General features: G+C 36.8%; 1 long non-coding RNA gene across 2 annotated transcripts; it reads right to left on the reverse strand.

Annotated features, from left to right (window-relative positions):
* Nucleotides 1-95,837: 95,837 nt before the first annotated feature.
* On the reverse strand, nt 95,838-242,622 carry LOC132230021 (uncharacterized). Of its 2 annotated transcripts, none has more exons than XR_009451789.1 (5): nt 242,387-242,622; nt 192,240-192,284; nt 145,427-146,621; nt 143,672-143,732; nt 95,838-97,076 (listed from the first exon to the last, which is right to left on the reverse strand). It is a non-coding gene; the product is annotated as an uncharacterized LOC132230021 (long non-coding RNA). The 2 variants fall into 2 exon arrangements; XR_009451788.1 differs by lacking the exon at nt 242,387-242,622 and adding an exon at nt 241,460-242,136.
* Between the last annotated feature and the right edge of the window lie 2,668 nt (nt 242,623-245,290).

Genomic DNA, 245,290 nt, shown 5'->3' on the forward strand with positions numbered 1-245,290 from the left:
CACAGTAGTGATCTGACCAGTTTTTCTCCTTCCTCTCTCTTCCTCCTGCTACCATCCGTTATTTTATTACCAAGGACGTGGTGTGTGTGTGTGTGTGTGTGTGTGTGTGGGGGGGTGTTATGTTCCAAAAGCTTGGCGGAACATCAAGGTCTTTCATGATCTGAAACTTATAACTTTTCGCAGACTCGACCCATTTTATTCTTTTTCGTGAGCCCTGTATTACATGATGACCGAGACAGTCATCATTTCTAGAACATGTTTTTTCTTCTATTCCTTTGTTTATAATGTTTTCTGGAATGCCATTGCTTTAAGTCTCTACCTGTTGAAATACTAGACTATCTATTTCCAAATTCCAGCCTCAACTTTAACTCCACTTGGATAAAATGCAAAATTTCACCCCAGGGTGAATCATACGTTTCCTTCTGGGCATTTACCCTCAGGTACTTAACTGCCTTCTTTGCAACTGATATGAATACGACTCATTAATGTGTTAATATTAGGTAAAAAGTCTGCTTGTTTCTAGAAATATGTTCAAGAGCCAGATAATAATATTTGATCCATATACTACATCATTGTAATAATAATTTTAATCCCACTTTGCCAGTAAATTTTATTAAGTTAACCAGTACATGAAAAAGGACATGGACACTAAAAGACAAAAAAAACCCAAACACAAACATTAAAAAAGGTAGAAAGCACAAAGAAAAGAAAATTTTAAAGAGCTAACAGACAATTTTAAAGCGCTAAGGATTTAATAGGATCTAAACTCCTTAGGTCTTTCAATTGCCTGGGCTACTAGAAAATATTTTTACACAGTCTGTGCCTTAGTATGGCCTGTATCTAAGAATTTGGTAGTTGTATTTCCTTTTTCATAGTTGTGATCCTCTGAATAGGTAGCATGATTCAAAGGAAGACACAGAAAGGCTTGACTCAAGAAACTTAAATATTTATTTATTTTAAAAAATGTTTTTAGTGGTTTTTAGGGAGAAAGGAAGGGAGATGAAGAGACAGAAATCTTCTATGAGAAAGAAACATTGATTGGCTGCCTCCTGCACACCCCCTACTGGGGATCAAGCCCGCAACCCTGGGCATGTGCCCTGACCTGGAATGGAACTGGTGACCTCTCGGTGCATGGGGTGATGCTTAACGAACTGAGCCATGCCGGCTGGGCAAGAAACTTAAATATTGATTGATCTCAGATGGTGTCTCAGCTATGTCATGCCATATGACTTATTATATACTTCCTTAGCTGTGCATTTTTCTCCCTCTTCTCTATTCCAACAAGATTGAAAGCACCAGGAACAGAAGAACTTTATCCAGCTATTGACTACAGTATCTCCAGTGTCTAGGACAGTGATGGCGAACCGTTTGAGCTCGGCGTGTCAGCATTTAGAAAAACCCTAACTTAACTCGGGTGCTGTGTCACATATAGAAATTTTTTGATATTTGCAACCATAGTAAAACAAAGATTTATATTTTTGATATTTATTTTATATATTTAAATGCCATTTAACAAAGAAAAATCAACCAAAAAAATGAGTTCGCGTGTCACCTCTGACATGCGTGTCATCGGTTCGCCATCACTGGTCAGGACAATGGCAGTTCCATGGTAAATCCCATGACTAAGTATTTGTTGACTCAATTAATGAATTACATCATCCTAGTCCAAGCATGATTTGGAGAAAGTGATTTTTATAGATATCTTATAAATCCTGCTTGTTTACTACTAACCAAAATCTATACTCTCCTCATGTCATATCCATAGTTAGATATGGATCTAGAATTGAATTCTGGCTAATAAAAAGTCATGTGTGCCATTTGGGGGACAAAATTTGTACAGAAGGAGGTCCTTCTCCATGCCCACTTTCCCTCCTGGTGGTTTGGAGGAGACAAGGGCATAGGTTCTTAGCCCTTGGGTGCCTGTGGACAGAATTCAGAGATTCACAAACTTGGATGAAAAGAAGATACATTTTTAACTGGCCTCTAACTGAGAGTTGGCATTTCACTTATGGCAATCAAAAAATCCCAATTGTATTATTAAAAAACTGGTAACTTGGTTGCCAGTTGAAATCACAGATGTTTCATATCTATCACATGTCTGCTGCTATAGATATCTCAAAATATTGTTTACTCTCATCACTACTTCAAAATTATGGTGGTTATTGGTACTGTGCTGCTAGATTTAGTTATTTCATGTTAGTTTAAAAAAACACATACGGGCTGGGCAAAAGTAGGTTTACAATTGTTCATGTGGAAAATAATACAATGATTAAGAAATAATAATACAAGAATAAACTCTTTTGCATACTCACAACTGTAAACCTACTTTTTTCGCACCTCTGCATTTACTATCATACATTTATTTTATACATTTTGATAAATTTATGTCAATATAATTGTTTTTCTTTATAACCTATGTTTTATGTTTTATAAAATGCTATACTTAAAAAAGGGTCTTAGGCTTTTATCAGAGTGAAAGATGGGTCTATGGCAAAAAAAAAGAAAAAATAATAAGAAGAAGAATGCTGCCTCTGGCAGAGTCATGAGATGAAAAGTGTGTGGGTCCCTGAATTACCACAAGAACTGCTAGTTGAAAAGTAGCCCCTTCCTGGAACTATTAAAGGTATCTCTATATATAAAAGGCTAATATGCTAAGTGTCCCTCCAACCATCCGACCAGTCACTATGACATGCACTGACCACCAGGGGCAGATGCTCAATGCAGGAGCTGTTGTGAAGCACACTGACCACTTACAAAGAAGCAGCACTGTAGACCTGGCACCTACCTGCAAAGCAACACTCAGTTTCCCCCAAGTGGGACACAGGCCCCACCACCACCCCAGAGCGACAGCCCACCAAATTGCAGTCAACACTGCCAAGACCCCATGGTGCAAAATGTGGCCCACAGCCCAGCATAGCTCAGAAAAGGTCACTGTGGGCGCCTGGTAATGACGTCACGTAGCAATGCCCAGCTTCCTCTCCCTAGCGACTAGCCTCCTTGGAGTTTCTTCAGCCCAGGAACACAACTTGCTTGAAACATTTTACACTTTAACCAAATATCTTTGAAGCGTTTTCCCGTGCCTCATCTCATTTGATCCCCACAGAAGTCCTGGAGTAGGTAGACAGAAAACTTGGTACAATCCTATTTTCTTTTCATTAGCCAGAAAACGGAGATTTAGAAAGTCTAGAAACTTGACCCAAGTGAAAAGAAATAAAAAATGGTGGCCCTTGAAAATGAGTTTAGATTTTCTCACTGTGTAGAATATAGTCAAACACTGCTGCAGTTAAATATTTTACCCTTTGTTCTCCCTGCATGATCTACAATAATAATCTGCTTTGTGTTGATATTTACTGCTGTGTTGCTGACAATTACCTTAAAGAGAAGTTGGGGTGCTTCACTGGGCTGGAAAAAGTTTAGCTACATCAGAAAGCAGGTCTAATTAAACAAGTTTATTCTATATATATAAAAGGCTAAGTTGACTCATGCATGCACGATACATATAAAGCTCTCGCTGGTGCCAATTACATGCGTGTGTTTTGATCTGCCATTGTTGATTGTGAATTTGGTTGACATTTCTATTATAGAGAAAGGGAAAATAGTGATATTAAAATATTTCTTCTAATTAATTTCCTTTCAATGTGCTCAAATCTGTGCACTGGGCCACTAGTAAAAAATAAATCTATATTTTTGATCCTTTATATATGGGGTACATTTGTGAACACGACTATTTTACCAAAACTAATACTACAATATTTTCTTCAGTCATCAATTCCTAAGCAATAAAAGACCATAAAAATATAAATAAGAAACAATCAGGAAATAACAACGTTGTTCTAAAGAACTATATGGAATAAACAGAAAGGAAGTATTTTAGCTCTTCAAGGCTACTTAAGTTGGGTCTGATTTATTATAATTCCATTTGTATAATAAGCTTGCTTATAATTAAAGACAGTTTCCTTAATATCAGGTCTCTAAAAACTTTGCTTGCTAGTTCTCATTCACAATTAGAATGAGGGATTTTATTTTTGTTTTAAGAGAGAAAGAATTGTTCTCTTTACTTCATGATTGAAACAGCTTTGCCACTTGGTGACATGTATCCAAATTTCAGTTTTAGTATTTTTTTGCTGCAAAAATAATGGGATAGTATCCATAGAGTCAAAATTGTGTATCTTTTTCTTCTGCACCATTAAGCCAGCTAAAGCATTTTTTGTTCTCATCTTGTATTGAATGTTTTAAATTGGCCACAGTTTCCCAAAAAAAACAGATGTGATTCATTTTGGACAAGACTTAAACAAATAAATTTTACATGATTTTAGAGGCCACTAAATAAAGGAAGAAGCATCTCATGATTTATAATCACAACCCATTCTGGGCGAGTGACCAGTTAAGGTGATAAGGGCAAGAGAAATATCTGAGAGCACTTAAGGTGAACTATTTTTGAACAAACTGGAAAACTGGAAACTAAATTCATGATTATTTCACACTGTTATACAATTGCTTTTAAAAATTTAAAACAGCAAAATTTGATTTGTTGTTACATTCTCTCTGCAGCCTCCTCTGCAGGCGCCACCCTATGTGTTTGAACAAAGTCCAAAAATCCATCACATTCCAGGCATTTCTTTCGGCTTTGTGTGTTGTTCTTCTTTCTCCACCCATCTGCCAAAGCTGCTTTACTCTACAAGATTCAGACATTCACAGTTTAAAAATGATCAGGCTGTTTGGAAACTTAATAATTAGTAATCCTTAATGATTTTGATATCAAAATAGGCTTCATTGTGTACAGGCATGTTAAACTATTTGAAAATAAGTATAGTGTATGCATATGCATGTGTGTGTATGTCCTTTTTTTAAGGACATTTTTACAACTGAGCAATCTATTTTAAAAAAATTATTGTCATAAAATTTGCCAAATTTCATATTAAGGAAAAAGTAATTGCTTTTTTTCAAAAATAATGGAGATATATATTTTAGATTTTTGATTGAAAATTAATATTTTTCTTTCTTAGCTGCATTGAAATAAGTTGGCATATTGATTAGAAAATTTTTTAAATCCTCACCTGAGGATATGATTTTTATTGATTTTAAAGAGAAAGAGAGGGGGAGAGAGAGAGAGAGAGAGAGAGAGAGAGAGAGAGAGAGAGAAACATGGATATGAGAGAAAAACATTGATCAGTTGCCTCTTGTAGATGTCCAGACAAGGATCAAACCCTCAACTTTTTATCTTAATAGAAATTACTTATATTTACTGAAATCATTTGACAGTAAAGTCATATATAAATATTTTAGAGACATTAAATCTGTAATGTTTTTCATATTTCTGAATTCCACAGGGCACTTATTAGTGCAAGGTGTGACCCATGATAATGAGAATCTAATATCTAATAAAAGAGAAACATGGTAATTAGCATACGACCACTACCCTTCCCATTGGCTAATCAGGGCAATATGCAAATTAACTGCCAGCCAAGATGGCGGCCGACAGCCAGGCAGCTTGAAACTAACATGAGGCTTGCTTGCTTCAGTGACTGAGGACTCCAACGTTTCCCGCCTGCCGCTGCAGGCCTCTGGGCTACAACTCTAAGCAACTATGTAACAAATATAGAAGCTAAACAAAACCCCAGAAACCTGCTTTAGTCTGCTGGGCTCCAGCCAGCAGGATCGCAACATTGTAAGCAAAGGCCAGAAACCTACTTTCAGCAGCGGAGGCCTAAGAGCTGGAGCCAAGCCTCAAAGCTAAAGCTGGCCCAGAATAAAAAAGAAAAAAAGGAGGGGTTGGGAGCTTCAGTCACCCCCAGCCTGAAAATAGCCCTCAGCCCCTCACCCAGACTGGCCAGGCACCCCAGTGGGGACCCCCACCCTGAAAAGTGTGTGACCAGCTGCAAACAGCCATCATCCCCTCACCCAGGCTGGCCAGGCACCCCAGTGGGGACCCCCACCCTGATACAGAACACCCTTCAGGGCAAACCAGCCGGCACCCACCCATGCACCAGACCTCTACCCTATATAGTAAAAGGGTAATATGCCTCCCAGCACTGGGATCAGCGGAGCCGAGAGGCCTCCCGGCACCGGGATCAGCGTGACAGGGGGCAGCGCCCAAACCCCCTGATCACCCTGCAGCTCTGTGTGTGACAGGGGGCGGGGCCACAACTTCCCTATCCACCCTGCTCTGTTCGTGACAGGGGAAGGTGCCCCAACCCCCTGATCAGCCCTGCTCTGTGCCTGATAGGGGGGAGCTCCCCAACCCCCTGATCGCCCTGCGGCTCTGTGTGTGACAGGGTGCAGTGCCCCAACCCCCTGATTGGCCCTGCTCTGTGTGTGACAGGGTGCGGTGCCCCAACCCCCTGATTGGCCCTGCTCTGTGTGTGACGGGGTGCGGTGCCCCAACACCCCCCCCCCACGGGCCCTGCTCTGTGTGTGACGGGGTAGAGCCATAACCTCCCCATCGGCCCTGCCCTGAGTGTGAGAGTGGCGGTGCCCCAACCCCCTGACCGGCCCTGCTCTGTGGGTGATAGAGGATGGTACCCCAATCCCCTGATGGGCCCTGCTCTGTGCATGACAGGGGGCAGTGCCCCAACCCCCTGATTGGCCCTGCTCTGTGCGTGACAGGGGGTGGCGCCGCAACCTCCCTATCGACCCTGGCTTGAGTGTGACAGGGGACAGTGCCCCAACCTCCCAATCGGCCCTACCCTGAGCATGACTGAGGGTGGCATCACAACCTCCTGATCTCCCTGCTCTGTGCATGACAGGGGGCGGTGCCCCAACTCCCCAGTCGGCACTGCTCTGAGCCCTACCAGGGGCTGCACCTAGGGATTGGGCCTGCCCTCTGCCACCCGGGAGCAGGCCTAAGCCAGCAGGTCGTTATCTCCAGCGGGGTCCCAGACTGCGAGAGGGCACAGGCGGGGCTGAGGGACCCCCCTCCCCCCCGAGTGCACAAATTTTTGCGCACCGGGCCTCTAGTTTTATCATAACAATCATCTATATTGTGGAGAGCTGTTTCCTCAGGGTAAAAAGGTATTTCAGTCATGTTAGTTAGTTATGCAATGTGGAAGACATTCGTTTCTGTGGGTGGAAGTTTTTCTTCATTTGAACTGAGTTTTCCCTGACACAAAACAAGATACATGTGGGACATAGTTTAAGAGGGGTTACTTACCTGCAGCATGCTAAGACTCATACATGGATTTTCCTCTAATGGTCCCGTGGCCTGGGTCCCAAGAGTGAGACTTCATTGTCTTCACTGTATTTGTCATTCCTTTGTGTCAGTAAAGCCCAAATAAAGATTGGCTGGGCCAATTAAATGAGAAACAGAAACAGTAGGGTTGTTTCTAAGATTAAAATCTTATCTAATTAGCACTAGGAAAAATGAGAACTATATCACTAAAATATGTCTTACTACTTTTAGAGCTAGACTTCTCATTTAGAATTTTTTGGCCATTATAGCTGTTACATATTTCAAAAACCTTCTTTGTAAAGAATCTGGTTAGTCCACAGATTCACATGAATGCTGTGTACATTCTGCGAAAGAATGAAAAATTGTTCATTAGAATTTGAAAATTTCTGAAGTAGGGTTTATTCTTGCCCACTCATTGTATATTGCCAGAAACAATAGCAAACACTTCAACAAATTTAGAGTTCATTACTCCAGCATGGCACCAAATAGCATGGATTTATCTTATGTATTTATTTTTTTGTTTTTTTTATTAAATTCATTGGGGTGACATTGGTCAGCAAGACCACATAGGTTTCAAGAGTGCATTTCCATGATACATGATCTGTATATTGCTTTATGTGCGCACCACCCAAAGTCAATCATCTTCTGTCAGCATATATTTGGCAAGTTTATCCCTACTACCCCCAACCCCCTTACCTCTGGTAACCACCATACTGTTGTCCGTGGATTTAAATATGAATGAAGGGTAAGGACAATTTAAGGTATTGTGTTTAGGTCTAGTCTACCATGTTAAAAATATTGGCTCTAAAACATTTAAGTGGGTTTATATAAATAAAATTAATTTTACATAAAGCTTTTATTGTATGGCATGGGAAACTTGTTCTGTGGAGTTTGGAAAAAACCATGTTAAAGTCTTTAATTAATAAGTGTAGATTCATTACTTTCTCCTTATAGTTTTTGTCAGTGTCACTTTTTTTTATTATTATTACAAAAGATGCTCTTCCATTAGGATCTTTGGACCTTACATATTATTGTATCTCAGGTTAATATTGACCAATCTATAGTGGTTTGAATTTTGCCTTGTCTATTTTTTCCCATTCTTTTATTTTTAGTGTTTTTATTATATTTCTCTCCATTTACTTTAATTTTTATTTGGTGACTTGGAAATTATGAATCTTATTTTATTCTTCATATTTTCCTTTTGATTACAGTTTAATATCAAAATCTAAAGTTCATCACTAACTATAACCTCTTCCCAAATAAGGCAAGGCTTTTATCATGCTTTCATATGCCTCCTATTTCACTTCACCCTTGCCAACACCCATGTTCAGATGGTCTGGCTTTTTAGTTCCAGTTTAGTTAGTTACTCAGTGTTATACATCAACATGTAGTTAGTACCAAATATAAGTTGCAGTTGTTTCTTTGCTTACCATTTTCTTTTGTATTTCAAGGCATCTTCTTCCTTGAATATTTTAATTGTTTATTTTGGTTTGCTCTAGAAATGTTTTTAGAGAGGCCTCACTGTGATTTTCTCCCTGACACTCCTTCATCCTTTGATTGTAAAGTTGGACAATCCAGGAGCCATGCCTATATCTAATAATAGCCAACATTCTTATGACTTAAATTTTTTTTCTCTGTCTAAACCCAATGTCAAAACACATGAATGTGCCTTAAATTTACTGGATAAATTCAAGTTTTGTAGAAAAATCTTCCTAAAAGCAAGTTGGCTTTGTAAGTTAGAAGTAAGAACACTGGGCTAAAATGAAAGAAAACCTCACTCCAGGGCTCAGCCTACTAGTTAATTCTGTAATGTTTAGAAACAGTAGATTTTTATCAATTTAAGCTTTTTTTCATTTGAAAAATGAGCTATTTTGAACCTAAGGTTCTTTATAAATTTAAATTAGAATGTAGTATTTGGGCAAGATGCTACATTCCATTAAAATATTACTTTACCTGGATGTCTATGACAGGGCCTTCTCTAGTTTAATGTTTTAATGACTTGACAGCTTCATTTCTGAAGCACACAATAATAAAGGATAAAGAAAATGTGGTATTTAATATACTTACATAATATGGATATATACCCAGCCAGTGTGGCTCAGTGGATTGAGCATCCTTCCATACACCAGGGTCAACTGGTTTAATTCCTGGTCATGGCACATGCCTGGGTTGAAGGTTCGATCCCCAGTGAGGGGAGTGCAACAGGTATCCAGTTGATGTTTGGTAGATGTTTCTCTCTCATTAATGTTCCTATCCCTCTCTTCCTCTCCCGTCCTCTCTCAAATCAATAAAAACATATTTTAAAAAAATATGGGTATGTGATAAATAGTCCAAAAATTTATGAACAACATTTGTTCTAAACTACTTTTTATTATCTATAAAATACCATAAAGGTCAATTGAATCATATATTAAATGTCTATTATTTTACATATATTAAAATAATAGGCTTTACATAAAAATGAAGCAAAAAAAAATCCTAAATATTTTATAAAGTAAGACCAAAAAATAATTGCATTGCAAGTCTTTCACTCTTTAGCTGAATTTGCTTTATGCTATTTTGCTTCAACATGGCAAAAGGCATTGTGCTCAATGTAAAAAAAAAAAAAGAGCAAAAGCAGACAGGAAGAAACTTTATTTAGAGAGAATACTTGTTGATCTGCAGATAGCGCTTAAGTAAAATCACTCATCATCAGGATTAGTTCTAACAGCATCTGCAGAAACCAAAGGAAAGGATGATGTGACAGCTCTTTAGAAAACATCCGTCAGTGTCATCTGATTCCTCTTATTATGTCTTTCCTTTTCAAATATTTCCTTCAGCCTGTACATCTGGAGGATCTCCTGTTCTGTAGTAAATTATCTTTGTTTCATGAATGCCAGGCAATTTTTACAGCACTCTCAATTGTCATTAAAATAGACAACACATTGTCTGGGTCACACAGATTGGGCCACTGAGTGAACACTTACCATTCATTTTTATCCCTTTTGATAATGACTAAAATGCCATTTCCACAAGCGTTTCAGTTTATTTCAAATTGTTAACACATCAGATAGTTCATAAATCAAAATGACATTAAGAAAGACTTTTGTTCCTACAACAAACATTTCAGTTCTGAATTTATCTAATTAACTCTTTTACTGTTACAATGCTTAGGCTATTTTTTAATAGATAATAATTTAAAAATATTTATAAAACTCATATTTGGATACTTCTAATCTTTAGAATCTTAAAAATGAACTTTTATTATCGCTTGTAGGCTGAAATAAAACAAAATAACTGGTCTTGATGTTATAGAGATGCATCAAACATAAGGTTGCCTTTGTTTACAATCTACAGTTTAAGTAGAAAGGTACCAGTGGGAATATATATGAGCATAAAACCTTTGTCACAATTGCCCAGGTTCTTAGAAAAGAAAATGTCAAATATTTGGGATTGTTTACACTGATTTGCTTTCATTGGCTTCAGAAGAATAAAGATAAGAGAATATGTGTTGGTAAGAATAAATTATAAGAAAATACAACTAGTTCAGAAATATTTGTTATGTGGAAGAAAGGTCTCAGTGACAGAATACAGTCACCACAAGTATGTGAGCTTTTAGAAAGCTAGTATAAAGGAGAAGGCACAGTATCACTAAATCAAGTCATAAGTCTGACCACTGTGATGTACTGCTTGCTGTAACTTAGGACAACAGGGAGAAAATGGTTCAAGATGAACAATCTATTCTCCTTAGACTACTTGAAGCAATACAATACCGGAAATGTTTCAAGATGAAGTCATAATACAGGTAGTTGAAATTCTGTCTCATCTAAATGAAACAGAATCGATTACCACATGTGCTTTAAAATACACTTAGTTACTTCACTTGGGTCTTTGAAAGCAAGTAAACTCAGAGTGACCATTTAAGTTCATCAACTTAATCTGCAACCTTTCCCTTGTGTCTCTGTATAGTTAATAACACAAATATTTCCCTTGAACCAGAGCATAATTTTCTTCAAGGTCTGTAGTAGCAGATTTCCAAATAACAGAAACAGAATCTACTCTGCTAATGTTGACAGTCTTAATTGAATATGCTAAATAAGACAAACATTGAAAGTATAATATTCTTCACTTTGAAGGAATGTTTTATATTTCATTATATAAACCAAAAAGAGGGGGGAAAATCAGCCTCATCATATCTTAGGAATTGTCTTCCTCACGGTACCTCATTCATTAGGAATCATGTCATATGACTTATCACTTAGTATTTAGAAAAATTTGTGTTTTTTTTTTTAATCAAATCCATTACTAGATAGACTATGTAAAAGATGGTAAGATTTGTCTCCTTGCCATGAAATTTTGTTTAGCATATACATTTAAATTAGAGAAACCTGAAGAGATCTATTTCACACTACACTATTGTAGAAGGGAAAGAGTAGACATGGAATGAAGAGGAAAATATACTCTCCCTCTGTGCCATTATATGGCTGGGTTTCCACACCCTACAGAGTGCTTTGTACATTACTTTGGGGCTAAGACCCTCATTTTATTTTGATTGTGCTCCCTATCAAGACAGGAGATAAGATTTTCTTTTTTCAATGTTTATTTTAAATATTTTTCATATTCTATAATACTAATCAATCTATACAATTTTTGAAGGTATCAAAATGCTTATAATGAAATCTAGCAACCCCTTGCCTTCCTGTTTTCAGTCATTAAAGGATATTGCTTTCAAGAATATATTTGGTGAAGAAAGTTGATGGATTCACTTTAGAATATATTGGATTTTTCTAAGTGGAAGTGTTTAGAAAAGTGTTAGATGTAGGGATCTGAAATTTAGAAGAGAAACCTTGGGTACACATACTGCTTTGGGCATTCTCAATTTATAGGTGGTATTTGAAACTATGAAAATAATATCTATCTCAGAGTTTGCTTTTTCAAATATGTGTAGGGGACCCTTTGCAAAATATGATATGAATGTAGAGTATTCTTAGAGAATAAATAAGTTAAGTGTGGCACTAGGAAGCTTAGCAGTGTGAAAATTAGTAAACAGAAACCTCATTTAAAAGGGAGTTGGGAGGCTGAAAGGGAGAAGTCTCGGCATATGTCACTTGACAGTACACTACTGATCCTCCTAAAAGGAAGAGATGAACCTCATGGGATACTGCCCAGCCAAAAAAAAAAAAAAGTCACCATACATTCAACTTTCCGTTTCCTCCAATGGGCTTTTTGTTTACAATAGCTCCGACAGAGACCATAAAAGAGCTTTCTTATTCTTTGTTTCTCTGGACTTGTTCATGGTCCATCATTAAACCTGCACATCCCTAATTGCAATTCTTTGTTGTTTCGGAACAAACCCATTTTTCTGGAGAAATATCTGGCTGGCTATTTGCTTAGGGTCAAGAGCTGTGATAAAGTTTGGCAGGCTATTGTACAGCTTCAGTGTAAGGGGCTAGGGATAAGAACTAAGAGATGAGGCACCAAACAGGTTAGAAAACATAGTCCCCTAAAAAAAAAAAAAAAAAAAAAAAAAAAAGCAGAGGAAAAGGATGGAGGAAAAAGCTAGAACCTAATCTTAGGTTTTCTTAAGGCCATACCTGAAGTCCCTGTCGTGAAGCAGTTCAGAAGTTGGAGATTGGAATTTTGTGGTAATGATTCCTTGCAGAGCTTTGCTGAATGCCCCATAGAATTTTCCATGGAGATGAACATAACTAACACAAAATATTCCTACATGAAAAATTGAGCAGTAAGTAAACTTGTCTTTGCTTCTTTCATTTATAAGTGCTATTTGTTGTTATACTATGAGCTTTTTAAATCCATAAATGCCTTTTGTTGTTATAATACGCTTTCTCAGAATTCTCTGCTTTAATTCTCTACTCAGTTTTACACCCGGGGACTAGAAGTCTTATCCTTCATCAAAACTCTCATTCTACTACTATCCATGAAAGATTAACTGCTATAAGAATTATCTTTCTGCCAAAAACATTATAAAATTGGACAGAATATAAAAGAACCAATTTTACACATTGGATAAGAGACAGTGCACAATACTGATCCCTGAGATTAGGAAAATAAGTAAGGTGAATCCTAAAATTTCCCCAGCTTACACTAATTGTTGGGGGAGGGAGAGATTTGCAGATCACAATGCATAAAGGAGAATTTAAACTGAGCCCAGTAATATAGCTGAGTTGAAAACAGAAATAAGAGCTAAGGAGGAAGTTGTCTAAATTTTGTGAGGCAGAATATCCCAAAAGATGGGATTATGCGCATATGCATAATGAGGGTTTTGGAGGTCTGCAAAAGTGACTATCTTAGTCTTTAATTGAATGGAAAACTAGAATGCATAAAGTCAAATTTAATGAAATATCAATTAGTAAAACACCAACTAAAACATAATAGGTGGTAAATTCTCTGGAGTGCACTTATGTCTGGGGAGAATTTGTGTTTTTCACCAGCCAGAGCTATGCAGTAGCCCTGTAGAAAATGTTACTGTAAAACTCCTCCCCCCCAAAAAAGTGAAAACACATATCTTTGAAAGCATCAAACTTATTCTAGATAACTTTGTGCCAGAAAAAAGTTAATGTCTATTTAAAAAAATATATATCACCATTCAAAACCACACAATTTAGAATTTCTTGCATCTAATAAAAAATTACCAGCATGGAAAAGAGCAGGATTATATGACTCAACCAGTAGGGAAAAAAATCAATAGAAATAAGCTACATATGACAGAAATGATGAAAATGACCAGGAAAAATGCCTTAACCATCGAGTATAAACCTTATAAATAGATTTAAGGACATTAAAAATATCTGATGATAAAAATAAATGTAATTTATAAAATAAAACATTTAGGACTTCTAGAGATTAACAATCTATATATATCCTATGTAATAATAGACAAACATGGTAATTAACCATACCACCAACACGCTTCCCATTGGCTAATCAGGGCGATATGCAAATTAACTGCCAACCAAGATGGTGGCCGGCAGCCAGACAGCTGAAGCGAACAGGAGGCTTGCTTGCTCTAGTGATGGAGGAAGCCAAGGTTCTCTGCCTGCCACCGCCCAGTTCTGAGCTTCACTCTAACCAACTATGTTGCAATTATAGAAGCTAAACAATCCCCAGAAACCTGCTTTCAGCCAGCCAGCCTCAGAGCTGGAGTTGCAACAGTGTTTCAATTATAGAAGCTAAACAAAGCCCAGATACCTGCTTTCAGCAGCCGAGGTCTCAGAGCTGGAGCTGAGCCTCAGAGCTAAAGCCGGCTCTCAGCTCCAGTGACAGCCATAGAAGGTAAATAAATCCCAGAATTAAAAAAAGGAGAGGTTGGGAGCGTTAGTCACCCGCCAGTCTGAAAATGGCCCTCAGCTCCTCACCCAGACTGGCCAGGCACCCCAGTGGGGACCCCCAGCCTGAAGGGGGTGTGACCAGCTGCAAACAGCCATCATCCCCTCATCCAGGCTGGCCAGGCACCCAAGCAGGACCCCCACCCTGATCCGGGACACCCTTCAGGGCAAACCAGCCAGCCCGCACCCGTGCACCAGGCCTCTATCCTATATAATAAAAGGGTAATATACAAACTGACCCTAACAGCAGAAGGACTGGGAATGACTGGTCACTATTACACACACTGACCACCAGGGGGCAGACGCTCAATGCAGGAGCTGCCCTCTGGTTGTCAGGGCACTCTCACATGGGAGGAGCTCTGCTCAGCCACAAGCCAGGCTGATGGCTGCCAGTACAGCAGTGGTGGTGGGAGCCTCTCTTGCCTCCTCAGCAGCGCTAAGGATGTCCAACTGCAGTTTAGGCCTGCTCTCGCTGGCAAGTGGACATCCCCCGAGGGCTGCCGGGCTGCCAGAGGGATGTCTGATTGCCATCTTAGGCCCAATCCCCCGGGGAGCGGGCCTAAGCCAGCAGGTGGTCATCCCCTAGGGGGTCCCAGACTGGGAGAAGGCACAGGCCAGGCTGAGAGACCGCCCCCTCCCCCCTGAGTGCACAAAGTTTTGTGCACTGGGCCTCTAGCATATATATAAAAGCCAAGCTACCAGAATGGTGGAATGACTGGAACGACCAGAATGACCAGAACGACTGAAAAGACCAGTTGCTATGATGTGCATGGTGGCCAACAGGCCCAATGGGGCTCCAATCGGTCCCCCCAACCTCCTGTGGCCCATCCCCTCAGCAGGCCTCCCCCTGATCTCCCCCTCCGGTCACCCCCCTGATTGGGGGTGGCGCCAGCGGCCAACCTCCTACGGCCCTTTCTCCCCACAGGCCTGGCCCTGATCAGCCCCCATTGGGGCGGGCCGGCCAGACCTCACCTGTGCATGAATTTGTGCACCGGGCTTCTAGTATCTGAATAATTAATTGCAGATTAAAAATTGCAGAAGAAAACATTAGTGGCCTTGAAGGCATACAAATAGAAAGTATCCTATCTAATAAAGAGGGAATATGCTAATTGACCCTCAGGCTGTCACAAAGGTGGCGGTGCCCATAACCAATAAGGAGGGAATATGCTAATTGACTGCTCTGCCCTCAAAGATGGCAGTGCCCATGGCCAATAAGGAGAGAATATGTGATTGACTGCCCCACCTTCAAAGATGGCGGCATCCACAGCCACAAGATGGCTGGCAGAGGTGGGCAGTTGTGGGCAACCAGGCCAGCAGGGGAGGGCAGTTAGGGGTAACCAGGCCAGCAGGAGAGGGCAGTTGGGGGTGACCAGGCCTTCAGGGGAGGAAGTGGGGGGGACTGAGCCAGCAGGGGAGGGCAGTTGGGGGTGGTCGGGCCAGCAAGGGAGCAGTTAGGCGTAGATCAGGCTGGCAGGGGAGTGGTTAGGGGTGATCTGGCTGGCAGGCCGAAGTGGTTAGGGGCAATCAGGCAGGCAGGCGGGCAGGAGAGGGGTTGGGAGCCAGTAGTTCCGGATTGTGAGAGGGATGCCCGACTGCTGGTTTAGGCCCGATCCCTGAGGTTGGACATCCCCTAAGGGGTCCCAGATTGGAGAGGGTGCAGGCTGGGCTGAGGGCCACCCACCCCTCATGCACTGGGCCTCTAATACAAAATAATTTGCAAAGAGAGAAAAGAATAAAAACAAAATTTGGTTTATGAAATACCTTGAGATGATTTTAAGGTGTTTTTTTGTTTGTTGTTTTTTTTTATAAATGAAATTGGAGCTACTAGTGTGGAGATTTTTGAAGAAAAAATAATTAAAATATTTCAAATTTAAAATATTGTCACAGTATAAAAGATCATCTAGGCTGAACATACACAAACAAAATCACACCATGACACATTATAATCAAATTACTGAAAACCAGTGATTAAAAATAAACTGACAAACAAAATATATCCAGAGACATGGAAGCTTGGAACAGACTGACAGATCTCAGAGGGAAGGGGGAAGCCAGGAGTTGGGGGTGTGGGGGTGGGAGTGGAAAGAGATTAACTAAAGTAATTACATGCATATATACATAACCCATGAACCCAGATAATAATTCAGTGAAGGCAGAGATGGGAGGCTGGGGAGTGGAGCGGGTCAATTCTTTATCTACTTGACAAAATAATTGTATTATGTACTAATCAAAGGTAAATAAACTATTTTTCTGGGGTAATTTTATTCGAAAACAAAATTTTGGAGTGAAGTTTTTAACCTCAAAGAAAGAAGTTTTAATGATGATTATGTTAAGTGAAGTGATGAAAATATTTGGAAGCAGGATAGATTTTTTTAGTACTTATCAAACCTCACCATAAGACTACCCAAATAGGTCCAGTCCTGCAAAAACAAATTGGCCTACATTTCAAATGTCAGTTCAGGCAAATATATATAAGGAGGAAAACCTCAAGCCATTAATTATAGTAATTCAGCCACTTCTCAAAAATTTACTCTAGTGAAGAAGTATGGTGACACTCACATTTCACAATAGTCTCAAGTCATGAGAAAACTTCTATTTGGCTTCATAATACACCATATGATTTTTTTCCTTTTTTTAAATTTCTTTATTGATTAAGGTATTACATGTGTGTCCTTATCTCCCAGTTACCCCCCCCCCCCAACATCCCCACTCTTGCCCTCACCCCCCTGTTGTCTGTGTCCATTGGTTAGGCTTATATGCATGCATACAAGTCCTTTGGTTATGATTTTTAGAAAAAACTGTCCAAAAATTTAATTTCATATAATAATATACCAAGCACAGAGCAACTAAACTTCACAGAAGAGGAGACAATATAGCAACAAATATTTTAAACATCTTCTAATAATAGGGTTCTGTGAAGGACATTGGGAGTGAAAAGACACATGACCTTAATTTTGGTAATTAGCAAAATACCTGTCACGTGCCAGTTACTCCATATCAGCTGTGGAATGAACAAATATAATAAAAACGTGTCTCATCTTTCACAGCATCACAGAAATATTGGCTTGGGAATATTGCAAGGATGAGACACTTCCTTGGACAACCCATCATAGATTAGGATGACCAATTTTCATTTTAAATACACATTCTTCTACTTGATAAGTTCTGCTTCTCTTTTATCCTCATGCAAATCAAGCTGCTATGAAACATTTAGTTTACAAAATCTACAGAGTGAAAAATTTTGCGTATCAATGCTCAAGAATTGCTCAAACAGTAAAATAAATTCTGAGTAAATAATCTCAGGTTATATCCATCATCACAATTCATCTACACATCTATTAAAGAGAAAATTGACTCTGTTTAAGATTCTGTCAACTTCTACTTGTATTTTATAATGCTAGGATTAACTTGCAAGTAACATCAACCTAACTGGAAGGGCATGGCTTACTAAACTGAAATATAAACCCATAACTATATTCAGAGATGGATGTTTTATTGATTTTAGATGAAGTAAATTGAAGGTGAAAGTTGACACTTGTCTCTCTCAACCAGCCTCATTTTCAAGAAAACATATGAAAGAGAAAGTAGATTGATATTCTCGGGAAGCAACGTACAAGAATAGCTTTTCACAATAGACTAAGCCAAAGTAATGCTACAGTGAAAGAATTTGGCAGAGTCACTTGGTTGTAACACGTTTCTACTCAATCAGTGATCTAAGTGTAGAGGTCAGAGTCTAAATCTTAACAATACTCATTAATAACTCCAATAATCAAGAACTCAAAATTAGAATTCTTATGACAAAGTTTTTATCAGAAACTTAATAATGGCCTTTGAGTAACACTGTGTCTCCTAATATACTTAGGGACTTAAACCAATGACTTTTGACATAAGTAATTTTCTTCGAAGATGAAACTGATTAGATGGTACATACTGGATAGATATCACTAAAGAATTTCAATTATATCCTCTGGCTTAAAAAGTATTATAAAGCTAGTGTTTTTCCTACTTAACAATAGGCTGTAGTTAAATTATTTAGATAGGTTTTCAGAATAAATATGTTTAGTATTTGTTGTTTTATGTCTGTTCTTACTTGCCCATTCAATATGCCTGGCCATGCCTCTTGATAATTTTAGCTGGATTTCATTTGATCAAAGTTAACAAGCTATCATTTAACCCATTGGTGCCATAAAGCTCACTGTATTGCATACCTATATTGTATATTCATGGACATAATATGTTCTTATTATACATTTGCCATATACACTTATTGATATAATACATTCATTTGAATGAAACAAAATAATTGACCCAGTGGGTGTATATAATATGTATTGGTTTTGAAAAATGTGTACTAAAGTTTAAAACCAGTCTCAAGACAAATGGTGGCCTAACTTCCCTTTATACCCACTTTCTTAAACCTTTGGCATAATTTTTCCTGCCTATCATGGTAATCAGAGAAAAGTCGAGCAATAAAAAGGCAATGTTTTCGTAAAGGAAACCCAGTCATATTTCAGGCTAGCACTTTTTTATTCTTAAGTCTTCTTGACATCAGAATTTAATTACTTCCTTAGCAAATATTTATCATCATCACCTACTAGGTGTTAGAACTATTCTCTGACTTCAGAAGTATGGTGAGTTATAAATCTGATTTCAGTGGGTAGAAGATAAGATTTGTACGGAAGTGCAGAAGGTAAGAAGAAACACAGTTCTCTAAATATTTCGGTATTAAAGGGAGAAGCAATTTGGGTAGCTGGAGGGACAGGTTGAAAGTTTTCTTTTTTTGTTTTGTTTTTAAAGATAGTGCTTACTAGAGGTCAGGGACTGCTGTAAAAGCTTTGCAAGGAGTAAATTATTTAAAAATTTTAATAATCCTATTGGGAAGGTAGGCTAAAGTTTATTTACAGACTAGAAAACTTAAGGAAGAAGAAATAATTTCACAAAGGATGCCCAACTGACAAGCAGCAAAGCCAGTTTGTTCTACCTGGTTCCAATTGTCATCAGTGCAATGTGACGCTATCTTTACAATACATATGATATATATATGGTATAACTATTGAAATGATTATAGAATACAGAGAGAAAATAGATATTTTAGAAAGATGAATAATGATTAAGATCAAAATTCCTACATAGAACTGGGTGGAGTCAGGTTCATAAGTGGAGGAATTGACCTCAGACAGGAACAGGGCAGGTCATGTACCACAGAGACAAGAGTGTGCACAGGTAGGGCCAGATTTGGTCTTAGAGAAATGAAAATGTTTTCTCCTGGCTGTTTCTGTATTCAAAGAAACAGGAATTAAAGTTTTCCACTTAAATAAAAAGCCAGTGTTTGTGATTTAAAGATAAAACAAAGAGTTTGAAAAAAAATCACTTAAGAGATAGGAAAAGTAAGAGTTACCTGATTTCTAGGCTTTAAAGAAAAAACTACCTTAGGGTAGTGAGATATAAATTAAAAGAGACCAATCAGTGCAGTTGTGTGATTTTTTCCCCCACTTCTAACTGCAGGTGTGTTATAGCAGAAAGTTGAATATAACTTGTTTGGGATTTTCCCAACTAGTATCATGGAGGAAAGTATGTGTAAGGGAGTTGAGGGTGGGAGCTAGATAGTGATTGTAAATGATTCACCATTGACTTAAATTGAGTAAAGAGGAGTAATGACATGGCATGTTTGGTGCACAATGAAAAAGTGATGGAATGGTTGATGGACTAGCAGTTCTAATGAGCTCAAAACGATGATAGAAGAGAATACGAGAGAGACCTGGAATGATAAAAACATGTGGTCAGTGAGTCGTGGCTGAAACTGCAAATATTCTTATAGTTAATGGGAAGCTTCAGGCTATGACCACACAATTGCGTGGCTGAGATGGATACTGGAAAAAGATTACTGAAAATGAGGTCAAGAAACTAAGCAGCTTAGATGTTAGATTGATTTTATATATGAAATTTGATATTTTAGAGAATTATAACAGAAGTAGTTTGGGAACGGAAGACATGAATCAGTTGCTAAAATTTTCCAGGAGTGCGAGGGAGTGACTGGGAATTTGAAAAATGCCTACACAAAGAGAGACAGCAGTTGGTGTAGCTGATGGCATCTGCTTCAAAGCAGCTGGGCTGATTGAGGGACAAAGATAGACATTCTGGAATCCGCAATGGGAAGTAAGAAGGATACCGCTGCGAGGTGATCTCATCTGTGGGATGCTGGAGGAAAACCTTTTTCTGTTTGAGAGTTCTTCAGGGAATGCAGTGACCTCAGAAATAACAAACTTTCAATTAGAGCAAGAAAGCAAGCCGAGAGAATGCTTGGGAAGATGTTGTGGGCATAGGCACATTTTCTGATGACTGAAAGGGCATTCTTAGGAACTTAATGGAAGTGTTTGCAACATTTGGGAGCAGTGAAACATTGGGCCAGATTAGTGGGGGGATATAGAGAGACATTAGGTGTAAGTGTCCGGATGATGATGATGAATGACCTTTGAGGAGTGAGTTTTTGAGGAGTCAGTAATAGAAACATGGATGTTTGCTTAATGGGATTATTCCCAATGGTTTATTATGGTAAAATGCATATTCAATATTGATTATGATCTGTTTCTTAGGCCTTGTCCTCTAGGCAGTTTAGAGGAGCTAATGGAAAATGGCATGATAGAATAATCCGCGCCTGATTCATCTTTCTTTAGATTATTGCACCGATTGTTGAATGCTTGCACCCTTCAGAACCCTTGCCTCATAGCCAACTCCTGTTCTTCAGGATTTATTAATTTAAGTGGATAAGAGTTGTAAAGAATAATAAATGTGGTATTTTTGATAAAATACTTTAAGTCACAAATCTAAAAACTGTGATTATCAAGGCATTGGTAGAAAGATAGCTTAGCCTAATGGGATTAATTACCATTTACTACGGACCTATAATACCAGTCATAAAATCAGATCAGAAAAGCAGAGACAGAAAAAAAATGTTTTCCGTGTTCCACCTCATGGATCAAATATACCATTTACTTTTATAATCTTGTTTCTCTCAACTCTCTGGAATATTATGCAAACCTTTATTGTAATACTTGTCACAAGGCGATCATACTTTTTATATATACTTTTTATATATACTATCCACTGGACTATAAACTTTCCAAAGGCATGAAAGAGTATTCTTCTTTATCTTTGGTTCTAGGATACTTGGCATACCTTGGCAGCATGGCATTATGGTATTTGAAGTATCTTATATAATAAAAGGCTAATATGCAAATTGTCCTCTTGACCAGATGTTGGACTGGGAGTTTGACCAGGGGGTGGGGCCAGCTGTCCAACCGCCCACAGCCTCTCCCTCAGGCTGGCCCTGAGATTGGCCTCCCCACCCCCATCGGGGGCGGGGCTGGCAGGCCAACCTCCGGCATCCCCTCCCCTGGCCAGCCTGGCCCGATCAGCCCTAATCAGGGTGGGCCAGCCAGACCCCACCCATGCATGAATTCATGCACTGGACCTCTAGTATGTTATAATTGAAGTTCTTAACACATTTCCATTTAACCTACTTACCAGATTAATTAGCAGTCTCCATTCTCTCTGTAAAGTGTGTTGAATAATGCAAACAACCTCTTGAACTTACTGCTCTATCACACATTCTGCTTCCTAAGCTACTTAATGGCAGTTGATTCATTCATTTGTTTATGTGTTAGACAGTGTTCCACTTGGGAGATAGTAGTGAACAAAAAAAGACAAAAATCTCTTCCTTGCTGGGTAATTGGTGATACTTCATGTATATAGTTCTCAGGTAAGTTTGGGCGATTTTGGCTACAAGTAATAGAAATCCCAACTAAAAGAGGGTTACATAGTAAATGAGTTGGTTCAAATAAGAAGTACAAAGTTGGGCAGGATTTAGGATTGGTTGATCCAATATCTCCAAATCTATTCACTGTTTCACAAGTATAGTTAATGTCTTTCACTTAACTATACTGTATCCTTGCACTGAAATGGAATGTCTACCCAAATTTTACTTTGGCTTTTGTGTTCATCTCATATGCTAACTCTGCACTGACTATTTTAAATTGAGTAAAATAAAACATTCAGTTCTTCACTCTCATAAACCATATTTCAAGTGCTTGACAGCCACATATGGTTTGTGGTTACATATTATAGAACACACAGAATCACTTCCATCATCATAGAAAATTTTGTTGGACGTTGCTGCTCTACTTCCCTGAAATAAGATACTTTTTGAAACTGCATATACTCTTTTTTTGCAGTTTTATCTCTCAATGCTTAGAGCTTTTTTTGCTTTATTTTTTCATTTTTTTTTCTTTAATTGTATATTGCATGTGGGTTGTTCTTTTAAATATTTCAAATATATATATATATATATATATATATATATATATATATATATATATATATATATATATATATAGCATAATATGCTAATTAGAGTGGGCAGCCAAACAACCTTCCAGACCTCATTCCAGATGTCCTTCCTGATGAAACCATGGTGATGGGGGCTGAGACAGAGGCAGTTAGGGGTGATCAAGCAGGCAGGCAAGCAGTTAGGGGCATCAGGAAGGCAATCAGAGTGATTAGGGGCAATCAGTCAGGCAGGAAGACAAGTGGTTGGAGCCAGCAGTCCCCTGCGGGATCGGGCCTGCACCAGCAGTTAGACATCCCCTGAGGGGTCCCGTATTGCAAGAGGGTACAGGCTGGGCTGAGGGACCCCCTCCCCATGCACGAATTTTGTGCACCAGGACTCTAGTATATATATAAATCTGTACAAGATAGTTCATTTTAAGATCAAGGAAATTCTCTGTTGCATGATGACTAATATCTTATTGGTTTGAATTTGAACATTATTATAAGATTTTAAATTGACATGACATACTCAACATGAAATGCAGAAAGGGAGCATTTTTTTAAAATTGAATCTTTATTTTAGAATAGTTTTAGGTTTAGTAAACTTGCAACGATAGTACAGAGAATTTCCATATACTCCACATCCAGTTTCCCCTATTGCTAATATCTGATATTAGTATGGTAGATTTGTTGCAATCAATTAGATAGTATTGATATATTATTATCAACTAAAATTCATGCTTTGATTTGTTTTTTACATAATATTTTTCTGCTCCAGTATCCCGTACATGGTATAACTTTGTATTAAGTAGCCATGCTGCCTTGACTATGACAGTTTCTTCTCAGACTTTTCTTGTTTTTGATGACCTTCATCATTTTGAAGAATACTAGTCAGGTACTCACAGAATGTCCCTAAATTGGAATTTTATTGATGTTTTTCTCATATTTAGAATGACACATTTTGAAGTGGCCATTTAAAAACTGATATTCAATACTTTTAAAAATAAAATTAAAGTCAATCAAAAGAATAGATATCTAAGGATTGAGACCACAATTAAAGCATTACAATCATGATTGGTATATGAAACATAGTATATAGCTGAACAGTTAATACTAATTGAAATTCTCAAGGCCTTGGGATTTGGAGTGCTAGAAGTCTTTATACAGGGAACATTATAAACATGAAATGGGAAAATGGGTGCCAAAATCTTCTATTTCAACAAACTTTCTTTTTAAAAAATCTTCATCTGAGTACATGCTCATTGATTTGAGAGAGAGGGGAAGGAAGAGAGAGAGAGAGAGAGAGAGAGAGAGAGAGAGAGAGAGAGAGGTCAATGCAGGAGAAAGAACATTGGCTGGTTGCCTTCTGCATGCTCCCCTACTGGGGATTGAATCCCTAACCCAGGTATGTGCCCTGACTGGGAATCGATCCCACAACCTTTCGGTATACTGGATAACACTCCAACTAACTGAGCCATATCAACCAAGGCCAAAATTTCTTTTAAAGCAACCATTTTCAAGTTATTTTGAGCAAAAGTTTCCAGGAAAGTGATTGAGTTCATGCCAATATCTATAGAAAACAGGATAAATCTAATAATATTCTTGAGTCAAATTTTTTCTAAGAGAAAAATGCATATTATTAATCAAATAAGTTCAATAGTAGCTATATTAAAATGTCGAATGGAGTCTCATAATAGGTCCACTGGTCATCATTTCACTCATTTGCTCCTCTGGGACTGCCATTGAGGATTTGGAGTGCTAGAAGTCTTTATACAGGGAACATTATAAACATGAAATGGGGAAATGCGTGCCACTTTGAAACAGTGTGGTGATGTGTTTATGTACAAAAGTATGAATACACGAATATGTGCTTTTAGATAAGTCAGTAATGTGAAGGTAATTCCTAATTTTCTTAATTTATCACATTTTTTTCATTACCACTGGGTATAAAAATACATTCCAAAATATCTATACATAATTATGTGCATATTTTGATCTAAACTTCATATATTTGCTTAAAACTATTTCCTAAAATAATAGTCAAATGGGTAGGCTGAAGAGAAGAGCATACCATCCTCCAAAGGAGTGAGAAAAACAAAGAAAAAGTGGGTCAGAGCTGGGCAGGTGATTCTATTACATTTTAGTTTAATATTGTTTTTATTTTACCAGTCTCATATTGTTATTTATTTCATCACTAGAGGCCCAGTGCACAAATTCATGCATGGGTGCGCTCTCTTGGCCTAGCTGGCACTCGGGGTCGATTGGTGCCATGGGAGGTTGACCAGGAGGAGAGGTTATAGGAGGTTGGCTGTGGGAGTGCACTGACCACCTGCACTGAAGCTCCTGCATTGAGCACCTGCCCCCTGGTGGTCAGTGCACATCATAGCGACTGGTTGACCTGCCGTTCAGTTGTTCAGTCATTTAGGCTTTTACATGTGTAGATTATAAAAGTCAGCCTACTTTTAGAATGCAGACCTCTCTTTTCTTACACTTCTAGAGGAGGAAAGCTGGTATTACTTTGGTGCCTAATTTGTGCAACTTGCTGTGTTAGGCAATTATAAGCTTTGTCCCATTTAATTACATCTACAAACCTGGGTAGTTTTATTATTTTAATCCTGTAATGAAGAACTGATGTTTTAAGAAATTACATAATTTTCCCACTATCAAAAAGCTGTTAAGTGAAAACACTCATACACATGTTGTGTAATCTTAACTAAAACTCATGCTCTATCTACTGATAAAACATTTCCCCCCAAGACACCAAAACATTTCCAAAATGATTGGATTGACTCAGGCTATATTCCTAAAGTATACCGTCAGGGAACATAGTTTCATGTCTGATAGTTCTTCTCTTTTTCAAGATCAGGGAGCAGAGCAGTTAAATTTAGGGTTGGTTGATCCACTAACTCAAAGATCTACTCTCTGTTCCACATGCATGGTGTTTCAGTCATTTATATTTAGCATGCCTCACAGCTGAGACAACAATTCAGGTAGGGCTCTTCAGCAAACCAAACAGAAGGTTTAAAGGACATAGCAAGAGTTTCCATTGTCATGAAAGGCTAGGTTTTCTAATAGGGACAACTCCTCTCAATTCACTGAGTCATGTCTCAACAGGGCTTTAGAAAGTCGTCTGTTACCAACACTTATCTCCAGAACACAAATCAGGGAGCCTGTTAATAAATCCCCTAAAGGAGTCAAGGCCACAGTTATCTTGGGCAGATTGTGTAGAATCTCGACTAAATGTTTTGCCTAGTTATTCTGTTCTCTTGAGCTGTTTTCAAACTGAGTACAGACATTTGTCCTTGATGCAAACAATCACTCCAGCAGAGAAAATGATTATGATTAAAACACGGTTATGTTTTGATCCTGTTTGCACAATGTTTGATCATTGAAATATGGTTAAAATCAGGGGTTAGGAATATAAGAATATAATTATCTCCACAATTTCAAAACCAGTAGAGAAATGATTGCTAGGAAATGTGTGTGTTTGTGTGTGTGTGTGTGTGTGTGTGTGTGTGTGTGTGTGTGTGTGTGTGTACTGTTGGAGCCCTGCAGAGGGTATCTGCACCTATATAATTATAACACCTCGTGAGGACTAGATGGTGATTTTGATGACACATGTAGAAATTGGAGTTTATGAGCATGAAGATCTGTTTAGTAAAACTCTTACTTTTGTTCCAAATTTCAATATATAATTTTCACAGCCCTTTTCATCAAGGTGAAAGAGAACTCATTCAAAATGTAATTTGTTCCATATTTTGGAATTGTACCATTTACGTTGTACTGAATTGGCAGTTTGTTGCTATAGAGAGAATAATACAGAGAACATATTGGCTATGTCTACCTATATTATCATGGTTGACTGTTAACTACATCAACTATTATTTGGACATGTATAGGACTAAACAATGATTATGGGGGAAAAGTTCATGATATTTTGGCTTTTTGTTCTAGCACACTTTAAAAAATTGACCCTACTATAGCTGTTCTTGAAATGCTTATTGAAAAAGCATAACTGTAAGTTTTAAAAGTTGGATTGAAATTTAATCTATATGGCAATAGAAGTTGGAAGAATCCAAGCTCAATTCAGACTAAACTGTTGGAGCAGTTTTTTACAAACCCAAGGATATAAAGAAACAAACCATCTATCACTTAACAGTTTTTCAACAAAGGGCATAATGTGTGAAGAAATTACCTAAATTCTTTAGCATGTGTTTGTCTCTTTTATGGTATATTTTATCTGTGAAAAATAAAAAAAATATGAATTACATAATGGTTCATATTCTTCTCTCTGATTCTGAGGGTAAACCTTCCAGATCTTCATTAAACACTTTTATTTTGTTATTATTATTATTTTACTAGAGGCCCGGTGCACAAAAATTTGTGCACTCGGGGGTAGGGGTCCCCTTAGCCCGGCCTGTGCCCTCTCACAGTTTGGGACTCCTCAGGGATGACCACCTATTGGCTTAGGCCTGCTCCCTGGGGGATTGGGCCTAAGATGGCAATCAGACATCCCTCTGGCAGCCTGGCAGCCCTTGGGGATGTCCACTTGCCAGGGGGGAGCAGACCTAAGCTGCAGTCAGACATCCTTAGCGCTGCTGAGGAGGCAGGAGAGGCTCCCACCACGACTGCGGTACTGGCAGCCATCAGCCTGGCTTATGGCTGAGCACAGCTCCCCTCTGTGAGAGCTCACTGACCACTAGAAGGCAGCTCCTGCATTGAGCATCTGCCCCCTGGTGGTCAGTGTGTGTCACAGTGTCCAGTTTTTCCCAGTCTTTCTGCTGTTAGGGTCAGTTTGCATATTACCCTTTTACTATATAGGATAGAGGCCTGGTATATGGGTGGGGGCCAACTGGTTTGCCCTGAAGGGTGTCCCGGATCAGGGTGGGGGTCCCGCTTGGGTGCCTGGCCAGCCTGCGTGAGGGGCTGATGGCTGTTTGCAGCTGGTCACACCCCCTTCAGGGTGGGGGTCCCCACTGGGGTGCCTGGCCAGTCTGGTTGAGGGGCTGAGGGCCGTTTTCAGGCTGGCGGGCGACTGAAGCTCCCAGCTTCTTTTTTTTCTTTTTTTTTTTATTCTGGGATTTATTTACCTTCTATAGCTGTCACTGGAGCGGAGAGCCAGCTCCAGATCTGAGGCCCAGCTCCAGCTCTGAGGCCGCGGCTGGCTGAAACCAGGTATCTGGGGCTTGTTTAGCTTCTACAATTGCAACATTGTTACTTCTGGAGCTCAGAGCTGGGCCACAGCAGGCGGGGAACCTTGGCTTCCTCCATCACTGGAGCAAGCAAGCCTCATGTTTGCTTCAACTGTGTGGCTGCCGGCCGCCATCTTTGTTGACAGTTAATTTGCATATCCTGCTGATTAGCCAATGGGAAGCATAGCAGAGGTATGGTCAATTACCATGTTTGTCTATTATTAGATAAGATTGATTTCAGAAAGGAAGGACGAGGGAGAGAGAGAGATAGAAACATTAATTATGAGAGGGAATCATAGATCAGCTGCTTCCAGCACATTCTTAGTGGGGATTGAGCCTGAAACCCAGGCATGTGCCCTGACTGGAATGGAACCTTGACCTCCTGGTTCATAGGTTGGTGCTCAACCACTGAGCAACATTGGCTGGGCTTTTATTTTGTTTTTATACAAAAATCTCTGCTACACATGTTTCACTTTCAATACAAGTTAAGTTGTAATTAAATTGACCTTAAATATATAGAATCTACACCATAGCATTTGTTAAAATTGCAATGCTATTATTTTCCTTTCCTCTATCGTTCTTACTACCTCATAAAACCAAAACAACATGCTAACATAGAGTACCATTATATCTAAAGTGATTTTCAATCCAAAGCACTGGCTCTCAAACATAGATGCACATTGGAATAATCTGGAACATTTAACGAAAGCTAACGTTTGGGTCCTACTCTCCCTGAATTGATTGATAGGGACTGTGGGTTTGGGATTTTTACAAGAAGTTTTAAAGGCTCCATCGATAATTCATTGTGGGGCAAAGTGATAACCACTAGTTTAGAGTAGTCATTCCCAATCTTGCCTAAACTTTGGAAACTTCTAGGAATTCTTTAAGACACTGGTGGCAAATTCCAACATTTCACCTTGATGTAATTGGTCCGAACTGCAGCCAGAACAGGAGAAGTGTCAGCCCACTCTGAGATGTTTCTAGGAAATGGCCAAGGCTAAGAATGACCCATTAGTACTTCACTGTTTGTTGGGTCAGAAGAAGATCAATACAATTTTCACATTTATACAGTTTTGCACATTGAATTTTTAAATACATAGAATGGAAATTTTGAGTTTTAAAATAGATCTATTTGAATGTAGTTTAATGAATTAAGAGCAACTGATAATTACACGTGAAGACCTCCAAAAAGAAAAATCTTGTCCTCATTGGGAAAGTGTATGACTCAGGGGCAAAGTTACTACTATTTGAAGAAAGAAAATTATAAAAATGTAATATGAAGGAGTTATTTTTGTTGCAAGTAGAATAATTAAGATCATCCTTGGAAGAAGTTTATTACTCATATGTAAGAACCAGATAGGAAAGGGGAAAGGCACCGTTTGTCAGATTCACCACTTCTAAAAGGCGCATGATCAATTCTCAAATAAATATTTTCAGATGTGTCAAAGTCACCTAACATGTTTATCCTCCTTAGAATTTTCTTAAAAACACAAGTTCTTGCCAACTAATGTAAACTCTCAATTGCTTAAAAGTGGAAAAGGAAAAAAAAAAGTGGAATAGGAATATCTATTTTAAGACTATGGGGTGCTTCTGAAAGGTACAGTATTTTCTTTCTTTCAATGAAAATCTTGATAATACATTCAGAGAGAAGTCAGGTGTAAACTGCTAAAGATTTTTCTACACGTGTGGAACGGTTTTATATGTTTTTGTTACTTAGCTTGCTAAAGTGTTGTATAAACACAGGATGAGTGATTTACTATAACTTAATACATGCAAATGCTTAAAGTATTTTTCCCCTCCAAAAACATATCCAAATTATTACACTCAAAATGGCATAGTGTGAAGGATCGTGATCTCATTCTTCAGTATCAACTGAAAAAGTCTCCAATTTTTTATCTTTTAACATCTGGGTGATTGTGTGTGTGTGTGTGTGTGTGTGTGTTGTACTTGATGATGGAGACTTCATTTCTCTAAGTAATTATTTTCCGTAAAAGTTCTTTCTAGAATTCTACCATTTACATTGTAGAATAGATATTTTGTTAGCAAAAGTAATGTTAATGGCCCTGACCAGAGTGGCTAAGTGGTTAGAGCGTCACCCTGCACACTGAAGGGTCATGGGTTCAATTCCAGGACAAGGGCAAGTACTTGGATTGCAGCTTATAAGGCTCCCCACCCCCAGTTGGGGTACCTGCAGGAGGCAACCAATTGATGTGTGTCTCTTACATGATGTGATGTTTCTCTGTCTCTCTCCCTCTCCCTTCCTCCTTTCCACTCTCTCTAAAAAAGCCATGGGAAAAATATCCTCAGATGAGGATTAACAACAACAACAAAATGATGCCTCAGTGTCTACTTATACATGACAAAATGCCAATAACATGATATAATCAGTACATACAGCATGCGGAGATTTAGAGTTCCATTATTCATCATTCACTAAAAAGAAGAAAAAAGGTTAAAATTGAGAGTAGGTAAAGGGTCATTGGCAACCAAGTAGCCATTTAATCAGAGTTAATAAAATAAAGAAACTACAAATGATTTCGTGTGCCAGGCTGACCTAGGAGAACCTATTCTTAAAGGGATTATCTAAACCTGGAAACTTTCTTAAGTAATGGATTAAAATAAAAAACCCTAAAATTTATGATATTATGTATAGCAAGATAATTCCAATATTTTAGAGCAAAAATAAGACCTATATTGAACTTTATAAATGTATTAAAAGTTTGTCTTTTTGCCTCGTTAATTATATCTCATTTTTGAGGCCCTTTTGGTTGATCTTCTTTTTCACCCATGTACCAGCATTATCTATCCTACTGACTGGGCAAGATAAAAATATAATTAATACCCTGTTTCCTATTGTACAAACACAATAAACATTTACCTAGCAAACTATTGAATTAGCTCCTGTCTAGCCCATAAAGTTACTGAGATAACCTGAACACAGATTAATCCACTTATTTGTGTGTTGTAGATATGGTTTAAATAATTGGAAAATGTCAAAATGTCATGACCCCAATAACATTTAGGGTCACAGGCACTGTGTCTGACATGAGGCGCACAACAAATGAGAAATGGGATAAAGTTCAAAAAGGTTCTTCCTCAACAGGGTCACAATCCAGGGGAGTACAGAGGACAGCAGGCAACTAAAATGCAGAACGATGTTCAGAGGTTTACACAAGTCATACGGGATCACAGAAAAGAGGCATCTGTCCCAGACTGGAGGTGATGGGGATGGGGCAAAGTAATAGGAAAGCTTTTTTGTTTTTTTTCCTCACTCATGGATATTTTTTTCATTGGTTTTCAGACAGAGTGGAAGAGATGAAGGGGAGGGGGAGAGAAACATGGACGTGAGAGAGACACATCATTTAGTTGCCTCCCGCTTGTGCCCTGACTGAAGCTGGGGATCAAACCTGTAACTGAGATATGTGCCCTAGATCGGGAATTGAACCCACAACATTTCAGCCTGTGAGCCGACACTCTAATCACTGAGAAAATGTCCAGAGCACTAGGAAAGGTTCTTTAGGGATATGAGACCAAGTTGGAATCTTAATAAACCTAAAAAATACTTAAATAGTGAAGAGATAGCCAGTTGTTTTGGAGAAATAAACATTGAAAGCATGAGGCAGCCAGGAAGTAAGAAAAGTCTAAAAAAGGTACTGAAATTAGGTAAATGTAAGTGGAGAACTGAATACGAAGATTTGAAAGGCAGAACATATTTGAAGGAATTCTAGGCAAGTGTGCTATGATAGGATAAACAAATGAAAGCCAATAAAATATGTTAAGCATTTAAGGGAGGGACAATGATGGCGATTGTGTCAATCAACTTGATCATATCTGCATTTAGAAAAGCAACTCTCTGACAGCAGATTAGAAATGGAAAGAAGTGGAGAGCTCAGTCAGGAGGGATCTGGTAAGCAGAATTCCAAAATGATTTCCAATGACCCTGGTGTAATCTCCTGCCTTATTTGGAGGTGACACCTGTGAATATGATGAAACATTTGTGATGATGTTTTTATTATATGAGAGGGGGTGTGCAGATGTAATTAAGTTTCTAAATATTTTGACCTTAGCATAGGTATATTATCCTGAGTGGGCTGAACCCTTGGTTAGGTTCAGAGTTCTTGGCACAGGAGATTCAAAGTGTGAGAACAATTTAATGAGAAAGACATACTCCGTGGATGGCTTTCAAGATGGAGGGAGCACGTGCCAAGCAATGTGGGTGGCTTCCAGGGGCCTCTGGAGGGCTGCCAGTACAGACACAGAGATCTCAGGCCCACAGTTGCAAGGAACTGAATCCTGCCCAAACCATGTGCATCTGGAAGAGGATCCCAACCTTCGTATGAGATTGGAGCCAGGATCACACCCTGGATTTAGCCTTGTGAGATTTGCAGCATGAAGCCCAGCATGCCCATATTCCTGAGGTACAGAGTTGCAAACGATTTAAGTGGGTGCTGTTTTACATTTGCTAAATTTGTGTGCTTGTTATGCAACAACAGAAAACTAATACAAGGGGGACACATCATTCAAAACAGAAAATCAATTTATATTATACATTGTACTTTACAGAGCAATTTAGAGTTATACTCCGTTGCAGTTTGTCATTATATTTTGGGCTATTTCAATAATTTAATTATCTTCAATATTGAGCATGATCAATTTTTAACAGTCCTTTGGTGTGCATCTGACATTCTCCTCCCCCAAAGTCCTTTCTCTGCACAAATATTTCTCAATATATCACAAATTTGATGACTGTTTTTGTATAAGGACCTGAATTAATTATCATCATTTTAATTTTTATAATCAAAAGAAGATATATTTCCCTTGAATAAGAAGATTTTCTGCCCTAGCTGGTTTGGCACAGTGGATAGAGGGTCAGCCCGTGGACCAAAAAGTTCCCAGGTTTGATTCCAGTCAAGGGCATGTGCCCAGGGTTGCGGGCTCGATCCCCAGTAGGGGACATGCAGGAGGCAGCCAATCAATGATTCTCTCTCATCATTGATGTTTCTATTTCTCTGTCCCTCTCTCTTCCTCTCTGAAATCAATAAAAATATATATAAAAAGATTTTTCTGACATTATGAAGTTATTTTGAAAGGTAATACTCATTTTAAATTTTACTACATAATAATAAAAACTGAATCTTTAATTTTAAATGGGTACCCATTTTTCATTTTCCACTGTTATCAAACTCATTTTCATTGCAAATATGAGCAAAAAAGGATCAAAGATAGAAAACTACATAATTTTACCTCTAGAGAAAGATTAACTTTCCTAATCTCTGCTTATATTTTACTATTTTCTAAATGTCAATCAATATTTATTATTACTATGTGAAAGGTATATATCGAATACTCACCATAACAATTTATATAGACTGAAAAGCAATATTAAGTGAAGCTATTTACTGAAAAATTATAAAAATTCTATTAAATAATGGGCTCTAAAACATATTCTAATATTTATATTATAGTAATGTTCTATGGAATAATGTTAATCTATTTATTGACACATACCTTTCTTGACTACTTCTAAATTTATATAACCTTACTATTCTAAGAAAGCAGGATATTTAAAAATAAGCTACTTTTTGTTTTTCTTACTAAGAAAACCTTTCCCTCCATTTTTTTTTTTTTTTTTTTTTTGTTTTTTGTTATTACTAGATGGTTTCTATTCTGTGCCAAATACTTTCTTCCATTTGGTCATTACCAGCAAGTGAAAATTTTAAAACATGTAGCATGCACTTTGATTTCATGCCAAATAAGGTTTATTCTCTGAAAATATCAGAGAGACATTTTCATACATGAATAATAATATAATTATTAGAATTTATTGTCTAAAGGGGATATATTAGGCAAGAGATTTGTATTTAAGTAATAAAAATATTTTTTTTAAATCTTGAAGGGCGATATCGTAAATATATGATTAAGTATCACATTTATTACTCCTCTTTGGAGAAGAATGTGCTTTTAGTTTGTTATGTTGGTCATATAATTCATCTTATCAATGAGCTGTCACTGTATTTAAACATCTGGAACCCATCATACTGAACAGTTGCCAAGGCTCATAACCAATCAGTGAGCGTTTACTGTAAAGGATAAACATTAAGGATATGATCCTAGTTTTGTTATAGTAATTATGTGATGGAAAAATCTTCCGTCTCAGATCCTTATATCTTGCTGCCTGCAGAATTGTTATTGCCACTCTCTCGAAACTTTAAACATCATCAATCATTTTATTCAAAAACTCAATTTGTATAGATTTTTTAAAGTTCTAAATAATTGTCTCAATGATACCCGCCCACCCCCCTAAAATAATAATATTATGGTAAGAATATTACAACTTTAACCAGAAGTCTTGAGTTAGAGACTCTGTGTAATTAACTTCTAAAATTTTGGCCTCAATATTTCAAGAAACCACTTAAGAGAATAGAGCCTTTTAACTGCTCTCAACGAAATTCCATTCCACTTTTATCTCTGGAGAGGATTTCCCTATAATTCCAGCACTTCAGCCAGATTGTTTGCACACGGCTGAGCAGAAATAACATATATTTTTTACATCAGCATATTTAATATCACAGGTTCTTCAATGTACTGACACAATGTTGGCAGCATTAACAATGCAGACCTCATTAGCTTTCCAAAAGATCCATAATTGAAAAGTCAGACTGCTGAAAAATGTCACCTTGTGTGTACTGTGCGGAGGGAGTGAAGCTTTGCCTCAGTCCTTGAAAGGGCAAATAAAAACTCAATTATCGCCTGTGTTGAGTCTATAGGCACCAAGTTCCATCAGCCTTAGCATGCTGTTTGGAATTTTCACCTCTGATGAACCATTTCTCCTAAATTTACAAGAACAGTTCCATCTCCAACCCCCTGCTCCTTATGTTCTAGTCAAGTTGGAAAGTTACAGGGACTCACACAGTAGGTTTGAAAATAGCATGTTCCAATATCATCTTTAGGTACCAAGTATAAAATTGTTGTGACTCTAGGAAGAAAAGTGACATTTTATAGATTTCTTATTTACTAGAAGTAGAATTCTTGGCATGGTCGATCTAATTATTTTGCCAACTCAAGTTACAGATGATGTTTAAAATTTAATTGTATATTTAAATTTAAAAAATTAAAAAAAATTTGCAAAGGTGAAAGATTTCTTTAAACGAAACATTTCTGGTCCTAATTCGTTTTCCTCCATCTCTTTTTCTCTCTACAGCCCCCTTTTCTTCCCTTGTTTTACCTGGACTCCAGCCTCTTGGGGCAGGGGGGGGAAGTTGTGGGGAGGAACAAAGGCCTTTGAAATTTAGCAAAATAGACTGAATCACAAGAGATTCATGTAAGCTCTTCGCATATAAGCTCTGCAGGTGCTTCAATTTCAAGGGCTTTAAGCCTAAACCTAAGATGTTATTTTGATTCCACAAGGCGATCATGGTTTTGAACATGAAGTGGGTCTGTACTGGCTTGGGACTGAGTCCTCTCATTGTTCAGACCCATAATATGTGCAGAGGAGTCCACTGAAGTTGTCCATGTGGCATTAATTTCACTTTAGAACGTACCAATCTTGACTCTTTAAAGTCATATCTCCATATTTTTTTCTCCACTAAGGCTTTTTAAAAGTGTACCCAAGTGCAGGAATGATGACTTAAATGTAGCTTAAGTATTGTGAATCCTTTCCTGGCGCTGAATGCCTAAGGGGCTTTCTGCAAATAAACCATCAGAAGACATTAGTAGTAGGTATGTGGTTTTTTTTTTTATGAATTGTACATATAGATGAATTCAAAAAACCCTTGAGTCCAACCATTTTGTGTACAACTGACAAATAATGGGAAGAAAAATTCCATTGTCAGGCTGCCTAGGTTTGCAACCCAGTTCTAGCTATTAACTATTTGTTCGGTTGACTACCAAATAATGGTGCTTTCTTTTCTGTAAAAAGGGGGTAATGACAATTCCTACCACATGGGTTTTTTCTGAGTATACATGAATAATTCATCAATAACAAGTTTTCTCAACCAGGGGTGATTCCCCTGCCTCCTACCCAGGTTACATGGAGCATGTCTAGAGACACATATACTTCCACCTAGAACAGTGGTCAGCAAACTCATTAGTCAACAGAGCCAAATATCAACAGTACAACGATTGAAATTTCTTTTGAGAGCTACATTTTTTAAACTTAAACTATATAGGTACGTACATTGTTATTAACTTAATTAGGGTACTCCTAAGCTGGCCTTTGCTAAATACGTCCTCAATCTGATTGAGGTACGTTTGCTGAGGTCGACCCCTTCCAACTCTCCCATCCACACTTGTCTTGTATACTTGTTTCATCTATCTCCTTTCCGAAAACTGACTTCTGTGCGTGGGCCACGAAGTTTCAATCACACTGTACATGCGCGCCCGCACGTGGTATTTTGTGGAAGAGCCACACTCAAGGGGCCAAAGAGCTGCATGTGGCTGGTGAGCCGCGGTTTGCCGACCACTGACCTAGAAGATTGAGGCCAAGGATGCTGCTACACATCCTACAAGTCACAGGAAACCTGCTCACCACCAAGGATCGTACCACCCAACATGTCAACAAAAGTGAGGTTAAGAAACCTTGATCTGAATCACTTGAAACAGTGCCTGATGCAGAATGAACACTAAACAATGTCTTAAATCTCACTTGAAAAATATTAAATTTTATTTATTCCCCCTTATTGTATACAGCTTTTTCCATCATTTTCCTCTTATTTCTATACTCCATCTTTTCCTTTGGTAGTTAAATCTGACAGATCCCACACTTTCTTAAGCACCTGATTTTAGAGTAAAATAATTCATATATATACTTTTAAATTTTGCCCCCGAGAAATGCATTCACAGGACACTTGAAATTGATAGAAGCTTAGTAACTGCTACCTCTGGATTCTGTCCTGAGCCCTTGTGTTATATATGCTTCACAACAATGAAAAAGAGAAGCTAAGCATATGTTAGAAAAATTTAATTTGCCTTCTCCATATTGATATACAGGTACATAAATGAGAAAACTGGGAGAGATGAGGATAGAGAGACACAATACTGACATACAGTACATTCATCTGAATTACATGAAACAAATAGCTAAAAACATATGCATCCTTCCTAACTGATACTTTCTGTTTTAGATGAGATATTATATTAGTTAGGCTTCCTGACTGCACGTGATAGAAACTGACTTTAGTCTGAGCATCAAGGAGCCTATTAGAAGGCTACGTGATAAACTTGCACAATAGATGGGGATGCCAAAAAAAAAAAAAAAAGGCAGAAGCAAGGTAAGAGAGGAGGTAGGAAGACAGCAAGGCTCTCATGATAGAAGCCGTCTGATTGGGTGTCCCTCCTGGTCCTGTCACCCTGGACAAGGCCTTCTGAGGACACGTGAGACCGCAGCTGCTGTATTCTCAATGACACGGGTCATCTTTGGTTGTGCCGTCAAGTTGATAAATGTCATTCTAGGTCACATGCACAAGGCATAACTGCCCGAGACAAGAAGACAGAGTATCTGGCCATTAAGCTTCCAGAATAGATGAGAGAAAATGATACAACTTATACAGTGCAGACTTTTACTAGATAAGTTAGGCCTTTCAAGAAAAGTCAGTCTAAATGCTTGGGATTTCAAGATGTAGTTACAGTGCTACTTTGGGGAGTATCATTCAGTGCCTAGCTATGGCCAATTCATGGAAGGTGTGCCTGGGGAAAGCACGGCTTTCTTAAAGACTGTGTGGGGGAGTTGTGGTCCGCATCGATTACATTTTTAAATTAAAGGTTTTCCATATGAGCAAGGTTTTGGTCACCTATTAGTCTGTAAACATGGGCCAACATACTAAAAACAGAAAAGGCCCTAGATTCTTTGTTACATAGGAATTTCACTTTTGGCAAATGGTTGGTAGGGTTTGGCTAACTCCTCAAAGACATGAGCCTGCACAGGCTGCTGACTGGGAGTAATGAAAGCAGAAGCCCAGAAAGACAACTCTAAAGTGGTCTTTTCCTTTTCCATGTAATCTCAGTTTACAAAGCCTACGTGGAAGTTTTTCACCAACTGTAAGGTTTATACTGGGCCTTGCTAAGAGATGTATTGCCATACAGATAACATACTCATAAACCATTTTTAAGCCATTTGTAGTCACTGTGACTATAGCCAAGGGTATACATGTCTATCATTATTAGTCTTACAGGTAATGTTAACATGACCTTTACATGAGTTTTAGTTGAATTTGGCCAGAGTTAACCAAAGGCTAGTATTTAGATTGTAGCTTTCAAAAGGCAATTTTCCTGGGTAGGTGATTGCCAGTTCCTGTTAGAAAAAAAGCAACTGAATTGCAATTTTGTCCATTTGGAATTGAGAAGGATTTGTTTGGCCAAGCTACTAGTATGTCTAGTTTGTAGATTTCTTCATTTTGTGTTTGGAAAATTCCCTAAAAGCAGGAAGCATCCTATACATATTATCAGTATAACTAGAGGCCCAGTGCACAAAATTAGTGCATGGGTAGGGTCCCTAGGCCCTAGGCCTGGCTGGCGATCAAGGCCAATCAGGTTCCCTGCCTCCCCACCTCCCTACCTCCTCCTTCCCTTGCTCCCTCAGTGCCCTGCTGCTGCCACTGGTCACTTGCCATGCTCCGCACTGCCCCCCTGGTGGTCAGTGCACATCATAGCGGGAAATCAAACTCCTGTTCTCCCAGTCGAACTCCCGAGGGGACACTTTGTGTATTAATTAGCCTTTTATATATAGAGATGCTTATATTTGTGCAAGCTATCACTGGCTCTTTATGATGAATTAGTCATTTTAGCAATTATAATCTCTTGACATTTGACCACTTTTCTTTATCAGTTCAATTGCCTTAACTATTTTCTATTTTCTTGTCTAGTTATCCCAGTATCTGATAAACCAAATTATTTTTCTCTTGCTGCTTTTGTTTCCTGGCCACTGTAATTTGTTTCTTTGTGTATCTGGCATTTGTTAATAATTAAATCTAGTTGCTGGCTTTCTCTGAAATTCCCCTACCACTTGATTAAGGATCTCCAGAGAAGAACTGAGGTTGCCTCCGCTAGCACCAAAGGATGTTAATAATCTGGAACTTGAATTTCTCCACCTCGGGGGTCCTGACCTAGCCAAGTAATGTGAGTAAATGAGTAAGGCCATATTCAGGAAATACTATTTTCATCCCATCCAGAGCCATAGCAGAGACACACACCTTTTTATGGTTCTATTTGGTGACACATTTGTTGTTGCTGCTGTTTTAATGAAGACTCTCACTGAGTTTATAGGATATTTGGTGGTCTCAGCTTTGTGCAGGGCTCTCAAGGTTAGATGCCCATCATCTGAGGACCCAAGAGGTAGTCACTAATTTCCCCCAAATTCAAGGTTTCCTATTATAGTATTTGCCCTCAGGACAATCATAGCTCTTCATTTCCTTACCACTATGGCTTCAGCTCCTAGGGGTGTGTGTGTGTATGTGTGTGTGTGTGTGTGTGTGTGTGTTTCCTAATATGAATGTCTGATGGGTACTAGAAAATTCAGGATATCTTGCTCTTTATGTTCAGGGAGCAAAGTTAACTTAATATCAACTAGTACATCTCATTACATTTGGTCCATAAGTCTATTATATAGGATCTTATTTTTTGACTACTTGATCTACCCTGCACTTAGGTGAGCCAAAGTTGCCTACTGCTCAAGCATTCACAGCACTTTATTTAGGTGTTATCTCTAGTTATTATTTTTCAGCTTGATGATGCTACACATTTTTCATTAGTGCATAAAAAATTATCTGTTAGAGGTTTACTGTGGATTTCCCCCATATTTATTATATAGTTGTTTAGTGCTTCTTTCCTTTGTATTTTATCTTGTCTGATATTAAGATTTTGACTCTTGATACATTTTTTTTTTAATTTTAATTATCTGCTTCGCATTTCCCATTTCTTAAGTTTTTAATTTCTCTGAGTTGTATTGTTTTAGGAGATTCCCTGTATAAAATGGGAATGTTTTCATCTTAAGTAAGTTTGGTCCATTTGTAGTTTTTAAAATTGGGGTATGTTTCATTTTAGTTTTGTTTACACACACACATATGTATACACACATACAATTATTCTATTTGTATAGTTTTTCAAACAATCTCATTAGATTGTTACTGACTTTTATTTACTTACAGTCTTTTTTTTTTCAATATATATTTTATTGATTTTTTACAGAGAGGAAGAGAGAGAGAGATAGAGAGTTAGAAACATCGATGAGAGAGAAACATCGGTCAGCTGCCTCCTGCACATCTCCCACTGGGGATGTGCCCACAACCCAGGTACATGCCCTTGACCGGAATCGAACCCGGGACCTTCCAGTCCGCAGGCTGATGCTCTATCCACTGAGCCTAACCGGCTTTGGCTACTTACAGTCTTTGCTGTGTGTGTGTGTGTGTGTGTGTGTGTGTGTGTGTGTGTGCACGCTTGCGCACATTCTGTGTTTTGTATATATTTTTTTCTGACGTGTACCTTGAAAACCAGGAATGGTTTCAGGTTTTTTGGGACATAAAACGTATATAACTTTGGAGTAACTTTTAAAAAAGTGTAGAAAGTAATGAAACAAAATTAATCAGGCAAGTAAAAATTTCTTTAGAACTAGGAAAAGAATCACAACAAAATGTGTAAGTCATCTGTGCAAGAGGGACTTTCCATCTTAAGCTTCTTTAATTTCATAGTCAATACACCAGAGTTTATTACTTATCTTTGAAAAATTATTTTTAACTTGTAATAAAATATACAAAATGTAAAATTTAGCATTAAAACCATTTTAACTGTATAGTCAATGGCATTAAATACATTCACATTATTGTGCAACCATCCCTACTATACATCTCTAGAAATTTTTTCATCTTCCCAAAGTGAAACTCCATACTCACTAACCAGTCATTCTCCATTTCACTCTCCTATTCAGCCCCTGACAACCCCATTCTATTTTCTGTCTCTATGAATTTGACTAAACTAAGTACCTCTTATGAATGGACAAATCATAGTATTTGTCCTTTTATGATTAGCTTATTTCACTTAGCATACTGTCTTAGAAGTTCATCCATGTTGTAGGCTGTGTCAAAATTTTCTTTCCTTTCAAGGCTGAATAATTATCTTGTTAATAACAGACTGTATTTTATGCAGTTGTTTACTGATTCCCTCCCATAAACAAATGGTGTTATTATACATTGATTCTCTCTTTCTCTTCCCTTTCTTTTTTTCCACCACTTTAGTTGATTATACTATTTACCTTTGATTTTATAATTTATTATTTAATTAAAAAGAAATTATCTCTTTGGATTCTTAACTTTAAAGTGAGAAAATCTGTATAATTTACACTATGTCTTTCTCATTCTTGTTTTTACTGAATACTATTATTCATAGCATTTTAGCTTTGTCAGGCCTACAGTGTTGATATTTTTTTCTGTAAGCATAATTACTTGATTTAATACTTGTGTTTAAATACCTGTGATTAAATACTTGTGTATATTATCCATCTAATATTATTTCTCAGTGCATGTCTTGGCTGACTAAAAATAATTCTCAAGTAGTTTATACAGGAAAGCTTCCTAAGAACAATGTTCCTGAGTTCCTAAATGCTCCTGAGTTCATTGCTTTTGTATGTGCCCATACGTTGCCTTTGTGTGCATTTTTCCCCATAAATTATCTGAAACATTGTTCCATTGTTTTCTATAGTTTTGGATTCTGAAGAAACATGACGTCAACCTGATCTTTCCTCTTATAGAAGTCTTGTCTCTCTCTCTATATATATATTTTTAGTCTGACTACAGCAACTTTCCTCATGAATTCTCTGTTTATTTACTCTGGACCTATTCTTTGTGATTCTTTTTGTAATTCTTTCAATTTCATTTTAGCATTTTTTTTCTGTTACATCATCTTAGTTACTTTTCTTCTGGGAAATAAATTATGCATATTTGAATCCTCTCTTTGAGTTATACATTCATCGCTTTTTCTGTAATTCTTTATCACTTTTGATTTTCATCTCTTTTTTATTCTTGTGTCATTTTTGTTTGGGCTCCTTTTAATCCACTTTATTCTGGCTAGTGTGAGGGTATTTCTCCTGGAATGCATGTTTGCAGAAATTATAATAAGGTAAGGGCTAGGATCACATTGCAAGGCAAGCAACTATTTCCCTACCACCCCAGAGTTGTTTATGCAAATGAGTTCGCTTGCCCATTTCCACCTTGCACTCTCCTTAGCCAGGTCAACTGAGATTGACAGCTGTGGGGTTGCTCAGAATTCAATCTCTCTGATCCCCACCAGCTTAGCCAACAGACTGCTCCCTGCAAATCTGGCTTAAATGTATGTTTTCTTGGTGAGTCTCATCTTCTTGGTTTCTCCTTGAAATTAACTCAAGTACAGAGGCTTTTCCAAGTACTAGTTTTATATCCCAGATACACCTACCACTTCTTTAGACAACATACGTTAAGGACTTTAAAAAATATAAATGTCCCTGTTTTGGTATCTTCCCATATTACTGTTGCTTACCTTCAGTGTTTGTTTATTTGCTTTTTTCTAGAATTTCATCAATTATTTTTTATGATAAGTAGCTAATAAAGGAAACATATGTGGTAACAGTTCCCAACAATTTTAAATATATTTCTATTATGGAGATGCTTAAACATATACAAATTAGAATTATATAAAGTTCTCCAGTGTACCCTTCTCTCAACTGCAACATTTATCAAATTGTGACTGACATTATTTGACCTGTATCGACTCCAATCCCATATTATTTTAAAATAAATTCTAGACATCACATTATATTATCTGTGTATATTTTAGTATGTTTCTCTTAAAGATAAGGACTTTTTAAAACATCCTATATAATAAAAGCCTAGATGGTGTCATGCGTGACGTCATCACAAGATGGCTGCCACAAGATGACCGGCAGGGGAGGACAGTTGTGGGCGATCAGGCTGGCAGGGGAGGGCAGTTGGGGGCAGTCAGGCCAGCAGGGGAGGGCAGTTGGGGGTGATTGGACCAGTAGGAGAGAGCAGTTAGGGTTGACCAGGCTGGCAGGGGAGGGCAGTTGGGGGCAACCAGGCTGGCAGGGGAGGGCAGTTGGGGGCAACGAGGTTGGCAGGGGAGTTCAGTTGGGGGCAACCAGGTTGACAGGGAAGTTCAGTTGGGGGCGATCGGGCCAGCAGAGGAGGTCAGTTGGGGTGATTGGGCCAGCAAGGGAGAGCAGTTGGGGCGATCAGGCCGGCAAGGGAGAGCAGTTGGGGGCAATCAGGCTGGCAGGGGAGCAGTTAGGCGTCAATCAGGCAGGCGAACGATTAGGAGCCAGCAGTCCCAGATTTTGAGAGGGATGTCCGACTACTGGTTTAGGCCTGATCCCTAAATTGGCAGTTGACATCCCCCAAGGGGTCCCAGGTTAGAGAGGGTGCAGGCATGGCTGAGGGACACCCCTCCACCGTGCATGAATTTCATGCACCGGGCCTCTAGTATTATATAAACTATTAATAATTTCCTATTATCTTTAAATAGACAGTAAATATTAACAATTTCATTATTTTGTAACTATCATTTCTTTTGAAGGATGCTGAAATCAGATTCTAAATTATGACTATACATTGCAATTGCTAGATCTGTAAAAAAAATTTTAAAAAAATTTAGTACATAATGTACATGTATTAAAGTGCATAAGTCACCAGTATACATCTTTATAAATAACTACAAATGTCTATACCTGTGTAGTTATCCCTAAGATCAATATATATATATAATATTTCCAGCATCAAACAGGGGTCCCACTTGCCCTCTTCCCTGTCAATGTCCCCCTAACACTAATTAAATTCTGATATTTATGATCATGACTTACTTTTGCCTGTACTTAAATTTTATACAAATGAATATATGTGGTATGGTAGCATTTTGTATTAATACTTCTACTCAACATTATATCTGTTTGTTTCATCCATGTTATTGAGTCCATTTTGTTTCTTACAGTTGCTTACTATTTTATTATATGAGTATACTGATATTTATTTACCCTTTTGATATTAAAGAATTGTTTTGTTTCCAGTTTTAGGTGATTATAAGCTCTTGAAACTTTGTTAAAGTAGGATCTATTAAGTAGGTTATTTTCAGGTTAGAACTAGTTTTAGAAAATTTCTGGCCTCGTGCTACCATCATTTTTCCCTTTTTATGGCCTCAATTTATTCCTTTTAATTTATACCAGCTAAATAGTTCTTTTAAAAAGCTTTTTAAAAGTATTCTTATTAGCATATTTAGATGCTCTGTGTTGGAAGTTTTTTTTGTTTTGTTTTTTTGGTTTTTGTGTTTTTACTCATCAGTCCACTGTATTGTCTGATAATTATTTTTATTAGTGTAAGCATTCAACAATTAGGCTTTTTAATATAAATTGTTCTAAGACAAAAATCTGTTTTTTTCTCATATAAAATTGTTTTGATAAATTCTTTTGTTAGCAAATTTGTCTTAGCTTTTGAAAAATAGATAAAACTTAGACGAAACATCCAAACCATAGACCAACAGATTCTACTTCAAGAAAAGAAAAATAATAGCTATATGTTAATATCTCCTATTCCTAAGAAGAATAACATTGCTACAGCATGGTATTACATCTATTTCAAAATCTAACAAGCAACATTTCAGAATGATCTCTAAAGTAATACTTTAATTCAGCTGATAGCTTGGGTTAAAGATGCCAACATAACTTTAGCATTCTCCTGTGAAATTATTTGCTTTATTGAACACAAATGAAATCAACCAAAGCAGTTGTTTTCAGCATTTAATGGTTGGTCAGTACTTCCTAACTCCCTTGTCATTGAATAATTGGAAGTGCTCCCATCCAAATTTTGATAAGTTTCAATAGCTCATGACTATTTGAGGTCACTTGGAATTGAACATACCCACATGCATCTAGCTGCTGAGGGAGGCCCATGTGTAAGCTGGAGTGCTTTCCTTCCCGCAGACTCAGAGTTATATAGGTTTAGCTTCCATCCAAGGAACACCATATTAAGACACATCAATGTAGAGCAGAACACTTTGACCTGATTCTGTCAGCACAGCCTCAATGGCATCTTAGCATTTGCATTTACGACAGAAAAACATACAGTTCCAGGCAGTTCCAAGGCCCCACTAATCTCTTTCCAATGCTACAAAGGCATCACCACTGTCTAATCAGGTACTTAAAGCCTCCTCCATTCCCAAGTTCAAATCCTCAGCATCAATCAGGTAAGCCATTGTTCAACCTTGATATAATTCCAGTCTCTATCGTGTGCATACTAGAAATCCTAATAATACCTATATTTTATAACCAGCATCTGGATTAGTAAATTAAACACCCTAAATTGACAGCAAGATGGTTTCAAATCATTTTCTGAAAGAAACTGCATTCAGATCCAAAAATAGGAGATGTTCTTTTACTTCTTGCATTAATTTGAAAGAGCAAAGTATTTTCACAAGAGCTCCTCTTATAATACAGAAAGCCTTTTGCTCTGAGAACTATTTTATGAGATGTTGGCTCTCAATATTTTTTTTTGTAAAAATGTATTTTGTGTTGGAATGATGTTCACTAAAGGAAGAATTTATTAAAGCAATAGCATAGGGTTTCACCACCTTGGCACTATTGATATTTTGAGCTGGCTAATCCATTGTTATGGGACACTCTTGTGCCTTATAGGATATTTAGCAGAATCCCTGGCCCCTAGCCACAAGATGCCAGTAGCAACTACTTTCCAGGTATGACAACCTAAGTGTCTCCAGACATTGTCAAATCACTCATCAGAAGAAAACGTATCTATTGTAACCATCAGAATTCAATTTCACTTAAACTGTTGAAGTGTTTGAAATGAGCTGGCTGTGAGAAACAATATGTTCCATTCCCAATTTATAGGTGGGACACCTAACTCATTCCCTGTGCTAAGTGAATGCTCTCTGTATCTTCCTGTGCCGTGCAAGTCATGACATCGCTGTGGAGTGGAACGTGAGGGATGCAGTCTGGTTGGAAGGAGACCTATAATATTACAGTTGTTGCTTCCTTTGCATTGCCAGCACACTTTTTCCTTAGAGAGGCGTTTATTCGCAGAAGCCATGGAAGTTGGTTAGCCTTCCCCTTTGACAATACACCTCAGCATCAACCACTTTATCTCCACTTCCCAAGAGCCGTCCCTTGGCTCTGTTCTGGTAACTGATGTGAATACTTTAGAACAGGAGTTGGCAACTTGTGGCTTTCAGGAATGCAACCACACCCATCATTGTGCATAGGGTCCATTCATGTCTTCCTACTCCAACAGATTTCTGTAGTTGTGACCAGGTATGTCTGGGTTCACAAAGCCTAAGATATTTTTTTTAATCTGTCCCTTTACAAAAACAAACTACAACACCTAAACTCTGTAAATTATTTAAGCTGCCCAACCTCAACACTTTGTCCCATAATTTGCATCAGTTAAGTAATAAGAGCAACAACTATCATTTGCAAAAGTATCTGAATCTCTATAGTTCTTGCCAGAGGCAGGATTGATTTAGACACAATCCTCATCCTCATGGGAGCAAGCAGTTTGCTACATCAGATTCAAAGACCATTTTCACACCTTTGCTCACTCTGTCTTTCCATAGGCTCAGCCAATCTAATTCTTTTTACCTTCTGTTGTAGGCTTCCCCCGCTCCCCCCACACAGCCACCCTGGGCAGAGATGAAATTGTTTCAGTAGATATGTTGGCCACTATGTCTCATTGTACTTTGAAAGGCATGTCTTTCTCTTTTCTTGGAAGGACAAACGTATCAGACTGATTAGGTTTCAAGAAAACCCAACAGTGAGTTCAGTAAGTAAGGGGTTGACTGTCTCATGTAACAAGCCCATGGATAGGAAGCTAAGATGAGTAGTGTGTCAGTGTCATCAAGGATCCAGATATCTTCTGCATTTCTATGAAACCAACCCTAGAACGTGGATTTAATCCTCAAAACTGTAAGATGATTGCTCTGCCAGGAACTCATTGGGAGGAAAGCAAATGGAATAAAGCACCATCTCAATGAGTTTATCTCACTTATGAAACTTTCATGGAAGCCCCAACCCGAGGATTTCGCTCATTTTTGTCATTGTCCAGAATTACATATTGAAGTATGGTACCTATTTGTTTGGCTTAACAATGGACTGGTTATTTTGATTTTCTGAATTGGTATAAATCATCCCATTTGATTGAATGCCTTATTGATTGAATGACTATCCCGTTGATTGTGATCTTACTGGTTATCGAAGCACATTCTTCTGTACCTGGGAAACAGGACGGCACAATTACCCTAAATTGTTTTAGTGGCCACAGGTGGTGCGTTCCAGCTGACTTAGTGGCCCCGAGACCAGAACAGCACAATTACTCTAAATTGTCCTGACAACTCAGTGGTCAGGAGACCCGAGGGCTCTAGATAATGTATTTCTGTTAATTCAGTGACCCCGAGAACCGAAACTGTAATTAACATGCTTAATTCTGCTTCTGTAATCTGCTTTTTGCAAGCCAGGTGCCTCATTCCAAACCCTGAGATGTAATCAATACCTTTGTGATTTTTTGCCTATATAAGTCTGGTTTTGTCACCATCTTACTGCTATGAGATTTGGGAATAGCCCCTCATAGTCCCGGATTGCAATAAATGTGACTCTTTAATTCGACTTCTTGAGGTGTCCTTCTGTGATTCGCAGGGTACATTACAACAATATTTACCTTTAAGTATGCAACTCTATCTGTACCAGAGGCTGACAAAGCAAGGCTTTTAGCTGGATACACTTTTACTTAAGTGGTATGGCTGGTAGGAAAGGGGAAGTGGATATTGAGTAGACATTGGGTAGTGGTCACCACTGCTAGTGACTATCCCACACAAAATTCACTATCTTGATACAACCTTTTCCCACTTCACCTTCAAATTTTACACACACACACACACACACACACACACACACACACAGACTTGGGCCACTTAATTTTGCTCTCTTACATTCAGCTTCTATGTATTTATTCAGAAGATCCTTTCCCTAAAAGGATAAGCATATATTTGAAAGAATACAAACAAAAAAACATAAGTGTTATTTGCCCAGGTTTCTGTTTCTAAAGCACGTACTGAGAAGTTCTAAACCAAAATTGAAATAAGGCTGCCCGAGAGTCCAAACATTGCAGCGTTTTTCCAGAGTTAACCAAAGATTAAAAATCATTTCAATGGAATGTATCTGAGTCAAGAAATATTTGTTGAGCATCAACAATGTGCCAGGCTCTGTGCTAAAGTTATCAAAAATAAAAAGAATAAAATTTTTCCTATCTGATACAAAAAAAATAAGCATGTGAATACATAACTACAATAGAGGAAGAGATGAGCACAAATTAGAGGATAGTACAGCTCGAGAATTCTCTATTGAGAGAGGGGTCCAGGGAAGAGTTCTCCAAGACCTGATATCCAAACAATGTAAGCCAATGTTAGGATCAGTTCTCCTGTTTGCTGATTTTCAGTCTAATGCATTTCCTACAATCTAAAAATGGAAATTATAAAGTGGCAAAGAGAAACACATCTTCAATACTATTTCTAAATCTATCTATGAATAAATATACAACCCAAAGTGTTGGCCTGAATTCTAATGAAATATTTGGACTACTGCTTAGGCTCACCCAGAATGCTTTATGTTGTCTTCACAATTTGTTATAGGTTTTATAAATATAGAACATCTTAAAATATGCTTGCGCCTAGTGAAAAACAATAGCAAAGTAAATAACAATCCAAGAAATGATTAGCCACAAATATGTTAGACATTTTCATGAGCTTGAGAAATACTTAAAATCCTATTTGTTTCCTGTCCTAAATACTTGAGAATAAGAGAGATTAAGTATATTTTAGACTGAATCTACCATAACAATAATAGTCGAAATTCTACTGTGTTGTGATATTATAGTGAAAACTCTTGATGATCAAGTTACATATTCTTGAAGGTATTCCCATTTTAGATTTTTGAGGAGATGGAATTGCTTGGCAGTCCTTAATAATTGGGAACTAGAATATGTTTCCCCTTCTCCCAATGACTTCCCATTTTTATCTCTGTCTTTCCATTCAAGACACTCCCCAAAACCAATCCTGTCTGCCTAGAAAAATAGTTAACATTTATTTTTAAACTGAATTTATTGGGGTGACATTGGAAAAATAATTAACACTTATAAAATATAAAAAATAAATAAAATGTATTGCAGTGATTTCAAATTTTCTATTTCTTTAATTTTCACAACATTGCTGTAGATTTGTGAATTTAGAGACTTGTCTAAAGTCATATAGCTACTAAGCAACAAAGCCCACCCTGGTTTTCTCACCCAATCTCAGTGCATATTTCAGCTCTGCACACAACTCCCCACATAAAAATTAAGCATTTTCATTAGGTATCATTTTAAGTACCTTGTATCCCAAATAATCCTCCATTCTGTAAGTCCTCCTTCAACCAGGCTCCTTGAAAGTTTGTAATACTTTAGATATAACTTTTATTTTAAAAATCCAGGAGTTTTTATTGAGCATCTATTTGTGCTCCCAGCACTCTACTATGAGCAAGGCAGATATACTAAGCTTCAGTTTTTGTCTTCTAGGAAATTACAGTTTGTTTCACTAAGATAATAGAAGGATCAAGATGCCTATAATACTAACAATCAGTGAATCCTAATGCCTAGATCAGTGCCAAGCACTGAATGTCTATAATAATAAAAGTGTAATATGCTAATTAGGCCAAACAGCCGAATGAACTTCCAGACTTCATTCCCGATGTCCTTCTGGACAAAGTCGCCATAGCAGGAGCTGAGGCAGAGGCAGTTAGGGGCGATCAGGCAGGCAGGCAGGCGAGCAGTGAGGTATGACCAGGCAGGCAAACAGAGTGTTTAGGGGTGATCAGGCTGGCAGGCAGGTGAGCAGTTAGGAGCCAGTGGTCCCAGATTGCGAGAAGGATGTCCAATTGCCATTTTAGGCCCGATCCCATGATCCCTGTGGAATCAGGCCTAAACCAGCAGTCAGACATCCCCTAAGGGGTCCTGGATTGTGAGAGGGTGCCAGCTGGGCTGAGGGACCCCTCCCCCCCATGCACGAATTTCATGCACCAGCCCTCTAGTCCTATATAATAAAAGCCTAATATGTTAAGTGTCTGGTCATCCAGTCATTCATTCAACCGATCAAAGCATAATATGCTAATGATATGCTAAGGCTGCTCAATTGCTCACTATGGGGGCAGACAGTCAACTAGGCAACCAGTCGCTATGACATGCACTGACCACCAGGGGGCAGACAGTTGATCGGTCGACCAGTTGCTATCATGTGCACTGACCACAATGGGGCAGACTCTTCGACTGGTAGGTTAGCTTGCTGCTAGGCTCTAGCCAATCAGTACTGAGCGAGACAGGCCAGACACTCCCTGGAGCCCTCCCGTGATTCTTCCCCAGTTGGCCAACCTTCCGTATCCCTTCCCAGCCCCGATCATGCACCAGTGGGGTCCCTAGGCCTGGCCTGTGCCCGCTCACAATCTGGGCTGAAGGACCCCCCCCCCATCCCCAAGTGCCTGAATTTTGTGCACTGGGCCTCTAGTATTTCAATAAGTATGTACATTTACAAGTGAATTTTCAAGGCTAGAAAACATCTGATGGGTGTAACTGTGAAGGAACAAATGTAGCCAATAAGATATACATAGATGGTAAAATGGAAAAACAGTAAAATGCTAAGTCCAGATCCCCAAAGAACATGCATACAGAGATCAGGCACATTCAGGGTAATTAATAATTCCAGGCAGGGTTTTGTAGATAAAGTGGAGAAAATCCAAACCACTTTGAAACCTGATATATCAAAAATATAAGCTTTGAGCTATTTACAAATTTTAGAACATTTTCTATAAACAATAGTATGTGCTTACAGGCATGAAAACAACATATCAGCCCAATCCATTTATAAACATGAATGTAACATCTTTGAAATACAAGGATACTAGAAGAGAATGAAGGTGTGAAAAAAGGAAGAAGAATTTGCAATCAACTGAAAAGAGAGATTAGAAATCACTGAACTGTTATTTTAGTTAAAATTGATGCACATTTCTGAGCTTAGATAGATTGGAAACTATACTAAATCGCATTGTGGAACAGTTAAAATGACATTTGGTTTGAGTACTTACTGCAAGTTTTATAAAAACTATTCATTGTTCTCATCTCTCAATATGGGTTTAATCATTCTCAACTAATTCTCTGTCATCAAATATTAGTCTCTATGTGTTTTTTAGAGATTGATGCTGAGTTGATACAGACCTTACCTGAATACTGTGATAGAGTGGGCATCCTTTGCAGAATATTGCTGCACCAGCTATAGCTTTAGCAAAAATGTACTGAACATATTCTCAGCAACAGGCAGATAAAGAAATGGAGACACAGTTTGTACAAGGTCCTGTGACCAGGAAGTGATGGATGAGAATCTGAACCCAGGAGGTCTGCAGGCTCCAGAGTGGATGTTCTAAGCCTTTAAACAGGGCTAGTCTATATCTACTACTTATTATGCAAGTTTGTCAAAGTTCAGCTTCTGCAAATGTATTTTGTCTTCTTGATGGACTTCTCATGACATGGGTGTAACTCTGGATAAAGGCTAGAATGACTAAATCCTGAGCGTTAGCAGAAAAAGGAGAAAGACAATCTACCAAAAAGTGTATCAGCCCCAGGAGCAGTGAGCAACCTGTCTGTTGAGGGCTGCTTGGCTAAGATAATAAAAAGAACACTAACCAGACCAGCGAGGCTTGGTTAACATTGTTATCAATTAAACAGTGAGACAGAATACCATCCCCCCATATTGATTGTATTATAGGTGAACCGATATATATTAGTTAAAATTAAATAAATATTTGGACTCTATCTTATTTGAAATGGTGAGTCCAAAATATTTCTAAACTGGAACATGACCTATTAGATTTGAATTTTAGGTAATGAAGTATATATGTTAATCAGGACTCCCATAACTGAGAAGGAAATTCAATTCAGACTAGCTTTAGAAAAATGGGAAGCATGTTTTCTTATATACCAGAAGGAGTTGGAAAAATTTATCCACGGTTGTATCTACACACTCAAACAATATTCTGAAATTTTGCCAACTTTCCTAATTGCTCCCAAGACTGACTGTCAGTTGCCAGACTTTAGTCTAATGTCCAACCATGAACTAATGTCTATTGCCTCGGGTAGCTGGAAGGTTGCGTTGGCCAGAACCCAGAGCCAGTTACCTTGGAACATGAGTAGCCTTGTCAAAGTTCCAATTCTCCAGTGTTCTATAGAAATATTATCATTTCCCTCTGTGCTTGGACATAAAATACTCTGGAGAACACTGCTCTAGAAGATAAAGTAGCATAGGATGAGAAATAGGCCACGTATTTCCTATTATTCCTATAATGATGCCAGTGAAAAGAACCTCTATGTGTCTTTAAAGTCAAAACTGGGTGTATAAAACCAACATCCTAACTGTTATGCTGTTACCTGAGTTAGGTAGATAATAAATTCCTTATAGAGGTGGCTTCTATACACTCAGATAGTGGAGGAGAGACAGGAGGACAAGAGAGTGGATAAAGAGAACAGAGATAAGACCTGAGTCTCCTGCCCTGCTGCCCCCTCCCCTTCCGCCTCCCCATCCCGACTTCACTCTGAGTGAATTGGGCTCTGCTTATTTCTATTTTGTACGTAATCTTTGCATGAGGTCAGGGTTCAGTGGCTAAAAGAGACTTGTAAAATGCTACCTTCAGAACAGCCCTAGACAGAGGATCCTCCAGTGAGTTAGTCTTCACTCTAGAAACTCGGAAATATTCTTTCCTTGAAAAACACAAGCTAAAGATTAGATGAATCCCATGGCCTTACAGCCCCTATTATGAATAGTGCATGGAGTAAAGGAATACTCTGGGACTGAATTTTCAATGTAGTTTATGTGCAGTAGCTTAGCTATTTTAAGGACACAGACTTAACTAAAGCTCAGAAATCAACTTGTCATCTTTCCCAGTCACAGGGCATGTCACACACTAGTTGGGGACAATTCTGGCAACAGTCCAGAGAGAAAAAATTGCATGCCAGGTTCACGCTCAGTTACCTAAAGTTTGAAAACAAATTTATCTGAATCAAAAAAATTTTTTTTAGGGGGAAAAAACCTCATAAGAAGATAACCAACACAGCCTTCGGAAGAACTTTGAGCTGTTAAGCATCTCATCTCAGAATCACACGAAGATTATTTTAAAAGCCAAGTTTTGAAGTGAGATGTACGATTCTGGGCCTTCAACAAATTCTGACAAGATTTCACACACTGTCAGAGAGGTTCTTTTCTCTTGCCTTGCTTCCCTGTGGTGGGAGAGGGGACTGAGCCAATGCCCCAACCTTCTTACACTGGGGGAGCCACTTTGACCCAATTCCAGAAGCCCAGGGCTGTCCTTAATTAGCATTGTAATTTATATGGCACAATTATGCAAATTGGGTACATAAACAAAATTACCCTTTCAGGTTGGCTTTGCTATCAGAGAAATGCAAAGACAGTTAAAGATAAGAATAAAGAAATAGAATACATTTGGTTGAATGCAATGCACCATTTCTTAATTTATCCATTCTTTTGTTTCACTCTTTCACCTTGCACTTGGGGGTTTTAAAACTTTTCTTTTCTCCTATTTTGTTATTTCTCCTTTTCATGCTGTCTTTCTTCCTTTATCTATGCTTGGCTCTTTTCCTTGAGAAATTTTCCATCTCATTAATTCTGCTGCAGCGATTCATAACTCTTGAGGCCATGTCTTTGTTTTTGATATGACTACTATCTTGACTGTGTATAGTTTGTTTCCTTTTTTTATTCTCCCAGACACTCTCCTTTCCCCTCGCATCCCTTTCCATTTTACTCCATTTTTTGTCACTTTGACTTGCTGTTATATTTGCGTGGTGCACCTTGACCATATCTAGTAAACGCCCTCAGGATCCCATCACTTTTACTAAGCATTGCAAATAACAGAGGTTGGAAGATAGGAAATTTAAGATACTAAGCCCAGTTAAATGGAACTGGAAGCCAATGGTTAGAGGCAATAGACACTATTCAAGTAGTTATTAACCACCAGGTAATCAATCAACAACTCAGCATAACAAAGATAATTTTCCAACACTGGGTGATATTCTAATTGAGCCAGTCCCTTTAAAGAGTTTAAAGAGTATTAATATTATACAGGAGACCAGAAAAATACAAAATATTTAAGACTAGTGGAAAATATAACCTAGATGAACCTGGCTAGGCAAGAACAGTGACTATTGGTGCTTGACAATATATGGAAACTAAGTTTTAAGGGAATTTATGCTGGAGGTGCTTAAACAGAATTGTGAAGAGAACAGAATTGTTCATTTCTTTATCTGCCTAGAACCATGGACCCCCAAGGGAAATATACCTTCTCTGTCTACAGCCCTCTGGCTGTAGCAACAACAGCCAAATTAAAATGTAACCCAAGGGATAATAGATCCAACTTGGGCAAATCAGAGCACCCTCCCTCTCGCTCTAACTTTTTTCCACCTTGAATAACAATCATATGCTTCCTGTATAGATTTTTAATCCCCGTATAACTCTCTGACCCCCACCTCATCTCCTACATTTCTCTTACTAAGTTCTAGTCCCCCTGGCTGACTAATATTCTCAGGTCCTTCCTTACTTTGGTATCTTTCATGCCCTATTACTGGAATGGTCTTGATTTTTCAATGGATGTTTTCTTCTTATCATTTGAGTCTCTTATATCTCTGTCTAATGTTGGCCTCCATTCCATCACTCACTATATAGATTGCCTTGTTTTAATTTAGCACTATTGAAAATTGGCCTATTAATTTATTTTGCATATGTACTTGCCTATCAGATATTTGTATATTACTTTAGAGATGGAGTGGGAGAAATATATTACTGAAAGAGTATTTTTTAACATAGTAGATCAGAGTAGATTTAATAAGGCTGATATTTTGTTTTTTCAGACAAAATTTTGATGTGGGTTTGAGAGAAAAATTAGATTATATTAGACTATATTTTCTGTTTACATCCAAATGGTAGTGTGTGTGGAATTTTGTGACTCTTCTAATCCAGCAATTACCAGGTAAAAAAATGTAGTGAAAAACATCTGATTCAAATATGCACAAAACCCTAAAAATTGTAAAAAACATTCTTAAAACATTTATGAGCCAGGTAAGAAAACTTGAATACATGGAGAGAGATAGTGTATATGAGAAGGTCAAATATTATAAATTAGTAATTTAAGTAATCTACATATGGCTGAAATAAATGAAAGTGCTGGTGGGTTGTTGGATATTATTTTAATACCCTATACAACGTCTATTTGCTAGTATTTCATCAAGTGCATTGCAATTATCTTCTTAAACATTGATTACCCTCTATATATTTTTTTCATTTTCTATTATAGTTTTTCTCAGTTCTATATTTATTTTTTGCTTTTTACTCTTTATAGTAAAATTAAGGAAACTTTTTCTGTTAAAAATGTTCTGTGATTCATTTATTGATTTTACATTTCTCTAATTCAATAAAATTTGTTGCTTTCCCCTAAGTGTCTCCTTGATTTATTGTAATTCACTTAAGTTCTTCAGGTAAAGACTTGACTCATTTACATTTCTCTTTAATGTAGTAAATACTAAAGCCATGAATTTGTCTCTGAGTGAGTGTTAGTAATATACCTGTGTTGAAATGTGGTGCTGTAATGTTAGTAGATTTCTAAATAGTCCATGATTATGATCTTATTCTCCAATTTGTTCCAACAATTATTTAGGCAAATGGTTTGTGTATCTAATATTGCTTTTGTTTTATTATTGGTTTTTATTATTTCAGGGGTAATCTATGAAACATTTAATTTTAGTACTGTTAAATTATGACCAGATATGATTTCTGCAATTTCTGTTATTATTTGTCTTTTCCTAATACTGATATATTTTGGAAAATAAACGATAGATGCATGAAAACAAATGTGTAGTGTCTGTTTGTAGGGTACAAATCTTCATAGACAAGAATTTTTAACTTTGACTTCTATTTTCTCAATTTTAATTATTTAAATTATCTGATTCTTCTCCAGTGATTTTATAGTTATGTATCATGTTTAAGATTTTTATTATTATAGATTTCTTCCTAAAATGTTTACATACATTCTTTACACTTTATAGTTCTACTATTATCAAAGCCAAGACAAGAATGAAGCTCTTTAGTTGGCCCTTCCAGTTAAGAAGAATATCTTGTTACATCTTTCCTTCTACATTTCTTCCACTCCTCACCACATCCACATTCTCTTTCTAATTGTGGTCAATTGTAATCTATATTTTAATATAGATTTTGTTGTTATTTAATCTTTTTTAAAAAAAACATTTAAGTGCTTTATTTGGCCAATGATTTTCGCATTTGCATTCAGTTTTCTAAGCATATCACCAATGATTGTATAAATTTACTTTTATGTTCGTTCACTGCTGTGTTCCTGTCCCTGCACAATGACTGGCACATAATATGCTTTCAGAACTTCTAGTTAAGAAACCAATGCAGCAACACAGGAGAGTATTCTAAGTATTGCTTCTATAAATGCATGCATGCTACCATAAACATGTTACCACCAAAATTATGGTAAATCCATAGAGTAGATTTCATCTTGTTAGCCCCATCTCTGCCATGGTCAAAAACACACACATACACCCAAATTCATACTAATGGGAATGAACACTTCACTATTTCCCAAATGCTTATACTCTTGGAATGTGAGATGCCATTAGTTTTTTTTAATAGATTCACCTGTAAATAACAGTAAACACTGGTCTCAAGCTTGCTTGTACATTGTAATCACATGGGGAGACTTTTCAAAGATTTTAATGACCTAACTACTCACCAGACCAATCAAATCCAAATCTGCTGACATCAGTATTTTCTGAAGCTCATCATGTGACTACAGAGTGCATCCAAGAATAAGAACAAAGAGGAGTCCATGGAATCTGAGCCCTGAGTCTAGTTATGCCTATGGATAGAATGCAACATGAGAAAGAGTTTTTCTGGATAATTTCAAATTAATTCGGGAAACAAAACCTTCAGACTAGGATAACCACATCAAATTGATTGAAAAAACACTTGTATCATTGACATAACTGCTGCTTTATCATTTTCAAACCTGCAGATGAATGGAGTGTGCAGCTCTGTTTTGTGGTGAGAGTAGGGTTTTATTATTTTTTTTTAAATTAAAATACACACAATTTATTTCAGTTTAAAATATAACTAAGGGAAAGACATATCTTATATCCAAAAGGGATGTTTTCGTGATTGTGTAGGCACTGAATTCATCTGAGGACCAGTTCACATGAAGAACTGATTATCATAACTTGATTGAACTTTGGCATTATCAAAATAGACCTGTAAATAATTTCTTCTAAAAATTCTGAATGTGGAGATCTCAATCCCAGGCCCATTTTTGACCATTCATTTCAATATTTAGTAAATGTTTACTTGGCAGGCACCAGATTTTCAATTAAGAATAATACATTTGGTTGATCTCAAGAGAGTAGGGTTTTAAAGAGTTGATCAGATAGTTCAGTTAAAACCAGCATGGGAAAAGGGATCATAATTCGATTTTTCAAAATTAAGAACTTTGCTTTATAAATTTTGTGCTCTCTTTCACAAGAAAGCATGAAATTCTAGCTTTAATATTAAGGTCCTACAATCTTTTCTTTTTGCATATCATTAACTATATGTTTCCTGATTTTATGGAGCCTCAGACATGTGAGTTCAGAATATGGATCAGATCATTTTATTTTGAAGGATACCTGAACATAGTCAAGAAACTAAACTCAGGCAAACTTTAAGTGGCATTGTAGTATATGCATTTACACACTATTAGGTAATAAATTAGCAAAAGCATTCAAGCTATAGTTAACATAATTTTACTACAGAGTCAACTAGCTCTTTTAAAGAGGATAACCTTCATTCAGTTGCTACTTTTTTAAATTTAAAATTTTTTTGATAGCATCGATTAATTCATTATTTCTTATTCCAGCTTTATTGAGGTATACTTGACAAATAACATTGTATATATTTAAAGTATACAATGTAAAGATTTGATATACAAAACTTTGTGAAATGATAACCACTTAACCACCATCAGGCTAATTAACTCATCCACTAAAACTTTTTTTTTTAAATATATTTTATTGATTTTTTACACAGTGGAAGGAAGAGGGATAGAGAGTCAGAAACATCAGTCGGCTGCCTCCTGCACGCCCCCCACTGGGGATGTGCCCGCAACCAAGGCACATGCCCTTGACCGGAATCGAACCTGGGACCCTCTAGTCCGCATGCTGACGCTCTGTCCACTGAGCCAAACCGGCTAGGGCATCCACTAAAACTTTTATCTACCTTTTTATTTTTTTGCGCATGTGATGAGAACACAAAATCAATACTTAAAACAAATTTCAAATATACAGTATCATTAACTGTAGTCACCAGGCTGTACATTAGAATCAATCACTTTAGTAGTTGCCATACTTGGATGTCTTAGGAAGGAGATAATCTCTAAGCTAAATTATGTCCATACATTGAAACTTTTTATTTTTGGCCTCTTGTTTGCTAGGCAGTAGATATTCATTTTACTGTTTGTGTTGCTGTTTCCATGTTGTTAAAATATGCCCAATGCACTTGTCAGACAGATAGCCTTAGTTATACTTTAAGGTTATCTTTCTTTGCAATAGAATCTGGATTTCCCAAGATACATAGCTTGATTGAAAATTCCAAGCAGAATATAGAACCCTTGGACTTCCATCTTAGAGACAAACGATCAAAAAGATAATGTGAGTTAAGTGTCTTTTATAGTGATTTTCACATAGTCCAGTGGTTCTCAGACAGGACTGGGACCAGCAGCATTAGTATCCTCCTGGGAATTTCAGAAATGCAATGCCCAGGCTCCACCCAGGCCTACTGAATCAGAAACTCTGAGTTCTGCATTTTAACAAGCCCTCTGTGTGATTCTGTTATCCTCTAAAGTTTGATCATCACACACAGTGCAGGATATAGATGATGTATCAGAATCATACACTTGAAAGCTGTATAATCTTATTTACCAATGTCACCCCAATAGACTTAATTTAAAAAATTTGATGATCTCTGACATAGCTGAAGTACCAAAAAAAAGGTAATAGAATAAACACAAAACAGTAAAACCAATGGCTCTATCACTGCCTTTTGTTTTATTTTGTTTAGAAAACAATTTTCCTAAAACAGTATTTACCCAGGAAGTTCATTTTAATCTGCAGTAGAATTGATCAGGGTGCCTATCATTCAATTATATTTTTCCATTACCTATCAAAGATTTATGACTGCTTTTCCTCATCTTTCTTTTTTTAAAATATATTTTATTGATTTTTTACAGAGAGGAAGGGAGATGGATAGAGAGTTAGTAACATTGATGAGAGAGATACATCGATCAGCTGCCTCCTGCACACTCCCTATTGGGGATGTGCTCGCAACCAAGGTACATGCCCTTGACTGGAATCAAACCTGGGACCCTTCAGTCCGCAGGCTGATGCTCTATCCACTGAGCCAAACCGGTCAGGGCTTGGCTCATCTTTCATGGTACACTTAAGTGATCATTAATTCCTTATATTCACTTTCACAAATTCTTGCAAGCAGCAGAGTGGCAGATTTCACGTGTGCTTTATTTATCTCACTGAGATAATCTATAATAATAAAAGCATAATATGCTAATTAGACCAGACGTCCTTCTGCATGACCTTCCGGACGAAGCTGGGGCTGCGAGGGCAGCCTGGGTCCCAGGTGCCAGAGGGAAGTCTGGGTCCCTGGTGCCCAAGGGAAGTCAGTGCTGGCAGCCGGGAGAAGGAAGGCCTACTCTTGCAAGAATTTCCTGCATCGGGCCTCTAGTGTTACTATAATGATATCACTTATATGTTACATAATTAGATCTAATATCTCTAATGAGATACACCATGTTATTTGGAATCAGCTGCCCTATCATGGATAGCAAGGACACTATGTTAAATTTTCCAAGACAATTTGGTCATTTCATGCAAATTATTCTCTCCTTCTTTCTTTAAAATTCTAGTTGTTTCTGGATGGATATTAACATTCCCAGTAACTCAAAAGACTAAGGATGTCAGCTGTCTTTGGCACAAAACAATGCATAACAATCATTTGCTTGGGAGAATAAAGAGTCACTCAGTTAATGAAAGAAAAACAACAACAGTTAACCGAGAATATAGACTAGGTTGCTCTATGATCCTTGCCTTTGTATATTTACTGCATATGTTAAATTTTTATGATGTTATAGTTTAGGAAAGAACCTTTTTATATGAAGAATATATTTATTAAGAAAGAGCTACATGCATGCTGAAGAATGTAGTAATCATTTTTTTTTTCAGTACCTTCTTATGTATGTTCAATAAATCTGAGGTGAAAATAAGTACATATGTATATATGAGGTTTGCTTCATTGGTTATTCACTCATATAAAAATACCTACATGCATTGTTAATATAGACAAATGAATACACAAGAGGCATATGTAGAAAAAGTGAACAGCATGGAGGCATAGCCACCAGTTTACATTCAATGCTATTCTCATCTCTCTGCTGACTATAAATACATAACTCTTTATCTAAACTGTGTTTGCTTGTTAATGAAACCAGAGCATGCAGCATTTCACGAAAGTGTGGTGAATTAATGGCTAAGATTACCTCACCTCCCTACAATCTTCTGCGTCTGTACAGAAGAGGAAATGAAGGGAGACAAACTGAACTGGTATGCTCAGGGACTCCCTTGATTCTGCCTGTCACCGTTTTAAGCCGGCTCAAGGCCTCAGGGGAGTCTGTCTGGCTGTTCTAACCTTCCTCAGCCAGCCAGACGGTAACGGCTCACTGCTTTTATTCATTACCCTGAATGTAATGCACTAAATTTAACAAGTAACACACTCAGCGGGAATTTATTGGCCTTTTGCAGCATGATTGCAAGGTAGACTATGGATATGGATTCCAATTACTGTTGACACCCAGATAAGAAGAATAAAGCCTATATATAATTATTAATCAAAGTTGATATTTTAGGGAAATTAAAATACATACATACTTGAATACATATCTTTATACTCCTATTGTGTAACCAGGTTGAAAGAACTCTTCCTGGTTATACAATAGGAGTATTCCAATTAAACATGTCAATAATAAAATAGTAACAATTTCCACATTAAAAGAGCTGTGTGGAGATGTACAGTAGAGAGAAGATTAACAGATTCCAAACCTAGACTTGTGTATAATATGTAAATGGATGGTCAAATAAGCAGTAATCTTTAAATAAGGATTTAAGATTTTAATTAGAAAAGAATTCATTTTAACATTGTTATTTTAGATAGTAACTATAGCTCTATTAAAATGTGGTAAGGGAGAGTGATTGTGAAAAAAAATACAGTGTTATGCTTTCATATCTGCATTACTGGAGTTACCTGATATGAAAATTAAATATTATGGACATTTGGATATTTATGGTGAATCTTGAAGTCCCTGGTGTAAAAACATGGGAAGAATTAGAATTTTTACTGACTATGGGCAAGGATTTGTTATTTTTGTTTTATTCATAAAGGTCATAGAAATGCAATAGATGTAAAGGCACAGAAGAGAGAGAACAAAATTTTATGTACTGGACTGCATATCAATAAAAAATGTTGAAAAATATAACTTTTCCCACTATTAACCCAAATGACCAACTTAAATTATTGAAATAAGAGGCCATATGCATCACTGGTAAATGCTTGAACCCTCAAGCCTTGAGCCACTAATTCAATCTCTGACCTTGAGCCACTAAATAAATCTCTCTTAGCCTGTTGCTTTGCCTGTAAATACAGATAATTATAGTAGCTACCTCTGTATTAATACTTCAAAGGTGCTAAGAAACTAAATCTTAAATGTCCTCACCAAACACAAAAAATCATAATTATGGAACATCATGGAGATGTTAGCTAGTGCTAAGGTGGGGCACATGCCTGGGTTGCGGGCTGCATCCCCAATAGGGGGTGGTAATTATATTGCAATACATAGATGTATCAAATCAACATGTTGTACACCTTTAGCTTGCACAATGTTAGATGTCAATTATGCCTCAATAAAATAATTCTGTTAATTATCTAATATAGTTCTGGACACAAAGTATACACTCAACCTAATAAGCAAATCTTCATATTTTATATTATTTTAATCTAATCAGTGTTGAAAATCATTAAACTAGAAAAAAAATATCTTCATAATCTTTCTTTACACCTATATATGCTTCAATATAAATTTGAACTTAAGTATTGAATTGGGAACAGGGACATTTTATTCCTGTATTGATTAATTTGGACTTGAGAGTGCTAATTTTATGGCAAAGTTCTGTCATGTAACTGTGTGAAGTTAAACAAAGTGCATTTCTGATATTCAGTATGTTAACATATAACATTGGTTTAATGATACCTGCCTTTGAGGGCATATGATAACACTGGAGAAAACATATACATGTGTATATGTCTATGAAACTCAGCACATGCCATATCATCCAAAAATGTAAATCTTTTTTATTAGGGATCTATGGATGAACCCTAGTATTTAGTCATCACTGAAATTCCACTTGGTAGTTTTCATTATAAAATGAAAGGTGGGACATGTTAATTGGTCTTTTGAAGACCACAAAGTTAATAGCAAGAGCCTAAGATCAGCAATCATAAGTCAATGTTCTTTCTACTGGAGTAAACACCTTCGATCACTGACAAAATGTGTGCATGTGTGTGTGTATGTGTGTGTGTGTGTGTGTGTGTGTGTGTGTGTGTGTGTGTGAAAAAGCCATGCACTCCTGATAGTTCTTGCACAGTTTGTGTTTTAGACAGACTGGGTAGGTGAAAATCATCCATGTTGTGACATAAATTTTACTGTCTTTTCCTAAGAATGTCAGTAGGCTTATCTATTTGAGGCCTTAAATAATTGGAATACTGAGACAAAATTATCTTCAGAAGTAGAAAGAAGTACTTATATCTCAATGTCACCTACTCATGTTTTGAGATCAGTCTTCATAAGGCAAGAAAATCCTAAGAAAGCAGTTTAGTAACACAAAGTCCATCAACCTACAAGGAATCCAGCATAACAATGAAATGATTACTTAAACTGAAAACTATATATAACCAACACTACCAATCAAAGATATATATATATCATTGAATTCTGTCATGCCGGGAGCCAGTCCATGCTTGCTGTTTCAAGGGACCTGGCATATATGGCATACTGTTCTTAATATGTTTGCTCACCTTCTTGGCACTATGTGTTTTAACCAAGGTCTCTGAGAAAGGTTGTTTCCCCAGGTAGGGATTTTCCCCTGAAGTTAGGGAGGGAATAAAACCCCTTAACTAAGTGCCAGGCGGGTAATTAATCACTTTAACTACAAACAATCATGCTTAAGCTGCATAATCTTTACTCCCTGGAATGGAGATAAGAAACGCCCTAACCTTTGTAATAGAGATTGATAGAAATGAATCAACTGGTATAAATACAGATGTAACAAGACAGAAAGACACAGAACTTAGAACACAGAACCTAGGCACAGAACCTACACAGAACGTTCTCTAGAGACAGAAGAACTTCGCTGGAGAGAACATGGCAAAAGATCCTGGACAGAAACTGGCCTCAGAACCTAGAGACAGAACCTAGCGAGACAACATGGCAAAAGATCCTGGACTGAACCTGACTACAGAAATTGGCAAGAGAACCTGTCTAGAACCTGGTGACTGAACCTGGCTGGAGAACCTGGAGAACCTAGCAAGAGAACATGGACACAGAACCTGGCTGGAGATCCTAAGCAGAACCTCTCTGGAGATCGAGACCAGAACTTGGCTGGAGATCCTGGCTAGGCTGCTGATCAACTGAACGCTGTCTCCGTGTCCTTCCTTCTTCGCCGACTCCGTCTACGCCTTTGGGAACCCCTGGACCTGCTGGGGTTGGACCCCGGCACTGTCACTACTCCAGAATAGTTTTATTCCATAATACATAATATCCAGATATAAAAACTGTTCCTATAGCTTACAGATAAAGGCATAGTCTTCTGAATCAAAGAAACATGATCAATGTATGACTTTCAAAAATTAATGAAGCAGAAATTACATAAAATAATACTTTAAGTCATGAATAAATGCTTACATTGAAAATATTTCATTCATTCATTTATTCACTCGTTTACTCATTCAACAATGATATATCAACTCCCTCCTCTTGGCCAGTTGGGAGCTAGCACTGAGGATACAGCATTGAATCAGATAGACAAGGTCACTGCCTACATAATAGTAGAGAAAGATATGAAACAATCATATAATTAAAATTTTAATGAGGACATTGACTGCAATGCAAACTTAAATGAGGATTTAAATATGCTCTTGGGCAGGGGGCAGAAGGGTCTCATTTGGAAATAAGGTCACATATGCCAACTGATTGAGTTCTCACATCAACCCACTGAGATCAATACTGTTACCATCATCCCATTCATAGATTAAGAACCTCAGGTGCCCTGACCAGTGTGGCTCAGTTAGATAGGTGTCGTCCAGTGCACAGAAGGGTGGCAGGCTCAGTCCTCAGTAGGGGGTGTGCAGGAGGCATCTGATCAATGTTTCTCTGTCTCTCTCCCTCTCCCTTCCTCTCTCTCTCAAAACCAATAAAAATATTTAAAAAAGAGACTGAGGAAAAAGGCATTAAATATCTTAACAAATCATACAGCCAGTAAGGAGTAGAGCCAAGATTCAAACTCAGGCCATCTGGTTTTAGACTGCTCTTAACCACTGTGCTTCAGAGTTCATGTGCATTTGTGAGAGGATGATGAAAACACACTGCAGGGAGAAGGAAAGGCTTGTGGGAAGGACATGGGATAGAGATGTAATTGATGCTCTACACCAGAGCAGCACTGTCCAATAGAAATGTGAGCCACATATGTAATTTTAAAATGTCTAGTAGTTGTATAACAAAAAGTAAAAAGAAACAGGTGGGTATAGTACTCTGGAAAGATGATTTGGCAGTTTCTTATAATATGAAATATGCCAATACCATATGACCCAACAATTGGACTCAAGTATTTACCCTAGGTAAATGAAACCATATGTTCACAAAAAAACCTGTACTGGGATGATTGTAGCAGTTTTATCCATAATAGCAAGCACTAGAATCAACCCAGGCATCTTTCAATGGGTGAGTAGCTAAACAAAGTGTGGTACGCCTACATCATGGAATGCCATTTAGCAAGAAAGAGGAATAAACTACTGATATATGCAATGACTTGGAACAATCTTCAGAGAATTGTGCTAAGGGAAGAAAGCCAATTCCTAAAGGACACACCCTGCATGATTCCATTTCCCTCACATTCTTGACCTGACAAAATTATGTAAATGAGGAACAGATTAGTGGTTGCTAGGGATTAGTGCCAAGGAGGGATGGAGCACAGGAATGGGTAGATGTTGTTATAAAAATGTAACACAAGGGATCTTTGTGGTGAAGCAATGGTTTGGAATCTTGACATGGTGGTGGAAACATGTACCTACATATATGATAGAACTGCATAGAAATAAACACACACACACACACACACACACACACACACAAATGAATACAATTAAAACTTGGGAAATCGGGTAGTAATAATGTGATAATAGATTTGCAAGATATTACCATTGGACAAAACTGGATAAAGGGAACATAGGATTTCTCTTTCTTAAAGCTGCATGGAAATCTAGAATTATCTCAAAATAAAAATGTTAAAAGGAAAGATACTAAGTTTACTTTATTTTATTGAAGCAAATATATCCGACATGTTTTCAACATATCAAAGAGAATACAAATTATTGAGATTTTTACCTTTTTTTTCATACTGTCCATATGAAAAAGTCACAGTCCGAGGTCTCAAGAGCCACATATGGCTAGTGGGCATCATATTGGGCAGCACAGGTATGGAAATCAAAGACAGGAAGTGAAGACATAGGTTTAAGAGTAGGCAAGGGTCAGGTTGCAGAGATAGAGAGCGCGTGTGAAAAAGTGCAGTCTCTGCAATGGCCCACCAAGCCCAATGTTAGGGCCATTTCCCACTGCGTTCTCACTCCAGAGTCTCCTCAGCCACCCCTGGCTGGTCCTGGGAAATGCCAAGCATGCTCCAACCTCAAGAACCTTGCTCTTGCTGTTGTCTCTGCCTGGAACCCTCACCCCAGAATATCTCACTGATGTGCTCCCACACTTGGAATTGTCTCTGCTCAGATGTCTGCCAAAGGTTTTTCCTGCCCAACTTGCATTGCTCAGTGGTTGAGTGTCAACCTATGAATCAGGAGGTCATGGTTCAATTCCCAGTTGGGGTACATGCCCGGGTTGTAGGCTCAATCCCCAGTGTGGGGTGTGCAGGAGGCAGCCAGTCATTGATTATCTCTCATCATTGCTGTTTCTATCTCTCACTCCCTTTCCCTTCCTTCTCTTTAATAAATAAAAATACTGTTAGAAAGTTCTTTCCTAATCTACTCCTATAAAAGAGCAAATTCCACTCTTGGACACACTTTATCACGCACCCATTTTATTTATCTTCTGTTCCTATATTTATGAATTTATTTACATTATATTATGAAATTCACTTTTCTACCAAGTAAATTCATTTAGAAATTCTGAAAAGTGGTGTTTACTATTTCTGAAAGTACTATCAGAGCCCTCTATGATCTATCACCTTCTTAAAGAAGCATTCTACAGCCACCCTAACCAGGATTGCTCTCTCCCATTGATTTCCATTATTGTACCAAATACATACCTTAATTTAACACCTACTTATATCAAAGATACTTGTGAACGTGTTCTCACTCTGGGAATGCAGAAACTATCTTTTTCTCTCTCAGTTACTAGCATAGTGCTTTATACTTCACAGTTGGACTCAGATAAATATTTGATGAATTGAATGAATCCTATTTTGTTTTAATAATGTATGCATACCTCTAATCTAGAAGAGTTGGTAGACAAACATTGTATAAGATACCTCCCAAACACAAATACAGAAGGAACTAATATTTATTAAACTTCTGTAATACATTAAAGATTTTACATGCGATCTCATTTGGTGCCCATACTATATGGGGTGTTATTATTAACTCTGTATCTATGAGGAAATAGCAGCTCAGAGAGAATCTGTAACTTTTACAAGGTCTAATGGCTGTTAAATGTCAGGACTCTCCCTGTCTGCCCGACCCCCATGTCCAATGTATTATTTCACACTTTATGGTAGGGGTCAAATAATTCAGTATAGATATAGCTCTGGAGACAAGTGTTATGAGTTATTTACTTTGTAACCAAATTTACCCAAAATTTCTGGGACCCAAAAGAGGGCATTGATAAATTAATAACTATCTAGAGAAATGCGTCCAAGATTTGTTAAGCTTCTAAAACTATATTTTACGTAAATAAAGGAATAGGACTGTTCTTTCCAAGAGAGTAGCAAATGATACTGCATGAAAAGGAATTAGGCTTACCCAAAGATAAGTCTGGCCTCTGTCCTTGGTTCCTAGGAGGTAACCTCTAAACCCTTGGAATTTCCCAACTGCTAGGAGTGTCTATTATTCATAGTGAACCCTTTGGGTAACCTGGCAAATGAATCAATGTTGCCTATGTAATGAGGCATCAATAAAACCCCAGGTGCTGAAGCTCATGTGCGCTTCCTCTGTTGGCGATACTCCATGTGTAGTGATACACATCAATACTAGATGGGGAATATATCCTGAGGACAATGGAAGCTTCCCATTAGGAACCTTTCCAGACTCTGCACTTTGTCTTTTCCTTTGGCTGAGTTTGGGTATCATTTCCCTGCAATCACTGAAACTGTAAGTATAGTAGGTTTCAGTTAGTTCTGTGAGTCTTTCTAGTGAATTATCAAACCTGAGGGTAGATTTCTGAAGCCCTGAACTTGAAGTGGGTGTCAGAACGGTGTTTTTGTAAGTACTCTTTAATTTTGTAGCTGGACCCTCACTCCCTATAGTTGGGCTCAAAAATCTTGGACAAAGTTGATGAACTAACTATAAGACTATATGTTTCACTATGTATAGATGTACAGCAATAACAAAATCATTTTAGGGGCCCTTAAAATGTATTATGAAATATTAAAAATGTGTGGGAATGAGGGGCATGAAAATTGACTGCAAACATTCAAAGTATATAGACATATTTGGTATTGTTCCAGAGACAAAGTTTGGGTCAAATAAGAACAATCTTTCTAAAAATTAGAGCTAGTCAAATATGTCATTATGAAGGCAGTAAGTGCCCCATCTTTAAAAATGTTAAATCCTAGTGTAGAATGATGTAAACCAGATGTTTTGCTAAGGAATTCCAGCCTCAGAGGAGAGGGTGGGTAATTTTTAAGATACTGTATCTTCAAACTATTTCTTAAAAATAGCAACCAATAAAGCCCAGCTTATGGTCTCTATTTCTTTAAAATAGCAAGTAATAAAGCCAAGTTTACATGTCTATATTCTTACTTTGGGGGCAAACACATTTGGGAGAATAGACATGTAAAAATCCACATTTTATTTTGTAGATTTATGTAATTTTCTGAAAAAAACATTTCCAATCCCTGATATGGAATGAGAAGAGATTCAAGAAACCTTAAAACTTGAAGAGAACTCATAAAGGTAATGTTGTCCTCAAGTCTAAGTAAGATATTTTCCAATGGTTTCAAAATAGAAGATGAATTTAATGATATGTTATTGAATAATTGGAGTATTTTATCCATGATACCATAGCTTTAAACTAAAAGCCTCCATTCACATGGAAAATTAACTATAATTAGGTACCTCCAATAAATATATAATGGATATATCCCTTCATATCTGGAAAAAATATGATATTAACATAATGAGCTAACTATAAATAAAAAAAAATTTCCAGTTTTTTTTAAATAAAAGGAATGAAAAAACATGAATGAAAGTCTGTAAACAATCAAATACTTTTATTTTAATTCTCAAGAATACATATATACTTCTGTTCTTGAAAGAAAATTGACATTTCATATCACATCTTTATGTTTTTGTCTCATCTATGCATTCCAGGATAGTGAATTGGAGTAGGCTGGAATGGTTCACATGTTTCACCACAGTTCTGATGCTTTTGATTGGTATTCTCTGATATGAGTCACCACAACACAATGCTATTAAAATACTACTCATTCTTTTCTGAAAATAACCTAGGAATATTTTGGATTGGAGGTCGATATAGAACTTTGTATCTGTTCAAAACCACTTCTCCTGGAATTTCTCTACATTTAAATTCAATTTTTGACACATGACTAGCATAATTCATTCTCATATTCACTAGGGTAGTGGTGCTCAAACTTGCTCAGTTAGTGCAATCACTGAAGATTAAGGTGCTCTTTTTGAAATATCATGAAATAATGACATATTAAGTTCTTACATGGAGTATTTTATTCCCAGATTATGCTACTGTAATATATACAGTTGACCCTTGAACAACACAGGTCTGAACTACATGGGTCCACTTTATATGTGGATTATTTTCAATAAATACACAATTGGCCTTGTGTATCCCTGGGTTTTGGGTTTTTAATTTATGGATTCAACAAATCATGGGTCAGAAACTGTGTTTTCAATCTGCAATTGGGAATCTGAGGATGTGAAAGGCTGACTGTATTGTTCTGTGCCGTATTATATAAGGAATGTGGGCATCTGCAGATTAGGGTGTCCATGGGATCCTGAATCACCAATGGAAACTGAGGAATGACTATAGTTAAATTTTTGGGGAGTCAAAAATTATACATGGATTTTTGACTGTTCAGGAGTCAGCACCTCTAGCCTAAGGATCAACTGTACTTATAAAAACACAAACATCTTCCTATTCAGCCAGAATAAAGACAGGCTTTCTCTGTGATTTTTAATGGGATGTACATGATACCATTTATGCAGGAATTTTGCTAATACAATAAAAGAGCTTGAATGAAACATTGCAGTCTAGTTCTCTCTTTACAGGAAATACCAGTAGAGAAACACATGGCTAATGACACTACAGGGAGGCAATGAGCATAATCCAGAATGACAAAGACACTAAAGAACAACTGACTCACTTTCATCAACAAATAAACTGCAAAGAACTTAAAATAAAACCTATAGCTTCAAAAGGACTTTAGAAATATGCCAATCAAATGCTGTATGTGGCCAATTTTTAAATCCTCATTCAAGAAAATTAACTGTACAAAAATGACACAATTAGGAATATTTACACATTTATGGATATTTGATATTAGAGAACTATAAGAATAATGCTACTATGCTTTAAAAAAAACCAGTACTCTACCTTTAGAGATACATACTGAAATATTTATAGATGCATGCATTTTATATGTTGCATGGGCTTGCTTCAAAATAATCCAGGAATTTAGTAATGTGTGACTTGTGGGTATGAATGAAACCAGAGTGGCCATATGTAAGAGTAGTTGAATAGTTGGGTATATATTAGAAGGATAGGAAATTAGTATCTCAAAGTGATATCTGCACTCCCATGTTCATTGCATCATTATCTACAAAGCCAAGATTTGCAAACAACTTAAGTGTTTGTCATTGGATCAATGGATAAAGAAAATGTGATATACACACACTCACACAATGAAATGTTATTCAGCCATAAAATACAGGGAAATCCTGTCATTTGTGACATTCACAAACCTTGAGGGTATTATTATAAGTAAACCAAATTCATAGGAACAAATTATAGATGGCTTCCAGAGGTATGGGGGAAATGAGTGATGGTGCAAAGTATCAGTTATAAGATGAATAAATTTGGGAGCTATAATATACAACATGGTGACTGTAGTTAACAATACTTTATAGTTCACCCTAAAGTGTCTAAGAAAGTAGATCTTAAATGTTCTCAACCTCAAAAAAAGTAACTGTAACTAAACTATTTGAGGTGATGAATGTATTAACTAACCTTATTGTTGTAATTTCTCAATATATTACACAATGTTATATGTCAAATACATCTTAATACAGCTGGGGGGGATATATGAATTATCCTCTTCCCTCCCCCCAAAAAAGTTGAATACTTGAACTTCTATGTGTGAAGAGTACACAGAGGTTCTTTATGCTATTCTCTAATTTGCAATATTTGGAACTTTCTGTAATAGAAGTTTTTAAAAAGAAAGTGATTATATAAAATATGTTTTCATTAATATTAGTATAATCAGGAAACCAAAAGAAAACGTAGCAAAAAATAATCTGGAAGAATTCATTGAAACAGGAAATTCAACTCATTCAGTAATTGGGTGTTGAGGGGGGAGTTCTGACCAGAGTGTGGGCTGAAGTTTTCCACTTTTAAAATGAGTCTTCTAGGAAAGAGAACGCTTAAGAAACAGAGTAGGATAACTGCTATAAAACCAGCATATTTGAATTATGTGCCAGGAGAAGTGCAGAGAAAAAGATTAATATTAGGTTAAAAGGAATACCTTACCTTATTTCACAGACCAAAGACTGAGTCAAACCTTTTATAGAAGTACAACTGTATAGATTGAAGGAAATGAGCAGAGGAGATTAGAAGGTAAGTAACTTTAAAAAAGCAATTTTATAGTATTCAAATAGCAGATATTAGCACTTTTCCTACTAATACATAGTAGTTAGACCTTTGCTGTGTATTAATCACTTTCAAGGTCTATACATATTTTTTCACTAATTTATTTCAGAAAGGATGTCCATTTTGGTGCCAGGCTACTTAAATCACTGTCCATATTTTGTTATTTCATTAGTGTTGTTCAACTGGGACTATTTGTGGCCAAACAATATAAGATGTCCATGTTACTAATTCAATCTGACTGTTTGCCTCAAAATTTGAGTGAAACCTTTACCTTTTTGTTGGCCCATTCCTGGTCTTGAACTTGTTGGAGTGTATTTGTTTGGATTCATAGTCAAAATGAACCCATTATTCCATCAATAATTGAACTATGCTCCTAAGATTCATTCTGTTTAACACTGAAGGGAAATAACACAGCTTGACCCCTGTGAAGTGTTGTGAAGAGCCGCAGTCAAGTGGAGCTTCTTTTATCCTGGCTGGAGCATGTGGTTGCTATCTTAACCTTGAGCTGGGCAGAGTCATGAATAGCTACATAAAATTCCTTTATTGCTGTTGCTTCAATGTTAAGAGGCCTTATTAACACAAAGGCATTACATTGGATTGAATCTGTAGCTAAACATTTCATTTGAGTGCTTACCATAACAAACTAAGGAGGGAATAGCTATTACTTACTGAGTACGTGTATGCTAACCAAATGCTGAGCTAAGGGCTTTGCATTCAGCATTACATTTATACACATTTTCATTCTTTGTTGACTTTCCAAGAGATCATCCAGGCACTTGCTCCCATCAAGACCACACTCTTTCCTCCAGAATTAGCAATGGCAAGTGAGCAAACTTATTGCAGCCTGTATGTGTGCATCCTGCTGTGGGTGTGAGCCAGCTCTGCAGATTCAGGAGACTCTTACGTCCATCTTTCTCAGCTCCAAGTTAAGTAACAGCATACTGATAGTTAAAAATGGTCATGGTGGGAGAATTTACCACTGAAATTAGCAATCATCTTATTTCCCCCCTAAAATGCCAGTTGTTAGACATTTACCAAGACACCACTGTGTGTATCCCTCTTTCATTTTCCCAGAAGAAAACTTGTCACTGTGAGGATCTTACATGGCCCAGTTATTGCTACATCTGTAGCAGTTAAGAGTTGATAACTGACTAACTGTGAACAAAAAAAGAGGAAAAAGAAAAGAACCAGTCTCAGGAGAGTCCCACCCACTAGACCAAACTGTGGCTCGCAAGCCACATGCGGCTCTTTGGCCCCTTGAGTGTGGCCACAAAGTTTCAATCGCACTGTACGTGCGTGCCTGCATGTGGAATTTTGTGGAAGAGCCACACTCAAGGGGCCGCAGTTTGCCAACCACTGCACTAGACAATTGCCAATTTGGTTCTTTCTTTGAAGTACCATATAGGAGAGCCATAGATTTTGAGCATTGTTTCAATAACTTGGTAGGAGGAGAAATTGGGGAAAGACTCGACATCAGGGGTCAGCACACTATGTATGGCCTGGGTGCGAAATGTGGCTGAGTTCCTGTCTTTATAAGTAACAATTTATTGGATCACAGCCACACCCACTTGTTTATGTGTTGTCTGTGGCTCTTGCGTACCACAGCAGATGTGCTGAGTCACTGTGACATAGACGGTGTGGCCCACACAGCCAAAAATATACACTGTCTGGCCCTTTACAGAAAAAGTGTTCCATGAATGACTGGGATTGTGATGTGTTTGGTATAGGAGTCATGCTTTATTTTGAATTTTACTCATGCAACGGGGAGGTAGAAATAAGCTCAGTTTCCTTGTTTTACTTCAATCTGATGAAGAAAGCCACAGAAATACAAACTCTGTCCTTACTTTTCATTGTGTCTATTCATACAATTTCCTCATGTAGGGTAAGATTTCACTAATTATGTCAGGAACACTCATAACTAGTCTCACAGAGGTTGGGCTACCCAGACCCCCTGCTGGGATCACTTCATTTAATTATTCACTCATTTATTCAAAGCTACTAGGGTCCCACCCTAGGTTCTAGGCACTAAGGGTATATTCATGAATAATCAAAGCTCCTGCAAATTGAGCTTATATTTTAGTGGGAAAGGCATATACTTCTTTGCTTTTCTAATATGTCTAAGCGTGATAAGCACTATGAAGAAAACTTAAAGCAGAAATGTTGTTGGATAATAAGTGAGGTGCTTTTTAAGATGTTTAGGGAAAGCCTCTTTAAGGAGGTGCCATTTCAGAAGAGAGACCAGAATAAAGTAAAGGCGTGAGCCATGCCTTCCTGGTGGAGTGACTATCAAAGGTGAAGGTTCTCCATTGGGCATGTGCTTGGCTGGTTGAGGAAAGGCGAGGTGGAGAATGTAAAGAGGGGAGTGATGATGTCTATATGGTAGGCAGGGGCAAGGTCATACAGGGTTTTATAAGCACAGTAGGGATTTTGTGTGTTATTCTAATTACACAGAAAACCACTGGGAAAATGTCACTTCAATTGATTGGCATTTTTGATTAGTGTTCAATCTCCTGTGCATAGTAATGCTTATAGTGGGTAATAAGAAGGTTGAGGGTCAATTATCAGGCTCTTCCAAAAATGCAGGCAAGAGATGACAAGTATATGTAGGGTTTGGGGATTATTGGGAACCATGAGAAGTCAGTTGAAAGGAATTTGGATAGAAAATGTTTGTAGACTTTCTAAATGCTGTGCTAATTTAACCCTTACTACATAGAATAAAGAATAGGGAAAAATTCATACATTCATTCAATAAACACTTATTGATCATTAATAAGAGAACAACAGGCCTTATATACTTGAGACTAGAGATGAAAAAAAGCCCAGTTTAGTGGAAAATAACTGGTGACAACTTGGTTCCTCACATATCAGTTCTCTCTCTTAATTCATACAAATTACCCCCATCCTGACCCTCTCCACTAAATTCTCTGCATCCATGGGACACACTCAGGACATTTGAGGCTCCTGCCATTCAAGATGCTCTCTCATCTAGAGTTGACAATGGAAAGAGTAGATTAAAATAGAAGTTATCTATGTGGTGCACATGCACACAGATAAAATGTGGTTCTAGTATACAACTGCTAAATCTTCTGTTTTTTCCTTTTACAAATTTGCCATATCTCTATGGGGATATGATTTTCCAGCCAATTAAGCTATGGAATTTCTTTAATTCATGTTTTAATTATGGCAGTCTTAACTTTCCCTCACTCTTTTTTTATCCTTTCATGGTAAGGTTTTAGGTAAAATACACTAACATTTCCACAAATTTCCTTGAATATCATTTGTATTGTTTGATGTAGAAAGACATATGCTCTCCTCTTAACCCCACAGCTCTCTGTGTTGCCCCGAGTATTGTGAATTTGATATCTGTTCCAAAAGTTAGGCTTTTTTCTTTGTCCTAAAAAAGGGCAGATCTTTGCTGATTTTCCAAACCAGCAAGACTCAAGCCCTGAGTGACTATTAGGCCTTTTTAGTAGAGTGGTAACATTGGTCCTTCTGCTATGGACCTGCTCATGACTCCCAAGTAAGCTTTACATGTTGGCTAAAAATCTCGGGTTTATAACGAGGAGAAGTAGGGGCATGAATCAATCGGCAGAGTTCTCAAAGCTGAGAATAAGTGTACCAAGCTGATATTCACAAGAATGGGGTTTTTGAAAACGAAATACTGCAGAATCCAAAGTGCAACACTAAGATATTTTGCAGTAACTTAAAAATTATTATAGAAGCAGGGAAATGACACTATTTAGTTTCAAATATTATGTGTTCTATATAAAATATCCGCACAATATTATTGCTATCTTTTTAATTTTGAAAATGCCCTAAGTGTACAACCTTGCCCATATTTTCCTTAGTGTTAGAATGAAGATGAAAAAATAAAATGGGACTTGGGAATCCTCTCCAAAGTGCGAGTGAGCTGCATTGGACTTCACCTCCCAAGCGAGGCTTAGGAGAGCTTGAGAAGGGTTAAAGTTTTGTCTGTGACACTGAAATTGAGGCCAGCTGTAGGTCATATTCACGTCCCAGTCACAGGAAAATGAACCTGTGAGACAGAACCTAATTATCTGCTAAACCAAAAGCCAGTCTCAGTTCAATAACTTACGACAGAGCTAGCAGCCAGATATAGTGTTACCATGGCAACGTTGGAAAAAGCTCCACTGTGGTTGAGAATAAGGAGGAAGGGAAGGAGACAGTAACCCTAAATGTGCTGTAGCCGTTTGATCTCGGACAAGTGGGTCTGTCTAGAAAACCAGGCTATTCAACACACGCCTACCATTGTCTATTCGCTTTAGTATCGACTACAATCCCCGAAAAGAAAAAATGCAATTACAATGTCTACTGGGCTTAAAAATAATCCACTAGTAAATGGCTAACTGGGAATTAATTTTAAAGAGAAAAACATATGCTTCCTCTCTCTCCTCCTCCATGCTATCCCCAAATAGAGATAAAGTGGACACAAAGAACGGGGATTCTTGATACCTCATCCTCTTAATGAATGAGTTCTGTGTCCATGAAATTCACTGTCATCCTAATTTCCTCTTATTCCCAAATGCCGAGAAATTTTTGAGAGGAAACTACTGGGAATTAAGCAATAATATTTGCTTTTCTAAGTGGTAGAATTAGAATTGGAGAGAAGGGGAGAAATAATTTTTCTTTGTGAACTCTGCTTAGACTTTCAAGTGAAATAATTTCCTGGAACAGTGAGTTAAGAAGAATGAAACTTCAGAGCAAAGATAAGCTCTGCTAGGTTGGTCATTTTTCTTCCTGCCAGTTAATTTTTGTAGTTCTTTCCAGAATAGCACTGGAATTCTGAATTTGGAAGATGATATGGCTTAAGCACATATAAACTTCAGTAGCCACTTAGCCTGAGTACTGTAAAAACAGCATCTCATTAAAAATGTTTGCAGAAGAAACTAGAGCTTACCATACAGGAATATGCACTTAGAGGAGAAAATCAAAAGTAAATTCCCTCCTCTCTCTCTTTCTTTTTCTTTCTCTCGCTCTCTCTCTTCAATACTTCCCAATGGAGATAAGTCGAGTTAAAGCTTGTCAGTTACAATTACTGGATTTCAAGGTATTTGACAATTTTGATATGCTATTAATGAAGTAATAAGGCACATCTAATGCATAATGTTATCACTTGGGTTTGCTAACCAGTTGTAATGCCAAATTTTAACCACATAGATATGCATAAATATATAGATATAGCAGTGTTTTTTATGTATAACTCATAAACACATTGGGTTTGGAATATGGAGAGGAAGAAATATGGAGAGGAAGGAATATGAAGATGAATAATATCCTTTTCATGTGCATGAATAACTTTGCAGTAATGCAAATGAGAAAACACAAAATGGAAAGTAGGTTTCTTTTAGCAGAAATATCACTAAGACTGCAGACTGAAATTTGGCGATATATTAGAGTAACTTACAATGTCTTTGAATTTTCTTTAAGATGTCACATCTTTTACAAACATTTTGCCCTATTGTGTTTTCAGTATATAATTATGTAACAATAGAAATCCACAACTTCAAATTATTTTAAACAACTGTAATGCAAAAAAGAAAACTTTATAATTTTAAGAAGATAAAAGTGGGTGTGGGGAACAGGCACAAGGAACAGAAAAACATCAAAGGGCAAAATGAATTTTTTGATTAATTTCCAGGTAGAAGGAACTTAACCTCTGCTCTTGACCCTTACTTAATTCAAATAAATGGAAGCCAGAATGTGTATCCCTTTCTGAAACAGATGTTTCAGAGATCTGATTATTAAAAGGGTCGTATTGGTTGCAAAGATGCCAACAATACATGGCAAAACACTGGATTCTGTTACTCCTAATATAAATAAGTTTTTCTCTTAATCTTTCCACTTGCATGAATTAATTAGTTAGAAAAGAAAATGAAGCAATTTTATCAGAAAAGCATCTGAAGGAGCTATTGATTCAAATGCTTTTACATTTCAGCCTTATCACACATGATTAACTTGCAAATATGAGCTTAATAATGATGCAAAGCACCAGATTCCCCTGGATTCTCTGTTCCACTTGAATTCTCAGAAAAGATATTAGAAGTACTTAGCAAATAAGTGATACTAATACTATTTTTCTCACGATGTTCTTTTACTCAATTTTTTAAAAAAGATGTGCCATGATTTTACAGAGCACAGTCTTTCTAAACTATTCAATTACACATTTTCTATAGTATCTTTACTATTTTTTGGTGGGTAGGTGTGTTTGTAAATGCTTTTTCTAATTGTAATCCTAACATCTATCCAAAGTAAGGATCCTGCGAAGCAGACGCTCCATTCAGTATAAAGACATTGATTTGATAAATTAACATGAAACAAATGCAAGAAAATAAATTGTAGCTGAAACTAAGTTTACAAATGAAAGCTAAACTTCCAGGTTAAAATGATCTGCTTGCCACAGAGAAGATATTCAATGTGTTTGTTGACTGAGTGAATAAATAAATGGGTGTGTCCCCTAAGGACCAAGGCAGAAGAAGGAAAAGCAAGGCCTTGCTGATTACACCTCTGCCCGTGGTTCTAGCTGCTGTTGTGGATCCTCTGAAACTTCACAACATTCACCACCTATTTTCAGCTATCTCCTTGATGCATTTAAAAAACGAGGAAACTTTTCCTGATCTCTCCTATGTCCCACTAAAGGACTTCCTTGGGGAAAGTGATGGGTTGAGGATTGGAGTGGACGGGTACTTGTGTAGACTGTGGTTTTCCCCTGCTGCTATTCCTATAAGCATCTACAAAGCCAACTCCCTGTATGGTTCCAGGTGGTTAGGTATCTTAACCCTTCTTGGCCCTTACATCTTCATACTAATCTAACAGAATCTCTTACCCACTTCCTTCCCCCAGCAGTTGCAACACTAGGAGTAGAATATGTGATGATTTTTATATAAATCCAACTTGTTTCTCCTCCCTCTCACATTCTAGGCTCCTCACTGACCACAACTTAGAAAGTTTCATGCTGTCCTGTGTGATGGGCAACTACCTCTACCTCATGTCCTAAACCCTTTTCTACTTTATGATTAACTTTTATATATTCTAGGATCCAGGTCTCTACATCAGGTTAATATTCTGGCCATGACCTTTAGGAAACAAAAATAAAACCATTTCCCTTTTAAGAGTCTACCTCTTCCAAATAGCAACAGTTTGCTTTGAGCTTACTATACTCATTGTACGTTTAAAAATATAGTCTAAGCCTTAAATCTTTTATTGACTGTGTTCTTGATTGTGTCTACCCTCTTGCTAAAGCAATAAATGCCATTGATCACATGATCAGAGAAAAATAAAGCAACAAGCATAATTTGGGGAATTTGTTGAAATTTTTCAAATATTCCACTGTAGAGTTAATCACTTGGCTCTGTCAATTATATATTCTAAATATTTCATTAATCCCTCATTTTCTCTCCATTTCTACTGCCATCTCCTTCATTAAGGCCATATTTATCTGTCCCAATTGCTATCCCAAGGGAATCATTAATCATAACTATATAAAGGTAGATTTGCCATAAGAATTCTAGTTATATTAAGAAGTAAAAGGTTAATAAGAAACTCAATTTACAGCTGTGAATAGACTAGTTAAACAAATTATACTCAAACAATAACATAATGAGCATATGCTGAAATGATAACATATAAGTAAGTGTTCATTTGGCATTTAACAATTATAAAGCAAGTTACAAATAATTATGAAAATAGTGTGTGTGAATGAGAGACAGAGAAAGGGAGAGAAAATATGAATATATATATATGAATATATATACTAGAGGCCCAGTGCATGAAATTCATGTGGTGGCAGGGGTGTCTCTGAGACCAGCCTGCACCCTCTCCAATCCGGGATCCCTCTCACAACCCAGACCACTAGCTCCTAACTGCTCACCTGCCCGCTTGCCTGATGCCCCTAACTGCTCCCCTGCCACCCTGATCCCCTTAACTGCTCTCCCATGCTGGCCTAATCCCCCTAACTGCCTAACTGCTCTCCCTTGCTGGCCTGATTCCCCTAACTGCCTAACTGCTCTCCCCTACCAGCCTGATCTCCCTAACTGCTTTCTCCTCCTGGCTTGATCCCCCTAACTGCCTAACTGCTCTCCCCTGATGGCCTAGACTTCTATCTACTAGAATGTCCTTAAGAATGATCTTGAAAACTACACAATTACCTCTAAATTTTCCATCCCTTGTTTGATATCTAGCTCTGGGTGGCACATTTCCACCTTGAGTCCACTATGCCTGCTATCAAAGTTCTATTAACTGAAACTGGAGTCAAGGGGGATCTGATGCTGATTCACAAAGGGATTATCATGATTCTCATTGTCCCAGTGTCAAATGTAAGAAATAGTGTTATCTTCTTCTTTATTCCTTGCCACAGTTTGCATCCACACGCAATTTACTCAGTCATTACATTCTCTTAATTATATAGTTACTAGAGGCCCGGTGCATAAAATTCATGCACTGGGTACAGGGGTCCTTTAGCCCTGCCTGTGCCCTCTCAGATGCCCTGCAATTTATCACCCCAAAGAGGTATGCCCTGCCCACCCAGCCAGGGCTCCACAACGGATCGCTACCATAGAGGGAAGCTCAGGCTACCCTCCTCAGCGCTGTTGTGGAATAGCCTGAGCCTCCTCTTTGGGGTGATCATGGAGACCCCAGATTGATCAATCGCCCTCTCCCCCTTGCTGGTGGCCTGGATCTTCCTCTGTGGGGTGATCATGTGATTGATCATGCCCTGCAGAGGGAGGCCCCTCCCATTCACTGCAGCCAACTGGTTGGTGGCCTGGGCTTCCCACTGCAGGGGATCATGGGGCAATGGCCAGGTCCCCAACCAATTGCATCACACTCGCCTTAGCTGGCCTGGTGCCAGTGGGTATCATAGCGTGGTCGTCCAGAAGGTGGGCCGGATGGTCGTTCTGCTGTTCAGTCGTTCAGTTGATTTACATATTATGCTTTTATTATTATAAACTAGGGGCCCGGTGCACGAAATTTGTGCACTGTGTGTGTGTGTGTGTGTGTGGGGGGGGAGTGTCCCTCAGCCCAGCCTGCCCCCTCTCACATACTGGGAGCCCTCAGGCGTTGACCCCCATCACCCTCTAATCGCAGGATCGGCCCCTTGCCCAGGCCTGGGCAGGGGACCTTCATTTCCCCCATCACTGGTTCTGCCCCCAGCCCAGGACTGATGCCTCGGCCAGAGGCATAGACCCCCATCACCCTCCGATCACCTGATCGGCCCCTTGCCCAGGCCTGACGCCTCCGCCAGAGGTGTCAGGCTTGGACAGGGGACCCCCATCTCCCCCTGATCACTGGCTCTGACCCCCGCCCAGGCCTGAGGCCTCTGGCCCAGGAATCATGCCTGGGCAGGGGACCCCCATCTCCCTCTGATCGCTTGCTCCACCCCCCGCCCAAGCCTGACGCCTCTGACCCAGGCTTCAGGCCTGGGCAAGGGGACCATCATATCCCCCCAATCCCCGGCTCCGCCCCCCACCCAGGCCTGATGCCTCGGCCAGAGGAGTTGACCCTCATCATCCTCTGATCACCAATCACTGGATCGGCCCCTTGACCAGGCCTGAGGCCTCTGGCAGAGGTGTCAGGCCTGGGCAGGGGACCCCCAGCTCCCCGTGGTTGCAGGCTCTGCCCCTGCCCAGGCCTAACGCCTCTGGCCTAGGCGTCCGGCCTGGGCAGCGGGGACCCGCAGCTGCAGCGGCCCCGTGATCGTGGGCTCCGCTTTAGGCCCAGGCAAGGGACCCCTAGCTCCCGGGACTGCCAGCTTTGACCATGCCCAGCTCCCATCGCTGGCTCCACCCCTACTTCCTGCTATCACTGGCCAGGGCAGAAAAGGCACCTGATTCTCTGATCATGGCTGGGGGGCAGGGCAAAGGCGGCCCTGGGGCCGCCTTTGCCCTGCCCCCCAGCTCTTAGCTCCCCCCTGGGTTTCCGATCACTGTCAGTGGCAGGGGGCTTCTTCCTGCTTTCCCTTTCGCCTCCCTGCATTGTGCCTACATATGCAAATTAACCGCCATCTTGTTGGCAGTTAACTGCCAATCTTAGTTGGCAGTTAACTGCCAATCTTAGTTGGCAGTTAATTTGCATATAGCCCTGATTAGCCAATGAAAAGGGTATCGTCGTACGCCAATTACCATTTTTCTCTTTTATTAGATAGGATTACAGTTTTCACAGTTATCTCCTCCTTTTCACACTATCCTAAGTGGTCCTTAATGTTGGGGTGGTTTTAGGCTCCATTGAGAACCTTATAAAAATTACTAGACCATTTTCCCCAGACAAATAATTATTCACTCAAAATATTTTATGTAATGTTATGGGACTATGAAATTTTAAGAGGCTAGGGGTATGTAGATATCAGGTTAGAAATCCCTAGTTTAGATTTTCTTTTTTGTTTCTTCCTGTGTCTAGTTATCTCCGATGTCTTCTTATTTCAACATTCTCTACCCAGCTCTTTCTCAACTGGAGTATCATTCAATCATCTAAAAGTTATTACAAAATGCATCTCGGTATGGGTAAAATGGGTGGTGTGTCTTCATAAGCCTTGTTGAGTAGTTCTGATACATCTCCTATATTGATGTTTTATGTTACATTGACGTCAGATTAATCTTGCATTTGACATTCTTGCATCTGCCTCAAACTCTTTAAAGGGTTCCCAGTGTCAACCAACCTGTAAAACTGCGCAATTAGCAGAAGAGGCCCTGTGAGCATTGTAGGGCCGCCTCAGGTTGATCTCAGCTCACCTTTCTATAGTCATTTTATAAAATGCACCTAATCTCTCAATAAAATTGAATGACAAATGTAGTTCATCTTTTGTGCTCCTGCACATTTGTACATGTTACAAATGTTGCCTGAAAGCCATCCCTTCCATCATTTCCTTCCGCTCTATCACAGACTAGCTGAATTCAGCCTCCTTTAGGGAATTTCCCTTGATTCTCAACAATTCAAGTAAATACTTCATCTTGAATCCCTAAACATTGTACTTACATATTCTTTCTGGATCTGTCACATCTTGGTAACTTTTAAAAAATTATCTTATTTTCTCATGAGAACACCATATTCCATAAAGAAAGAATTCTAACATCACTTTCTACTTCTGACCTAGGGTCTTGTTTTGTATAGATTATGAATGAATGGATGGATGAGTAGAAGGGTGAATAAAAAAAGTTAAGGGTTGGATGTCTCTTGTTTTTAATTGTCTATGACTCCACTTGTTCATGTGGCATTGCAAAATAGGAATTTATCATTCAAAGAAGTGAGATTTGGGACGAAGATTAAAACTAATAATAAAAATGATAAAAAGAGCCAAAACCGGTTTGGCTCAGTGGATAGAGCGTCGGCCTGGGGACTGGAAGGTCCCAGGTTCGATTCTGGTCAAGGGCATGTACCTGGGTTGCGGGCACATCCCCAGTAGGAGATGTGCAGGAGGCAGCTGATCGATGTTTCTCTCATCGATGTTTCTAACTCTCTATCTCTCTCCCTTCCTCTCTGTAAAAAATCAATAAAATATGTTTAAAAAAATGATAAAAAGAAATCACTGCCAGACATTGTTAATATTTCCATATCTCAAAATCAGAGAAGGTGATGCCCAAATTCTCTACAAGTAACTGTGTAGAGAAGATATAAGGCTTCATTGAGTTTAGATCACTCCTTTAAAGAGAACAAGTAAAAATACTAAGTAGAAGTTTCATCCACTCTATGGTTTTAAAGAAATTGTAATGTTCTCCTAAAGGTGGAAGACAACAAAGTAGGTTATTTAAAAAAAACACATTCAATGTCAAGCCACTAACATCTCTAAAAAGAACTTTTCACACTAGTCAAGTGTGGAGTTATTTCTATGCCACTTGTGTTGAATGGTCAAAAAATTAAGACGGATTTTAATGCCTGACCCATCTAGCACAATTAAAAACATGCTATTTGCCATTGACTTTACAATACTAAACCTACTTTTTATGTGCAAGAGTATAAAAGTAAAAGTACTTTTCAGAGGATTCCAACTTGAGACCTGCTTGATTGAAGTTCAAAATCATTCCATAAAAAGCATTATGTATTATTAGATAATTAAAGGTTAATCTATATATGTGTACCAGCTCATATTTTTAAATCACAGAACATTCTGCAACATTTTGCAAAACTGAAAAGCATTTGCTGCTCCTGCAATGTTTTTGAACTATTGATATGTCAATGTTTAAAAAAAAATCATTTTTTTCTTATATAAATCTATTTTTCCATATTGATATTGAAGAAAGAATATGGTTTTACAGCTAAAGTTATAGTATAACACACAAACAATCCTCTGATGATCATGAACATTCCAAATAAGTTTCAGAAAAAGACACAGTAAAAAGACTTAAAGTAGTAACCCAAGATTTGTGAAATTAAATTGATTTCCATTCAAATCAGGTCTTTTACTCTTCTTCAAAATGTCAAGGTGTCAGCCTTGGCCATTAGGAGACTGTGATTTATAGTTGAGACAAAGCGATGGTACCAGCTGACTGTCTGGAGTCAGGGTACAGTGTCTGGAAAGGCTGCCAACGACAGTCATCACTTCTATTAACCAATCAGAAAGATTTAACTAAAAATCCTACTCTTTTTCTTCCATGTTGATAAGGATATGATAAAATAGAGTCTGGAAGATTTACTTTGTGGGAAATAAACATGCATTGTGGAGAGAAGTAGGTGTTATACTTCTACAGACTAAATTAAAATATTGTTTATGGCAATGTATATTTAAGACATTTAGAAACACATATTCATAACAAGAGCATAACAGATATTCCAAATATGACAACTTATTTTAATGTACTGGAAACCACAGCATAATTTTGTAATCTGATTAATTAAGAAGAAGAATTGTGATGTTAAAATCAATTTTCAAACACTCTAAATTATATTTATGGCCATGTTCATCAGCATCACAAAAAACAGCAGAATGTTTTGTATCAGAATCATTAGTCATAGCAAATTAATCTTTTTATCTTTGAGGAAGATCCCTAGATAGTTCTGGATAGGAAAATGTTTAAAACTTCCCAGGTTATACCAGGATAAACAATATTGGTGGTAAAAGTGAAAAAGATATAAATTTACTGTACCAGAATAGCATAAACATATGATGACTAAAGATAGTCATTGGATTACAGACTATAACCACCATCCCTTCTTTACCAAAATTCCATTTCTAATAATCCTAAATAATTTTTAAAATGTCCAATTACTAAGTGAGTCCTAAAGCTGGTTTTCCTGATATATGGCACATATTAAATGATCGTGGAAATTTTTAATAAAATGTGATGAATCTCCATGATGCTTAAGGTTGAGATTTTCTCCTGCAGATTTTTTTTTAGTTACAACGCTGTACAAAGTGCATTTGGGCTAAAGAACTTACTATTGCCTAGGGTGATAGACACCACTAAGTTTACAAAGGCAAACATATTTGACAGGAGCCTGTAACATATTATGCTCAGTGATTTAGAAATTTGTAGTTGTTGTTTGGACACCCCCCTCCTTTTTTTTTTTTTTTTTTTTGCCTGATTTGAAATTTTTTCACCTTCTGCCATTGACATTAACCTTAGTAGTTTAACCTTGTGTTGCTAAGCTGCAGGGAGGTCCAATTTGAGTTAACTCTTACCTGGACAGAGAAGGGGCTAAAATTCATAGCCAATAAGAATTTTCTGAGAAATTGAATCAATGTATTTTTTCCTTCTGGAGTCACAAGCTCTAAGAATAATGCATGATGCATGTCTAGAGTTGCTAGTGAACATTTTTGCCAACACATAGAGAGAATGTGAGAATGAAGTCAACCACCTGAGAATAGAGTCAACACATTGGATATATTAAAAGGGATAGAAGAAGACATACTGGCGCGCAGAAAGATAGGCGGGCAAAGGGAGCTGCAGAAGTAGAGGAAAAGGAGAGTGGACCATGGTGGAAGAGGAGAAGAGAAGCAAGAAAAGGAGGATGAGGGAAGGGTGAGAGAGGAGATGATAGTATACACATAGCTTCCTTTTTTGCTTAGTTTGAGCTCAGTTTTGATCTTTTTCTATAGAAATAATCTGATTAGTGTGGTGATTTAAACTAAAACAATTCTTTACTAGCCCTTTGACTCAAGTTGTCACCTGTGTGATGGTATCTAATGACATGCTAAGTTTTTTTTTCATGAAAGTCACTTTAAAATAATTGTCCTTCACCATCTTTAGTTTATAAATCAGTTGTAAATTGGGAAAGTGAAAAGGAGAGAGATTCAATTCCATAAGATAACTAGTGGCAGGAATAGTGTTGGAATGCCAGTCTTCTACCTTCTTCTTCACTATTCAAGTACAATAGTGACAATGATGTAAAAGTCTAAAAATATATGTTTATTCTGCATATTAATTCTGAGAGAACAGCTTGATTAGAATGTTTTGGTCCATTGACTAATTAATGTAATTGCTACTTCATGAAACTTTGCATGATCAATATCACTATATTCAACTTAACTTTAAAAAAATAAATAAAATGACGATTTATTTTTTATTTTTAAAATATATTTTTATTGATTTCAGAGAGGAAGAGAGAGGGAAAGAGAGATAGAAACATCAATGATGAGAGAGAATCATTGATTGGCTGTCTTAGACATGCCCCACACTGGGGATTGAGCCTACAACATGGGCATGTGCCCTTGACCAGAATCAAACCCAGGACCCTTCAGTCAATGCTCTATCCACTGAGCCAAACCAGCTAGGGCACGATTTTCTTTTTTTTAGAGGGGTAGACATCACATGCATATGCTACCTGTTCGTTCAGTTATTCTGGCAATATCAGATTTATAATTTACAATTTTTAAGATTCATGGTCTATGTTTTTTAAAGACCTTTCTGTAGTATAGAAAATAATATGAAGGAAATTAAGGCACTTCGAATTCTAACAATACCCCACCCATATCTTGCTGAAAGCCACTCAAAAGTATATAGGTAGGTTATCTCATCTACAACTAGAAAATAGGACAAACCACATAGTATGCTTATCTATCCTATATAATGAAGATGTAATATGCAAATGGTCATTACGCTGTGAAGGGTAACAACCGACCACATAACAACCTGATCACGGATCAGCAGGAGGGTGGGGCAGCGAGCTACAAGTGGGCAGCAGAGACCTACAGGAGGGGGCAGGGCAGCAAACTATGAGGGGGAGCAGGGGGACAGAGGGAGCTACAGGTGGGCGGGGCAGTGGGCAGAGAGCTATTAGAGGGCAGCAGCGAGCTACTGTCTACAAGCGGGGCAGATAGCTACAGGAGGGGGCAGGGCAGCAAGCTATGGTGAGGCGGGGCAGGGGGCGGGGGGAGATACAGGAGGACAGGGCAGCAGGCAGAGAGCTACTGGAGGATAGCAGCGAGCTACTGGCAAGCTACTGGTGCACGAATTCATGCACAGGGCTACTAGTAAGATATGAAAAGAATAAAACTGCCAAATTACAGGATTCATAAAATGCTAAGTTACATAAAAAGGACAAACCATCCTGGACAAATAGAATATATCTTTTATAGAACACAAGGTATTTAAGAGCAGAATTTCTATTTTCTTTTCCTGTAGTTGGTAAGTTGCTACTCAGGAAATATATGATAAAGACATTTAAGGTAAACTAGAGGCCCGGTGCATGAAAAGTCATGCACTCAGGGTGGTCCCTCAGCCCAGCCTGTGCCCTCTTGCAGTCTGGGACATCTCGGGCGATGTCTACCTGTTGGCTTAGGCCTAATCCCCCGCAGCCAAACATCCCTCTGACAGCCTGGGAGACCTCAGGGGATGTCCACCTGACAGCTTAGGCCCGATCCCCTGGGGAGTGGGCCTAAGCTGCACTCAGACATCCTTAGTGCTGTGGAGGAGGTGGGAGAGGCTCACAGCTGTCAGCCCAGCTTGTGGCTGAACAGAGCTCTCCCTGTGGGAGCACATTGACTACCAGGGGGCAGCTCCTGCATTGAGCATCTGCCCCCTGGTGGTCAGTGCATGTCATAGCAACCAATCATTCCCAGTCATTCTTCTGTTAGGGTCAATTTGCATATTACCCTTTTATTATATAGGACTAGAGGCCCGGTGCACAAAAATTTGTACACTCAGGGGGAAGGGAGGGTCCCTCAGCCTGGCCTGTGCCCTCTCACAGTCTGGGACCCCTTGGGATATAACGCCCTGATGGCTTAGGCCTGCTCCCGGGTGGCAGAGGGCAGGCCCAATCCCTAGGTGCAGCCCCTGGTTGGGCTCAGAGCAGGGCTGATTGGGGAGTTGGGGCGCCGCCCCCTGTCATGCACAGAGCAGGGCGGATTGGGAGGTTGCGATGCCACCCTCAGTCACGCTCAGGGTAGGGCCGATTGGGGGGTTGGGGCACCTCCCCCTGTCACACTCAAGGCAGGGTCGATGGGGAGGTTGCGGCGCCACCACCTGTCACACACAGAGCAGGGCCAATCCGGGGGTTGGGGTGCTGCCCCCTGTCACGCACAGAGCAGGGCCCATCAGGGGGTTGGGGAGCTCCCCCCTGTCACTCACAGAGTAGGGCCGATAGGGGAGTTGGGGTACCGCCCCCTGTCACACACAGAGCAGGGCGGATCAGGGGGTTGGGGCGCCACCCTCTATCACCCACAGAGCAGGGCCAATCAGGGGGTTGGGGCGCTGCCACTGTCACACTCAGGGCAGGGCCGATGGGGAGGTTATGGCTCTACCCTGTCACACACAGAGCAGGGGCCGTTGGGCGGGGGGGTTGGGGTGCCGCACCCTGTCAGGAACAGAGCAGGGCGGATAGGGAGGTTGTGGCCCCGCCCCCTGTCACACACAGAGCCGCAGGGCGATCAGGGGGTTTGGGCGCTGCCCCTGGTCATGCTGATCCTGGTGCCGGGAGGCCTCTCGGCTCCGCTGATCCCAGTGCTGGGAGGCATATTACCCTTTTACTATATAGGATAGAGGCCTGGTGCATGGGTGGGGCTGGCTGGTTTGCCCTGAAGGGTGTCCTGGATCAGGGTGGGGGTCCCCACTGGGGTGCCTGGCCAGCCTGGGTGAGGGGCTGAGGGCTGTTTGCAGCTGGTCACACACCCTACAGGGTGGGGGTCCCCACTGGGGTGCCTGGCCAGCCTGGGTGAGGGGATGATGGCTATTTGCAGCTGGTCACACACCCTTCAGGGTGGGGGTCCCCACTGGGGTGCCTGGCCAGTCTGGGTGAGGGGCTGAGAGCTGAATCTCCCAACTGTTCCTTTTTCCTTTTTCTTTTATTCTGGGCCAGCTTTAGCTCTGGCTCCAGCTCTGAGGCCTCTGCTGCTGAAAGCAGGTATCTGGTTTGTTTGGGTTCTATAATCGAAACAATGTATAACTCCAGCTCTGAGATCCACCTCGCTGAAAGCAAGTTTCTGGGGTTTTGTTTAGCTTCATATTGTTACAATGTTTCAAACTGCAGGCTCAGAGGCCGGCAAGGCAGGCAGGGAACGTTGTAGTCCTCCGTCACTGAAGCAAGCAAGCCTCATGTTAGTTTCAAGCTGCCTGGCTGCCAACCGCCATCTTGGCTGGCAGTTAATTTGCATATCACCCTGATTAGCCAATGGGAAGGGTAGCGGTCGTATGCTAATTACCATTTTTCTCTTTTATTAGATAGGACTAGATTCCCGGTGTACATTCAGCTGAACTGGCCGAGGGAGGGGAGGGGCCATGGGCAGTTGGTGGCCTGGCCCTGCCCCCAATCAGGGTGGGGAGGGATGATCAGGGGCAGGGCCTGCCAGGAGGAGGGGCTGCAGGTGGTTGGCCAGCAGGCCCCACCCCCTGGTCAAACTCCCAGTCAAACTTCCAGTTGAGGGGAGAATTTGCATATTAGCCTTTTATTATATAGGATTATTTTTTTAGGTTCCCAAAGCATACATAATTTCCTAATGGTGTCTTCCTCTCACCCTTAAATTTTGGTGATGTAAAAAATAGTCTGTCTGACTGTGGCAAATACTAAAACCCAAAATGAAGAAATGAGCTAATATTCATTGAGTGTTTTTTTTTGTTTCTTTTATTTATTTATTTATTTTTTTGTAATGTGTGTGTGCAAGGAACTGGGCTAAGGAATTTATTTGGAATATTTCACTGACCAACCTTCTGAGTTCAGTGATATTAAATGTCATTAATTTAAACAAATGGAAATCAGTTCAGTTGTTTTGTAAATTATGACCTAGGCTGCATCTATTCTTAATGAGGGCAACAACTACTTTATATCATTAAATATTTAATATCTGTAACAAATATTTACACTTCTATATTTAATTTTAAAGTCAAAGTTTGTTAAATGATCAAGTCTTAGTTGGCTATAGGGATCTCATGTGTTGATGCAGACTGAATTCACTGAGTTCTTTTTTAAACTTGGATATATCTTTGTGAATGAATGGATGAATTAATGAATCAATAGTTTAAATTGATAAACTTTATTTATGAACTGATGAATTCCACGCAAACTTCACTCTCAACCTGAATTGCCAAAATGGCAACAGAGATATGTCAGTAGTGAGTTCCAGATTCCATCTTCTTTACACTTGTAATCCCCAGTCTTTTCTCCAAGATCTATGTTAATTCTAAAAGAAGACATTCGGAAAAAGCCAACTAGAAATTTCATCCTTGAGTCAAGGCCATATTGCCTTTATATGAACTATATAAGTACTCCTTTATCTCAACATTAGGACTAATAAGATAAAAATTCTTATAGATGTGGGTACTCCTTATAAAAGCACGTCTTATCTATAATAATAGAAGTGTAATATGCTAATTAGACAGGACTCCTTCCACACAAAGCCGGGGCTGCGAGGAAAGCCCGGGTCCTGGGACCCAGAGGGAAGCCGGTGATGGTGCCAGCAGCCAGGGGAAGGAAGGCCTACTCTTGCACGAATTTCGTGCATCAGGCCTCTAGTAGATAAATAAAAGGTAAAGAACATTTTTTAAAGTCAGTAAGAGATAACGGCCGAAACCAGTTTGGCTCAGTCGGCCTGCGGGTTGAAAGGTCCCAGGTTTGATTCCGGTCAAGGGCATGTACCTGGGTTGTGGGCACATCCCCAGAAGGAGATGTGCAGGAGGCAGCTGATCGATGTTTCTCTCTCATCGATGTTTCTAACTCTCTCTCTCCCTTCCTCTCTGTAAAAAATCAATAAAATATATATATATATATATATATATATATATATATATATATAAAAGAGATAACGTAGGCATCATTTTTTATCTTTCAAATGTAGTATCGCATGAATAATAGTTCCATTATTTATCAACAATTTGCTCTTTCAGAATTACTTCATTACATTTATTTAAAATAGAAATCACAGAATCGAATGGTAGGGAATTAACTAGAAAGAACATGCAAGTTGAATAACTTTCTTCAAAAATAGAAAGAGAAATTCTGTTATGATATGTCTAACTGCTAAAAAAAAAAAAATACATGATCTTTTTGTCCCATGTATATACTTGGGTGATTTCAGTCAGTGCACTAAATGGCCCTCACTAGAGCACACCCTATGGAAAGAAAATACATTTTCTTTAAACATAAGATACAATTCCTTTGAGGTTCTATTAATCACTTTCCCTTTCTAATTGACAAAGTCACCACAGAAATTAGAGTACGAATTTCATTATTCTAGAAAGAGCCTTAAAAGTTGACATGTCTTTGAACAATTGTGTCTGAAATCCTTTTTTAAGTACATTTTCATTTTCTGGCATGGCTTGAATTGAATTCTAAACTTTCTGCTGCTTGGCCCCTAAGCCCCTCTGGTGAATTTAAATAGGCTTCCTTATATATTTAGTACATTCAGGAATTCTTTGTCGCAGGGCCCACTCTGCTTTATTATTAGAAGGCTGTCTCGGAAGTCCAGCAGCCAGTTTGTTTTTCGCCATTAATAAAGAGTCTACCTCCCCCAACCCCCACTTCTTTGAAGAAGTTGAAAAGGCTCCATGTTGGTTAGAGGGGGGCCAGGAAGAGAGAGAGAAGTGAAGGGCACCGACTGCGGTGTAATCCCCCAACAAAAAATGCTGTCCAACGTGGAAACCTCCCTGAGGTTTACAAACGCACAGGCTGGGCTTAATTTAGTGTGATGTATCACAGAGGAATAACGTAGCCACTGCCTGGCTCCCCCTTCCTAGCTAAGAATGGGAAGTCTACTCTGAGAAAGACATGACATTTTTAAATCCTATAAAACCAAATGCTTCCGCTGGCTAGTGTTTCAACACCACCCAAAGCTCTCACTTAAGATGTTTGGAAACTAGAAAGACAATCACAGTGTAAATCTATCATTTCTCACAATTCACTTACTTACATGAATTGTTTTAAAGCCTTTTCGGATCCAGAAGAGTACAGAGAAGGGTTTCAAGAAAGACCTACCAATTTGGATGTATGAAATATTTGTGTTGACTCTTGGTCGAGAGAAAGCTAATAAAAAGGCAAGGAAAGGTGATTCCAGAGAATAGTCACCTGGTGTTCCCAAATCCTTTCAACCTATCACAGAAAGGGAGAAACTTCTAGAAAGAAAGGAATGGTTAAATGTATGTAAATAAAAGAACCCCAAACACTCCAAAAACCTTAAAAGGCCAAGAAAAAAGCAAGGAGTTATTATTCCTATTTAGTTGATGTAACAAATATAGTCCATATTATTTTTACTTTCCTTTTGTTTGTTTAGGAATTAATAAGATAACAAACTAAAATCTCATTACTTATATCAACACTAATAAACTTATTTCACCATCTGAGAATTTTTTACTTTTTAATTCTGCATAAAATACACATGGAATTAGTTGAAAGATATCAAATAAAACTACTTAATTTCAAATTATTTTAATCTCAAATACTTTCAAGTTCCACCTGCTTTTACATTTCTTCATGTAAAAACATTATATATAAGTTCATATTAGTGGCTAGTAAAGCACTTAATCTGACAAAGTTATGTTTAATATGGGAAGATGTGGGGGGAAAGCAACCTTCAATAAAAACTGAAGCTAGCTCATTGAAAAAAATGTTGTGAATGATTTTAAGATGATGGCTCAATTTTTATACTATTTTTACTAAGAATTTTAAAAAAATAAATGTATACATATGCCTCAGCATGTGTGTGGCCTCTGATAGATCAGAAAGTGAAATACAGAGATGACATAATAATGCCACATAAATTTCTGCAGAGTTAATATGAGGTTGAAAAGCTCCACTAAAAAAGTATATTGTTGAAACGCTTACAGATGCCCAGGATTTAAAAAACAAAAACCCAAACCAACACTTCCATTAGGAACTTTGTTTTCCTTTCTAAATAGTGTCACTCAGAGATCACCAGGGTTGACTAAATTAAATGAATAGTAAGCAATTAAATATACTAATCCAAGAAATCAAAATGATGCCTGCAGAAAATGTAGGCTGCACTGCATGTGTAAATGGCAAGAAAATTTGGGCTTTAGCTCGTCTGTGTGTACTGTGTGCTCTTCTTGAAACTCATTCAAACAGGACAGCTTATAAAACCATTTACATATTTATAGGCAAGAGTGCCAGCATTCCTTTTGAAGGGGAATTTCAGGTAGTGTATACCTTTTCTAATTTCAATAGTAATTAACTTGTACTGCAATTCTCCTGAGATACTTATGCCTATTGTAGGTACTATTAATGCAGCCTAATGCCTAAATGACTTGAGAATACCTCCGCACCTCTGTGGAGCTTCCCTGGAACATGAAAGTGTTAAGGACATTTACACTAGGAAAGCAATCGATCCCATGAACCCTGAAATGAAATGAAATGAAATGAAATGTAATTATATTTAGATTTGGCAAAATTCCAGAAGTGGCTTCCTTGTTGGATCCTAAAAGGCTTTAAAACAATGCCATTTTGGAAAATTCAAGTTGTCCTCACCGAGATTAAAAGTTAAAAGCCCGAGTATCACATTATTAAGAGAACAATGCAAAAGGGACAAAAGAAAAACTAATACTCCATTGGTCATTGATAGCTGTTTAAGGTGAGTGGTGTTTTCTTTTAAAGGATCTCTCAGTTCAGAAGGCATTAGAAAACAATGTGAGAAAGGAAAGGGCAAACGGTAGGTATACTTATGTAAAACAGTGGTTTGCTATTTCAAAATTAAAATGTAAAAATAAGCTAGTGTCAGAAAGGAGGTGATTCCTCATTTCCACCGCATTGAGCAAGCTCGCATCAGCAGCAGACAGCCCTTAATATATGCGTCTGGCTCAGGCTGGTCTCCCAACCAGGAAGCCATGGAATTGTTAATATCACTGCTTTTTTTGTATGCAACACACATCATTTCCTCGCTCTTTGTTGTAGATCTCTCCTTTTATTTTAAGCTTAGTATGATCTGATTTCCCGAATCATATTATACAGCCCCCAAACAATATTATCCTGTGACAGCTATGATAGAAATCCAGAAAAAGTGTCATCCATCCACCTAGATACAGCATAAAGAAGTTTATATACACAAAGTCACCCACTTATATCTTTACTCACCTTTATGGAGTCAGAGAAAAGCTTTATCAATGATGCTCTCCGTAAAGACAGTTTATATATAGGAAAGTTACATAGAGAGGGTTCAAAGAATGCATGATGATTAGTAAAAAATATATAACTTATATATGTTTATGGAGGAAATGAACATCATTGCATTGTAAATTTTGTTTGGATACCTTTCTTTTATAAAATAGAAGTTAATATATAGTGCTGTTCATAAATATGACAACATAAATAGAAAACATGGCATTTGAAATAGCTGAAATCTGATATCACTACAGCCAATAAACATCTACCCTTTACATTATTTTGGAACTAAACTGATGTAATAACATATATGTATATATCATTTATGATTATGTTAAACAGGTGTCAAAAATATACCTGTATGTAATATTGTTTTATATAAGTAGTTTCTGATCCATTGTGTAAACATTGCTAGTAAATATAATAAAGTTTCTGTGTACTTGTAGATACATATACATAGAATTCTTTGGAGAGACATATGTAAAGAGTTCTTTGTATTGAGAAACTTGTTTTTAAAAATGTTTAATATCAATGAGAATGAAGTTAAAAGTAAAAGATAGATACTACCAAATGCCTTTACTGATTATATTATCTCCTTTCATTTAGAATTTAAAAAATTTTTTTTATAACACACATGCACATACTTAAAATTTCAGAGATTCTAGAGACATGAAATAGGTGATATAAATAAATAACCTGAAAAGGTACAGTGTGAATACAAGCTTAAATATATTCTATGTGCCCTGTATAGATGACAAGTATGTTTACCATGTTGTAATTTCAATTTTTAAAGAAATATACCTCATGTAATCTATATTCTGTGATATTTCAAATCATAAGTAACTGTACCAAATTGAATAAAAAGGTGACCAAAGACTTCATACAGTATTCTAAAATAATTTCATAAATTTATTTTAACAATACAGAAGACACATTTATAGTACTCATGTAAAGCATTAGAATTAAAAGAATGAAATTGCTTTGTTTCTTCTATTATTGAAAGTCTCTTCTCCATTTTGAATCTCAATATCTGCAACATTATTATAAAAATTTTCAAGAGATCTAATATATTAATTCTACTTACAAAAGATACATAGTTGATGTGGCAATGGCTAATAATGTTCAAACATGACATATTACTTATAGTTGGAATAATTACCTCTTATAAAACTAAAATTCTTATAAAACTAAAATAATGCATTTCAGATTCAGCTGATGGATCAACTAGAGAAGTCTGACTTCACAGGCTCTGTTTCTGGTTTATCTCACATGGGTCTATAATATATACAACCTAAAATATAAAAGCTAAAGGGTACCATATTTTGGCTAATTATTAATAAATTTCAATTGAACTCTTACAACAAGAGAATGTTCTAGTATAATAAGACATATAAAGTATTTTGTCTGGTTAAAAAAACTAAGGAAAAACTGGCAATAAATACCACATATAAAGCAGCATTCTTCTAAAATCAGCAGTGAAATCTAATAGGGTCAGTAAAGAAGATTGTAAATCATTTCATTTCTAGGCCTCAAGAATGATTATAGCTCTATGGTGTATATTCTGAGCCATATTTACGTGGAGACATATAGGAATTCTATAAATAGTTAATATATATATTCTATGCATATGAAAAAAGTTATAAAAACACAAACCACTTCTCTTCATTATCAACTAAGGAGATATTCCCTTAGACCAGCCACTTTACAATACACCAAACGAAGCATTTTAGAAACACTTGTATTTTAATTTTGCTTCTTGCACAGATATCTTCTATTGCTTTTGGATGGTTGTTATAACAGAAAACAAATGCGATTCAGTGACACTCTGTAATCACTTTAGAGGACAGTTTCTGAAAATAGTATTTTTGGGGGTGGGTCCTGGTGAAAACATTGCTGGTTATAAATCAGAGCATTGTTCTTTTCTCCTGGGCAGAATCTATGTATGTCCTTTTGTTCTGGTGGTAACTGCAGACAATCAATAAGGTCCAAAGCTGCTGGTTCCCCTCCGCCTAGGTCCCAAGAGCCTGACTTGTGATGTTACTGAAATACCTCACAAGTTAGGGTCTCAGGGACTAGGAAAAGTCTGGTTTGCTGCGGTAGAATTCTTCTTCTTTGGTGATAAGGCTAGCTTAGAAATTACAGTTGGGTCCATTTAAACTTCTCCCTCTAAATACTAATGGTAATACATATGTAGAAATAGATATATGACACATAAAAGTTAGGATGAGCTGAATATTCATAATGACCATTTACAGACCTTAAAATAACGAAGAATATGAGAAACAATACAAACAATGAACAGTTAAGAGTCATTCCATTAGATCCAAAGAATAAGACCACAAATGGGTTAAAATCTGTTTCTAGCAGATTTGTACAGCAACACCATAGTTCTATTACATGCAAAAAGGATTATATCCCAGTAATAGGACCCTGATTGAAATTTGGCTTCCCATTAGCCTTTTATATAGCACAACTGTTAAGCTGGCTCCAGGATATATAATACTTTCAATCTGATTTAAATATATACTGTTGCAGTTAAGAATAAAACAAAAACTTTTTTGCATGTCATAATTTAATACCTCTGAAGCTCGAGTTTTCTCTTTGAATCTCCAAACTATTCAGACAGCCAAATATTCCCATGCATACTCTGTAGCTATTTGAGCAATGCCACTTAATGAACGTGAAACTTAAAAAGGCTGGCAGCCTAAGAACAAAAATGATTCTCTATCTTAAATAGTTGCATTCGAAAGCTCAACACTTTGGAAAATGCACAATCCCGATCCTGTACATTCACTGAATTTCCTCCGATCTTTTAGCCTTGTTTGTGGTTGGAGAACAGAATTTGTACTTTAGGAATGATCCAAGGTTTAGTAGCAGAGAACGCAGGGTAAAACAATCGGACCAGCCATAACATAAAAGTCCTGGCCACAGAAGTGGAATCTGGTTCTTCTGCAGTGGTTGATCTTAAAAGGGAAAAGAGGAGGAAAAAAAAAACACGCAAAGAATTAGAATGTTTTCCTGTAGAACAGGTGAATCATCCATTTCCAAGTAAGCTGCAAGGAAAGCTAAGCTGAACAAAATATTTGCTAACTGCTCCCCCCCCCCTCCACCCTAGTACCACACCCCTTTCCAACCCCCACCCCCACCCCCTGTCCAGATCTTCACTCTGCCTTGTAAGACTTTAAATATTCTGCTCCATGATGCAATGCATCATTATATAAGATCTCTTTTTGTTTATCATTTGATTTTTTCCATACTGAATCAGTTATGGCTTAAAATAGCAAATAGTTTTCTTTTTCTTTTTTAAAAAAATCAAACAAAAAAAAAGCAGCACTCACAAAAAAAAAAATAAAAAAAAATAAAACAGCCTTTACATCTCAAGTCCATGCTTTTCCTTAAAACTGAAGATGGCTTTACAATTCTTGACCATAGCATTCAACCAATTATTAGAATGAAAAATCTCACCCCTCCATAAATATGACATTAACATAATTATACCACCCCCATCACGGAGACCCATCCTCCTTAGGGAATACATCTGATGCTCCAAAGATGGAAATCAGTCAGATTTTAGTTGCTCTCCAACGTACCTTTGCTTCTCACTGACTGACTGGCTTTTACCCTCCACGCACTCACACGCCACCCCCTCCCCTCGGCTAGACACGGGTGCCCGAGCGAGCAGGCGCGCGCACAGCCATACAGACACCCAGCGAGAGGCGAGGCTCAGCATCTGATGCTGACTCAGAGCGCTCTGTGTGCAGGGGGTGGCAGCCGCTGGTATTTTCACTGCGCTCATCATTAACATTAACTCACAGGCTCGCATCCACCCTCTCCCAGACCTGCGGGACTGCAGCATTTGCATGACGCTGTCACTCTAGCCTTTGCAGGTCATATGATGGGAGGGGAAAAAGAAAAAAAGAAAAAAGAAGAAAAGAAAGAATAGGAGTGAAAAGAAAAAAAGCCCCCAGGCTTCCATCGGAAATGCCTTCATTTCTTGGAGCCTCCTTATTTTGCCACCTTTCTACTTCCCCTGTGGCTATGTCTCGGTTGTTGGACATCTTTCTGGAAGAATATACCTTGCGCTTCCCCGAGCCAGTAGTCAGTGGGTCCTCCCCTCACCTCACACTCGGATCCCCACCCCTTCCTCCCCAATCAATAAGCGGAGCCTGTGGAAACAGGCTCTGACACAGTCTCATCCTGGATCCACTACCCCGGGCAGCAGGCAGCCAGACTCACACGTGAGAGGAAGAGAAATAACGCCAGCGATTCTTTTCCAGCCCTACACTTTATTCTATGGCTTCCTCACTCCCCCCACCCCTCACCCCCGTCTGACTAAAGTGCAAAAGCATCTTTTCACTTCCGTAGGAAGCCCCCAAACTGACCGAGAGATGCAAGAGTGAGACTGATCTCTATACATCAATCATTTCTATTGAATAATGAAAGAAACTACGATTTTAATAAAAATAATTGCTCAATATTTTTATTAGCCATGTTCTCATTGCACAAGAATGATAAACTCTGCCAGCATCTGAATCATCAATATGATTTAAACTGTGTTGAATGAAGGTGCTGGAATGAAATCAACCAACGGGCTGTTAGTATATATATATTTTTCTTTTTCTTTTTTGATTTAAGAACTTTAAAAAATAATACCAGATAGCTGTGTGCTGGTGAATATGCAAAAGTCTTTGAGATGAAGACATATTTGCAGGCTAAACATATTAAAGGCTGAATATATATTTACATAAATATGGATTTGTGCTCATATATGAAAACAATCTATATGCATTGTTATAAAAAAAGAAGTAAACTATTTGGCTGAACACAGTCATGTTTGTGCTACCGTGTTTCACAGCACAAAAGGCAGTCTATAGGTATTTACCCAGTTCCTTTGTTCTTCGACGGCTCCCTTTAATCACAGAATGTGGTACACTGCCCACCTTTCTCTTCGACAGGAGCAATATTCCTGAATTACTGCTCAGACAGAGCTAGCCACAAGAAATACATACAAAGGAAAGAGAAGTACGGCAATGCTCAAGCCAGCTCGAATGCTGTCTGGTGCTGTTGAAATTTCAGTTTACGCACACAGACAGATCCCAGCATGCACTGCGGCACTGCAGGACCAACTAAGGTAGCAGTTTGGCAACAGATCGGTGGCAACCCACGTAAAGGACAACCATTTGCAGAGGTTCCAAAGACAACATCGCACAGCCTCTAAGGAGAAAGAAGCATCTGCGGGCGGACATATATCTCTAAAATCAGCTCCCACAGCCTCCTGATTTGAAGGAAAAGGGGAGAGAAAAGAGAAAGAAAAACTCAAGTGCAAAAACAAAAAGCACGCACATGCACACGCACACACACACACACACACACACGTGGGCAGCCGAAGGAAACGTGGAATTAAGCACACGCTCTCATGAGAGAGAGGCAGGAAGGAAAAATAGAGAGGAAGAAAAGGAAGACAGAAATTGGTAGAGGGAGGGGAATGAAGAAGGGGATGAAACGGATGAGAGTGAAGAGCAAAGAATCACTGAGCACTGAAGCAACAAATAAAACATGAAATTAGATGGCAGAAACTCGGGAATAGTGTTCAAGTTCAGAATTTAATGAGAAAGTATACCGGAAATTAATGTTTACGCAGCATAGCTTTAAAGGCATATTGTCTGTAGCAGTGTGATGCCTGCTGCCTATTTCCAGTTCTACTTTTAAATATACTGGTCATCTCTTAAAGCCTCTGTGCTCAGAGATTCACCTTTTTGTTTTGTTTTGTTGTTGTTTTTTAAGTGCTTCAGCATCTGTGCCCTTTATGCTACTTTTTTTTTAGATAGTGGCCCACAATCCTCTGGATAAATTAATGTCATGACCTCACTATGGCTATCAGACATAAAATGTCGACTATTTTAATAATTGAACATGCGCTTACAGCAAACTGCCTACTGATATCTTAGCTCTGTGGACTGTCTGCATAATCAATATTATTTGAAAGAAGATGTTGTAATCAATCAGTTCAATTACCACTGTCATAAATATGGGTTTAAGGTCTCATCTGACTCTAAACTTCTAATCATCAATACTAAAACATCCCTAAAGGAAAATCTGATTATGGTTAAAGTTTTTAAAAAGATGACATCTCTCTGAGTTTTATATTTAATTGAAGCAACACAACAAATGCATGGTCTTGTTAGATGAATTATTTTTATGTGCTATTTGAATTTTGTTCTGTTAACCTAAAAAATAACTAAGATATATCTGAATGTGTATCAAATGCTATATTGAGTTAAAGGAAGCAATAACTATGAAATGCTTTAATTCAACCTGCCTTCTACCTTATTACTAAGGCAGGGATCTTTTATTTCTTATAAAGACCATTTGAAATCAGTTTTATTATGGGAATTGCATTTAAAAAAATGGTTTAGGGTAAGGGAGAAGGAGGACAAAAATGATCTACAGTAAACACTGACTCAAAGTTCAGGGGTGTGCAGAATATATTGCTTTTTTATTACTTGCATAATATTTTCTTTGTTTTACTTAAACTACACTCTCAAATAAGGTACAACAAACCACATGTAGCAATTAAAATTAAATTTACAAACTCAGACACAGACAACAGTATGGTGATTACCAGAGGGAAAGGGGGTAGGAGGAGGTAGAATGGTTAAAGGGGAGATAAATGGTGATGGAAGGAGACTCAACTTGGGGTGGTGAGCACACAATACCATATATAGATGATGTATTATAGAATTGTACACCTGAAATTAATATAATTTTAGTAACCAATGTTACTCTGATACATTCAATATGAAATAAAAACATCTTTCATTCATCAAAAAACATAAAAGGTAACAATTCAGTTTCTCTGTTGCCCTAGCCATATAACAAATGTATAACAGGACACATTGGTGATTGCCATTTTGGACAATGCAGATAAAAAAACATTTCTAGTCTTGCATAAAGTTTAGTGGACAGTGTTGACTTAAACTGTCCTTGTGAATAGTTTATAGCATACTAATTATTGGGTCCCAATACATTAATTCAATTTACTTTAAGAGAATGAATCTACATTGATTTATTTGAAGATCTAAAATAAAACAATTTCATTTGACTGAAGAGGATCTAGTAGTTTTCTTTATTAATAATTTTGAAATATGCAAGACTACTCAAAGGGGTGTGGTATGTAGCAATTAACTTTAAGGTAGTTAAAATAAAACACATCATAAGACACACACACAAATACTCAACCTAAAGTCTCTGGATAAATCTGAGAGATTCTTATGTGTCTATCCTTTCTGGAAGTGAGTCAGGATCTTTTTAGTGTCAAACAACACATATCATATATTTGTTTTTAGTAAAGGGGTGTAATAGTAGTGTAAGTAGCAAAACTTAAGAGGAAGGGCACTTTTCAAAAATCCTACCAATATAAGGAAGGAATAGCATTTAAGAGCAGCAACTACTATGATTAGATTTTTTCTTTTTATTTTTTTTTAAAAAAATAATTAAGGGGCAGGGGAGACAAAAATCAGATACTGATGATCTAGGATGATCTGTTGGGAATTGTCTATTAAATAAAACACCGAGAAGAAACAGGTGTGTGTGGTGTGTGTGCATGTGTAGATCTTGTTAAGATAATTTTGAATTCCCAGTCAGATTCTGGAACTAATTACCTTAAACAAAATAAAATGAAGTGAAACATAAATATATATGAGTTTTTAGTTTACAAATTTCATATGAAAGTTATAGCTGACTTTTAATGAGGAAAAATACCTGACTCTTCTTTTCTTCTAGAAGTTTAGTGTTTGGATGATGTTTTGATGTTTTAGTGTTTTGATAAATGAAAGATGTTTTTAGTGATTAGACGATGATTCAACTCAGACAACTTCTTGACTGGGATGCAAAAGATTTATTTGTCAACCTGAAAGTAGTTTTTTTTCCCCCTTTCTTTTCTGATAAATAAGTGCAAAGCATCCTATTAACATGGAAAAATAATGTCATAGATTTCTCTTCCTTTCAGGGATAATACTTTAGATTACAGCACGTGAAATACAATGTTCTTTCTCTTATTTAGGAAATGGATATAATTGTAACTCTCTCTAGCAATCTTTCTGTGTTTCTCCCATCTTCCCTCCCCCCTGTTTTCCTTTCCCCATCCTCTCTCCACTTTGCATCTCCCAAGTACAAAATCCACTTGTCAACCCAATCTGTCATCAATACCCACAAGGGGACCACATTCAAAGCCACACCAGAGATGAGACTGAGTAGAAGAAGTCTGAGGCTGTGGTAATTAGAGCAAACACATGAACTGGAGGCAGGTCTTGGGGAGACAACGACAATAATAGCCACTGTTGTTCATCCATGCGCATGAACAGATAGGTTTGAGGATGCTGGTGGAGTATTGCTCTTTCAGGAAAAAGGCAGGATATGATAATGAGGGCCAATTTGGAGACCACAAAAAATGATGTCATTATCAAATTATATTTAAATCTGGAAAAGTATTTGTCAAAACTGACCAGGATTTATACATACACTAGTAATAAATGAATGTTTCTGCTGCGCCAGTGTGCGTCCTAACAGGTGAGATAGTAAAGAGCCCATCTTGGCTTTTGAAGTTGGGACCCGAGTGGAAAGGTTTAAATGATAGCAAATGAATTCAAAATCACTGCCATATTTAGAGCTTGAATTTTATGGCACAGGAGTAATAATAATTTATGTTTTAGCGAACATACCTGGAGAAGAATACTGCTTTCCTTATATGTTATAAACAACACTTTGAAACAAAGTTGGGAAATGGGAAGAGGACCTATTTAGGAGTCAGGAACCTGGTTCTAGTGTCATTTGGTTGTAGTTTATGGTCTTGGACAAGTCATTTAACTCTAAGAAACTTTTACTTTTACCCTTAAAATTAGGAGGAGTGATTAGGTTAATCACCAAGGCCCAGTTCAGCTCCAAAATTTTGTACAATGAAGAGGAATACAATTGGAAACCCATGTTGGTTATTACTACCTACTGCTTAAATACAGTATTTGCATACATAATTGTCTCATTTAATCTTCACAGTACAGACCTGTAGTACTTATCCCAGAAAGAATAATGCTATATGGTCTTTTTATGTTGTTGGACTATCTCACCTAATACCTGAATCTAAAAAATGTGTAATTTCCTATTAGCTTCATAATATGGTAATATTAAAATGTTATATTAGATATTTTCTATGGATTACCCTATTCATATTTAAATTTTCACTTATTTGAAACAGCATGTAATATGTAGGCTGGGGCAAAAGTAGGTTTATAATTGTTCATATGGAAAATAATGCAATAATTAATAAATAATAATACAAGAATAAACTCTGTGTTTCACAGACTTACAAATGTAAACCTACATTTGCCCCACCCTGTATTTTCATCTTAGAGTGAGGGAGGCACTTATTTGTTAAGAGTTAGAAAAATGTCTATACACTGTTATGATACATGCACTAAGGAGAACTCATAGATTCTTTGGGTAACTTATTTGTAAAATATTAGCATATATAAATAAAAAACATTTTAGGCTTAATTGGTTGAATAAATGCTTTAGCTTTTAATAATGCATCTATAAAATCTCCTTAAGTGAGTTTTAGAAATTTTGAATAAAAATATATCAGAAAATCAGATGAACTGTAAGTTTGAAATTTTCTATGACTATCAAATACTTTAAAAACGTCTTTGTTGGTTTTTAAAAAAATGCTCATTTTCAATGCTGCTTAATTTAGGTGGAATAAAGTCATTAACGAATAGTTATTATTCTGATTGCTCATAATCAATTTTATTCTAGAGTCTTGGAGTTTTCTTCACTAGAAAAATTATTCTAATTTTGTAGGGTCTTTTTTTATTATAAAGAAAAGAAAATACTTTATTCATTGATAACAGTAGGTAAGAATGGAGCACAAATGATAGAATAAATTAGCTTAAATAAAAAAAGTATTCCTTCTTTTGATATTGCTATTTCCTTCCTGATTTTTCCTACTAAAATGATGTATACTTTTGGAACCTAATATCACACAATCATTCATGTTCTTTTCTAGATTGAATTTTTACTTTGCAATATCTATGCTTAGTGGTAGAAACTATATCCTGATTAATACACTCTTAGAAGTATAAATACTATGAGATGAGTTTAACTTTTGAAAATACATTCTTTCATGAAAAATGCCACTATTGCATAGTCTCAAACTTTATTACACAGGTTTTCAATACTGGTTGAAGAAGCTTCCTTATATGGAGCAGAAGAAAATGCTTCTAGGGGTTATCAACATCATTTAAATATTTCTGAACAGTGGAGGTTCAAGTGCATCCCGTATCCTCATGCTTTGTTCTCATCCTTTCCAATCAATTGTATTGATTTGTTAAGGGTTAGAGGGTATACTTTCATTGATCAAGAAAATAGCCTGATGCAGCAAAACTGTCTGCCAACTCAAGACAGATCAATCCCACCTTTGTTTCCTTTTGGATACATTATGGTTATTCATTCTGCATCACCTAAATTCCATAATACATATTTTAGTTCAAGAAAGGAAATGGATAAAGAACTGTCTACTTTTTTGGAAAAATAGTGATACATTTCTGGGTATTCTCCTCACTATTGAACTTGGTGGACATTGTAATATCTGATCAAATGTTGGCCTCATTCTCAAGTTCACTCAAGAATTCTGTCCATTTTCAAAACTGCACAAGGCATGAGCAAAGAAACTTCCAAAAATGTTGAGTTCATTTAGAAAATCAGTGTTTATTTGAGAAAATAGAAGTGAAAACGCATCATTGTAACTTTTTTTCCCAGAGCCACCTCACTCATTCATTTTTTAAATGCCTTAATGGAACTGTTTGAGCTACAAAGAATCCACTGATCCTGACAGATTTATAACTTGAAGAAATGCAAGAACTCAATTTAAGCTAGCTTTGGGAAATAATTTAAAATAAAAACTGGAACAGAAACCATCATACAATGGTACAGTAGTCTATTAATCCTATTGGGAGGGTCCTTTGTAAGACTGTAGTTAAATTTCCAAAGTTACTAGCATTTTGTCTTTTACTGACCTGAAAAGCTACATGCTCTTCCTGCTCTCTCTGTAAACCTTACTTAGATAACAATGAAAATATTCACAAACCATAACCCTCATAGCCTCAGTGGCCCACAGGCATGCCACATCTTTTATAGTAATGCTTGATTATACTTCTTTATTTAGAATATAATTAATTCATTTTCTATTATGTGCCATGAGCCATAACTTGTTAAAGAAAATGGTTAAATTGGAATTTTTGTTTGGATACTTTGCTATTATGAAGCTTTGCATTTAAGAGAAACATATTTCCGTCCCTATGCCTGACAAAGACATGTTTTCAAGTACACATTAAACAAAAGAAACCAGCTTTTCAGTGACTAAATGCAGTGTTCTGTAGGACAGGAAACTTACTGCTTCTCTTACATGCTAGACCTCTAAAACATTTGCTAGATGACAGCGTTATTTAAAAAATAGTTTCTTTAGCGAAGAATTAAAGCTGAATATGCAACATTTCTTAGGAGCATTGAATAAATCTATTTGTCCAGCTTACTTTGCAAAGATTGTGTAGAAAACAGCACCATAAACACTTTCAGTCCCCACACAAGGGCTAAACAAAGAGTCCTCTTTCCAGCCATCTAATCGGGTAATTTATTTTTTCAACCATCACATATAAATCGAAACACAGCTGTAACCAATGACTTGCAGATCCAGTTCCCAGCCAGCTGGAATCAGTTCTGCTGAAACAGCAAGATTTTTACATTGTTCACTTCTGTACATCTGGAGAAATCATTGAGGTTCAAAGGTGACCAGAAAATCTCTTTAAGTAAATTCAATCGACAGTGAAGATTTGCCTTAAGAGCTACAAACTCCACATTCACTTTTTACAAAATGTTCATTTCAAAAAAAATGAATGCTTCTAATGGCTATTTGCATCCTCATCAGTATAGACTTTATGAGTTGCTAATTGAATTAAGCACTGAAATCCTGGTTTCTTTCAAACAACTTGCTTGGGGTTCTTCAAAAACTTTCCTCCAAGGAGTGGTCGCTATTTAAAACTGGTTACATTAAAACCCATGTTACATGCAGAAACACCAGGGGACCATAAGAGCCTGTAAGGAAACCAGACACTAGAAATGTACCTACTCATATCTCAAATTTAATCATGTTTAGCTAGTATAATCCTCTATTTAGATAAAATGAAGGAGAAATACTATCCGAAAGAAAGCAGGCTGGAATATCTCCCTCCAGCGAGGCAGGCAAATCCCCAAGCAGCCAGAGTCCTGGGAGAAACAAGCTCAGATCAAGCATGTTCCACATGCAGTCTTGCAGGGAGGTGGTTCTGGCAGGAGAAGAAAAGAAACCCCAGAGAGCAGCCACTTTTGCTCGGCCCCAGGAGCATCTCACCACACGGAGGGACAAGGGACCTCTCACCAAAACAAAAACAGGCACGGCCCATTCTGAGCCCTCCATCAAATTAGCCAAAGCAACTGAAAACTCAGAGACTAGAGGTATTCCTGGCATTTCAATTACACACTATACTATATCGCTTCAAATGCACCCTTTTCTTCACGAAAGTCATCAAAAAGATATACACCTTGGGAAAAGGAATACTCAAACAAACCGCAAATATACTTTGTTTTTCCTCCTTTATTAAAATCGATATAAAGTAAACAAGTTATTCTCCTTATTTAGCCATCTTATTAAATGTGTGGCTATTTCAGTCACACTGGATCAACAATCCATAACTTCCTGAGGAAGAATACCACTAACTAAAAAGAGTTAAAAAAACAAATGGTAGTAAACTACACTTCAGTTTATACCAAATGACAGACAGATGGTGATCACATAATACTAAGTTGCAATTCCCCATTAGATATTAAATTCACATAAAGGTGGTTAAGTTCATTCACTTGATTTTGTGTGTCAGTCACTAGATACATGGGCTATAGAAAAATAGTCTGGAACAGTTAGCAATAGGATTTAATAAATAATAAAATATTCACTCATGAGGGTTACCTTTAAAAATTTCAGGGCAATAGAAATAAGTTAGTCCCTTAAAATTAGTTGTTGTCAAGGTTTGATTAACTTTTTATCTATTTTGTTTTCTCATAATTTCTTTGACCTCTTAACTATAAACAGTTAATATGTATTTTCTGCAACATAGGCTATGAACACTATAGAAAAATGACATATTGGTGTCATCTGATATGATTTAGAAATGAATTTAGGCCGGGGAGGGTTGGGGGGAAGGAGGTAGGGGGGTAAGAGATCAACTAAAGGACTTGTATGCATGCATATAAGCATAACCAATGGACATAAGACACTGGGGGATAGGGGAGGCTAGGGGACTGTCTAGGGCGGGGGGAAAAATGGACACATATGTAATACCCTTTGTAATACTTTAAGCAATAAGTAAAAAAAAATAAAAAAAAAGAAATATTAAATTCAAAAAATGTATGCCAGTTCTCTTCTTCAAGAACCTAAGATGGTTTCTTATCTAGCTTTCAGCTGGTAAACTGAGGAAAAATCGTCTAAAATAGGCAGTTATTCCATATCTATTTGTGATGTTCTTTGCTCTTATTATAATAAAATATTTAGTCCACTAATATTAGATTGACTCTTTTTAAAGTACTAACAAGACATAATATTTCATCAATATTCCAAATTCTGTGTTGTGTCTACTATATATGAATTTTGTGATAATAAAAGCTTTAATTTCTTTGGTCTAGGTATTAAGAAAGCCACAATATAAATTTTAAAATGTATTAAGCATGTTACATCTTTGCCCCACCCTGTATAAATACCAATAAACTAGCTTAAGTAGTTATATTTAATCATTCCTTAATATAGGCTTTTAAATCCTAATAATTGATTTTAACCATTAAGGCAACATTTATTTATATTAGTTGTTTGTTATATGCATATTTTGTTTGTAATCGTATCAATATTATTAGCCTCCATGGGGAAATGGTAGAGTTTCATATATTTAAAAGTGGTTTGGAACTTTCCAAGGTAAAAAGTAATAAAAATACACATTCAGGGAGGATTGAAAAATCCAGTTTTGTTGCATAAAGATGAAGATGAGACAGAAGGAAGGAGGGGATGGAGAAGAAACAGGGGTCAAACAGAGAAAGGCCTCATAAGTCAAGTTTTTTAACATTTCTAGAGAGCCTTCCTAAATCAAATAATACTTCCAAGTTAGGATTACATATTAACTAATTTGTCTCTTTTCTATTTAAAGAAGAATATGTAATATTTAAATGATATCTTCTCTGTCCTATATAATAAAAGGCTAATATGCAAATTGACCAACAATGGAAGGACTGGTTGCTATGATGCACACTGACCACCAGGGGGCATATGCTCAATGCAGGAGCTGCCCCCTGGTGGTCAGTGTGTACCCACAGGGGGAGTGCTGCTCAGCCAGAAGTCAGGCTCACTCACGGCTGGTGAGTGCAGAGGCGGTGACATGAGCCTCTGAGCCTCTCCTGCCTCCACGGCAGTGCTAAGGATATCCAAATGTTGGCTTAGCCAAAGGTCAGCAAACCCAGCTCGCAAGCCACATGCGGCTCTTTGGCCCCTTGAGTGTGGCTCTTCCACAAAATACCACGTGCGGGCGCACATGTACAGTGTGATTGAAACTTCGTGGCCCATGCGCAGAAGTCGGTATTTTGTGGAAGAGCCACACTCAAAGGGCCAAAGAGCCACATGTGGCTTATGAGCCAAGGTTTGCTGAGCCGCAGTTTGCCAACCACTGGTTAGGCCCACTCCCTGGACTGCAAGAGGGCGCAGGCCAGGCTGAGGGACCCCCACTCCCCAGTGCACAAATTTGGTGGATAAAAGAGAACTGGATCTTATAAAGACTAGCAAAATACTGATAGGTTTATCTTTAAAGTTCAAATTCACCACTGTATCTGCCCAGGAATAAAGATTTTTGAAAGTCTACTCTCACCTTTATAGTTTTAAATTTTGATGAGTTTTCTTTTGCCAAACTCTGGCATGTTCAGTCTCTTCTCTATCCAGGGTAGGATCTTGATCATATACATTCAAAAGGAAATACCAAGAGAAAGCAAGCAGGATATTTAAAAATCATGAGATCATAAGCAGATGTTCTGATTCTTTGATTGGCTTATCACATATACTGACTCCTTGTCAGAAAGTGGATATTACTATGCATTTTAGAATGTTTTATCCAAGAGTTTAGCTAAATTCTCTAGGTTAGGAAGTAATAGGCCATTAACTTAGGCATGGATTTTTTGGGGGGGAAATATTGCATGTATGTATAATGCAAACGTATACATTTATTCACACACATATGTAACAAATATATCATATTTTGTGGTTTAATTATCTTTACAGTTATTCAGAGGGTAAAAAATGATTCATAGATTTTTAAAGATATAAAGAAATCAGGAATATACAATGGGGTTTTTGTCTTTGGAGGCTTGATAGATATTACCTATCAATAAGTAAAGAAATAGACCTTAGTGCTAACAAATGGATTTAATTAGACTAAAATTAGAGACTCTTTCAAGATCATATAACATTCACATTAGGATCAAATTTTGGCATTTTCTTTTTCCAATCTCATGACCTGTGTAGTTAAATCAGTTTTAAAGAATGGAAATTTCATCTTTTCAAAGAAAGAATTATAAAACATGTTTGTAATCTTGAGTTTATTTTCTTTCCATAGGATCTACAAAGCTTCCAAATATACCAATTTAATGCAGATGTCTTCCCATAACTTTAAGCAGTAGAAATCTCCCAAAATATTATAGGCCCTATTGTAAACAAGCTAGGGATAGAGCTTGTGAATTACATAAAGACAATATCTATGAACTAGTCTAAACAGAAAGAATATTATACCCATATAATTATACCCATAACCTTATATCTGTGCAGATAACTAAAGTGAAGTGAGAGGGGGGGGGGAAAGCTGATTTTAAATCAAGAATCCCAATACTTACTGCCTATTTAGAACCAACCTCATACAAATAAAATTTTTGATATGTAAAAATTAGAAAAATGATACTCAAATGGGCACTTCAAAAGACTCAGGTCTGTCAAGAAGAGTGACATGATCTTATTTCCAGAGCTTTCATTCAGTCTTGAATTTATTTTGACATTTATGAGTTTCTACTGTGTACAAGTGATCAAGTTGCAAAAAGGATTAAAAAAATAAGAGAAACTGCCTCTTTCCTCAAACAGCCTAATATGTGTAGAAGAGTCAGACATAAACAAAATTATAATACCTAAAAAATACGAAGCCAAGTGTTTAAAAAAATTTTTTTAATCCTCATCCAAGGAGTGAGGATATTTTTTCCATTGATTTTTAGAGAGAGTGGAAGGGAGGGGTCAAGGGGAGAGAGAAAGAGGAGAGAGAGAAACATCAATGTGAGAGAGACACATTGATTGGTTGCCTCTCACTCAGGGCCAGGGATTGAACCTGCAACTAAAGTTCATGCTCTTGACCATGAATCAAATTTTTAATCCTTGGTTATGTGGGCCAATGCTCTAACCACTGAGCAAAAATGACCTGTAGGCCTGAAGCAAACTGTTAAATGCAAAGTGCTATGAAAATACAGGGGAGAGAGACAAGTATTAAATGCTATAGAGAAGGTTTATCACAAGAAGCTCCATTTGAGTTGAGACTTCAAGGAACAGAAGGTTCCTTGATGAAGGAAAGGTAGAGAGAAAGAGCTCCTTAGAAGAAGCAAAGGTAGAGAGAAAGAGACATCTAATTTGAGGGCAGAGAAAGAGGAAAGGCTCAAACTTTTGTACAATGTTTGGGAAATGACCAGGAGAGAGTGGTAGGATGCAGCTGGCTTATGCAAAGGCAGTTATTAGGCAAAATGACCAGGCAGTTGGATTGAAACACAGTTTTAGAGGGTGTTTAATGTTATACCTGGAACTAATTATTTAGGCAAAAATAAATAACTAAAATCTATTTGAGAAGGGTTTTTGATTAGTATAATGAGCAAACAACAATAAAACCATAATTACCATGTTCAACACCCAATCCCTTTCTAGTCCTGTGCTGGTATACTTCCTATCATTTTATCATCACAATGACTCCACCAGGTTAAGTGTTTATCATTATTTGGCTTTTACTGACAGGGAATCTGAGCATTAAAGATAGTGCTATACTGTGCCATAACAGTCAATAAGTGGCTAGAATTTGATCCTGACCTATCTGATTCCAAAATTAGCTCTTAACTGTTTTGTCAGACCATCTCCTAAAATTAAATTGGCTTCTCTGAGAGTACACTTTTGAATTTGCATCTCACTACCCAACCGTATAGCAGTCTACATCACGTCAGCAAGCCCCCACAAAGATTCTGATAGGGCACAAAGATTCTTTCTAGGGAGCCTTTTGAATTCTGAAGTGACAGAAGTCAAGAAACATAATCCAATCTGTCCAATCCCAAAGCTCATGTTCTTTCCTTCATCGCATGCAACAATTTGTCTAGTTAATAATTTAAGTACCAGGATAAAATTTCATCTTGGGAATGTACCACAATTTGCTTAAATGTTTCCCAACTGCTGAGACTTTCTAGGGGTTCCAATTTGGGGATTTTATGAATGGTGTTGAAACCAATACTTTTCCCCATGTGTTTTGTTCCTATTTGAATTCCCTTTCGTATAACATTGCAGAAGTGGGAATATTATAATGATTTAAAACAACTGAATAACTTTGGCATAATAATCACTGATGGCCTAGAGATGTCTTCCACTTTTATTTGAATTTTACAATACACCAACCTTAGGACTATAATTTATAATATGATTTATGTAAAGCCTTTGCTGTTAAGTTGCACTCACTCATTCATTTTTCCATTGGTTCATTACTCAAACATTTTGTTACTCATCTATTTGTGATCTGACGACACATTATATAACTGAAAACTCAGCTAAAGATAAGGTTTTTCTTTATCTGATAGATTTTGAGAGCTGTCACGGCATACTTTAATGTTCAAAGGGAAATATCAACAAAATATTCTCTTTTCTCCCACGTGGTAGTCTCAAGTTCCATGATAAAAGAACATCTGGGCGGAGCACCATTATGTCTATTCCAAGAAATAGGGTCAGTTAGTGGAACATCAAAGTTTGTACCAGATCTCCCATGAGGAGTTTATCAAAACAAGAAATATGCCAGTTTGAAGGCTCTTGTTTGCATTTCTATTTCATTCACATTTCTAACATTTTTAACCTTTGAAAAATAAGCCCTTAAATCACAAAGAAGTAAGCACAAATATGTCACAGAATAAGAGTTTTTGAGAGGTCTAAATTAATGCTAAAAGCAAACAGTGCTTCTAATTGGGGAATTTAATGTATATGAGAAAAGCAAATGACAAAATACTCTGAAACTTAGAAGCTCTGAGTGCTAATGTTGCCCAAGCCATGTTGACTGTGTAACTACAGAGAGGCTACTTAACACTTCAAGGAAATTACCGCATTGGACTGGAATGTCAAGTTTGCAGCTTTAAGAGCAATGGAAACAAAAACTGTTATATAAATGTAAAAAAAAAAAATTCCATGTAACAGATTCATTTGTGGTTATTTTACCTGCTATTTTTAAAGCAAATTTTGTTAAATGGAAACAAAATCCAATTGATTTCCATTTTTAAAACTTGGCTTTATGCATCTGGAATGAAGTGACAGAGTTGTTGGGTTTTGAGGACACGAAGCAGAGCAGAAAGTACAGGGAAAAGCCAAACTTCTTCCTTTGATCTGGGGCCACTATTATTGACTTGAAGAATCAGATAAATAAAATCTCCAAACTGGAATAATGCCATCTCAATGCAAACGTCCCTACCAAACGTTTTTAGATTTACAAACCAACGAAGAATATGAAAGACATTTTAGGCACTTTCAAAGAGATGACCTTCTATTAATTTTTAAAGTAACTACTTACACCCAGATGCTAAAAAAACACATCTACTACTACTTATGGGCAAGAGGAGGAGGTGAGAGACCAAGTCAGGGAAATGAAGTATTTACTGTTTTCCTTCACGCAACCTGGTCTTTCTGTCCTAAAAGCAGTAGCATTGGAGGACTTTCTCATGAGGCTGGGAGGGCATCCATCAGATTCTTGAATGAGCCTAACTAAATTCAAAGGAAGCTGACTGGTGATTGCAAACATCAGATACCCAATTTTTATCCCTGTAGAGTAGTACGGCATGCCCATATATCTTAGGTGATTGTATAGCTACTTTTCTTTTTTATTAATTTTTTTAAATCAGTAAAGAGTATGGGGATATAGAAGGCATATTTCTCTTCTGACTACTCTTCATCACCTGCTCAGGTGGTCATCAGAGTATTTGGAAAGATAGATCTCTGATAATTAAATAAAATGTTGGTGTTTAGAAGTGAAAGTATTTCACTAAGGGTTATTTCTTGAAGAGAAGGAAAACATGTTGTGCACTGCATGAGTTAGAAGCATACATTATAACAACAAAGGAACAGTAGCAACAGAACAAAGTCGAGCTTGTTTAATGAAAAATGCTTATTCATTCATTCACTCCTTACAGTCAAAATGCCTCATGAAAAAACTGCCCTGAACAAATCATAGAGATAGAACGTCGAAATAAAGACTATTTGATCTGCCCAATTTTCAGGACAGCTACCTAGGCTGTATCTACAATTTTGTTGTTGTTAATCCTCACCTGAGAATATTTTTCCATTGATTTTTAGAGAGAGAGTTGAAGGGAGAGGGATAGAGAGAAACATCGATGTGAGAGAGACACATCAATTGGTTGCCTCCTGAATGCACCCCAACCAGGTATGGGGAACCTGTAACCAAGGTACATGCCTTTGACCGGAATTAAACCCGGGACCCTTCAGTCCATGGGCCAACACTCTATTCATTGAGCCAAACCGGCTAGGGCTGTACCTACAATTCCTTAGGATAGAGGTACTTTAGAGTTTCTGCATATCTTAAACATGTCTGGAATGTCGTGTTCCTTTCTTCAGAATGGTTTGCCCTATCCTGAAAAGCACCGAGTTAGAATTTAAAGAAACCCTTGTAAATTTTCCTTGAGATTAAGTACAAAATGTGTTAGATAGTTTTTTTAAAAAATATGAAGACAGGAAAGAAAATCACGGAACAGTCTGTTCTTGAGAAATAACAATGGCACATAATAAAAAAGATGAAATTACTGAGGACTGCAGAATTTCAGAACATAGGAGGTTCAAACGTGTTACTCTCACATCCCTTGCTTTCCTGTTACACTGGCCTGCATCCTCTTCCACTTGGCATTTTATTAGACAACCCCGGTAGCCCAAGCTACTCATCCACTGAGCAGATGAACTTCGATGATTTGAAAAGCATGCCTTCTAGTCTGCCTCACAGCCACTGATGGAGCTGGGGGATAACAGAAATCCTACTACCCTTGCCCAGTTGAGTGTGCCTCTATTTTTACCTACATTCAGGATGTTTTTGCTACCATTCCTATAATTTCCATTGGCTTTTAAATGAACTTTTGAATGGTAATTTTGTGACTGCCTCTATTTCCTTTGAGACTCTAGAAATGACTTCATAAAATACTTGATTAATTTTACCCAGTTGTCTTCATTTGAAGTTTAGATGGTCATAGTTTAGCGTGAGTGTTGTTAATAACTGTTGATTTTATTTTTATAGCAATTTTAAAAAATATGTTTGACTTTGTTTTCAAATAATGATATAACCCAAATTCTTTCGACTCATACATGCAAATTCATTACATGAATTTTTATTATATCATCCTGTTTTTATTGGAGCAAAAGAAACCTTTAAGTTCTCCCAAAGTGCAGCAACAACACAGCCCTCAGGAAGAAAGAAATGGCCAGAGAATTGAAGTTCATGAATGTAATAACAACTTAGAGGTTTAGGTCATGCTATGTTTCTGATATTAAAAAAAATTCTTATATCTTGAGGCTTGGCTATCAGAGAGCATCACTTAGTTCTAGGTTAAGAGTCTACACCAAGGAGACCATTACCTATTCACCTTACCTGGTATAAAAAATAGTTTACTTCTAGAAAAATTATTAGGAAAGAATATACCAGTTTTAAATTTTGTATTGAAGAATGTATCTAATTCACATATGATTTAAGTAATGTGTACATACATATTACATAGAAGATAATTTAACAAGGCTAATATTACAAGGCCTCTCCCCTCCAGTGAAAACAATGTATGGAAAAGTGCAATAATGAAAGAGGTAACACAGGCTTCCAGAGGAAGTCCAGATGCCCACATTTCAAAAAACATCACACTAGCTTTGTTGGAACAACCTGTGGATTCAACAGTATCTAAAAGCCTTCACTTGCTGTAGACTCACTGACCAGATTATCTGCCAAATCCATCCTTCTTTTTCCTGCAACCGAATGGACCTACCTCTACTTTGGCTATTACCACCTAACAGGCAGCTCAGAGGGAATGGGATAATGTTTAACTGGAATAACTCATGTAGATAGGACCAAACTAGGCCTAAAATCTGAGCATCAGAGAACTATTCAACTGTTTGAACATTGGCATTCTAAATAGGCCCATAAAACTGCATTTAACATAAGCAAAAAAAAAAAAAAAATCAAGAGATAAACAACAGAAAAGAAAGAGTCCTGAAAAAGATTAATCAAACAGCAAACAGGAAGGAAATATGCGCTTCTACTACAACATAATCACCTAATGAGTCTGTACACTGATGATATGACATAAATATTATTTTTGATCAGTAACTGGTTGAATCCGCAGATGGAAAAACAACAACAATGACTATGGAGGGCTGACTATATTTACTGAAAAAAATCCACATATAAGTAGCCCCCTTGCGATCCCATGTTGTTGTTCCAGGGCCAAGTGTAGTTATTTGAACATTTACCTTTTTGAAGAATTACACATAAAGCTCTTCATAGTTATTATGAATTAAGGTATTCAACATTAAGGTGTTTTATTTTATTTGAACGAATGGGAATGAATAAAAAAGAACGTGTGTGTTTTTTAAAGGTAAGCATAGCACAGACAAAACACTGTGAGTAAATCTTTCAGTAGCAAAAGGGACAGAGCAGGTAGAACAGTCTATTTCATTTTGAAAACCCATCATTTCCCTACAAATAGATATGGATGTCAACATGCCTATTCAGAACCTCACAATAAAATGAAATAACTTTTTCCCCATCAACATCCTTGAGTAGGAAATGTTTCATATATGAGTATCCTAATTTTGGAATTCAAAACAAGCCTTATATGTTCAAATACAAAGAGTTTATTATGTCACTAGTTTCCCTGTAGGCCTTTCTAACCTCTATTTATAGGATACAACTTAATTCATCATAAGTGGCCTTTTATCTTGTATTCATTCGGTTTTCATTTAGTTTATTCCACAGAGTCCAGGGGAAAGTGTGCCTGCATCAGATCTTCCCCACAGATTCACCAGAAGGAGAATGCACACAGGCAACAGTTTCTGAGGCATTAAAAGTAGCAGCCTCAGGATGGATAAACACAGACTACGAACGTTCGCACTACATATTGTGAAGCGTTAATTGAAGGATGTTTATTTGGCACAAGAGGTGCCCTTTTTTTGTACATTCCATAAGATGGTGGCATCATGGTTACATGGCTATGCCACCTTGCAGCAATGCATTCTTCAAAACAGATGCGAAATACTTTCTAAGTTACCTTTTCCAATGCTGAATTCATAAACTTAATTCAATTTATGTGTTGAAACCCAAGATGAAAAAGATGTAGTATCAACTAGATCCAATGTCTTCTACAAGGTTGAAAGGTCTCATATATAAACTGAGTTCACTGTAGAAGGTTGCGATACCTGCACATGGGTGAGTCTACAGCACGAAAGAAATAAGTATGTAAATTTGATATTACTTATGTGTGGTACTCACTTTTTTTTTTAGTTTGCAAGAAATATAACTCTTGAGGTCCTTTCAGCCTACTGAACAAAAAATTAGCAGAGAGATCAATCTAGGACAAATATGGAATTGAGACACATATCAATAAGTAGGGGAGAATTTTTTCTAAGAAAAATATTAGTGAACAATCTTGAAGGTATTATAATGACTCAGTTTAAGGAAGGCCTTATTTTCATGGTGCTGTGGTGTTAATAGCCAGTGAGAAAATAAGAACACCAAAAATGGTAAGATTTGAAAAAGGGGTCTCACAATAAACCCCCAGAGCAGCGGTTCTCAACCTGTGGGTTGCGACCCCTTTGGGGGTCGAACGACCCTTTCAGAGGGGTTGCTTAAGACCATTGGAAAACACATACATAATTACATATTGTTTTTGTGATTAATCACTATGCTTTAATTATGCTCAATTTGTAACAATGAAATTGGGGGTCACCACAACATGAGGAACTGTATTAAGGTGTCGCGGCATTAGGAAGGTTGAGAACCACTGCCCTAGAGTCTTGAAAATCAGGGAAACCTCAACAATATGTGGGTCTTATATCAATTTTAATAATTCAAAGTAAAGCTTTATTTTTTAGTATACATGACACTTAATGTAAAAAAGTATTTCTCTTAATTTTTTTAAAAATAGGGACCCATAATTTTCCATTTCTTTTTGCAATTCCCTCCCCAATTCTTATTTTTTCCATTCCTTAAATTGTATAGTTAGCTTTTACAAAAGTAGTTTCTATGGTAGAGAACAGATTATGGTGGATGCATTTAAAATTTTTTAAATCTGAATTCTTTCCTTAAATATTTCATTGAGAAAAAGAAAAATAACAAACTGCTTTTCTGACAAATGATATTAGAGTATGACAAATGATATCAGAGTATTTACCATGGGCAAAAAGTTCAGAATCATCTCAAAACCCCTATGAGCTTATTCATATATGTTCTCTATAAGAATTTAAATTATTTTCACTATTAAAAATAAAAAAATAAACAATGACTAATTGGAATCCATACTCAAACTAGGGGCAAACAATTCTATTGCATTATAGTTACTGAGATTTTAAAACTCTGTATCTTATAAATTTGGGTTAGATAATGTTTGGCCAGAGACATCACAGTTCTCACAGAACAGGGAGCAGTTCACCACTCAATGTAACTCTTTCCTGACTAATTATATTTCATATTTCATGCATTTTTAATAGGCATACCTTTAGGATAAAGTAGTTATTTAAATATAAATATATATTCATATTTTAATTTTCAATTTTACAATAACTCTTTTGAAGTTTAAACTATGGTATTTAAACACTTAAAATATGACTATCATTTTAATTCCTTCCAAATATGTATTCTTTCTACATTATTTTTCAAACAGTCATCATGTCCCCCACAACATATACACAGACACACACATATACACAGTATTTATGGGTAGAAAATCACAAACAGCAAAACATAACTATAGATTTGAGTGGTAAGGAGTAAGTGTCACCTGGAGTGGCAAACTAGGGACATAATAGACCACAGGCCACATGGTTTCAACACCAAAATATTACACAGAATTATGCTGGCACATTCTCCCCTATTTCTTGGTGCCTTTCAACCGACAAAAAGAAGTAAACTCTCAATGGAAAGCTTGCAGTATAACTTATTATATCTTTTGTAGATAATTAGGGAAGGCAAGACATTTAAGAGTTAATTTACCCTACCTATTAATGACAAAAATCACAAATGCCAAAAGCTTGAAGTATACAATTGTAAATATAAACACACACACACAAACCACAATTACATAGCTTTAGTATGAGAAAAACACCATGCAGGTAAAACCTTTTCAGCCTGGCAGAATGACAAAGAAATACAGCTATTTTGAGAAAAGTTTATGTCTAGCTTTTGGTCAGATAAAAATAACCTGTCAAATTAACCATTTTTCATGGGAAGTGTGGACTCGAATGCATTGCCTTAAAAAACCTGAGTCAAGTAGCTTTAGTAAAGAAAAGTCACTTTCAATAGCAAACAACATGACAAGCAATGGTTAAAGCCATTTATTTTAGAATATTTTATAAAATATTTACATAAATGATTGATCTTAAAAGCAAGACTAAAATATTCCTAGGGTTTGTTCTGAGGCAAACACACCCTTCCATCCTCCCACATCTATAATTTAGGAAAGAGAAGGACTATTAAAAGCAGGATTATGACCTCAAGTTAACATATGACCATAATAAAAAATAAACACTAAATTAGGATCCCATTGGAATATGAAGTTAGGAGATGAAAATTGTTTTTTATTTTTTTAAAATTAAAGCATGATGCCTCTCTGCTGGAAAACGAATCAAATATGTTTTAAGATAGTTGTTGGTACATAAAAAAGCATGATGTGTAGTGAAATCATACTCAACACATAATTAGTAGACCTCACTGTAATTATCTGGCCTTGTTACAGAAGAAATTTTAATTATAGGGGGCTCATTTTTAGCCTTTAAAATCTTGCTAGAGTTTTATGACTTAACTAAGAAAAACATGGATAATATTGATAGAAAGTAAAGGAACTGGGAGCAAGCCATCTATGTACATATGGAAGTCTTATCTCCATTGGTGGGTCTCCCCAAGTATCTACTTAGCAGTAAAAACTACTGACATAGTACAGTGATCACACTTTACTCATTTACTGCTCCTAGCTATCAAGGGTGAGAAGAGTTTCTTTACATGCTTTATTTGTATGTAGCAATCGGATGGCGTTCTAACACTCAGAAGGGCAGAGTAGTTTGTCTACGGATGCCATTCACACAACTAAGCAACAGGTAGTGTAGCCTTAATCTACAGGTTAACAACTCCTCCCCACTTCTTGTAAATGGAAAATAAGAGCATTCAAATGAGGGTGGTCAGGGAGGGATTTAACCAAAGAATTATAAAGAGTGCCTAAGGAAAAAGTATCTAGCAAATTCTATGGGGGCTGTGCATAGCTTTCTATTCCTTTACCAAAAAAATTTGGGTACACGCACACCTTTCCCCTTTTCGCCATGGGTTTATGACTGACTTTCTCCAGATTACAAGGGAAGGGGTTGCCAGTGTGGATGGAGCAACTTGCCAATTCCAGAAAATCATCTCCTTTTCCCCTATTAAATTCTGCCCAGTGTGGCTTGAGGTGGATAACCACTGGGCTGCGGAAAGTGGCCAGCGGGGGAGGTGCTCCTGGAATGCACTGAATGTGCATTCTTTAGATGCTCGGATGGGGTGACTGCCCCCTTATTGGCTTCTACCCATTTTCACTGGTTAGGCTGCTTCAGTAGGAAGCAGGTATTTGATTTTTTTACTGAATGTGTGAGTAATACTTCCATGATGCATTGCCAACAAATTACTTATATGATATTTGAGCATGGGGTCCTCAAGGGGTCCTAGATTAGGAGTTTTGAAACTTGCTCAGTGCATCTAAGACAAATTGTGGAACCGTTCTGGGTGTTTCCTTATTTTTTTTTCTTTTAAAAATGTTTTTCAACCAGTTTAGACATACAGTTATCATATTAGTTTCAGGTGGAGAGCATGACTAGACATTTATATAATTTATGAAGTGATTACCCTGGTAAGTCTAGTATCCACCTGACATCTATAATTATTACAATGTTAGTGACTATATTCCCTTGCTGTGCTTGACGTCCTTGTGACTTCTTATATAATTGGCAATTTCTACAGGTATTACTTTTATTTTCTTCTAATCTTTATTATCGAAAGTATTACATATGTCCCCCTTCCCCCATTGACCTCTTCCTGCCTGTCCCTGCCCCCTGCCCCAGGCCTTCACTATATTATTGTCTGTGTCCATGGGTTATGCATCTATGCATACAAGTTCGTTGGTTGATCTTTTCCCACCCACCCACCCTCCCCTGTCTTCCCTCTGAGATTTGACCATCTGTTTGATTCTTCTATGTACAGGTATTACTTTTAAACAGTCAATAGATTTCCTAGCTCTTTTTTTTTTCTAATATGGGAGGAAGGGAAAGAGATAGAAACATCAATGATGAGAGAGAATCATTGATCTGCTGCCTCCTGCACCCCCCAAACTGGGGTCCAGCCCGCAACCTGGAATTGAATCCATGACCTCTTGGTTCATAGGTCGATGCTCAACCACTGAGCCACCCCTGGTGGGTACAGGTTTCCTATCCCTTACTCATGGATTCCTGACTGTGCTTAGGTTCCTGAAACTAGCTTTTAAAGCAAAGCTTCATTTTATCCATAATTTGAGGTCTCTTCCATTTTTGTTTTATGTATTCTATTTTTAAATTAAACAATACATTTCTCAGTTGAGAGAATAATCTCTTCTTCATTGAAGCCTTTAAACCACAAGCTCTTGCTTAGGACTGGAATTACACAGGCAAATACGGCAAGGCCCCTTTCCTCAAGGAACTTCCTTCAAGAAACTGGTATGTTTGTGGCCTTTATCAGCTTTTGGCGTGGTTATTAGTGAGTAATGCTCATAGATATGCTATTTATTGACATTTTTACTGCCATTATGAAATATCACTATTTTCTATGGCTATTTTCTTTTCTCTGAAGCATAATTTAAAAACTAAGAAAAATGAAATATATCTTTTAATCCAGTCAACTAGTTGTGTGTTTTTTTTTTCTTTTTAGATTAAAAAAATAGCAGGAGCACTTCTGATCCAAACTCAGGCACAAGTTGCTTTCTAGAACAGTCTTATGAGTTCCTCCTGACTCACCCTAAGCCATCTTCATGCCATACGGCACTCCTGTCCTAGTTCCTCCACTCATCTAACCCTGTGAATGGGCTTATGATCATTCTCTCTTGAGAATTATCTCAGGATTCTAAATGATATAAGTGACAATGATAATGATTTTCCTTAGAAAGTTTTTTAAAACTATCATGGATTAGGTTTTATACAGACTTTTGTTTGATAATCTAATTAATGTATAACATGAACAATAATGAAGACTAATAAGTTGAGAAATAGTATTGTGATAGTATTTAAACTTTCATTCATTTTCATGGGCTTTTGCCAACCTTTAAAAAAAATTAGAATGATATATATGCACCATGCAGACATAACAGGGTACTAAAATATTAAAAATAAAATAGAGCAAGTACATATGCACAGTCTTTATTCCTTCTGTGAAATCTCACCGCACAAGAGTACATTGTTCTGGCAAAGCCCTTATCACATTGTATTATAATTACTGTTTATAGTCTATTTCTCTGACTATAGACTAGGCAAAGAGCTTTAGGAGATCTAAACCTATTTATCTTTGGGGCCCCAGCTCTGACATAATGTCTGGCATGTGGAGGATGTTCAGTGTAAAACTGTTGAATGAAGAATAAGTGAGGAGAGATAATAGATTAAATTTCCTCATTCTGCCATTTATGGTATACTAGAGGCCCGATGCACAAAAATTTGTGCAAGAGTAGGCCTTCCTTCCCCTGGCTTCCCTCCGGCACCTAAGACCTGGGCTGGCTTCCCCCAGGCTGCCTGCAGGCATCCGGGACCCGACTGGCTTCCCTCCGGCCAGGCTTTGTCAGGAAGGACATCCGGAATGGCGTCTGGTCTAATTAGCATATTACCCTTTTATTCTTATAGATGGCCTCTTACCTCTTAGCCTCTGTCTCAGCTTTCACATCTGCAATATGGGTGAAATAAGTAGTTGTGATGAGCCTTAAAGACCTCTTGTGTGTATAAGCCGCGAAGAATTGCACAGGGATTAGTTGACTTGACTATCCCTTCTCTCAGCCAGAGCTGATCACTTACAATGTGTGAAACACTGGCTAAGTAATGGGACACCCAGCTCCTTTCCTCGTGGAGTTCAGAGTCTAGTGGGAGAAAAAATGCCAGGTAAATGGGCAATCACCGTAACATCTGCTAATTATATTGTGACAAAGTTTGGGCAAAGTGCAGGGTGCTAAGGAATACATCAGTGAGTGTTAACCACAGCCTTGAGGAGGCCGAGGAGGATTCTTGGAGAATGTGATCTCTAAGACTGATAAATGTCAGGTAAATATTTCAGCCAATGGAGGAAGAGATGAAAAGACCAGGAGGGAAGAGCAAGGGTAGGATGCTCTATGTGTAAAGGGGCTTCTTAAATTCCACAAGGCCTAGCCTTATTCCAAAGATCGTATGACAATGCTTTTGTAATCTTCTCATCTGTTTCAAAAAAATATCTCAGTTAGATTATTGTTTTTCTCCTATTGTGTAGGAAGTTTTCTCTTTGGAACGACATTTCTAAAATTCTCCTAACTCATACAACTTTATCACTTTTGAGATTTAGGAAATGATCTGTCAAAGAATTAGCAGAATCTCATTTTGGTGACACACATGACACTTGTTAAGTAATGATGCTGAATATACTGCATATTGCTGAATTTGCTTCAAAAATCTGCAAGCATCTTACCACCAACTGGTTTCACCTTTCATTAATTACTGGCATTACGCGGCTTCCTTAAGGCACAGAGATACTAATCACGGAAATATTTACATGGACAGAATTAGTGATGTAATGAATGTTTGCCACATTATATTGCTATTTGTGATTAAGCATCACACATTCCGCGTCATATTAGCATTTATATTTTGTATGTTTTATGTAAACACTGTAAGAGTGTGAACTGTACTTTGTGTTGACAAGTAAAGATAATAAACCAAGTACTAAGGTCAGTTGTCTTAAAACATTAACTTCTTTAAAGGAGTAGTAACAAGAACATGTGCAAATTAGAAAATCTAGGTTTGATTCTTGGCATAGACATAAACTAGCAATGTGGTTTCAGGCCGGCCACTTCTATTTCATTTAATGAATGATTTCTTTATCCTCCTCATTTACACTTTAAACAGCATGGAAACAGTGTTTGAAAGTGTTTTCAGTGGAGATTAGTTAAAAAATGAATACTTAAAGTTTATTTAAGTATGGGTAAATGTGAAAAGTTAAAAAAATTATCCATTATCACCTTCTATTTCAGTGCATGAATTCTAGACTAAGAATCAAATTTCCTATGCTCTATTTAAAATATAAATGTAAATTCTGTGTTTTACTGAATCATTGTTCACATTATCATTATCCTCAGATATCAATGTTTGAAATGGACTGTAGCAACATCAATAGAGGAAAACAATTTTAAAATAACTCTAATGGATCCAGACAGTCAACAAATCAAAGAAAAATAAGATAAAAAGAATGATAATGTTACTACAAGATGAGATTTTAGGGTATTTTTCTAGAAATTTTGATTGTAAAATGTGCTAAAAGAGCAATTTTGTAGGTTGAAAGGAAGAAATGATGTACAGAATGCTTCTCATAGTATTCACACAATAAATGCAAGACTACATTTTGCTCAGTTTGACATCTCAGGAATTACACACTACTATTCTCTCTCTTAAAAAAACAAAGAACAAACAAAACAAAAATGAAACAAACAACAACAAAAACAACACCCCCAAAAAACAGAAGAAAAATGTGGTTCCTTCTTGGTTCCTGTAAGAAATAAACTGCTAATTAACTTTAATGTATGAACATGATTTCAAACCACATATTAATTACAGAATCTATTATTTTCCATCTCCAAATTTCCTAATGACAAGAAACAGCCTATTTTAATCAAATTGGCCTCCCTTCTGCTCCTTAAGTACAAGAGATGTCATCTGGGGCTATGGATAATGAAGCCCTGAGATGGCAATCTACGTTTTAGGGGAGTCTTCTGCTAAAAATAAGTGACCACTTAAATGCTACCATATCTTGTTTTGCAAATCTAGCCTCACACAAATAGTCATTTTTGGTGCAAAAGTTAGTCATAAAATCCTCCATTAGTGGTTGGTAATGGACCATAATATTGCATGTTTGTAAAAAGTGCATTTGAAAAATGAAATGCTAGAAGGACTGACCATATAAGGGATATTAATATTTATATGAGATAACCTCTTAGGGCCAGATTTCCTTTTTACTGACAATTGCCTACACATAATATTTTCCACTATCTTGAGAAAGGGCTTTGCAATTCCAGCACTCATCTATATTAAGCTACATCAATACTCTGCTTTATTGAGTCCTGGCTGCTTTAATAGAAAAAAAAATGGGAGTGATTAGTAATTGTTAGTTTTACAATAGATATGATAAAATAAATCAGAAAGAACCTTTGGAATATTAAATATATTACGGTCAAACAATGTTAACCGATGTCTAAATTAAACGTGAATGCTTACAGCAAATTTCCACCCTTCATTATTAGCACTTAACCCCAGAGGGGTGAATTTCAAGCAAGTATCAAGAGAGAATCTGGTACTTGTAATTATACTTTCAACATAAGGTTATATATATATTCCCAGTGCAATGCCAACAATGCTAGAGGAAATATGTTCAGCATCCACCATGGTCAAAACTGACAAAGACGCTTCTTGTGAAAATAGAATAAACTAAAATAACTTAGCTACACACACACACACACACACACACACACACACACACACACACACACCGAGAATTCTGAGTACCTTTATTTCTTGTTTAAAAGGAATTTGTTTTAATTATATGAATAAAAGTATGATCATATTTTTAATGGTCAACTCACATTGGATGAAACTGTTTTTAATTTTCACAGTTAAAAAATAATGATGATGATGCGTTAATATTAAGCACTCACCATGAGCCAAGCACTGCTCTGCTACATTCGTTATTTCATTCGCCCTTTTCCACAACCTTTGAGGTTGACACTGCTTTACAGATGAAGCATAAGCACAGAGAAGATAAATAACCTGTTTAAGGCCATACATCTAACAAGTGACTCCCACTCTGACAAACTGATAATGGAGCACACTCCATCGCTGTTTGCTGATTTCTCTGTCCCTAAGCAGAAAACTAAAGACCCATTGAAGGGTATTGCTCAGTTCAAGTGCTAATTACAAAACGCAGAGTGTGCATCCTTAAGCCACAATCTGAACTAGCCAGTTGTTTATTTTCAGGAACTAAAGAGGCTTTTAGCCTGGACACTCAATGGGTCTCCAGCCCTTGGCTGTTCTTGGAATTCTGCTAGAACTTACATGGAAGAACATTAAGTTTCTCTCACAGGTGGATAAAAAGAGTATTATGCTAAGCGAACTAAGCTAGTCAGAGAAAGACAAGTATCACATGATCCCACTCATATGTGGAATCTAAAGAACAAAATAATCTGATGAACAAAATAGATCCAGAGACACAGAAGCATGGGACAGACTGTCAAATCTCAGGGGGAAGGTGGGGTGAGGTGGTGGGGAAGGTGGGAGGCGGGAAGAGATCAACCAAAGAACTTGTATGCATATACGCATAACCCATGGACACAGACACTAGTGTGGTGGAAGCCTGTGGTGGGGGCCTGGGGCAAGGTAGAAGGGGTGAACCGGGAAAAGGGGGGGAGATGTAGTAATACTTTCAACAATAAAGATGAAAGAAAACACATAAAAAAGTGTTCAAGATTCTACTGGTGCAGAATAGCTGCGCCACAAGTCTAAGGCAGCCCTAAATGAGGCAGAATTGTGCAATGTAAGAACACCAAGATGGGGAAAAGGGAAATCTGAATTCAAACCAAACCTTATTTTTCACATCTGTAACTCGTGGATCCTAATAACCACTGCTTCTCCTTGGGTTAATATGGAGCTCTCAGAAACCAGGAAACAAGCGTGAAAGTAGTCTGCAGACAGCCAAGATCATCACAAAGTAGGTATTCTTATAAAGTAGCCGATGAAACAATACATTGTTAGACAAAAGAAAGGACCGTTTGATATCGGGGGTAATAGATCCATCCACATGTCCAGATCAATGTTGCCAAGAGAAAATAATACTGCCATAGCTTCCATGTCCTCTGCGCCTGCCTCCTGGAGTCTGCATCATTGCAACTGCAACATGAGTTAAGAGATGGCATTACAGAACCAGGAGGGTTCTTGGATCTTCTGAAGATCACTCAAAGGACTTGTATGCATGCATATGAGCATAACCAATGGACACAGACAGTAGCGGGGTGAGGGCCTGTGCTGGGAGCAGGCGAGGTGAGCTCAATGAGGGAAAAAGGAGACATATGTAATACTTCAAACAATAAAGAATTTAAATTAACAAAAGAAGATCAGCTTAAGTGGGCTATTCCAGGATGATCAAACGTTTGAAGAGAAATATTCAGTAAGTGAATTTGGAGAATAAGATGAAGTTTGAAGAAAAGGAAATATAGTATTGCACCAATTTAGAATTCAGAAGTGCTTTCATGACATTCACTTGTTCTGGGAATATTCATCACTGTGGTTCCACCCCATGCCAATCATTATAATGCTAATCTAATCATATAAATTTATATTTTTCTACTTTTTATCAATTCACAGGCAAATAGGGAGACAGATATTTTCAATAAATGTTATTAATGAGCTTGAACTTCCATTTTCTTAGTTTTAAATAAGAATATTGGAGTAAATGATTGCAAAAGTCCCCTTTACTCATTACCTAGGGCTGATTTTTTAAAATGACCATCTAAACAATAGAAAATGATAAAATATCAAGTAAGAAACGGGAGTGGAATTGCCAGAACATGCAACTTAAATGTTATTAATTACATTTTAATGTGAATATTGGGATAAGCAGATCTTCAGGAATAAATACAATATTGCCAAAAGTAAATGAAAAACATTTTAGAAAAAAGGAACGAATTAATCAAAGTCTTTGTGTTTGTCTTTGTTGTATCAAAATAGCTTCCACCAATTGCCTTCCCTATCCCAAGCAACTGATAACATAATTTAAATTATACTATCTCATTTAATCCTATCTAAGGTCTAGACTGTATTATTGTCCTAGTTTTATTTTTATTATTTATTATTATTATTATTATTTTTTTAGATAAAACAAGTGAAGCTTACAGAAATAGCTACTAAATGGTACGGCCTGCTGTGTGTTCTAGCTGCCTCATTCACAAGCCTGTGCTTGTGCACGTTGCTGCCTTCCATTACACAACACTTTCGTGAGTTACTTTTGGGCATGGAGCCCCAGTGTGACTGGATTTAGTGGTGTATGGGCTGGGCTGGAAAGAGATGGGTCCAGGAGATGGAGGGAGCACTGTTTTATGTTCATGTTGGTATACTGGAAACATGTCCTGCAAGTAATTTAAATGTTATTGTGTATGAAAAATAATATAACTTTTGAAAAATACACTGTTCTTTGAGTAGGAACTTACGAAAAAGGTTAAATAAAATTGTCAGTGTCAGAAAGCAATGTAGGCAGAAATCAAGGAATGAACAGTTTCTTATCCCTCACCAAAGCCAGGTCTTCTAATAAATTCTATGAATAGCCCTAGCCCATTTGGCTCTGTGGATAGAGTGTCGGCCCACGGACTGAAGGGTCCTGGGTTCGATTAGGGCATGTACGTTGTTGCAGGCTCCATCCCTGGCCCTCGTGAAGGTGCCTGTAGGAGGCAACCAATCAATGTGTTTCTCTCACATCGATGTTTCTCTCTCTGTGTCTCTCCCGCCCCCGTCCAATCTCTCTAAAAAAATCAATGGCCTCCCCTACCCCCCAGTGTCTTGTGTCCATTGGTTATGCTTATGTGCATGCATATAAGTCCTTTGGTTTATCTGGGGGGTAGGGGAGCCAGGGGAAGGTCAAGGGGGAAAAAAAGGAGACATATGTACTACTCTTTGTAATATTTTAAGCAATAAAACAACATTTAAAAAAAATCAATGGAAAAATATCCTTGGGTGAGGATTAACAACAAAATAATTCTACTAATAAATTCCAAAAAACTGTCTGTTCGTGAAAATGGGGGGAGGAAACATTTTCTGAAAGTCCAATCTAAGCCGTTCAGCTAGATATTTTACATCCTCAATTAATTCTCAAAAAACAAAACAACCCCCTCCCCCCATTCTGTGGCATAAAATCCCATCTGCAGAGAAAGATCTTAACTCTCTGAAAAAGATTGATTTAATGAAGGGATCAAGGTCCCAGCCTTGACGTGTTAGTGACTATGTGACTTGAAAATAATCCTCTCATCTTTATGTGCTTCTGTCCTTCTGTATAAAATAAAGGGAACAGGGCCAAGTTGATAGGACGGATTGCCTCATAAAATGAAAAGATTCATTGCGTGTGAACACGTGGACAAGCATCTATGCGCCTGGTGGGAGTTGATGGGTGACACTTTGAAAGTCTCCAGGTCTGTTATTTGCAGTCCAAGGCTGCAAGGATGGAAAGAATCTTGGGCTGATGAGTGAGGGGAGAAGACGCAGCTGGGAAACTTGGCTCTGGTGGGATGTGAGCAAAACTGGAAAGGTTGCCATAGAGCAGTTGGGATGGTCAGGAGGGAAAAGATCGGGCTGTGAGCTGGGGGGAAATTGCAGCATGAGCCAGGCAGTGAGAGAAGACCACCGACTTCTAGGTACCATGTAGAATATTCAGCCCAGTCAAGGGCAAAAACAGACACGGTGTAGGTTATGTCTATAAAAACTATGTTGTGATGGAAACCTATGTTTCAAAAGCTAATGAAGATTCTGAAGTAACTGATAGCAACAGATCATGTGAAAAACAAGCAATGCTTTGTTTATATTAACTCAGAAGTGAAATTACACTAGCCAGAATGCTCATTTTCTGGAAAATCTTCCCTCCATCACTCTCAAAAAACCTGTTGTAGCTAATGCAAAGACAGCTCGAAATATCATACCATGCACCAGTTAATGTGTCTTTAACATTATAAAAACTTTTTAATCCCCTGAATTTTATGCTGATGTTATCAACTGCCTTCCATTTATTAGACATCATTTGCTAAACTACTTTGTTTTTTCTTTTTAAAATATATTTTATTGATTTTTTACAGAGAGGAAGGGAGAGAGATAGAGAGTTAGAAACATCGATGAGAGAGAAACATTGATCAGCTGCCTCGTGCACATCCCCCACTGGGGAAGTGCCTGCAACCCAGGTACATGCCTTTGACCGGAATCGAACCCGGGACCCTTCAGTCCGCAGGCCGACGCTCTATCCACTGAGCCAAACCGGTTTCGGCTAAACTACTTTGTTTAATCATGTAAAGTAATATAGCCTAATTGTTATTTTTTCTAATCCTAACATTTAAGAAACAAGTTTATCTCAAATTTTCTATTATTTTAATATAAAATATTATATTGATTTTGTGTGCTCTTCCCAGATATTTCATGGGTAAATGTTATTCTGTTTTCTTTATTAGCGTCTACTTCCTTATTTAATGCAAATGGAACACATATGGAGAAATGGGATAAGACACTTCATTATGGAAAATACTATCTAAAATGGAATTGCCAAATAAGAATCATGAAGTCAAATTTTAATTTCAGATAAACAACAAAAATAACAGGAAATATCAGATATAGTAATCCTAAAAAAATTATTCATTGTTTATTTAAATTTAACTGGGCATCCCATATTTTTATTTACTAAATCTTGCAATCTCTATCTAAAGCCCATGATTTGTGATGAAAATATCTAAGCAAAGAAAGAAGGTCTGCCATTCCTTCACCTAACAACCAGACACCAAATTTGCAAAGACCTACTCTGAAGGCCATAGCACTTTCATAGTCATAAGTAAAATAACCAGCAGTTGAAATGGGCAGGGCATGGTCACTCTCTTAGCTTCTAAAATCTCTGACACCACCGTCAAGGAAATAGTAGGTGCTTAGGGCCAAGTAGGTACAGGTACTATTTCCTGGAGAGTATTTAAGTCCACATCCAGGACCTAGGAAGGAGGTGTGGGCTTCCTGTAGGTTTGTGGGACAGGATCAAAGCTGTGGTTAGTGGACAGCAGGCTCCAGGTGCATCAGACCATTGAACTGGAGAAGCCTGTGTTGCTTCCTCTCTGGAAGTTATCTTGCTTTGGGAAACCTCCCAACACCCTGACAAAGCACTCTCTTCAGCAGAGGAAAGACAGAAAAATAATCATGTTCCAGACCTCACAAACTTTTGAACCCAGTTCAAAAACCTCCTGTTTATTTCCTAAAACGAAAATTGGTTACAATAAAATTACTAAAAATGCTTTCACTGGATGACAAAATAAATTTAGTTTCTACAGACTAAAAAAAAAAATTCAGTTATGAAACATAGAGACACACCCAATTTTCTGGGAGAAATGTGTAATGTAAGTCAATGTTATCACACGGGCATGGTGTGCGTGCCCTCGCTCAGAATGAAAAGATTGGCTTTAGAAAAGGAACCTGTGAAGAAGAATTTAGAGAACTGACGTTGCTTCCTATGACATGCCATGACCAAGAAGGCCAACAATTAATATATTACTTACACTGTAGCTAATACCTTCCTTTTACATATGAACTAAAGTCTAGATTTCTGTAGCTGCTCTCATTAATTGATTTAATTAATTCAATAATTCATTTGTTTATTTATTAATATATATTATTTTACTTTTCTCACGTGGCTAGATTTAAACAAAGGAACTCATGTATAGTAATAGATGCAGAAATGCAAACAATTAAGCGATGGAAATAGTAGGATCTAAGAACACAAAAGAAAAACGTGAAGAGGGGGAGAGACACACAGACAAGAAAGATACAGAGAGAGAGACAGACAAAGATAAGCAGAGGTACTGAGAGACTGATAGAGACATCTTCACCCTGGGAATGAACAATTTAAAAATACTCTGTTACTTTTCCTTCCCTGGAAAACTGCTTATAAAATTTCCTATAGATAAGTTAAAATGGGTTAATTTTCTATTCATGGGAATGCTGATGTGTTTTTTTCCTTTTATTACATTATAGATTTTTATTTTCTCAAGAGTCTGGAGAAGATCAACAGGGAAGGAGCTAACCCTTTTTACAGATGGGAAAACTAAGACACTTAAGCAGTTGATCACTTCATATATAAACAGTGGTGACAGATTGCATATGTTTTCAGAATAATGATGATGCAAAAAGGAAAAGACCTAACTTCAGATATATGAAGAAGGACTATCGTTTCCAGAGGAAAAGGTGAGACCTCCTGTCTACCATGATCTGACAATGAGAAGAACATATGAAATGTGGTTTATTCACAATAGCAAATCCAGGCAGCGAAGCCGTGATGTTCAGGAATCAACGGGAGAGGTCTCAAAGAAAACAGCTTCCCAGTGTTTCCGGTGACTGGCTCTGCCTCTGTAAATTCCACACATTGTGCCTGAGGGGCACTTCTAGATAAACAATACACTGCACCATTTAAAATGTGTAAAGATGCTCCTGTTAGTAATATATTTTCAACTCTATCTACTGGCACCATGCTTGCTAAGTGCCATGTAAATATTTTAATTCTCACAAAAATCTCATAATGCTAGTGTCATCATTTTCAAGTTTCAGAAGAAGATCAAACAGCTTTTATAGTAGTGGTTGATGCAAATCTTATATAATAAAAGCCTAAGTGTCATCACGCACTCGCGCAACATCGTCACAAGATGGCCGGCAGGGGAGGGCAGTTGGGAGTGAACAGGCCTGCAGGGGAGGGCAGTTGGGAGCAAACAGGCCGGGAGGGGAGGACAATTGTGGGTGATCAGGCCAGCAGGGGAGGGCAGTTGGGAGTGAACAGGCCTGCAGGGGAGGGCAGTTGGGAGCAAACAGGCCGGGAGGGGAGGACAATTGTGGGTGATCAGGCCAGCAGGGGAGGGCAGTTGGGGGCGAGATCACGCCAGCAGGGGAGGGCAGTTGGGGGCGATCGGGCTGGCAGGGGAGCGGTTAGAGGGCAATCAGGTTGGCAGGCAGGTGAGCAGTTAGGAGCCAGCGTTCCTGGATTGTTATTCTATATTTTGAAAAATCAGAAACATAAAAGAGCTCTTTGAATTTTAGTTGTGTGGATCTCTGAATGGAAAGAAATACTGGTCTAGGAAGCTTTGACTAGTGAAGCTGGACTTTTATTCTGAATGAAGTAGGGTAAGTCTTACTTTCAAACTTTTACTGCATGTACCTACTGCTTTCAAGTGGTGAGCCTCCATCACTGGAGGCATAATAACAAAGTAGTTGAAATCAACTCCTTTTGATATGACACATTTGTTTTGGTCCCAGGATGTTCCATTTATGTGGTTGTAAGAAATTTTATAAGCCCCTGATTGTGGTGTTCTCACACTTAAAAGAGGACTAATAGTATCACATATGAAGCCATCCTACCTGATATGTTTGGGATAAATAGTTGGTGGATCAAACAAAGTTACTGGAAACATTAAATTCAAATTTAATATGACAGTAATTTTAGCTATTTTATTTGAATCTAATTTTATTGAATCCTTCCAAGGAGTTGAACTATTCTTTCTTTTCTCAGCCATGTTCTAGAGCAGTGATGGCGAACCTTTTGAGCTCGGCGTGTCAGCATTTTGAAAAACCCTAACTTAACTCTGGTGCCGTGTCACATATAGAAATTTCTTGATATTTGCAACCATAGTAAAACAAAGAGCTGGGACATTTTCCTCAGAAAAATAAACACACCCACATATATTTAAAGTACTTATAAGTATTTTTAGAGGGCACAGAGACTCAACAAGTTCATCCTGTGGTTCTGATGGATCTATGCTCTTAATTAAGAAATATATATTCGCCAATGTGAGAAGCAATGACTACTTTATAAATGGGTTTATGTTGATGGAATGCTTCAGAAAGAGTTGCAAACCTCTGCAATTCCTAATGTTTGGACTTCCTTCTTGCGCATAAAGTTTTAAGATCCAGAAAGCTAAATCTATACTCAAACAGGAGCAAAATAAAAAAATAAAAGAAAACCAATTGAATTCTAACTCAACGTGAGTTTCCAAAGCCATTTTTCTCCTCAAAATTAATTAAACTACAGAAGTACTCTTAACCATGCACCACTTTAAAGATTACCTGACATGCCAACTGTAAGAGAACCACTTTCTAGTACTGCACTGTCCAATACATTAGATACTAGCCACACATAACTACTTAAATTGAAATTAGCTAAATGTATAATTTAGTTTTTCAATCACACTAGCCACATTTCAAATGTTCCATACCCACATATGGCTTGTGGCTATTGTTTAGGGCAATGAAGAAAACATTTTATTACCTTAGATCAGTGGTTCTCAACCTTGGCTGCACATCAGAATCACCTGGGAATCTTTTAAAAATCCTGATTTCTGGGCCTCATGCTCCAGAAATTCTGTTTCTTTGTTATGGGGTGGGGCCACAACATTAGTAACAAAGAAACAGAATTTCTGGAGGATGAGGCCCAGAAATCAGGATTTTAAAAAGATTCCCAGGTGATTCTAATGTGCAGCTAAGGTTGAGAACCACTGCCCTAGAAAGTTCTAGAACACCCAAGTATTTCTGTTCCCAACAAATGATTTGTATGCTTTCTGGTAGGTAGTCAATTATGTCTATTCCCAAACCAATCTATGCCTGTTGGGTAAATATGAAATTGTATAATGTAATTAAATACTATACAAACCAATTTAAGTATGAGTAAAAATAATATTATTTTTATTAGTATAAAAATAATAAGAGATGATATATACTGGAGAATTTTTGAAATTCAGTCCCTTTAAAAGTGCTATCAAGCCTGGCCAGTAGGGCTCAATTGGTTGAGCTTCGTCCTGTGCACCAAATGGTCATCGGTTCAATTCCTGGTCAGGGCACATACTCAGCTTGTAGGTTCTATCCCTGGATGTGTATGGAAGGCAACCGATGTTTCCCTCTCTCTCTCCCTCTCTCTTCTTGTTTCTCTAAAACCAATAAAAACATATTTATAAAAATGCTATTGAGTTAGATGTAGGTAGAACAAATTAAAAAAATTAGAAAAATCATAGAGAATATGGGATTCTGCTTTCAGATTCCTTTGCATTGGATTTATACTTAAATACATTTATGAAACAACAAAAATTATAATTCATAGACGATGCATTATGAGATTTACAGAAAGAAAAATGATGAAGATCTGTGAACAGCAACCCAAACTCAAAATATTTCTTGGCTTTGATAAAAACACTGGCAAATTATATAATCATGCTTTCAATTTTTAAAATTTAAACAAAATATGTATTTTATGTATATGTTAATTTTTAATATCTGTTTCTTCAAAAATCATTGTGGATTAACTGTTCAATTACTAATTCCAATTGTATTAAATAAGAATGTGCTACACATTGCAAAATTACAAACACATGTCTCTTTTATTACTATAAACTCAGTGTTGTCATAATTGGTTGTATCATTTCTACTTACCAGATTTCAGTTTATCAGATTAAATTACAATGTAAGACAGGAACCTGATCTAGTTCTAGTTTTAGATTTATTCACAACTGGTTCTTTAATTATAATACAATAAAATATAATTAACAACAATACCAGTTACTTTACTTTTAAACTATATCCACTTGTCTGAATGTAAGACTATATTGAGATGAGAACACTTGAACTTTGTGTTCACTTTATTTAATCTTTTGATTTTTCTGACTAGAAATTGCTATCTATCCATCTGTCTTTAGCATTATTAATGAGGAATAAGAAGTATATAGATTTTATTGTTTTGTACATTGAGAATTAGATGCAGATGGAACCTAAAACTACATACCTATACTACTACTAGGACCTCTACACTTACTTCTACTACATTTCTTTCATTAAAATAGGATCAAGAGAATATTGCAATTGGTAGGTATTGCTTGAACAATGAATATTCTTTCATTAGTTAATTAAAGTTGAGAAAATATACATACTATCAGGGAACATACATGTCTACTTAAAATAACAGCAACACACGTATTTGAAATAACACATAGAAGTGTGTGAGAACTTATCCTATTTATACACTTTAGAATTATTGAACATATAGATACTCTCAATTGTCTAGTGCCATTGTAAAAATGCTGTTAGGTTTATCAAAAGAACAGATTTATTGAATCTTTGATGTACAATGTAATGCTTGCATACCAAAATGGAAAACTGGCTGCCCTCACGTGCCAAGTTTAGACTGACAGAAGTCATTTTGGAAGAACTTGCAAGTGAGTATGCCTTCCTTGGTCTACCACAGTTCCCATTACTTCCTTTTGTCTTAAAGTCTATCTTATACTTCTTTGAACCTGAAGTTATTTAAGTTCATGAAACTTATATAACATAATTATATCTTGCATATTTCATGGGGGGGGCATAAGCAAGTGAGTTCTTAAGTCAGACTAAGTTATGGTTAGCATTTCAGATAATTTTTGTTCTCCTAAGCAACACAATATTAATAGGTTAACTAACCAATTCTTACTTATTCCCTTTTTATTTATCATACGTCACAAATACTAGGCCATACTCCTCCCCCATGGAGAAGAGTTCTGGAAGAAGGGGTTATAACACAGTGGAGCTAGAAGGTAGAGAATTTTCTCTCTATGCCTAGAAGAATAAGATTGTATTTGTACTTGAAAAGAAAGAACTAGAAGGATAGGAAGTTCATTTTAAATAATATTAATTATATATCTATCACATTTGAATCTGATAATAAATTACCTTTTTGCAGTCTTTCCAAAACAAAACTTTATTATTATATCAATCAACTAATTAAAACTTGTTTAATGCCATTACCCAATAATCTATTGATAGCAATTGAAAATTAGCTGAAAATCTATTGATAGCAAACATAAAATATTTCATCCTAGATAGATTACCTATCTGAAGAGAAATCTAGGTAGTGTCTATACTAGTGGATTGACCCTAGCAAGGTCATGAAACACTCAGTTAGGTCATCTGGAAAAGGGGCCAGATTATCTCTAAAGTTCTTATAGTTTATAAATCCATATTTTAGTTTTAATTTCAATCAAATACTATTTAAGTGCCTACTAAGTAAAAGTGCACATGGATTATACAGCTTACAATCTAACTTTACTACATATTATCTAAACAAAAGTAATGGGAAACACAGGCTCAATATGATTGTAGTCAAGTAAGGTTTCTAAGAGATCGAATGAAGAGAAACAGAATTGAGAGCTCAGGGAAGTCAGATGTAGGGAGGAAACAGGGGCAGCTTATTTAACTTACACATTACACACAGCATAGAGTGAGGTTAAAAATACAGGCATGCACAAAACAATGCCAACTTAAAAGTCAAGAACCCCCATCTAACAGACTTCCCAAAAGTTAAAAGTGATATTCCTACTTTATCTTAATATCTAAATTTTTAAAGTTTAAATAATTAGAATTTTAAAGTTTAAATGTAGAATTGTTCCATTGTATCACATAATATTTTTATTTCACTTAAGATGTTTTGGATTATTCACCAAAGAGTTCTTGAATTCATCCTATAAACTGAGCGCTATGTAGGAGTTGTGAGTTTTGAAAAAGGTATTTTTGTACATGAAGAGCTTAGATCTATTACAAATAGTAGAATAAGATAGTTTCATAAATCACATTCTAATGGTATAGCACACGTTTAATCAAATCTGGCCTACAGAACTTATAGATAGTCTTAAAAATCTTATATCTCATAATGACATGTTCTGGAGAATATCTTGATTAACACAAGATTTTACTGATGAAGCATAGTCTATTTAAAGGTACATATAGGTTCTATTCATTGCTCAGAAATGATCTAAAGTTTAACTCAGTCTAACTGTTAAAGTATATACATTACAGGAGGTACAAAAGTAAGTCATAGTCCCTTTGGGCATTTGTATTTAGTATTCATTAAAGTTGGAAAAACCTTGTGGGAATAAAAGGTGCAAGGGCTATGAGGATTCAAAACTGAGACAATCTCTCTTAGAGAAAGAGTAAAGGCTTTCTGGATAGAGAGATGATACACAAGAATCTTGAAAAACTATCAAGTAATGGGTTTGTTTGTAAGGTGTAGTGAATGGTAGAAATTAGTAAGCAAGTGAGAGATAAATGCTCTCTTATTACATCAGAACCTTCACCTAATGACCATTCACAGGTTTTCCCTAGGGACCTTTTAGGGGGCTGGCATGGGTGTAGCCAAGATCAGTGTTCTCAAGAGTTATCCCTATATTCTGTTGAAGAGAAATTAGGTGTGGATGTAAAATAACACTCAGGGTGGCAGAATCCTGTATCACATCATTTAGGGGATCTTGGAGAATCACCTATGTTCATGAATCAGCCTTTGATAACAGGGAATAACAGAAAATGATTATACAGTGTGTGACTCATTCTAATAACAGTTCATGTACTGTTGGATTGTTTCAAGGAGACATAGTCCAATTACCAAATAAGCTTTCTGATTTTCCCATGATTAGTTTTGACAATTTAGTTCAATACTATGAACTAAATTAGGCTTTTCTGGTAATGCCCAATCAATTGCTTTGCAATTCATTTTCCTTGTCTTTCCTTCCATTCTTCCTCTCCTCCCTTGCTTCCCACTCCAACTATTTCCTGCCTTATTCCACAAAGTATTTAAGGCAAATCAGCCACTACAGATATAAAGATCTATCTATCTATCTATCTATCTATCTATCTATCTATCTATCTATCTTTCTATCCAATTTAGTGTCCCAAAATAACAAGAGACATTGGTTAAGTAGATTATGATTTGCTGATAGTAATTGTTTCCTAAATTTTCACACTTCCTCTGTTACCAAATGTGGAAACCCTGGTATACAGTAAACTATGATTACTGGAAATTATTGAATCTGCATAGTTGTTTCCCCATTAAATGTTAACTCTATAAATATATATTTCCCCATAGTTTCTTAGGCTAACTTAACTATTTCTAGGTAGTGACACCAGCAATGGTCCTGAATCTTAATTTCTTTAAATACAATTCTATCAATTTGTGCATTTGTCATTAAACATTATTTTATAAAAAACAGTAAGTTAAATAACCCCAACAGCTGGAAGAGAAAAAGATATTATTAATCACCAGTGAAAGCATAACTCTCCCATGTAGTATTCTCACCCTATTTTCTTCATTGATGCTAATGATATCCTCTGCCTTTCAGAATTATGATTTCTGCATGACTAACACAATAGGTCTTAGCTACATCTTTGCCACTTTTCAGCCATTCTTCTGTAATACCAGTTTGCTTCAGATAGAGTAGATAAGAGACCCACAATTTGATGCATTTATCATAGTATTTTTATGAGATTATTCTTGTACCACCCATCATAGTTGACTTCTGTGATATACTTCATTGCACTGCACAGAAACAGAAATTTATTGGCAATAGTATTCTATTTGGGCCACCAATGTGTATATGACTTGGTCTCCAAATTTATGAACTAAGTATTGGAATACACACAAATGCATACATTCACACACAAGAAAGGTATCCCAGTTCTCAAGGGCTAAATTATTCACAAAAACTTAATTGTTTACCATTCAGTTGTCTATTTCCTCCACCTTTGTGTTGAACCGCTACTATTACACACATCTTGTTTCTCTTTGCTAGGAGTCACTGACTTTTTCATCTGTCCATTCTCTCTCAGGCTCTTTTTCTTGTTCTCTTATCTCCTGCCTCTTGTTTATTTTCTCTTGATTAATCCTTCAAAAGACTTTTCTTTCTTAGAGACTACTAGTCTTTAACTTCTGCATGCCAGTCAAATACTTTTGCTTGAAATCATTGGTATTGGGCTTTCTAAGTTTCATGTGTTATTCCTATTGGTGCCTCAAAAGTTCCTTCTTCACTACCATTGTTGGTAAATTCTAAATTCTGAAATATTCTGAATGCCAGAGCGTTCTCTAGAAAGCTCATCAACACACCATCAGGGTCTTAATGGTTTTTTAACATATACCTGTATCTACAAATCTTTTCTCATACATTCAATGTTTCATGCTTAGAGTTTAAATTAGTTCTAATATCTACAGCTATTTAATTCTGTGACGGAAAGATGATCTATCTAAACTAGCCTCTCTATATAAATTGCAACATTCACTGCCATTAAAGTTGACAGCAAGCTAATGGATTCCAAAGAGATCCATTTGCTATGTACAGACAGAATACTGTCGGTGTCTTTTCTTTAAACAAAAATGTGCTCTAAACCTCAACATATACTTATTTATTATTAACTAGAGGCCCAATGCACGAAATTCATGAAAGAGGCTCTGTCCCTCCTCCTCCCCCGCCCCCCCGCCCCCCCCCTACCACTGCGGCTGCCTCTGCCTTGGACCCTGCCTGCCACTGCAGCTGCCTCTGCCTTGGCCCTCACCACCCAGCTTTGTCCAAAAGGTCATCTGGAAGGACGTCCAGAAGATGTCCAGTCTAATTAGCATATTACGCTTTTATTATTATAGATTTCTTGATATGGTTCTGGTTTAATTGTTTCTGGTCTATACAACAGATATACTGTACAAGTATAAAGCGTAGAAGATTAAGGGAAGTATACAGAATACAGAAACCTAATTTTAAAATTGATGCTAAAATAAAAACCATTCATCTGGAAATTCAGAAATTTAAAAATTCATAAGAAATATGCACAATCTAAATTTAGGATTATAAACTATAATGAACTTATTAATAAAAATAAATGTATTCTATTATTTTTATTCTAGGTATAAAGTACTCCTAAATTTTAAATTTTATGTCTAGGATGAGTGAACACACTCGACACAGTCAAAAAATAAGTCAAGTATGTTACTGAATCAGAGCAGTCTGGGAATTAAATTTAGGGAAATTTTAGAAACAATAAACAAAACTCAAATTTGTGACCACCATTGTAATTCAATCAAATATTCAATAGAAATAATCACATAGTGAAATCTTATACTCTATTCATTCATCCAATAAATATTTGGTTCTTACTTTGTGTAAGGCATTCCAGGGGATACAATGAGAAATATGCAGGGACTTTGCCCTCATGGGGCTTACAGTCTAATATGGAAAAAATAAGCAAGCACTTAACACAACATAAGGGAGAAAGTGATGTGTCATAAGAAAGACTCAGGCAATGTGCTACGGAAGTCATCGACACTGACAGACATTTTTTTTACTGTTTATCTAAGTATCTATCAAAAATATAAAGACCAATGATCACCTTACAAAATTAGGTGCCAAATTTTGTGAATCTAAGGGTGGAAAAGCTGCAATATTAATACAGTTTAAGTCACTACTCACTAATTCTTAAAAATGTTGGATCACTGAGTAACGACCTATAAGAAATACAAATTTTCCAGTGTTTATAAGTAGATATAATAGAATAATCTAATATTTAGAAACAAAAAGATCATTTTAATGTAATAAAGGTTCAATTTATTAAAAATACTCATGACACATTACCTTCTCACACAGAAATTGGCTCAATTAGATTAAAGTGATGAAGAATTCCTCGATGGCTCAAGTGTGCTCCAAGGAAAGCTAGAAGGTTGTACAGTTAACTCCCAGGGTATAACTCTAAACCATACAACCTACTACCTCAACCCGGATGCACACAGCTTCCACTGTCGCTTCAAACTCCTTATCATATCTTCAGTCAGCTCCTCCAAATATGGCGGCCATACACCTAAGGGCTTGGCAAGGATGTAGATATAATAGTCTAACATTTTACCAATTAGCTTACTATGTGTCTACTAGGACTATCCTAACCTCTTGGGTTTCCAGCATAGGTCAAACAAAATGTCCTCTGACAGCTCTCCTGGCATAGCTGTACTAGCAATTAATAATATTAAAAGTCAATAGCATTCAGCTTCCTTTTTCAAGAGAAAAAGGCTTACTAGTAACACATAAATCGAAACATCTTTAATTTTCCTTTTGAAGTTGATGAGGTACACTAACCACTATAATGGGAACTGGCGTTTCTGGACAGACTCTATTCAGCTCTTGGTTCATAACTTGCTATAAAAAAATCCAAGTTTCTTAAGCAATTTACCCTACATGCGTTCAAATTTGAATGGCTTTGCTGCAAACTCTTCCAAGTGGTCAACAATTAAACCTGCCTTGTAAGACAGATGAGGATTAATATATACATAAAAAACAAACAAAATATAATTACTTCAAAAGTAATCAACTAGATTTTTACAGGAGTTTGATTGAAATATTGGTTAACAGCATTGTGTATAGGATTTTGTCACATCACCACACTGACACAGACCCATAGAAGCGAGCTTGTGCGGTCCACTTCACCACAAGATCGGATCTACGGGTTTATGCCAACGGGCAACATCTCATTAGAGTAGGATTTGTTGAAAATATCTGATGAAATTAGTAGATGAAAATAATAATACTGATCCTTTAGGATAAATATGTTAAATGCTAAAATGCTCTAAGTATGCCTATCCCTTTCATAAATATTCTAAACTGAATGAAGATTTTATATACATAAGAATTTAAAAATACTATATTGGAAGATTTTTCACAGATTACTTATGTTTTAATAGTATTTTAGAATTAGACTATTCTAAGAAATGATGAGTTTTAAAAGAAAAAATAATCCATACATGCATGTATGAATTATGTAATTGTGAGGCATGAATATAGTGTTATGAGCCTATAATTAAGACAAAATTAACTATTAAGCTAATTGTGTAAGAGTTAGCCTGTGTTTGTTCTAATTCTTATAAAACTTCAGTTAGTGGTTTAAAGGAATTGATAACATATAACTTTCTCATAAATAAGTAAAATTTTGTTGACTAGGCAGAGTACTGAAGGAAGTTATTTAAAAGTCCTAAATATAGCTGGCCTTACTTAGAATAATACTGAAATTAACAATACTTAGATAAGTAAATATTAGAAAACTAAATTAATCACACATTTATAGCATTATTACTACTCCTGTGAGCTAACATTTATACTCCAGATCTATTTCATAAAACAGGATATCATATCTCTTATACACCATATATTTAAATGTATTTTTCAAAAATAATTTATTTAAAACATAACGTATGACTACGTACATCTCTCATCTTGTCAACAGGTTGGGTTTATTAAAAATATTTAAATCACCAGACCATGATCAAACATACAAGAATAAACATAAAGACAGCCATATATATGTTTTTCAAGACTCTAAACTCAACAGCAACAAAATTATAACTTGTGCACTCATTAGTTGTTTTACGCATATCCACATATTTAGCATTTTTCAATTATACCTTCATTGTGAAAAATAGTAGCACTACATAAAAATTACTGTATATTTACATATTTTGAAATAAATAATATAAAATGTGTTTCATAAACTTTACACACAGAATTTGGTCTCCATAATTTTTACCATTATTTTTTTTCAAATTATTCTAATTAATAAGTTTAAAATATTAACAGTCAAGATTCATGCATTCAATTATAGTAAAATATTTCAACATAAGTTCACAAATTCAGATGTGCAATAAATGGTAGCATCTGTTTTGAGTTTATCATAACTATAAAAATGTATATTTTGGTTTCATTGTCTTATTAGATCATATGTTTTTAAAAAAAGCATGACTTTATTCCCTCCTCCCAGATTTCACTTCCTTTTATATGGCACAACAAATTATAAAACACACTTTTTCCTTTTTCCTAAACAACTTCCTATTCAACCATATTTCAGCTATGTTATATGTATGGATATCTAGATATACATTCAAAGTGACTCAAACAGTATATTGCTCACAAACTCAGACAAAAATTTTTCAGAGGCGGGTAATATAAATTCTCAAACCATCAATTAAAATCCCAACAGCTAGATTCATAAAGAATATGAAACTAATTCTTATAACTAACACAGTCAAAATTACTTTTAATCAAAATATTAAATATTAATTGCTTTTTTACTTTTTTTTACCTGAGATGATTTTCTCCTATGATCACTTTCTTCACTTCTCATATCCATTTTAATTTTGTCCCTAAAACAACCACAAAAGGAGAAACATCAGACAACAGCTGTCTAGAAGGAGCATCTGGGTGGATGGTGGGAGTGAAGGTAGACGATCGAGAAGAAAACACAATATCAAAATGGGCAAAACCTTTTAAACTATTTTTTTTTAAGGCTTGGAAGACTCATAGAGCCCCACCCAAGGCTACTCATATGACATATAATGTGGTTTCATAGTTTGCATTTATGCATTCATTTTAGTTGGTGTTATTTTCACAGTAACAGTTTTGAAAGTGAAAGGAGGCATGGCTGTTAAAGAAGCGACTAGGTTTTGTACAATGAACTAGTGAAAGCTGAAAAGAGATTTGGATTTGGCATGAGCTTAATAAGATAATTAAGAGTGTGGAGATTAATGGTTTCTAAAAATAACATTTAAAATAATGTTTTTCAACTGAAGGATCTTGAAACATGAAAACAGGTTTATAAATGTTAATTAGGACTGTGAAAGTTGATGTTCCATTAGCTAAGGCAGCATAAAGGAACAAAAGCTATTTAAAAAAATAATTAGGGAACAATAACCCATAAACTTAATAAAACATTTTATTTGAATGTTATCAGTATATAGGATATTTCTAATTCCCCATAATTCTTTGTAGAATAACCAAAAAGAAAGTAGAATTCACCAGTTCTATATTTATTCATTGTTTCCCCTATGTTTTTTCAATATAATGAAATATTATTTTAAAAGCACAAGTTTGCTAATGTTTAGTCTTTTCATGGAAAATATGATAGTATCAATTTGTAATAAACAGATTATAGGCTTCATTTATACATTCTATAATTTCAAAAGCATTTTATTTTTTAAACAATTTTAAACATAATTATAAAGTTTTAATCAAAATTAAAATAGGTAGAATACATCTGTTAATCCTTATCCATTGAATGAAGCAAAACTGGGTTTTACTATAAAATACTTCAATTCCTTAGCTACTTAGTTATACAAACAGACATAATTATTAGAATGCAATGTATTTATCTGCTGAGCCAATACATTACTAGAAACTTAAAACAAGTTTATATGTACTTTTTCCACTAAAATGCTTAATGGCTATTTCCAATGCACTCTGCAACGGCTCTAAGACAAATGCTTCTTTTAAAGTATATTTTAAAAGACAGCATTATTGTGAAACAAGCTTCTTTTCTACTTAGCAACTGAGAACATAGTCTTTTCAGCCCTATTTTGATTATACTGAAATCCTGGTAAAATATTTAAATATAAATCCCCCCTAACTAATTTTATTTACCAGCATTTTAATGCTTATTCTAATATGACCCCCTTTTTTTTAGGAGTCCAAAAAAGTTTCTCCTTCCACATTTAAAATTATGAGTCACAAGCACATGAAAGATTTAGTTTCTTTAGCAAATAGGGCTAAACGCTCAGTTTTCTTAGATAGCAAAAACTAACCCTGTACGCAAAAAGCACAGATAACATATGAATGCCTTTCCAAAACTTCTATGTATATCAGAAATAAAAACATGTACCAACTTTTTCATAGAGATTTTTCTATTTTAGTTAATTGCTATTCTAAACAGGATTAGAGCAAGAGAGCAAAAGGAAAAAGTTAAGAAGAGTAAAGTGGGTGATGAGTTAAGAGTAAACTGAAAGTTCAAGGATTCCCTCTTAGAGAACAGTAGGCTTAAAAAGAACAACAAAAAAAGTTATACCTGATATGAAAGGTGCGATTTCACCAAGTGCAATACATTGCTAATTAGGCCTTATTTTTGAAATAATAAACGAAAAGAAGGCTCATTTGCTCATGAAGCCTTACAAAGCTGCTTTACAAAGCTCGATGCCTCTGTAGTTATACAAGCCAATGTTTGCTTTTTTTTTTTTTTTTTTTTTAGTTTGTTTTGGTTTGGATTTTTGTTTGTTTTTGTTTTTGAGCAGGAAAGTCTCATTTTTTTCATCACTGTTGCATGGAGTGGGACACACTCAGGTTTCTTTTTTTGCATTTTTTTTCTTCAGGGCTCCTGTTCTTTCTTGCAAAAAGAACCAGGGTGCTCGTCTTCTTTTTCTTCCTTCTCGGTATTCCAGGCACAAAGCACTGCGCAGAAGCTGCACCAATCCTTGCCGGCCCTGGCAGCGTAGTGGTCGAAGGTGGGAGAGACCAGGAATCCTTCCAGGCTGTGCTGACTTTAGAAATGAGGATTGCACACGTTGGTCTCCTGAACCAAAAGGGTGAGAAGGCAGGGTGCCAGTTTGCTACATTGCTGCAATGATCTCATGATCACTGCTGCTGTCGTCCTGTTTGCCCAGTTCAAATGCCTGTTCATTATAAACCAAAAAAAACAAAACAAAAAAAAAACCCACAAAGAAAAACAAAAAAACAAAAAACAAAACTCCTTGGATTCTTCAGCAAGCAGAAATGATACGAACATTAAAAAAAAAAAAAAATCAGCAGTAAGAAAAGGCAAAAAACCGAAATGCACAACACACAATTTTAGGATTCACTTGTTATGCCTCAATATTCTGTTTATATTTTCCCCCCTTTTTTTCCTTTTCCTATTTAGAGATAAGCAGCAGAATTTATCAGGCGTGAAAGGGACAGCCTCCTGGTGGCCTGCCAAAAACCCAGAATAAAGGCGAAGTTGTGCTTCAAAGCTCAGTCGCTTGCTGAGACTGGCTAAAGTCAAGTATTAAGATCCACCATTTTCTGAGCCGGGCTAGAAAAGAAGAAAAAAGTCAGGACGGTTGCTGCAATCCAAGTCTCCGTTGGCACCATCACAAAATCTCAGTCGTAAGGTCACATGATTCTCTGCCAAATGTAGAGTGCGTTCCCATCAACCATTCTGCTGATACTGCGAAGGCAGCTATTGTCTCGTTTAGACCCAAAGTTCAGCCCACTCTTCATTGAATTAGCTGAAAAAAAAACCGCATCACCTTTGGGGGCTGGGAGTCATGGAAACGTCTACCTGGCAAGCTGCCCACTGTTTCTGCCCATCAACCAGAGATGGAATTGTGCTGCCTAATGCAATGATGACTTGGAATGTGAAGAGTCGTCCAAAGTGAATCTGATTCTTGCAATGCCTGTTTGCACAGAAAACTCTGGCTTCTTGTAGTTCAGGGGCGGGGAGAGAAGAATCTCTCCTACTAAATGTAGCAAAAAGAAAAAAAAAAAAAAAAGGTCTGAACATGCCTACTCTGCAACTTTATTTCACAACACACCCAAATGGCTCTCAAATGGAAAGACTGACCGCCCTGCAAGTTTTCCAAGTTGAAGGCACCCTTGCTCTGTTTCCTTTTCCTCACGATTGAACGCAACAAGCAACACGCCCAGGACATTTGTTTTAATTTCTCACATTAAGATTTAAAAGCTCGGAGAGTCTTCTTGCGTTTTATTACTTTCTGATTTAATCTGGTGCTGATTTTGTCCTACACGGCCACAATAGTCACTGGCAGCAGTGGGGACGCGTGATTCTTGCCATCTCCCTCCAAGTGGCCCCCTGAGAGAAGAGCCAGTTGTCTCTTAGACCACACAAAACCCTGCGTGCGACTGGGTCCCGTGGCAATCTCATCGCCACCTAGCACAGCTGCTGTGCTTGTTTGCTGAGATTGACTCATGTAAGAAGTGCTCTTTCTGTTCCTTCACAAGCTACAGTTTGCCTGTCTTGCATGAAAGATGCCTTTGAAAGATGCAGGGAGTGTATCAACAGCTCTGAGGCAATAAAATGAAACGGTTCCCCCTCCCCAATGAATTTCCATTCTAGCAGGAGACCAAAGTTCCCATGGACAAACATTTCCATACTTTCTTAACAAAAGTACAGTGAATTAAATCTTTCACCATTTCCTTAAGCAGAAACTAAAGCCAAGTGGAAAAGCAAGTCTTACTAGTATTTAAACCAAACATAGTCAGTAGTATCGAAAACAATCATGTTCTCCTACTTGCATTAAAAAAATGTTTTGATGATGGGAGGGTCTTTATCTAAAGTATAATTTTGTTTGCAAAAAATAAAGTTATATTAAGGGCTTTACAAAATGATGGACTAATGTTACCCCTCTTCCATATACACACACACATTGAATAATGCATGACAAAGATATAAAAAGATAACCAAACCATGACTCGCCTAATAAAAGAAAATCATCCAAAGTATTCAAGGATCTAAGGAACATATCCTAAAAATAGTTTGTGGTCTTTTTTTGTATCATGTTTTTAAGGTCATTTTCTTTAGAAGCAATAGGAATGAAATGTGCTCATGCACACACACACACACACACAAACACAAACACACACACCAATACACACAAGAACTACTAGTATTCTGGTGTCCTCCCTATTTGTAATTAAAAAAAATTCTAAACCATAAAACAAAAACTAACATATGTGCGGAAATTAAAATTGCTTTTTTCTAGATGGTGAAATTCTGCACAAATTTTGCTCATGTCCTAACATGTGCTTAGAGTGCCTGGTAGGGAATCAAGCATGGTTTGTAGACACATGGGTCCCATGCCACAGCACAGCAAGAAAAAAGTAGATAATCTTTAATAGAAAGAGAAATTTTAATTGTTAGCTCCCATTCACTTTTTTCAGCAGATATTTATTAAGTAAGTATAATAAGCACAGGGGAACAGTAATGAATCACATGGGCAAGCCCCAAGTGGCAGTCATTCAGGAAGAACTTTCAAGTGAGAAAAATTCACTTCTAAATAAGTATTGCTAGTCCAGAGGGAGCATTTATTGGCGTCAACCTAGCCAAGAAACATACTAGCATAAATTGGAAAGTGGAAGTGAAATGGAGATTAAAAAACAAATTAGAGATAGAGATGCATTCTCTGTCTTTTTTTCTCTTTTTAACACAAAATTTACTCATCAGTTTTTCATAACTCTGCTTAACTTCCTTACAAAACCTAATGTGAAAATTGTATATTATCCTCTCAATTTAAAAAATGAAATTAAAGAGAAAAGAAAAAGAAACAGGAAACGTTCTCTTTCAGGAAGATGGAATAGACTTAGTTTTTCCTAATACTATTGCTAAATACGACTAAAAACAATCCTGGACATAATATAGAAAACATATGTAAGGAGACTTGGAAAGATGGATAGAAGAAGACAGACCAGTCAGGGACCTCAGGACTCAAAGAACTACATTAGTGATGGCGAACCTATGACATGTGTGTCAGAGGTGACACGCGAACTCATTTTTTGGGTTTATTTTTCTTTGTTAAATGGCATTTAAATACATAAAATAAATATCAAAAATATAAGTCTTTGTTTTACTATGGTTGCAAATATCAAAAATTTCTATATGTGACACGGCACCAGAGTTAAGTTAGGGTTTTTCAAAATGCTGACACGCCGAGCTCAAAAGGTTCGCCATCACTGAACTACAGAATCCCTCACCCCACCCAGCAGGGACATGAAGCCCTTTTACTTAGGTGTTAATGGTGGCCAGAGAGGGAGACGTGGACTTCTACCTACACCTGGCAGTGACAAAGTGTACTCAACTTTCTCTGCATCCAGTGTCTGATAACATGTACCCAAAACATCCAGATTTCAATTGAAAATCACTTCTCATACAAGAAGCAGGAAAAGCTCAAAGTAAATGTAAAACAATAATCAAGATGATAGAGATATTAGAATTATCTCACAAAGATTGTAAAGCAATTATGAAAACGCTTTAATGAGCAATCTAATGAGCAATCACGAACATGGTTGAAACATCTTTTAAAATAATTAAAACAATTAGCAAAATAAAAGAAGATATAAAGAACAACCAGATGGAAATTATAGAACTGAAAAATATAATAATGGAAATAAAAAAGTGAAGAGGGAAAAAAAAATCAGTGATCTGGAGGATAGAGCAATAGCAATTCCCAAATTTGAACCACACAGAGAAAATATGCTTTAAAAAAAGTAAACAGAGACTAAAGCAAATTTTTAATATAAGAAAAAATAAAACATCAATATATTATACAAACATTCATTAAAGCAGGAGTATTAACATTAATATCAAACAAAAGAGACTGTAATGCAAAGAAAATTATCAGAATCAGAGGTAAGCATCATAAAATTATAAAAAAAAAGACAATCCATCAGGAAGACATACAAACCCTGAATGTTTATACACAAAAAGAACCTGTAAAATGCAGAGTAAAAACTGGTGAATAGAAAAGAAAAAGACAAACCCATGATTATAATTGTAAACTTCAACACAGCTCTTGCAACAACTAGACAGAAAATTTGCAAGAATACATAGCTCAAGGACATCATCAACCAATAGGATCTAATAACATTTTTTAGAATTTTCTACCCCCAAATAGCAGAACACACCTTGTTTTAAAGCTCCCACCAACATATTCCAAGATAGGCCATATCCTGATCCATAAAAAAAAAATCTCAACAAATTAAAAGTAAGTAAAACTGTACCTTGTACTTTTGGGCCATAATGAAATCAAACTAGAAACCAGTAATAGAAAGATAACAGAAAAATCTCCAAATACTTGGAAAGTAATCAACTTACTTCTGAACAATCCATAAGTTAAAGAGGAAGTCTCAAGGGAAAAAATACACTGGAGTGAATGAAAATACAACATAACAAAATATGTGGGATGCAACCACAGCAGTGCTCAGGGGCCAAACTGATAGTACTAATTGCATACACTAGAAAAGAGAAACAGTCTCAAACCAATAATCAAAGTTCCAACCTTAAGAACCAAGAAAAAGAGCAAAATCAATCTTATATAATAAAAGGCTAATATGCAAATTGACTGAACAGCAGAACTACTGGTCACTATGACATGCACTGACCACCAGGGGGCAGATGTGCAATGCTAGAGCTGCCCCCTGGTGGTCAGTGCGCTCCTACAGGGGGAGCGCCACCCAGCCAGAAGCCAGGCTCACAGCTGGCGAGCACAGCGATGATAGCAGGAGAAAGTGTAAGAAGTGATGGCTTAGACCCATGGGAAGCGGGCCTAAGCCGTCAGTCAGATACCCCCTGAAGGCTCCCGGACTGCGAGAGGTCACAGGCCATGCTGAAGAACCCCCCCAAGTGTATAAATTTTCATGCACCGGGCCTCTAGTCTGAAATAAGGAAGGAAAGAAGTATTAAGGATAAGAGTACAAATAAATGAAATTGAAAACAGAAAAACAATAGAGAAAAATCAATGGAGCCATGAGTTAGTTATTTGAAAAGCTCAATAGACATGGTAAACCTCCAGTAAGACTAACAAATAAAACAGAAGATACAAATTACCAACTTTAGGAATGAAGCAGGCTATATCATTACAGACCCTGTAGATATCCAAAGATAATAAGAAAGAGAAAACTACAAACACTAACCCTCAGAACTTAACTTAGAAATAGTGCACCAATTGTTCAAACCACAAATTACAACTTACCCAATATGAATTGGAATATTTGAAAAGCCCTATAACTATTGAGAATATTAAATTTGTAATTTAAAAACTCCCTCTAAAGAAAATCTCAATTCCAAGATGGTTTAGGTGAATAATTCTAATATATATATATATATATATATTTTAAGTTTTAACACCAATTCTACACAGTACACAGTTTGGAGAGAAAACAGAAGGAAAAATTCCCAGTTTATTTTATTATAATTATATTATCCTGACAAATACAGTATAAAAAGAGAAAAGTATAGACCAATATCCCCCATAAATATAAACTCAAATAATCTTTTTTTTAAAAATATATTTTATTGACTTTTACAGAGAGGAAGAAGGGAGAGAGATAGAGAGTTAGAAACATCGATGAGAGAGAAACATCAATCAGCTGCCTCCTGCACATCTCCTACTGGGGATATGCCCGCAACCCAGGCACATGCCCTTGACCGGAATCGAACCTGGGACCCTTCAGTCCGCAGGCCGACGCTCTATCCACTGAGCCAAACCAGTTTCGGCAACTCAAATAATCTTAATAGTATATGTGCAAATAGAATTTAGCAATATATAAAAAGAATTATATAGCATGGCCATTTGAGGTTTGTTCCAGAGTTGCAAATCTCGTTCAATATTCCAAAATCAATCCATATAATTCGCCTCATTAACAAGCTAAAGAAAAAAAAATCACTCAATGATATCAATGGATACAGAAAAAAAGCACTTGACAAAATTCAGCATCTATTCATGATTAAAACCGCTCTGATAAGTAGGAACAATGGGGATCCCCACAATTTGGTAAAGATATTCTACAAAAACACCCGACACTTAACATTATTTTATTTATTTATTTTTGTTAATCCTCACCCAAGGATATTTTTCCATTGAGCTTTAGAAAGAGTGGAAGGGAGGGGCTGAGAGACAGAAAGAGAGAAATATCAATGTGGGAGAAACACATCTGTTGGTTGTCTTTTGCACACACCCAGACCGGGTATCGAGCCTACAACCCAGGTATGTGTCCTTGACTGGAATCAGACCCTTCAGGCCATGGACTGACACTCTATTCACTGGCCCAAACCGGTAGGGCACATTATTTTTAATGTTAAAAGGCTAAATATTGTCTCTCTAAGATCATCAGCGAGGCAGGATGATCTTTCTCATCACTCATATTCAACATAGTGCTACAAGTTTCATTCTAGCTAGTGCAATAACACATGAATGAATGAAAAATAAATAAATAAATAAATAAATAAATAAATAAGGAGAAATACAATGCTAATTAAAAAACTCAATAGATGAAATATTTAGGTATAGATATTTAAAAAAATGTACTGAATTTGTATGCTATGAAAACTCCAAAATGCTGATGAAAGAAACCTAAGAGCTCTGGAGAGACTTTTTTTTTATGGATTGTAGGTCTCAGCATAATAAAGATGTCAATTCTTCCCAAATTGATTTATAGGTTTAATAGAATTTCTATCAAAATCCCAAGATTTTTTGTAGAGCTAGATAAAATTGTTCTAAACTTTAAATAGAAATGCAAAGAAAGTTGAATAGCTGAAACATTAGGAAAAATATCTTAGAAGGAATTATCCAATTTCAAGACCTACTATACATTACTTAATATAATAATATTAAACATAGTAAATGTCTATATAATATATTATTAATCAGAAATATAGTAATAGATTACCATTTGACTGTTATCAAGACTGCATGGTATTGGTAGAGGAATAGGTACATTGATCAATGGAACAGGACAGAAAGATCTAGAAATAGACCCCCCACATATATGCTCAACTGATTTTATTTTTGACAAAGATGCAAAACCTATTTAATAGAAGAAAAAGTCTTTTCCACAAATGGTGCTGCTGGAGTAATGGATATCCATTGGCAAAACCAACCAAACAAACAAAAAAGAACAAAAAACAAACAAACAAACAAATGGCACAAGAGAGAGAGCAAGCTTTTTGATATCTATCACATATCATATAAAAATTAATTCAAAATGGTCACAGACTAAAAGTTAACATAAAACTATAAAATAACATAGAACAAAGTCTTTGGAATCTGAGCCTGTGCAAAGAGTTCCTAGAACTGACCCCAAAATCACAATCCATAAAGAAAAATAGATAAATTGGTCTTTATTGCAATTAAAAAAATTTTGCTCCACAAAGGACTCCATTAAGAGGATGGGAAGAGAAGCTAAAGGTGGGAAGAAAATATTTTCAAACCTCATGTCTGAAAAGGAATAGTGTCTAGAAAATATAAAGAACTCTCACAACTCAACAGTAAAAAATAAAACAATCCAAATGGGAAATGGGCAAAAGATAAGAAGAGACACTTTATCTATGAGGATATACTGATGGCAAATAATCACAATAAAAGGTGTTAATAATCATTATCCGTTAGGAAAATGCAAATTAGAATCACAATAAAATACCACTACACACCTCCTAGAAGAGCTAAAACAAAAAACGAAAAACTAGTGACAACAGTAAACATTGGTGAAGGTACTGGACCACTTAAACTATTGCTGAATAGAACGTAAAACAGTACAGCAACTCTGGAAAAGTTTGGCATATTTTTTAAAAAAACTAAACATATGTTTTCCATAAGACCCCACAATTTGACTCTTGGGCATTTATCCCAAAGAAATGAAAGTTTATGTTCATGCAGAAACATGTACATGAGTGTTTATAGCAGCTTTTTTCATATTAGTCAAAAACTGAAAACAACCCAGATGTCCTTGAACTGATGAGTAGTCAAACAAACTGGTACATCCATGCCATGGGCTACACCAAGGAACACAGTATTGATACACTCTTCTGAATGATTTCAAGAGAATTATGCTGAATGAAAAAAGCCACTTTTCAAAGGTCACATTCTCTATGATTCCATTTTTAAATCCTTGAAATGATAAAAGTATAGGAATGGAAACAGATTAATAGTTAAAGAGTTAAGTCTGGTATGGGAGGGGGAGAAAAGTGGGTGTGGGTATAAAAGGACAATATAAGGAATCTTTATGAGGATGGAAATGTTCGATTTTTTGACTCTATCGATGTCAATATCTAGGTTGTGGTATTGTACTACAGTTTTCAAGATGTTTGGGGAGAACTGGGTAAATAATACAGGGTACCTCTCTGTTTATGCCTTGCAACTGCATAGGAGTTATTAAAAATATTTTATTGTAATTTTCTTAGGTAATAAATACACCAAGGCAACTGCTTTAGCTGATTGTTTGCACTGTCATTGTGTTATTGTAAAGAAAACTCTCCTGGAAAAATCTGAATGTCCTCTTGTTTTATTTGGACTTGAAATCCCAGAACAATATTCTGTAAACAATAATTTGATCAGCTAGGAAAATTGGCTGGATAAAATTTTTCAAATCAGGGGTCAGCAGAATTTATGTAAAAGGATAGATAATAAATGCTTTAGGCGCTGCATGTCATATGGCCTTTGTTGCACCTGCTTGACTCTACTACTGAAGTATGAAAATAGTCATAAACCACACAAAAAATGAAAGAATGTGGCAGTGTTCCGATCAAACTTTTTTTATGGATGGCAAAATTTAATTCATCAATTTTCTCATACAAACTATGTGCTTTTTCCCCCCAACATGCATTAATGTAAAAAACATTTTTAGTAAGTAGACTTTACAAAAACAGGTTGTGGATTTGGCCTGCTGCATACAGTTTGCTGTCTCCTGAGCTAAATTACTTTTTTGGAATCTTCTATTGTGTCATGATTCCGTTTGGTTTCCTTTTCATTTTCTTCTACAACATCTTCTACATTGCGAAGTTGCTAAGTCCTCCCACTCAGGAGTTCCCCTCACTGTCCTTCGGTCTATGTTTTCTTTTCTCATGTTGTCAAGGGATACAAACCAAGTTTTACTGCTAAAATGTGGAGCTTTGACAAAGTAAAAAATTGGATAAAGTTATCTTCCCAATATAAACAGTTTGATTTTTTTATAATTTTACTGAGAAATAGTGCTGCCTATTATAGGGCTTCTTTGATAACCCATGTCTTGATAATCATTAAAAAAGGAAATTACATGAGGCAAAGCACTTAAAATATTCAAATTTATCTAGACCAGAAGTTGACAATCTATATATATAAAGCCAGCGACCAGAACGCTGTAACGACCGAACAACCAGTAGATATGACACCAACTGTGGCCAGCAAACCCACCTGATCAGGGGGTGGGGCAAGCCGGCCAACCTTCTGTAGCCCCTCCCCCCAGCCGGCCCTGCCCCTGATCGGCCTCTCCCACCCCAATTGAGGGCAGGGTGGCCAGCCAACACCCCTGTGGCCCTTCCCCCTGGCCGGCTCCCCGCCCCCCCCCATTGCTCCCACACACCAATGGGGGGGGGGCTGGCTGGCCAACTTCCTACAGCCCCTCCACCTGGCCAGCCCCAACCCTAATGGGCTCCCAGCACCCTGATTAGCCCTCACCCCTTCCCCAAGCCAGCTCTGCCCCCAATTGGCCCCCTCAGTCCGATCAGGGGCAGCGCTGGCTGGCCAACCATCCATGGCTCCTCCCCCAGGCTGCTGGCCCTCAATCGTCCCCCCACCCCCCACCCCATTCGGGTTTTTCCGGCCGACCAGCCTACTGCCCACAGCCCCTCCCTGCGGCTGGCACCATCCCTGATCAGCCCCCACCACCCTTGTCAGCCCAAGGCCCCTCCTCCCAGCCAGCACTGCCCTTGATCTGCCACCCACACCAATAGGGGATGGGGCTGGCCGGCCAACATCCCATGGCCCTTTCTCTGGCCACTGACCCCTGATTGGCCCCCCCACCCCATTCGGGTCGGGGCAGGCCAGCTCACCACCCACAGCCCCTCCCTATGGCCAGCCACACCCCTGATCAGCCCCTACCATCCCGATTGTCCTGCACCCCCTTCCCCCAGCCAGCTGCACCCCTGACTGGCCCGCTCACACCAATCGTGGGTGGGGCTGGCCAGCCAAGCTCCCATGGCTCCTTTCCCAGATGCTGACCCCCAATTATCCCCCCTGACTCCATTCAGGAGCAGGGCCGTCCAGCCCACTGCCCATAGCTGGCCCCACCCCCAATTAGCCCCCCCACCCCAATCAGGGGTGGGGCCTGCCAGCCAATCGTCTGTGGCCCCTCCCCCTAGTCAGCCTGGCCCTGTTTGAGCCCTGATCAGAGTGGGCCGGCCCAGCCAGCCAACCTCCCACCGTCTCCTCCTCCTGACAGGCCTGGCTCGATCCGCTGATTGGGGCTGGGCAGGCCAGACCCTACCCGTGAAGGAATTCTGCACTAGAACTCTAGTATATACATAAAATGGCTATAAGAAACAGTGTGGTATGTTGTGGTTGCAGGTATTCCATGCATGGTGATGGTTAGGGAGTGGGGGAGAGCAGAGGTGGCATTGAAAAGCAGGGGAGAGGGGGAGATAGTATCTCATGACAGTAAAAATGAGGCTGAAATTATTAAATTAATTAAACAAGGAGGCCATTAGTCTGGGGTGGCTTTGATGCCATATGGTCTTTAAACAAACAAAAACCTCAAGGTTAAGATATGGAAAATATGGAAAACTAAGGACAAGTAATCACAACCAACCAACTAGACCTTCCCAAATAAGGCAACTGCCAAACAATTCCCTTGCTTTGTCTTCTCCATGAAAGTATTTTCCCTAGAAGTGTCTTAGCTCCTCTCACCACTTCTGGTTTCGTGCTGCACAACTGGAATCAATTTTTGCTCAAATAAACTCAAAATGTTTAATGTGTCTCAGTTAATCTTTTAAAAAAATAAATAAATCAGGGAAAAATAAAACCACGTGAAGCACAAAGAAAAATTCAAAAGCAAAGCCAAGGTGGGAGGAAGGATAGTAAATAGTCACTTGTATTTTCTTGAAGTCAAAATAGTCCTTGGAGGCCATGTGGGTAAAGGGTAGGCATCTACTAGAATCATTATTTTTCTGAAAACTAAGGTTTTCCCCCCTCACAAAATTATGCTTAATTAATGACACTATAAAAAGCAATTAAATCATTTCATATAAATGAAAACTCTCTGAAGTCCTCAGACAATATTGTCTAGAATTTCCTTCAAAAATTAGAATGAGTAGATGGAGAACAAAGCCCTTTGTTTTAATTTACTGACTTCAAATAATTAATGTAGAAAATAAATTGCTTCTTATTTTTACCCTCCTGATCAACTACACACCAAGACTCATTAAAAACTCATGACCATTCATTATCTTTGTATCAAATGGGAAGTGATGAAAAGTTTTAAATAAACATGATTTCTTATGATACTGACCATAAAGCAAAATGAGGTTTTGTCATTACCGATATCAGTTAATATGTATACTTAAAAGTCATGTGAAAACCCTTTAATGAATAGATGTATAGAGAAATATTAATTATTATAGAGCACTCTCAAATTATAGGCCTTGTTCTAAGCAATTCATGTGAATTGATTCAGCTCATTTATGTCTGCTTGACTATACTAGATAATTATGCTAGTGTAACACTACCCATGATGTGGCAGAAAGAGTGCTGTTTTTCAGTGTTTGGTAACACTGGTGTTTTAAGTGGCTTAGGGTTCTAACCATTACTTTTGCAGTAACTATGGAATTGCACATTTCAATTTTTATTTTTCCAAAACACAGAAATTGAATAACATGCAATTTTCAGTATATGGGTCTTTTCTAAGTAATTAAAAAATGCCTCATTTGCTGCTTTTGAATATCTGAATCTTCTCAGATCTAGAGATTTGGCCCACAAGTAATCAGAAGATTCTTTAGGGCTTTGACTGATTTAAGAATTTGGGGTACTAAGATCATCCCCCTGAAAGCACACAAACCAGATTACAGGGGTTAGAAATAAACAGATTTAAGATTAACAACAAAATTCAAGCTCCTAAATTCAAAGAGCGTATCATAAACACTCATCTTCCAGGGGACTTTTAATAGGTTTACTACTATTGTATTAAGAGTTTGGAAAGATAAATTATATCACGTTTAAAATGAATAAACTTGTGTAGTTAGAAATGATGTAGACTGGTAAAACTGTTAGTTGTCTTATTGATGAGACTTTATTTAAAGTGATCATTTATTTTAGATATGCATGGCATTTCATTTCCTGGTTCACATAGCAAGTGAGGCTCATATATTAAGTACGGAAGTTTTGGAAATCTGGCATCCTTCTTGCCCACTTAGTGGCTCTGTTTTATATAGTAACTAATTTTAGATTTCATGGCAATGAAGGGCTTTAAGAACCGGTTTAGAAAAATGGACATTTGTATTAGAAGGGTTAAGCAACAAAGACAGAAATAGCCAAGATATTTCTTTTCACTTAATGGGAAGCTTCACAAGGGTACTCTTGGCTTGATATCAAATGTTCATATGACTTTGTCAGTTGCATCCCTGGCAGTAAGTGGTAAAGCCTTTGGACAACACATTCTACCTTTGAAAAGCCCTATATGACCTGACTCATATACTGTCCATTACTGACACTTTTTAAAAATATATATATTTTATTGTTGTTTTTTTGTTTGTTTGTTTGTTTGTTTTTTTACAGAGAGGAAGGGAGAGGGATAGAGAGTTAGAAACATCAATGAGAGAGAAACATTGATCAGCTGCCTCCTGCACACCCCCTACTGGGGATATGCCCGCAACCAAGGTACATGCCCTTGATTGGAATCGAACCTGGGACCCTTCAGTCCACAGGCAGACGCTCTATCCACTGAGCCAAACCGGTTAGGGCCATTACTGACACTTTAAAATAATTTTGCTTTTAGATAAAATTGTCCTCAACCTCCCTACGAACTTGTGGCTGTGCTGGTGTAATGTCATCTTCCAGGTTTGCATATCCTCCATATATGTGATAACAGATTCTCTTTAAAGGGGTTGGGTTGAACCAAGATTGGGCAGAATTAGCAAAACATGGATTATTCATATGCTGCCATCTGTATTCAAATGTGTTAAATTTACCCCAGATCTATTATGGGAATTCTCCAGATTATTGTCATCTTGATGGCTATTGATCTGACTGCCTCTTTCATTTTTTGTCTCCTTCACATCTCTAGGAAAACCAAATGAAAATACCATGAGATGCTTACGAGTGGAATCATCTCAGGGACTATAGAAGGGATTCACTGCTTATATTGTTGCTGCAAACTTTTCTCCATTTGATATCAAGAAATATTCCCATGCCTTCCAAATACTTACAATCTTGTGGGAATGATAAAACATGTCAAAGTGTTTTTAACATATGGCTGTTTTTTACTCTAACTCACAGGGGTGGGGAACATCTGGCCTGGGGGCTGTATAAGGCCAGTGAAATCATTTGGTCTGGCTCTGCCAAGGCATTAGGGGTAAGTTAATTAAATGTTTGACCAAATATAACTGGCTAATTTTTAAGTAGACAATTTTGTATGGCCGGCGAATGTTGTTATGAATATACAAACGGCCCTTGCCAGAAAAAATGTTCCCCACCCGACATTTGTCATATGTACCTTTAAAAGTAGAATGTGGAGACATGGTGACAAAATGTAATATGGTATCCAGGAATGGGTCCTAGAACAGTAAAAGGATATGAGGCAAAATCTAAGGAAATTTGGATAAAGTATATAGACTGTAGTTAATCGATCATGTGTCAATATATGTTCATTAATTGTGACAATTGTATAATACTAATGCAAGATGTTAACCATGGGGAAACAGGGTGGGATGAATGGGACCACTGTCTTTGCAATATTTCATGAATATAAAAGATTTAAAATAAAAAGTTCATTGAAAAAAAAGTAGAATGTGGTTGAAACAGGTATAAAGAAAAATTTGGGTGACAAGGGGTAAAAACAAAACGTAGAAAAGCTTTATGCACACTTAGACATTGATGGTTAAATAAAACCCTGGAAATTAAGAACAATTCTGTGACATAGTTCAAAATTCACTCTGTGCTTTAAGTATTAAAATAATAATATACTTGATAGGATGTATTGCAAAGCTTTGTCTGACATTCAGTGTGGTGGCATCTAGAAGGCTCTAAAGAAGTAAGCTATTAGTGTAGTATCTATTTTAGCTCACAGGCAGTAGCATACCCATTTTGGGGCAGAAGATAGCAAGGAAAAAGATAAAGTTCCAGGTGTGAGTAATAAATCATCATTAGTTGTATGTTTTGCTTGATTAAATAGTGTAAGTATGCTATAAGTATCAATTCTATGCTTTCAAAATAATTGTGAAATTTATTTCTAATGAACAAACTCCACTAATTGTTCATTCAAGTGTGTTTTATTATTATTTGAAAACTAGAGGCCCAATGCACAAAATTCATGCAAGAGTAGGCCTTCCTTCCCCCAGCTGCTGGCACCAGCTTCCCTCTGGCACTTAGGACCTGGGCTTCCCTCGCAGCCCTGGCTTCATCGGAAAGGTCTTCCGGAAGGACATCTGGTCTAATTAGCATATTACACTTTTATTATTATAGATGAGGAATAATATGAAAAGAGAAGAATGTGTGTGTGTGTGTGTGTTGTGTGTTGTTTGTAGTGTTATTTACTTATAGTTAAATACAGCTAATTTCTTTAAAATTTCAGTTAAAAGAGAACATCTTACTATTTGTTATTTTATGATACAAAAGAAGACTCTAGATCAGCAAACTAAAAATAATATTTAGATGCCCAGTATACTTTGGTTTAATAAAAAGAATCTAACAACTTGAAATCAAATCTGTTTTAGAAAATAGCTTAGAGTACAGTTAGAGTTAAGGTCAGAGTTGACTATTTAATTTCATTTGCTTTGTTCACTTCACAAACAAGGCATCAATGATCACTGTGTTTAGCTGAAGGTATTTGAGTTTGATAATGGAGGTTCTAGGAAGATAAATGTCTAGGTAGTGAAGAATGGATCTATTTAACTATTCAGTCTGAGCTTCTGAAATGTTAGCATGTGCATGTGCATAGACCAGAATTTCTTACATATGTTGAGCAAGCACAGTCAATATGTTTCATTTCAAAAGGTTTATTGCTTAGATTACACTACAAAATGCCTTTCATCATATATATAATCACAAGAATCTAAGAATACATTTGTAAGGTCCTATCAATATTTAAGAACTTATTTTAGAACTTATCCCCTCCTACTCCCTTCATTATCATTTGTCCAAATTATAATTGAATTTCCTAACTTTTTTTTTTTTATTGACTTCAGAGAGGAAGGTAGAGGAAGAGAGAGATAGAAACATCAATGATGAGAGGGAATCATTGACTGGCTGCATCCTGCACGCCCCTTACTAGGGACTGAGGCATGTGCAACCCAGGCATGTGCCCTTGACCAGAATCGAACCTGGGACCCTTGAGTCCACAGGCTGACGCTCTAAACACTGAGCCAAACCAGTTAGGGCGAATTTCCTAACTTTTATTAAAAGTAGTGTGAAATCATCACTTGCATTTTTTTAGATCTCTCTGTTGCCTGTTTAATATACTTCTTTTAAAGTTTAAAAGAGTTTTTCTTCCCACTGTTCATCTCAATTGGATAACATTTTGTCAAATATTTTTCTTTTCCTGGTTGTTATTTAATGCTTGCTGGAATTCAAGAAATGACATTGACCTGATGAAAATAAATAAACATTTTCGTAAAAAGCAAAACAAAACAAAACAAAACAAAAAACAGTGAATTGTAGAAATAGTTTTTCTACAGTTCCAGACATGTATGCTTGCTAGTAACAGGGAAATGACTTAAAACTTAATTCCGGGAAGTGCTTTTTAAAGACTAGGAAGTTACTGTGGGAGTCTCCCCAAGAGAGCACACCCATACGCCCCGCGTCATGACTTCAGTCAGGTATGTTTCCACAGAGGCTGGAAAGCTGTGAGGAGGAATCCCACGCAAGAGCCTGCCCGTTGAGACGGGTAAACCAGATCATCTGAGACCCATTTTGCACTGTGATGCTAAGTCATGCAGTCAATCTGTGCTCACTTTTTTTCTCCTTTGCAATAGGAATACAGATAGTAATGACCTCATTAGGCTGTTGAAAGAATTAAATAATTAAACTCACCTAAAGGGGTTAGAACATGTTTAGTACATGGTAAGCATTAAAATAGCATTAGCTATTTTAGTTGTTTTCTTACGCCTCAGAGTTGTCTGTCCAATTGAAATACTTAATCACAAAAAAGCTCTCTAGCAATATTTTCCAGCAACATTATTTATGTCAATGATGCTACCATTATGGTGCATTGAAATAATGCTGTATTTTACATATATCATTTGATAATTATAGCATCTTCAAAAGTTAAACAAAACAGGCATTTTTGTTGTTGTTGTTGTTGTTAACCCTCACCCAAGAACATTTTTTCCATTGATTTTTAGAGAGAGTGGAAGAGAGAGGGAAAGATAGAGAGAAACACTTTGGTTGGTTGCCTCCTGCATGAAGCTGGGACGGGGAGGAGCCTGCAACTGAGGTACATAGGTATGTGCCCTTGAAGGGAATCAAACCTGGAACTCTTTGGCCTACAGGAGGACTCTATTCATTGAGCCAAACTGGCTAGGGCACAAGGCAGGCATTACTGTTGTCCCCTACTAATCAATGAATGGAAGGTCAGAGTGATTAACATACTTGCTTAAAGTAATGTATCTGGGATATAAAACCCAAGAACACATTTCATCTGATTCCTATCCAATGTCTAGATTTTTTTTTTCCCACTGAGCATGTAGTTTGGTAAAAAGTAAATCTTTTAGCTTGTGTCTTTTCTTCTTGTTTCTATCCTTCCCTCTCTGCCTATCTCTCTCTGGTTCTGTCTCTGTCCCTGTTTCTCTTTCTCTGTTCCTGTCTTCGTTTCTTCCCCTGTCCTCCTCCCCCACCTGTGGGAGTAGTGAGGATAGGAGGAGGCATAGAATATAAAATTATGTTTCCTGTATAATTATATTGAATATTCTCTAGTCTCGGTTAGACCACTAGACGTTGGGGTTTTTGAGGTCAGGAAATAAAATTCACTAAAAATAAGCACAAGTAAATAGCTTTCAGTTTGGTGAAATCTGAATTAACTGGACTGTTTGCTTTATGCAGGGAAGAACCCAGGGAATGTGCGGAACGCCTGGAGCTCTGTTTTACAGCATTCAGTGAGAATTCAAGTTGCATTAGACTGCCATACAGTTTTATCAGCATAATAAATAAACATACCAAAGATGCCTCTGGTGATCATTTTCACCAACAAAAGGCCTAGTTTAGAAAAGCACTTCAAAGATTTTTTTCTATGTAATTATGACTCTTCATGATTAAATTTTATTCCTTTCAAATGTAGTGGAATCATTTTTGTTACCAACTTACCCAAAAATCAAATTAATCCTATAAAGAATAGTAAGACTGAATGTATTATTAAGAGAACAGTACAAACTTAAATGTCTGTGAATATTAGATTGCAAAAAAGTCCTTATATACTACCTTAAATGGAAACTTGAGATTGAGACCTAAATCTAATCAGTATTTTAATATAAATTCAGGTTAATTTTTTTATAAACCACAAATATAAAGTCATAATAAAACAACTTTATTATGATTATATAAATGATTATTTATTTAAAATATATAATGTTACCTGATAGTTTTTAAATATTTAATTACTCTATAAAGGTTCCTTTAAAGTAAATTTATAATCCAGAAAACCCATAAGAACACATAACATTATTCTATTAGATTGCATTGCATGTATTTAAAGTGTAATTACAATTTAATGTTCTAATGGAAAATTATGAATCTCTGGTTATCAGATTTTTTTCTTTACTAGGGGAAGGACGTATTTTCTGTCCTAACCTATATTAGTTCAGGAAAGTTGCAAAGGTATAGATGTTAGACAGAAAGTAAGGGTTCACACTAGACAGTTATCATAAAACCTCCTATTTGAACAAAATGCCACATGTATTAAAAATAAAAGTATTATGGCAAACATAAGCATTTAAGTGTTTGAATCATGAAATTAGTATAGTTAATTAAGTCTATTGTTTTAGTGACTGAAAATTCAGCTAGATTCAGTTATATAGTGCTGATGAATTAGATTATAAAGTCCATTATGATGCCTTGATTATTAGAAATTTTCTTAAGATTGACAAGGTGACAAAAGAGAAAAATGCTATAAAAAGGATCAAAAGAGTAATATTTAGTCATTTGTTTTCATAAGGAGAGCTTTCTACAGGTTCTACATTACATAAAAGGTTTTGTACTGGGTATAATCTTATAATCCCTTGCCTTTCTGTAAAAGAATACATACATGTGTTCAATCAACCAAAATCCTCCTGCCTCTTTATTATTTACTAGAAGCCCAGTGCATGAAATTCATGCACTTGGGGTGGGAGATCCCTCAGCCTGTCCTGTGCCCTCTCACAGTCCAGGAGCCCGTGGGGAGTAGGCCTGTCAGTTAGACATCCTTAGCGCTGCTGTGGAGGCTCCCGCCAACGCTGCTGCGCTCACCAGCTGTGAGCCCAGCTTCTGGCTGAGCAGTGCTCCCCCAGTGGAGGGCCAAAACTGGCTCTCTGACATCCCTCGTGGGGTCCCAGATTGTGAGAGGATGCAGGCCAGGCCGAGGGATCCTACTGGTGCACAATCAAGGCTGGGGAGGGATGTGGGAGATTGGCCAGTCAGGGAGGGACGGTGGGAGGGCTCCAGGGCATGTCCAGACTGGCTCACTCGGACCCAATAGGCCAGATCCCAGCAGCAAGCTAACCTACCATTTGAGCATCTGCCCCCTGGTGGTCAGTGCACATCATAGGAAGCAGTTAAGCGGCCTTAGCATATCACTAGCATATTAAGCTTTGATTGGTTGAACGGACGACTGGACACCTGGACACTTAGCATATTAGGCTTTTATTATATAGGATTGGGTTTAGAATACCAGTTAGGGGTTTTTAATCCGATGACAAATATTTTTATTTATTTATATTTGAAGGGGTATTTACTTCAAAATATTTGATAAGTAGAAGGAGGGTTAGTTTCTTTCATTAGAATTTCAATTCCATGAGAGCAGGAATATTTGTCTATTTTGTCAACTGCTGTATCACAGTGCTTTGAAGAGTGCTGGACACAAAAGAGGTGCCCAATAAAAATTTGTCAAATTAATTAACATTGTGTTGTTCTCATTTGTTTAACTATCTTGCTAGGTGGTTTTTCTCCTGGGGAAACGATAACAACGATAGAGTTTTATACCAAAGTTTAAACTTCACTGACCAAAGTAATATTTTTAAAAAATTGACAAATGTAGAGATTGCTTTATGAAAATCATTAGTATAATGGTAGCCATTAATGCTCAAAATCACAACTGCAGCAATGAAAACATACACCTAGAGTCTTTCTCTATACATTGCGAGTATACACACCCCATAGCTTTTATTATTTCTACAACAGGAAAAACACTCTACGTGGTATGCCATGCACTTACTTTTTAAAAAAAACATAATTTGAGGATAAATTCTTTCTTCCTCATTAATAATAAACTAGACACTAAAAAATATTACTGCAAAGAACTTGGTTATACCATGATTTTTATGAATGTTTCTCAATTTTAAATTTTCCAAACACCAGTTACAATGGGTTTTCTTATCAATGTATGATAAAGTAAACCATGAAATAAATGCACTGCGGTATTGTGAATCCCCAAGAGGGAAAATGTCACTTTTTAAATGTGGTGTTTAAAAGATGTATTTGCATAGGCTATCTCATTAGACTGTGGTTATGAAGTTTATTATTAATGTTGATGAATGAGTAAAATAAATTATTTCACCAAAATATTTGCTTTGGATTTTAGTTTTCCATCATGGTATGTAGATATGACCAGTCCAGCATTTTTTAATAATAAGATTTATGATCACGATGTGGGAAATATCAAGTGACCCATCCTCCCTCAGAAATCTGGGAGAGCATCGGGAAGGACCACAGTACTAAAGAGCTACATTGATTCTCAAACATTTCATATGCATTTATCTACCACAACGTGCAAGCATGTTAGTTGTCATTTCGGGCATTTTCACCATTTTTTAATCTTACACTGGCCATTTATTCAATTAAAAAAATTGTGTAGGTGAGGTAGGGGATGCCAGGAATCTTTTCCACTCCTGATGTTTTCTTCCACATAGAGAGATCCATGCCTCTCTCATTTTACTCAAATTCCAAGTGACCTAATCTGACTGATATGTTTTAAAAAAAAACTCTCCATGCATAAATTAACTTCCTTATTGCCATAATATTTTAGGCGATGGCCTTCCTAAAATAAAATGGGGACCCTCCCACAAGGCAGATCTAGTTATTCTAGTCCAAATAGGTGGATAAATTTGTCTAATTATGAGATTATTATCCAAAAGCCCATATACCTGTGGGTCTATGTCTCCAATCTAGTCCATAGCAAATGTCATATTTTGGCTTTCCATCTGCCTCCTCTTTTCCCTTCCTTTGTCTTATTTCACAGTTGCTTCAGCACTCCAGGGAGCCTGTAGTGAATGTGTTTATCAGGTCCCTTAATAACCCGTATAACCTATTGAAGAAAAATCAACACGTGGAATTTTGCTTCCCTTGCAATTTGAAATAGATTCAATTTGTGGTTATGAATTCGTCCTTTTCCATGCTCTCTTTAGATAATTCTTAGTATTATTTATTTTCCAATGCAGCATGAGGCCAGAGAGAGTTTCCTGGGTGTCGTTTTGTAGCAAGCAGTACTGAGTGCATAACTAATTCTTTTCTTCATACATGATCATTACTGATAAATCATTAACAAGAAGATACTGTGTGCAGTTGGGGATTGTTTTCCAGAAATACTGTTAGATTCACTTTCTCTTGCCCAGGTTTTTATGGTTAGTGGTGCTCAGTTATGAGATAGTTGGCCTGTGTTTGAACTGTAGTCAGTGAGTGACCCAGGAAGAGAGCAAACCTCACCGGCCCACACAGGGATCCGACTCAGGCTTCAGCCTCATTAGCTCTATGACTCAACCAACTGAGCTAATTAATAACAGATGTACACTTACTATCAATCACTGACTTCACTTCTTAAAGACTTACGGGTTTATAAATTGTATTGAAACATATCTAGAATAAATTTGAGTGTGCTATATATTTAATATATTTGTAAAAGTAGAAAACTTTATTGTCTTTTCTTTTCAGAAATCTTAATGCCTTTTTGGTAACTGCATCTAAATAAAAAATGATCCTGAATAAAAACTACACCAAATGCGTCCTTCCTCTATGTCTCCCATGACATACACACACACACACACACACACACACACACACACACACGTTGGTACACATGTCCTGTGGTGTTTATAAGCTCTCTCATGGATATCCAGTATTCTACATTAACAATTGTCTTTGGAACAATTGTCTTTGTAAAAGATAGTAATTCTGGGGGGGGGGGGAAGGCAAGAGGAAAAGAGAAATACCGTATATGAGATGGAGTGACTTCATAAGAGAAGCTATAGGCATGACTATGAGAGTGGAGCAGAACTATTGTGAACAGGACATTACAGACCATCACTCATTCATTCATAGTTTTGCCAGGAGTCAGAATTGACTCAACAGCATCTAACACACACATCACTAACATGGTTGATCAGTTCTGTTTGTTTTTATTACCAGTTTTTCCTATTTGTGAATCAGTGCCCTAATTTCTTCCTAAAGGTCTTCACACTCACCAGTTCAGTCACCCATGATCCACCTTTTATTTCTTTGCTCTGCATTCTCCTCCTATTATACATAGACTGATGAAAAAAAAAATTTCTTGAAAAAAATAGCAGTAACCCTAAAGAATCTAGCAAAATAATGTTTTCAACATAAAGTGATTACTAATAGAGTATCCTGAGAATACACATCTTGTGATTAGCAAATAAGTTTTATCAATTATATTGTTAAAATATATTGGCATAAATAAAAAGAGCAAAATAAATTAACTGGATGCTCCATGATGATTAAGGTGTTTGGACAATCTGTACTACATTATAAGTGGGTAATCAGGGGCAAAAAATTGCCACTTGTTTCCGGAAATTCCTTTTCTAAAATTGTATTCTCTGCTGTAAGACAATGAGAGATATTTATGCTTTGTAGAGCTGAATAAACACATGACTCTTTTTCTAACTTATTTTCTGAATGAAAATTGTATTATAATACTAAAGTTCCAACTTGTGAATTTTTCTAATAGAAATAAATTATTTACATGAGCTATTGTCAGATAAACTTCAGGCTCATATATTTCAGAGTCATAATTTCAAGTCCCTGGTTTAAATTTACCCCAACATGACTTGTATTAATTCAGCAGAGTGAGAGTTTTTAAAAGCAGATCTATTTAAGGCTTTAACTAAAACAGTTGCTTTATTTCCCCCCTTTTAGTATGGTGTGATCTGTCACAATCAATTCTTGATCTTTGCATTTTGATTTAACATCCTAAATATACTTTATAATTCTATTCAATGTCTCCATTACCTGAATTCGTCACCACAACGCTCAAAACACGTATTAAGTGTTGCCGTACATTTTATCATTGCTGGCTATTTTGGGTGTTTGGAGAAGCTTCGATGCCTTTGCTCTCCATGATCCCGACTCCATTTCATTTCTACCATCTTGATGTTCCCGCCTAAATTATTTATAACTTCCCTTCATCATGAATAACAAAGTCTTCATTGAAAACAATTCCTTGTCTTTAAGTGGGTAATCCGTACATTGAGTAGGTTTTAATTATCACTATATTTACATTATATCTACAAGAAAAAAGAATAGATACATTGGCCCCAAATAGTGACCTCTATGTAGTTGACATCTATTTCCCCCCAGGTTTCTTGGGCATTTCATAGCCAAGGACAATTAGACTACCTATCAGGATCATACAAAGGTTCGAATATAGTTTTTCTTCAGGCAAGTACAACTCATAAAGTCAAGTTTTATCCTCTCATTTTAAAAATGAAAGACCTGCATTGCCCAGAGCAATTTCCTGGATATTTTCAAATATGGGTCACTCATGTCTTTCTAAAATAGAAGTTGCAACCACAAGGTTCAAAGAGCCCTAAAAAAACACTGACTTAATTAAATAAATGTCAGACAATATTTTACTTGCATCTCTAGAATTTTTATATGACTCACGATATAGAAATAATATACAGCAATATACATGGGACTCCAGTTATGAGTTATAGCAACATAACCCATAAATATCTATTATGTAAACAATGTTCTTTTTAGGGAGGTACAAATAGCAAAAAATAGACTATTAGATACACAAGGACTTGGTATGAAGTTGTATAAATGCCCAAGGGAGGAAAAGTATATTAAATGTAATACTTTGAGCTAAAAAAAAGCATATTTAGATCACTTAATTGTCAATTTATTGATAGGAGAAAGCAACTGTTAAAACAGCAGGACGAATGGAACTGGCCATGCCCTTGCTGATACAACATACATAACATTTGTTACATCAAAACCATCATGATTTGACCCCTTAGAGGCTATGTAGCAAATGCTAGTACACTATAATTAAGGCTCTTTGATCCAATTCTGAAATCAATCAATCAAACAAACAAACAAAAAACACACAACAGCAATGACCCAGCAAAACACCATTGCTAACATCCACATTTTTATTCAGTATAGACAATATCCTTCCAATGACCAGGAAAGAAAAATTCCCTCTTCATGGAAAGAATCCTCACGCTCATATTGCTGAATTCCATGTCATAAATGACCTCTAAAGGGCATTCTAATTGACAAGCACAATATGAATTAATACTTTATTTTTTAATTTGTTTAATATTTATTAATTAAATTGATTGGGATGACATTGGTCAGCATGAACATATATGTTTAGGTGTGGGTTTCTATGTAATAAGGTCTGTAAATTGCACTGTGTGCCCACCACCCAAAGTCAAATCTTCTTATGTCATCTTATATTAGGACCTCCTTCTTCCCTCACTCCCTTCATTGTGGCAATCACCACACTGCTGTTTGTGTTCACAATTTTCAGTTTTATATCCCACATCTGAGGGAAACCATATAGTTATTAGCTTTTTCTGACTTATTTCACTTAGTATAATGTTCTCAAGGTCCATCCATGTTGCTGCAAATGGTGCTATTTCATCCTTTCTTATGGCTGAATAGTATTCCATTGTGTATATATGTACCATTTGATGAGATACCACCTTACACTTGCTAGAGTGGCCATTATCAATAGACAAGCAATAACAAGTGTTGGAGAAATTTTGGAAAAAAAATAAGGACCCTCATTCTCTGCTGGTGGGATTGTAGACTGGTACAACCACTGCGGGAAGCAGTCTGGCGATTCCTCAAAAAATTAAGACTAGAGCTACCATATGATCCAGCAATCTCTTTCCAGGTACATACCTGAAAAACTTGAAACCATGTATTTACAAAGATATATTAACCCTTACGTTCATTGCAGCATTATTCACAGTGGCCAAGACATGGAAATAACCAAAGTGTCTCGCAATAGAGTTAATACTTTAAGAATGGAAAATGTACTCTTTTATAATTAATAAGATTCAAATGAGCATCAATTAGGCTATTAGTTTAATTTGGAACCTGCATTCTGATAATGCACAGAACTTGTGAGCTTATAAAGAATTTGTGTTACTTTTTAAAACATCTTTCTGGCAGCTAACTTACCCTTCACACTACACATGGTAGATTGGTTCACCTGCTCCATAGATGAAATTTATGAAACTACTGGGGATGGGACCCATTATATATTTTCTACCTTCTGTTCTATAGGTACAGAGTCTCAGTCCCAAGCCATCAACCAGGTCACTAACCATTGCCCCAAACCTCAAAAGTACCAGCTGTTGTTCGTAATAGGGATGGATATGTCTGGTTCAGCAAATTCTACTGCCACTGATGGAAAATTATTCAAAGTACATGCTCTTAGTAGCTCCATAATACTATGTAGTGCTATCTTTGTGTAGACAGGATAATGTGGTATTTAATAACGCCTTTAACTGAGAGATAAGGAATGCATTAACAAAAACATATTTTGCTCACAGAGCTAAACCAACAACCTTCAGACCAAACATTAGGGTAGTTATAAGATTAAACTATAGATATATGATGTGATTGTAAATTAAATGCCTCAGGTATCCTCTCTTCTCACGCCATCCTAATTGCTGCCACCTGAAGCTAGAAGCTTATCGCTCACTCCACACCTGCTTTACCGCCTGCTTCCTGTGGACCTTCGTGGCTCCAGGCTGTCTCTTGTCTTTCTTTCCACCCTTCAACTGTCACCCATATATTGCATACCGCTTCCAGACTAATCCATTTTAAATGCTGCTTTCCTTATATTAAAAATCTACTATGAAGTCTCTTTTCAAACCACACCAAACACAAATTCTTCTATCTAGATGTCAAGACTGTACATAAACTGTTTCAGCATTCGGGTTTAAATTTATTTACTGAGATTCACCAACACAGACTTCTGACTCCCCTTCTCCTTGTCTCTTGAAAGGTCACATCCATTGGAAACTGCACTGTTTCATTCATGAGCTGTACCTCATACGGGAAGCCTTCCACTTTACCCTTCCTTCACTGAGGGAGTTCTATAAAGTCTTCATTGTTATGATCCTGAGGCTTCCATGAAGTGCTCTCTTATTATGCCCACGGTCATTAGGTCCCATCTCCTCTCAATACCGATATCCTTAATAACACTGTTCCTGGTAGAATGGCTTTGTATTATTCAAGTTTCTTTCCTGGTTGTTAGACACATTTCCATAATTATATCATTATATAGTGGAGGAGAGGTACTATGCTAATTACGTTGGTACCTTTTCCTATAACAAAAACTGTACTAAAATACAGAAAGCACTTAAAAATGAGTGATCAATTTCAGTGCATTTCCACAAGCAATAAAAAATTACACCATTATATTTCTGTCCATTTCTGAATTCACAAAGCATTTTCTTCTGGCTTTTCTGGTAATGGAAGTGGTTTTCAAGCTGTAAAAAAACATTTTTTTGCTATGAAAGTTAAAATTTGTTACATAGTATTCAAAGGTAAGACTAGAGTATATAATAATTTTTGAATTTTTATAAATACATGTAGGATAGTATTTCAGAACCATGAGGATTTCTATGTACAACTACTCAAAAATATAGAAACTAACCCCTCAACACTACACACCATTTAAGGCTTTGTCTAGTCCCTCAAAAATCAGCACAACTATATTAATAGTATAATGGAGCTTGGTAATAAGGAAACTTTTAATAATTCTTTAGAAAGGTATTATTTTGGGATCTCTGAGGGATTTTTTTTCTAATTCTTTTCATTTTTTCTTAAAATAAATAAGCTAGCAATTAAATTTTTTCAAGCTCCATGATCAGTAACAATGACACATGCCTCAGGGGTGATCAAGTCATGTTAAACTGCTCTAGTGAGTACTGGACAGATTTAACCATTTTAAAAGGCCTTTTATCCTTTTTTAAAAATTCAATTTATTATTTATTATTTTGTCTGTATATTTCTTTAAAAGCCAATTATAATTCTAGAAATAAGCTGTCATTGGAATTCTGGTAAAAAAAAGTATACATTTACAAAAAAGAAGACATTCTAAAGTCAAAAGGTACATTATATTTTGTGATTATTACTTTAAAAACACAGGGATTACCAGTAAATTATTCCAAACAACTGAAACAGCAATGAGGGGCTCAGCAGAAGCTCTCTTAACTGAGATTTCTAATTTCTTGGGTCTTATTATTTCCTTGTATTCACTCAGCTCTATCCTGTTCACTCTTGTTTCACTATCTATCTGCTTGTATATATATTATCTCTGATGAATAGGGAATAATGAATGTGGATATTCCATAGACAATATTAATGTTGATAAATAGTATTTTGATAATATTGGTAATAGCTATTTTATTAATTAATATTTCTAATATTAATAAAATAATCTGAAAAAAAGTGCAACTTAGGAGACTGTTTGAAACACACAGGGATGGGAACCGAGGAGTATGAAAGCTTGAATAAAGCAGACTGGAAAGGTCAAAATCATGGGATGGTCTTGGGAAGCTAGGGGAACAGGTTTTCCTCTTGTTTGTAATATAATGTGCAAGTGACAGGGAGAGCTGTGATAATTTATTTTTATATATGTGGCTCATTTGAGCATTGTCGGATTGTTCCCTGAAATATATTTTTTCTCACTTCAAATTCAAATAAGCATTTTCAAAAAACAACCCAAAAGGGGTGTGGTCTGTTTTCTTTATAAAATGCAGGGTTACTGTTAATTTTTTATACAACTTTACTAGACAGGAAAAGCTCAGCAAACATAGAAATAAATAAAGAAAATGTCACCATTCTAAAATATTTTTTTTTACTTCTCTAGAACTTCAGTGTTAAACTTAAAATTCTATTCCTTCTTTCCTGCTTTTAATTTTCTAAAATAAAAATATTTTATTTCTATGTCAATATTAAAGAGAAGAGGTGCTATACCAATACTTCTGTCTCATTTGCCTCGAAAAAAATCTCAATGATTAACAATGCAATACCTAACAGTCCCCTTTTTTAACCAATGTCCAGCTCAGCAGCCTTTTAATAATAACCCAACTTCAGTAACATGAAGGCATCCATTCCCGGGAGATGAGCACACCCAAATCATTCTTTTAATAATGTACTGGTACCTGAAACTCAAATCATTGACTTAGTATAGTAATGAGTCTACCTCCCCCCGCACCAATATTGCACACAATTACATTTGTGAATCCCATTTTGTTAGCTATATTTCATACTCTTCTCACATGAAAAGGACAATGTTTAGTTTAGCCTTATGAACTCAGTTAACATTTCCAAGTGCCAAAGCAGACAGGAGGGTAGCCCTGGCCAAAAGACACTGTCCCTGGAGAGAGGCGAGTGCCAGCCTCCTCGCCATGGTGTCTGCATGAATCCTTGTTCACCTTGAGAACTTTTTTACATGCTTTACTCTGGTTAGCTTGCATTTTCCATCCCTCTTTAAGAAAGGATTTTTTTTTTTTTACCCCACTCTGTCCCTCCAGCTTTATTTCACATGCAAATATGCTCCTTCAAGTCAATGGTTCAAGAAAGAAATTTTTATGATTAAAGCAAATGCGCTGGATGCAAAGACTACCAACCGAAAAGTGAAAAATTAAAATATTTTTGGTGGGTTATGTTTTCTTTTGTTTTTGGCTATAGAGGTTTTTGTTTTTTGTTGTGTTTTTTTTTCTTTCTTTTTTTTAAAGATGTGTTTAACATAAGTGTTGATGAAATACATTGTGTGGTCTGAAGTATTGTGGTTTGGTGCCACCTAGCAAGATGAATTTCTATTGTAGTTAGGTTCTCAGATGTTTCTATATTCCATGATTGCTGAGCACATTTCCTACAAAACATTTATTTTCTTAATAAAGCAAAAGGAAGTCAGAGGGATGTGAGTTGAAAGCACTAGAAACAATTTAAAGATGAAAACTATCACTTTCTGAGAAATAAGAAAGGACTCTAATAAGGTTTGTCAATGGTAAGGATATAGATTAAAAAAAAGTCTCCAAATTGGCACTGAGAATAACAAGATGCAAATTTATCTATTGAAAATATCCACTCAAATGTCATCTATTAGAGTTTCATCAATTATGAAAATAGTGGAAGTGGGATGAAGGTACTAAGAAAGGTCCATGTGTGTTTTTTTGTGTGTGTGTGTGTGTGTGTTTTTGTGTTTTTCTTCTATACAAGCTTATTCCAAGCAGTCAAAAACAGTAGATTACTATAAGGTCTAATTACTAGATTCAAGTGTGATGATTTAGAGGAGGATGAAGGAAAAGGATGTGAGAAAAAAAGAGACTGCAGACAAGAAAAAACGAGGAAAATTAAAAGAGAACAGAGATCAAAGAAAATAATAAAAGCAGGAGACAGGCTGATTAAAAGGGGAAATGCTGTTAACAAAGAAACCAAAAAAGCTAACAACACAGAGCAGTTAGGTTTGGCAAATTTCATTTTGTTTCAAATGGGATCTAAAGCAAAAATTGAGGTTTGAGCTGTTGAAAAGCCAAACCTATGAGGCTTAGGATTTAATTTTAAACTCAGCTTTTCACCATTTTTCTAGTGTGGAGGTTTTCTTTTTAAAAACAGAGTCTTTGATCTTTTGCTTTAACAAGTCTGGCCAATAAGTAAAGAATCAAAATTGTGAGTGCTAATGCCTCTATTTTGTTAAATCAATTATTGAACATTGTACTATTTGTGTGGTCTGAAGACTATTGGAATTGTACTTGGTGTTACTGAGGTGTTTGAAGATTCTGGAGATGAAGTGCTTTACCACGAAACCAGCGTAATTTTTTTGTTAAGCCAAATAATATAAAATATCAATTCTCTTCAGCAGAGTACTTGAGAACTACATCTGATAAGTCAAAGTCATTAATAAATGTGGATCCTGATAACTCAGGTTATGACCTGGGATTCTTGTCTCTACCACTACTACTTTTCACTCCAAATTCATCTATAACTACCTTTTCTTTTACTTCAAAAAATTTAAACTCTACCTAGGCTAGAAGAAAAAAACCTAAATAATTGAAAAATTACTGATTGACTTCCTATAATTGGACCTACCACTGCTTTTTAAGTAGACTACCACAATTTACTGATCACTAGGTGCAAATACCATGCTAAATAAGATATAATATACATACAAATATAAATATATGCACAATGAGACAGGTGTATTAACAGATGGAAGAAAATAACTTGATTTATATTCTAGTTTTCTAAGTTGTAACTTTAAATACAAGCCAATAGAAGTGATTATCAAATCAATCTATTTTTCCATCAATAATTAATTAGTAAACTGAGTGCATGTCATGATTACTATGTTCTCATTTTTTTTCTTTGGGAAGAAATGCATTTGGCTGAAGCAGAATATAAAAAATGAAGCCCTTATATCCCAAGAATAGTACAGAAATAAACAGGCTTTAACGACTACCGTTTGGTGACGATTATGCGTGTTATTTTGCATAATTTTAATTGAAATATACATTTCTAATATAGAACTTAACTATCGTATGCAAATTAGTTTAAATTATCTTAATTGGTTCAATTACTTATTATTTATATATCTGTAAGCTATTTTTCAAAGACTCAGCAAACAAATTTGACAAACATTGCTGGGAAGTTTTAGTTATGTAGACGTAAGGTTATTTTAAACATAAGATTTAAAAAGGCTCTACTGATTGTCATTAAATCTTACAACAGTAGGATATGCTCTGCGCCTTCTGAAATGTTAGTAGTGGGACTTTTCAGGTAAAATTAAATTCCAAGAACAAGAAAATATAAAACTAAATGCAACATTAGATAACAGAGATCTCACATAAATGTTAGGGCATATTTACCAAATATTAAAATATAGGTAAGATTTCAATAGGTAAAAATTGGAAAGAAAATGTACCAGTTTGACACAATTATAGGGTATGTGGAGGTATTGTTGAGAAATTTAGTTAAGAGAAAGGACATTTCAATAGGCTGTAAAGATGATAGTAATCTGAACCACAAATGTGTATTTTATTTTGTAGATAACTAGAAATCATTGCTATTCTCTGCACAATGCAGTCAGGAATGTTCTCTAGAAATAACACTGTTGTAATAGTGGATTAGAAGCAAAGTGGGAAGGCTGGAAGCTAAAAAACTATTATAGAAATGATATTAAACATCTAAAAACGTTATCCACTAACTAGCATAGATAAAAAATCTAGTTTAAAATGATAAATTATAAATTTTTAATGTTGATATAATTATACAAAACAATATGGGTAAGGGAGAGGTGGCTTTCAAAGTCTTGCAAATTTCTCATGGTACTATCTTTCTAGAAGGAAGTTTTTCAGAATGTATCAAAAGCCCTAAAATTCAAGATTATACTAATTTTATTTCTAGAAATACATCCAAAAGAAAAATTGAAATGCATATAAATATTTCTATAAAATGATATAGTCAGATACAGACATAAAATAAAATATTGAGCTGTTGCAAAATTTTTATAAAGAAATTTTATTTTCATGACAAAATACTAATTAAATTAATAGTAACACAGGCAAAATGTCTATATTACTTTATTGTGGATGGGATTATTCATTCCTTCACACAATAAACATTATTGCACATCTATAACATACTCTGTCATCATTTAGTATGGTTCTGTGAATACCAAATTAATTCAGCTTATAAAATATTAGAGGCCCAGTGCACGAAACTCATGCACTTGGGGGGTCCCTCAGCCCAACCTGCATCCTTGCACAGTCCAGGAGCCCTTGGGGGATGTCTGACTGATGGCTTAGGCCCGTTTCTTCCCCCAACCCACACAACAGCCAAGGAGTGGGCCTAAGCCAAAAGTCAGACATCCTTAGTGCTGCCACAGAGGTGGGAGAGGCTCCCACCACTGCTGTTGTGCTCACCAGCTGTGATCCTGAACCAGGGCTTCTGGCTGAGTGGCACTCCCCTTGTCGGAGCGCACTGACCACCAACGGGCAGCTCCTACATTGAGCATCTGCCCCCTGGTGGTCAGTGTGCGCCATAGCAACCAGTAGTTCCACTGTTTGGTCAATTTGCATATAAGCCTTTTATTATATAGGATAAGGGAGAGTAATTACCAACTAAGTGCAATGACCTTCTCTGCTTGATTCCTATTCATGGAATAGGAGAGTGTGGAAATGCCTCAGAAGAGCGCTGATCAGGCAATACAGAGGCAGGGTAGGGGCAGGCGGGATGAGGAAAGCATGGAGAATGCAGGAAGAAGACTGAAGAGAGAGTTACTCTGTAGAAGGTGGTGAGGTCAACTTTTCAAAGGTGTAGAGGGAATAAGAATATCAGGGATAAAAACAGTATATTTTCATCAAAACAATAGGAATCTCAAAGGAGTGAGGAGAACCTCACAGCCAGGGATCTGGAAGAGAGTAAGTTAGCTCAAACTAAATGGAATCAAAGTGTCCAAGGAGAAAGATGGGTATGTAAGTGGATAAATGAGGAAATAAACATCACAAAAATGCTTCTTTAAAAAGTGAATATCTGATTAATTTGGGTGTCAAAGGAAACACTTTTACAAAGGGAACACTTCATTTTCTTAATGAAACTTATAGTGGAGGTGTTCTTATTTTTATAATCACCATGAATACACACATTCTATATTTTAAACCTAAAATGACAAAAAATTTTATATTCTAATGGGTTATTGATACTAAAAATACATCTCTTTCCTTGCTCATGAGAGTCTAAGCTTGAAAAATATGTTCGTAGTTAAACTTAAGCGATTTTTTAAAAAATACTAAATTAAAAATAAATTCCATAAAATTGGATTCAAGCCTCTTGCTAAAAGTAGACTGGGACAATATCAAAATAAGCAACACTTAATTTATTGATATATTACATCAAGAAGCTTAAGGAAAATACCAGTCTTGATAAAATTCCTTTAACATTCATTCAAATAGCCACACTATACCACCTTCCTCTCACCCCTGCCCTGTCCTCTTGCAAACAACAAATGAAAGACTGGAACATAAGAGGTTTTCCCCCTGTGCGTGTGTGTTAACCTCTTCCTTTAGAAAGTTTTAAATAGTTTTATTTTAAAAGCGTTCCAAATTCTCATGATATTTATTGACCATAAACACACAGAGCAGAGCTTCATGTGAGGATTTGGGTTGATAAAGGATCACCATCCAAAGTGTTCATGAATAATGATGATCAGCAAATTATCTCAATGATAACATATTATTTTTGTTGGTGATGCAAATTTCTAAAAAATCCCATTTTTTACTATGAATTCACATGACTGTTATAAAAGACATGCTTTACCAGTTTATTTATGACTGGAACATGGTTCAAAATATATTTTTAAAATTGATCATGATAATATAATAAAGTAATGTTATAAATTTTCTGACAACATAAATTAGAAAAAGTTATTATCAAATTAGCTAGTTAATTTTTATCTCTAGCTGTGATAAAAGTTCATTGATTTGTTTAAATAATATGTTAATGATGATGAAATATAGCAAAATCTAAGTAATGATGAATCATAAAAGTCTTCAAGGCTATGGATTGATTCATTCTTGTGGCATTCTACTGCATATTGTCTTACTAATATTGATCCTAAAGAGATCTCATTAATGTGTATGCCTAATTAAAAGTTGAATATTACCTTGACTAAAATATTGGACTAAGATGTATTTTATAAGATTTAATAGCTGCCTACAACCTATTTAATTCTCAAAGAAAAAAGAATGCTTTCTCAGACTTTGTTTCTGTGGTCATTTAACCTTTCTGTAACTTTGTTTTACAACATAGAAAATGAAATCTTTCTGATTATGCTAATTCACATGGAGGTGACATTAAACAAAGTAAGAGTTGAACAATATGTTTTTAAGGTCATTTTTATTTTTACTCCCATTCATTTTTATGTCAATGACATTATTTCTGATGGGCTAATGCAAAAGAAAATATTGTTATGTTTGAGTGAGTTAGGTGACTGAAAACTTCACACTTTGAGAAGGTTGTTCTTTAAGTAAGTAGGGTACTATAAAATTATTTTTTAAAATCTGGTCGGAAAAAGTGGGATCCTGATCCTGAGTAACATTGATCATGTTTTTGTCCTATTATTTGAACAGGATGGGTTTGAACATTTGTGAGACAAATTAAAATGGATTGTTTAAAAATAAGATTTGTAGTAATGAAATAAATATCAAGATTTGGGTGCTTTTCCTTTTATTTTGTAATGATTTTTCCTAGAATTTGTATCATTCTCTTTCACAATACAAGCCATCTATTAAAGAAGTTATCCCACATATTACTATGGCCTGAAACTCCCTTATCCATCTTGTTAGTTGACCTCAATCTTCAAATTGTACTTTCATATTTCTTCTTCTGGGAAGCTACACCTGAGGATTTTGAGCCAGATTAGAGTTGAAAGCTCTTAGATCTGTGTGCATTCCTTGGTAGACAGAAAATTTTACTATACCCATGAGTCCCCAAAGCCTACTATAGTGCCTATTATATAATGTACTAGAGGCCTGGTGCATGAAATTCATGCGGGGGGGAGGGGGGGCGTCCCTCAGCCCGGCTTGCACCCTCTTGCAGTCCGGGAGCCCCACAATCGATCATCCCAAAGAGGTAGGCCCTGCCCATCCAGTTGGGGCTCTGCGATGAATCACCCCCACAGAAGTAGGCCCTGCCCACACGCTGCAGCCTGCCCATCGGTAGCCTGGGCTTCCCTCTTTGGGGAGATCACAGAGCCCCCCAGTTGATTGCCCCACTGGATGGAGGCCTGGGCCTCCCTTTGCGGGGCGATCATGGGGCAATGATGGGGCCCCCTAACCAATCACATTGCACCACCTTGGCTGGCCTGGTGCCAATGGGTGTCATAGTGTGGTCATCTGGAAGGTTGTGCCGCTATTCAGATGGTCGTTCTGCTATTTGGCCGTTCGGTCGATTTGCATATTACACTTTTATTATTATAGATTCTTACTCACTGATGAAACCCCAAAATGAAGAAAAACCCTTGACTGGAAGAAAGTAAATGATGGAAGGCTACCTATATGCTTTATGAATTTGGGCTATTCAGTATTGACTTATAAAACACTCAATTTAGATTTCGTGACAAGAACCTCATTTAAAATAGAATCCAGAAGCCCTGTTAGGGAAACTCTCATGCTTTACCTCTCCTATCTTGGCAAACCACAACAGGAAGGAATGTCTTTTACATTCCCCACGGAGATCAAGGATTATTTTTATCCTTACGCATCAACAACTCAGCCAATAAGAACTCATCATTGACTTGAACACTTGCTCTCTTCCAAAGGACTTTTGGTCAAAACCACCCCTCCCACTTCCTCCTTTTTCCAATAAAGGCAAACCCCTCTCCTTTGTTCTCTGGATTTGCCTATAAACACCATAGATTCCTTGTCCCTAAATACAATTTTCTACTATTCTCAAATAAACTCAACTTTGCTTTGATGATTTGTTAATTATCTTACTTGAGGTTGACAATGTATACATTTAGGATTATATATATATTTGATAGAAGTGAAATTGACTATTAAAACTTGACATGCATTCTCACTGACAGCATGCAGGAAAAATGAGTTGTATCACATAAATGCTGTCTACTTCTTTCATAAAAGATATTCCAAAAAGGTAATTTGAGAAAATCATTATTTACTCATGCACTATCTTACCATTCTTGCTTTTTCATTAACTGGGTTGAAAAGAATTTACTGAGTAGGGGTGATAGTTGAAATATTAGGGATATAATGATGGCTGCGTTGTTGTTAATGCTTCCATTTAGTTGAAATCCTAAGGTTTTTAGACTGCTGTCTGAAAAAGTTGAATTTGTTGTTGGGAGACCAAGGGGTAAGTCATCTCTTCCCATTGACTAATTCATTTTAGAGTTTCATTGCAGATTCTTAAGATGATTAGGGACTTAACCTTCACCACACTGACTCAGATGTGTGGCAAGTTCAAGAATCTACTTGGTATTTAAGGACATCTTAAATCAGGAGATACTGAAAGGTCAGTGCTGGTGAGGCCGAGTCACTGAGGTTGGCTGTAAAAATGAGTAAGAGATAACAGAACTATCACATGATGGCAATGAGGTAAGTGCTGTTTAACATTTCACTTTGTTCAGTTTGTCATTCTCTAAATACAGAGGCTCAGGAAAGGATAGTTCTTTGAATTGAAAGTATATTTTAAACATTTTTTCCTGAAACCACCAAAAAAGGAAGTGACTTTTCCTTTCTAATAATAGTAGAATATGGAATATGTCCATATGCAAGACAAAGCAGAGAACTAAGGCAATTATAAGGATAAATTCGTCACAAAGGTTGTTTCTGCTTCAATAATCTAGGTAATTGAAACCAAAACTGGTTCAGGCATGTAACTGGCAAAATTTTCCTCTTTGCTTTGGCAATAAAGACACATGATATTCTCACAAGTCTGGAACTAGTTTCAAGAGGCAGCATTCTTCTCTGTCTGTGGTATATTTTGAAATATGGAATGAATTACTAGGGTTTCAAATGATATATTCAAGCAATAAGTTAATTTGACAGCAATAAGTTAATGGAAATTAGAGCATTTACATGACTATACAGACAGAATAGGCACATATTTATATACCATTGCCATATGCATACATATATATGTCTACCTGTATATTAAATGAACACTTATACTTACAGAAATATACATACACTTCTCCAGTTTTGACATTCTCTCTTCCTCAACAGACACCTCAAATTTGTTCCGTAAAACTGGATTCTTTTTTATATCTCTCCCTACTTTGCAAATACTTGCCCTTTCATATACATTAGCTTAATTTAGGATATCATTATGCATCCAGGAACCTGAGTCATAAATACGGGAATTCTCCAAGCTTTCAACCTTTCCTTTACATTTTGATTTACCTCTTCATCTCCATTTTCACTTAAATAAGTGAGAAGTTCTACTGATTCAATTTCTCAAGTGATTCCTAAGTCTAAGCACCAGCACCCTTCCCACATTCTGTTCCTTCCTTTATTGCTCTATCAGATCTTTGTCATTTTTGCCAAGACTAGTAAAATGGCCTCCCAATTAGTGTCTCAGTGTCTGTCCTGTCTCCTCCACACCTCATCATCTACAATTTAACAACAATACAAATCTCACAATGTTGTGTGCCTGTTACACATCGATAAAGCTTGGGACTTGTGATTACAGGGAAATGTCTCCAATACCTTTTCTCTTTCGTCACCATTCTCAATTCACCTCTCTCTGTCACACTATTTTTACTACACTTTCGAGGACTGCAGATCTTCCTCACCCTCGCCCCCCCGCCTCCCGCCCACTCAACATAATGTTTTACGTTTCCATGACTCTGTCTAGTTCTTCCTAGAGTTATGTTTACCTCTCATTGGTCAGCTAATTCTAACTAACTAAATTACTCATTCATTGAACAAATATGTACTAACTCTCTAATGTACGAGCCCCAGGACTGAAAGCTTGTTATCAAATTGTGCTCCTTCCTCATCTTGTTTTTTTTTTCCAATTTATTTTTCATCAAGACCCTTCATGGTCACCATCTTTTCAAAGAAACCTGAAAGGCTGGACCATCACCTATCCTCTGTACCTGTGAATATCCCAATGAATGGCCCAATCACTATATTGAAATCACGTTTGCTAATCTGTCTTATCTAAGACACTGCAGTCATTAAAAGGACAAGTTCTTGAACCTTATTCTTATTCTAACTTCCCAAATCCAGCTCTTAATAAATACGTTTGGAAGTGAGCTTAATGTTACTGAGTTTCAAGGTTGCCAATGTGAAAAAAAGGTTGCCAATGTAAATTAAAGTTAATGACATCATATATTTCTTTCCTTTAAGTTTTCTTTCCTTGCCATTATTTCATATACCCTATCCTTTCATCATTTTTCCTCTTTTCTATCCATGTTTCTCTCCTCTTCATTTAAATATTTGGAAGCTGTGCATAGGATCTGTCATCTAAAGGTGGTAATAGCAGCACTGGCCACTTTCTTGGTCAAAGGAGATTGATTATTAGTGTTTTGCCATAATGGTAATTCTGGGATTCTGAGGATTGAGGGAAAGAATGAATGAGTTCAGAAAGGAAAGGGAGAACAAGAAAATGTTCTAAAGAGGTCAATGCCGTTAGAACCAATATTTTTGGATGCAGTGCAAACAGATGTGGGAGGAGTTGCTATCGCCTCATATTGAAATGATGAGCTTTTACTGTCTTTTGAGACTCCTGTCTGTTAATGCCACCAAAACACATGATCATTCATACAAGTACACACAGGCACATGGACACACAAAAATGCTTACACACGCACACACACATACTTATATTTTGTTATGCCTGAATTGTTAATTTCTCCATTTCTAAACTAGAAAGATCCTACCCATTCTTCAGGTTCCAGATCAAGTTCCACCAAGTTCTGACTCATACTTATTCCACTTTACTCTCATGTGAATGACCATAAACTGTACCATTCCTTATCCATTGTGGATCAATAATATGGAAAATACAATGAACTTAATTACTACATAAGTGGAATAAAGAAGAAAATGCAGAAAAATATGTTTAATATGTAACTTTAGAGTTATGAGATTCAGCAAAAGTAGAATCAATTTGTCAAAATGCTAAACAGTTTCTAAATGCTTATTCCCCAATTTTGTTATTTATGTCATCATGAGTCAGAAATAGTGTGTGAACTGGAAGCAGTCCACAGACTAGGCTTAAAGAAACAGAGCTCTAAAAAAATTAACATTAACTGGGGCCAGTATATGCATACTCACCAAACAAATTAGCAAACACACATCAGTAGCAGCATGGGAAGACTCCAGAGTATTTTATTTCCTATTTTGTACATATTTTACATATTTCTTTTAAAATTTTGAAATAGTTGCTATTAGAATTGCTCAAGTAATTCAGAGTCAGAGTTTCCCAGCAGAGATTTGCAATCATGACTTTATTTCTCAACTAGCATTTATTGAACATCATCTATATGCCGAACACTGTCCTAAGTGTTAGGATCCAAATTTGCATAAAATAGGGTCACTGCAAAACAACTGGAATGTAATCGTCAAAAGTATCAGGGTCATGACAGTCAAGGAAAGCCTGTGGAACTTTCCTACATTCATGGAAACTAATAAAATATGCCTACCAAACAAGGCACATCATCTGGAAACAAATTATTTCACTTTAAAAGACAGTTATTGGAATTTATTTGGACAACTGATAAAACTTAAATGGGATCTGAGGATTAGGTGGTAGTAATATATTGATATTAATTTCCTGGGATATTAGTCAGCTCCAGCTGCCATAACAAAATATCATAGACTGGGCGCTGTTGGCAACGGAAATTTATTCCTCACTGATTTGGAGGCTGCGAAGTCCAAGATCAAGGTGCTAGTCAATTTCATGCCTTGGTAAGAACTCTATTTCTTGTTTGTGCCTTCATATGGCAGAGAGAGAGAGAGGGGGGAGAGGGAGAGGGAGGAGAGGGAGAGAGAGAGGGAGAGGGAGAGGGGGAGGGGGAGGGGAGGGGGAGGGGGAGAGGGAGAGGGAGAGGGGGAGGGGAGGGGAGGGGGAGGGGGAGAGGGAGAGGGAGAGGGAGAGAGAGAGGGAGAGAGAGAGAGAAAACCCTCTGGTGCCTCTTCTTCTAAGGGCCCATTATGACATCATCTAAACCTGCTTAGCTCTCAAAGGCCCCTTCTTCAAATACCATTACATTGAAGGTTAGGGCCTTGGCATATGAGTTTGGCGGGTGGGACACAATCCAGACCTTAGCACACAGCGTTGATGGTTTTATTTTTTGGTTATGTGGAAAAATGCCCTTGTTTCTATGGAAACATGTAAAAGTAGTTGAGGGTAATGAGGTATGAGGTTGAATTTGCTTTCAAATGATTCTCTGTGCTATACTTGCAAATTTTTATGATTTTTTTTTCAAAAAATTGTAAAGATGCTGTTTCTGGTCTTAAGATTTTAATTCTTGGGAAATGGGATATGTGAGCAACTGTAATTGAATACGATTAAGTACAGTGATGTGTGTGGTCGCATAACAATGAATTGAAATAGGAGGGAAGGGTGAGTCTGTGCACAAGGAAAGCAGGAAAGAACTCAAAGAGGAAGCATCTTAAACAGGTCAGAATGGAAAACAAATCAAGGGTTATTGGATCCATGTTTATTGATTAATGATTATGTATCAAAATTTGCATGTTTGATTTTTATTTTTTCCCATGCGTTCGACTTTCCTTTCGTCCACTATCTTCATTCACCACTCTCTCTTAAGATTAATAAAAGACAAAAGATTTGCAGATCATGAATTAGTAGCATAAGGTCAGCTGGGGATCAGATAAAATGTGTCTAACATTATATTTCTTTGCCATCATTCTTTTCTCTATCATAATACATTTTAACAACACTTTCTTACCATACTTAGTCTACTCTTGCTTTCCCTTTTGTGGCCTCCAGAGATAGTTGAAAAGGTTTATCTGGTTGGTCTCCATACTTGTTGTTATGATTATGGTCTTCCTTAAAGGTTTATATGATTTTTTGAGGGAGCAAAGGTTAGAGTGCTCTATAATTTCCCTGTTTTCCATAGAGGTCCATGATTCACTCATTGATTGAACCAGTATATACACAGTATTTATGCAAGGGTTGCACATTGCATACCTAAGGCCTGTCTTGGGTGCTTTACATGGCTTTCTTTTTTTTTCAATTTAAAATATTTGAGGCAATATTAGAAACCATGAGATTTCACATAAAAATCCCAATATTTAATTCCTTGTAACTTTAGAAGTTATGGTTACTGGAAGATACCATTTGCTAAAAAATTCGACTGGAATGAGTAGAAGTTACCCTTATATGTTAATCAGTCTACACCACTCCCTACTACACTCACTTTTATTGTATCCATGGGTCCTGAAGGTATTTACATTTGCAACCCTGGCCAAATAGTGGGAAGACATTGGTTTCTTTGAGAACAAGACACCGACTTCTTTGAGGACAAAGTATGCATTTCAAATGCTAAGTTTCACATTCTCATCAAGTAAAGGTTGTCAACAAGCTTAGTGTTTTTCTTAGAATAGACTGACCAAGATCCTTTTCTCTTTACCTACTTGACCAGGAAAAAAATATGTAAAACCAGAGCTGGGGAAAGTGGCTTCTGCAAAACAGAAGGGGGGGGGGGGGGGGACGAAAAAAAAACCTATGATGCACTAAGTATTACATTCAGTTTCAAAAGAAACTTTTATATCAACTAATTCCTAATTCTGTAAAGGAAAGTGAACTTGGTACATCTGTTCAGCTATTTTAAATTTACATCACCATTGAATTCAGACTCACATGGAATTATAGAGGCCCTCAAGCATAATTCAAACTATAATAACTACTTTTGCTGGTTGAGACAATGTCCAAGATTCATTTAATGGTATGAGTAACAACTAGCATTTTATGAAGCACTGAAAACAATGCTCTCTTTCTTGTAACAGAATTCATCTAAAGAATTGTTTCTTTTATGTATTATCTCTATTTTGTAAATAACCATCTATATTTTAATCCACAGAGCCGACTTTATTACTGTCTTAAATATAATAATAATAATAATAATAATAATAATAATACTGATAATAATTAATATTAATAATGTCTTGCCCTAGCTGGTTTGGCTCAGTGGATAGAATGGACTGAAGGGTCCCAGGTTTGATTCCAGTAAAGGGCACATGCCCAGGCTGTGGGCTTGGTCCCCAGTAGGGGGTGAGCAGGAGGCAGCCAAGCAATGATTCTCTCTCATCATTGATGTTTCCATCTCTCTCTCCCTTCCTCTCTGAAATCAATAAAAATAGCATTTAAAATAATAATAATAATAATAATAATAATTAATAATAATAATTCTTACATGCATATAATGCTTTTAAACTAAGTGCTTTTAGATCCATGCAAGGTAATCTTATATAATAAAAACCTAATAGGCTAGTGCCTGGTCATCCGGCTGTCCATTCAACCAAAGTATAATATGCTAATGATATGCTAAGGCCGCTCAACCACTCGCTATGTGACATGCACTGACCACCACGGAGCAGTCAACCAGTTGACCAGTCACTATGACGTGCACTGACCACAAGGGGGCAGATGCTCCAACTGGTAGGATAGCTTGCTGCTGGGGTCTGGCTGATCAGGACTGAGCAAGATGGGCTGGACATGCCCTGGAGCCCTCCCATGGTCCTTTCTTGGCTGGCCAACCTCCCTTGTCCCTCCCTGACCCTGATCGTGCACCAGTGGGGTCCCTTGGCCCGGCCTGCACCCTCTTGCAATCTGGGACGCCTCAGGGGATGTCGGAGAGTTGGTTTTGGCTGATCTCACAGGCAAGGGTGAGGGACAACACTTGTGCACGAATTCGTGCACTGGGCCTCTAGTATATAAATAAGTTCAGCACCATCCAAATATTTTTTTTCATAAATTATAAATATTTTTCTGAGATACTAGACTTGTAAGTATGATTTTGAACATGATTATATCAAAACTGTTTTTTTGTATGTATCTCATCCACCACGAGAATTTATTAGCATTCACTCTGTAATTTAAAATGCAGGGGCAAATAGTGACACCTTATAAAATTCCGGTAAGACGAAACATTTCCACCTGATCTCTCCCCTTTCTCACACTTCAACCCAACTGAACTGAATGACGATTTATTCAGCATCTGCTAGACTCAAAGATGAATAACCCACACTCATCACCCTCTAGGGCTTAAGAGTCCATTTGGGACAAAAAGATACATGCCAGATGAATTTTTGTATGTGACATAAAATGATATCTACTTTTCCCCTAGTGTTATGGAGATGTGAGACAATTGGTGAGAATGAGAAGGAAGAGAAGAATCTCTGAATGTTTATGGAAGGAGGTGTCATTTTGAGTGAACCTTGAGAAAATTAGAATTTAATTTTATATGGATCCAACATAGTGGCATGATCTATATCATTAGCCTTTGTTTCCCCTGACCATTTATGGGCACTTACCTAAAAATATTTTTGTGCCTCTTTACTGTAACACTTTATCTTCACTCCTTAATTTCCTGATTTATTGTTCAAATGGAAATTATTCTTTTGTATGCCTGCCAAAAGTGTAATTAAGGAAGGCCATCTTTCATTCTATTTTAGAGTTCTATTTTAAAAAACTGTTTAGAGAGCCTATTAAATAAATCATGCAACATCAAAAAAGTTGCCTAATATGCATCCATTAAAAAAGATGAAATAGATAATACACATTGACTTAGAAGGAAGTTCATAATTAAAATGTTAAAAACACAGAATCATGCATATGGTATGGAAGCATTGTGTGCATATATTGATACTGATGTTTGTGTATATTTAGAAAGAATTTGGAAGAATAAATACCATAATTTTAATAGTAGCTAACTTTGAGAAAGATGTTACTTTCTATTTAATATAAATCTCTATTTTATATTTTAAATAATTCAAACAACAAAAATATTTATATTGAAAGAAGTACAAAGTAGTCACCATCTATTTCCCCCATTCTAAGAATTAGAAAAATTGCTGCCACTTTTTAATTCAGTAACTTAATTGAACAATTCTACCATATTTCTTCAAGAATGAATAACTTAATTCAAAATCAATTTTATGAAAATGTTAAAAATCAAATTATATGAAAATATAAATTCAATTTTATTGAACCATCAAATTCCAGTGAAGAATTATAATTTAAAAAAACAAACTATGTCTATATTAAGGCAGAATTCTAATTTTATTAGGTTTAGTATCAAAATAATTAACCAGCAAGGCTCACATTTTTCTGTCAATATATCAAAAACAGCAGAAATAATCACCAAAAAATAAAAGGCAGAAAATGCAACAAATTCATCAATCTGCTTTATCACTTTTCAATGTTTTCATAACCAGAAATAAATTTTTGTCTTTGAAATTATAGTAGACAACATATAAAGATGAAATAGTATCATGAAACTTCAGCCATTCAGCCGAAAGGGGTATAATGCTCCATCACCAAAGGCAACTATAGATTAGAGCTATAATGTAACAGGAAAACAAAGGCTTTCCTTAGCTCCTACTGCTGCAGTATGGCTCAGCTGGCCTCACCCAGAGCTACATGCAAGGTATTCTCTCTCACTAGTGAGACCTACTCTTTTGTCACTCAACCAGATCACGAAAAATAATATGCTCTTTCCATATTGGATTTGAAGAGTCACAATTCCATTAACATTTCTTGTTTTACTGGATGTTCAGTAAGTGAACAAGAATGATATTATTTTGCATATGAGGGAATTTTCATCTCAGAAGCACCATGCTTTGCCAGCCACAAACTCACGAGCAATGAGCACACCATTGTGTACAAACACACAGCAAACATAAGAGATCATCAACAAAGGCCTAAATAAATGCAACCTGCCCTGACATTTTTATGAGAACATGCTGACTCCTGGCCCACTGTTGGTTTTTATGGCATTGTAGATCTGGTTTTTGTCTTGTCTTTAATCGACTCTTTTGCCTTTTTTAGGCAATGAGCAATTGGTCCTGAATTAGCAAAGAGGTGCTAGAATGTAGGAGTGGGAAGCTGACCTACATCTGAACAATTTGCATGTGATTCACCATAATTAAACAATTTGGTCTGAAATAGCTACAATTAAGCTATTATCAGAGAAAGTATTTACTAGACTAGAAATTCTAAATTTATTTGCACATAAGTTGTAGCCAAGAGAACAGACACATTTTTCTGACACTTTTATTAAAAGTAAATTCTTCCAAGTTAACATTTATATTATTAAATCACTGATGGCTAATTATACTTATGGTTACTTTGCCTGTCCCTTAAGAAATTACGGGTTTACAATAGAAAACAAAAAAGTAAAATTATGGTGGACTAGAGAATCTCAGTTTGTAACAATATATTACTTATATTAATATATGTGAATGTATGTATTATAAAATTGCCTTTCTGATATATGGAAATCACATACACTAATGTCGAACTACCCTAAAATTATGGAAATGGTAATACAGAAATGTAAAAGCAAGAATAAATTATGCGACAGTAAAACATAAACTACCTTCCTATATAATAAAAGCCTAATATGCTTAGTGTCTGGTCGTCCAGTGGTCAATTCAACCAATCAAAGTGTAATATGCTAATGATATGCGAAGATTGCTCAACCACTTGCTATGATGTGCACTGACCACCAGGGGGCAGACATTCTGACTGGTAGGTTAGCTTGCTGCTGGGGTCCAGCCAATCTGGACTGAGCAAGACAGGCCCGACTCACCCTGGAGCCCTCCCACAGTCCCTCCCCAGCTGGCCAACCTCCCGAGTCCTTCCCTGGCCCCGACCATGTACCAGTGGGGTCCCTTGGCCTGGTCTGCACCCTCTTGCAATCCCGGACTCCTGGGAGGATGTCAGAGAGCTAGTTTCAGCCCAATCCCACTCAACACAAGAGCTGCCCCCTGGTGGTCAGTGTGCTCCCACAGGGGGAGTGCTGCTCAGCCAGAAACCAGGCTCACGGCTGGTGAGCACAACAGTGGTGGCGGGAGCCTCTCCCGCATCTGCAACAGAGCTGAGGGAGTCAGTCAGACATCCCCTGAGGGCTCCCAGACTGCGAGGGGGCACAGGCCAGGCTGAGCCCCCCCCGCTTCTTACGTGCATAAATTTATTGCACTGGGCCTCTAGTCAACACTAATAAAAGAGAAAAATGGTAATTGGCGTACGAGCTACCCTTTTCATTGGCTAATCAGGGCTATATGCAAATTAACTGCCAACTAAGATTGGCAGTTAACTGCCAACTAAGATTGGCAGTTAACTTCCAACAAGATGGCGGTTAATTTGCGTATGTAGGCACAATGCAGGGAGGCGAAAGGGAAAGCAGGAAGAAGCCCCCTGCCACTGACAGTGATCGGAAACCCAGGGGGGAGCTAAGAGCTGGGGGGCAGGGCAAAGGCGGCCCTGGGGCCGCCTTTGCCCTGCCCCCCAGCCATGATCGGAGAAGCAGGTGCCTTTTCCGCCCTGGCCAGTGATAGCAGGAAGTAGGGGTGGAGCCAGCGATGGGAGCTGGGCACGGTCAAAGCTGGCAGTCCCAGGAGCTAGGGGCCCCTTGCCTGGGCCTAAAGTGAAGCCCACGATCGCAGGGCCGCTGCAGCTGTGGGTCCCCGTTGCCCGGGCCGGACGCCTCAGCCAGAGGCATCCTGCAGGGGCAGGGGCGGAGCCCGTGCAATCGCGCCCCCACCCCCACCCCCCCGCTGCCACTGCAGGTCCCCGCTGCCCGGGCCGGACGCCTAGGCCAGAGGTGTCAGGCCTGGGCAAGAGGCCGATCCTGTGATTGGAGGGTGATGGGGGTCAACGCCTGAGGGCTCCCAGTATGTGAGAGGGGGCAGGCTGGGCTGAGGGACACTCCCCCCACACACACACACCCAGTGCACGAATTTCGTGCACCGGGCCCCTAGTAATATATAATATGTAATAGTATGGAGAAAAATTCAGACAGAAGATTCAACACTATGTGTTGGATGATTTCAAGTTTAGCAAGTGAGTAGATCTAGTACACTTTTCAGTTGTTCAAAATAAACAACATCAATTCTATCTACATCTAACAAGAGGAGTAAATTATTGAAACTTGGATAAAACAAACACAACATAGTTTATAATCAGGAAAGATTTTTTTCCTACCTTTATAGGCACATGGACATTTTCTAATTAATCTTCAAGGATACCCTGCAAAAGAAATAGAAACTAGATGACATTGTTTTCACATTATAATCAACAGTGAGTGTTAGCAATCTGTTGCGGGGGTGGAGGGAGGGGTCTGTTTATTGTGGCAATTTACTGTCTATTTCACCCAGAAATCTGCATGATTCTGACAACACACTGAAGGTGACATAGGGCACATGAGCATCATATATGGATTGAGCTTTTTTGCTGCATGGGTATAGAAATTAAGGCTATTGTTTATAACTATTAGCCAATTTGGTAATCTTACTATTGACAGCTGGTAACGGTGGAAATAAAAAGTAAAATCATATTATGTTGTAAAAATGAAGCAAAACCTTAATAAGCAACAATAATTATGAAACCAAACTTCTAGATTTAATGACACCTTTGTGTGGAATTAAAATGTATAGGTACTAAGATTTCAGTCTATGTTGCCAGTGGATCTTGTCCTAAGTTATAGAGATTTAAGAGAAATATTACCTGGCATAGGCAATGACTGTAAGAAAATTCTAGAGCCCTTCATTAGAACAGAATTAGTCTTAGAACTAGAGGGTAAATTAAAAATCAATGGGTCCAATACCCTTACTTTTCTTTTTTTTTAATTTAAGTTCTTTAAAGTATTACATATGTCTCCCTTTTCTCTCCTTGACCTCTCCCTGGCCACTCCCACCCCCCAGCTCATGCTTATATGATGCCTGCAAGTCCTTTGGTTGATCTCTTGCCTCCCCCTCCTATCCTCCTCTGCCTTTCCTCTGAGATTTGACTTTTCAAAGCAAAGCAAGGTCGCATAGCTAGCTCCTGGAGCTAAGGGTAGAATTTCCATCTCCCAGCCTCATACTCATGCCACAGCATTAAATTACTTAAATCTTTGTAACTTCCAGGATTGAAAAGAAAGAAAGGGACTGGATTGTATTTTCTTCTTTTGATTAGTTGCATCTACTTAATGAAGGTTCATACTCCTGCCTGAATAAATAACCTATGCCATCAACATTTATTGCATCTACTTCATTCAAAACTCCTTTTCTTGGTGGAGGGAGATACCAACGAATTAGATGACAGGATTCTAATCTTAAACTGCTTACAAATCAATGACAGAAAGCAGAAAAGTAAAATAAAGGAAAAGAGCTGACAAACCAGTCAGTAACACTACTAGCTGGATCTGAGGGAAGCCGTCCAATAGTACTTCACATCAAATCTGTTTCCTGGACAGCCTTCAAAGAGAATCTACCATTGTTCCTTAACAAATGCCCCTGCCCCCAACTTTCTAAATGGATCTGTACTATTTTGCGCTCTGCTTAGACTTCTTTAAAAAAACAAGAAAATATGGTCATTTGCGATCCTTAACGAATGAAATGTAATTTTTTGTCCAAACAAAAATGGTTTAGTAAGCGATTTCTTGTAAATGCTTTCAAAAGATAGAGAGTAACCCCTGGCCCAGTTTGTTTGGCAGTGAACAGTAACCTCTTGTTTTCAGAAAGTGAAATAACAGAATCAACGTTATGTAAGCAAGGAACCTAACTCTGTACTATCAAGGCCTAGAATTTTAAGAGACTGGGAACAGAGCAAGCAGCAATACAATAGCTGTGGAATGTTTTCTTCTGCTGTAATCTCAGAAACAGCTTGTGTGGTCACACTAGAAGCTAACAGTATTAATGAGGTGCCGCTCCCCGCCCTGGACAAAGTCAAAGAATAATTCATGTTTCCTTTGCAGAATATCAAAGAACGAGTTTTATAAATTTAACTTATATCATATATAAAAAAAATAAAAAAGGTTTCCAAAGTGTGAAATTTAAATAATGTGAGTTTGGAGTGTGTCTAGCTAAAGTAGCTAGTATCTTTAAGAAGATAAAGCATTATTTAGTAATAAAATGTATTTGTTGGATTTTATTACTCCAAGTTTTCAACTCGGCTTAAATCATGAAGAAAGAATGCTGAGACACTTTTCTGTGTGCCAAAGTTTAGGCAACATACTTAACCCAATTCTACTTAAGAGAAATGAAGACATGCCCTAGCTGGTTTGGCCCAGTGGATAGAGCATCGGCCTGAGGACTAAAGGGTCCCGGGTTCGATTCCAGTTAACGGCACATGCCTGGATTGAAGGCTCGATCCCCGGTGGGGGGCATGCAGGAGGCAACCTATCAATGATTCTCTCTCATCATTGATCTTTCTATCTCTCTCTCCCTCTCCCTTCCTCTCTGAAATCAATAAAAATATATTAAAAAGGAGAAATGAAGTTACAGAATTAATTACAAAGAAATATAATTGTTAAAATTTCAGTTACCTGTAAAGTATATCTACATTTTTCTAAAAAAAGCCATATGATTATAGTTCAGCAGTCTTATTTGAAGACAGAAATATAATCACACACACACATCCACACCATTTTGGGTGGACACAATTATGTTGTAAACAAGCAAATATGGTTAAATGCTTAAATACATACTTCTAATCCATTGAGCACTTTATTCTCAAATATCCTTTATTAGAGTTTTGGCATTTTATATATCTCCAAAATCAGAGTTATAAACACATCTACAAGTCAGAGTGATACATGGTACAGCTGACTGCCAATGGAAGGGAAGATTACCATAATGTGGAAGGCAAGACTTTGTAGACAGTGGAGAAGGACAAAGAAGCAAATGTCAAGTTACTATATTTAATACAAAATGAATTAGAAACTCTCCTTGTTCTACGCTCTCCTTCTCCTTCAAGGAGGTGACTATTATTGCTCATTAGGATGCTACCGAAACACTTAAAATGTTTCCTCTTTCACAAAAATAAAATGATGTTGAACATTCCAGGGAATTTAAAATATTATAAACATATATCCAAGCTTTCATTCCTAAAGGCTTTAATTCTTTGATCAAAATAAGAGGTCACAACAAATGTATATTCTACAAAGAAAGCAAATTGCTTAACACATTTGAATAGAAGGAAAATTAGACCTTAGCATTTCTACACAAGAACAGCTAACTTTATGATGTCTACACGATACAACTCTAACACAAAAATAAGCATGCTTTTCATAATGCACAAATAAAGCATTACACTTCATGTATTTACTAAAATAGAATTTAAAAGTATAGTATTATATGTAAGCCAGCTGGGTTAAACACTTTTTGATTGTCTAGATAAGTCCTCTTATTTTACAGATATATGAGTGAATAAGATGTATAACAATATTTATGAGTAAAGCCTAATTTTATTATCACAGTATACATTTTCTTTTGATTTTCCACTAATCTTAGTATTGCAATTTAGAAATAATGGCCATTAAAACCTTCACATTTTTAGCTGTGAGGTTTACTTCCAGTTCCTCTTTAGGATTCAAGTCAATAATGTCTACTAGTAGTATATTTGTACTTGAAAACCTATATTCTTCTATTTGATCAACACAAGGAATAAACACAAAATTAAAAATAAAGCTTAATTTAAATTATTAAATTTTCTGACATTATTAGCAAAGTAGAGACTTTTGTTCATAATAAATAAATGTATTGTTTCTCCCTAGGCTTAGTCACAGTCAATTTTCTCTTCTATATTCTGCAATTTGAATAACCCAATTCCATACTTTGAACCATAGTGCAGAGTAAGGGCTATTGATAGTCTCTTGGTCTTGGTTTCTTTAATAAGTATGATAGGAAGTTGTGGTTTAGTTAATGACACACAGATTCTTTTAAAAAATGTGTTTAAGGCCCGAAGTTTTTATAGTTTTCTAGAGGCCCATTGCACAAATTTGTGCACCTTAAAAGGAACTGTGGGCTGCGAGGCTGCCGTAGGCACAGAAGTGGGTCTTGGCCCATCCTCCTCATCCCCCCCGCCAGCCCCTCCTGTCACGGCCCCCAGTCCCCTGTCTGCCAGTAGCCCAGTTCCCGCCCCTCCCATGTGCTAATAGTGCCAGCCCCGCTCGCACCTGCTGACAGTGCAGAGCAATAAGGGCTGGCGCCAGCAGCAGGTGTAAGCAGGGCCAGGGCTGTCAGTGGGTGTGAGCAGCAGCTGCTGCCCTGATCACTCCTCAGGAGCAGGGGGAGGTGGAGAAGCCCTCAGGGGCAATCGGGCCTGCAGCCGAGTGATCGGGACTGGCGCCGGGTAATCGGGACTGGCGCCGGGTACTGGCAGCAGGTGCAAGCGGCGGCTCTAGCGGCGGCTGCGGGTTTGAGTGGCTCCAGCACCGGCAATGGGTGTGAGGGGGGCTGGCGCTGACAGCAGGTGTGAGTGTGAGGCGGCACCGCGGCACATGGGAGCAAAGAATTTTCATTAACCATCAGAGGCTCACCCCGATGACAGCGATCAGTGCCCTGCCTTGGTCTGGCACCCCTGCTCACCTGCTCCACCATCCCGCTAAGGCCAATGCCCAGAATGTTTCACACACACCCCCTGGTGGTCAGCGCATGTCATAGTGACTGGTTGTTTGGTTGTTCGGTTGTTCTGGTTGTTTCACTGTTTGGTCAATTTGCATATTAGCCTTTTATTATATAGGCTAACCATCTTCACTTCTTAACTAACAACCATAGGATGGTATGGGTTAATATAAGGCCACTCCTGACCTTTCCAAAGCTTCCTATTCCTGACCTCAGAATATTATGACTTGAGAATACAGTAATCCACCCCCCCACCCCATTTATTCCTGCTTTCACTTTCTGCAGTCAACTATGATCCAAAAATATTAAATGATAAAGTACAGAAATAGATAATTCATAACATTTAAATTGCATGCCGTTGTGAGTTGTGTGATGAAATCTCAGACCCTTCCTCTCCATCCCACTCACAACATGAATCATCCCCTTTGTCCAGCGTTTCCACACCGTATACACTGTCCACCCATTAGTCACTCAGTAGCTGTCTTGGTTATCAGATCGACTATCATGGCATATAGTGCTTGTGTTCAAGTAACTCTTCTTTTAATTAACAAGGGCCCCAAAGTGCAAGAGTAGTGATGCTGGAAATTAGAATGTGCCAAGGAGAAGACCTAACGTACCTTCTTTAAGTAAAAAAATATAAAAGTTCTTGACTTAATAAAGAAAGGAAAAATAATAAGCTGAGGTTGCTAAGATCTATAGTAAGAATGTATCTTCTATCCATGAAATTATAAAGAAGGGATATGAAATTTGTGCTAGTTTCACTGTTGCACCTCAAACTGCAAAAGCTATCGCCACAATGTGTGGTAAGTGCTTATTTAAGATGGAAAAGGTACTAAATGTGGGGGTGGCAGACCTGAACAGAAAATGAGTTCCCATTGACCTCAACATGTTGCACCAGAGAGCAGTGAGTCTCTATGAAGAAACCAGCAAGGGATCTGCTGAAATGAGTGACACCAAGACATTCGCTGCCAGTAAGAGATGGTTACACAAATTTAAGAATAGATTTTAGACTGAAAAACTTAAAATTATGGAGAAGTTGAGTCTGCTGATGAAGCTGCTGCCACAATTTCCAGCAGAGTTGAAGAAGTTGACTAAGTTTTCACAGTACATCTGCATTCCAGGCATCCACTGAGGGTCTTGGAACTTATCCCTTGTAGATAACAGGGGACTACTATAGTTCCAACAGTAGCTTCATATCCAAAGAATTTGATAAGGCCTTTTCGCTCACAAAGCCTCTATTGAATATGATATGACTGGTTTTCGGCCAAAAGATCTAGTGTAGAAATTCATGTCAAGTGATCCTTTTTATCCAAGTGACAGTTGGAGCATGCCCATTGGGATGGCTTTGGAAGTAGAGGCCCAGTATATTTCCAAAAGTAAGAAACTATAAGTGAAAATGTAATATGACATATGGTGGGAAGTCTTACCAAGAGAAATAAAGCAGGGCAAAAGGGACATGAGTCAGCGTTACGTTGTCAGCTAAGGGGGGGAAGGTTAGATGAATCAGGAAGGAAAAGAAACAGTCACACTGTATCCGGAGGCGATTAGCTATCACCTTGGTTCTGCTAATGTAGAAGTTTGAGACTGAGATTCCCCTTCATGTCACCATGTGATCTTTCTGTAAAATGGGATAACAACACACACTTTGCGAATTTTTGTAACGCATAATCGACTACAAAAGTACTGCAAGCAAATATCTGAAAGGAAGAACAGTTAGCTTTGGACATCATCCTAGGACAGTGGTCGGCAAACTCATTAGTCAACAGAGCCAAATATCAACAGTACAACGATTGAAATTTCTTTTGAGAGCCAAATTTTTTAAACTTAAACTATATAGGTAGGTACATTGTTATCAACTTAATTAGGGTACTCCTAAGGCTTAGGAAGAGCCACACTCAAGGGGCCAAAAAGCCGCATGTGGCTCGTGAGCCGCAGTTTGCCGACCACTGTCCTAGGACACTTATACATATTAATTAAAACTCATAATGATTATTTCCATTTTATAGATAAGGAAACTGACATTTAAGAAGATTGAGTAACTTTCTAACATCACATAGACTATAAGGGACAAAGCCAGAGATTTGGTCTGGGTCCCTGTCACTCCAAAGCCCAGTTCCTGAAGCCCCGCCTTACTGACCCTCTGAAGACTAAAATAGAAGGTTTAGTCCATCATCATGTCCATTCTTTCAATGCTTAATATCTAGTATAATAGAGTCATGCGCTGCACAACAACATTGCAGCAAGGATAGACCATGTTTACCATAGTGGCTTCATAAGGTTATAATGGAGCTGAAAAACTTCTATTGTAGCTGTAGGTATGTCAGAGTACAACACTACACTCATGTGTCTGATGTGCTGCTAGTACAAACAAGCCTGCTGCTATGCCCATAAACGTATAGAACATAAAATTATAGTTGTAGACTACGTCACCTAGGATTGTGGAAGTACACTCTACAATGTTTGTACAACAAACTTGCCTAATGACACATTTCTCAGAATACATCCCCATCATTATAAGGTGCATGACTGTAACTGTAATAATATATGTTTCTGCCATATCTTAAAATTCTTCATAGAATGATCTCTACTTACTGACACAAAAGTTCTGAAGAAGGTTTTATTCAGGAAAGTGAAGGCAGAATGGTTAAATGATCAGTTCCATTAATTTTTTTTAGGGAGAGTGGAAGAGAGAGAGAAAGACAGAGAGAATCATTGATGTGAGACAAACACATCTATTGGTTGCCTCCTGCAGGAGCCCTGACCAGGGCCCAGGCTAGGAAGGAGCCTGCAACAAAGGTATGTGCCCTTGACTGGAATTGAACCTGGGACACTTCGGTCCGCAGGCCGATGCTCTATCCACTGAGCCAAACCAGCTAGGGCTGCATTCTCATTCTTTATTATCCAAAGTTCCACCCAACCCAATCCATTTCCCCTTCACCCACCCAGACACCAATAACTGTCTGAAGTCTGCATGTGTGCTTTCTGTGTGTGGTTTTTACCTTTCCTAAGATTGGGTCTCTATAACAAAGACACTGCACAGCTCTCTTCCCTTTCTTTGTACCTGGTTAGTGTCTACCCATTCTCTAAACTTCAGCTAATGTTTCACTTTCTCAGACAGACCGTCCCCGACTACCACGCTCATTCCTCTCCGTTCCTTCTCTTTGGCAGTTGCGACCGCCAATATTTACTCTGGTGTGCGAGTATTGGATAATCTGTCTCTCTTGTCCATCAGACTGTAAACTCCATGACGGCAGGGTCAATTCTATTTGCTTATCATTCCTGACACGCTTTCTTTGCCCAGGAAACACTAGGGGATGAATGAGTTGAGCTGCACCTTAATTTGGAGGAAAGGATTCCCATCTGTACTCTCACACATGAAGGTGCAGGCTTACTAAGGCCAGGAACCAATCATCGCCTTGGTCAGCTTTTCCTTTAAATGGTGTTAGTTTGTCCAGCTAACATGAAACAAGGATAACAGGGTATCATTTCTATTTTTCACACAGAGATTTCCTCCCCACAATTTTTTGTATTTTACCCGGAGAGCCTTTCATTCATCTCTATGGATCTGGTGCACATACTGTTTCACATTTTAAGAAAAACAATTCTATTTCAATACATTCCAATTCTAGGAGTCACCAAATTGCAATCAGGCACCAAAGAGAAAACTCTGTGCTATTTACTGTTTCAGTGAGTCAAGTAGAAATATTTCAAATTGTTGTCTCATGATTCTCAAAAACATTCCATGTAAAATATGAGATCCAGTTCACCTAAGTTCCTTCTCAAAAGCTCATGTATTATTGGATCAAGTTACACAGCGTCTGTATTGTGAAAATGAGCCCTTTTTCCTCTGTCCTCTCTCTCACATTTTTTCTCAAACAATGCACGCAAACACAATCACGCACGCACACACACCTTGATCAAGAATTGAGATTTAGACAATGTGAAAATACCTGCATAACCATATAATCATTTCTGTTTAGTTTTTAAAAAAACTAGACAACTAAAAGTTCAAGGAAACTTAAATTTTTTTAACTGAAAGCTCTAATAAATATATTGATATATAAGAATGGACTTTAATAGAATGTTTCTTGATGCCATACAGAGCTCATGTATCTACGTTTCCATCTGCAAAGTTATGTCTTCAGTTTATGACTAAGAAACCAGAAAAGCAGGATAAATTAGGTAATAAAATATCTTGAAACACTTTTATTAGATATTCCATAACCACATAAAAGCAAAGCACGTCTCTGGGGTGAATAAATAGTATTTATATTGCACAAATAATCAAGTCAATGTGTCTTCTTTTAAACATGAGCAAGGACAAATAAATATTATATATATATATATATATATATATCTTTTATGTATGATGCATAATAATAATTCATGACAAAAGAAAAAGAATTTAGATATTTAGGAGCAATTTCCAAAAATAAGTTTTTCTCTGCACTCATTATTTAAAAAAAAATTTTTTTCACCAAACATATTTAGTGCTTTGTGCTTTACACAGATGTCTAAAATTCAAATTCCTATAGCAAAGCGACACTGTCAATTAAGGACATAAACCAAGGTAAACTGCATTGGGTTAGAGAGTACATATCAAGAGTTTGTGACTTTTGCTTTAAAGAAAGATTAAAAACCTCTCCTACATGTACCTATGTTTTCCTACACGCAGAAATACTTTTAAAATTAATAAATTTAACATACAGGTTACTTTGTTATGTGTTTAACTTGTCCTCAAATTGCCAAGAATAATAAAACCATGTTTCTGTTTCAAGGTGCCTATCATCCAGCTAGTGCAGTGATTTTCAATCGTTTTCATCTGATGGCACACATAAAATAGTTACTAAAATTCTGCAGCATACCTGAAATACATATCATATTTTCTGCCGAGCTGATAAAAAACCGTAGGTATAATTTTGACTCATTCACACTGGATAGGTATTGTGTTGGCTGTTGTCATTTTTCTTTTTAAATTGGAAAATCTAAGGGAAAAGAGGTCAGTGCCAATGACTAAATAGTGAGGTATTGCATGTTTTAAACATTCTTGAGGCAACCAGAGTGCCTGCTGTGGCACACCGCTTGAAAATAGCTCATCTAGTGGGTTAGAGAAACACATACTTGGAAAAGAATAGCTGACTGTAGTAAGAGTAGTGATAGATATTGATGGAGAAATGTGCAGGGGGTTACAGGAACATGGATTTGAGTCATCATCTGACTGGAATTGGGAAGAGGGTGAGAACTCAGTTGACTCTACAAGGTCAGATAAGAATGAACTGGAATTAGAACTGGCAAAAATTTGGGAGTGTGAAGAGAAAGCCTCCAGACAAAGGAAACAGTGTAATCAACACCCAGAGACAAGAAATAGCATAATGTGAGAAGGAAATGATCCCTGAAGTGTTACAGAGAACAGGAGGCAGGGGAATGGCTGGGAATGAAGCTGGAGACATTGACAAAAAGTCAGGTTATGGACAATCCTATGTTTTCCTAAGGGGTTTATCATAATGACTATAACAAATGAATTTACTCTTGTTTGCCAAATCTTATATGGTAACTGGTGATTAGGTTTCTGTTTTGAGAAGGATTCTGAGGGAATATTTGGACTTATTTAAATAGCATATTTTACTTGATTACTAAATTTTACACAGATGCAAGAATAGGGACTTATGCCTTTTTTCTTTATTGATTAAGGTATTATATATGTGTCCTTATCCTCCCATTGCCCCCCACCCCACTCATGCCCTCACCCCCTGGTGTCTGTGTCCACTGGTTAGGTTTATATGCATGCATGCAAGTCCTTTGGCTGATCTCTCCCCTTACCCACCCGCCCCTACTACCTTCCCTCTGAGATTTGATGGTCTGATTCATGCTTCTCTGTCTCTGGATGGCTTTGATGTTATAATCGCAATTCCTGTTATATATAGTTGATGTCTTTCAAGTATATGTGTGGGGTAATATTTTAAGATTTTTCCTTAATTGCAGACTAACCAGGCAAGATTTGGAATGGAGAAATAAATGAAGAGGGTTTTGCAATAGTTCAGAAGAGATTTGATGACAGTCCTCAACCAGGGCAAGGGGAATACACAGAATGAGGAAGGAAAGTTTCAAGAAATATTTTGAAGGCTTATGGGAAGGAGTCAGATACAGGTGATGATGTTGAAGGAGGAGTCACAGATGACTCTCAAACTTCAGGTTGAAAAACTGATTCATTCTAATACCAGCACTTAGGGCCGAAGGTATAAAAACAAGAATAATTTGAAGAGGCAATAACTGAGATATGGCTTTGAAATATAAGGTACGGGTAGAGCCACATAGGAGGCAGTGAACACATACTGGTAGCTCAGGTAAGAAGTCATTTCGTTGGAGATAAAAATTGAGGGAACTGCCAGCATACTAGTGCAAGTTGAAATTATGGGAATCAGTCTGTTCACCCAGAAACAGTGTTTACAATACAAGAAGAAGAAATCCAAAACTGATAAATAGTATTTTTCCCAGAAAAAAGGAACCCCTAAGTAAACAAGGAAGAGGAATAATGAAAGTTTAGAATGATAACAGTGGAGACAAGCACAAAAGTCAACAAAATTTCAAACAGGATGGTTGACCAAGTCAAATGCATCAGGAAACTCCAATAAAGTAAGGACTACATATACCCCTTGGACTTGGCAATGAAGAGTTGATTAAGTGGTCAAAAGGTAATAGAGTACTTTCACTAGCATAAGAAGAGCAGGAATTATATTTCAACATTACTGATAAAGTTTTTCTTCTATCTATTGAATAAATAAAAGCAAGGCTAAAATTTCTTCCTTGTACATATAAAGCACAAAAATATTAATTTTAAAATTGGCCATTTGTATAGTATTTTAAATATATAAAAAGATGAATAATGTTTTAATAAAAATATGTTTGAGCTTCAAGGTACATATATTCTAACTCACACTTAGTGAGTTAGATACTAGATTTAAAGGTGCTCTATAAGGGATAATTTATTTCATCATCACTTACAAATATTTCTTTAAAGTATTATTTCTCAAAGAAGCACGCAGGATATATTGGTTTAAATCATATATATATATATATATATATATATATATATATATATATATTTAAATAAATATATATATTTAATATATATTTATATATATTTATATATATAAAGTATTCTTCATCAATGGACAAATAAACAAAAAAACAGGCTCATAAATATAGATTACAGATTACAGATTGTTGGTTTCCAAAGGAGGGTGGTTGTGGGGAGGGAGAAATAGTTGAAGATGATCAATAGATTCAAACTCCAAGTTATAAAATAATTAAATCATGGGGAGGTAATTTACAGCACAATGATTATTGTTAATAATGTTGTGTGGAATATTTGAAAATTGCTAAGAGAATAAATCTTTAAAATTCTCATAGTAAAAAAATAGCTTTTGTAACTATGTCTGGTGACGGATGATAACTAGATTTACTGTGATTGTTTCATAGTGTATAAAAATATTGACCATTATGTTGTACACCTGCAACTAATATAATATTACATGTCAATTATACCTCCATAAAAAAAGAATCTTTAAAGTAAGTTAGTAGTTGGCCATATTTTATACTATAAAAATTATCTTTAAAATATTATTTATACATGGGGAAAAAATTAGGACTTTGATTTTGAATAAGGTATGAATCAGAGGTAAAAATGTGGGAAGAGCCCTAGCCAGTATGGCTTAGTAGATAGAACATCGGCCTGTGGATGGAAGGGTTCTGGGTCAATTCTGATCAAGGGTTTGTATTTAGGTTACAGGTTCCTCCTGGTCCTGGCCCTGGTCAGGGCGTGGACAGGAGGCAACCAACCGATGCGATTCTCTCACATCGATATTTCTCTCTGTCTTTCCTTCTCACTTCTACTCTCTCTAACCCCCCCACCCACAAAAAAACAACAACAACCAAACAAAACTAGAAAAACAAACAACACACACACACACACACACACACAAATCATTGGAAAATATCCTCAGGTGAGGATTGAAAAATAAAAAAGTGGGGGGGGGGAAAGCTGGTCATGTTAAGTTTGTCTCCATCCAAAATTCATAGGGTGGCAGGTCATTGTTTTAAAGAATGTAGTCTCTACATTCTGTCAAATAGTGAACTCTCCAAAGGTTAGGGGTTTTTATAGCATGACTATAAGAAGGAAACCTTGGATCAGCAATTTCTAAGCCAACAGCACACAGGGTTTACCCAGAGGTCTTTTCAAAATACACATGACAAGCCCCCCTCTGGACCCATTAAAGCAGCATATCCAGGGATGGGCCAACACGTGCATTGTGAAAAGGCTCCTGAAGTGACTCTGATGTTCTTATGGAGATAAGAATCATGGTCCTACATGGGAGTGAGGATTACTCAAACTACAGATCAGGGAGCCCATTCTTGACATAGTCTACTTTAATAAAAAGGTGTGATGCAGACAGAATTACTCCTGAGGTCCCTTCACCAACCAGCAGGATAACACTTTTCACTTGAACCAGAGAAGTTACAAGGTAGACAAGAGATTGAAATAGATTTCTACTTCTGCATTAGAAAATGGAATAAGATTCTAGGAGTGCTTTTGCTAGGTTTCAGTTGCTTTCCAAAAATATATATATTTTCATTGATGAGAGAGAGAGAGAGAGAGAGAGAGAGAGAGAGAGAGAGAGAGAGAGAGAGAGAATCAATGATAAAAGAGAATCATTGATTAGCTGCCTCCTGCACACCCTACCCTGGGATCAAGCCTGCAACCCAGGCATGTGCCCTGACTGGGAATTGAACTGTGATCCCCTGGTTCATAGGTTGGTGCACAACCACTGAGCCATGCCAGCAGGGCGGTTTCAGCTACTTTTGCTAAAATTTCAGTTTGTAACATCTAGGTTTTCCAGTTAAACCAGGTTTAGAAAGAAGGGTGGTAGTACTCAGAAAAACAAAAAGCACAAACAAATCACACAGTTTTAGAAACTGAACTTAAATTAGATCTAGATAAATGATATCCAATTTTTAATACAATTATGCATACTATACAAATATATTATAACATTTCAAAAATAAGAATATTGAATAACATACAAATGTCTTGATTTAAAATGGCCAAAATACTTAAATGGTGTCTTAGTTATGCTTGTTTCTTAGACAAACGCTTCCTTTTTCTAATAATAGAATGGATCCTGAGATGAATAGATATAAACATTGGGCTGCATGCCCTCTCTTCCCTCCCCTTAATTCCTCACTTCCACATTCCCCATGTAATGTCAGACTTCTCTTTGCTTGATTTTTTCTAAGATTAATTTTTAAATTTAAATTCTTTATTGTTTAAAGTATTACATATGTCTCTTTTTCCCCCCATTGACCTCTCCCCAGCTGCTCCCACCCCACAGCACATGCCCTCACCCGCCTACTTTTTGCCATTAAACGCTGCCAGTTACTACAGTACTCCTGGGAGAAGCTATTGCCAAAATATCTGTGTGTGTGTGTGTGCGCGCGCGCGCGCGCCCACGCATATACGTATGCAATGGGGCATAAATCCTTCCTGATGAAGAGAATTGCATTTCCAGTAATCACAGATAAGATGAACTGCTTAGAGTATAACTACTTAACAGTTGATGATAGATAGATAGATAGATAGATAGATAGATAGATAGATAGATAGATAGATGGATGATAGATAGAACTTCTAATGTATTGCTGATGTTGCTCATCCATAATATATATTAAAATTTTCACAAATGTAATCGTCATAATTGTTTTTACCATTTTTTATCATGCTGTTGAATCCTTTCCCCATTGGTAAAGGAGAATAGAAGATATTTAAAATGTAGGCATCACTGAGAAATGATAGACAGGGAGCTGAGAGGGTAAAGGGAAAATGGCTGAGTCTTGAGAGTCAGAGCAGGTTGTCTTGGAAAGTAATGTTCTACTTTTCTGTTGGATTCAAATGGCAGAAATAGATGTCTATGCAGCTTTTTTGAAATAGCCATCTGTTTCTGCTCCAGCACCCCACCCACTCGACAAACACTCCCTCAAGAACCGCTGCTCTAAGGAATCCAGTCCCTCCCAGGAGTGTCTGTTCTTACATATAAATTTGTTTAAGTTATTAAAATGATTCTTCACGGGTGCGCTTGATCTAGACCATGATTCAGAGAACTTGGAAAAAAGAAATCAGCCAAGGCAAAAATATAGGCTGAATTCATTTTAGACTTCTTTGACCAAAAAAGGAAAATAATTGAATTTACTTAAACATGTATAATGGGTTCTCCAATGTGATTAAATTTAAAAAAGATGCTGCACAAAATTTCAGGAGGAACAATTTAGGTTTTACATATAAAGTGGTTGAGACTTGCAAATAGATTCAGAATATCTACAAGCCCATTTTCATTGGTTTTCTCAATAGACACATCCTTTTGTGCTTGTTTGATTCCAGACTCACTAGCCTTCTTTCAGTTCCTTAACAACTTACTTCCTCTAAGACCAGACCTTTAAGTATTTTTTTTTTTGTAATCACAACCAATTCACTCACCCTACAGATATTTACAGAGTATCTATTATGTGACAGGCAGATTTCTATACATTGAGAATATGTTATGGAGAAAAGAGGGGTACCCCTGCCATCATGGTTTTATATTCACTAAGGAGTGATGAGATGACTTCAAGATTTCTCAACTCAGACCCTGTGGGCATTTGGGCCCATGTAATTCTGTCAGGGGACCTATTCTGTGCATGCAGGATGTAAGTAGTACCCTAGCCTCTACCAATTAGATTCCAATAACACTCATCGAGATGTAACCACACAAAATATCTCTAGCATTGTCAATTTTCCCCTGAGAGGAGCAAAATCATCCCCAGTTGAGAGGCACTGGGTTACTTAGTAGCAACTACTATAGATGTAAATTTTATATTGATTGTAGTAGTTATTTGAATACTATCTTCTCCCATAAGATGATACCCGTCCCCCTAGAAAAAAAACCCACAGTATTTTTATTCTCACCATAATATTTGCAGCCTCCAGGACCATAACTGGTATATAACAGGCACTAAATAAATACTTATTAAGTGACTGAAAGATTAAACCAATGGGCAAACTTCTTTCTGTTCCCAAACCAGTTATATATTTTTATGTCTTCCATTTACTCTTTCTACTTATCCTTGGCATACTCATTATATTGTAGTATAAGTGCCTGCTCTTTGGTCTGTCTCATCTCTCTGTCATCCACCATACTGAACATTCCTTAAGGGCAGAGAATGTGTCTGACCCATCCTCATCTTCTCACTTCCCAGCACAGTACCTGACAGATAAATACCTAATGAATAAATGAATGGATAAAAACACTAATAATTACTAAGCTTTCAACACAGGGCAGGCACCAGGCTAGTTCATTAGTGTTATACATAACACATGTCATCTTTACAAGAAATTCGTGGAGCAGAACCCTGAAATTTTGATATTAAGCAGCATGCCCCAGGCATGACATGGTACAGTTAGAATCTGAACTTTCGAAGTTTGACTAAAGAGATGGACATTTCCTGGCTTTGTCTATGGAATCAGGGAGTGAGTTAGGCAACAGCAAATAAAGAATCCCTCCTTTTTTGAAATTACTAAAGAACATTTATTCTTAATTTTTACATGGTATATGTTTGATAATTTTCACAAAAATAAATGACCTTAAAAGTAACTCAGACCTCTCATCAGACATGCCTTTAAAAAACTAAAATTCTTTTAACTCAAGATCATACTTACAGAATAGTACGTGGATATTCTTCAGGAAAGGATTTTTTTTCCCTGTTATGATAGTAAAATTTGCTGCAATCTACCCATTGCTCCAGTTCATCTTCTTTTTGTTAAGTAATTAATAGCTCAAATTTTTCATTTCTTTTCATTGCCTGGAGCAGTGGTTTTCAAATTGCACCTGCTGTGAATGTACCCAAAAGCAAATTCATCTTGAGACATTTCTCCCATTACAAACTGGTGCTGATACTATCTAGTTACAAAGGCAGAATTTGTGTCAATTCCTGGTCTCTGAACTTCCAAAGGCCTTTGCACACCTTTTACTCATTTAGCATTTACTATGTAAGACCTTATATTGGTTAACTTTTTAAGGATTGAATCTTATTTTTCAACGGAAAATATAAGCCCTATCGATATCAGAAACCTTGTTAATATTTCATCTTAAGTAGACTCAGCACTAATGAATGTAGTTGGTGCTCAATACATATTTGGTAAGAAGGTTAACTAATTTGATCATAAACTGATTAACCAAAATAAGCTTAAAATATCCCCACCTAATATCAGGATTTAAATGATCAAAGCATTATACTGTTTGCTAGAAGTGAGGTTCAGTTTTATTCAAATCATTAAAACAAACTAAATAAATTCAGCTCAGTTCCAAATAGACTGGACTCTAAATAAGTGTTTACCGAAACATATTATTTTAGGACATAAGAGAGAGTGTGAGATGGAAAATGAAAGAGTCTGGAACTCCCACGACATCCATGTCCCCCTGAACGTGCCTGGCAGCAACAATGGCAGGATGGAATTCCATCCAGGGCAATTCTATTCAAGGAAGAGCGCCCCGCTCCTATTCCTTCTGTAGCCTTTGCAAAAATTATGAGAAAAATCATGTTTCATTTTCTTCTCACCCTAAATTCAAACAAAACACTTCACTCCCTTTGTTCTCTTTTCTTGTTTGGGAGGAAAATTAGGGGAGAAATGTTAACAGAAATAAAAAAGCTTTGAAATCAGGAAAAAATAAGTATTGTGCTATTCTTTTAGGTTCTCATGTTCCATTAACTTGTTTACCTGCATACAAGCATGTGCACACACACACACTATACATTCATTATACATATTATACTTATATATAAATCTATGCATATTTGATATGTATTTCCAAAATCTTGCTTTTAAAACTATCTGAGTTATAGTAAGGCTAGAAAGGTGGAAAATATGTAAATTTAATCAAAAGCATTCAAATACCCCAAAATGCCATTTTATTGTTGACTTAATATCTAATATTCCAATCTCTAGATCTTCTTCAATAGTTGAAATATGAAATCATATACAAGAGTGCATAATCCTCAAGACTTGTATTTATCATATGTTTAATATATATTTACTTTCTCCTTATATGTTGAATAAATTGGTATAAGAATTAGTATTAAAACACTAATGGAAAGCAAAATGGTAAAACATATGGGGCAAAACAAAAGCTCTCTTGAAATTAAATTTATAGCTTAGATTAGCCAGTTAAATGCAAATAACTGGTTTATACAGATATATAGATATAGATATACAGATAGATAGATATGGATATAGATATATAAATATCTAGATATGCTTCATGTTCTGAGAACAATTACATGTAAATAGTTTACATAACTGTTATACAGTGAATCAGTTACTTCTAGCATTTTCGGGGGGGGGGGGAAGAAAATGAAAGCATTACAAAAGAGACCTTCTTAGAGGTGTCTTCAATTGGTTGTTTGTCTCAAGCCCTTACTTTGGAAATGGAGAAACTGGGATCCAGACAGCTTAACTGACTTTCATTTTAAACCTGAAATATAAATCCATTTGTGGATTCCATTTCTATTAAGCAAGGAGCCTGTTTGGCAATTCTTTAAATAGTGGTGTTATTTGTAGCATCCATTTCCCTGAAAGCAATGGGCTTCATCTTCCTGGCAACTTGTTTTCTAGAGTCATAAGGTTTCACCATTGCTCACCCCTGTCTGTAGTGTTTGCTTTGTTCCTGCGCCCATTCTTCAAAGGCTTGCTCAAATGCCACTCCTTCATAATGATGTCTTCTGTGGCCATCCCAGCTGGAAGTGATCTTTAAGTCCTCTGATCCACTCGAGTAATTATCACATTCGGCCTTGTAATTCAACATGGCTTTGTGAAAGTGAATGGATAGACTCTGCAGTTCAGCAGATAAGGGTTCAGAGTATGGTTTTGTGGCTCATAAGCAAATAAACAGTATGCATGTCAGTCAGCTTCTCTGAGCTGTAGTTATGGCTCATTATAACTACTTTCATTATATTTGGTATTACCCTTCCTGCAATATGGTAACCAAGCATATTAATCAGTTAGATCAGTTTTAAATCAATATGTCACATACATTTGTTAAATATTTACTGAGTATCTTCCACATGCCAAAACCTGAACTAGACTTTTTCAACATTTGAAAGTCACATGGTAATTTCTATCTATATTTTCTAACTCCCCAACCAGAATATTCACATTTTTAAAACAGGGGCTATAGATGTTATCACATATTTTATGTCCCATGATGCTACAGTAGGTATTTGACAGATGAAAAAGAGGAATAAATAAATAAATAAATGAGATAGAATTATTACCTTTACTAGAAATTTGATTGGCCAGTGTCAGAGTAGGTTAAAATCTGTTAAGTGACTAAGTACTCATTCTATATAAGAATGAACTATTTTTATTCTTAATGATAATCTATCTAAAAGCAAAAAAAAGACTTGTTCTATAGAAGTAATTAATTTATATTTTTTCCAAGAAATATATATTGGATTCATTAATATATTGCACATAGAATTTCATTAAATAAAATTAAACTTTTATTAAAATTTCTACATGGAGTGAATGATTTGCAATATACATTTATCTGAGCACTCTACAAAAATTTATCAATGGAAGACAACATGATTTCTGCTATTCAATATGTCTATAATTTCTTTTTCTTGTATCAGAATATCATAACTTCTTTAATCTCAAACCCATTTAATAACTACCAATAAATTACAAGTATCTGCAACAGCATGGCACAATACTTTGCATACTTAAATGGCTCAAAACTTTAACCCTACAAGAATAAAGCAGTATAGTCAACATAAACGAATTCATCTTTATGATGGGTTTTTATTCTCCAAAAGGGTTAATGCTCAAAGAATCTTTTGTTTTTGACAAGTGTAATGTGAGGACCCTCAAAACCCTGATTTATTACTGCTCCTTTTTCCTCCTCTTTCTTTCCCGGTGTTATTTTTTAAGTGCTTGCGATCCACATTGGATAAGAAAAAGACATTTGAGGTCGAGAGCTGTGGAGGTCCAGAGTGGGAGGAAGAAGGCTATTTTAAATCTTGTGACAGTGAGGTTTCGTTCACTAAGGAGCTCTCTGTGGGTTTCTGGCATTGTAAGTGTTTTGTCTGCTTGCAAGCGAGCAGCTGATGGATGGGGAGAATGTTCATTGATTTGTAGTGCCTGCACTGCAGCCAACCAGCACTCGAATGAGGTGGCACCATCATGAATCTCTCAACTATGCATATTTATATGCAGCTGCTGTACTTCTAAACCTCCAGTGAATACAAAGTACTTGTGTGGCCACCAGTCCACACAATGCCGTCCTGCCGCATGCTCTGATTTAACTACTGTATGGAAGAATAGACGTTGGGGGGCGGGGGGGGGGCTCCATGGGATACAGAAAGGAGAGGTAAGCCTGGAAGGAGAAAAGACTCTTGCACAATTCCTTTTCCTTAGATAGTCAAGAGAATAACATGAATGTGGGAACAAGTAGGCAGCGTTCTAATAGATGCCTTATGTGCTTGAATCTCAAGTTCTAAAATTGATTAATGGAAACAAAATCCTTTTAAAGACGGTGTTTTCAGTGAGCAAGGCTTTGGGACTACATGATAATGATGTGGTTAAAATATGCTGGCACCATTGAAATCATCATAGCATTGAGCTGTGTGTATGAGAAAGTCCCTCCCGTGGGTAACCACGGGTTCAATATAGAGAAATAGATGAGATATTATACCTGGGGGTGGGGGAGAGAGGATGAGTAGGTGGGGGGCAGGGGTAGGGGAGAGAAATAAAGAATCCGTAATAGCGTTAGAAAAAAAAATTACTGAAGTGAAAATATGAGGCTGTTAAGAATACACAGATGAAAGAGAATTCATTTTGGAATAGAAATGGAGCAGGAGGGGTGGTTTAGAAACATGAAAGCTGTAGGGCGAGGTTTGAGAGCTGCAAGCTTAGAGAAGCCAAGAGGTATACTGTGAGTAGGAAAGTGAATTAAAGGAAGAAAGGAAACAAAGAGAAGGGTATTGTCAAACTGAGAATCTGTCTTTCAAAGAACACAAATATCTTTACTTGAGATATAGAAAGTATACTTTTAGAATCATAGATTCTAAATAGTTTTATAAAATGCCACAATTTTATTAAACTGCAGCATTTTGAGGTCTAATAAATTTGTAAGATTGCAGATTTTTAGACTTGATAGATAAATTTCATTTCCCCAGAATTTAAAGAGAAACAAAGAGACAAGAAAGGAACGGGGAAAATTGAAAACTACAGAGCACTAATGCATATAAAAAATTATCCTCAGTCATAATATTCTGAAGGCCAAATTCAGATACATGCTAGCAACAACAATAGTCCCAGAGAGCATCTGACAGGGTTCATTTTATTGTAATATTAAGACTCAGCTCCAATATAAGCTGTATTGAAGCAACATCAAATGAAAAGTCAAATTCAATATCTGGGTACAGTTTGATTCCATTATAAAAAGAAAAAATAAGCTTTATGCTTTTCCACGTAGAGTTAAAACACTAATCCAGCCCAAATTGCAGCTGCTCTTTTGACCAGAACATAAAAATGGCTTTCTTCCAAATAAATCTCTCCGAGTTTTCTAGGCAGGGTGTCAACCCTTATCTCCCATGGGTCTAGGAAAGGGATCCATTCTTGAAAGTTATAATGCCAGAGCATATTCGATGTTGGTATTCTATTTTAGTCATTTGGCCTCTATTAAACATGTCCAGCTTTTTAAAACAATACACCCAACCTCCAAATTGATTAGGAGTTTCTCTCTTCTAGTACAGAAACACCTTCAAATACAGTAATATTAGATTCTGGGCTAGCAATGTACTCCACCCAGTGGTGTGCCAGAGTAAAAATGTCTTTTATAAAGGCTAACACTGACTTAATTTCCTCCTATTTTTTAGCCTTACAGCAGTAAAATGTTAGACAAATATGTGAAATGTAACATGAACTTTACTCTTTATAATAAAATAGGAAAGGCACATTACCTTTTGGGGAAAGTTCACGCCTTCCAATTTTCAATTAAAAATAAATACAATCTTTAATACAGTTCTCATATCTATATTATAAAAGGCCAGTAGTCGTAACGCCATAACGCTTGACCAACCAAACGACCAGTCACCAGGAGGTGCATGGAGCACCTCTCGAGCCCTCCCCGCAACCCCCACCTCCAACCCGGCACCAGCAGCGTCCGCGGAGTGTTGCAGGGTGGTGGACATGGTCCTCATGGCATGCTAGGCCTAGGGGACCCTACATGCACACAATTTAATCGTGCGCTGGGCCTCTAGTAAGGATTATAAATAAGCTAACCATTCTTCTTAGAGGTGTATATACATGCACTGAGAAGTGACAATTTCTGAGGTCATATAAGAAAGCACTAAGTTGCTATCATTTAAAACGATAAATGAAAAACTTCATTTTCCTGACCGAGAAACCAAACCTCAATGTTAAGGAAACAAACAAGATGAAAGGCAAGCAAACCATTTATGACTCATACTAGAATGCACGGAGATGGGCCTCCTCAGATTGACTACCTTATCTGGTTTACAGGCCTAACAGGAACATCTTGCCCAAGCTTGTCGAAATACCTAAATTTCTGTTTGTTTATGCCTTTGTCCTAGTTGGCAGAGAATAGAGGAAATACAATGGAATCTCTATTTTGTAACTTATATTTATGATGATTGAAAATCATTAGACTGCAAAGATATGGTGACTTAGATGAAGAATGTTCTGAGATTAGGTCTCCCACAGGAAACTGAAATTTCAAAATTCTGGTTGTCACGTGCTTCTTTAAAAAACTGAGCAGAGCCTGGCCAGTGTGGCTCAATGGTGTGGCATTGACCTATGAACTAGGAGGTTATGATTCAATTCCCAGTCAGGGTACATGCCCGGGTTACAGGCTCGATCCCCAGTGGGGGATGTTCAGGAGGCAGCCAATCAAAGATTCTCTCTCATCATTGATGTTTCTATCTCTCTCCCTCTTTCTCTTCCTCTCCGAAATCAATTTAAACTGAGTAGAAATAAAAACTGAATTATAGTTTGGATGTCTAATGCTGGGTTGGAATTTTTCCCTATTAAACATGGAGGCATATGAAACCCTTTGTTTCCACTTAACAGATGAAGAGAATGCAGGAAAAATGCTTCAGGCTAAATAGTTATCCAACATCTTAGAGTATGAACAAAAACTGAGATAATATCAATGAGATAAATCTATGGTGGGAAACAACTCTGGCCAATGTCAAAAGACAACTTATTATTATTATAAAGTTAGTTGACATTAGGCAAGTCATGATACTTTTATTTTAAATTTTATTTATAAATTAGAGAGAGAGATTTGTTGCTCCATTTATTTATGCAATTATTGGTTGATTTTTGTATGTGCCCTGACCAGGGATCAAACCTGCAACCTGGGCATATTAAAGTAATGGTCTATCTGATTGAGCTACCAGGGCCAGTCACAGTACTTTTAACCCAAAATTCTTTGCATATTAAAAAATGTACCACTAAAACTAGTTTATTTCTATTACTAAGTAAGAAGAGGGCTACTAATTACTAACTTTGTACTACTAATTGTCAATCTTTGGAGAATCTGATGAAATCCATGAATAGCTTCCATAGCAAAATGTTCATATCTATAAACCCTCAGAGATTTACATATAATTTTAGAATTTCAGGACTCCCTGAGACTAATTCATAGACTAATATGGAAACCATGAACTTCATTAAAAGAACCCTGGATAATCATTTATTAACCTGCATGTTTCTTTTTTTAAAATATATTTTATTGATTTTTTACAGAGAGGAATGGAGAGGGATAGAGAGTTAGAAACATTGATGAGAGAGAAACATCGATCAGCTGCCTCCTGCATACCCCCTACTGGCGAGATGCCCGCAAGCAAGGTACATGCCCTTGACTAGAATCAAACCTGGGACCCTTCAGTCCCCAGGCTGACTATCAACTGAGCCAAACTGTTCAGGGCTAACCTGCATATTTCAACCAATAGACTAAATCATTTATTTCTGTCCTCAATTCTCAAATAAGGTATTGGCCCAGAGTTGGTACTCAATAAATTTGGGGCATATAAATGTTTCTTAAAGTTGTTTTAAAATTAAAGTTTTGAGAGAAGGTCTTTAAAATCATAATTTGTTCAGAATAGCTTGAGTTAAAATAAAAATTAGAAACAAGGAACCACATTAACATTTACTTAACTCACTAAATGTTCAGACTTACTTGTAGTTTAATCAGACAAAAAAGATAATATTGGAGAGAATTGTTGTATGTATGGAAATGTGGAGTAGGTGTCATCTCTACTGATTTGTATATTGTCATCGTTTTAGGTTTCAGATAGTGTGACTATTTCATAATTTTTCCATTAAAAAATACTGTATAATTCCTCCATCATCACCTCTTGGGTTACAAAAGAGTTTTTTTTGTAAACATGTAAATAAAAAGCAATGTAGAATGCTCATAGGCACTGTTCATTAGATAATTGTCTCATGTGTTGCATATGACATCATCCATAATACCACATTTCTAGCTGTGATTCTCATTAAATGTGCAGTCCTATTTATTGCAGTAAAGTAGAAAACCAGATACAATGAAAGCCCATTACAAAGTCGCTGACAATTACACTGGACCATTATACTCAGGGCCAAATGATATCCTGTAAGAAAGTATAATTTCCTCGCTGTTACCCAAAGAATCCCAAACAGTTGGCACTACTCTTTTCTCATTATATCATGATTACATTGCATGATTAAGGCACTTTTTCAAAGATTTAGCTTAACCAAGGGGAGAAGGCATTTGTAGAAAAGAATGTAAGTTATGCAGAGGATTAACCTTGGATAAGTCATCTAATTTTTCTGAGACCGGCTTCTGTTCATGTAAAATGCGAAATACTAGCTATGATTTTTAACTGTCAGATTAATGTGAAGTGTATATATCAACATGTCTTGTTCAAAGTATATATGTACTAAATGCATCACTGCTACATTCCTATTCCTAGCTTTATTATTACAATCACACAACTTAAGTGTGATCACAGTAGATCGTAGACTCACAAGAATTTTACTTTCCCCTTCTGGTAAAATAAAAACCCCTGAAACTATCCCTCTAATAGCCACTATTTATTATAAATGTGAAACATTTATTAACCAAACTCATGCTTCAAAAATAATTACTGCATGACAAATTTTAGTTTCAAGTTGCATAAAAGCATATTTAATATCTTCCTGCCCATGCTGTTTGTTTCAGAAGGAACTGATGGGGTAGAAAAGTTACTATCTCATGGGTCTTTGCACCAAGTATACTGTTTTAAATAATTGCTCCCTAAATACAGTTAATAATATGTGTAATATTATTATAACTACTGTATCTTCTTTCTTAGAAGCAGGATCTGATGACAATGACATTACCTCAAATCAGTATTTGTGCAATGAATTATTTACTAGTTGTAGCTCTTGAGTAATATACCAGGGCATTTTTGACACATTCAAAACTGAAATAAATGCAACTTTTTGGTTTGCATATGTCACTGTAAGGCATCTGTTGAATAGCAAAACATCTGTATTTAAATTAATATTTAAATATTTATGAAGATGCATGATTACCCCATAAATGAAACCGTTTTATTAATTCTCCTTTAGTCTTATTTATAAGAAAGAACTGGAATAAAATAGTGGTTGGACTTTTCATTTTATTTCAAAAACGGAAATACCTTGAGTTTTTCCTTTGTCTAATAGTAACATCTGTTATATATGACTTTCATACATTTATCTTCTGAACTGAGATAAAAACAAACAAAATTTACTTTACCTTTTGTGAAGTAAGCTATTTCTGTTGGAGAAGAACAATTTTACTGATAATTTTTCCATAGAGTTGCTTTAGAAATTATAGGAATATTAGCAGAGGATGGATTCAGGAGATAGAAACATTATCAAAGGCCATAAAATGACTCACTGATAAACTCCCACTGTGCCCTGCTCCAGGGCAATAATAATTTGGTCATTTTTCAAATGAGTGTAATTCTCCTGACTTTTGCTTCACCTCCAATAGCATGAGGTGAGGAACTCTGAAATAAGGACAAAGGAGGCTCTATGTTTATACACATTATGGAGGGAAATCAAAGGTGACATTTATATCTAAATTGAAAATTAGTTTTTTAGAGACATCTTTGCCTGGTAAATGAAGACAGATTTGAACTTCTTCCCCAGCCTTTAGTCATCTCAGGGATTCAGACTGATAGCCCGAGGCAGAGCATTCCCCAACTCCCTTGCCTCTATGTCACCACTGAGAAAATAAGGCCAGCATTTTCAGGCATCTGCCAGAGTTATACCAGAATTATTCTGTGAAAATTACTGTCAGTGTGCAATGTGCAAACACACGGTATCAACCTTACCGCTGCATCTATTTTGCAACTACAGGAAATGATAAGTAATTCACCTACCAGCTTCCCAGAGAAACTACCAGACAAATGCCATACAGACAGTAATATTACCTGTTATTTTCCTTTGTATTTTGTGGAGAATTACAGGGATAGGATGCTTTCATTTGTCATTTGGAATGAGACTTCAGTCTAACAATTTTGTAACCCAGGCTCAGTTGAAACTGTGCCTGAGGCTTTAGCTGCTAAAGTTTAGCAAAACAAGGAAAACTGAGAACAAAGACTTTTTGGAATATAGCCCTACCTGACATGAGGTGATTTTAGTTCTGGAGTCTACAGAAATCCCAAACGAATAAGGCTGGGCTTCAAACTAATATTTCTGTTGTTTGAATGAGTTAAATGGTTATAGTTTTATTGCATGATTTTCAAATAATCTCCGTTCATGGTTGTTCTTTGTACTTTATTTATCACTCACAGTCTTTACTCAGTGCCAAGATACTTATGGTATACAAAGTTTTATGACGATGATGATAATGATGAATGAATTTGTTGAGTAATAACATCATTCAGTTTTATTTATAGGTGTTAGTTAAGATGCTAGTACAGCTCATCTGACTTATTTTGTCTGGGATGATAAGCATGATGTACTTAAGGAAATCATATTTTATTCAGAATAAAGCCATAATATTGCCTATTTTCAACCTAAGTATGTTTTAAATTGTTGAATATATATCATAATCAAGTCAAAATTCAAAAGGTCCAGAAGGGGAACATTTATCAGCAAAGTACCATAATAGGTTTGAATGAATCTGAATAGTAAAGTGATTGTGTGAGGAATAAAAACTTGTTTAAGAGGAATACCTGCAAAATCAGTGGACTACAGCAATGGTTTCCAGTGCAGTTCCACATTATCTGCTTCTGAGTTTCAGGACACATTCAGATGGTAGAGCCTATGCATTTTCAATATGAGCTTTTAAGATGATGCATTGAGCTAAATTTTAAGAAAAGTCAGTATTTTATTGGGCTAAAGTATTCAACGTTCAATATTAAAATAATAATCTAGTTTTAAAACAAAATGTTTTGTAATTATATGCACAATTATCATAGTATTGCCTGGTATAAAAATTGTATAGAAATTTTTTTGAGGTAGGATAGATCTGTTTTGAAGTCTCTCCAGGGATTTTTATTTTGAAGAATCCGTAGAACCTTATTTTTATGTACAGCAGGAAGTTAATTCCAATGCATTCTGCTCTTCTTTAAATGAGAAACATTTATAAATCATCCATGGAGATAGAAAAGTTCTAATGAAATGACATCCTGCATCTATGAAACAATATCTACAAGAGATGCAAGAAGGGAAAACACTAATACAATACACTTTAATAAGCCACTCTCAGCACAAGTCAGAACAAGTAGACAAAAAGTAAGAAAGGAGATAGATGATGCAACCAACATAACCAGCAGGGTAGATCTTATGGACATATATTGAACTCTATCCCCTAAGAATAGAGAATACACATTCTTCTCAGGTACTCACGATATGCTCACAAAAATTGATTCCATATTAAATTAAAAGAAAATATTAATAACTTCCATAAGTAAGAACATGATATACAATACTTCATAATTATAAGGCAATAAAATAAGAAATTATATGTACTTATAAAACAAAAATGGAAATAATAGAAATAAAAGAAGAAATTTTTCAGATAATAAAATAATAAAAAATAATAGATCTAATTAATAAATTAAAATCTTGTTTCCTTAATGAAAGGAAAAGTACTAGCTATCTGATCATGAAAAAGCATGTATAGTCACGCATGCACACACAGACACACACAGATAGATCTGTTTTGAAGTGCTCTGTTAAAATAACTTTGAAGAACTAGATAGTTTTTCTGGGGAGGTACATATTATGAAATTGACTCCATGTGAATTGTAAATCTTTTTTTTAAATATATATTTTATTATTTTTTTTACAGAGAGGAAGGGAGAGGGATAGAGAGTTAGAAACATCAATGAGAGAGAAACATCGATCAGCTGCCTCCTACACACCTTCCACTGGGGATCGGCCTGCAACCAAGGTACATGCCCTTGACTGGAATCGAACCTGGGACCTTTCAGTCCACAGGCGAATGCTCCATCCACTGAGCCAAACCGGTTAGGCTGAATTGTAAATCTTAAAACAGACCACAAAGAGCAACAGGCCCTTATGATTTCATAGGGGATGTTTACCTACTTTCAATGATAATATAGTGTAAAGACTCTAGAAATTATTCCAGTACATTGAAAAGGATACAAACATTCATAAAGCCTTTTATAAACTAAGCATAACAATGATATCTAACATAATACAAAGAAAAAGAACAAAAGATGAATATCACTCATAATTAATTCAAGATCACTAAACACAATAGTAACAAACAGAATCCATTATCATGGTAAGAAAACACTGGGACATAACCAAATAGGCTTTATTCCAGGATTGGGAAATCACTTCAATATTTAGAAATATATTACTATCATACTATCATAGATCTTAGGAGAAAAATTATGATTTCTCTAATATATATATATATATTTTCCAGAAGCCAATATTAAATATCTTATTTAATGAGAAAACATTAAAAGCATCTCCACTAAAATTGGGGAAAAGTTAATCATGCCCACTATTTATACCATATTTAACAATGAACTTGAGATATTAGCCAATACAATTAATTAGTGGTATAAGAACAGTAAAAGAAGTGATACTATCTCTTTTGCAGATGATATGATAGTATAGCAGAAAAGAACCTGAGAGAGTGAATAATAAAGCTAACTCAAACAAATAAATAATTCGGCAAGTAGCGTTATGTAACATTAATATGAAAAAACAAAGAGTCTAATATACCAATAAATTAAGACAATGATGCCGAAAACCTATTAACAATTACAATAAGGAAGATTAAATACTTAGGAATTAATTAAATGAGAAATATAGTACATTTAAAATATTTAAAAATTCTCCAAGTCATAAAAGTAGGCTTGAATAAAAAGAAACACATTATATTCTTGACTAAGACGACTGAACATTATAAAGATGTGGCCTCTCCCTAAGTTAATTTGTCAACCTAATGAGATCCCAATAGAAATACCAGCAAGCTATTTTATGGGGTTAGGCCTTTTGATACTAAAGTTCATTTTAAAACAAAACATAAAAGAATAGCCAGAAAAACACGAAAAAAGAAAATCTACAATTGAGGCTAGCTCTATCAGACATTAAAATATACCATAAGGCCTCTACAGTTAAAATGTGTAGTACTGTCACATAAGCATACAAATAATCCAGAAAATGGAGTACTTGTCCAAAATAGTCTGAAATTCGGCACATGTTAAAAGTACCATCTCAAATAATTGCAGTAAAGATCGCCTCTTAATAAATGGTGCTGGAAAAACTAGGTAGCTATTTGAAAAAAAAAATAGGTGCATATTTCATCGTATTCAACAAAATAAACTCCAAATGAATTCAGAATCTAAAGGTTAAAATGAAATCACATCATAAGTGCTTGGAAGAATGCATGAATACCTCTTTGTGTATTAGAAAAAGGCTTTCTAAATATGAATCCAAATCCAAAAGCAATAAAAGAGAAGACTGATATACTTGAGTACATTTCAAAACATCTAAAACTCCGCAGGAGACTACTGAAAAACTGGGAGAAAATATTCACAACAGATACCAAAAAAGGACTAATAGCCACAATACATTAATATCTCTTAAAGATTGAGGGGGAAAAAAAACACTTCCTAAAACAAAGATTTGGAAAATACTTGCACTGACAATTTTCACAAAAAATATAAAGTAACTCTCCAAATATATGAAAATATTCTAATCCCGTCATAATCAGTGAAATGCAAAATAAAACACCGAGAAACCATTTAACTTTCATACTGGCAAATATTAATATCATATTTTGTTTATGGGGCTATAGGGAAATAGGTCCTCGCATTTACTACTGGTTGGAATAAAGATTGGTTCAACTCTTCTGGAAATAACTTGGGCTATGCTTACTAAAACTACATATTCAATTACCTATAAATCCAACAATCCAACTTCTAGAACTCCACCCTGATAGTGCCTTGAGTATTATGCTAAGCGCAATAAGCCAGTCAGAGAAAGATAAGTATCACATGATCCCACTCATATGTGGAATCTAGTGAACAAAATAAACTGATGAACAAAATAGATCCAGAGACAGAGAACCAGGGAACACACTGATGAATTTCAGAGGGAAGGCAGGGGTGGGAGGGTCAGGGGGAGAGATTAACCGGAGAATTTATATGAATATATGCATAGCCCATGGACACAGACAGTGGTGTGGTGAAGGCTTAGGAGGGCTGGATATGGGGCGGTGGGGAGGGGTCAATGGGAAAAAAACAAAAACAAAGGGGACATCTGTAATACTTTCAACAATAACGATCAATTTAAAACAAAACAAAACAAAAAATATCCTGAACAATTAAAAAATACATATGCACATGGTTATCCGTCACAGTAGTGATTTTAGTGGTAAAATATTGGGAGTAACCTAATGTTCATATAGGAAAGCTATTGATACATCATAACACTAAGCTGTACCCTAATCCTAAACATAATGCTAGTCCTAGCCCTCACCCTACACAAACGCTAACCCTAAGTCTAAGCTATCCTTAGCTCTAGCCTTAGCTCAAAGGCCTACATTTAACCGTAATCCTACACTTAACTTTAACAGTAACCCTAGTCTTACAGCAACAAAACAGACTACTACTACATACAGGTGTGAAAAAAGAATAAGGAATTTCTCTATGAAGACTGAGTTGGTGTGGATTCCAGGAAATTTTGTTAAATGAAGAAGGCAAACTGTAAGAGTATCTATAGTAGTTATCTTTCTTGTCAAAAACAAGGGGATATGAGGAAGTAAAAATGTATCTGCTCATTAGTGGGGAAAAAAATACAGAAAGGGTAAACCAGAAGCTAATGAAAGTGGCTACATACAGGGGCTGGGAGAGACAAGAGAGGATGAGGGGGAAATAGGAATCCGGTATTAAGGATGTAGAGGGAGCAATAACTTTTTTTGTTTATTTTTTGTTAATCCTTGCTCAAGGATATTTTTTCCATTGATTTGTATGGAGACTGGAAGATGGAGGGAAAGACAGAGAGAAACATCAATGTGAGAGAAACACATCGATTTGTTGCTTCCTGCATGAGCCCTGACCAGGGCCTGGTGCCCTTGACTGGAATTGAACCCAGAACCCCTTGGTCCGCAGGCTAAAGCTCTATCCACTGAGCCAATATGGTAGGGCAACTTTTTTAAAAATAGTTTCCCTTCGTAGAATGATACAGATTTTCACAATCCCCCCAAAATTAATAAAAATAAAAATTAAAAATAATTTAAAAACCAAAATAACCCAACTATGAGGTTGCTTATAATAGTAACAAATAAACCTAGTTATGTTATTAATCTAAAACCACACTAATGGTTTTTCTACTTTAAAATTCTATTGTCTAGGAAAAACTGAGAAACAGTGTGGGAAAATTATGTATAATCTTATAATTTTTAAAATTATATTTATATTATTCTTGATATTTTATTCAATATTAAAATTAAAAATTTTCAAAGAAATCTTATATTATTCTTAAATTTGGTGTTCCTTTTTTCTTTACTATTTACTTTTTGGGGGGAACTAGACAACAAAGAGTCTAAACTACTATTGGGATCATATATCATTTTATTATAAATATATTATTGTTCAAAAAGACTGGACTAAAGCTTCAAAATATCAATCGGCCTTTCAGAGAATGCCAACTATGAAAGGCATAATAGAAGGTGGTGGGAATACAGAAATGAATAAAAAATAGTCCCCACTGTAAGGAGCTGACACTTTAGCCTGAGAGCAGACATGTATGTAAATGAATATTTGTAAGTCAATGTGAAAAGCATTGTGAGAGAGAGATGTACCATTCCAGAGAGGAACAATCAACTTTGCCTTGGGGAGTAAGGGAAGATTTTTCAAAGGACATGTCAGAGTACTGGAGACCCAGCAGACATTTTTCAGTAGCACAGAAGGGAATGATTTTTCATGATGTAGAATAGTATGTGCAAATATATAGAACTATGAAAAACCAGTGAGAGTTTCATGCCAACTGAATCATATGCTAAAGAACAGTGACAAAGGCCTTCAACACTAAGCTCGAATAGAAAGGGCTGAAGAATGTGTCGATTATCTAACTCAGGGGTCCTCAAACTATGGCCCGCGGGCCACATGCAAATACAAATATTGTATCTGTTCCCGTTTTGTTTTTTTACTTCAAAATAAGATATGTGCAGTGTGCATAGGAATTTGTTCATAGTTTTTTTTTTTTTAAACTATAGTCTGGCCCTCCAATGGTCTGAGGGACAGTGAACTGGCCTCCTGTTTAAAAAGTTTGAGGACTCCAACTTATCATTGCTCTCTTTCTTGCTTGCTTGTTCTTTGTCCGTGATACCAAGAAAACAAAACCAAACCCCAAAACAAACAACTACAACACAAACCACAAACCCCAGATTTATCCCATAAGAGAAGCTTTAACCTTGCAGGGAACCAGAAGCGAAAGGCCCGCCCTAGTGGGTTTGGCTCAGTGGATACCGAGTTCCTCCTAGGTCGATGCTCAACCACTGAGCCATGCCGGCCAGGCTCTAATCTTAATGTTTGAAAGAAAGTTCAGGCAAGAAGGAAAAAGTATATAACCCAATTGAGGGGATACAAATTTAGAGATCAGTTGGAAAACTGCTGCAACACGCAGGATGAACTAGCACAGTGGAAGTCTGTTTGGGGAATAACCTTAAACCTGTGTGAATAGAACGTTAATTTCCTGATGAGACATAGTTTGAGAGCTGTTATAAGAATGAAGTGGCAGTAGGTAATGACAGATTATTTTGATTCCTTATTACATTCGATGGAAAGATAGCATACAGATGTCCTGAGAAACCACTGGATCAAAAGAAGATTATTTTACATCATCCATTTATTTTAAAAATCAAGCAACACCCAGGCTCGGTGCAAGGCCCTCCGCTATATGTTTGTTAGTTTTACTGCCCTCAAGAATTCTGGGCACCCTTTGTTGTACTTCGAACCTCTAGTCTCTGAAACCTGGCTGCATTAACCTAATCTACCCCTCCACCACCAAATCATTTCCTTTCCCAAAGCATCCATTATTTTCCTTTGCCTTTAAACTTTCCTCTCAGTTAATTTGTTTCTGATTTATGTCTCCAGTTAGATCTTGAATGCAAAAAGAAAATAATATCACACCACCAGGGCTAATATTTTTGTGAAAACTGAGAATTGGCTAATTGATGTTTTGCGTATCTGCAATGCAAGAGATCCCACAATGGAAAAAATTCGGAGGTTTAGAATGAGCATAGATAAACTCCTGTGCTCCTCATTACAGGTCCTCATCTAAAGAACATCTCTTGGGCTCTTTAAATGGGCTTGTTGGACCTGGTATAAAGAAATTATGTTAGAAGCAGTAAGATTTTCCACACTGGAAACTTATTAATTTTTTAAAAAGTTAAAAAGACCAAAACATAAGTACAAAAAGGTATTTTAAGCAGGGCAAGATACACTGACACTAATATATCTTAATAAAAAATCTGTAAACTTCTCTTGGAACTCATGTCTAAACATCTGAATTAAGCTCAAGGGTTGTTTGAAATGTAAATATTCAGACCTGTACAAAAAGACAATAATTAAGCTAAACACTGATTTCCTCTCCAAACTTTAACAATCATACCAGGTTTCATCTGGTATTCTCCCTTAATTTACTAGACAATAGAATTAGCATCACAAGGAGATATAAGATAATTATGAACACCATTCAGCCTTTTGATGGTAATCAAAATAACCACTTCAGAGAAGAAAACCAAGAGAAAGCCACCACTGATGACAGAAAGAAATGGGAGAGTTGAGATTGTTTATTTTATCATCTCCCAATGAAAAGCTGGGAATATTTGAAACTTGGATTTCAAATTAATTGCTCTTTCTTATATGAATTTACATCATGAAAAGTGAAGTGTGCCCTTTGAAGTTTTACCCTGGTTTAATTAATGTGCTTATGGTTCCTTGAAGAAATGTTTCAAAAGAAAATATAAGTGAAAGATAAGACTGGCACACCATCCAGTTAATGTTGATTAAAAAATGAAGCAGAAAACATTCTCTATTTTCAAATATTCTCAGAAACTTGCCACTTTGTTCTCTGTTTTGACCTTCATTATGGCAAGACATTGGAAACTTGGATGTATGTTCCAATGATTTTAAATTAAGAGTAACATCCTCAAAAAAATGCTTCCTTTGCCGTTTTATTCACATTCACTCCCACGTCCAGATTAAGTTCAATGCATCTTCACTTAATTGGAAGAGGTGTTACTAACTTTTTAATTCAACAACTATTATTAAATCAGTTCTGTTATTACCACCAATTTACTGATGAAAAAAGAAAGACAAGGAAAGTAATTATTCCAAAATTTGATAACTAGTAAGTGGCAGAGGTGGGATTGAATTAGGGCAATCTGACTCAAGTACCTATTCTTTCAACAACACTCTAGTAATGTAGGAAAAGCCCAGTAGTCATAGAGAAGTATAGGAGTAGTAGCTGCTAATATTATTTTTTAAAAGATTTTTGTTTTTAAGATCTGTTTGCTCCAACTATAGTCAATTTATTTCTTTTTTTGAGAGTGGAAAGGTCATGAATTTTAAATCTGTATTAGTACTATAAAGTGAAATAATTCAATTAATATACACTCGGCTTCTCCCAGACCCATAAGTGTATATTTGCTGGTAACTGAACTAATTGATTTTGATTAAATCTTCCTGATGATTAGTTAAGAAATTTCCTGGTGATAAGTTGGCATATGGAGAGCCACAGGCAGCATCCATGAATGGAAATCATGATACTTATGAACTGAAGGATTTAGAAGTTATTAAATCAAGAGGAAAAATACTTCTAGGGATTGAAATTTGCTCAATTTACTACACTAATTAAAAGGTGTTATAACATAGGTGATATGCCAGTTCATTATGAATTATCATATTTTTGTATGCATCCTGTTTAAACAACATTTCTTAATCCTATATACTAAAAGGTGATAATGCAAATTGTCCACACAGGCAGGAGTTCCACCGACCAGGAGTTAGACATGCTCTGACCACCAGGGGGCAGTGCAGAACATGGCATATGGGGGAAGGGAGGCCAGCAGCCAGCAGCCAGCAGCTGCTAGGGACCCTACCTGTGCATGAATTTTATGCATTGGGCCGCTAGTAATTGAATGTAAAAGATTCACATATATATTCATTCAACTTCATAAATGACAAAAATACAAGTTCTCCTTTTTAGGAGTATATAATTTGCATGTACAATGTCCAAAAATGCCCCAAGAAATAACTACATTCATACTACAAAATAATTTGAGTTAACTATGATCTGATACAAGGAGGCTAAAATAGGCTGGGTATGGTTTTTATATTTCAGTTACTAATTGGTTTTTAAATTGCAGTATAAACTAAATTATTAAATCCTTGGTACAGTCCCCATTCTTTCCTGGACTAGATATAGACCTAGTCATTACAAGTTCCCACACACATCGATCCTCAGAAATTGTCAATTTCTTTGGCAGATAATATTACAAAATGAGAGTCGAAGTGATTTCTCCAAATACTTTAGTTTTAACCAAATCTATTCCTTTGCAAAATAACTAAAACTTTGAATGATAAGAGTGCCAAAGTGTCTTTCAGTATTTAAGAAAATGAGCCATGTTGAGAAGGAAAAACCCAGTTAGTGATATAAATATTTATCTTATTAGGATCATTAATTCATTTATTCATTCAACATATATTTGTTGAGCATCTATTATTATGTCAGTTCTTATTCTCCAACAGAAATAGGAATACGTACCAGATGTATTCTGAGGATAGCTTTCACACAGAATATCAATTAGTGGTTATACTGAATTCAGTTACCTTTCCAACAGGCTCATATGGTATTTAAGTGTCTTTATCATAAAAAGTTGTTCAAAGAAATTTTTGCTGGCTTGAATGTGATTTTTTTTCATTTAAATAAGACACAAAATAAACTCACATTAAACAAACAAACAAACACCCTCCCAGCTGGTGACCTACTTTTTATTAGGACAGAAATACTCAGAAATGTGCTCTTAATAAGGGTACAAAATGTGAATTCATTAATGGAAGGTAGTTAGCTGACTAATTGCAGACTGATTTTTATTATTCCAGAAAGAAGGTAGGTATTACTATAGGTAGGTTTATAGATATACCATGACCTTTCTGGATCTTTTCCTTTCTTGAATCACTAATCTAATAGCTAACACCCATCAAAGACTGGAAGAACAACATAGGATAAAAGGTATATTAGTTAGGCCCTGCCAGCATGGCTCAGTGGTTGAGCATCAACCTATGAACCAGGAAGTCAAGGTTTCATTCCACATCAGGGGCACATACTGGGATTGCAGGCTCCATCCTCAGTGCGGGGGGGGGGGGGGGGTGTGCAGGAGGCAGCTGATCAGTGATTCTCTCTCATCATCAATGTTTCTATCTAGGCTCTCCCTTCCTCTCTGAAATCAATAAGAATATATTTTTAAAAAGAAAAAGGTATATCAGCTAATTTTGAAACATTTTTAAAAATACTATTTTGTAATCAAAAGAATAGAGAATGGTATAACCTATATCCCTTTAATCTCCTATGGCTTGAATTTTATTTAATGTTTTAACACAACTCAAATGACAAATTAGTCATGCATCAGGACAGACTATAATTTTCTATCAGGGGGCACTAAGGCCTACAATGAGTAAGGAATAAATAGTTCTGAAAAGGCAGAAGAACAAACTTCCACACATGGCACTTTTCTTAGTGGGGTTGGGAGTCATTGTGGCTCATATTAGCCAGAATTGCCATTTAGTTTTGTATAAGCTAACATCTGTTCTAAACAAGACAAGGAAACATTAAGGAACTAATAGATATATCCCCTGCCTTCAAAAGAAAACTTATTGATAAATTATACTTATAACTATGATTACAGAGAAACCGCTATTATTGACAGTAAGTACATTGTGTGCATTTAATACATGCTATCATTGGTTAGAAATTTTGTACTTTATCCCTTCACAATTAATAGCAGCTTTATTAAAGAAAACAAACAGAATTGCAAAAAAAGAGAAATAAGGACAGATAGATAACTAAGTACTTTGAGATCTTTAAGATAAAACTGCTTAAATATGTCAGCAAGAAAATAGGTGTTAACTGAGAAGTAAAAAAAAAAAAGTGATTCTAGTGAAAATTTCAATGCATCCTTTATGAGGAAATGACTGTAAAGTTAACATATTTAGACAAAGATACCTAAGTGGAGGCACTTTAAAAATATCCTGAAGTAATTCTGCCTTTGTTTCCTTCCTGGCCTCTACCTATTTCTGATGAACTCAATGTAAATAAACATTTGCTATTTAAAATCAGCTTCTTCCTCTAAGATGATTCCTTCTGCTGTTCTCAACTCCAAGTGTGAGCCTGACCTTCTCCATAGTGAGATCAAAATAACTCCATCCATTTTCACGGGTCAAGTAAAGGCCAATTGCTGCAAGGTGGCATCCTGAGTTAAAGAGGACAGCCCTTGGATGTCAACCATATTTTTCACAAAGCCAAAGACATACAGCATGCCAGAATGACAAACTGGTATTTTTCAAACATCCATATGAGTTCATTTATTCCTGGAGGCCTTCAGGCATTGCACATCTTTAAAAATGTATTTAATACCTAGGATTAAATTATGGGGGTGGGGGTTGTGAAGCATCGTAGAAACTTGTCTTGCTCTTCTTGTTAGATGCAAATACATCTAATTAAGCAGAAGCACAGCAGTGGGAATTTGTAGTGTCCATTACATGTTTGAATTGTGAACAGGCCATGTATGAATTCATCTGAGAGGGAACCTTATTGCCAGCTGGTGTCAGAAATGGAATCATTATTGGGCATTGTACAGCTGTCAAAAATAATAACAAGCATCACTGACCTTGACCAAATTTGAACGAGTTATTCAAACACAAATAATAATAGGAAGGGGTATTACTGTGTTTAGGGTCTACAATGGTTTCAAATGATAAACCCAAGGAAACCTTTAAAAACAAATTCCTTATTATTTATTATTGATACATGTCCAGATTATAAGGGAATTTCCTAGTGTGATAAATATAAAATGATCTGTTTTCTTTAAAAAAATATTTTAGAAAATGGTACTAAGTCACTTTTCATCCAAGAACTCTTATATGGGCTTTCATCCTTTCTAGAGATGTAGTTTGTTGTAATAAAAGACAGATTTAAAGCAGAAAATAAATCCCAGCACAGGTCATAACTCAGTCTTTACTAGCTATAGGGTACTAATTATTTTAGTTTTTGAGGTGGAAGAGTGTGCTATACTCTTCCTTCCAGAATTAATATGTGTATATGTGACAGAGCACTTAAACTACTTAGCATATTAACAGTATTTATTTTATTTAAAGCAGTTGCCACTTCTAGGAATATATCCCAAGAAACTAGAAACACCAACTCAGAAAGGATATATGCACCCCTATGTTCATATCAGCACAATTCACCATACTTAAGATTTGGAAACTGCCTAAGTGCCCATCAGCAGATGAATGGATTAGAAAACTGTGGTACATCTACACAATGGAATACTTCGCTGCAGTAAAAAAGAAGGAATTCTTACCATTTGCAACAGCATGGATGGAACTGGAGAGCATTATTCTAAGTGAAATAAGTCAGTCAGAGAAAGATAAATATCACATGATCTCACTCATTTGTGGAATATAATGAACAACATAAACTGATGAACAAAAACAGATCCAGAGAAAGAGAAGCATCAATCAGACCATCAAACTTCAGAGGGAAGGTATGGGAGAGTGTGGGTAAGGGGGAGAGATCAACCAAAGGACTTGTATGCATGCATATAAGCCTAACCAATGCACACAGGCAACAGGGGTGTAAGGGCATGAGTGGGAAGGTCGGGTGGGGGGTGGTAAAGGGGGAATGAGGACACATATGTAATACCTTAATCAATAAAGAAATTAAAAATAATGTTATCTTGCTGGAGGAGTTTAATGAAAATTTAAAAGTTTTGTGACGAAAAAAAATAAAGCAGTTGATTATTAGCAAGTATAAGTAATACCCAGATGATAATCCAAGACTATCAATATACATCATGTAATAAATACATTCATTAGCACTTGGGGGGTGCACTCAACTCCACAAATAACTCAATAGGTGAGGTGGTTAGTCATATTTAAGTAATTTAATGTTGTTTTGTTCTACTATCCCTTTTGGCATCAGATTTACATTTTTAAAATATATAAAAAAGAGACCTGGAAACAACCTAAAAACATAGAATGGGTAAATAAATTGCGCTATCTTAATATAAAGACATACCACATATACCACATAGCAATAGAAAAGAACAACTTACTGATATATGCAACTTGGGGAAATCATGTGCAGAAAATGTTGAGTATCATAAGCAAGACAAAAGTGCATACATGTTGTATGATTCTACTTATATGAAATAAAAATCTGGTAATCTGGTAACCCAATTGTTGGTGCTAGATATCAGTAGGGTATTAGACAGTCTTCTGGGGTGCTGGGAATTTCTATATTCTATACTGTTATATTATTACATGTGTGTATGCATATGGTTACATACATGCACTCATATGTACAAATGTTCATCCAGCTGTATGCATAAGAATCAAGCAAATAAAGGGATACAAGATTGGAAGGAAAATCTGTATTCAAAGCCATCTCTCCAGGCACTAGTGTTACTACCATGAGCAAAAAGGTCATTTCCCCACGTCATCATTTTATTGTGCATAAATATAAGAGTTAAAGAAATAACATTCAATGATCATAGCTCTAAAAGCCAATTAATCAAATATCTGAGTGTTGAAAAGGATTTTGAATAAGATTTTTCAGTGTTTAAGATATTTTGAATCATAATATTCAGCATTACATACAACTTAATTGAAATTTAAAAAATTATAAAATATATTTTTATGCGTAGAGCCTCATTTATTTAAAGTCTTAGTGCTACCAACAGATGTTCAAAATCTAAATTTTGAAATAGTTACCAACAATTGGTCTATAATATATTTTAAATTTTTCTTACATAAGCATATGCTATTAACTAATTTTGAATTTTTTAAAAAATATATTTTATTTATTTTTTACAGGGAGGAGGGAGAGGGAGAGGGATAGAGAGTTAGAAACATCAACTCAGCTGTCTCCTGCACACTTCCTACTGGGGATGTGTCTACAAACACGGTACATGCCCTTGACCGGAATCAAACCTAGGACGCTTCAGTCCGCAGGCAAATGCTCTGTTCACTGAGCCAAACCAGTTAGGGCCAAATTGTGAATTTTAAAGTAAAGAGACACCCTCATCTAGTGTGAAGCACCTACTTCTGAACAGGGAAGCACTTTGGGGAGGATTCTGAGTTACTTGCTTCTGTGGAATGCCACAACATAGCACTGTTTGGGAGCACTGAATGGTTATCAGTGGCCACAGTGAAAAATCACTGTGCTTCTCTAATTCTTGCACCTTTCTGGTTATAATAATGTATGTATTCACAAAAAAGCTTGTGAAATTTCCTGATTTACAGATGTTTTTTCTCCTACATGTTATTCCTCAGCTCTTAATATTGTAAGCCACTAATGTGCAAAAGAACATCACATTAGAAATGCAATTGTTCATATGTTATCATTTTTTTTCTGGGGAAACTGCTTACTTATGACCAAAACTGTTTTATTAGTCACTGGCTATTGCTCAACTTAGAGCTTATTAAAAGTACGCATTTCAAATATTAAAAGTACCTATTATAAAAAAGAGTTGTATCTCCCACTGCTATGCATTGGTGGCTGACTTTAATATTTTTAGCATTCTGTTTCTTCAATGTTAGTAAAACAAAAGAGCATTTAAGTCAGAGGGTTGTATTTAACATTCTTCGTACTCTCAAGTTCAAGACTATTAAATATGTAGCATAACAGATAACAACATGGGCTGATGACATCAACATGATTAGCCCTAGAACTCTGGGAAAATTACTTAAGCGCACTGAGCCTTCCATATGTACAATGGGGATAATTATCACCACCTTTGATGGTAATTTAAAGGATTGAGATGAGATATATGAAGCACTCTTCACAGGCTCCAACCATTGTGCCAATGACTGGTCATGTATAACGCTCAAGGGAAGGAGTCAATCCCTTGAAAATATGTTGTAGGTAGGATAAATGAAGGGTTCTAGCAACATACTCATAACCAATGAGTCATTTTTTAAATTACTTCCAGGGTCAAATTTTTGGAATTTTTTAGTAATACTCTTGGAAAAGCAAATTCTTGTTGAAATACTAATGGATTGATTATAATAAATCTCTGAGCTTACACAGGGTAAAAGCTCTTTAATTCCTTGGCCAATGCAATCCATCATCTTCAACTTCTTCCTTTAACCATCAACACACCTTTCTGAAAGAGTTTTTTTAAAAAAACAACAAAAAACTTGGCTATTATTAGCTGCAAAGAAAAGTATATTCAAGAAAACTTGGTCAAGAACAGGTCTTTACACAATGGGAAAATATTAATGACTATAACTTATCATTATTGAATATATAAGTATCTCTAAGTAAAATGCATGGATTTTTTTTTAAAAAAAACTGATTTTCTAGAAGTATAGGTTCATGGTAATTTCTTATAATCAAATACACAAAAGTAGTGTACCAGTATTCCCTATTTTTACCAATATAATAATGTATCTATATCTTACACTTAATATTTACCTTACCATTAGGAAAAGACAACATGAAAATCTCTTACACACAAACACAGGAACAACACATACACACCCCATCTTGTGAGTGTGTACATACATATACAAGTGCATAGAGTAGCTATACAATTAAAAATCCACTTTTACAAACCTGCTATCAATTTTGGTGTGGTTGTAATTTCTAATACCTTAATGGTCCTGCTGTCACCTAAACAGAAATTGTCCCAAGTACGCATAACTATTAACTCCCTTTATCTAATACACCTAGTGATGATGCTTCCAATCCAATTTAAAAACCATTAAAAGGTAGTGGCTCTTAAACCCATTATAATTTAGCTCATTTCTGTTATATTTAGTTGGAAGAAAGCAGCTGTTCATTTGCACATCTGTAAATTACATTTAATTGCACTTTTCTCAAGTGAGAAAGGAGAAGCTCTATCTGCAATGCAATTTGTATATCTGACCACACAAATGCTAATAAACACCTGTGCTTAAGATATAATTTCATTTTGGGTTACATAATTTTACCTTGCTATTAATCCAGAATTTTGAGCAACTGACTACTGTAAGTTTTTAACTTGAGTGGGCTTCAAGATGAAACGGATACTGTAAGACATTTGATTACTAATAAGTTATATACTTATATAAGACTAGAGGCCCGGTGCATGGATTCATGCATTGGTGGGGTCCCTTGGCCTGGCCTGTGGGGAATGGGCCGAAACTGGCTCTCTGACATCCCCTGTGGGGTCCTGTGTTGCGAGAGGGTGCAGGCCAAGACAAGGGACCCCACCAGTGCACAAATCCGTGCACTGGGCCTCTAGTATTCATATAAGATCTTTGGTTAATATCTTCCCACCCTCCCCCATCCCCCCTTCCCTCTGAGATTCATCAGTCTGTTCCATGTTTCCATGCCTATGGTTTCCACCCCTATGTTGAGCATCTGCCCCTGGTGGTCAGTGTGTATCATAGCTATTGGTCAGCCAGTTGAACAGTCGGCTGGTTGGCTGGTCACTTAGGCTTTTATATATATAAACTAGAGGTGCCGTGCATGAAATTCGTGCACCCGGGGCGGGGGGGTGGTCCCTCAGCCCGACCTGCACCCTCTCCAATCTGGAAGCCCTCGGGGGATGTCCAACAGGGATCAGGCCTAAACTGGCAGTTGAACATCCCTCCATCCCTCTCGCAATCTGGAACCTCTGGCTCCTAACCACTCACCTGCCTGCCTGCCCTAACCACTCTGCCTGCTTGCCTGATCCCCCTGACTGCCCTACCCTGCCAGCCTGATCCTCCTAACTGCCCTTCCCTGCTGGTCTGGTCACCCCTAACTGCCCTCCCGTGCTGACCTGGTTGCCCCTATTAACTCTTTTTTTTTTTTTTTTAATCTTATCCCCTTCACACACAATTGTATTTGACTTCCTTATTGGCTTCTCCCTGTCACACAATTTTTCTCTCTCCTTTATGTAACACTTTTTCCTACTGACTCATCATTTATAAACTTTTCTTTCCTCCTTATTTCCTACTTCTGTTCCATCATCCTTCTTCCCATCTTTCTCCTACCCTCCCTCCCTCCCCACATTCCTTCTTTCCTTTATCTTTACCCCTACCCTCCCTCCCCTTTTCCTTCCTTCCCACCTTAATTCTTTTCTTCACTTCCTCCCTCGGACCTGCTTTGCTCCCTGCCCCATTTCTTCCTTCTTCCCATTCTCCTTTTAAGCTCTACCTACCGGCTCCCTTGAAAACTTTTCTTCCCTCCTCTTTCTCTCTCATTCTCTACTTCCACTGTTTTAATACCTATCTATCTACCTGCCTAATTATTCACTATCATTTATCTTTTTTTCTATTCTGACTCCTACATTTAAAATCTGTCCCCAGTACACAATTACACTTGATTTTCATGATAGCTCCTACAGTTCACTCACACATCCTCTTTCCTTCTTTAACTCTGCTTTCTGCTGACTCCTGTATAAAGTTCTTCCCTCCTTCCCTTCTTAAAGCTTCCGTTGCGGGTGGGGGGAGGTTAACCCCCAGCCCAGGGCTCAGCCTCGGCCCGGTGTTTGCCGCCCACCCCCTTTCCCAGACTCCCCACTGTTATCCTGCTCCCATTCCCTGCCTGGGACGCCCAGCACAGCAAGGGTGGCCGAGGCCCACGTGGCCTGGGCACTGCTGCCGCAAAGCAGGAGCGCCTCCGCCCAGAAGGCCTCGGACTGTCCTCCACTCCTTCCTGGACCCGGGCTCCTCCCAGCCAATGGTGCCACTGCCCTCCTCCTGCTTCTGGGCAAGGCTCCCGGCTCCGCACCTCCTGCACCCCGCCCCGAGGGGCGCACCTGCTCTGCCCCCTCCCCACCGTCGCCACCCCCTTCCGTGTGCAGTTTCCTTCCCCTCCTCTTGTATCCCATCCTACCCTGGCCCTTGCCACTGCCTGAGCAGAGGGCGGGGATGCAGCCTGCTGATAAGGTCATGATGTGATGCTGTAACAGACAAATTTGCATATTCCTCTATTATTAGATTGGAAAATAGAACAAATTTCATAGGTAGACATGGATAATTCTGAAAAATATGCAAATACTATCACAATCATATTTAATAATTTGGATATTGTAAATGAAAACAAATTCCAAATTTGAGGAAGTCTAACAGCTTATATTTGATTTAAGACGTATTCATTCAATAAATCAGGTCTTTGTCTTACATCAGGCATTTTGAACTACAGAGTACTAGAGTCAGTTACTACCATCTAGTAACAAAAGCAATTTCCAAATTAAATTTGTTGCCATCAAATATGTCAGTAGAAAAATGTTATCATCCTACAAATATTCTGAATGAATTATTGTTCTGTTAAAGCTGCCAAAATTACAAGTCATTCTCTGTTTCTATATCCTTATTGTTTTATTTCCTGAGAATTGAAAAAGTTTTAGAAATAGCTAAGTCAAACTTGAGTAGGAAAGTTCTGTGCATCAATTTTCTCTAATGCCAAGCTACGTAAATGTACCTAAAATTGGCTTTAGACAAAAAAAAAAAAAAAAGAGTCTTCAGAGAATATTTATGAATGGACTCTGGGAATAGAGAGTATAGAACATGTGATCAGGTTAAAATCCTACAGAATAGCAATGGCAATATACATATATTTTTCAAAAATTGCTCCACTAGCAGAAAATTGACATCTAAATCACTATGCCTCATGAGGAATATAATACAAAAATTGTAAAAGAAATGCTTTTAAAAAGTAATTTTCAGATAACATCTCAAATAGAATGATGATAAAATTAATCCCACAAGTTTAATTTCAGGACTATTTGATTCTATCATTGTTTAAATATTTAGGATACACATGCATATTGATATATACTATTTTGAATCCAAGTAGAATATTCATGTTCTACAGTTTTTAACAACTCAACCTTTCATGCCCAACTGCCTACTTTCTTCATGGAAGTGCCCAGGTTTAGGGAAGAGTGAAAACTAATTATCCTTGCTAAGGCTGAGTAAGCTTGGTTACTAAAATGATTTGGCCAACTGATTGAGCTGACCTACCCAAAGAGTGATTTTAAAAAAAAAATCACTAAACAGAGAACACTTCCTCACCAAAGAAACCCCAATCTCATACCCTCCAGTGAGCAACAAGAATGGGTATGTTCTGCTGCAAGCTGTAAAATTTTCTGAAGTTAGGTATGGCGCTCTGAAGTATGCCTAGAAGGTTTAAATATGGAAATGAGAGGATGGGCCTAAAACACCATAGACCATACAGACTGGTCCCAAACCATTTTTGCCACCACTTTCTCAGCAGTTCTCAAGTGAAGAGTAAATGAAGGCTGCTCTCAGAGCTGTTGTCTATCTTTCCAGACTGTTGTTTATGTATGAATAGCAAGTTGCAATTAGTTGCTATAAAAATGCACCATGTCATTAATCTCAATCTTATTTTCTATTTTAGTTTTTTCACTGAAGTCCAGAGCAAGCCCATCTATTCCTCACTTTTATTTAAACCTTCAAGAAATGCATTTGCTCCTTCAGGAATCTTAGAAAATAGTAAAGTAGCTGTTCATCACGGGAGAACAAAATTTTGAAATATTTTAAAGCACTCCCTCCCCAACACATGTTGATCTCTTACGTTAATGGGAGAAAAGGAAAGTAAGGCTCATGGTATTTTTAAAGAGAGCTATTATGTAACATTTCAATGATAGCAAAGTCGAGGCAATTATGAACTTGGTAAATATTAATAGTTTTTAAAGTAAAATAATGGCATTCCAGATTTTCTATAAACTAGCATATCTTTAAAACCAATAATAATCAAATATTTATAATAACTACACAAGCATGTAAATGGCCACTAACTTATGCTGAATATTCAGTGCTTTAAATTATCCAAATCATCAAATTTGATATAATCATCTATATTGATTCATACATAGACTAGCTTTTAATGGGAAACTCAAAATTTTTTATTTATTTAGAATAATACAGAATGAAAATAAACTTAGATCCTGCTACTATGCTTTCCAGCCTATAGCTCACAAGCCAGATATCTCAGGAGGTAGGCAGATACCTGAACACATACATAAACAAGAGATAACTCAGGTTTTTTTAGAAAAATTTTGGACACTGAAAAAGAAGACCTTTTGCTGATCTTGATTTTGAGAGCATATACAGCTAGACATAAATCACCATTGTTTAAATATACAATAGGTCAGATTGCTTATAAAATAAACCCTACTATGTTTAAAAACTATATCAAATAGCAATATTTGCTTTATGATAATTTGAAAATTAAACCAATATTAAGTAAAAGAATGCAACAAGTGCAAATCAAATAAGAAAAAGACTTAAAATCAGAGGACATTAATCATTTATTCAATAATAATTGTATTTAAATCAAAGCACAACACTTAAAAATTACTTGGTATTTAATTTATAGCTACATGTTAGCTGCTTGGAAATATGACAGTTTATCTCATAAAAGAACAAAGCACTGCAGTTAATTCCATGGGAAACATCTTACAAATTGCAATTAATTTTTAATGTTCAAGATTTGTTGTATTAATGAAATGAAAAATTACTATTATCAGCAGTTTACATGAAACGCATCTCCTTTTATTTTAGCACATACTTTCTCCCAAACAACAAAGGTTGGTGCCCCACATGCTTGTCTTATCTACTTCTGTTACTTCAAATCCACGATCATCCCACACAGGCTAATCTTTTATGGCAGAGGTCACTGAAGTTGTGCCAAAATTCAATAATTATGTTCAATCTAATGTGGCCATACATTTATCTCATTGCTGGAATTTAAACCCTTTCCAACAAAGCATTTCATTTTAGTGATTAAACGCTCATCAAAAATGCCCCATTGTAAACATTTCTCACATTTCTAAAATTGTGAATAAAATACTGCAGTTATAAAGCTTTCTTTTCAATACAAAACTAAAGTAGATACTTAATTATTTAAAGTCTCTTTTAATTAGGGAAAAGAAAGCATTTTATGTGCCTGTTGCATAATTGAAACAAACAAAAACCCTGTCACATTTAAAATGGTAAAGGCCCATAATCTAAATTGACAACTACAAAGGAATTCCACTTTTTCTGAAGAGTGAAAAAGTTTCCACACTGTAAAATGGAATAGGTTTTAATATTTACAGAAGGGTGGGAATATGATGAATGAAGTAAATTCTTCAAGCTATTCCTCACAAATGGAATACATTTAACAAACATATTGATTTTTTAAAGTAATTTTATTCAGAATATTGTTTTTAAAATGCCAACTCAATGAAGAAAATGTTTTCAGTGCTTTACATTTATGGTCCCAGGGAAAATTAGCTGATAATTCTTCCAAAAGCCTACACTATTGAAATACTCAATTATAATTCATAGCTGTAACAAAAGAAAGTAAATTTCTTACCTTTTTCAGTAAAGAGTATAATGTACATTTTCCTCAATACTTACTTGTTTCTACCTCAACTCAAAACTATTTGTAAGGAATTGTGAACAATTAAGTTTCTTCTGAACTCACAAACTAACATGCCTGTTTACTCTGAAAGTTCTAAATGTCCTGACATTTACTTTGCTATAGTCTCTAATTGACCAAAAAAGAAAAATTTCAGTTGAAACATCATCTCTCAGTGTATTTTAGGGAGATAGCCGACCTTAAAATAAGTAAAATATTTGATAAAAATAATTTAAAAAGTGAAAACAGATGAAAATATGCATATGGGAACTAAGATTAAAATAAAAATAGAATGCAAAAATAATTTCGTAAGCAATAATGCTGAATAAGACACGCTATCTTATTTTTCCTGCACCTGTTTGATAACAACAAATGATAAAATGTTTCCATTTTTATCCAACTTTTGAAATATCTACCTTATACGTTAACTCATTTTTAAAAAAATACCAAGTAGTATATTAAAAGAGAATTCAACTGTGCACTCACATAGATGTATGTATAAAACTTATCCAGGTGCATTTTGGTAAGGAGCAGATATATATTTATTTGCTCTTTCCCATTTTATAACATCTATGTATTTTAATGTTGACTGATATGATAATTTCAAACTCAAGCAAGGTATAGACAGTATCAATTCAGTTCACAGCAATACCAAAAATATTTTGTATACACATAAATTATATATATATACCTAAATTGATCTGAAGGAAATCAAGATGTATTCTCTAATGCTAAAATTTGCTTAAAGTTAATTTTCACATTTCTTTATGACCCAAGTTAGCAACATTTTACTTTGTATAATAGTAGAGGGAAGATAGACATAGTGAGAAATATATGTAAAATATACCTACGAAGACAGCTTTAATTCATCCTTCCTTAAAAGAGAATAAATCAGGTGTTCATCAATATTTTAAAGAGAAATATGATTATTTTAAAGTAAAAAATAAAGTTTCAGTCTAGATTAACATTGACAAAAATATAAAGCAAGGTAGTTTTTAGAATAGTGGTAATAAGATTTCTTAAAATAACAACAGAGTAACCGAGATCCTATTTTTCTGCTTTTAAATATACCGCACTTTATTTTTTTAATGTCTAAAGATACTACTGAAAATGGTATATAAAATCTGAGGTTGTTAATATCTGATTACTATAGCATTTCATGGCAACATGTGAATTTAACTCTTAAAAAACTGAAGTATAAAATAACATATCGGCTTGCATGACAAAATTCAGTTAGAGTAAAATTAAGAGCTTTAAAATTACATGTAAGTGCCTTTGAGCTTCAGAATTTCTTTCATGAAAAATCATCTTTTCTTGGCAAAACAGCAATTAAATACAACTATTTAAACGTCAATATAGCAAACATGTCTATTAAAACATTTGTTAGAAATAACATCAAAGTGTTAATACATTTTTATAATTACATAGTAAATATTAACATTTTTAGAATCCCAAACACCATATTTGAAATATACAAAAATCCCAAATGAAAAATGTTAAGTTTGATTGTTCGCACAACAAAAGTTCTAGAAAACTTCATTACTTACTGTTCAGAGGGTATTACTTACAGAGATTAACAGTTTTAAGAATTCATCTGTTATTTATCCTGAAGTGTTTTTAAATAACCCTTTCGTACTGTATCTATCTCAATGAGATAACCATCCCTACTCTGTTCTGCTGAGAAAAACAAAAAAATCAGTAAATCTTCTTCTTTAAGGTTGTTCTTGCTCTGACGTACTTTAGGTGACCACAAGCAGGAATTCATAATAACAAAAGCTACAGTACCAGGAACATTTTTTAAAAAATTCTTGTTTCATATTTACTGTATAAAGTCATTTTGACATGCCTACACAACTGGTTGTGGCAGTTTTCAGACATGATTTCTAATAAAAAAAAAAAAAATTGCTCCAGGTTCTTTAAAGAAAGCTTGCCGCTGGGAAGTTGATTTTGGCCAAGTGCCAAAATCATGTGCAAAGGGGCCTCATTAGGGATTCATGGCAGCCTTCAGCACTAACAAAAAATGTGACCCAACAGGCTAAATCAGTGACTAAAATTAAAAAGTAAGAGACAAAGACAACTTACTTAATATTCCTTCCAAAGCAACATTAAACTTTTTTTGGTAATTAAACCCTTGTTAGTCTAATGCAGTGTTCCTCTCTCCTCAAATGATTGTACAATTACTCTTTAAAACTTGTCAATTTCCCTTCTAAATACACTTTCCTTCTGTGGCAGTTTACAAAGATTTTGCTATATAATAAAACTCTATATCTACTGCAATGCATTCAACAGCAGAAAAGAAAATTGCAAAAATGCAGACTACAGGATTCTCTTCAGATTTAAACAAACAAACAAACAAAAAATAAGCAAACAACAGTCAGTACCTTTTAAACTTCTACAAAAGTGAAGACGCACGCTCCAAACTCATGTAGGTTGGGAGGAATCATGCTCGCTCCCCACTTTCCCCCCAAAAAAGTAGATTTGATAGGTAGCCTTACCTAGAAGTCTTCTGGCTTCTCTGAAGATCAAAAAGTTTCCTGCCTAAGCACACAGATATTCTTTCACGAACCATAAAGGCCCTTTTATGAATCCAACACTGTAACAGGCAGCTTTCCACACCACTTAGAGAGCCCGGTGCGTCAGCTCTCGAGATAAAATACATTGCTAACACACAATCAGTGGGAGAGGTTGTCTATTGGAGAATATCGTAAGGAAAGAAGAAGAAGAAAAGGTTTCTTTCTTTCTTTCTTTTTTGGAAAAAGCAAGCAAAAGAGGGTGTGGTCAGATGTTAGGTTTTTGCCTGAGAAAAGGGCCCTTACACTGCACTAGTACCTAAATACTAGCAGAAGCTGCCTGGGAAGAGAGCCAATGGAAGGACTTTGTTTGACCCAGCTGCCAATCTCCCCTGAAGCCTGCGCCAGACTAAACACTCACACTATTTTAACTCAAATCAGGCTACAGCAGCTGTTTGCTTTCCGGCTCTGAGCTCTGCACCCACCATGGCCTGTGCAGTTCACCCCGCGAGCTCTGCTAGCTGCCTGGCTGAAATCTGCTCCGGGTTGGGATTTGTCCCTGGAGAACAGATTTTAACCCTATTCCTTGTGGTAAATATGGGCTGTTTGTTGTTCGGCATTTAGTTCTGCTAATTTGGGATACAATTATGATCCTTTTAAAGAAGAGTGATGTTTTATGTCATGGGAGGAGAATTGAGATTGGAAGGTAACAAGGATGTATATATCCTTTGAAATTCTAACCTGAACTCCTCTGATGTGTTCAAATGAACACTAAATTAACCCTTGTATGTAGCAACTGCAAAGCCCCTACCATACACTTGAAAGAACAAAGTTGGTAACCCGAACTTCACCCCAACCCAAGCTCCTTCAACCCTAGCAAGATGGAAAGTTGGCATCACAGGACTAGAGAGACTCATGTCATTGTGAAAGGTAGAACCGACTACTTAATGCTCTAGAAAGTTCCTCCAGAAGCCACACCGAAGCACACAAGTGGTTTGTTTCGCTTATATGAAAACGTACCAAGTGGCCCAATTTACCTTTCTTAAATGTTTAGCTCATTAAGCTACTAAGCTGAGTATAAAAATCATACCCTGAATTGTAAAACATTACATTTTGCCCATTGATAGTCTCAAGGAGAAAGGAAACCAAAGAGAAATTAGTCAGGGGAAGTAGTACAATTTAAATAATAATCAAATTTATCTGATGTAGCAGAGAGAAGGATCCGGTAACTAAGACCTACTGCACACCAGATAAGAGCCAAATACTGCACATGTGGAGAAAATAAATCAGTAAGTCATTCAACATGTGGATGAAAGAAAGAATTCCAGAGAACTATGATAACATGGAATAACTATAACTACAAACAAGTTATTCTTACTTCTGACTGAAGTCCTACTTATGGACAGCGAGGGTGATGGTGAGAGGAGATGGCATCTTTTCATTTACAGGTTTTAGTTTCTGTTGTTCCACTCGGGTAGAAAGATGCTTCTTGCTCTGACCAGTTTGGCTCAGTGGATAAGCGTCGGCCTGTGGACTGAAGGGTCCCAGGTTTGAGTCTGGTCAAGGGCATGTACCTTGACTGCGGGCACATCCCCAGTGGGGGGTGTGCAGGTGGCAGCTGATCGATGTTTCTCTCTCATAGATGTTTCTAACTCTCTATCCCTTCCCCTTCCTCTCTGTAAAAAAATCAATAAAATATTTTTTTTAAAAGAAGAAAGAAGCTTCTTCATTTAGTGCAAATGGCCAGTAAGACTTTTTTTTTTTTTTTAACATAACTAATTTGATTCACACTATAGTTAGAAGATGAGGAAAAAAAGCTTCTGAAATACTAGAAAAGTATATCCAGGAATTTTTTTTCCAAAAGTTGTTTCTTCTGCTTTAAGGAGAGAGTTTACTTTTTTTTTTATTCCTGTTCACCCCACCCTCCAACAATAATATGTCTATTTTCGTATCTCAGAAACTAGGGATCTAAATTAGAAAAGTTGTAATTTCATAATAAAATTTTATTTCCTTAAATAAGTAGTGACAAAGATGGTTATAGAGAGGTTGACCATTAGGTTTAATGGGTGCCCATAAACTGAAAGACACAATTCATGAAAAAAAAATATGCCAAGATAATATTGTTTGACAGGTGAGTTATTACCCTTATTCTGAAAGTAATACTTGTATAAACCCAAAGGCTTCTCATTGGATCTGGCTTTCTACCTAGTAGAGTAGGGTTACATGTTCAAAACTTTAAGGAAGCCAAATGCTGGGAATGGTTTCTTTTGAGCCCTTCACTTTCTTTTTTTTTTTTTTTTAATACATTTTATTGATTCTTTACAGAAAAGAAGGGAGAGGGATAGAAAGTTAGAAACATCGATGAGAGAGAAACATCAGCTGCCTCTTGCACACTCCCCACTGGGGATGTGCCCCCAACCAAGGTACATGCCCCTGGCTGGAATCGAACCCGGGACCCTTCAGTCTGCAGGCCGACGCTCACGCTCTATCCACTGAGCCAACCCAGTCAGGGCTGAGCCCTTCACTTTCAACCCAAGAAAATATTCAGCATGTTTCTCTGAATGGTCTATTACAGTCTCACAAGCAAAGCATCACCCATGGCCACACTACTACTTCTACCCCTGCAGTAGCTACAAAATGGCGGTCCCATAGGCCCATAGCTTCATCTCGGTAATTCCACCTCCTCCACTGCCTTCTGCATCCCTCCCTTCTCCTTAGACAGCATGTGCAAAGCAGTTAGTTCACATCATGAGTGTTTATGTGCTGACTGTGTTCCTTCCCTCAAATCCATATTTTGAGTCTCTAACTCCAAGTATCTCAGATTACGTCAGTAAATGGAGACAGAAACCTTAAAGAGATAAGTTTGTTAAATGAGGTGGTGAGCGCAGG

Source organism: Myotis daubentonii, chromosome 3 (assembly GCF_963259705.1).
Source record: "Myotis daubentonii chromosome 3, mMyoDau2.1, whole genome shotgun sequence".
NCBI classification, from domain to species: domain Eukaryota; kingdom Metazoa; phylum Chordata; class Mammalia; order Chiroptera; family Vespertilionidae; genus Myotis; species Myotis daubentonii.